At 32.6% G+C, this 236,579-nt stretch overlaps 3 protein-coding genes across 5 annotated transcripts; 2 read left to right on the top strand and 1 right to left on the bottom strand.

The window, feature by feature from the left end:
• The first annotated feature begins 3,743 nt into the window (after positions 1–3,743).
• LOC125054663 (sodium-coupled monocarboxylate transporter 2) lies at positions 3,744–31,497 on the top strand. 2 transcript variants are annotated; one of them, XM_047656677.1, is made up of 10 exons: positions 3,744–3,905; positions 12,727–12,939; positions 19,584–19,726; positions 22,953–23,155; positions 23,820–23,951; positions 25,232–25,591; positions 26,446–26,576; positions 27,016–27,266; positions 28,081–28,223; positions 29,146–31,497. In XM_047656677.1, the coding sequence occupies exons 2-10, from the start codon at positions 12,732–12,734 to the stop codon at positions 29,489–29,491; spliced, it is 1,917 nt and encodes a 638-aa protein (XP_047512633.1). In that variant the 5' UTR covers positions 3,744–3,905; positions 12,727–12,731; the 3' UTR covers positions 29,492–31,497. The 2 variants fall into 2 exon arrangements, with proteins under 2 accessions (XP_047512633.1, XP_047512634.1); XM_047656678.1 differs by lacking the exon at positions 3,744–3,905 and adding an exon at positions 10,312–10,331.
• A 50,997-nt stretch (positions 31,498–82,494) lies between these two features.
• LOC125054645 lies at positions 82,495–83,856 on the bottom strand. The gene has a single exon (XM_047656654.1). It carries the CDS (start codon positions 83,854–83,856, stop codon positions 82,495–82,497), a length of 1,362 nt encoding a protein of 453 aa, XP_047512610.1.
• Positions 83,857–109,251: 25,395 nt separating this feature from the next.
• LOC125054677 (octopamine receptor beta-2R) lies at positions 109,252–230,768 on the top strand. 2 transcript variants are annotated; one of them, XM_047656693.1, is made up of 7 exons: positions 109,252–109,502; positions 153,806–153,847; positions 196,812–196,830; positions 221,146–221,326; positions 223,156–223,335; positions 226,058–226,316; positions 228,661–230,768. In XM_047656693.1, exons 5-7 carry the CDS (start codon positions 223,166–223,168, stop codon positions 229,390–229,392), a joined length of 1,161 nt encoding a protein of 386 aa, XP_047512649.1. In that variant the 5' UTR covers positions 109,252–109,502; positions 153,806–153,847; positions 196,812–196,830; positions 221,146–221,326; positions 223,156–223,165; the 3' UTR covers positions 229,393–230,768. The 2 variants fall into 2 exon arrangements, with proteins under 2 accessions (XP_047512649.1, XP_047512650.1); XM_047656694.1 differs by lacking the exon at positions 196,812–196,830.
• The last annotated feature ends 5,811 nt before the right edge of the window (positions 230,769–236,579 follow it).

Genomic DNA, 236,579 nt, shown 5'->3' with positions numbered 1-236,579 from the left:
ACGCGAACTGTATCGTAATTTTACACAAACGTTTCACAAACACGAGCCTTTTTGACTTTGATCTTGGAGACGAACGCAAATGGTACCCCTTGGCGAACATATTTATCCTAATTTAACATTATCCATATATATTGAGGATGTTAAAAGGTTCTCATTTATCTTATTACTTATAATTATAATAATTATTATTATTTACTATATGTAATTACTAATTAATTATTATATAAGTTACATTTGTAAACTTTTTAAACAAAAAACAAACCTTAAACAAACGTTTTATGTCTTCTGTGGATTTTAATGTAATATTGTTAACTGTAAATTAATACATATTTAAAAACAATTAAATATACTACAAAACCAAACTTGAACCAAAGATGATGATGAGTCTGTCAGGCATAGAATCCTGATCACCTACTTGTCAAATTACAGATTACAAAGAAAAAGTGGTCACGAAACTGATTCAGAAATCTGAATCCCACGTCTACAAGGGTTTTTTAAACAATTTATCTAATTATCAGCTTAATCAATCCGATTTCAGAACTACATACACTATCTTCTATCTAATACAATTAAATCAGGCACTTTAGGAAAAAAAATATCTTTGATGATTTTGACTTTACAGGCGTGTTAATATTTTTTATTCTTCATTCATACATTCCAATGCTGTTATCGTAAAGCCGTGAAGAATTCTCAATAACCCTATAATTACTACATCCGCATGATTAGCTTTACGATTTTAATGAAATTTTGATTTGCGTTTTATTTTAACACGACCAAAGGTTCGCTTTGATGTATGCATCGTTGCGAGAGGTTTTTCATGATTTTGAATTTCGTTTTTTAGAATATGCGTTAAGCATCTCTTGACGTCATACATAGAAATTACAGCAGATAAATAGCAGCCGAAATATTGTGAGGCTTTTCCAATGAACATCCTAGATCAGTTAGGACGCTTTTCAACTTCGCCGCATTGGCAATTTGAGTCCTTCAAACCAAATCTCAGCAAATAAACATGTAAAGCTATTTTGTGCCTGATCTCGCGATGCTGTCATGTCAGGCACATCGGTCCTATCGAGCAATGAGATATATCTATGGATTTGAGAGTAATTAAATATGCTCTTGTGCACTATATGTCTATAGATGGTCTGACTAGAAATTTGCCGTCGAATGTGTCTGGATAACTTTTTTTAAACCAAAATCGTAATAAAACTGTTTTAACGCGTAACTCAAATCTGCATTTTATTATTAGAAACTGTACAAATTCTTTATCTAATGAGTCTTACATATCTAAGGAAAGAGTCACTTAATGTCTACTTCTATTTCTGGGGATACAATTTATGCAATTTGCTGCAATCAACACACACCTACGTTTTTACGTCAGAACTAATCACAACTAGCACATTTAGAGGATTGAAACGCATGTCTCTGAGTACCCTCTAATCTTAGAATCGTTGCCAATGTGGTTGTGTTTAGAAAAATAATCAAATAAAAAAAAGGGTTAGACTTGTAATTTATTAAAATTCAATTGAATTATACAAGTTTTATTAAAATGTGTTATTAAATATAAATGATATATAATTAAAAATAATATAATATGTTAGGAATGCTGAAATCGTAAAATTTCCAAATCCAAACTTTAAAGTTTGGTGGAATGGTAAAATCTAAGCTCAGGTTCGAATTAAACATTCGTTTTGTGTGGAATAATCTGTTTCATGATAAAGATTTTAAGTAATAACATCAAGATATGATTGTTTGTTAGAGTTAGACATCTCCGCAGGGCTTTGTTTCTAATCATAGTTTTGTTTAATTACTTTTTTCTTAATTTTTACTCTACTTTTTCGTAATTCTACTAACATAGATCTTAAGAAACTATTGTTACTAACTCACTAATCAATCAATGGACTGTATTTGTCTGATTAATAAAAATTATTATTATTAGTATATCTTAATATGTATGCTTGCGATGTATGTGTATTTCTAGTTCTAGAAATATCCCATTCATCATCCAGAAAACTGTTCATTTTAACAATAAACTTTCATCGATAGTATAGGCAGGAGGCTTACCTAATATTAATTGATACCACCGCCCATAAACTCTCTCAATGCCAGAGGGCTCGCGAGATCGTGGCTTTTCATGAATGGGTACCCTCTTTTCGTGAAGGACCCTAAGTTGAATTTATTCTATAAATGGAAATACTTCAGTGGGCAGCTGGCTCCACATAGTGGTGATGCGCGTCAAAAACTGCTTTAAATAATACTCTGTTGTGGACGTCTCGTCGAGATGATTCAGGTGAAATTTGCCACGATGCTTGATGATAGCACACACGAACATAACCTCTATACACTCTCCAAAGTAAATGCGGTAGAAAATGCAGAAAGACTCCACATCTCTACGCAACGCCAAGGGATCAAGCGGAAATTTAGCGGAAGCAGAATCTGACTGATTGCCTGTGACAACCTATGACAACCTTATTTCAGCAGTGGACGATGGGGTCGTACGATTCTACTAAATAAAATATCACATAAATAAAATGTTATAATTTTAGACCTAATTACATAATCGCTTTTGCATAATTAAATTAAATAATTTTTTTTTCGATATATTTTAATTTTCCCTTTTTTAGTCATACATTCCCAGAAAATTTCAGTTTTCCTTGAGGAAATTAGATGTGGACTTTTTCTTACGATATCCGTGAAAATAATTAAAATGCACGATAAATATCATTTCAGCGTATTCAGGTGGATTTTTCTTTGTTTATGCGCATATAGCACTTCTTCTACAAAGTCAATGTTTCAATATTGAAAAGTGATAGCGTTGCATTGTTTTCTTAAAAACGAATTAATATATTTCCCTGTAAATAAATTATAAATAGAAAACAAAGACAACTGTTAGGAAATAAACTACGCGGGTGTGGCCCCAGAAGGAAGCCGTAAAGGCTTAATTTCCTTTTAAACTTTTTCCTTATAATGTCTAAAATCAGACTAAGTATTAATACCTTCAGCTCTCTCTCTCTTACTAAATCAAACGCCAGAACCCTCTACCCCAAGCATCTGTTTTTCTTTTAACACCTGTAGGATACCAGTGCTGTAACAATAGAGTGGCAGGGCTGGCATAATGCCACGGGCCCCCAACTCAAGAGGGCCCCTGCCCAAGAGATATTATGTTATATGGATGAATGTGAAGTCTCCATTACGGATTGGGCTAGCGTGGGGATTACAGACCATTCCCTCTCGCCTAGAGTCCTATGGCCATTAGTGGGACATATACAACGTGTAATTGAGTATGCTGAAAATTTCGAAGTTTAGGTATTAAAATTAAACTAAGTACAACGTGACGATTATTACTGATAGGGCCCCATCAAAAGAATTTGCCATGGGCCCCATATTGTATAGTTACGCAACATTATTTTTGGGTCGTTGTGGTTTATTTTGTGTGTCAATATTTTAATTGGGCATACAGATAGAAAAGCCCATGTGGGACCAACAGCAAATAACAGCTGGAATTTAACCCACTTTAGGCTCCAGAGTCACGCCACTGCTCTATGCTGAGCCGATACAAATCAAAAATACGTTTTTGGCATACAACACGAACGCTACTTGACTCTGGAGTTTACCATATGACTGACAGAATAAAAAAGTAATTTATATTGAGATGAAAAACGGCCAACGTCAGTCGGTGTATAGAACAAACATTGATAAGTCCTGAATTTCATGAATCATGGGGCATAAATAATAGACTGTTTTGCGCTGGTCCTTCATTCCGTCGCGAAACCTTGTCTTGGTTGCACGTCAGTTTAATCATTTTATGGACGCTCGCCAAATCTATTTTAATATACTGTTAGACTTAGAAAAGAAAATATTGTGAATTAAGTGAAGTGATTGTGAATTTTATTGCCCGAATCACGCAGGTTTGCATTTTTATGTTTAGTTTAAGTATGTACTGAGAATTTAGTTGTATTTCAAAATATTTTAAAATTTCGAAATAAACCGATATTATAAGTATCTAATGCGGGAAGTATTTTAAGTAAAAAAAAATTAGTTATATTTTAGAATGGTCTTTGATCTTTTTAATTAAAATATTACTTAATACGCATGAAATGTAAAAAATTACCTGCACTGCGGCCGTTAATTACAATATTTTTAATCTTTATATTACCTTAATTTTTAGTAATTACCTAAAACGAAACTTACTCTATTACGCCAATAATTATTTCAATAAAAAATGTCTTAAAACTTATATAATTTATTATTATTATTAGCTTTACTATCTGATTTAATTATAAGATCTATGGAATAATTTTTATGATCATATTTACTCTTGATACTCTGGGAGTAATTATTTTTCCCAATGTTTTTTTCCCAATTAAACCGTTTCAACTAATTATACCAGTTTCTTTTCATTACAAGGAAAACACAATTTGATAGAAAGAGACAAAAGAGCCTGAAATAGTTTGAGAGGTAGAGCCTGAATTAGACTACGAATAAAGGGGGATGTTTTTATTTCGCACATATCGTATCCGCATCTTAGCGGCATTGGTCAGACACGTCAATTAAGAAAATCTAAAAAATACAACTTTAAAATACGCTGTAATATTTACAATTATTTTATTATATGAGGATATTGTTCGTTATTAAAAAGATTAAAAAAAATTGACCATTTGATGCAATATAGTTATTCTGTTTTTTCGCATGACCTCCGATATATTACGCCATAAAACGCGTAATTTTTTACACATTACCTTTTATCTTAGCGTTCATTGATCCCTAATGGATACGCTTACGCAATTGTTCGCGTGGGAATATTGACAATGTTTTGTTTTGGCTCCGGCTTTGGGGAATAAAAACGTACACACAAGTCAATAATATTTTTAGTGAAACGCAAAATCCTCTGGGTATTGTCAGACTTTACTTTTACTGTGATTGCTTTAAAGTATATTGTTTTTCAAATGAACCCAAATCATCAAAGCCAATACAGCCCCATATTTTCCCGTACTATAGAGAGATATAGAGATCTATTCTAAAGATTCTTGATATTCTACACACGTTGCGATATCTGTTTACTTACAATGGTTGTTCCGATGCATACGCGTTTGAAAATTCTTAAAAAAGTTAAAGATCTCACAAACGCATTTTATTGAATTTGTGAAATTTTTTCGACAGCGGAAAACAACTAAAGACTGATATGAAATTTTTATACTTTTTATAAAATTTGTTATAATTTTAGGTACCTGTACTTCTACTACCTACTTACTACTAGGTCTATGTAAAGGACAAAAATAATTATGTTAATAATTATATATGTTTTAATATTTAAAAAAAAATTAGGAAAATTTTAATAATAAATAAATATTTTTTCAGATAACTTTAATATCAATATACTGTTAACTTATATATAAGAAATAATCTAAAATTATTTCCAATCCAGGTTTTTTGCGATGGATCACAACATTTTTTTATGATTAAAATAATAAAAAGTCCTTTATGCTGTTTAACTTACATGCTAAATTTAAAATGCCTGAAGAAATATGATATTTAGTCTCTATCTATATATCTATATATCTGTCCTTCGACAAAGGCCTCCTCAAAGATTTTCCAATCTTAGCGTAGAGATGCGGTGCGAATCCACATTTGACCCGCTACCTTTTTTTAATATCGTCTTATCCTATCTCTTATATGCCTGCCTTTCTTTCCTTTTTAAACAGGACCACCCCTTAACGATTATGTTCCATTTTTCCTTCGTGTCCCTTATTATATGACCCATCCATCTCAATCTCGTGAAATCTGAAACCTTGATAACCATTAATCCTTGACCAAGAAACATTTTAAGATCCTTTGTTAATATTAAAAGTGACATTAATTATAAAGATAAATACAAAATCTGCCCCAATTAAATAATTCTTTAAAGTCAATTCTAGCATGACTGTGATTCTGTGAAATTAATTATAATAATTGAGGTGCCGTGATACTGTTTCTAGTTCAATTCATTCATAAAAGTTATTAATGGAATTAAATGAAAATTTATTATTGATTTCTATTTCGAGGTAGAACTACTTAGTTATATTTATAACTTATTTAAATACTGAGAATTCTTATACAAAAAGTGACATTATAAATACTGTCGTACTGAATTGGAACGGGTTTGCTGTATTTAATTGAAATTAAATATTTCTTCGGACGCTTTGAGTAACTTATCGCATTATCTACAATCTCACTCAAGACGATTACTATTTCAACGGTAACGAACCTAGGACCCCTGGTTTAAATGTATGAGCATTTAAAAACCGTGATAATCATTAATCCTTGACTATGCAACATTTTAGGATACTTAATTAAAATGATAAACAGAAAAAAGCTGCCCCAATCAAATAATTATCTCGAAAGCGTTTAAAGTTTTTATTTTATAGGAAATAAACAGTGAGTTCTTTCTTGAACCCCTCAATCATATCTGTTTCTCACTGCACTATACTACTATACTAATATATTATATCATTAACATAGAATATCCTCGCGTTAATTTCTTCTATGTACTACTAGTACAAATTTATTATACAGTAATACTGGGATGGTCAAGGTCGCAACAACAAAAATTTTAAGAACCCGTTTGAATTTAAACCTGTTTTCTGACACTAACATTAGGAGTTAATGTATTACGATATGATTTAATGTTTTTATATCCGATTGGGAATTAAAAGTAGTATTGCATGCTATTGGACCAGGGCTTAAGGGCATTTTGTATGCAGTGTGTTTACGAGTTCATCTTGAAAAATGACAGTGCGTCTCCAGCGTGCGACTCTCAACTTTGAGGTCGTGCGTTCGTATTACGACTGTCAATAGTGCGCACTCTCTCGTACGGTGAATAAAATAGTAAAAAAACGATGGGGATGTTAGACACAGAACGCTGGTCACCAACTTGATCATAAAACAGATACAGAAATCTGAGGACCAGATCGAGTGGTGCAGAGTTTTGGTTTAAATGCTAACAGTAGCTGCGAGCGGTATCGTTTGAATGGTATCCAAAAATCTATTTATTTCTAATACTCGGTCTGCAACGCACTCGAAAGCCCCCCGGCGTTGCAATTGTCACGTGACACGCTATATCGTTTGCCTCCTGTCCCATGAAAAAGAACTGGTAGTCAAGTCATCATCATCGTCAATGGCTGTACACTGTACAGTCCTATATGGGCCTTAGCCTCTGCAAGTTTCTATCGCCATCACAATCTATCTCGTGCTTCTTGCGTCCAACTTCGAACACCAATTGTTTCGAGGTCCTTGACAATGTCTCATGACAGACGCGAAAGACCCCAACAAATTGAGTGCATATTTTATGATACAACACATATGAAACAGGAAAATAAATTAATTAATTGGCTTCTGTTGGTAACACGTAATAACTACAAGTATCTTCTGCAGTCGTCGTGCCATTTACATTGTAAACTAGCTGCCCCAGTGAACTTCGTTTCGCCTTGATATGTTTTTTTTACTTAAGCCTAACTTTTTAGTAGCTACATATTAACATAAGGAACATTTTTCTATGCTTTCCCATACAGGTTCGTTCGCTTTTCCACTTACTAAATAAACTTATTTTTTTATTTTGTTTTCAAATCATTCTCTCTAACATTCCTCAGAGTTCAAGGAATATTTTAAAAAAATACTCAAATTGGTCTAGGCGAGTTTTGCGCTTAGCAACATATTTTGCGATTAATTTTGTATTTATTTTTAATATATTTACAAATTAAAAAGAAACACAAGTGCAAATTAATTTTTTTTACTTAATAAATATGATTTTCGAAAACAGAAAGCCGTGTTATAGTGTCTCAATAGTAGAAACTATATAGTTATTACTTTATAAAACTAGTTAGTTAAAAGTTAACATATGCGTCTGGCTCAGAGATCTTATAATTCTTGGCACATATTCACGGCCAAGTTCAAGTTCGGCGAAGGTCGTATAAGCTCAAACTGCGCGGTAAGTTTGCGAATCGAAATCGTAAAGATTTATTCAAAAAATGTGACATGTTTAAATAAATTAAAGATATAATATAAGATAACTTAATATTACGAGCAGCGTTGGCCTAGTGGCTTCAGCGTGCGGCTCTCATCCCTGATGTCGTAGGTTCGAACCCCGGCACATATTATGGACTTTGTCTAATTTAAAATTCTCTCGAACGATGAAGGTATTGTGAGCGAACCGGCTTGCTTGGCTCTAAGCCCGAAAAGTCGACGGCGTGTGTCAGACACAGGAGGCTGATCACCTACTTGCCTATAATAGATAGACAAATGATAATGAAACAGATTCAGAAATCTGAGGCACATACCTAAGTAGGTTGTAGCGCCACTGTTTTTTTTTTAAATTTAATATGTAAGATATATTATATATATTATATAATATATACGACAACATCGTATAAATAGATCTATTTACATGGGGAAATAGATAATTTGAAAGATCGAGCAATAACAGTGAAAACCGGATACGTGCACTATATATTTTGTATTCACAAAATTGTAAATTTTGATTTAAGGGCCTAGTAGGACATGACGTCATGAGCTCGTTGTCTGACAGCTGACTTCTTGTATCGTGTTCTGTGGACATAAGAACTCTGTAAACGCATTACAATGGGAAGACTGTTTTTATTTATCTTTGGTAAAAACGGACAGTCTTCGGCCTTTTCCTTAACTAAAATTTACATTAATTATCATTACGAATATATATTATAATATATGAAATAAGAACAAAACTTTAAATAATAGATTATTGTACATAATTATGTAATTCACAATTATTGTATAATATTCAAGGAATATCAAACTTTTTGATACGGAATTCATGATTAAAGAAACGGCACATGTTCTTGATCAAGTTCAACAAAGGTTATACTACCTGCGTAATCCATTGTTAATCTCTCGAGTAATATTTTACGAAGCGTGACGTCATCATAATTAATCGTTAATCTTTGCTTAGCAATTAAAAATACTGATTTTAGAACTTTTTGCAATTTGAATTTTATTAATAATCTTTTTAAAATCTTAATTTTTTAGATTGTGCTAATTGCTAGGGTAAATTCTCGTTTTGTGGAGTTCAAAACATCTTTATCTCTCTCAATCGCATTCAAATACAAGTTTGTTGTTTTAGATGTAATATACCTCTGATGTATGTATGTTTATCGATTGTCACGTGCTTCTAACAAGTCAATTGACCGCAAGCCTATACAGCGATTGTACACGGCGCCTAGCTGGTACAAGCTCAATTGAGCAGTCATACCCGATTCCTTTATGGACATTACGGATGGTTAGAGATGAATAATTATATACACAGTTACAGGTGTATTACAATAGTATACGTATATAGTCCTGTCAAAGGACATACAACTAAAGCGAAAAGATTTAGAACTACTAAACTGATTTTAATACAGTAGTGTAAGAAAACTACATTATCGGTGAGTAACATAACACAGATTCTATTTTACTTTCAAAAAATGTAAAAAGTTTAACAATGACGAACGCGTATTACACTATTATAACAACAATATTATGTGTACAAAAATGTTGTCCGATATCTTCTCAAAAAAGTCTTACCAGTGCTTGTAAATCATAACTATTAAATATATAAAGTTGTCACATACTTAGCTGTATTAGCATTTGTATTTACTGTAAAAGTATGATTTTTTTGAAATCATGTTAATATGTAAGTCAAACTAGCTAATCAAGCTATCTTACTCTAGGCTCCGGTTTAAAATCTGCACGGGAAATTTATTTTATATTTATTCAAATATTGAATACCGAACTCGGCCACAAAAATCTGTGTGAATATAAATGTTACTGAACTACCCTTAAAACTTTATAATACGTGGCCGTACGCGTACACGTACTCGGTACCGCGTTTGTACCATGGTTTCAAATACCATACGAACTTTAGTTAAACTTTTATGTCTACTAAATTAAAATAAAAACGATATAAACATCCTAAGAAAGCGTAGTCGTAGTAAATATGCTTAAAATACGTAATGAATCATTCATTTTATAAACTACTATATTCAACCGAAGAATAAACCAGTTTCATGCCATTGTACACTTGTTTACAAATAAAGCATAGACTATTGTCATTATCCTATGGTAGTCATAATTAATTGTTTCTGTGGTGATTCTGTTAAATGTCAAAAGTCACCTGATAGGGTAATAAACAAACGGCGGTTTGTTGTTTACGAAAATTTAATTTTCACATAATTGTGGTCCCTCGTCGTCAATCTCTCACAAGAAGCAAAAACAATTTAATGGTTACATACGAGTATTATAATGTTTACTGTCATGGACTAATAATAAAAGCGCGGCCAATTATGGTATGTTGAGATGTTTACAAAATTATTCTTGTCCTTTAAACATGTAATATAAAATTTTCTGTTTTTATAAGAATTCTTATTAATTCGGACGTTTAACTAATGTACATTTAACATAATAATATCTATACATTGCTAGCTAATAGCTATACCTAGCTTCAACCGTTGTTGAATTTTGAAGCCTAACCAGCTTGTTTTAAGCTTGGTTGTAATTCTATTCTTGGTTCCTGGTTCTTAACCTAATAACAGTTGTAATTTTGTGATGCTGTATGTTTTACTATAAAAAATGGGATTTCAAATGGGCTATTAATAGTTTATGGACATTACATGTGTTTATTTCGAGCGTAACTATCAACGTTTGGACCGCGTCAAGTACAACCTCGCAAAAATAATTCACATTATTAAATGTAGTTTAAGTTTCGTAGCTGTACCTGGCGGTTTGACCCGCGTTAATTCGCCGATTAAATTGTGATATATACGTATATTCTTAATATATCAATGAGTCAAAACATTTTAATCAAAACCATTTCCGGAGATTTGAGCGTTAAACCGAGCAAATTAATGGTTCAGCTTTTAATATTAAACATTATATTTAATCACCGTTTAAAAAAATTCAATAGTTCAGCCTACTCTGACATCATGATTGCAGAATGTCGCACAGTAAACGTTACAGTAATTTAAGCAGTTATAATATAATTGCGACAAAACTATTACACACCGGATAACGCCTTAACAACTACAAAATAAATAATTTTTATACGATTGTTAGAATCAAATTTTTTTTTTCTAAAGACCATACGTTAACTTATCCTGAAAGGTATTTTTTTTTATTTAATTGGGTTTCCATGAATGTTTGAAAATTAAAGAAAAAAGTCCGTATTCGTAAATATATACTTTCGTAAAAAGAAAGCGGCTTGGCTTAGATGATATTCTAACATTTCATTTTCTTGTCCAGCAGGAAACTTGGCACTTGGCTTTAGTCGTCAAGCGATGAGTACATTTATGTACCTCGTTAAATTCGTGATTATTTTAACAATAGTTATTACATAATATATATATATGTATATACATATATATATATAGTGTTGTTATATATATATATCGTGCAGTTGGTATTATGTTCACACCCTAGGGCTGTATTTGCACTCAACTCATTAGTAATAAAGCATGCATTTATATTTTAAAAGTAAAATTATCTAAAGTTACAGGTTTTGATATATCTTTTTGTATGGATGAGTATTACTTTGTGCATAAAAATCTAAATGACGTCAAAGAATAGAATTTTGTAAGTATATACATTAAGTCGGAATACTGAAATGCAATTAAAAATCATTCGTATTAAGACTAATGTTTCAAATGTCCTTTGAAATATTTCGTCTTGATCGTGAATTACTTTTCAATATATTTTTAAGTAACAACCCTATTTAATTGACAATAACCTTTTGTTTAAAAATTACCATATATAAGACAAATGAGATGCAATAATTAGTTTACAAATAAGGTTCTGTTATATACAGTTTTGTTATGGAGATAGCATTCTTAACTGGAGCATTACGTAGAGCAGCATTATTATCTTCTACGTGAAACCACATAAAACGATTGATTGCCTAAAGTATTTATATAAATCCATTCTGTATTGTTTTTTATTAAATTGTGGTAGTGATGTGAACTGGCAACCTCATGTTGTATAGCAAAACGTAGTGGTATGCGGCTGTTAAAGCTACGGTTTCCTAGAAAAGCGGTGCCGTTAACTAACGGCTGTCATTTTACGGATGTTAAAAACGGCCGTCTTACGGGGGCCAAGCTGTGGTTTCCTAGAAAGTAGTGCGACCGTATTTTTGAAGTGTTATTCCAATTTCGTAATCTGAGCTTGTCTGTACTCTTTGGATTTGATGTTGTACATAATTTTTGACAAAATCAATTAATTGTTCATAATTTTCGCTCGTCCAAGTCATTGTATTAAGTAAATATGCGCACCGCTACACGCGAAGAACGTTGAACTACTGTTTGTCACCGCTATGACGGCCGTCATGCAAATGACAGCACCACTATTAGACGTTACGGTGACACTCAACGTTATCTAGAAAACCTACTCCGATGCTATTTATAGACAACGTATGGGTGACGTCACCTAACGTTACATTACGGCTGTTAGATAACGGCACCGCTTTTCTAGGAAACCGTAGCTTTACACTCAATTTTATAGTTAAAACGTACCAAAAACAATCCTTATTTGAATGAAGTATGCAGTACAACTTTTAATGTAATTTTATACAACATAGCATTTGTTACTGTTAAACCTTTTCATTAATCAAAATCAACAGACCTGGCTGGTAAGAAGTTTGTCATTGACGAAGTTTTCATCTGTAAAAAATATTTACGTTTTCTTTTGTTTCAGTTACCATGAACTCAGGCTGGCTGGCGTGGGAGTGTATAGTTTTCGCGTTGTTCATATGCGGGTCATCATGTTTTCCCCTATGGAGTCGGAAGAAGGATGCTGCAGCGGCCGGGAGTGCCAAAAGAGCCTATATTTTCGCTGGAGGAGGGGTGTCGGTACTCTCAATGATGCTGTCTGTGGCGAGGGGGACATTGGGCGTACGGTCGTTTTTAGGTAAGTGAGATTTTGGCAAACTAAAGTTTTACATAAATTGGTTAAACCATAAGTATTTTACACCTTCGTAGTGTAAAATATAGAGTGGATATATAGGGAAAAAGATTTTCGAAGTCGAATGAAATGTCTTTGAACTAATAGAAATAAATGATTGGCATTTCACATAAAAAACACTCTAGAGGGCATTATGAGGTCAAATTTTTTTTTTATTTTAATTGGATATGCTCTCTTTAAACACTTTAATACTGGAGCATATTTTATTCCAAGAAAGTAATATTTACAAGTTCTTTGTCTTGTACTGTAGTATTTATAAGATGGTCTAGACTCTAGAGTTTCTGTTCACATTAAAAGCTGCCCGCGCGACAGAGCAAAATCAGAATTAGATTAGTGATTAAATAAAAAAAAACATCTTCACCAGGTAAGGCGTGTATCTTTACTACGTACTCTGTTCACTAATACCCTTCAGGCGATTGAGAACCCCGTGACGGCCCAAGCCGAGGTCTGAGTCTCATAGGAGACGCCCTTGCGCTAGTCGCGGGAGAAGACCACTCCAGCCGAGCTACGCTCTCAAGTCCCTTTATGATATATCCCATCCTTCCATTTATCCCTCCTTTCCGGAGAACGCGTTTCGGCCGAAATTCACAGATGTCCAGATTGAGCATTCTATTAAACAAGCTGGATCTGGACATCCATAGTTGCTCACCTCAGACTTTGAGAGCGATTTTCGTTTAGTGTTTGTTTAAATTTTATTATTGTTTTGATTAATTAATTTCATTACTTCTTGTATGCTATGTTTGCCAGTAAGTGTTTGACACATTGAAAACTGTATTTTATTATTCTTCTGCTCCTTTGCATTTAGGGGCCCCTTCCTTTATAACAAATTCTCCAAATCTATGGACTCTGAGATCGTAAAACTATCCAGATACAAATTAGCGAGTCACATAGAAACTACACTAGCCAAATTGGATTTCGAATCCACAGAGGCATTACTACATATCTTGGTATGACTTTGAGGTTTCATAAACACAGACACAGTACACGATCATAACAACTTTCAGCTACATTCTCAAATACATGCGCAAACTCACCTATTCTCACACTCACTCATTCACTTCACACGTAACACTAAATTTATAACTATTATTGGTATTTTTTATTTTTTATTATCATTTTTTCATATCACATTTTTAAACTATTTTTAACATGTACCACGAAATAATTGTCTTCTAGTTACCCACAACACAGGGCCTCCCTAGTGTGGGGACTAGCGATTTCTGATTTCTGTAACAAACCTTTCTGTCATTAATAAAGTTTTTATTATTATTATTATTATTAATGTATTAATGTGCCAAGCGTTGGCAAGCTTTTATAAATAAATAAATGATAAAAAGCGAGATTCTATTTAAAAAAAATCTGTTACATTATTACTATGTTAGACAAATTTGATGCTCATTTGATAGTAAACATATCTTTTTCTGGTTTTTGCCGCTTCAATTCCTATTAGCTGGTTGATTCTGTTTCATTTTAGAAAAAAATAAGTGTTTTTGGAGTAATCTATCCAAGATATTGCCAGTACATTAAGTAATTCGCCTTCGTAGTGTAAAAAAGCCAATCCAATGAAACCCGGAAAAGTATGGTATCTATGCCAATATGAATTTCCTTTACTTATACTGTGATCTTAGCACATCACACAAAATTCCTTTATTAATACTAAAAATATATATAAGTTTATCGTAATCCAATAAAAGTTTAGTGATGGACACCTCTATATACTGACCCAGTATTCATGATTTTTGTTAAATATTTAATGTTGATTTCATCGATGAGGTGGTGATGTTAAAAGTCCATTTTGTTTATTTACGTACGTATATGCCACGTGGCTTGACAAGTTTCCAACAGTACACAATTATTTTTAGATTTCCACTAATGTTTGGGCATCGGTTGGAAAATTACCAAACTTAATACCTAATTGTTTTGTTAATCTTCGATCAAGTCCGGACGAAGTCGAATAGTAATATACCAATTTTAAACAATATTTTGAATATAAGAATAAAATTTATAGTGTTACTATAAGTATAATATCTTGAATCTGTTGAATGTTTAATAGGTAAATAAAATCTTATTTAAATCATACACGCCGTTACGTTCCGTAACCAAAAGTTTAGTTTTAAAATGTATGTATGTATTACTTTTTCCCTATACAATTATTAATAAAAAACACATTTGAAAATCTTGGCGAAAAATTGCATCGCTTTGGTAGTGCGTAGTCCAGCCAACCTGACTGGGTTTACAGCAAATTGACGCAATAAATACTATGGTTAAAATTTAAAACTGAGCAGTGTTGGCCTAGTGGCTTCAGCGTGCGACTCTCACCCCTGAGGTCGATTCGATCCCCGGCTGTGGACTTTCTTTCCAATGGACTTTCTTTCCATGTGCGCATTTAACACCTGCATTCACCATAATGTGTTCCACATCGTAAGGAAACCGACATGTCTTAGACCCAAAAAGTCGACGGCGTGTGTCAGGCACGGGAGGCTGATCACCTACTTGCCTATTAGATTTAAAAATGATCATGAAACAGATTCAGAAATCTGATGCCCACACCTAAAGAGGTTGTAGCGCCACTGAAAAATTTAAAACATGGGTTTAAAAATTGTTATGGAGTAAAATAACTTATAAATAATCCTTTTTAAAACGACAGTAGAAAATATTAATTTCTATACCTCAGTCACGTGACCCGGTCACAGATTAGTCGAATCGATAATTACGTACCATGCCAGTAAATGTCTTTGCCTGTCATAATGATATGTAATATTATCTTAAAGTTTAATTTCGTCGTTGACTGTTTTTGATTGAGTATTTGTAATTTAAGTATGGTAAATAACACGAACATTGACGTTTGTTTACGTGTTTACTGGCATGATAGGTCGTAGGGACTGGTGCGACGCCATCTTGTCTAGAGAAGCGTTTTTGCGGGTTCTTGAAATTAATGATACATTTGAATTTTTAAAGAATTAATATATATGTAGGTCCCATAGTCATGAATGAATAATCTAAAATGGGTTTTTAAAATTGTTTTCATCTTTTATTTTTCTAGTTCCAAGATAGAGAGAGAAACACAATGGGCCCCAAGGCCTTTTCGTTGCCGTATAAGTTTTATTGCGGATATGCCTTTAAGTTGGATTTTTTCCACATAAACGAAAATATGGAAAAACAACTACAAAAAACTAAGCAATTTAAATAGCATCTAATTTGTGATGAGGTGGTGGTATATAATTATTAATAATTAAAATGTTTGAAAAACCCAAGTACCTACGTTAATGCTTTCTGAGAACATAATGATACAAAATAACATATATTTAAATTTTTAATATATTTTTTTAAATAAATACATTTTAACTCTGTTTTTGTTAGTAACATTTTAAATTTATGTTTAATTTTCATTATTGCGTTCGAGGATGCTTTTAATCCACGCCATGGATTTATTTATTTAAGCATTATCCTCAAGTGGTGCGGCTTAAGGCCCTATCCCAGCACGAATTGCTGTGTCAGTGTCTCGGGGTGTCTCGTGGTGCGCAGTGAAGAGCTGGATCACTAAGGCGCGAAGGCCCGTAATAACAATTAGTTATGTAATACATTAAATCAATGTAATACTATCAATTTTTGTCTGAAATGGATTACTTAGTTGGCGATAAAATATATCGTGTAAATTTCAAAGGTTGGTTTGGTGTTAAATTGCAGTAAATCTGCTTACGTGATACTTGTTATCACAGTCTGCTAAATAGCAGGCGTAAATGAAAATAACGCTTCAGCGTGAGGCCCTCATCGCTGAGGTCGTAGGTTCGATCCCCGGCTGTGCACCAATGGACTTTCTTTTTATGTGCGCAATTAACATTCGCTCGAACGGTGAAGGAAAACATCGTGAGGAACGGCCCCTAAACAAAATCACTTTTTCAGGTTAATTTTGTCACGTTTAACGAAATGAAAAATAATAAATGATGTCCGTCTCCAACGTGCTGAAACACGTGCTCGTTAAAAGATTATGGAGACGTACAATTTATTTCCGTGGGGAAGTATAATATACGTCATGTGTTAATGCTTTCGATCGATGTCCGCCTTCCGATTATACGTTTTTGTAAATGTTATATACATTTGTGTTTTGTTAGGTTTGTGTAGAACCCAACCGAAAACCTCAACTCAACAAATTTATAGTAAAACTTTGTTAAAGATTTTGATTTATGGATTTCCTTTAGTATGCTTTTTACAGAAATATTTTAGAAGTTATAGTTCTTTTGCCACGTTAGGGAAAAATTATTAGAGTAAATTTTTACGATGCGCGCGCACACCGTCATATAACCGATACCCTGAAGTTAGCTATAGTCAATATTTTAGTTTTTTTGAAGTTATATATTGGCGCGTAAGGGAAAAATTATGAGAGTAATTTTTTCTATTGTTAGTGTTGTTTTTTCTACAAACGTTGAATATGGCGAAATTTAAATTTTTCGAAAAGTTTTTTATCTTGTTACGCCAAAGAAGTATAACTTCTAACACGTGTACATAAGTACACACAAGTTTTTTTATTCATAATTTATAAGGCTATAAGAGAGGAGCGGAGGTGGGTTTATCCCAGCGAAAATAATTGAACCTGACGTGATTAATAATTTTTATGATTGTTACTGCTGTTAACCATTTTGATATTTAAAAGCTAGTAGGTAGACCTTTTTACGTTCTAACTAAACGGGAAGAACAAATTAAATATTTTGTAGTTTCTTATCAAGGAATTAAATAACAATACATAAGCTATATTATTATGATTACTTAAAGAACTATATATACATCGAAAACATGTTATACAGAGAATGATCTAATATTATACAAAATTATAATAAATAACAAGTTGTAAAGTTTTATAACACCTTGGCGCCATATTAATCTTATAACGAAAAACGTAATAAATCAATAAACTACATTAATAAAAAATATTTTCGCCTTTTTATTGTATACATAGAATAAAATCGTGTCTTAAGAGCAATATATTGTTATTATTATAGATGAATTCTATCTGATGTCCAGCAGTCCAGTTTTTAGTATTATACTGTGAAATAATCCTACTAATAATAGTACTTAAGCCGTATATTCTGCTTTTTGTCTCGTTTATTTATAAACAAAGTAACACTAGAGTAAAAAGGACGAAAACACTGAGGGAAACAATAAATAGCGCCTTTATATGCCTGACACACACCGTCGATTTTTGTGTCTTAAGGTGGGAACTGACCAACGTTACGAGGTGTAATGTAACATGTAATGTAGTGTTACACAGCGAGCATTCGTGCAGTCAGTACGTCGTGTTACGGGGAAACCAGCGAGCAACGAGCCGCTCGTTGCTCGCTTTGAGTGCTCCACCCGGCTGTCGGTTTTTTGGCGAATCCTTTGACTGTTACGCGGTTCAGTAATCACGCGTCGCACGTCGCGAGTGATCATGATTATGATTTTCTATAAATTGTGTCTTTTTTAAGTACTTTTGGTCCAATTAAATTCAACAGTTCTTCAAAATCGAGACCTGCGTACAAAGTTTTTATACTGTCCAGTAATCATTTGGTTTTTAATATTGCAATCAATATCAAACCGCCTGTGTTTTTAAATAAATTTTATGTCCAGTAACATTTTTTCTTCTTCTTAATTTGGATGAAACAATAATTAAATAGAATGAAAGATATCAACATTATCACTATCATATCTCGTGAACACTGGCGGCGAAAGTGGAGCACAGAGTTTTGACGAGCATGTTACGCCGATTTTAGAACATAGCGTAACATGCTCGATGCGTAACACGCTCGATGCGAATGCTACATTACACCTCGTAACTTTGGTCAGTTCCCACCTTAAGACATGCCAGTGTTCTCACAATGTTTTACTTCATTGTACTAGCGATTGTTAAATACGCACATAGCAAGTTTATTGGTGATCAGAGATGAGAGCAAGGGTTATAATGGCTCATATTATTTTCCGAAGCCAAGTCGGGTCATTTCCCTACTCAATAGGTTTAATACTAGTTTGCCTTAATGATCATAGAGGAATAAATTTGAATAAATTTTATGTAAAAATGCCTCTAATAAAAAACGCACAAAAAAATGTTCAAACCTGTCTATTGAATACGGTTTTTATGTTCTCGAACGTTATCGCCTAGTCTTGAGTCGGATCTATATAACATTTGGTCAAGTCATGGAAATAGATCTTATAACGTCTAAACATTAGTTTTTTTTTTATAGAGCAAACGGGCAGGAGGCTCACCTGATGTTAAGTGATACCGCCCATGGACACTCTCAATTCCAGAGGGCTCGCAATATTACTCCTTATTCCAATACACAGTTTTGCTTACATACCTATACATTGAGGGTGATTTAGAAACGAGACTTAAGTCTGCCATACGTCAAAAATGTGTTGTAGGACATATGAGAGATATGGTTCGCGCTATCTGACGTTTCTGAATCCACACTCTAACAAATCTTCGCTCTGTAACGGATAAATATAGAGATATAACGGATTTAAATGTAATGCTAATTTCTGTGATAATAGTTATAGAAGATTATATTATCGCCTTTTACTACGCCACAGATATAAAACAATCTATATTCTTTTTTCAGGGTTTCCATCTGAGCTGGTGTACTTCGGATCGTCAATGTGGGAGACCCTGTATGGAATGATTTTGGCGTTTCCTGTGGTCTGTTTGGTGTTTATTCCTGTTTACTTCAGACTCCATACGAACTCTGTGTATCAATATTTAGAGGTAAGGATTGACTTTGCGTTGAATTAACGAAGGCTAGTTAGCTCAGCCAAGTTTCTTGGATTAACTGGTTTTTCATGTCTAAAATATTTTTAATGAATTTTAGATACAGAAATACCAAAATTAATAGGGTTTTATCTTGGTCTCTGATGGGCCATACACACTTAAAAGTACTTGTAAGTTAATTGTCACTTTGACAATTTACTTTCGAATGAATTAATGAAATGCAATAGTAATTCCGAGGCGAAGAACAGCGTTGCCCGTGTTGATTGATGTTCTAAATCAAATTTAAATAGTTCGGGAGCGGTCAAACGGAATTCGAGATTGTAACTTGAGATACAAATAAGACATCCGTCCAATTACTAGGTAATATAGGTTACTTGATTTTGTTATTTGATTTAAGGGGTTTTTTAAATAAATAAATTTTGCCCTGAATCTAAGAAAAGTTTTCCTAAAATCTAGTATTATTTACAATTTCAATAACCCGGATCTCATTTTATACTATATTATCATAATTAATTACTTCTTATGGAATATTATTGTTTAATGTGACACTCACGAGTGTAAAGATAATTAGTTTTTTAATTGCGGTAAACAAAGATGACCATTATACATCTCCACATAACTGTGTTATATGAATGTCATATGAATGTAACATAAAGCATCTTTAACATTAATTAGTAACTTTAATACTTATTAACAACGAAAAAAACTGCGTAACGTATTATTGTATTAGTATATTGCATTGTATTAGTGTTGCAATATTCTTTATGAAATAAAAATATTGGTTGTTTGTAAAGTAGGTTTACGATCGAGATGTTTACGTGATAACGTCTTATTGGTGATATAAGTTTTTGGGAAGTAAGGAATTAATGAAGATAACAATTTTTTCAAATTTTAAATTACATCTATCGTTTTATTCACACTTTTGATGATAAATTTCGGGTGTAAAATGACAAGTTTACTTATTCGACTATGATATACATTTTTCTTCATACATTCACGGAATGACTGGCAGCGCTCGAGATGAGACGGGAGATCGGACCGTCTCTCTCTCGTTATACCTGCGATCGCGCTCGTGAGGTTTTGGTGTGACACAAGTTTCTGAACATGTCACCCGACTAAAACGATTTTAAAGACGTTATCACGTCAATATATATCTTAAAGTAACCGTCGAGAATTAGTGTTAGTGCGACTCTGGTCTGCTAAAAATGTATTGGATTTTGACATCCAGGAGACATGGTTTGCGCTATGTCAAGATTCTGATCTTACCCTCAAACAGGCGTAACCGTTCAAATTTATATAATACTAGCGACCCGCCCCGGCTGATACTAAATACACTACAGAAAAACTGTACCGCCGCAAACGCTACGTCCCGCAATTTTTAAATCTGTAAAATCTTCTAAAATATTCACTTAAATCATACGGTGTAAAGAGCCATATAGATCTATATTAAATGAACAATGTATTCAAGGTATTTGATTGGTTATGGATTAATGCTGTATTGGTTAAAATCGCTTCGAAAATTAGCCATTATTTGTCGTAAAAAGTAAATGACAAAAAAAGTTATTGTGGGTTATCCATAACAGATAGACATATATCATCATGGACTTTTCTGTAGACCTTTTCAATGTGTACAATACTTAGTACATTATTTTGATAAAACTCGTAGGGTTCAGCCTGCGTTTGCAATGTAAGCGGAAAAAATGTAATTATTTACGACATCACATTAGAAACCTCAAAAATAACAGTACTTTTCCACTATTTAATGGATGGTATTATACATATAAACCTTCCTCTTGAATCATTCTATCTATTAAAAAAAACTGCATCAAAATCCGTTGTGTAGTTTCAAAGATTTAAGCATACAAAGGGACATAGGGACAGAAAAAGCGACTTTGTTTTATACTATGTAGTGATACTAGCAGACTCGGCCAAGCGTTGCTGTGGCTAAGGTTTTTGTTATATTACATAGTAGTAAACTATTCAAGGGAAACGGTAGGAGAACGTATGTGAAAGGTAGATAACTTATGTGAAAACTTTGAAACTTTTAACACAGCGCCATCTGTTAGAATTGTATCAAATAATAAATAAATGTTTTGCAATAAAATAATATTGAGACTATAATTTGAGATTTAAACTACCCTATCTTTTAAGTTGGATCAAACTACACACGTTGTGCAAATTTTATTGATATCAGTTCGGTAGTTTAGGAGTCCATTGAGGACAAACATTGTGACACGAGATTTATATATATTAAGATGTTCACGTGATTAGTTTTATATACTTCCCATACAGAAAGAGAACGTATGGAGCCTGTCGCTAAATACTCGTATAAAATTTTAGGATGTCGATAAAATGAGCAGTGTTGATGGCTTCAGCCTGCGACTCTCATCCCTGAGGTGGTAGGTTCGTTCCCCGGCTGTGCACCAATGTACTTTCTTTCTATGTGCGCATTTAACATTCGCTCAAACGGTGAAGGAAAACATCGTGAGGAAACCGACGTGTCTTAGATCCAAAAAGTCGACGGCGTGTGTAGCATAGGAAGCTGATCACCTACTTGCCTATTAGTTTGAAAAATGATCATGAAACAGATTCAGAAATCTGAAGCCCGTACCTAAAGAAGTTATAGCGCCACTGATTATTATTATTATACATCAATAAAAACCTCGTATTAATATGGCAAAAACAACACATTTAGTTTGTATTTTCCTTGAATTAAAGTAATTTCACGCAGTTCACGACATACGTGTGACTATCGTAATTATTAGAGACAATTGCAAGCTATTTATTTTAATGTCAATGTGCTAACGCCTTTTATGTTATTATTCTTTATTCACGTACAAACGAGCCGAAACATACGTTTTGTATTTGGGGCGTTAATTGGAAATGACAATATTTATTGAGCTTTCGAGAATTAAAAGTCGTGCGAATAGAGTGCGTGCTATGGAGGTTGGATAGTAGGCATGATCTGGCGAGAACTAATACAATTTATTATTCATACCTAGTATCAAGTCCCTGTTTTTGCATATTGCATAAGGGAATTGTAAATCGACTCAATGCGTAAATAATAGTGGACCAAATGTTCTTGGTCTAAGTCGCTATTATTATAATTTTAAATAATAATATATATTTAACAAGAAAACTCGCTTATTAATTAAGCCCTAGTTCGAGATTTGTACCCGTAAATCCAGTATGAAGATGTCTAAGACCTTAACTCCATTTTCAGATGCGTTTCGGCTCAAAATCAGTTCGTCGTCTTGCGGCAGCTACTTTTCTACTCCGCCAAGTACTAAACCTAGCGGTTACAGTATATACGCCCACAGTTGCATTACACGCAGTCCTCGGCTTGCCCCACTGGGCGTCCGCTGCTGCGTTGACTGTGGTCACTGTGGTTTTTAATTTGTTAGGCGGTTTGGCGGCAGCTATAAGGTTAGTAAAAATATTGGAACACCTATACATAAAACCACGTTGACGGCGATTGAGGTTAGCTAATTGATGTTTTGCTGTGTTACAAACCACATTCCAAATTTATTTATTCACATTAATATTTAGAAAACAAATTAAAGAAGTTACTATGAAGCAATTCCCAAATCAAGGGCGTAGAGCAGGCGAGAGTGGCCACGTATTTGGTGATATTGTAAAGAATCATTGACACAATGTTTATCACTGAGCACACTTTATTTAAACACTAAATTAACTCGTAAAGGTCTTTGTTCCTTTCAAATGTATTTACTTTAATTTCTAGCGAGTGCACATGAATGCATAAATCGTCGCTGTAGAATGATAACCTCGTATGTCCAGAGAACCAAACATTACAGAAAACGAAAAAAAAATTTCATTTCGTCAATGTTCGTTAAAATATTATTATGTGTTTTTGTCCATAGTTTTGGATGGTAAAAAGGACTTATTTATTAATAACATAAATAAGTCCTTACTTCATGACTATACCTGTTAAATGACATAAGAGTCTAAGAATAAAAAATAAATGTTTTTTTGCCATACGAGGTTCTCATTCTACAGTGACGAAACGTAATTTCGTTAAAATAAACACATTTTTGTTACCTCACTTATTAAATCTCTTTTAATATTTCAGAGCCGATGTAATTCAAACGTTGACGATGGTGATTGTAAGTGGTGCTTTCATCATGCAAGCTACAATAAAATCCGGGGGACCCGCACAAGTCCTACAAGATAACATTGATGGTGGAAGAATGAAGTTTTTCAAGTGAGTATTTACTTATTCACATCAAAATCTGTTTAGTAACTAATAAATACAAATATATTTAGAAGAGGGTTTTAAAAAGTCACAATTCTTGTATCTACTTTCTTGAATTTCAATGCAGTAGGTAACGACTAATGTTACACGTAAATGTAAATATTGTACGTAATGTAGCGACACTTATAATTCGAGACTATAATCACTGCAATGACGTCATAACGCGCTAACGAAGTTAATCCGGCCACTAATGATATATACAACTTCTTGACCTTGGCCAATGGGGCCTTCGATCAGTGCTTAGACTGGTCAACGATCCTCCCATTAATTTGGAGAACTGTACACTATTATCCACAGTAAACATTATGATTACCTTATTAATGTATTAAACACAGCGTTTAATACATGGTAAATCTACTAAATAGTTTATAAATAGAGAACGCACTAGGGTATTCTTAGTAAATTTTAATATTTTGTTACGTTTATGTAACGCAAACACGGGAAGACTGCTTTATTAATAGTCTTCTCGTACATAAATAACTATTTATTTGAGAGAATGCTAATACAAGCTTAATTTTATAATATAAAAAGCTTTTTTTTCCTCAAATATTTAAAGAAGATATTTAAAATTACATTATTGCAACTATTTTAAAACAATTATTGTGTGTTTTAACGTAAATAAGAATTTAATTTATTATTAAAATATTTGTCGAGGAAGGATAGTGGACAGTCCTGTAACCTAATGGGAAGATCCTCGATTAGTCTGATCCGAAGACCCCAAGTGGGTAAGGTCAAGAAGTCTTATATATTCTCAGCAGTCGGTATAACTGCGTAAGCGCGTTTCAGAGTTTGACGTCATCGCCATCATATTAGCTGTAGATTGTAAAATTCAAAAATCATTTATTCACGTAGGTAACACAATGTACACTTGTGATTCGTCATTAAAGAAATAAATATTAATGCTTCTAATTTTACATTTACTGCCAGTTCTCAAATCAAGGGCGTTGAACTGAAGAGAAGAACTGGCAAACTCTCGGCCACTCTTTTTAATCGCCATGTTTTTTTTTTTACACAATGTAGATGTTGCTAGTTGCTACATAGTTATATGAATTATAAATGAAGTATTTGCGAATGACTAAACCGCTTCATATTATGGTCACATAGTTTAAAACCATTTAAAAAGTTATTTTTTAGTATTAGTGTAATATTTTCAGAGATAATAATATCTTCTATAAAAATGAAAAAACAATGTCAAACCTATAAAATTAATAACATTCCCCTATTTCCAGCTTCACTTGGGACCCAACAGTCCGCGTGGACACATTCTCCGCCATAATCGGTCAGCTTTTCATGTCCGTATCAATATATGGCTGTCAACAGACCTTCGTACAAAGATACTGTTCAATGTCCAGCGAAGCTAAAGTCAGAAGGATTCTCTTCTCGAATGTTCCAGCAGTTTCTGTCCTCTTCAGCCTATCCTGGGTGGTCGGGATGGCCTTATATTCCCTATATAGATACTGTGATCCTCTTATGAGTGGAAGAATCAGTGCCCCAGATGAAGTCCTGCCGTTTTATGTGCAAGATCAATTTGCTTTTCTGCCAGGAATGCTTGGTTTGTTTTTGGGGAGTATCTTCAATGGAGCGCTAAGGTGAGTTTGAATTAAAATGTCAACGATATATTTAAGTTTTCCAAATGGCCGAATTTACGCGCATCTTTATAATGAAAGGATAATATTATCATACACTTACAAAATGGTTGCTTATCCCGTAACCGTGCACTGGGACAAAGGGTATTTCATTGATCTTTTTTAAAGAAAGTTGGTGATTTAGCCTAAAGACCATTGGTGCACAGCCGGGGATAGGACCTACGACCTCAGGGATGAGAGTCGCAAGCTGTAGACTGAAGTATTTCCGAACCAATTCGACTTAGGGTCCTTCAAGAAAAGAGCGTACGAATTCTTAAAAGGTCGGCGGCGCGCTTGCGAGCTTTCTGGCAGTGCGAGTGTCCATGGGGGACGGTATAACTTAACATCAGATGAGCCTTCTGCCCGTTTGCCTCAAGTAACATAAAAAATAGGGTGCGTGTACTTATGTACGCGCGTAAGTTATACTTCTTTGGCTTTATTAAAAATAGTTTTTGATTACATGCAAATAATTAATTACAATCAACAATCAAAGATTGGAAAAGGCGTAATTATAGTCAATAAAGTTCAGTTTACATTTGAAAAATTAAATAAATAAATATTTATTATTATTCTCTTACATTAAGTGTAACATAAATTCTATTATTATTCGAATGTTGTTTTTAAATTATATCCAATGCCGTAGCATCTTCCGTGGGCAACTTTATTCTGTTAATTTTGTGTCACGGTGCTCACGCATCGTAAAATTTCACTCTGATAAATTTTTCATAACGCGCTTAAGAAGTTTAACTTCAAAAATAAAGCAGTAGACTAGGTCAAAACAATAATTAAGAAAAACTAAATTGTACTTTTGATTTTAGTTTCCTTGTCTCGAATATTAACTCGCTGTCAACCGTGACATGGGAAGACTTTGTGTCATCAGCGCCAGCCTTCAGGGACATCACTGACAAGCAACAATTGACTGCCATCAAGATTATTGGCATTATCTATGGTGAGTACTTAAAAGAAGATTTCTACATAGACAAAGCACAATAAACCTATAAATCTAGCACATAATGGATTTAGCTTTTTTATTAAGAAAGTAAAATAAACTATTTCAATTAATATTTTCTGAAATTTGTGTTGTGATATTTTAATTGTTTTTTTTTGTACTTTTGTTTGTTCGCAATTGGTTTTTTATGAGTAAATGTAGCTTATGAGCTTAACAAAAAAAAGATACACAAAAGGGTACAAGGAAGAAGTGGCTATTTCATACGTTCTTGTTCCTGGCACCTCTAGATTTTAATTGGTTTGAAATTAAAAAAAAAACACGTGTTCAATTTGAATATCACGTTATATTTTTAGTAACGTACAAAGTTATTGGGGACTTTGCTTTTTTGAAGATTTTTTAAGTAAACGATAAACCATTAATAATTAAAAACTCATTTCAGCAATAATTATAATGATTATGTCGCTGTTCGTACGGTTCGTCAATGGGGTGGTAGAAGCGAATATGCTGGTAACATCGGCGACTTCTGGGGCGCTGCTGGGTGTGTTTTTGCTGGCAACCCTATTCCCTATGGCGAATGGAAAGGGGGCGTTATGTGGCATGATTGTCTCTCATGTAATGACGATATGGATGGCCATGGGGAGACTGCTTTATGTTAATTCTAAAGTAGATATGCTGCCACTGTCCGTTGAGGTATGTTCAAAATCCACACTATTAAAAAAAAAAGTAAAAAATCACACTATTAAATAATATTTCGTCATAGTCGTAGAATAGTGACGGATCTGACAAATAGTGAACTTTACAGGACAGCCATTTCAAAATAATATACCTAATCTTGTTTTTTGTCATAATTTTTTTAATTCATATTCTGTTATTATGAAAATTGGCATACAAGCAAACAATAGGGTTTCTTTTGTAACAAAATAAAAATAATAAAATTAAATTACACAGTTTTCTAGAAAAATCATGATAATTTTAAATTTAAAGCACATGATTTTTTTATAATGTAGCCGTAATATTTAGTCAATGTAGTATCCAAATATGATAAAAAGTGGATTTTGGATTTTTTTCAAATCCGACATTGTTCTACGATCATGACGACTTGACTGTAGAAGAGTTTTGAAATCCGTTCAATTGTTTTTGAGTTTTTTTGTTAGAAACATACAATAATACAAATCCTCTTTATAATATCAGTGAAAAATATTATCAATTTAGATGTAATGTAATTATATCATCAAAAATCCTAACTTTAAATTTAATCGCTCCAAGTTGTGAATTACGAAACACGTTGTATATTTCCTAAGTATTTATTATATATTATATCAAAATTTATTAATACAATAATTAATGTCAGATTTAAACCAGCCAAACTATACCATTCCATTCAATATACCATTCAAACTATACCCAGTTTCTAAACTCAATACCTAGTTAGAATAGGCATATAACGGACAGCTTTTAACTTATACTTTAATTCCGAAGTCGTAAAAGTCCTAAATATTTTCAGACCTGTCCCAATGCAACTGCCCGAGCACTGAATCCGCGACATATGGCTGTCGTTGTCAATGAGACACTGTCGCGGTACGCCCCCGTCTTCGAAGCTATTGACAGTAGTCATACTGCAAAAAAGGCCGTTTCTGATAATATAATGTAAGTATCAGTCTTGACACAGCCTTAGGCGAAAAGCTTATGCATTTGTCTTTAGTAGGACAAGATCTTTGCCTGAAGAACAGAAAGAGAAGAAATTGCCTGGCATCATCCCCTTCGAAGTAATTCGAGGCTTGGCTTGGGCGCTAGCCTTTTGGAAACTAGCAAACTGTGCAATCGACCGGTTGCATCAGTATAGGCCGGCAATGCATCCACTTATAAAATGGGTGTAAATGGCTCCGGGTTTTTTAATGGATAACCCGTAACCTATTTATATTTAAAAAAGAATAAATTTTATGTTTTGTAGCTATTCCGACCAAAACTAAATTCAGTAGTCATATTTAATATTTTAGCCAACCTTAGAAAAATTTAAAAATTTAATTTTTTTTTTTGGAGTTTATGGCCTGGTATCTAGACCTTTAGGCCAATAGAAAAATTTAAAATTCTGATAATTATACAGATTAAATCCGATAGAGTCATTTCTTGTAAATTTACGATACAATATTTATTAATTACTAGCAGACCGGCCAAGCGTTTCTGTGGCTAAGGTTTTAATTATATTACATAGTAGTAACCTATTCAAGGGAAACGGTAGGAGAACACTAGTCATGGGGACCACCATGCTTTTGTGGTGGTTATGCCATTAAATTGTAGCTTATGTGAAACGTTGGTACTTTCAACACAGCGCCATCAAATAATAAACAAATATTTTGCTATAAAATAATATTGCGGGTATAAATTGAATTTTAAGTTGGATCAAACTACACACGGTGTGCAAATTTGATTGATATCGGTTCTGGTAGTTTAGGAGTCCATAGCGGACAAACAACGTGACACGTAATTTATATATATTAAGATATAGGCTAGTCTTAGTTATGAATAATTGAATTTAAAAAAAACATATCTATGGTGCCTTTTCTTTCAGGTTTGACAGCTTAATGAAATTCTACTCAATATCCTACATGTGGTATGCCGTAATAGGGACCTTAGTCTGCGTACTTTGTGGAGTAATAGTTGGCTATCTAACGAACCAGGAATCGGACAAATTTGACGAGCGACTTCTCCATCCGTTGGTGGCGAGAATGGCCCGCAAATTCCCGGGAAAATCACATACATTCACAACGCCAGATAGGGAGAGAACCTCAGAGGAAAATGAAGCTTCTGATAAAACGTGTGATACCATAGTTGAGGAACAAAGAACTCAGACCGGACTTGCTGGTAATAAAATATATTATATTGACAGTCTAGAGCCGATGAAAACTAGGCTATGATAGGTAGAGGAAGTGATGTGTGCCAATTTTGTATATAAGTGTATATAAGTAGGGATATTTAATTGTATGATTTGTATGTTGATTTTTGTAAACTTACTTTGTTTACTGAACGTTTTTGTGGGTTGACCAATGACCATGACCACTATTAAAAAAGTTCCTTAAAAATTGTGAATTTGTTTTCTTATGCAAATATTTTATTTAGTCTAGTGTTGTATTCACGCTAAATCGTCCTTACTAAACCCATAACACTAATTTATGAAAGTTAATTGTCAAAGTGACAAATGACAGTGACGTGTGCAATTAGACACCAGTGCAATGTAAGGTGTTTCAGGTGCGCTCTATTGGCATATTTTTCAAAATTGAGTCGACGCAATGCGCAGGCGCAATTACAAATTTCGCTTAAAATATTTGTATGAAATTGGCAACAAAATTCCTACAAGTATATTCGTTACCCATATTATTTAAAAATATATTTTTGGACTTTATTCAGCTTGGCAGAAATTAAATTACGCGTTTTAAACGGCTTATTTATCTTCGTATAATCCGCAAATAATGGTTAACCAGTGTTTTGTAATAATAAAGTTTTTAAACATCTAAACAAGATGTACTTTTATGGCATAACTTAGATATAAAAAAGACAGTCTTAAAGACAAAATAGTTTTTGAGTGTTATTTATTCCTAATAAGAGCTGTGAATCATGCTAATTATAATGCTAAATCTGATGTACAATTAAACTAAACCAAGGCTGTTTCCACAGGATCATAGGTGGTTTAAAAAAAAATCTAAGAAAAAATGCTTTGATAGATTCATTCGCGTTTTGGAATGCGTACCTAAATCTCTGATTTAGTACATATGTAATTCTTAAAGAAATTTCTAACACTTCCCACATTTAGTTTTGTAACTACGTATTTTTATTTACTATTTTGGTATATTTACAATAAATTTGAAGCAACAAATGAACTAATTATTATTAAATACATTTTTACTCCAATGGTGTAGCGACGAAGTGACCTTGGCTTTCGAAACTAGTTTTTGGTTTTAAAAATATATATTTTGTCCATCAGAAGTAGCATTAACCCAATAAAAACTTAAATAGGATTAGTTAAGAATTTGAAGTGCAATTATTATGATTTTTAAAACGTTATAGTGATAGTTAATATTAACTTGACTGTGATTATATATAATATTGATGACTGAATCATGAATTTATTATATGTTTTACGCATGCATGAAAATATATATAAGAAAAAGATAGCGAGTTTTGTTTGGAAGGTCAAGCTATATTCTATAAAAATCCATTTTTAATGTACAAAGTATCAACTTTAAACACGCATCGACGCTCAGAGTAGACTATTAAAATTACTATTAGTAAAAAATATTGACACGCTCACAAAATATAAACATATATAGAAGATATATACAATATAAAGAACTCAACTCAGCTACGTAATCTAATTGATTTAAGGAAGTATTTAAAATATCTAGTACTTGTTTCCATTTTCTGTGAACTATAATTTCCTATGGAACCTATTCCTAATGCATGACTCAATACGGCTGTAATGTGAATGTGTCCATTATACCTTTAGTTATCGCTGACCAAGACTGTTGTAACGTACGAAACTTCGAGTTTGTGTAATAAAATATATTTTATAAATGAGAAGATAATGTTTAATCATCATAAATCAATCGAATTGCACTATTTTAACTATCTCCATCTCTTTTCATCCCTATTTGATAGTAGGAGAGGAAAGAGTACTTTATTTAAAAGAGTGCAATCAGACTGATACTATGTAATTTAAATAGGGTAAATTTATGAAATGAATATACGTATATGGATGTGCTTAGTAACTAGACGTTGTTGTTTTTATCCTAGTTTGTTCTGGGCTGTATTAATTAATGTATTATTTAGTGATCATGTTGTATGTGTTGTTGCCATTATGTACTTATATTGATCAGTATTAAATGCGAATATTTTTAGAGAAAAAATAAAGATATATTTTAACGAATTTTATGTTTTATTTATATTTGGAAAATTATAAATTGGTTTTTACAGTTTAGTGGGCGTATATAGTCATCATCGATGCTAAGTATATTAAAAAGTCGTGTACTTTTGTATGATTCTAATAACGTACTTTTATAAAATTTTCATAGCACATGTCTAAATTCTACATAGCTTTGTAATAACAGTACAGTGAGTGAGTTTGCAGTAACAGTGAATATTAGTGCGAGCTACTCATCAAATGATAGTTAAAATTCTAACCCTTTCTAAAACCCTCATCTATCTCTTTTCATTACATAAATGCATTGTGAAAAGAGACAAAGCAATACGTAAATAAAATAGTAGTATTACATTGATATTCGCACAAAAACACGCTGAAATTTGATACTATTCTTTTCGATTAGAAAAAAATTGTTTATTTATTGTATTTTAATATTCAGTATTTTGATCAAGATTTTAATAAGTTAATTTTAGTTGATTTATTTATAACTAATTAAAACTATTAATAATATTAATAATCCTTTTAAAATATTGATGTTACTAAGTATCGGCGCAGATTGGTAGATCATTACTATCAAATAAGCAAAACCTCTTTCAGTAAAAACAATTTGTTAAATTATTCTATAGTTATCGCCGAAAGTCTACTAATTATTGAAATCACATTGTAAAAGAAAATCCAAAGAATCGATTATAAAATAGTAGAATGATTTAAATATTAATCTACCAAAATACCTATGTATAGAATTAGCTATATTTAGCCAACTTATGAGTTGCAGAAGCGTTAATATTCTGTCGTATCAGTTCGTTCGTCGTATCGTTCTGTCGTAGAGCTACAGATCTATTTCGTTCTAGTTTGATTTCCTTTATAACAGGTTCATACAAATTATATCTATATATATAACAATGTTATGTTGGTTTGTGTACGCTTAAAAAACTCAAAAAGTTAATATATATAATCCGCATCAAGGATTGTTTTAATCATTTTTTTTCTTATCATATTATCAATATTTTTTTGTTTTCTTATTTTTTCATTTTTTTCCACAAGTATTGCAAAATTAAACTTATATGAAATGTTTTCTTTGTTTTGTTTCTCATTTCTCAACCATTCAATCACAATGTGCCACAGCGAAGCGTGGCAGGGAACAGCTAGTTAATAATAAAAGCCTTTTATTTATGGTAGTTTACATAAAAATAAATTTATATTTCTATATTTAATTCATTCCTATACATCTGTGTGACATGTTTTGGCAAAGGGCTCCTCCAAATCACGCCATTTCAGAGCACTTCCGAACTTTCTATTTTTATGACAATTTCTTTTGTTGTTGCAATGTAGATATTGTCTGACCGAGATACATGTATTTATAAGCTACACATTCTAGAATAATATTCTATTCCTTTCTGAAATTGGTTTGGTTTCATCGGTATTTTATGACCCAATCCAGCTTTCCGAGTCAAGTAATCATACAAATTACAGGAATTTAATTATTACAAAATACTTCTATACATAATAAATCAGGTATACTCTCTTTATAATTTTTTATATTACAATTCCAAGCTAGTATTCAAAGATGATGTAACTACGTACTTGTGACAATCTAGAGGCTAAGGGAAGCCATAAATATGCTTATAAATTGTGTTTGCGAGCATTAATTCTAACAAATGGTTCTTTCCCACACCCATTTGAAGTTCGACACAATTCGCGATAAAACTTAACCTGAAAGAAACAGAGAGGTATTCGGAGATATTTAAATAGGAATTTGACTTGTGCTTAGCTGCGAAGGCGTTTGGTTTTTCATGAGGTAAATCCGGCTGTGTTCCACTCCCCGCAGACACTACTTTTTTTTTGTCCTTAGTAAACTTTATTAATGAATTTGAGTTTTAGTTCAGTAACTGGAAATAATAAATTAGTAAGATTTTTAATCGGTTTTTAAGTATGCACAAAAAATTTAATAATCTTGTATATATGTGGTTAGCCTGTCTAGTCAATTTTCAATATTAAAAATGACAGCAAGGGAATCATAAATAACCGAGGTAGTATTTACGACTCCCGTGTGTGGGGTTTGATAGTAGTACTAGGCAAAGGGATGCAAAAATAATCTAAAACATATCTTCCTGTCATTCATAATTTTTATCGATAGGGTAAACAAGTAATTTATCGGCCTTCTGTGCCTGACAATGCCGTCGGAAATTTGTTGATTTAAGACGAGCCGCTCCTAGCGATGTTTCTCTTTATTGCACAAAGAATTATTGCGCAAATATATTAGGTTTCAACGTGCGACTGAAGTAGCAACGTCGAACGTCCCTGAGGTCGTAGGTTCGATCCCCGGCTGTGCATCAATAGATTTTCTGTCTATGTGCACGTATAACACTCGCTCGTACTGTGAAGGAAAACATCGTGAGGAAACCGGGCACGCCTTAGACCCAAAAAGTCGACGGCATGTTCCAGCACAGAGATCACCTACTAGCCTATTAGAATTGATCACGGATCAGATACAGACATCTGAGGCCAAGACCTAAAAGGCTGTAGCGCCATTGCTAAATATATTATTTTCATCAAATATGGCATGAGTCTGGCCCTGCATAAGGCTTTGCTTATGCAAATCACGAGAAAGGACACTTGGCAAAATTTGGTTTTCAATGAGAGATTTGGCTCGAAATGTGGCGACGCTCCAGTATTACTCACTTTTACCGCTACTTTGATTTTCAAACGATTTAAAGTCGGTTTGAAAGAATTTGAATGAAATTTGATATTCTACGACCAAGAATTTCATATGTTGAACTTTAAGTCAGGAATGAGCTGAACGTGACATTTTACGTCTATGGCGGTTATAAAACTCTTTTGTCTTTGTGCTATCTATTAATATCTAAGTATTGAAATATTTTATATAAATTGATTGTTTTAGTCTTTAAAAAAAATCGTGTTTATGCTGTGATAGAAACAGAATCTGTATTTTAAATTGTCTGATAATAGAGTTAGTTATGAGTATGTGTTACACTACTTGTATTTTTAAAACAGCGTAGATAATTTGACATAAGGACCTTTCCTTAGGTACACCATATATATTATAAGTTCTCTTAAATATTTAATTTCTTAATAAAGGATTTTAAACCGAATATCTCTCTCTCTCTCTTATCGTACACATGAGAAATTTTTGAGCATACAATATATTAAATTGGATATAAAATAGAAAAAATAGCTTCTCAACTTAAACTACTTCTTCATTGTAATACAATGACACTCTAAAATGCATATTCTTAAACAAAATAGGAGAAATGCAATCTGCATAACTAGAATTGCAAATTTAATTCAAAATCAGGTCAGGGACTCTGTTATAACGTGAGTGGATGTAACGATTAATCAAACTTGGTTTTAAAGGTGTGTTGATAACTCAATAAATTCAATAGCATTCGACCTCACTACGTATCAGCCTAAATGATAAATGATTTATTTCTGTAGGTAGGTTTTTACAAACACTTTTACACGTCAAACATATTTTTTTTTAAACTAGATGAGATCGACGTTTCCTATCTGACTACTCTGAGAAGAAACGCCGAAACAAACTCAGAGGTCACAATCTCTTTTAAAGTCCAGACATAACAAGATTATGTGAAGACCATGTAGATTGCAGTCTGAAATGGTCTTTTGAGAAAAGAACCACACAGATTGAGTGGACCTGTCAAGTCCAAAGACAAGACATTTGGGTAGGCCGCATAAATTACTCAAACTGTCAGACTATGACTAAAACTGAGAACCTACCACGTAACGTCTATAAAATTAACCATACTGAAATATAAAACATAAAATGTTTAACTTAAGTGACATATTGTTAACTGTATAATAACTGGAATATACAAATCGATACCGACTTGTTTTCTTACTATTGTTAAGTATGATATGAAAATCGCGTTTTGTATAACGCTACTTTATATCTTATGTTATATTTGTTGGTCCTAGTAAATAAAATTTTATTTTAAAATTCTTGTGCAAGTGTGTGTTTTTGCTTTTTGTTCTTTAATAGTAAGCACATAGCCTGTACGAAAATGGTGCATGAGGGAAAATATTCTTGCTTCTGTTTTATTTATGGTTGTTTTACGCAGCAGCAAACCACTATTATCTATGGGAATTAGCTAGGACTTCCAAATTACTAATCCACAAATTTTTAATTGACGTTCTTTTTATTTCGTGATATGTTATTTATTTCCCTTTTTAAAGAATAATGTTAAATATATACTTACAATATTTTTAAATACCAGTATGTGAGCATTGTGTATCTAAATAATAATTTAGTTTGTTTTGTAAAACACCTTGCGCCTATTTTATTTTAGTATAGTAGTTTCTTTTGTTTTTTGTACATGGTCTTCACATAACATAATTATCAAATCAATGTATACAAAATATTGTTAAAACTATTTTAAGAGAGTAAGTATGGAATTTCTTGCCCATTCTTCTCCATATGAAACTACCTTTTGGAAGGGGCAACTTGAGTAATTTTTAACCTTTAAATGTGCCTTTTTATGGGCTATATTGAAATGAATGATTTGACTTGAATTGACACTTTCTAGAGAAAGATAAATATTTTGTTGTATTTTAGTGTCTATTTGAATTTATCAGTCTCCTGACAGTAAAGATTTTCGCATAAGAAAACTTGGTGTAAAGAGTACTTATTCTTTAATAAACTTTAAAAATGTCTATCGTCCAAAAGATACATAAAGAAACTAAAAAATAAGTATAAAGTACTCGCGAGGGAGGTAAGGGAAGGCTCGATTGGCAGCTACGTCGTGATTTAAAAGTTGGGGCTCGACAATTCGAACTAGAGCATACAGGCGTATGCTACAAGCGGATAGCGTTTGGTTTTTATAACAAAAAATGTGTGTATTAAAATTTAGTAATGATTTATTTTTTGGTTTTTTAATTGTATAAATCTACATTAATATCTGTAATTTCTTTTTTTAATTTAGTTTAGCACTTTCTTTACCCTTAGTTTTTTTTTTGAATTTAGAACGCTTGTTTGCCGCCCGTTGCCTCATTAATTTATGGTATTTGAATGTATGTGTACCAAATATGTAATGCAACAAAGTTAATTTGACGACTCTCTAGTGGTTAGTACCCCTGACTGCGAATCCATGTTTCCCGGGTTCGATCCCCGGCTGAGACGAACATCGATGTGATGAGCATTTGGTGTTGTGCTTAAGTCTTGGGTGTTTAAATATGTATTTATATCTCTCTATCTATAATATGTATGTATATCCGTTACCTAGTACCCATAACACAAGCTTCACCAGCTTAGCATGGGACTCGGTCAATTGGTCTGAATTGTTTAAAAAAAAAAATATATATATAAAAATATATATAGACAAACGGGCAGGAGGCTCACCTGATGTTAAGTGATACCGCCGCCCATGGACATTCAATGCCAGAGGGCTGGCGAGTGCGTTGCCGGCCTTTTCAGAATTGGTACGCTCCTTTCTTGAAAGACCCTAAGTCGAATTGGTTCAGAAATACTTCAGTGGGCAGCTGGTTCCACATAGTGGTGAACACACGTAGTATAAAAACAAGATAACTATGTCTTGATTGCGTATAAAATCAGTATTAGCAACTTACAACATAGGGCATTGGACCATATGACCACCAAATAACTTTAAAGAATTTTTTCACTGTGCGCGAGTTTTTATGTAGAAAAACATTGAGAGGGATCCAGCTTGTCTTCGATAAAAAACGTGTGACACTCGGGGACTGCCACGATAAAGCTATTTCATAGCATTTTTTATCAATTTATCAAGATATAATTATAATTACATATATCTATTATATCTACCACTCTACTAGACTCAGCTAACACGCCTATATAGTCTGTCTAACGCGTACCGGCTGCACCGGCCGTGCTTATGCCACGTCACTGATCTCGTCAGAGAGATGTGAATAGAATACGCAGTATGTGTTCTGTCCCGCTCTAACGCATCGTTTCTTGGTTCGGTCGCCGCGTTCAAAGCCCGCGATAAAATCTATGCAATAGCTTAAAAATGTTATATATCAAAGTATTAAAGCAACTGGATCTTTTATTTACTCATCTGAGAAGTAAGAATTACAGTGTTACTTGTACCACAAGCTCGCTCTAGTTTTTAGAGGGATCTTTATGATGACAAGGTTTCTGCGACGCTGCTCTAGCTCAATATAGACACTTGGCTACGTACAAAGAGAATATTTTCGCGATGAAAATATAATGTTCACAAAATATGGCGACTCTTAGACGTTACACCTGTGTAGTTGGGAAAATGGCTTCAAGTTTTTCTTTAGTAGATGCGAGTTTACAGAATATTTAAACGCGAGTTTTAAGACTTACAAAGTCACTATATTATTTGTGATAATTTAAAGTCGCTTAAAAAAGAGCAGTGTTTGCTTAGTGAATTAAGCGTGCCACTCTCATCCCTGAGGTCGTAGGTTCGATGTGCACCATTGAACTTTTATTCTATGTGCGAATTTAACATTTGCTGGAACGGTGAAGGAAAACATAGTAAGAAATCCGGCTTGCTTTAGATCCATAAAGTTGACGGCGTGTGTCAGACACAGGAGGCTGATCACCTACTTCCCTATTAGATTGAGAGAGATTTTTTATTGATATTATTGATATGATAAGATTTCTGAATCTGAGGCCTAGACTTAAAAAAAGGTTGTAGAGCTACTGGTCTAATAATAATTGTTATCTAATGGTGGCTGTACACACTCGTCGAGACACCCCGAGACAGGCCGAGTGCGAGAGTGTACAGTAGAGCTCTCGTCTCGCCTCGCTTCCTTGCAGTTGGTCTCGCCTCTCTCGGTCGCCTGTCGGTTTTTTGCGCACGAGTCAAAGGGTCTCGCGAGTAAAACGAGAGCGACCTGTACACACTCGTTCAATCATTAAATTTTGGATAATATTAAAACTTTATGATCGTAATTACCAATTTCTGTTGCGGTGTATAGTGACCATCTTCTTCTTCGCCATGTCTTCGTATTTTTTTTAATGGTTAACGTGAAGAAAATTATAATAACTCATTGCACAAAGACAAACAGCAGCAGCGGTTGCCACGTCCATTATCAACGGTGTTTTAAATACAATTAACATAACGAGTGTGTACAGGCTGCGCTCTTCTCTCGGTCCTCTCGGTCGAGACTCCCGGCGAGAAGCTCTCGCCGAGTGTGTACAGCCACCATCATATATAAAATTCTCGTGTCACAATGTTCGTTCCCATACTCCTCCGAAACGGCTTGACCGATTCTTATGAATTTTTTTATGCATATTTAGTAAGTCTGAGAATTGGCTACTATCTATCTTTGAAACCTGTAAGTAATAAGGGGTGTCCACGCCAAAATTGTATTTTATTTTTTAGTCAATCTTTTTTGTTTTTATATTTTTATGATACAAAATACAAAAATACATACAACCCCAAAATTTCACCCCTTTACGACCAACCCCTATTTTTTTATTATAGTACATAGATAGTTATTTTTATTGAACTAAAAAAATGTTACCTAGAAATAATATACATGGCAAAAAAACGTTTGCCGGGTAGTTTAGTTATATAATGTCGCTACGAAATTATATGAAGAGAGGCTTTCAAATGGAATCTTTGGAAAACTTAATAAATCTTCACCAAAGACTTAATCGTTACCTTTTGACGAGCATCCCTGAGTACTGTTCAGAATAATTACGATTTTTAGCGTTACAATTTCAGAGAATTCAAATATAGTAGTTAATCAACGTGAGAATAAAATATTTTTATGAAATCAATTTTACTTGATTTCACACGACTCATTTTAAAAGTTTAAAATTTCCGCTCTGCTCCCAATCCTACCCTTCGTCCGGACGCAAAGCAAACTGCGTAAACGCTTAAACGATGACCTTGATAATCAAAATAGCTTGAAACGTTAAATGAGCACGTTCTTAATACTTTAGGGCATAAAACATGGAAATGTACTAATTCCATTACCATAAACTGTAAGATTCCGGTGTCGCTACGACGCTACGAGGAAACGAAATACGACCGCTTATTGTATAGAACTGTAACAAAAACACACAAGAACCATTCAATGTTAAAGTTAACAATAGTTTATATACTAGAACTAGAAGCTTGAAGACTTTTGTTATTGACGGCTAATGTGGCAGTTTAAATTGAAATCAGCCTTGCGATTCTGTAACTCACTTTTCGAACTCACGCAGCGGTTTTCGCATCGGCGGTCGCTCTCAAATCAGTCGTGAAGCAGTCATTTTATGATTTGGCATTCTGAAAAGGGAGCTTGTAGTTTATTGTTAAAAAAGTCTTCAAGCTTCTAGTTCTAGTATATAAACTATTGTTAACTTTAACATTGACAGCATCGCAGGGCAGTCCAGTGCTTTTTGACTTTGTTGCAAACAATTTCTCTTTATAATATTACTATACCTTTAATATATGCCATATTGTAATATGCCTTTAACATATTCTTTTGTTTACCCTATCTCTTTACTTATCTTCGTTTCTAAAATAGATTTTATTCATCTGTCTGCCACATTATTACTGTTTAAATATTCGCATTTTGAGTATTTTCTGAAAGTGTGAAAACTATAATCTAAACAGTTTATTGCTGTATTTCATATAAATAAATAAATAATGATTATTATTTACGTGAACGGTGTAAGATAGAGCCTCTAAAGGAACTTATCATGATCGCACGACGTCGCTCGATTTATGTGCAAAGTTTATCTCTTCCGTTCGATGTTTGGGCCGACGAAAGGTATTCCGCTTAGCGAAACTGAAAATATACATAAATCGCTTAGAATTTGTATGGAATTCGGTGAAAGTAAATTTTCTACAGATCAAAATAACTCATTATTAGTTTAAAACACACAAGTAAGTTTGGTCTGTGAGAAAATGTACAAATCATAAATATATGAGAGAAATAATTGTCATGTAGTACCCAGTGTCGTTTGATATATTTAAAATTATAAATAAATAAATGTTACTTATGTCGCGATTAGTGCTTAATATACAAAAAATAATAGTCAAAGTCAAAAATCATTTATTCATATAGGTAACACAATGTACACTTTCATAAGTTTAATGCTTCTAATTTTACATATACTGCGAGTTCTCAAATCAAGGGCGTAGAACGGAAGAGAAAAACTGGCAATAAACTCTCCGCCACTCTTTTTAATCGCCAAGTTTTTTGTTTTACACAACGTTTATAAGGAGCTGCAACCATTACACCACATGACATCTTACGTAATAAATAATTATAAAATAAATTAAAAACAAAGATTTGTCTTCTATCAGCAGGAGGCATGGTGAAATAGGAGCACGCACTTACATTCTCGTGGGAACAACACGCAAGTACGTACTTATAGTATGCATTAAATTATTTTTAATAATAGATTTTTATTATTAGCAATAATTTGTTTAATTTAGGATGATACAACTCGGGGATGAAACTTAATCTCCAATTTGTTATTAACCTCATGACAGTTAAAGAATTTTAAAGCTTTCGACCGCAATTTTGCGTATTTTCGAAAGATTTGTTGCGACCTCTACAACATTAATCATTATATTTCAGTCAGTTTATAGAAACGTGGAACGTTCCTCAGGAATTGCAGTATTGGTGAAAACGTACAAAATAGTGTTTGGTTATGAGTTGCGTTTATATAAACAGGCACACGAGGCCAAGGGACTTCATATTATTATATATTGTTTCTAAATGGCTTTCGAAAATAATGACAGTACGATTGTAGTGATATTATAAACGTTTTTAGCTTATAACGATGAAAATAATAATGCAGTCGCACAAACAAATCTTAACTAAACAAGTTTAATAAAATTGTCAATAACAATGATTATTATTGGGATTCTGTTTGTATCGGGAAATGGTACCATTGTATTAAGGGACGGTGCACAGTGGCTTTACGTTCTTTTTTATGGACCATAAAATCAGAAAGGTATACGTTATACGATAACATCTAAAACCTAAAGATGTATACAGATTTTGATTCGTTTTTTTTTAATCATATCATTGATTAGTAATTGCAGATAACATATAGGGTAACAAATACTTTTCTATTAAATTAGGTTGGCAAGTTGATAACTATTTTAAGATAATTAATATTTTGTTATATTACATTTTCGGTTTTTTATTATGTGCCAATAATTAATGTGCTCTTATCTTAATAATCTTCTCTTAAAAAACTCATGTACAATTTTTTACGTATCTTACGTATTTTCCTTTTGAGATATTTGTGTACGTTGAGATATGTGTGTACATAAAACATTAGAAAGATATATTGCCATTGTCGACGAATACGCAGAATTTTGAGTTTTTTTTCTTACTTAATACTACTTAACTATGCATCTTGCAAAATCTAATAAATATTTAAAACATGCCTATTTATTCCATAAGTACTATAACAAAGACATATAATTTTTGTTATCTAATATAAAAATTAATTCTAGACAATCATCATTAGTTATCCACTGTCTTTTTGTTACAGACCACCTCTCCAGTAGCCTAGCTCTCTTTCATTTTCCGGATGGACTAGGTCAAACCGTTTTTTTTTCATCCAATTTGCATCGTTGCGTCGAAGTGTGTGTTCTGCCCATTTCGATTCTTATTTTTGTAGTCAGTAATGTCTAATATTTCTTCGATAAATTTTGAGACTAATGTTAGTACAAAAAGCTTTGACTAACTGGGACTCTGACGGGAAAAGCTTTTGTCTTGCCTTTTCCTAATCTAGGCAAATGCAAGCAACGAATTAATCGATACAAACCTTTGACGGTTACTCTTTTTATAATTACGCTAATCACCGGTAATGTAAACGTAGCTTTACAATGGAAATAAGATAAGAATTCCATTTGCCCGAAACAGTGGGCTCCAATTAGACATTCCAAGGGCCATTGGGCCTTGAGCCTACAATTTCATTCAAAGTAAATTCTGCTAATGACCATTTTACCTTTGACGATTTATGTTTCGTTCCAAGACAGCTAAGTCGACAGACACTTCAAATAAGTTGGCGATTTATTATTAATATTCATTCTATTGGAAAATTTGTTTTACAATATAAAAATACAACGTTTAATACAAAAGAAAGCTTATGTTATATCAAATAGAAATAAATCCCGTAATACTAATATTTTAATTGTGTTTAATTTATCTATCTACCACACAATGATAAAAAAAGATCTATGCTTTTGACAAAGTAATACATATATATTATATATATAAAAAATTGCTAAGAAGATTTTATTTTTGATTTCTATTTCGCAATTAATATATGCATGATACAGAATGCTACGTTTTGTTGTTTCAGACTCTTGTTGTAATAATTCTGTTGGGAGCAAGAATTAAGCGTTTTTTAAGGCACTTTCTGCCGCGTAGCAATTTTTTGTGGAACTAGCTGCCAGTAGGTATTTTTGAACTGCCTTGCGATTCTGTAACTCACTTTTCGAACTCACACAGTGGTTTTTGGCATTCTGATAAGGAGGGAGATTGTAGTTTATCGTTTATCAGAATGCCAAATCGTATAATGACTGCTTTACGACTGATTTGAGCGCGACCGCCGCTGTGGAAACTGCTGTGTGAGTTTGAAAAGTGAGTTACAGAATCGCAAGGCGGATATGGGCCTTTATTTATTTAAGTTTACAACATAATACACAGTACTAAATCTACGGTATATGTTACAAAATCTTCCATCTAAAATGTATGACAATTTAAGTAAACGTAAGTAAACATAACATAATATACAAAAAAAAAATTACAAAATAAATTAAAAATATATAGAAGACAAAATAAGTATACAATAACCAGTTACCAGAAATGTTTGGTACAGCCGAAAATAAAATCATCAGCAAAACAGCGAATTAGGTTCGAGATTGGAACCCAATAATGCTTTCTCTAAAACCGATCGGCCCACTACCGAATATATCCAGCTTTGGATAAGCACCGATCAATCCGTAAAGATCGCGAAGAATTCGAAAGAGAGGCCTTCATTCCATCAAGGTCAGCAAGCACCCCGGTGATTAGCACTTTGTTCAAAGTGTCTCTTGCTCGTTCAGCTCCTGTCCCATAAAAAGCTAAAATTAGCTGGACTATTTATCTTCTTTAAAAGGTATATGTATTATATATAAATTAAAATCTAGGCAATTTAATGAAAAGCTAATAAATTCGTAAATAAAAACTTTTATTTTTTTAAATAATATTCTTTATAAATTCCATATAACCACTAATTCCATATACTCCACCCACAGCTTTGTATACAGCGTTCTTAGAGCTTTAGAAATTTAAACTACATTAACCTTGTACACTGCAAGCATATTTTGTACTAGTATTTACTCGTTTTCAAGACGACATAAGCCACGCTTTCTTTGGCTAAAAGCGTGCATGTAAAATAGTTCCTTTTACAATTTTAGATTGCTTTAAGTCGATTCATATGCATATTTGAGTTATTTATACATATATGTATATTTATACATAGCTTTATAAAAATTCCATAAATTTATGTCAACGGCAAAAAGACGACAGGCGACCATAAAATAAATTCTAAACAACGATAAATATGGATAAGCCACATCGATTAGAATTTCATTAATTTGCAAGGTACAAAGATATTTACACGAAACTGTAGTTTGTGTTATAATAAACGTTTATCAAGCTGATTTTATATTCGCTGAAACTTATTAAACCATAAGGTTGACTGTATTTGTGTATCTTCGACTAAGATTGCAAATTTTAATCTACATATTCATTTTGGTCGGGAGAGGTCTTGTTTCCTTGTATCGATTTTTTAAACTGGAAATTAATAATAGGTGTGTTTAATACAAAAACATAGTTTTACTAGAACAGTATACAATTAATTTGAATGAAAAGAAAACCAATACGTCATATTAATAAAATATAGATAAATAATAGGGATATAAATCTCCCATGCTAGCCCAATGAGTATTGGAGACTTCACATTCATCCATAGAACATAATATCTCTTGGGCAGTGGCCCTCTTGGGTCGGGGGCCCGTGGCATTTTTCCAGCCCTGCCACCCTATTGTTACGCCACTGATGGGGGCTATTACAACTTATTTTTTATATATAATTAATATTTAAGATGGTTACATTCTCTTTGAGATAAGTTTCGAGAGATCAGCTTTCCTTCTTTCGTTTTGCGATTGATGATCAATCTTCTGTACCTGTCTTTTTGGGTCTTAGACATTTCGGTTACCTCACTATGTTTCCTTCACCGTAAGAGCGAGTGTTTAATTGCGCACATAGACAGTAAGTCCCTTGGTGCACAGCCGGGTTTCGAACCTAGGACCTCAGGCATGAGAGTCGCCCGTAGAAAACACTAGGTCAACTGGTCTATCTCTCTATATCGTTTCGAGTTTACCATTATTAATTATAATATATCCCTCAAAAATGATATACAAAATATGGTACACCCGAGAACCTAATAATATTTAAGCCTATTTATTTTACCATAACAAACTATTTACAAAACTATTCCCGATAAAATTAAAAAAACACATTCAAAACTTCAAATAAATTCCATCAAAGCTGCAATATACAACTTTGACATATTTCCGGATCCGTTTTCGATAGCTAAAAGCAAAATAATCAAAATTGAATCCGCGAACTATTATCGTGGAGTCTGTCAGCTCGTCTAGATTTATGCATGCGCTATCGAACCTCCGTAACGACGCCCCGTTTCCTGCTCTCTGCCATAAATCTCACTGTGAAGTAAGGCGCTATACATCCTTCAATTTAGTTTAACTAGAATTTTAAAATTATCCTAACAACTTTGTTACACTATAGAATTGTATTGGTTCTAATTTTGTTGTACGGAAATACGAACGATATGTAAACTATATAACAATTTACGTAAGATATAATAATGTTATTGTTACTTTATAATAATTTATGTGAGTCCAGCAATTTATTTCATTTATATTTAAAAGAATTCCCGCTCATGCATCATAAGAAGATTAAATATTACATTGGATTGACGTGAATTATTAGTGTTTGCGATAGGATGTCCTTAACATTAAGAGAGTTGTAATGTTGTAAGTCTATTTTGCTCTGGTCCGAGAATAACCCTTTTCAAACAGTATGAACTAGACCTAATTTAAGTCACATCTAAATTCAGAAATAGCTTTGTCGGTAACTTTCTCCAAGTTTAGTGCTATTTTATTTCTTACCTGTGCTTAACTTTTATTAGTTTTAAAGTGGTTTACGAACTAAATTACGGCCTAGTTACCAATGTCTCGGTCACGAGTTTAAATTTATCTTTTAAGTCAACTGGTAATTTGCTTGAAACTTAGTTAATTTCTACAAAAATTATATCTTATTTTCAATTAGACTCCTGATAAATGATAAATAGTTTTTAGAAAGTGCTTCTATGAAGAATTTTATAACATCGACGACGACATCCATCATAGACCAATTCGTATAATGCATCGTTCATTAATAGGTGTTCGAAGTTGGGCGCAAAAATCAGGAGATAGATTGTGGTGGCGGAAGTTACTTGATAATGGCTGTAAAGCCATTGATGATGACACGTTATCATATATTTTGCGTAGGTTAAGTCGCTCTCATAGGAAGAAGAATGGGCACTAATTTACTTATCAATATCCAGTCGGATTTAATATTTTCTCCTCATTTATATCTATGGAATTTTTAGATTATAAACATTGTTCAATTACAAAACTTAAATCAGCTTCTAAAATATTAATTTTACATTTATAATACAAAGCAATTAATTCAAAAGCAAAACAACGCAAAGCAAAACTTTCATTTATAAGTGATTTTCTAAGAACTTTTCAATATCACTCGATCTTTTCTTGAATAGATCTTTGACAATTAACTTTGAGTTTTATTAAACACTTCAGAACTGGCTAAACGTAGGGCCACCACAAACTTATCATTTATGTTTAAAATAGTAAACAGTGATTTATAAGTTCATATTTTAAGATGTAGTAATAGTTTTTTTTCTTGATTAATTCTGCGTGGTCATGTGTGGTTCTAGATAGAGAAAACTCGTTTCCGTGTTAGCTAGAACATCGTCATAATTATTACCGAAAAATTATAGAAAAGACACTATATGCTAAATATTTTGAGTTCAATATATAGAAGTTGATACTAAATATTTCAGAATATAGTATTAAAAAAAATTAAATTACAATTAAGAAATAAGATTGATTATAATAATTAGCTTTAGATATATATCGCTAATATAACTATAGTTTAAGTTAAGTAGGAAAAAGGCAGTAAGAAGCCAGGACTAAAAGCTTTTTAAATTTTTATAACTTCAAAATATAGTACCTTCAAAATAGATACTAACTGTTTTATATAAAACGTGCATTCTTTAGCGTATAAAATAAGAACATTAATTAATAAGAAGTAATTTTGACGAGGCAATCCTACATTACTACATTCATGTTCAGACGTCCAATATTAATTTAATTATTTATAAATAATACATACGATGTATCTGGATATTTTGTATACCAAGGTTCTTTACATAAGCTTCCAAGTCTAATGAAATGAGTTCCTAGGTTATAATGGAAAATAAACTATTTGCTACGTGATGCATTAAATAAAACCATCACACATATAAACGCTTTTATTTACACCTCGTGTAAACCTCGACTCTATATTGGGTAGCGAGGAATACATTATATGAAAATAGTATAACCCGAATATCTTAATACAAATCCTGCACGATTACTGACAAATGCGTGCACTGACTGGACAGGTCCACTCAATCTTTGTGGTTCTTTCCTCAAAAGACCATTTCAGACTGCAATCTACATGGTCTTCACATGATCTGACCAAGATTATGTCTGGACTTTAAAAGAGACTGTGACCTCTGAGTTTGTTTCGGCGTTTCTTCTCAGAGTAGTCAGATAGGAAATGTCGAACTCATATAGTTTTAAAAAAAATATGCTTGACGTGTAAAAGTGTTTGTACAAACGTATTTACAGAAAATATATCATTTATCATTTATAGATAATAAATAACCTTTCACCATAAACACTTGTACTCTATACATCTTCCGACTTTCTATACAAACCTGACAATTACCAGCACAAAGAAAAAGAAATCAAAGTTGATCGATCAAGTTGTTCTCAAGAGGTGCTTAATCGTGTTCGGAGTAAATTAATTTATTTTATACGGAATGAATTCGTGGAAAAATCTTTCAAGGAACTGGAACATTAATTAAAATAAAATTTTAATTAAATTATATAGAATTCAATGGAATTATAAACTAACTAACAGAAGACCGTGTTTAATGATTTTATTAAAAAAGGTTAAGGGGGCCTCTTATTTTTTTTAAAGTCAAATTAATGTTATGTCTTCTTTTCATTATGCCGTTTTTTTTAAATATATTATTTACAACCCAACAAAAATAACAATTATTCAAAAATAAAAAATATAAGAGTCTTTCCTCTAACATTAATTTTGTTCCCTTTGGAGTAGAGGCTCTTGGGCCGTGGGGTTCAAGCGCACAGGGGCAGATTAAAGATTTAAGTTGGCGCCTGTTAAATAATACCGGTAACCCCAGAGCTGGTGCTTTCCTCGCTCCTCGCTCAATTTTGTGGCCGTGTTGTGCCGGCTTATAGAATAGCACCTCCCCATCTCTACCCGTGGGTGTCGTAAAAGGCGACTAAGGGATTTTTAAGGCGTAGGGCAGTGACGACCCCATCGCCCGCTGGTGGGATATTTGAATAATAACTATTTCCACCAGCGCAGTCAGTTAGTCCAAGTAGTGGGAGTGTCATGCTGCGTAAGCAGCCGAATGAGCCGACACGACCGGGGTAATACCACTCTCCCATTGAAAAAAAGCGTGAAGTGGCCCACGCAGGACGTGTGTCGCGTTTCGTTTTATATTGTGGGATTCCCGGAAGCTCATTTCCTTCCTCTCCGAATCATCATGGCAGCGTTATTTAATAAAACTTTTTTACCCCAGGAGGGTACCTGCACTTCTAGTACAGGAGAATCCGTCCCTGGGTGTACTCACTCAGGCTGTCCCGCGTATTCTGGGGGGGACAAAATACCGCTCAACTGCAGAGGCAAATCTAGAACTAAACTCACGGTAACACAATTTAACACAGACTTTACTAACATTAGGGGGCTTCAATCTAATTTAAATCCCGTCCACTTTCACCTCGAGACGGCTAAGCCGGCCTTATTGTTTCTAACGGAGACCAAGATAGTTCCCTCGTCTTTTGAACATTTGCACTATGCAGGCTATTGTCTTGAGCATAATTTTAGGCCACAAGCCGGTGTATGCGTTTACATTCGTGAGGATATAAATTTCCGTCGCCTCTTACATTTGGAAGAATCGGATCTTTCTACCTTGTGGGTACGCGTAGAATGTGCTGACCATCCCCGCATATACTGCTGCCTTTACAGGTCACACAGCGGCAACACCGAGGTCGATCGACTTATAGAACATGTCCAAACTGCACTCGATTCCCTTCTGTCTCTATCGCCTGCTGAAGTCGTTATACTGGGTGATTTCAATGCCCATCATTCTGAGTGGTTAAATTCTCGTACGACCGACTATTCGGGAAGAGGCTTCCATGATTTCGCTCTTGCATATGCTTTAACTCAACTGGTCACAACGCCTACGCGAATACCGGACCGAGCTGACCATCAGCCTTCGTTATTAGATCTTATGCTGACTTCTCACCCAGACTTCTATGAGGTTACTGTGGATGCCCCACTTGGGTCCTCCGACCACTGCTTGGTGCGAACCGTTGTGCCAATTAGGCGTCGAACCCGCCCGCAGTTTTCGGAATGCCGTCGTGTCTGGCATTACAAATCGGCCAATTGGGATGACATGCGTCATTTCTTTGCAGCATACCCATGGTTGCAAGTCTGCTTCAAGGGTAGTGATCCTGACGCCAGCGCTGAATCTGTCGCCGATGTGGTGCTACAAGCAATGGAACTCTATATCCCTTACTCTATGGTCCCCATTCGTGGTAAATCTCGGCCATGGTTTGGCCACTCTTGCAAAGAGGCTTCCCGTCTTAAGCTAGAGTACTATAAAATCTGGGCTCACGCAATGGCCATAAAGGATCCCGATGTAGCTCTCCATAAAAAGAAATTTAACGCAGCTACCCGAACCCTTAAACGAGAAATTTTTAAAGCAAAATCGGAACATATTGGCAGAATTGGTGAAAAGCTCGCGAAATTGCCCTCTGGAACTCGAGCCTTTTGGTCATTGGCGAAGGCAACTCAGGGAAACTTTTGTCAGCCCTCTTTACCATCCTTGCGAAAGGAGGATGACTCGATGGCTCACTCGGCGAAAGAGAAAGCAGAGCTCCTTTGCTCTCTCTTTGCATCTAACTCCACGCTCAATGACTCAGGGACCTTACCGCCCACTATTCCGCATTGCGGGTTTTCTACGCCTGAAGTTCGATTCGAACAGATTGGTGTGCGGAGGGCCTTAATCTCCCTTGATACCCACAAGTCAAGTGGTCCTGACGGCCTTCCCTCGATCGTTCTTAAGACCTGTGCTTCTGAGCTGACTCCGGTGCTTACACGGCTCTTTCGACTCTCGTACTCCTCGGGCGTAGTTCCAAGCTCATGGAAGACTGCGCATGTTCATCCCATTCCCAAAAAAGGTGACCGCTCTGAACCATCCAGCTACAGACCTATCGCAATCACTTCTTTATTTTCAAAGGTAATGGAGTCTATCATCAATAGGCAGCTCTTGCGATATCTGGAGGAGCACCAGCTAATTAGTGATCGTCAGTATGGCTTTCGCCGTGGCCGCTCGGCTGGTGATCTTCTTGCCTATCTAACTCATAGATGGGCCGAAGTTGTGGAAAGTAAGGGAGAGGCATTGGCCGCTAGCTTGGATATAGCTAAGGCCTTTGATAGGGTTTGGCATAGGGCGCTTTTTTCGAAACTACCGTCATACGGTTTGCCCGATGGCTTATGCCGATGGCTGGCAAATTTTCTTGTAGGACGTAGCATAAAAGTCCTAGTTGACGGAGCGTGTTCCAATCCTAGACCCATCAATGCAGGCGTTCCGCAAGGTTGTGTCCTTTCGCCGACCCTGTTCGTTCTGCATATCAATGACCTGTTGAATATCGACAACATCCATTGCTATGCAGACGACAGCACCATCGACACATTATATTCCGGCCATCCGAACATGTCTCGATCTGAAGTCGATGAGAGTCGCAACATACTTGTTCTCGAAATTGAGTCGATTCTGGAGAAGGTTTCTGTGTGGGGTAGTAACAACCTTGTTAAGTTTAATCCTACAAAGACTCAGGTTTGTTCGTTTTCTGCCAAGAAAGATCCTTTTGTCGTATCTCCTCAATTTGAAGGCGCTCTCCTTAGTTCGTCACACAGCCTCAGTATCCTTGGGGTTGGCATTTCGAAAGAAGTCCAATTTCGCAGTCATCTGGAAGAAAAAGCCAAACTGGCTTCCAAAAAGCTGGGTGTTTTGGGTAGGGCTAAGCAGTATTTCACTGAGGTGCAACGTATGCAGCTCTACAAAGCTCAAGTACGACCTCATATGGAATACTGCTCGCATCTCTGGGCCGGTGCTCCCAAATACCAGCTTCTTCCTTTTGACCAAATTCAGCGAAGGGCTTGTCGAATTGTAAATCTCCAATGTCTTACTGATCGGCTTGATCCTCTATCGCTACGCAGAGACATTGCGTCTCTTTGCGTTTTTTACAAAATTTATTACGGCGAGTGTTCTGAAGAATTGTTTGGGTTGATCCCTCCTGCCTCTTTTCAACACCGTACGAGCCGAACGACCTCTAAATTTCACCAGCATCATCTTGATGGTTGGGGGTCTTCCACGGTCCGCTTCACAAGGCATTTTCTTTTGCGAACTAGCGAACTGTGGAATCGGCTCCCGGGGGGGGTCTTCCCTCAGAGATACGACCTCCAAATTTTTAAAAAACGAGCCTACTCCTCCCTCAAAGGCCGGCAACGCACCCACTAAAATGGGTGTCTATGGGCTGCGTGGACAAAAAAAAAAAACGAATAAGTTTCGCAATACAGCGAGGAAATGCTGCCAGCGTTAAAGGTACACTGCCACGGGGACCAAACATTTTAAATTCGTTTGAATTTTCTCTTTATAATTTTTTATTATTATTACTATGTAGTTTTAGAATATTGTATGTACTGTATGTTGTACGTACTGTATGTACTGTGTGTTGAAAATCTATATTTCATCATAGCTATATAAATTATTTAAGATGTCAAAATTTTAACAACATAATATTGATAGCAGTAATGAACTAATTAAGCAGTAACAGATAACTCAGTTACCAGTAGCTGGTAAAATCTCGTCTGGTGAAAGAAATCCGGGAGAATATAATGAAACAGCCTGCCCTAATCTCACGCTTGTGTTGGACAGATAATGATGTCACGGGAAAATGGGGTATGGTGTGCGGAAAATGCGATGAGCGTATGTAATTTTTCATCTTAGAGTTTCAATTCTAAAAGTAGTTGTTGTAAATCTTGTAAGTTACAGTTCCCTATACATAATATATGTTATAATACGATGCTACAGCCTACTTCTAAATACACAAATATAGTATATGTAATAAACCGCAATTTTTTTTTGTAAACAGAAGGCACATGTGCAATCGGGTCACTTTGAATAAAGTGTTATGCCGCTCATGGACCTCTGCGACGGTGAGATTGCTTGTGTATTGTTGCCGGCCTTTGAGGAAATAGTACGTTTCTAAGTAGAGTTTCTTGAAGGTCCCTTAATCGTATCTGTTCGGAAATGCCTGCTGCTACCTATAGGCAGGCTGGCTTCATAAAAAGGTGGTGCGCGGTACAAAGTGCCTTAAAAACGCTGTGTTGATAAACGCCAGTCGCCGAGGTGGAGAGGATGGAATTAGCAAGTCCTGTACCATTTCCTGGGCTTTAAGGACGGAACCCAGGAGAAATGGTAAAATAAATTTACTAAATAATATATAATATCCCCGGGAACTATCGTGAACAGCATTCGAGCACTTTCTGTGTAGGAGTGGTACTGAGTACTTGGTGTTCTATATAGCACAATACCAGAATGTTCGTGCTTTTTATGTTTGTCACACACTACTGTTCTAGAAGTTTTGTCTGGTTTCGGGATTCTGATTCTCATTCTGGAATGTTCTTTCAACATGTCCTAAAAAGACTGCTCTGAAACGGCAAGAAAAAATATTCAGCCTTCTAAAAAAAAGGGTAACACGTATCATTCAAGTATGTAGTATGTGATGGAGACATCAATAACCATATTTAAGGCCTTTTCCTTACTCATAAACTACATTTAAACTTGCTGAAAACTTTATAAAGGATTTTTACGGATTTTAAGGATTTTTATACACACGCCGTCAAAGATCTTTCTACTTTTTAAGTCATGTAACTCTGTTAACAAGCAGATGTATAAACTACTTGAAACTTGGGAAATGTCTACTGAACTACCCCATTTTACATTAATGTGAAATAAAATTCTTATGCCTTGACCCATCAATTATACTTCGCAAGTCATTTGTTAGGGACGGGAGGTAATATCATTTTGTTGATTATAACCATTTCTATGTCTGTGTCATATACTTAACATGAAATTTTGTTTCGTTTGCTTTTATTTTAGGATACAATGAGCTTGTTAAATTGAGATTTCTATATTGAATAGGATGTTAAAAGATAAAAGGCGAGTGTTTAGAGGCATTGTTCGGATTAATACCTGCAGCTGAGTTTCATCATCGGACGTCGAGGCAGAATCTGGCATTGAGAGTGTCCATAGGCAGCGGTATCACTTAACATCAGGTGAGTCTCTTGCTCGTCACCCCCTGTTCTATAATAAAAAACACCAATTACTGTTAATATAATTACTAGCAGACCGGCCAAGCGTTGCTGTGGCTAAGGTTTTTGTAATATTACATAGTAGCAAACTATTCAAGGGAAACGGTAGGAGAACACCAGTCATGGGGACCACCAGGCTTTTTTGGTGGTTATGCCATTAAGTTGTAGCTTATGTGAAACTTTGGTACTTTCAACACAGCGCCATCTGTTAGAATTGTGACTACCAAATAATAAACAAATATTTTGCAATAAAATAATATTGCGGGTATAAATTGAGATGTAGGCTATCCTATCTTTTAAGTTGGATCAAACTACACACGGTGTGCAAATTTGATTGATATCGGTTCGGTAGTTTAGGAGTCCATAGCGGTCAAACAACGTGACACGTAATTTATATATATTAAGAAATAATAAGCATATCTTATGCTACTTTATAATTAAATTTAATTATTTTCAATATTAAGACAGAATTCGATGTATTATTTTCAAGATTTTATTTTCAATATTTTATGCAATTAAGCTAATTTTGATCAAACTAGAAACAATCTAAAATAATCTCTTCGTTGCACCATATAACACATAATTCAGTATCTCCTAGTATGTCATACAGACTCCCGAATATCAAAAACGTCGTGGTCGTCATACTGATTCCTAAGCCGCGCTCCGAAGAAATGTCTTTCGAGCATCAGAAAAAGGATAAAAAGTTACGGAAAATGCAGGAAGTAACTGTCATGTTTCTAAACTGTAAATTTTTATTCTTTAACTTAACGCCCTATCTCAGCACGAATTGCTGTGTCAGTATCTCGGGGTCGACTGCGGTGCGCAGTGGAAAGCTGGCAGCACTGAGGCGCGCCGGCCCGTAATAACAATTAGTTATGTAAAACATTAAACTAATGTAATTTTATCAATTTTTTTTCTGAAATGGACTACTTGGCTAGTGATAAAATATATCGTGTAAATTTCAAAATCATGTTCTACATACATTTTCTACACAAAATGAATTCAAAGTGTCAAAAATTGGCTATGTTTGGATTTTTTTCTATCGAATGAAATGATTTCAATCGTGTATCAATCTTTCAAAATGGATAAATAAACTACTCAACTCCACCATAAATTTTTTCCATTCGCCCTACTTCAAGAAACGATGATGAAAAATGGAAAGAAACAATATACCTTTTTGGAGTTTGGCGACCGGATAGATCCTTAAATACAAATTAATATACCCTCGTGAAATTCTCTTTAGTAAGCAAAATCCCATCCCAACTACAGTTTTAGTTGTATTTCACAAAACCGTGCGTGTATCGCGATGAAGCCAATAACGTTTTGTGAATTTTAAGCAAGTATTTGACCCATGTAGTCCCGAAATACCTCTTAATATATTTTAGCATAGAAATTATTTATTTATAACATTCGTATACATTATACATAGAAAAACACTTTTTTAACGGATTTGAAGTTATGTTTTATTATAAATTTACAATTATTTTACATAAGACACCGTGAGCCATTCCTGCCGAAACCTTCCATCTTTTAGTCGATACCAACTCCGGGGAAACAAATACAGATAACACAACTTTTTCTACAGCTGTGTATATAATTGTAATAATTGTAAATTTATAATAAAACAAAACTTCAAATCGTTAAAAGAGGGTTTTTCTTTGTCTAAAAGTTATGTCAATAAAAGACAATACTATTCGTATACATTACAAATTTTAACAAAATATTATCATTACTACATTAGTTCAACGATACGTTTCAGGTCTGGCACTAAGCAGATACAGTTCGTTACGTTTTTATTAATATTTTTTATACCAACATCTTCCATATCCGGAAACAATTATTATTTCGCCGAAAATCGAACCTAGGATTAACTGAAACGTAATTTGTCATCTACCGCTGTAGCAAAATGTACCGTATTTAAAATTGGCCAGTATCACAGCAGTACTGTGTATTAGAGGATCTAGTTAATAATACATCTTTAGGAGTATTCATATTATTTCAAGTCGTCGTTTTATCAAACTCAGTTACAAAAATGTATGAGTAAGATATCTTCTTTAAGAAAGTATACGGCAGTATGTTTAGCTTTTATTAAGTAGACGTTAACTAAATACAGACTTTAACACATGTTTAAGTATATACTATATAGTATTCAATACCAAAAACACCTTTTACTCTAAATAATAATAATAATAAGCCTTTTTATTTCCTGTTTTACAATAGTTGGTAGTTGTTATATTTAAGTAACCAAAAATATTGATTTTGTAAGTAGGTTAGCTTAAATTATGTTATATAATGTAACATATAATGTTTAATGTTTAAAGAACTTTATTCCTCTCAGAATCTTAATATTACGAACGAGATACACGATATGTATCTTTAATGCCCTTATGAATTGTTTTTTTTATTTAATTTTAGACGGCAATTGATTAAATAATTGCACACCCTCATACTTAATAGACTTCTGCAAATAATTTGTACGCGGCTTCGGCAAGATAAGCAAACTCGCTCGACGAGTATTGCGTGTAGTGGTGTGTTTGATTTTTTTTAATGATAAGCTACTACGGAGAGAGCTATTTAATTTTTTTTAAGATACAGGTGCTATAAACATATAGTTATTTAATCGTCATAACTTTGTTTTCATGGTAGATTTTATTAATCTGTGTTAAAAAATTGTATCTAAATAGTGCTTTTATGCGTAAAGTCCATATAAACTAGTATACACTGACTGATAATAATGTGGCTGTAAAATGTTGAAGTTTTCTAATAAAAAGGAAATATGAAACGGATATAAATTGTTATTTCATTCTGATAAAAGCGATTGCCGAGGGCGAAATATTCTAACAATTCAATTGATACGATTATTGTGATAGAAATGTAAACGTAATGTATGTTTGTTTTGTTTTTTCCAGTAATATATTATTACAAGTATGGATATGCAATTTAATATTACTATTTTTTTTACAACCGCCTCCGTAAAACATTGCTTAAAATCAAAGATATGGAATAATTTAAAAACATATACAAAAGTCTGTTTAGTTATACGATAGAAAAAACTAATAATTAAAGTTGGTATGTTTTAAATAAATTAACAATAGTTCACTCACGTTCAGTGCCCGTAGAAATCTAACAACGTAATAATTTGTTAGGTTTGCTATCGAATAAGTTTTATACACATTTATTATATGATCTATAAGGACCAGAAAGTTAAAACACAAACGTATGAACATTGGGAAGTTAAAACGCTACACATAGATCCGTTAACTAGTATACTACAAGGCTTATTTTTTTATCTTTAACCCTCATTAGAAAAAAATATAGCTATATAAATATATATTTTCTTTAACAAATAGCAGTCTGCCTTATGTACATGACACGATAGTAGTCGTCGGTCTATATGTATGAAGTTTCACTACGATGTTTTGTCCTTCTAAGAGCAAGAACTATTAGTTGCGGAAACTAATCGTAAATCGCATATGTGATCGCCTTGATAGTGATAGCCTTGATAGTGATAGCCTTGTGGCTTTGAGGGTAAGATTCAGAAACGAGACTTACGATGAACTATGATTTCCCTATGCTTAGAATCTCTCTGCCTCTCTCTGATGCCCTTATAGTCGACGTGTCTGCTCTTATTTATTTATTCATATTTCATTACATTTATGCAAAACAAATATTATATATAAAATTTTAAAGAAAACACTTTTTAACCGGATTGAAGTTATGTATAATTATAAATTTACAATTATTTTACTGCTTTACAGCGTGCGTGGTCACGGTGACTGAAGATCGATACCAACTCCGGGGAAACAAACACAGATAATAATACAACTTTTGTTGATATTAACAAGCTGTGATACTTTTTGACATTCACCTTTTGTCTTATTATTTATGTAAAATAATTGTAAATTTATAATAATACATAACTTCAATCCGGTTAAAAAGTGTTTTCTTTAAATGTGTAAAGGTTATGTCATTAAAAGACAATACTATATATATAACAAAACATAAAAAATTTAAGGGATGCAACGGGCGGCCTTATCGCTAACAAGCGATCTCTTCCAGACAAGCCTAGTAAGGGAAATACTAAAAAACTAAAAAAGAAATATGATGGTCTCTTATAGTCCTTATTTATGTCCGTTTATCAGAGTGCTCTGATAAAAATAAATATAGTTGGAGCACACAAAGGCTTTCCGGAAAACGCAAAGTTTTCCTTCTTATTGGCCCCTTGATACCCTCTAACGGTCCTCGAAGCAGGCCCTCCTCAATTTAGAGGTTTCCTCACAAAATCCTTTGTAATACAAACCACAGACCAATGAATCACTAGACATGCCAATAACGATTGATATTTGATCTTTTACAAGAATAAAATCGTGTTTTTAGGCTATTCCATTACAAGACTTGGCTCTTCAAGTATTACCGAAATTCGCAAACTTATAAAATACTTAGAAAACATAAATTCCGTTTATTTTCAACGAATTTCAGGCTTTCATTGTAATACAGAAGTGTTGCTTCTATAGTAAATAAAAGTACCGCTGACGTTAAGATTTACTCCGCAACCCTAGTTGCCAATTGACATATTAAAAAAAGCTTTTAAAATTAAATTACAAAATTGCTTGTTTTAGTCGATGCCAACTCCGGGGAAATAAATACAGATAATGCAACTTTTTCTACAGCTGTGATACTTTTTGACATCCAACACCTTTTGTCTTCAATCACCGAGACCACGCACGCTGTAAAGCACGCGAAACGTCGGATAAATTTAAAATTATATTAAATAATTGTACATTTATAATAATACATAACTCTAATCCGGTTAAAAAGTTTTATCTTAAAAATTGCTTGTTCTTCATAACTGTAGCTACCTTGTAAAATTTTGTACATAATTCTAAATAATTATTATACAAAAATATACATGTACTTTATGTTCTCTTTCCAATACCAATCTGTCTGCATATTAATAGATCTATAAATTGCATACGTAGATAAGAGATTCAAACTATAAGCGCCTGAGAGATTCGATTTGCTTTGTTAACAATCCGCTTTCGTTTGATATCGACTTAACAACATATAGAGAGACCGCTGTAAAAGGCTCAAGGCATATATGAAAATCTGATTGACTACTTAATTACGTAGTTTGAGAGAAATGTGGAATATTTTAAAATGGAGTCTTTTATAATTTGGGCGGTGAGATTGACAGAGATAATTTGTTTTCAATAAATGCAATAAAGAAAATACATCTTTAGTATTATAATTTACAAACGCAATAAAGTTTTGAATTATAAATACGTTATTACGTACGCTTTACAGCCTTCACAAACTAATAGTCACCAATATTAAATATAATTTTTTTTTTTATAGACAATTCAGACCAATTGACCTAGTCCCATGCTAAGCTGGTGAAGCTTGTGTAATGGGTACTAGGCAACGGATATACATACATATTATAGATAGATAGACATAAAAATACATATTTAAACACCCAAGACCTAAGCACAACACCAAATGCTCATCACATCGATGTTCGTCTCAGCCGGGGATCGAACCCGGGACCCATGGATTCGCAGTCAGGGGAACTAACCACTAGACCAATGAGTCGTCAAATATACATACAATATTCTTAAGAAAATAGTGAAATTAATTCTAATTCATAACTTAACTTATGTTGAAGCACAGCTTAGTTTTAAGTTAGTAATTGTTAATGTCAATAACATTGCTATTGAATTCAATTATATTTTATAGTGAACTTGTGGACCCGACAGACGTTGTCCTGCATGATATTTCAAGCAATTAGTAAAGCAAAGTATCATCGTACCGACTGCAGCGCCATCTGGCGGGCTGATTTGTGAATCTAAACCATTCCCAGATCCCCTTGAACACACACAAAAAATTTCATCAAAATCGGTCCAGTCGTTTGAGAGTAGTTCACTGACATACACACTCACAGAAGAATTATATATTTAAAGATATACGCTCATACAGATTTTTTCTACTGAGAGACATATATTCTTTTGAACAGTACCCACCGGAAGCCTGAAGCGTTCGTGTAAATTAAAAAAGATAACATGAAATTCAATTTAGGTTGAAATGACAAATTCACCATACGCAATTCGCAAGTATGGAAGCTATAAAGTTGCCTCCTGACTGCTCGCAAAATATTACTCTCCGGCTGGCTATAAAATCTTATGGCTGAACATACAGACCGTAAGTTACACACAAATTATAAAGGATATTGTAGCAAAGTAAACAATTTCGTTTTCAGTTGTAACATTTACTGTCGTAATTTATTGTTTGTGTTTAAGTGACTTTTTCATTAGTTTTACGCAAGTATTAGATTTATGATAGGAACCAAGGTTTAACATTAAATTGAAATATTTAATTTCTTACGTAAGTAAGTAAACCCCAATATAAGACCATGAGATTCCTGCGTCGACAAACAAACCATGGGTTTCGTACATGAGACAAAACATTGTTTTACTAATCCAGATAAATTTAGACTGGATATGTACTTATATATTATGGTCTCCGTATATTATTTCGAGAAAAAAAGATGAAGATTTTCTACAACAAAAAAAACTAATTCAATATACATACATATACAACCGCTACAACCATTTAGGTCTAGGTCACGGATTCCTGTATGTGTTCCGTGATCCTTTTCTAAAGGCTATCAGATCAGTTCATTGGTGCACAGCCGGGGATCGAACCAACGAACCCAGGGATGATAGTCGCACGTTGTAACCACTAAGCTAGCGTTGCTTATTATTATATATATGTATGTATGTATACACATATAAATTATTGAATATATATATTTTCATATAAACGAGATGAAATCATATTCATAAAAATGAAAAATAGTAAAACGATCATAATTGTGTGAGTGTTAATGATTTTAAGAACAAAATAAAGAAACGTTTTATATCCGTCGCCACACTGTGTCTCAAGTAAAGATGAGAAAATTTATTCACCTAGTGGGTTAAAAGGTTTTATTTGGTTTCAGTCCCTCGCCTGCTAACTTGCTTAGGTTTTAACTGTAAATTATTTGTTTATTTATTTAGAACGTTTCGATGTTGGTTTCGCATACATATATTTGTGATGTAATTTTTTGTTAAAAAAATAGGCTCTACAGAAAATTTGGTCACTGCAATATTTCCATAAAATATTTTTTGATAAAAAAATAGATAAGTCATTAAAACAACGTAAGGTACTTTTTATTTTAAAATATAATATAACGCTGATATTAATTTATTACTTATAAAAAAAATATTAAAAAAACCTTAGAAGAAATAATGAAATTGATCTAAAACTTATTAAATAAAACACTATAAAAATAAAAACAAAGTATAAATATTTATAAATCGTATTAAATTCTTAAACAATCACATAATTAAAAAATATCACTTTATACACAGAGCGAAATATGTATTTTTGTTTTTTTATCTTGTAGTTAATATTTTTTATAATCTGAATAATAAATATGATGTTATACTGCCACGATATCTTGGAGGTTCTATTAAAGCCTTATCTTAGGTCATTGTTATTATTAAAGACAAACATAGTAATCTTGGAGTGTACAAACACTGGAAGCAATCTAATAGATAGCCTATACTCACCAACATATGATACTAAATAAATACTACGAATATATAACGTTAATATTTTGTAATATTAAAATACTTTTACATCCATTACTGCAAGGGTTGGTTCAGACCTGGGTTTGGTCACTAAATAACACCATTTTCTAATTAATCAGCCCTTCAATAATTATTTGTTGATTTAATTTATCTGATGCGAATTTCTTGTTTGTTTGTTTCTGATAAACGTCCGTTGTATAATTTGACTTAGAAATGAATCAGTCCACGTTATGACGATAAACACGTGAAAAACTAGGGCCCTTATGCCATTTAATAAACTAAATAATAAGACAAATCTGTCAAGGAGAGGAAACCAACTTACTCTTGTTTGATTAATCCTACAATCATTGGTTTATTTACTTATGGACCTGTGTTATGTACAGATCGGTTTGTGGATAATCTATTATAGGATATAGCTAGCACAGAAATCTGTCAAGGAGACTAGATTAACTGATATCTAAGCTCAGTGAATGTACTTAGATAATTAATTATTCATTCACATGTGATGTCACCTGCTGTCTCCGTTTATATACACCGATGAGTTTCGTAGTACTGCTACGAATCTCGTAGCACAATGGTGCTACATTTAAATTATATTAAAAAATATTTTCACACAGTAATACATTTGAGTACAAATTTTTTACTTTATATATTAAATGTTTCGAATGCCTTACACCAGTACTGGTCAGTGAATGGAAGTTTTTATTTATATAGGTAGTAGTCGTGTAAATAAATTTACATAAATAAAATATAATATAACGTATCTGTACTAATATAATTATGAGGAAGATTTGAATCAAACTGAATAACACATTATACAATTGAAAGAAAGAAAAATTGACAATTAATTAAAAAATCTGGGTATGCTATAACAAAGCACCGTCATCATATGCAATTAAAAGATATAACGACAAGTCACGTATTTACATTAGCAAAGGTTACCTGGCAAAGGTTAACAAAGGCTATCGAATACACGATTTGAAACATAATTAGAATCGTTCAATCTATGTCGAGGGAATGATCTATCACTCGACCTTATAACATTCTACTTACATCGTATTCGTGATTGTGTTAAGAAAATGGTATAAGGAAATAAAATCTTGAACTTGCGTATATAACAGAAATTGCGGTGTGCATAAAGAAAAAATATGCCCCTCTCTTTATAGATATTGATGTCTTCTATAAAACTAGTACTTTACTCTATCATCAATACGCAGCATACGTGATATAGGGATTTTTATTAGTATTTTATCCACAACTTGGATTACATTAGCGAAGTTTTTACACGGATAGGGAACTATTTAAAAAAAATGCTACAGCCTTTGTTCATTAGGGTTAATGTTGAAATTCTTATACCGAAATAATCTTTCAAATCGGGCTAGATTATAGTCTACTAAATGGAGACAAACAATGAACCAAATCTTTCCTTTTTATAAAATTATTGACCAAAAGGCCGTTTTAAACAAAGTACGTACCTACTCATTTCTTTTCATCGCAAAGCACATCAAAATAAAAAAGCGAAAGTGTTTTTTTAGTTGAAGAGCTGCTTTAGTTGCTGATTTAGTTTTTGACTTGAGTATTTTTCGTGTCTCGAAATATTTGTTTATTTGAGATTTCAATAAATATACATATATAACAATAAGTTTGTAGCTGGTATCGTTTCGTAAATTGTACAATTAGTTTATAAACACAACTTATATCTCAAAGAGCATCACGTAACATTTGGTTACACAAATATTAACCAAGAATTAATTATGAACTGTTATTTGAACCACGTAGTCACAATTACAGTTCCAACTTTACCGGTTGGGTTGGGTTAAACTAAATAAATTTGTTTGTTTATGATCGCTTTAGTAAGTATTTCAATAAGTATATGCAAAATATTATATAATTAACTAATCACTTGTCTACTGCAACATAGTGGTATCGTATTATTATTAATGGATAAATAATAATAATTATTAACACAAAACAGAAGAAAAATAAAATAAAGGAAGACAAATGATGTAAATGGGCTGTCTAATTGATAAAAGTAGCTTCTTCCAGCCAACCCAAATATAAAAATTAAATACAATACTGTACATAAAACTATACTAAAGTAGTTAGTACAAAATACATATAGGTAAAAAAAATTGAAATCAATAAAAAAAAAACATTTAAATGTCGGTCCGCATATTATGTACAATGCATACTCAGACTCAGAAAATAAATATTATTCAGCTATATGCGTGTAATGTGTTTTGTGTGATAAAATAATGTATTTATTTATTATGAGTTAAATGGGATTACTAGTATAACGATTTTCTTAGCTTAGTTTTTCGCTTTATCTAACCGTTTAACACTTGTGAGTCGTGTTTTTTGTTATTATTGACTGACTTACTTCGAAGTAATTATCCAGTGGCGCTACAAGCTTCGCTTAAAGACTACAGTGGTAATTTCTTTGGTTGGTAATCAGTCTTCTAGGACACCCGCTATCAATTTTCAAGACGGCGGGTCTTAGACGATCATTTCAACGTTATTTGCGCATATGGAAACTCTGATAGTGCTCACCAGGGACTCAAACGCACGAACTGTACATGATTCATATGAAAAGTTAGTTAAGCCTAGTGAGAAGACTGAAAAGGACAAAACCATTTGAACTAGTGAACATGTGTTAGTGCACGTTAGTATTAAGTGCTAAACAGTGAGTAAAACAATAGAACACAAGATCAGTGAAAGAGTGTCCTCCATTTGGACACATCCTTATGGTAAAAATCCATATTAGTAAATTAGGTTACACTTAAATTACTTATTAGTCTTAAGGTAGGCTAGATCGTAATGTTCCATTATGTCTTAGTAAAGACACATGTATAAAAAAATACATATGAAAGTTGACGTTAAAATACTTTATATTCTCTCTATATTTTTATCTTCAAATAAAGCCGAAGTTTCAATGCTTGGTTATGTAGAATTGTACCATAAAAACGTATGATTATGAATATTGCAGTAATATTGAAATTCTGTACCGAGTCTTGTACGTGCCTTGGATGAGTATTGGCTTATTTACTAATCGATATATGTATCGGTGAAATACATCTGTTTCTACGTATTATAATATTTGTACTGTTTCTTCCACTGTTATATTTTCGTTATATTACCTTTTCGGATCGCCCAGGAATTACAGGAAGGACATTCTGTTAACCCTTTCTTAGGTTCTTTTGCTATGCTTGATATTATTAGATCTTTTTTTGTAATCCTTTTGTAATATTTATATTTGAAAACTTATCAATTATAAGTATTATATTTGTGCACGCCATCCGCACCCATGATCGAAGCCATGCATTGGTTGCGTTTATATAACTTGGTTGTTTGTTTCTTCTTATGTGTGGCATTGTTGCTATTTATTAATAAATTGTGTAAATTAAAGTTGCAAGACAGACAGTTACAAAAGAGTTTTTTTTTCCTAAAAAAAAATTATATTTAATAGAGCCTAATAATTGTTTTTAGAGAATAACTGTCGTAAATCCTAGAGGTCAAAACTAAATCTTACCTTTAAAGTAATGACTATAAAATCAATGCAATACAATGTGTCAGGAAAATACAAATAAACACATATTTTTGGAGCCTTCTATATCATGTTTATTTTTTCTTGAGATTCAAACTCGAGTTCTACACTCAATAGTGTATTGGTTCATGGCTTCTATTTGTTATAAAGTCTTTAAATCAAATAATTGAAGCTTCCGATAAAAAGAATCTATTTCAAAAGTGTGCCAAACAATTTCTCTCTCCAGCGAACGAAAAACATTCGCAAATCCCAAAAAACATAGGAGTGAACGCCTGAACGATTTGAACGTTCCAAATCGTTCAATAAATCAGTTCAGTGTACAACCATCGCGCGAAGTGGCCATAAAAATGTTTTATCGTAATCCGCTTGTGTTAAATTAGAAAATACGGCATACATTTTACCGCTTAATGTACTACATTGAATCTTTTATTAACACCTGACGTATATCGCCTGGTTAAAATGTATGTAAAAGGTTTTTTCTTCCTTTATATTTCCAACGCTGACTAGCTTAAAAGTAGTAGGCGTCGATTCTAAGGCCCCCTGGTTTATCAAAGGATTATCGCAATCACGTGCAAACTTATTTTACCCTACGTATTGGTCGATGACGCGTCTTTAGCAAATTGTAGAGCTGAATCACGTATTTCAAAATCATTAGTGTAGTAACAGAATTGTCGTACTAATGGTGGAGTATTTTAAACTGTTCTCTAGCATAGCAGTACCTATATTTAAAAACAGACATTGCTAAAAAAATAGAATATTAAATATATATATATTGTTCATACTATTTATAAGTTTATTAACTATATCTTAATCCAGTCACTTTGAATGTCTTAAATTAAAAAAGGTATGGTTCTCGCAAAATGACAGATGAAAGACGCTGATATGATGTAATAACTACAACACACAAAATTGAGAAATTTTAAAAATCGAATACGAAATTCCCTGTTAGTTTTAAATTATTCCATTTTTAAAATTCCTTAATAATTAAGATTTGTTCTTAACTAAAGAAATATTATAAGAATAAGTTTTCTCTGTATAGACCAGTGCCGATAATTTTTGAAACCTAAAAAAATAATAGTAGGATGAAACCTATTGGAAAAGGAGGAGAATATTATAAAAATTAAAGGAAAAATAATTTACGGGCGATCTGAGGTCGGGAAGGGCAGGGGGGGGGGGTGAGTTTTAAGGGTAAAAAACGGTTTATCTCGATTTCCGGCAAAACTAAATGTCCTATCGAAGAAAGTTAAATTGCAAAGTTGTAGGTAATAAAAATATCTAAAACTTTTGTATTCACACATTTTCCACATAACATCAAAATTTATGTGAAAAATTCAAAAAACCAAGTTTTTGGTTTTTAATTTTTATCTTTTACAAAAAAAATTTTTTTTAACGAAATTTGGTGAAAACTTACCTTTCTATGTCCCAAATACGCTGTAATTTATTTGATTAAAAATATTTATTTTTTCACCTTATTTTTAATTAATATCGAAAAAACATCCTAATTTTCAATCGAAAATTCACCAGTCAAAATAACAGCTTTTTTCAAAAAGTTGGTGTGCTTTCAGTTCGTTGAAATCTCTACTTTCTTATGGTAAAAAAAATATATATATATAACCATTAACCATAGTAAATCTTCTCAGAAAATGCAAAAAATCGTATGCAGTAACGCCCAGACCCGTCATCCCCTTCCTTACTTCTCTATGAAATACGAAAATTTTAGCCCATCTAAAGGCTAAAATTTTTTTTTTAGGTCACTCAGGTATATATAATTTATCTTGAAATAGTAATAAATAGACATCTAATTATAATTTAAAGAAGATTCATAGAGAAGTAGGGAAGACGGGTCTGGGCGTTACTGCATACAATTTTTTGCATTTTCTGAGAAGATTTACTATGGTAATATATATATAATATATATTTTTACCATAGGAAAGTAGAGATTTCAACGAACTGAAAGCACACCAACTTTTTGAAAAAAGCTGATATTTTGACGGGTGAATTTTCAATTGAAATTAGGGTGTTTTTTCGATATTAATTCAAAATAAGGTGAAAAAATTAATATTTTTAATCAAATAAATTACAGCGTATTTGAGACATCGAAAGGTATGTTTTCACCAAATTTCGTTAAAAAAAAAAATTTGTAAAAGATAAAAATAAAAAACCAAGAACTTGGTTTTTTGAATTTTCACGTAAATTTTGAGGTTATGTGAATACAAAAGTTTTAGATCTTTTCATTACCTACAACTTTGCCATTTAACTTTCTTGGATAGGACTTTTAGTTTTGTCGGAAATCAAGATAAACCGTTTTTTTCCCTTAAAACTCCCCCCTACCCCTTCCCGACCTCAGATCACCCGTAAATTATTTTTCCTTTAATTTTTATAATATTCTCCTCCTTTTCCAATAGGTTTCATCCTACTATTATTTTTTTCACTTTTTATTATTTTTAAAGGCTATCTGCACTGGTCTAGTAATGCTTAACGCCTGAAGAAAATCTTATTTACTGTACTCTTTTATAAAAACCTCAGACCTCAGTTTCATAAGATCTTAATAGAGAAGAAACTTTCAATCTAACTATCAAGATAGAATCGCTGAATACTTTGAGCGGGTCTCAACTACAAAGTTATAATTACTTTCTGTATCTAAATAAGCTCAGTGACAGTGAGGTATTTCTAGAATTTCCATCTTGCTTTATTAAAATTAAATCAAAACACGCGGAATAAACTTTAATATAGAAAACATTTAATTAAAATTTTCACCGAATTGAAATAGCTAAGGAATATTTATCCATGTAAAATCAACAGGTTCCAGTATCCATAACCCCGTTGCTCTCACGGGATTTACAAATAAATTGGGGGTTGTACAACCAACAGACATTACAGTACGGCTTTCATTGAGTATCAAAAGTAAAAAGTTGTCGGGATTTAAAATTAAGTAATGGAGGATTTCCAATCTGTTAATGCCTAAGAAAAGTCATATAGTCGCGCACTTATAACATAGTTATTAAACCTAACATATAGATACAAATGCAACTGTAAAACGTTGCAATGCAATTTAAAACGTCATAAAAAATTTGTTACAAAAATACGTCGGGGAATAGAAGTAAGAATTACATGTAAATGAATTATGAATTTCGAAATTAGAAACATATTTTGAATTTCGAACAAACATCGTTGGGTGTTGGACGCTCGCGGCGTTTTACATCTTAATTGAAACTTTATTTTATTTCCCTCAGATTCAAATTGTAACAGCTTTTATACGTGCCCCTATTGGGCCAAGGGGCTAACACGTTTCTGCCTCCCTCATAATTTGTAGCAAATACCTTTCTGGCAACGCAAATCAGCTATATACAATATACTCGTATATACAGACCTACAACCAATATTCAACCCAGTTTGACATCGATCTTTTCTGTTCTTCCATTGACTCGGTGAGACGCACACTCACATCCAGCTATTTCCATTAGAATAGTTATAAATTTTAATCTTCTGCTTTTTCATACTTAATTTTTTATTTCTTTAATTCTTTCATAGTATTATAAATTCATAAATGTTAATTTTATTCCTCCTATCTCCTGAAGGTATTTATGGATTATCTATAGATGGAGATTTTTAATTAGTACTGATTTTATTTTATTGTAATCATTATTTACCTTCTGTTGAAATACCTACTGTAAATTCCCAAAATGCAATAAATAAATAAATAAAAATAAATATAAATAAATAAATACTTTGCCGGCAATTGAAACCAGGATCTTTAGCTATTAATCAAGCAAAGTAGGCAGAAAAGATAACAAAAGCATAAAGAACACTAAAGAGATATCTACAAAAGAGGATTCTTTTTATTTCGATAAATGTGATAGTTCAATGCCAGCTCATTCCATGTCCAGAATTATCTACGAAAAGTATTGTGTTTCATTCAAAATGATAAATCGTTAGCAATAAGTAAGCCAGCGTGTAAGTACAATAATGTTTTGTTTCAGTAAAATATGGCGCGATCATTATTCACTGAAGAAATTAGTATTTCTCATTATACACCTTATATCCTTGTAATTTATCACGGCTGTTTTATGTTGTTATTTTTATTGCATTTGCACTAAATTTTATTCAGCGCAATATATTCCTAGACTATAACTATGGGATAATATATGTTTTGTAGTGTCAGTTCTATATCATATTATGTGAACTTCCTTATTCATAAAAAACAATCATGTGCAACGTTTTAATTAAAATATTACCTGTCTCTTTTTATCACAGCTTAAAGGCAATGCGGTAGATAGAGACAAAATAGTACTTCAGTAAAAGAGACCAATGAGCCTGCTTTAGTTTTAAATGCATGAAGGAGTCAACACATGGTTGCATTGTCATGTATTTTAGTAGTCTCTTGTAACGGACAATCTCACGCATGTAAATAATAATTACGTTTCGCACATGTACGATGACTTAATATACATTATCGAAGGTTAATTTCTAAAGACATTAATCATAGAATAGTTAATCAAAATAATTAGAACTCTAAACAGAGAAACATACATAGGTCAACAATGCATTTTATAACAACACTGACAATGTATGAATTATATATTGACAGGTGTAGTTTTAATATACAGGGCGTCCCAAAGTTATGGGACATGAAGAAAAAGTACCTTAAATATCGTAGATAGGGTATTTTTCTAAGGTACTTTCCCTTTATATCCCATAACTTTGGGACGCCCTGTATACTTGAAACTGACTTTCGAGTTAATACATTGCAATAAAATTCGTCTGTACTCCGATGGACTTACTAAGATGCGTTACACTCGCTCGTACGGAAGGAATACATCGTATGGAAACCGGCATTCCACTCAAGACTACTCGTAAAAACACGACAGCACGCAGGCGAAGAAGGCTGATCAACAACTTGTCAATAAAATAAAAATGATTAAGAACCATTTCTTAATCAATTTTATTGCATCGTTGCATCCATATGCAACCCATATACGTTTGTAGCAAAGCAAAATATTGAAATTAGTGTCTCTATTGAGAGTTATGGGACTTCATGCGTGCAAAAGTAAATCAGATATAAACGTCAACATCACAACCAACGTTTGTGTCACTATAAGTTGCCTTTCTAACGTTCCATTAGTATTATAACAATATTATATACTATCATAATACGTATCAAATTGCCCACAATCGCTGCTAAATGTACAAGAAAATTAAATAAAATAACTATTGGTTCTCGATCAGACCTCTCGGTAGGTGATATTTATAGACTTAATGTTATAAATTATGAACCACGAGTACAAAGAAATCAATCATTCATCAATTACCAGGTCTATCAGCTGTATTCAAAAGCAGGTTCTTTTTATAATTACTATATAATCTGTTTATTTAAAAAAAATCATAATAAGTTTTATGTTTTTCACATGGTTTTGTCGTGGCTAACTTAATTTTTATACAATTTTTGCCAGGGCCGTCTCTATACATCTGTATGCCTGATAACATATATATCATATCACACACTGGCTGTATTGTAGTCTTTATATTAGTTCGGTTTCGGTGCCCGGAACCGAGGTCTTGATCTCTTTGTCGGATATAAGCCTTAATTTTTTTTTTTAACGTCAGGAAATGCTTTTACGCATATCCCTGCTGAATTTTACTCCAGCAGGGATTATGTGGGACTCAGACATAATATCTACAACACTACCCACTAAAACCTGACGGATGCCTTCAGCTCGCCAAAGGGCGGAGGCAGGTAACAGCTGAGCCCTATCCTTACCCCCGCCAAACGCGAATGCCACAATATATAAGCCTTAACCTAGCCTAACCTTAGCCTTAAACTTACCTTACCTTACCTCGTACCTTGGGTTGAATGCCTTGGCAAACCCCGGGGGCCCATCTTAACGGCGTGTGGAGGGCTTAGGTGTTTTTTAGTGGGTAGGGTCACAGTACCCCTCTAAATAGCAGAGGACTTTGAATGCAGACCCACTGTCTCCGAGTCAAACTCGACATCCTTAGCGCGGTCCTGCGTAAGCGCATTATCACATTTAAAAAAATAAAAAAGGTTTTCAGATTAATGACTATTGCTTTAATTAGTGTAATGACAGTTACTTACTACTTTTTTTAGTCTATTGGGGTACACTTATACGTAAGTATTGGAGTATAAACAAAGTTCTTTGTATAATTAATGAATTTTCTTTATAGGTAAGTAGATAATAAGCCTTCTATAAAACCCTAATGTAATGTACGGCCACTTAACATAGACTATATTCACTATACGTTAGCAAAACGCTCATTTGCTAAAACCCTCGAAGTAACCGGCGTATATTAGACCCATCTGCCTTTGTTAGGCACGAAAGATCACCTTCTTGACTGTAAAGAAAAATATAAATAATGAGATGCAGAAACATGTGGCTAATAACGAATTCTAGCGCCATTGGATAATTCCGAATAGAAATAAAATCGTTATTATTCTAAAGTGTATTTTAAAAATCGAAAACTTTACTTCATAGATATTGTTTATTTTTTCTAATTTTCCTTTCAGTAACAGTAGTAATACAACATCAATGTCTTCCGTAATTAGCTCGTATGTTTGTCATTGTCATCCACAAAGCTGCGCGGTTTCAATTTGTTTTGTGGATTAAACCGTCACTTGTTTAGCTTTGTTCTAGTTTGAATTAAAACATTTAAATACTTATTGCCTTTTGATATAATAATAAACCAGTGGTTTCAACCTTGGCTACATCATAGACCAGTAGGTTGTCAACCTTCTGTACTTGATGCATTTATAAGATATTCTAGTTTCCTTACGTTGCAAGTTAAATGAGCACTTAGTAAGACAAACTGAACTTGAACTCACGACATCAGGCTACACACACTTTCGCCCCTAGACCATCACTGCTCTTCGATTATATACACTTAAACTTAACTTTATAGACTAAATTATAGGGACAAAGATACATATAGAAGAATAAGCACAAAGAAGGTCAAATGATGTTAAGAGGAATGCGACCTGATTCAATTTTGTTGCGGTCTGCTATCGGAATCAATTTACTACAAAATTGCACTTTTATCTTTTTTTATAAAATATATTTTTAGAATTTTCATATTAATACATTTATAAAGTATTGTCTTAATTGTTAAGCCGTATGTACAAAACCTTACATAAGAATGTCATGAAGGTTTATTAAACTTTTTCCCTATGAGCAAAAACTATAGCATAGAAACCGAGTAAAAAGCTTTTTGGCTCTAAACGTTATATGTCTTATGTGTATGTAGTGACACTTAATCCACACTCATGTATTTTTTGCTTTGTGGTCGGAAATTATTTATCGTATTAGAATGCTTCTTGCTCTTACATATATTTAATGTAAGTTGTGAATTTCTAGGCTACTGCTGATTTTAATAAACAATTTTAAGATTAAGGACTAAGAATGTTATGACGTATTTGTTTATATATATTATTGAAGGTAAAAAAAAAAACTTACCTCATATTGCTAGGATTGCAATACAGAATTTAAAAAAAATTGAAACTATTCCTAGATATATTGCAATTACTGCCTTGCGATTCTGTAACTCACTTTTCGAACTCACACATCGGTTTTCGCAGCGGCTGAGGAGGAGGGAGCTTGTAGTTTATTGTTTATCAGAATACCAAATCGTAAAATGACTGCTTTCCGACTGATTTGAGCGCGACCGCCGCTGTGAAAACCGCTGTGTGAGTTCGAAAAGTGAGTTACAGAATCGCAAGGCTATGCCGTAAATCTTGTAATTAGTGTGTGTATCAGCAGTTTAAAATGCTCATAATAAATAAATTAAAACAAGAAATGAGTTACCATGTATCTAAGGAGACATTCATGATAAAGAAACAACTCATTCAGCCAAAGATTCTCAATTAAAGGAAAATATTTTAGTAGTAGTTTTATGTATAATATTATAAAATTCTCTTAATAAGTTAGTTTTATTTCATGCAGGTTCTTTCTTACGTGTTGTAAATATTGTGCTCGGTTTTTGTGTATGTATAGTTGTTTCAATATTGCTAATTCAGATTTTATTATAATGTACGACCTCAATGTTGTTATTTGGTTAGAATTTTATGCGTGGTGCTTTTTGTGTTTGTACAGAAAAACAAAGTATATATTATTATCTGTCTCACCTTTACCATTATTTCTGTATTAATTACTCTACAACTGGTAATTGTGAGGCTTTTTTTGTCTAATTGAGTTAAATCAAGAATATATTAAGATATGTTCTTCGCTAATAGTATAGTTAAAAGTAATAGTGTAATTTGATTTTTGATAACATGCCATGTGGAACATGGTGTCATGGTTGCAGATCCTTACAAACTTTGTTAAAAACAAAAAAACTTGGCGATTAAAAAGAGTGGCGGAGAGTTTATTGCCAATTCTTCTCTTCCGTTCTACGCCCTTGATTTGAGAACTGGCAGTAAATGTAAAATTAGAAGCATTTAATGTATATTTCTTTTTTGACGTTCATAAGTGTACATTGTGTTACCTACATGAATATATGATTTTTGACTTTGACTTTGATTTAAATAAAGAATATATTATTTTTGAATAGACATAAAATTATATTGATAACTGCATGGTAACAAATGTTATGGTAATTTCATTAGGATCAGTGATCGATTTTGTTCAGCAGGAGCTTCCTGAGGCCCGTCTTTCGAATGATCACGTATTTTTATTCCTGATTCAAATTCAAACTTTCTCAACGTTTTAAACATCGACAATACCTATCATAGACTTAAAGATCATGACGTGTGTCAGGCACAGAAGACTAAAAAGTATTAGCTGGATGTCAGATACTCGTGAATTTTACGAAAAAATATAAAAATTAAGCCATAAACTTTTCTGCAAATGTTAAGAACATTGCTTATCTATAGACTTCGGCAATAACCAAAGTTTGACGGAGAAATATTTCTTGAGTTTGGTAAAAGTTGGAGTTTTTCAAATTATTACTTTTATATTTGTTTGATAGTTCTATCAAAAATTGTGTCAAGCCTCTTCTTTGATATCTAGTTTTATCTATTATATTCTTGTCTATTATATTTTTGTCTATATCTTTATCCTAGTTTCTACAAAACTAGGATATAAATCTAATTTCAAATCCATGGTCTTTTCAATGTATTACCATTGAGGTTTATAATTATAACCTTAGTTTTTGTCTAGTTTATATAGATATTTATACAGTTTAACTAAGAAATGTATTCATTCATTTGTTTTATCGCATAATCTTTTTGAATATTTCTATAAAATCAAGTAAAGTAATTTTCCCAATAAATCATTACCCATTATTATAATCATAAGGTGGGAGCTTGTAGTTTATTGTTTATCAGAATGCCAAATCATAAAATGACTGCATCACGACTGATTTGAGAGCGACCGCCGATGCGGAAACCGCTGTGTGAGTTCGAAAAGTGAGTTACAGAATCGCAAGGCTGATATGTTTGGACAATAGCACTCTATGAGTAAAACATATGCAGAAGTGTGCATATCATTCGAAAAAATAACCCTTTATAAACCCTTGTATAGGAGATTCTTACTCAGAAAGCCTTCTCAAACAATAAATTTGTAGAGATAACTTTAGAAAAATCCCAAGTTCATTGTTCCGTACCGCCGGTAGTGTTGCCCAAATGCAAGACCAAGACGAGACTTAGCCCAGTCTTGGTATTGTCTTGCGACAATACACCTGGTCTTGATCTTGGTCTTGGTATTGCGCTCTCAGTCTTGGTCTTGGTATTGGTCTTGCAGCAAGAGTCTTGCAAGTCTTGCGAGACTTACAAATACCTATTAGCCTATTGCTATTTATTGAACACGTTAGTTTAAATTAGTTTTATTTATTTAGTAAATTTATTTAATTATTTAGTAAAGACTATTGTCTTCAGCGATGATTTACTAACTAATAATAATTAATTTGTTTAATGGAATGGGATGGAAGAGTTGTAGAATAAAGACAATCTATGCAATTTAACATTTATTTAAATAAAAAAATTGCAGTACAGTACAGAATAGCATCGACATAATTAACTTCCAGTAGACTTGCAAACGTTATACAAAACGAGTTCAAAAAGTTATAAGTACAAGTCAAAGCGTTTCCTTACACAAAAATTCTCCTAATGTACCTATGTAAATACCTATGTATTATTGTATCTACCTATAAATTGGTAAAGAAATGATATGAACGGCTCGCCAACATGCAGATATAAACCCCGAGAGGTTTTTGTTGTGTGGCTAAAACTAAATATGAATATGGTTGTTTTCGAATTAAAAAAAATTGGTTACTTTATATTAATTCTTTTGACCAAGAATTAATACAAAGTAACCACCTCGCTGATTCATCACTTAATCTATTTCTATGTTTTCTAATTACTAGCGATGCTTTAGAAAATAATCTCTCAGCAGGTACTGAAGTTGCAGGTATCGAAAGAAAATCACGAGCCATCTTGGATAAAATCGGATATTCCGTCTCATGCGTCCTCCACCACTCTAAAATGTCTTCCGAGCTGGCGGCTCTCGGTTTACTTAGATACTCCTCCAACTCGTCAGAAACTAAGCCTTGAAGACAAGATCCAGATGACGACGTAGAGGGACATGCATACAGTTTCTCAAAGTCTATTACATCTTCATATTCCTCATCCTCACATACTTTGTTTTCATTTCTTGGTAATTCTGGAGATTTAGACACCGAGTGTTGCTGTACGTGTAGACTTTTATATTCTTTATAAAGTTCATTAAATTTGTGCAGGCTTTCTGTTTTAATTTGCTGCCCCCATAATGTAATATCAAAAGTCTGAGCTTTGTGCCTTGGGTCTAAAATTAAAGTGGTACAGTAAATCCAGTTGCTCTTCTTATAATGTTTAAGCATTTTATCTCGGGCTGCTTGGAAACCTAAAATGAGCCTTTCATCCACTTCAGTTCGATTTGGTTTCTCATCTAATTGTTTTACCATTGATTCAATTTTATCAAGCAATAGATTGAATGATACAATGACTAGCGGTAATGTAACATATTTTTCTCCACCAAGTTTCGTTGATAAAAGTTTAAAGTTTATTAAAAACTTATGTATTTTTTCGAGTATTTGCCATTCCGTTTCTGTGATTTGAAAATCATTCAATTCGGTTACTGAAACGCATAATATGTTAATGCCAGGTCTCACTTTTAAACCAAATCCAATCATATCATGTGTGGAATTCCATCTTGTTGGACAGTCGAGTATAGGATTGAGATTTGATGGCACGCCAACTGCTTCACAAGCAGACTGGAACTTCCTCTTCAATATCTCGCTTCTTTTTATTTTACTGGAAATACTGCGTAATTTTGTAATACCTGTACGTGAGTCAGCAATATTTGGCACATATTCTTCATCTTCCTCAGTTTCGTCTTCATAGTCTTCATACTGCTGTTCTTGTTCTTTATTGTCAGTTTCAATGTGTAAAGCTAAGGTCTTTAGTAAATCTTGTACACCAAGGTTCAAAATGTGAGCAAAGCACCGGAAATGTTGATTGTCTGAATCAAAATGCAGCAGTTGTTTGCCAAGTTCACACATAAATTTGGTATTTGCAGTTGCGTTGTCCACCGTGATACCCTGTATTTTATTAATTATGCCATATTCCAATAAACATTCGTGGAAAATCGTTGCAATATCTAACCCAGTATGTCGACCGCGCGATGGTATAAAATCAAGGACTACAGATCGATACTTCCAGTCATTGTCTATAAAATGAATTGTGACCCCGTAGTAACTCCTACCAGCAATGGACGTCCATCCATCAATGGTAAATGACATTTTACATGAATATTGTTGTAGTCGATTTTTAACATTCGATTGTAGTTCTTCAAATCGCTCTTTAACTTTCCTTCTTAGTGTCGACCTTTTAGGAAATATCGTATTCGGGCATATCGATCGAAAATATTCCTGTGTATCTTCATCATCGAAAAATGAGAAAGGAAGATATTTTTTTACAATCCAATCAACTGTAGCTGTCATGAAGTTGTCACTTCGGTTTTCAGATACTGACTGAAATAAAATATTAAAATATGTGTTAATAATAGTAATAATAGGTACCTATTAAAATTTAAAACTATGAACATAGCATGATATCTATAAAAATATAATATAGGTACTAGAAAACCTAAACTATACCTAAACTAGCTTCGCATTTGAATAAATTACCTAGGTATAGGTCTGTACCTATATCTAGGTATCCTAGGTATACCTATAATCTGTATTATAATCGTGTTACGGAAAGGATATACTTAATGTACATACATATCAAAGGCACGGATTCCTATGGTGATAAGTGATAAGAAACCAATAAGGCAACATTTTTCAATACCTATAATTACCTACATAATTATTAATGTTTGTAAGTCTATACGTACACAAATCATTCATTACATAGGTACCTACGTCAGCTGATCGGTGTCAAATAGTGTCAATCAATTAATAATCGTCCCCGTAGAGCGAAAACACATTAGGTTGAAAAATGCCCAAATCGAGTTAACAATGCCAATAAAACTATAGTTTTTTCCCCTATTTAACTGTCTAACCGTCAATTTTGTAGGTATCCTAGTTTCCGATTTACAAAAAGTGAAAATTAAATAAATCTATTCTTTGGTCCTAATAGAAAATAAGAGAAATTACGAAATCATGTTAACTATTTTTTTATTTATCAAAAACTTACATAGCTTATAAAATAAAAGATTACCTAAGTTACTTTTATATTAACATTTTTAATTCATAGGAAGTTTAGAAGATTTTTTTTATATAAAAGTAGTTAGATTTTATACTATTATAAAACAAAATGTCTTTTAACTCTTAAGTTTTTTTTCATTATGTATATTTTGTATATCTACCAGTTAGTCGTAAATTACCCAAATCAAGTACATATAACATAAAAATAAACTCGATCTGAGTGAAAAATCACTAACTAGGGGCAAATATTAACTAATTCATAACTACATCGGATATTCTACAGAGAACAAATAACTAATTGGTTTTTTTTTTAGGTTTTCTCAGTAATAACTTAATCATCACTTTGGGTAGCTAACATTTTAACTTAATTTGATTTCCTTCAAAATGAAACTAAAAACATTAAAATATGGCATGACATGCTAAAGTTATGGCAATTTATATTTTTCAAAACTTTAACCCTCATTATCTCAAAACAGGTTTTTTGGACTTAATGAATTTTCGCTCTACGGGGACATATATTCATCCAAGAAACAACTCCGTATAACATTTGTTTTTCTGGTATTTTTATTATTATATTGATAGTTTTATGCTACAAAATAACAAATAATTGAACACATATTAGTTAGTACAAAATCGAAGTAGGTTTTGTAGCTTGGGAAATTGTTTTTTGTTTGTAGTAAAATAAACTTAAGTAGTGCCGCGGCTGCTTCAGTAATTAAGTAACTATGTACCTGCTTAAGTAGAGTACTTTATTTAGCTCACGGTTCAAATGAATGCAGATTCTAAACCAGATACCTACCTACCCTTTCTGTAACACGTAATACAAGGATACCTATACAAACACCCGTTTGTAGAAATAGAGATTAAAATCGTAAAAAAATTTAATAACTACGAACTACTAGAACGTCCACTGCTGGACAAAGGCTTCCCATTCGGGGTGTAGTTGCCCATAATTGCCACGCTGAGGACTACGTACTACTAAATAATTTATAAAAAAAAAATTTTAACTATAAAAAGTAAAGTAGGTATTTATGAAACACCCTAATTTGCATTGTTTTTTTTTTCATAAATTTACAAAAATAAAGTACCTACGAGAAACAGCTAGGTACTTTACTCTGGAAATTACTGTAATTATTAATTGGGTACCTAGTATTTACGTAACATATTTTTTTCTTACCTGTCTACTTATTGCAGTGGTTGTTAAAAACCTTGTGATATCTCCACTTTGACTTTGACTTAATGTTGGTTTTCTTACAGGAACAAATATTTGCGATTCCTTCCCGTGAAAAGATACTAGATGCTTTCTTAAGCCTGAAGTGTTTCTGTTTTTCATTTTTATTTCGACTTTCTTATGTTGGCACAATTTACACATACCAATTTGGGACGCATGAGTTATTTCGAAAAACTCGTCATATTTGCTTTTAAGTCTTTTAGATCTAATTCTGCAACTCTCACTACTCCGACTAGAGCTATTTGAATCTTCGTCACTCATGTCAAATTGTAAACATTCACTCCGAAAGTAATAAGGATTTAGAGTATCTAGCTAGGTAAATCGGCGAGAACAATAAATAAGATAGACTCGAAGCGGAACTCAATTGGAAATGACTGAAAATTATTTAAAAACTCATATTTATAAGCACAAGCCGAAGACCGACAAAGAAAAATGCGGCGTTCTTTGATAGATAGAATAAATCTTTGAAAGATTAAAAAACAGAAGTATCAGAATCAGAATCAGATAGGTTTTGTGCCTACGCAAAAATATAGTGCAGATAATAAATGCAAATAATATTGTTTATCACGTTCCTTTTTTATTGGAACTAGGCATGTTCCGTTAGGTCATGCCTCACGTCATGTAGGTACGATAGAAGTTGATAAACCGACACTTTAAATCTCGATTTTTGGAAGTGTGTGATTTTAAAACAAAACCCACGACGTCACTCATATTTGGAGTTTTTCCACGTTTCAAGTTTGTTTAAATTAACCCACTTCCAAATTTGCAGTGCAATGTCCTTTAAAAAGGTATAATAATAATATAAACTAGGTATATTGTTATTACAAATTTTTTTATAATATGCTTACGACTACAATCTTCCTTGCGAGGACAACATAATCTATTGGCGTCCGTTCTGAGCACCCGGAAACCTATTTTATTCTTTGGAACATGGGCAGTGGCGGCGACCTTTGACATGAAAGCGACGCGACGGCGGCAACACAAAGTCTAGGACTAAGGCGGACTAAATTTTTACCTATTTTGGTAGGGTTGTCAATGCTGGCATTAGCACAGAAAAATAAAATTAAGTAAACACAACGTTTTAACTAGGTATCTACGATAGAATATTTTTTCTACTAATTCCCTAAGTACTCAGTCTAAATATATTTTTCATAATTTGTTGTGTGTAATAGTGAACTCTAAATCTTACTTAAGAGCTTTTTTTAAAATAAACTTATGGAAAGCACTGACATGGCATATACAATTTTCAATCTTGCTGCTCACATTTTAGTACCTAGGTATATCACTCACTATCTATCATTTACCGATATTAACAATGATTATTTCGAAATTAAAATATTCGAAATTCAATAGATGCAATACCTACTTAGTTATTAATTATGATCTCGCCGGACAGCCAGTGTGAGAATGTATTTGTACAAGAAACTCAGAGCATTCAATTTATACCTACCTACTGCTGAGACATTTAATTTTATCCCCCTATACCAACCCTACCAAAATAGGTAACAATTTTGTGTGCCTCTGTCCGTACTCTTTGTCGGCAAATGCGGCGCTCAAACAGTGTCAAATGCTGTGATACACTTGTTGCAAACCGCGGCGTCTTTGTCGGTAAATTATCAAATAATTAGGTATATAATACACCGACCGACCAACAGTTTATTCGCAGAACGTCACATTTTCCCAATTAACCTTGAACCTTAATACTCTAGCGATAAAGTTGAAAATCTGTTAAAGAAATTTGACAGATTGTAGGAGCTCAATGTGCTGGCGTCTGTACCATAACATTGGCTGCCGTAGAAACTGTTACTAGACCTACTCGACTCGCTAGCTTGTTAGTTTTAAATTTTTCTGAATAGAAGAATAATATAAACTTTGAAACATAAGTAGCTACCTACATAATGTTTATATAATTTTGTTGGCTATAATTTTAAGCACATACCAACCTACGAGTACTAACGTAAAATCTGCACATTAGACATAAACAAGCATAATATATTATTATAGGTAGATACCAGCGTTGCCATACGTCCCGGTTTTTTAATGAACATGAAATGCCCCGCGCGGGACATTTTTCCCGCTTTTTGGGGTTACTCAAGACACCACTGCCATGCTCAGAAATTGCACCAGCTCTTTTAACAGCTACCAAAAAAAGATACCAGGTATATCATATACTCATTCCTCAGATTTCTGACAATTATTTGAAACGCCATTTGTCTAATGATATGAATACTTTTTTTGGTTTAGTTTTGTTTTGTTTATTTTTTTTTTTTTATTAAGAAATGTGTTTAACGATAGGGTAACTCTGATTTAAAATATCACCTTTAGTTACTATGTCCCGCTATTGACGAGAGATTCCCACTTTTTTAACTGAAAAAGTTCCAAAATCCCGCCTTGACAATAAAAAATCTGGCAACGCTGGCAGATCTGTGGTAGATCAACAAGGTATGAACTTTGCTAGAAAGTTATTCTAGGTACATTTACATCACATGGGATGATGGGAACAGATTTGTGAGTATTAACACGCTACCTACTTAATAAATAGTTGAAATATAATAAGTACTTACCTACCTAATCAATACAATACCTTTCAGGGTTCTTTCAGACGAGCGGCACGTTGCCAACTGCAGATACAACTGCAGCCCTTAGTTTAGTGTTATGACGATACCTACGGTTTTGATACTGGGGAACGTTTCTCAAAATCGGGATTTAATACAAATACCTACTTAATAATGCCCAAATCTCAGTTTGACTTAACTGCAAGACGCAAGAGTCTTGCAGGTTTAAGTATTGTCTTGCTCAAGTCTTGCAGGCTTCAGTCTTGGTATTGGTCTTGCTACAATAAGGCGGTCTTGGTATTGGTCTTGGTCTTGCAAAAGTGCAAGAACAAGACCAAGACTGCAAGACCAAGACCGATTTTGGGCAACACTAACCGCCGGTTCCATAAACCCTCTCACTGCCGGGTAAAAATGACCCTCCGAAAATAAATCTCGTTAAATTATTACAGGGTCGGTCTGACCCGAAAATGTCCAATTATTGGTCCGTCTTTCAACACATTCACCTCATATTAGGTTGTGGAAAGGGTCAAATTGAGTATGTAATATAAAATTTATGCGCGGCAAATGTAGTGTAAAGTATAGGTAGGTATACTTGTGATACAATAGCTGAGTATGCCATTTTCAATAGGAAAATATCAGTTAGTAGAGAAATATATTTTCAGTGGTAATATATTTTTCATTGATTAAGTTAAGTTATGATAAAATTTTAATTGAAATCAGAGATAGATCGGTCATAAAAACTAATTCAGTACTTAAAAAGTATATATTTTTTAGAATGCTATGCAAATGTCATTTCCATGACTAGAGAGGAAATGCCTGAAAGGGATCGCTTATTAGCGATAGGGCCACCCGTAGCACCATGCTTTTTTAAGTTTAATGTTAATATTATTAATTAATCTTGTGCATACAGTATAAAAAAGTAAAATTATTTAATAAAATATTGTCGAAATAAATTGTCCATTCACGTCAAGAACCAACAAAAAATTGAAAATCCCTCGTGTCGCTCTCAAGAGTGAAGCTTAGGAAATATTTATGCATAAATCTGGCAACCCTTTACTTGTCACGTTATAGAATTCGTTTTTTTAAATTATTAGACTCGGAAGGACGGTTAAGTCAATTATTATGTCGAAGTTCTTTTCTTATCTTTAAATATATAAATCTTCTGATTTTGATGATTTGTTTGTGTGTTTAAGTGGATTCGAGTATAAATTTACAACTACAGGTAAATTAGCTTGGAGAAATTTTTGCGTTTGTAGTAGTGTATGGTCAGCAAATAAAAAAAAAAACAACATTTTATTTTTAGTTTTTATTTTTTTAAAGGTAATATACGTTTGTGGCTGGAGCACACCAAATGCGTACACGTCTACGCATACGCACTACGTACTAATACGGACGTGAAAATGTGTATCCACTGCATTGTAATCTATGGAACTGTATGAGGCAGATAAGCCAGTTCCAAATATTACAAGCAGTGAATGCCGGTTTTCACTTCAGTGAAGACGTGTATGAATTAGGTGTTCTCCGGCCATAAATGTTTTATTCTAATAATTCATCAACCCCAGGCATATCACAATCATCCCCATCCTCGCTTTCATCAGATGAATTATTTAAATTAATTATGATTCGTTCTGATATTGTGTCTAAAGCTGCGTCTCTACCCTGATATTTGTTTTCCTCCTCAATAGCATGCAGACAAACTTTTCTCCATTCCTCTACAGTTATGGCGTTCATTTTTTCTTCAGCTAATGACATTATAACCTTCATATTCATTGCGACATTCTTTTTTGCGACATATGTTTTCACTATCCCCCATATATTTTCTATAGGATTAAACTCCGGATGGTATGGTGGTAAACGCAGCACAGTATGACCGTGCTGTCGTAATATTTCGTCTATCTTGTACTCTACAAATCTCGCCTTGTTTTGCAGAATCAGTTCATATAATTGAGGCTTAAGCAACGTGGATGAATGCTCAATGTTTCGCAATGTCAGCCAGTCAATCATTTGCTGTTTTCTAGAATTACTATTCGGTGCAGGATTTTGTATTGAGTTATGATATGGTGCGTTGTCAACAACAACAACACTATTTGGTTGTAAGTTGGGTATTAATTGAGTTTGAATCCACCTTGAATAGTTGTCATAGTTCATATTGTCGTGGTAATCTCCACTTTTTTGGTTGGCTTTAAACATAAGCAATGCATTTGGTATAAAGCCATCCATACCACCGGCATGAACAATGATTAAGCGGTTGCCTTTCGATATATGTTGCTTCAAACCTGAAGTGCTTCCATCTGACCAAGATTTCGAGAGGGTATGTGATGTATGTATATATGTTTCGTCGGTGTAAACAATTGGTCGGCGTTGTTCACGATATTCAGCAATTTTCATCAAATAATTAATTCGCAAGTATCTAATTTCGTGTTTTTCCATAAGAAGTTTCCGGTTATCTTCTGTTTGCTTCCAATTAAAACCTAATGACATGACGTGTTTTCGTAACGTGCTGACACAACCTTTATAATCGATATCTTCTTTTAATTTTGCGTGCAAAGTTTTCAAAGTGGGAATTTCTTTATTTGTGATGTGGAAGTCATGAATTGTTCTTCTGATAACTTGCTGATCAAAGTTATCGATTACTATTGTAGGTTTACGATTCGGTTTCTTTTTAGGAGATTTAAATGTTACTTCCTGATCTGAAGGTCGACATTTGCTTTCTGATACTACCTTTCTGACGGATGCTATTGAAATTCCCGTTGATTTAGCAACTAATTGAGTGGGAGTCATAATACTGCTCGGGTTGTTATTACACTCATTTTCGAAATATTTGTACAAACAGTACAAAACTTCTTTAGTTTGAGAAGTCAAAGGCTTGCCTCGACCATGTTTTAACACTGGAGCCATTTTTAATTAACAATATAAAGTTGCAACACTTACACACAAATTAAACACTTCAACAAATATTATAACAATAATAACAAACAATAACAACAATCAACAAATACAAAATTTAACAATTAACGTAATAATTATAATTTTTGAATGAAATGTGTGCTTTATGTTCTAACAGTACCAAGCGACTGACGCCGGACTGCACGTGGCACCTGCGGACAGCGTAAACTGGTTTATTCTGGTTTTGTGCGTGTTTCCACTTTCCACTATCAAGTGACGATTTTTTGCTTTAGATTGAAATATCTCGGAAACGGTGCGTCCTAGGCCAAAAATAAATTTTGACCCCCCCGTAGACCCCCCGGAGTTTTAAAAACCTAGATGAAAGGAAAAAAAAATATATATCGGTCTCTCCTCTTTGAAGTTTCACTTCTATCGTGTGTGAATCGCGCACACACCTTTTTTTTATAAAGTCAAAACCTTTTTTTTTAAATAAAAACTTGTTTTTATTGATAACAAAAATCAGAGTGTTGCTAGGGATAAGTATAATATTAAATAGTAATGTTAGGATATCGAAACATTTTTGTATAGGCCAGAACGATATAGTGGAAACGCGCTCTAAGATCTGAGTAATATACACACCACTACATATGCAAAAATTTCTCGAGACTAATTTCACTGTAGATGATATTTTTTTATTGATTTAATTTCTTGTATATTTAAGACTAATTAAAAATACAATATTAAACAGTAGGTGCCCTTTTGCATATTGGTGACGCAAACGAATGTAAATAGTACCTACACAAGATTTTTACCTGTATTTGTATTTATATGGTGAAATACCCAGATCTTCCTTTGTTTCGATTCCTAGCGAAATAATTGTTTCGGGCTGGTTAGCTACGAGAGCATATATAAAAATTATCAAACACATACATACAGAATACATCCCCCGGTTCGGAATTGTAAGATAATTGTTTAAAGAAATCAAAGACGAAGACATATTGATAAAAATTTATTGTCAATCCATTTTTTAACTTTTTCAATATAATTATAAAAAAATACCTAGATGACTAAAATCAATAGTAATTATAAAATACTTAAAGTTCATACCATTACTTGATTTAATATAATATAATGCGTTTTGGCTTTATAAGGCTTTTAAATGTATCTTATTATATCTACTTAAAAATAGTTGATGCTCCTATCCAGTTATCGAGAGCCAATCATATGCTACAAGATTTTGATTTATGAAACGTGTCGAATGATTTGAAATTGACAAATCTCGTCAAATGAACCTCCGTCACACTCCGTCCGTCCATCATGAATCGTCATCAGCCGTCCATTTATCAAAGGCCATCTAGAAAATATGCCAAAAGTGGCCTATGTATGCCTTGTATCTTCCTTGTTTTTTTTTATAGCTACTAGTTTGTTTGTCATTCTCCTAATTTATAAATTTTGTGCTATCATGTTTTGTATTGTTTTACTTTGTATTGTATTTTTGAAGTTATACTGCTATAGGCGCGTTATGAAAAATTGATGAGAGTGAAATTTTACGTTGCGCGCGCACCGTGACACAAAATTAACAGAATGAAGTTGCCCACGGAAGATGCTACGGACATAATTTAAAAACAACATTCGAATAATAATATAATTTATGTAACACTTAATGTAAAAAAATAATAATAAATATTTATTTATTTAATTTTTCAAATGTAAACTGAACTTTATTGACTATAATGACTCCTTTTCCAGTCTTTGATTAATTATTTGCATGCAATCAAAAACTATTTTTAATAATGCCAAAGAAGTATAACTTCTTACGCGCGTACACAAGTACACGCACCCTTTTTTTTGTCAGTGAAACTTTTTGTGGATATGTCCAATGTGTTTATTTTATTTTTACTGTATAGAGATGTATCTGTTTAGTTTCCTTAATAAATAAATACATAAATTTGCGTAGAATAAGGCAAAGAACACCCTCTAAGGCCTAAGGCTAAAGTTACTCAATTCCGTTTAACCATGAGAGTAGACAAAATATATTTGAAGTGAGACAAAAGCGTAAACGTGTGGGATCGCGCTAAAAATAACAGTACCTTAGATGAAAGGATTCAACTTCTTGTTATTATGTACCTATATGACATACTCTAAAATAAATTAGATTGTCCTTATTTGCTGCGCTGTATAACCTTTAACACTTATCTGATAAGACAATCAGAAATACCCCACTGCTTTCAGTTCCTGATACAATTTATAACTACACTAAACATTCATTATTTTATCGGTTATCTGCACTACACAACGACGAGTTTTTAACACTTCTTCTTCTTGTAGTGCCTCTCCACTACTTGAGGTTGGCAGTCAGCTCGTCATACTTCTTCTTATTCTTCGCCAAGCGCATCAGCTGTTCTACGCTGGCCACTCCCGTCCATTCTCTGATATTGCGGATAGACACTAGACATATTAAATTCCCCTCGCCACTTTTACAAAAAATATATCCTTAGAACAAAAATAAAAGACGTCGTAACATATACAAAAAAGTATAATGGAAATGGGCCAGTCAAATTGGCCGCTTTTGTGATGGCAGATGGGTCAAAAAGATCCTTACTTGGAATGGCCCAGTGGGAAGAAAAAAGAGACGATGCCCACCAAAAACTTGGGAAGATGGAATAAAAGGGACAGCGGGGAAAAATGGCAAAAGGGACACGTGAAGTGTAAGTAGCTGACACACCCACACGCCGAATACACTATTGACCTGTGGACATAATGTAACATAAGAACTAGGAAAATAAACATTCTATTCTATTCTATTCTATTCTATTCTATTCTATTCTATTCTATTCTATTCTATTCTATTCTATTCTATTCTATTCTATTCTATTCTATTCTATTCTATTCTATTCTATTCTATTCTATTCTATTCTATTCTATTCTATTCTATTCTATTCTATTCTATTCTATTCTATTCTATTCTATTCTATTCTATTCTATTCTATTCTATTCTATTCTATTCTATTCTATTCTATTCTATTCTATTCCATTCCATTCCATTCCATTCCATTCCATTCCATTCCATTCCATTCCATTCCATTCCATTCCATTCCATTCCATTCCATTCCATTCCATTCCATTCCATTCCATTCCATTCCATTCCATTCCATTCCATTCCATTCCATTCCATTCCATTCCATTCCATTCCATTCCATTCCATTCCATTCCATTCCATTCCATTCCATTCCATTCCATTCCATTCCATTCTATTCTATTCTAAGTTGTAAGATTTCGAAATAAATAAATAAAACGTTGGGTATAAAATATCTCACATAAGGGCAAGTTTTACTTTGAAATTGCATTCAATAAAAGATATATAACGGAAGGTGAAAATTTGTTAAAAAAAAAAATTGAATTGTAATTGTATCTTAATACTGTGAGTACAATCTATTGTGTTTTGTTATGGAAGGTGGGCACCCCAGGGTCGAAAAATGTAAAAATTGTAATTCGTTAACAACGAATATAAGCTATTTATAACTAAATTCACCTATACTCATATATTTTTTCTAAATCAGATTCTTCCAATCAATACAATTCTCCATTGTGTACAATTGACAAAAGCCATTCTTGATTTTTGGCTCGTTACATTCATCAGTTTTGTATTACACAGTGTAATGAAGCAAAGAGAAGTTAATATTGAATTTTTCCCGTTTCGAAGAATGTATTAGGGTATTCTCGCGGATATCTATCTAGATTACTTTGTCTGCATTCAAATTATTTTTGCGGTAAAACTATTTTTTTGTCAATTTTATTTAATCAATAGTTTTTCTTTATCACTGTGAGACGGGCTTTACTGACGAAAGTGTCTTACTAGATTTAAACAATTTTTCACAATTTTACAGTCAATCTATGACAATGCTATGTAGCTCGTGAAATATGGATACAGTTTTAAGAAATTTTAATTGAATATAAATGATTGTACTGTTGAAATAATTAAACGAACATTGCTAATGTTTACGGACTAAATAAATAGGTGTATTTGAATTAATAATATGTATTATTGTAACTGTTATAGGACAGAGACTTTTTTTTAAATTATTTAATAACAGTTCTTTACATAAATAGTACATATAAAAACAAGTAATACAAATTATTAGGTAAGCAATAGGGGGCAATAAAAGGTATAAAGTGATCTCTTCCACGCAAGCCTAGAAAAAGCAATCTAAGGAAAATAAATCTAAAGAAAGAAGTGCAAGACTAAATTAACAAAATAAAATTACAAGTTACGATGTAGAATTATTCAATTACCTAACAAAAAACTAAAATAATAAAAAAATAAAAAGCTTATCTAAAAACTAAAAACTTTTGTGACTGTTTCACAAAGTTTTCTTATTATAATTTTGCCGGGAATCGAACCTATATCGGTGACATAAATGATGAATTAGGAATATTTTTGTTTTAATAAGAGATAAAACTTCATTTAGTAATTAAGATTATAAATTTACCTCAACGCACACATTTACACAATTGTATTACTTTACACTCACAAACGTTTTCACAAGCACAAAAGTTTTAACGTCTACCTTTTAATACTAATGAGTCTCTAAACTGAAAATAATCTATGTTAATTCAAAAATGTCGGCGTCTTATTTATAGGCAATTTACAAAATTGACAGTAACAAATAACTTTACAAGGAGAGTTGGAGAATGTTTCTGAAGTTTGTTAAGAAATTGTTCTCAAATTGAAATAGAATAAGACAATTTATTTTGGTACTTATTGATATCGTGAAAGCAAGTAACATGTGGAAACGATTATTTCTATATATGCCTCAATTATAAACGTACCCTTATAAGGCTGCAGAATTTCATCTTCATTGCGCCAAATCGAAAATAAAACATTATTTGCGATCCATATCTGATACTCACAGCCTATTTGCGGAGCGTTTATAAGAACAACCTAAACATTTGGATTTTAAATAAAGTATTGTACTTATAAACTGGATGAATGTTGCTCAAAACAAAGAGAAATGGAAAAATATGGGGAAGGCTTTTACCCTAAAAGGGGCCATACAAAAACTAGACATAAAAAATTAATAATAAATCTAACTTAAATTTTGTTTAAAACTTACTAACTAACTAATACTAATATTAAGGAATATAAACTAACCAATTGTCGTATGGATTAAATAAAGCTTTAATAATAATAATAATAAAAATAATTGTACTTATACAATAAAAATCATGGGCAATTAAGAAGTTGAAACTTCGCTTATGACCTCTTAACACCATTAATAACTACCGTTTACGAAGTAGTACTACATTCACATAAATACATATTTTAATGGACTATTTATTATACACTATTAATGTATATGAATTAAATAAAAACTCCAAATTTAAAAAAACAAACAAATAATAATATCGTCCAAGGCGGATTAATCTCAAATCACTGACAATCAAATTAATTACCTTTTCACAAACTTTCCCATGAATATTAAGCCAACTTTCCTCACTTAATATTTCAATTAGATGATAATTAAAGATCCGGGTCCCTATGAATTATTCAAGGGTACATCAAACCAACTATTAAATACCAATTCTCTCACCTAGGTAAGGGCTGAATATATTCATTATGCCTTGACGAAGGTGTAATTGATTTTCGCTTAGAAAACTCAGTTTTGGTAATGGTGAATAAAGGTTTTTTTGTATGAACTTCAAAACACCACACCATACCAAAATCTATAACATTATAGATTCTTACATATGAAATTGGCGTTTTATATGGGAGGAACAAAATGTATTTTTTTTAAATAGATTATATTTATATGTACCATTGCTATCTTTGCAGGTAGTTCAATGATCCCTTTACTAAAAAATTCATTCGGATGTGAATCAATAAAATCTTTGAAGGTGGTTTCGACTGCCCCATCAGAGTTGAATTTTTTAAGTTATCCAAATTTGAAAAGAATGGTAATGTGCAGTGTGTGGTCTAGCGTTGTCGTGAAGCAGCAGTGGCCTAAAGCGATTGACCAGCCTTGGTTGTTTAGTAGCTAGCTTTTCCATCACGGTTTGCAGTTGCTGACAATAGACATCTGCCGTAACCGTCTGGCCAGATTTCAGAAAGTTATAGTGATATATAACAACCCCGGCACTAGTCCACCAAACGCTCACAAGTAACTTTTTCGGAATCAATCAGCTTGGGGCACGATTTGGGCGGGTTCAGCCAATTTAGTTTCAAAACTCACGTTTCAATTTATGTAAATAAATTTATTTAAATTAACATCCCATAAACTCCAAATAAATTACGTGAATTATAATATGACTAGCGGCCCGTCCCGGCTTTGCACGTGTGGACATTTATTTTTTAAACATCTTTTGTAGATATTGATATGTTCTTTAATATTGTGAAACATTTTTTTGTTCTATCATCAATAGTTTTCGCAGCGCATGCGATGAAAGATAATATGTTATAGGCATTATTGTAGTTTTAGTGGGAATCCTTATTTTTTTTTCTTGTAATTAAAAACCTATATTAATCAGTGATAATATAGCATTCAAATGGTGAAAGCATTTTTAAAATCGGTCCAGTAGTTTTTGAGTCATTTCGATACAAACATACTTACATACAAATATTTCCGCTTTATAATATAAGTCAGAGATTTATAAAGGCATTGTGTCCGTATTCAAACCTAGTTTTTATCATTAATTGACCACAACCATTTCTGAGGGTTAATCGCCTTAAGTTAACTGAGGCTTATATTACGAATTAAATCTTTAGTAAATTAAACCTTAAACAAACTAAAATATTTTAGTCTTGAGCGAGCTATATAAAGGCTAAGTTCCTTAGTAATATAGGATCCCGGACTATGCAAAGTATCACGTTATGTTGAATATTTCCATAGTTTGCTTTTCATGCACTTTGTGACTCGCCATAAATATTCATGAAGCGCTGACGTTGATAAATACTTAAAAATTCCATCAAATCCTATAGAGTTTGTTATACAACAATATTTTATAACTGGTTTAACGTTTTACCGTTTTTTTCGGTATAAAATAGCTGGTGTTTTGTGTTGTTTGTTTTCATAAATAAAATAATTTATGTTGTATTGCAAAAAATACTATACGTATCTCAGTTAAGCAGTAACAAGCGTAGACGCGAATTTATTACATAATTAACATAACTCGACATTTTGAGTGTTTTTAGTAATCGTGGTTAGGAGAAAACTGTCACATTAATTTGAGAAATAACAATTTCTATATAAAGACTAGCTGGCCCGGCAAGCGTTGTTAGTATATAAAGGTAAGTATAAAGCTAGTATTAGTATATAAAGGTAGATAGATATAAATGCTTTTAATTCATACGCCTCATCCAAACAATATTTGGACAGTGGAATGAAAGTTAACAGACATGTGCGAAATATTTAGGTATCTTCGATTCGACACACTATATTGTTGGTAACACAAAAAGAAGTGTGAGGGGATGCTAAACGTAATGAAAATTAACCATTATGTTATTGTGACGTGTTTTAACTGAATACAATAGGATTTTAAAATTTAATACACGCGTACAGAAAACACAATGTTTCTTGCAACAAATTTAGATTTTTATATTATATTGTTTTAATTTTTATTCGTAATATTACATATTTGTAATATAGAATGCTAATGAGTCCTCTTATACCAATTTCTCGAAAATAAAACCCCAGCTTATCTCGCACGTCGCATAAAGATGAAAATCCTTTTGAAATTCGTTACAGCCATTACCATTATTAATATAAAGCCAACGACACCCCTCCACGATTTTCCGAGTAAAAATAAAAGCGTGAAAATACCGAGCGCGCCGTACCGATAAATTAGATTATCTATTGAAAATTTAGCTACTGAACATCTAAAGAGTTATATTTTTTATATTCGCACTTAGCAGATTACGGTAATTAAAATAAATTTAGGATGCAATATTTATTAGTGATATTTAGTTTGGTATATTTGGTTTGGCTAAACTGTTTGCACCGCCACCGTTCACGGCGAACTCTACGGTGAAAAACTGTTCTATTCATTCTTACGAATATAGATGTGTTGATGAACATTACTTTTATAAATTCATAATCTTCAAATTACTGTAAAAGTAGACTTAGTCATCAGTTTTACTTCACTAAATTGTGTTTTCAATGTATTCCTGTCCCAAAATACCAAAATTACTTCAGGTGTGTGCAGTATTTGTCATTATTTTTATTGGATACCATCATCAGAATTGATCACCTATCTAGTATACTTTTCCAATAAGATATTTTTTTAAATAATAAATCTCAATAATAATCGGTGGGCTATACGCTCCGGTACCGAGTCATATCCAAGCAAGGTCCCGACAGGAATCCTCATGGCAGAACAGACCTGGTAACGAAGCATCATTGCTGAGGGTAAGGAAGATGGAAAGACGTGGAGTGAAGTTAAAAGGGCTGCCCAAAGATGATCAGGATGATCAGACTGTTCTACGCTGGATGCTTTCTGCCCCCCTTGGACATAGAACCTTAAATCAAAGATATATTATTATTTTAACATTAAAAAAGCAATTTAGTCCGAAGCAGATTTATTTATACTTAGCACTTGTGGATTCTTAAAAACCCTGTTAAAACTAGAATTTGTTAACCTTTTCCTGGGAACATCTGGGTGAAATAACACTTTGATCAGGCTATTCTTATATTCTATCTCTAGTCAATTTCTCGGTTGGTCGATTCGATTCCAAACAAACATGTATCGTTCCCTTTGTCTCGTCTACAAATGACAAAATAATAAACTTTATATTTCTTTACATTCTTAATTTTCATGAAAGGTGTTTCAAATTCTTTAAGTCTAATTTCTTTCAAATAAATAAATAATGATTACGCTCGCGTTATAATTTAAAAATGTAAGGAGTTTAATAAGGTAACAAAAATAGACGCAAATAAAACATGAGGCTATATGTTTTTATAATATATGTAATATGTATGCTCATATGTTTTGTGTAGTTGTATATTTTGTGTGAAAATATGTTGTAAGCATTACGATGGTAATGTATCTTACAGATAAAAACCCACCAAGCAAATAATAGACTAAAATATATAATTTGCTTTAGGCCTGTAAGAAGGAAAAAAGGAAAAGAAAAGTCAAAACTTTATTAAACATAATACAAAGTATACTTAGGTAAAAGAAAGTGCACTAGTCCCCACACTAGAATTACCATTAGACACTAGAAGTGTCTTGGCAGCTAGGCCTTTTGACATAACGGAAACGGAACTTGACCAAAATTTATAAATAAAACTTACATTTAATAACTCTATTTTTGCACCACTTACAACATTTTTTATCTCAGAATAGGACGGGTTGAGAAGGTGTTGTTTAAGATTTTTAGTAATGTATAAAGTTTTGAATCGTTTAGTGAAAATTTTGTTTTTAAGAAAGTTAAGGAATTTCTCTTCTCCTTCTCTGCCCTGCGATTCTGTAACTCACTTCACGAACTCACACAGCGGTTTTCGCATCGGCGGTCGCTCTCAAATCAGTCGTGAAGCAGTCATTTTATGATTTGGCATTCTGATAAACAATAAACTACAAGCTCCCACCTTTTCAAAATGCCAAATCATAAAATGACTGCTTCACGACTGATTTGAGAGCGACCGCCGATGCGAAAACCGCTGTGTGAGTTCGTGAAGTGAGTTACAGAATCGCAGGGCTGGGCTTTAAAGAAAGTACGCTCGTATGTAGCTTTTCGTTGTGTATGATGTGGTGTGGTCGGGGTTTGTCTCCTTCACTTCACTTTATTTATAATGGCGACTTCTGTATAAATCACAATTCCGCCAATGTCGCGTTCTAAGTCTTCACACGGTGAGGATAGATTTGATAGATTGAAATTAATCTAAGCAGAGTTACCCAAAACAAAAATGACGTCACAATAAAGACAAAACACACAGACATCTAATAATATATACAAGAGGTTAACATTATACTACGTTTGTCTCCTAAAAAGTCTACATATTGCTATTAAGTCGTTCAAAGTCAAAATCGCCTCTAGTCTAATGACACGTGACACAAGTGACAATGTAAAACAAAAGACGATACCTTTGGTGGATGGTCTGTGATTGGTCAAGCAATTCATATTTTTTTTCAGTTTACATTTATTTATGTTTCCATGATCCGGCATTCCGTTTCACCAATCACAATCAAATGAAACACTACGTTACATCATTCATGTTAGTCAAAGAAGCCCGCTACAACGAGTTTTTTTATTTATATAAAATGGGGAATTCCTTTATCCCAATATTGATTTATCGATTATTATTAATTACTACCGATTCTGAACAGCCAAGCCATATTACTTAGTGGCAAATGGTGTAAATAGGTGCCTGATCAAACAATACTCGTTTCCGATTAGTAAACATAGGGCTGATCAACTGCCCTAAATACCCGTCAGGTCCCGTATATCTAGGAAGAATGGGTTCAAAATTATATTCTATAATCTTATAAAATTAAATGGCTAAGATGCATTTTTGAAGTGAAACTTTTTTAGGCGCATGAGAGTAAATTTTTACGAAATCGTCACAAAGATGTGCAGCGTTTTCGTCGAAGAAAAGGGAGAGAGCGATTGAGAGAGAGTGAGAAGGGTGAATTATAGAAATTCTATTTTTAAAATTAAAATTTCGTAAAGAGAATTTATGAAATATTAGTATTTTATATTTTATGCAAAATAATTTATTGAAATCTCAAATGACGAATTGTAAATTAAAAAGCCACGTATTTTTATTATTAAAAAAAAAAATATAATTTGTATTAATTTTCGGCACTTTTAATAATTTAATGAGAATTAAATTCTTTAAATTCCTAACATATCTTCCTTTTTCCCTCTCTCTAAGTGTCGGAAATCTAAAGGTTTAGATTTGTATAAATATGAACAAGAGTAAAAAATTCGTTTCAGTTTTAGTTTGCCAAAGAAGTTTCACTTTTTTTTTAAATATTAAATGGAGGATTGATAAAGAAGTCATAAAAATAATACAAATTTCTTAAGAAAATGAAATTATAACCTTCTTAGAGAAGGCTGTACAAAGTAAAAGGCTTGTTAATTTATTTCCATTGTAAGAATTAAATACTATCACGAATAAAAATAAAATATTTTTGTTGGAATCCAAAGTATGCTCCAGTCTAGTAAATATTACAATTTTCTTTCGAGATCTCATTAATGAAAAAGTCCTTCATTATAAGCAATACTTGAAAAAGTCGTTTTAAGCCACATTCTATACTAATATCAACCGTAACTGAAACTAATAAGGATGAAAATCACCTGAATTAAAATTTAATATTTTGTATTATACCGAAGTATAGCGTTACATTAAAAATGAATGAGCCTAATTAAAACGAAATTGAAAAGAAAATATTTTCATCCTTTGTGGACATTTTATGGCGAGAAGTAAGACGTTTGGCGTGAAATGACTTAAAATCACATTGAAATTGAAAAGAAATGCTTTGATATTTTTTTTATTAATTGGAAGATCATATTCATCTTAAGGTATTCTTTCGTATACAACTTCTAAACAATACCGATATTGATTATATTAATTATATGAGAGGTTTATTTTGATCCCTCTATTAAGTTTTCATGTTATATATTTAATATATAATACTAAACATTATTAAACTAAGCAAATATAGTTATTAGGATATTGCGATATGGTCTAAGTTATAATGTTATAATGAGTAAGTTAAAATTTTAATATTATTATAATGCCGAAGACCCTAACGTAACTAAAAGACACCAAAAGGAAAATATTTAAGAAACTTTCTTGTCTATATACATATAGAATAAACATAACAATATTCTTAAGTTCGTATACGCACATCCGTAGAGGAAAGTATTCCCGCCTGTAGGAAATGACTACGGAACATTGCGTCACTGGTTTCCTTGGATTTTGTTCTGAAGGGTGTATTTTGTCTTATGTTGCTAAGAGTGTTGATGATATATTATATAAAAGTATGCTAATTCATATGTGACTAATAAAAAACCGCCTTTGGCAAGTTTTTGTGTTATCACATTATCAAACCCTAATAATAAAATTACAACAAAATTGAATATCTTAATAAAAACCAATAGTTTTTGTTTAAATAACAATTGATTAGTTGGAAAGCACATAAACTAGTATTTAAATATTCTAAGTCATACATAAATGAGTTTAAAAAATCTGCATTCAATAACATGGCGCCCGATTTTATACAGATAACAGTCATTCAATCTCTATTGAAGAGAATTGATGATTGCTATTCCATTGAAAAAGTAGACTAACTGATAGTGGACTAAATTTTTGACAGTTTCACGTGGAATTTCGATTGATAGGGAACCAATACTGTTATATTGACGTGTACGTAACCATAGTGGGTAACCAAAAATACAGAAAAATATGTTCCAGATAAGTAATTAATGGTTAACTTACTGTGTCAACTGCCAAATTTATAGGTTATTAACCGTTACCCCTCATCCAGGCATGGGGCAGAGACAATTTCAACCTCAAATTGATAAGTTTTTATTGACCGATAAGCCTTCTGTCTCCATCTTCTCTATTTTTTCTAAGACTTGCTGGTTTCCTCACGATAAAATTGAGCCTTAATCTTGTCGCCGATGGAACATACGTTCATACGAACACGGGTTTTAGAATAGCTCGATTAGCTAGGCTAATAGGATAAATAATTTTCTAACACGTCCTTAAGAAAGTCTTTTTATACAACTACTCATTATTTATTTTTCCTCTTTGGGAAAGGAATTTGAAAAAAATATAGTATGCCGATAATCTGTTTTATATAGGCTTTTATCGAATGTTACTAGTTTTAGTAAATGGCTCAAGGCTTCAGTTTACTAAGAAAAAAACAAACGAAAACTATTAACTATTGATTAATGAAACTACAGACTTTTTTAATTAGTGCACAATGGTCGTTTTGCTAGCATTGTTCCTTTATGTCGTAGCTCAATGCTACGCCGTACCCTACGCCTCTACGCCTCAAAGCTTCTCTATTAGCTTTTATGTTAGAAAAGATAATCGAGGAAAATATATATAATGAATAAGAAGGCACCGTTCAAGGCAAGTTTCAAGTATGCCGTAAGATTAAATAATCTCTTAATAGATTTTGGATACACATGGAGAGTTAAAACGGAGACTGACCGTAGTATAAAATTCGACCAATAGGGAAATAACAAATAAAATAACAAGAACCAATGTTATGATTTTTTAATTTATTTTCTTAAAATACCCATTACCCATGTTACTACGTCATATTAATATTGCATTTTTAAATGTTATTAGTTCTCTATTATGAAAGACGTTATTGTTATGAATGGAGAAAACAATGATCGTTTCAAATATAAAGTTTCATGTTTCAATAAAGTGAAACAAATACATTAAATAAGATATGTCTAATTAAATTGTCATATATTTAAACCTTAAAAGTATTATCAAATAAGTTGCCTGCCATCTTAGATAGAAACTTAAAAACAACGGTTTTCATTAATGACTTTTCTTCAGCTATTCATTCAAAGTAGCTCCTATATAATAAATATTCATGACCCAGGGAACCTTAATGGCATGATTATGGTAATTATGTACCCTTCGCTTGTCTGCGGTGACCCTAAACTATTGGGAAGGTCGGATATAATAATGCTTCTTACGGTTGTCTGTTTACATTATTTTTTATGAGTATGAACAGTATTTACGATGCTTTATTTTAATTAAGTATACTTCGCAAGAAATAGAAGTAATATATGTTTTTAGTACTCGTACTACTATTATAGTAATACCGAGTTAAGTATATGGCGTAATGACCGGTTTCTTCATAGTAATAACAAAAATTACACACAAATATAGAGTATTTATAATATTCTTAACCTAATTCTTAAAAATATATCGTAAAGTACGTTATGCAAAAAAAAATCTCTGTCATTAAAAAGTATTTACAGTAAACATTTTTTATCTTTCAGATAAGATTTTACCACTGCACTATTGGTTATCTATAACCCTACTTGACCTTAAAGTAGAAGGTTCGAGGCGGCCTAGTAATGAAGGGTCGTCTTGAGTGAACTAATCTTTATTAGTTGAACCGTGAACATATATATCTAGAAGGACGTTCATGCTATATTTGCAAGATTGTTTCCTATTAATCAGTGTCGAGCCGAAAGTCATAGGTCAGATAGTGCCAAAATAATCTATAATATAAAAATGAATCGCAAAATGTGTTGGTAAGCGCATAACTCAACAACGCCTGGACCAACTTCGCCAATTATTTTTTTATAATATTCCTTGAAGTACGAGGATGGTCGAGACGGACGAGAGAAAAATTAAAAAAAATGAGTGAAAAAGTCTAAAAACAACACTTTTCTATATTCCCATACAAAATGTTCGTAATAATACATAAAATCAATTTGAACTTTAATACCATATCATAAAGTTCAAGTGTTAGTGGAGGGGTTCCGGGAAGGTAAATTTTTATTTTTTGAAATAATGTATTTGTTGTCCTATGAACTTTCCTTTTTATTTTACTAGCTAGACCGGTGTCCCGAATAGCAGAATAAGTATTTAAAAAAAATAAAGAATCGACTGTTAGGCGGTACGATGTTCCCCAGGCCAGCAAGTTATTAATACAACTTTGGAATACAATCTCAATGCACTATCCTTTTATGTCACTTGCCAAGATTGAATAGTTTATTTCAACATTTAAATTCATTATTATTCTCTAAAATAATATTACAAATACGTGACTGAATTTTTATATTAATTTCCGGGGCTTAACCACTGTCCGCCCTATCCAGCTTCGGATTGACGTTGATTTATGGGACACCCTGTATATTATTGCTTAAGCTATCAAACACTATTTTGTCGCTATTAAACTATGCGTGACACATCCTGAACGAGCTTATTTTACATGTTTTTGATAGAAAAATGATCCTCAAAATGATTTATTTTGCAATTCATATTATTATTAAATTTTTATATATACATGGTAAATGGTACAAAATATATTAAAAAAATAAAATCGTTTATTTGCTAAGTGGTACAATTAGATTGATTCATTATAAAATCCGCACAATAAACCATATATAAGGCATGCAAATGTCATTTAAATTTTTATTATGTTATATAATAAGAACATTAACATAATGTAATAATAATAAGTTAAGTTATTTAGAATTGGTGTTAAACTTATGGTCTAAATACTCGCCCGCGCTATGAAGGCACCTTGCCTTTTAAAATTTAATCACCATCCCCTTGAAGGAATTACACAACAGTGATATATAACTTCTATATATAATTTTTTTTGTCAAGTATATTTTTTATTAAACTTACATTCGAGGGAAGGATCAAATATTTAATAGGTATTTGAAAAGTTAAAATACGATATTTTAAACATCCAGTACTCAGATTTTTATCCTCTTACCTAAGTTCATCCTTTTAGAATATTAATGTATTATTAACAAATTTTCTTCCCTTACAAAAATTAACATTATATAATCCAGTATGTGAACTTCTACATCTGTGGGCATACCTTAATAAGGGCTAGTCTTAGTTGATAGCTTATGCGGCATCTTTGTACGAAGCACGCTTAATTAGAAATTACGACGGGCCTTAACGTTATTACACTTGAGAATAACACTAATTTTAAAGCTTATGTATAATTAAAAAAATGTATATTTTTACATAGTATGGTTTAGATTAAGGTGAACTTACACTTACTTACTAGTTAGTTTCCAAGGGGTTATTTTACTTAGTATTTTACTTTATCACTTAGACTTACATACTTTTTTCCCAGGCTCGTAAAATATGAACTATGTTTACGCTTCTTGCCAAAGGGTTGTGGGCTTAAAGTATAAAACAAAAGACGATACGATGACACATATCGTTTCATTATTATTGGTCGAAAAGACGGATAATGTCACGTATCTATTGAACTACAGATGCTGCTAACCAATCACAACCAAAAGAAACGCGTCGTTTCGTCTTTTGTTTTATACTGTCACGCCCCAGCTTGTTCCAAGTATCGTTACATTGGTCTTTAGCTATTAAAAGTACAACAGAACCTGTTTACTACACCGCCAAAATTCCAAGTTATATTCTGGTATTAGAACGAAGTAAAAAAATAAAATTACATTTTTAAAAGATACCTATAGGGTACTAAAACTAAAAAGTATCTTCTAGGTCCTTATTAATATTTATTAACTATATTGATCGTCACAAGCAACTCACAACCCTAAGGTAGTGCGACCCCGGCAAACTACCGCTACAAATAGATTTTTCTCTACGTGTGGGCAAATATAATATGCTGGTATCGTGCTTATGAAAGGAAAACGTCGCTGCTTAGACCCGAAATCCGACGAAAACTAATCACCTGGCATATAAACTAAAGGGATCGATATAGCAGTTGTAAAATTCCGTAACCCATAAATGATTGTATATTAGATATTGCTGTAACGTGGCGTGAAATAATAAAAGAACATATTAATTCTCAATACTACCATTCGTTGAGTGAATGTTGTTTCCATTGTAATCTATGTTAATATTTTATCCCAATAAAAATCAGATAGCCAATCAGCGATAAAGGCTCTATTGTGAGGGCAATCAGCTAAGTGAAGCCTGCGGATATAATAGGCTTTAGTAATTCTTTGATTCAGCTGACCAAACACCACATCTAGTAGATAAGCTTTCAAAATATCATATCCTAGGGATTTTTTTGTTCGTCCCTGTGTGTAAAAGTAAGTTATATTCTATCACATATATCACATATATATGACGGAAAAGATGGAATGACAAAGACAATTGATGGGAAAAGCGGGTGGACAGACAAAGTGGAAGGGGAAGGAGAGCTAGGCACAATAATGAGAAAGCACGACCTGAATTTTAACAAAAACAGGACCTGGAGATAAATTATTGAAGATAAAATTAGATGGTTGGCATCATCCGTTTAATTTCGACATCAGAGTATACTTTTTAAAGGCTTCTGCTGGGTTTAACCACTCCGTAGATCCAAGTGCTGCTACAATACTGTATTTATAGCTACCTGAATTTGTGAAAAACAAGTTTCGTGACATTTCGTGTATTCGTTCCACGACCGAATACGAATCGACTACAGAGTCAAACGGCAGTCATAATAACGAGTGCCAGATATTAATATTCATTGTATTAAATTTTCAGAGGTTTATGATAACTTTTAATAATAATTACTATGAAGTCATTATTATTATCGACCAATAAATAGTCCTAAATTTATAGATCTAGCAACATTGACAAATCAAACAAACCACTAGATTCTAACTTTTTTTTACTAATTTGACCTCGTAGATAGAGTATAGAACCATAAGTATACCATAGTCCGTCTACGTTTGACCTATATGTTATTAAATTATAATGACTATGGCAGCTGACACTAAGACCATTGCCATTAATAATAATTACTTTGAAATGACTTACTATAGACTATCAAATAGTAGTTAATTTGTAGTTTTGTAATATTGGTAAGTCCAATATCTTGCGGTATGTATTAATGGTTATAAAACGATTAAACTTTAATGTTGTTAATTCATGAGCTCTGTGACATATAATGACAATGGCAGTAGATACCAGCGCAATTTCTTGACATATATTATAAACTATTTGTTATTTTTTCTAGATTGGGAGTGTATAATAGAATAATTTTACACAGTGAATTTGAATTAATAAATATGACGTTACAAATTAAAAAAAAAAGAATCCACGTTCTTTCTTCCTCACAGAGGCAGCGAGAAAGGGTATATCAGTTTGTATCTATAGAGTTCCGTTATCTTGTCTATAGCCGATAACTTCTCATTACAAACAAAGTTAGAATTACTAGTTCATTATCAGAAGGAGGAGTGAAAACCGGCGAGCGAGTAGAAATAAGTAAATAGTAATTATCATATACTAACACTAGGTACCGACCATAACTTAGTTGATAGATAGTTTATGTTCTCATACAAGGATCATTCTGTCTGAGACTAAGTACTCATTTACTTAAGGATGAACGCTACGCAAGCGGTTTTAAACGAAACTGTTGTTTTGACGCTTGAAGTACAATTGAACTCCCGGGGAGTCTAATTGTACTTTTATGGCATCGAAACATAATTTCAAATCAGCAAGGCAGGAAAACTGCAATTTTAACTTTTTATTAAACAATACTTTTTTAATTGAAGGTTATTCAGAAGGCTTTAAAAATTCTCACAAAAGCTACCACTACGTATGGATTTTTGGAATAGTTTGCATGGAAATAGATAAACGGCAATGTATAGGGAAAAGCAGCATTAATATCAAGGAAACTTTATAAATAGCCCTTCATATCTGATAAAAGCCGTTTAACAAAGACATTGAAATGTAGTATAATATTGAGACTAGACAGTAATGGATGCCGAAAGTTTCTAAATTGAGTTCATTGTCGCTGCAATTTTGAAAGTTTGCTCGTGTGTTCAAAGCTATGAGTAGCCATACAACTTTGTACTAAGTAACCTTTGTCTTATATATAACTTAATATGTGCTTGTTCTCTATCCAGGTGATTTTGAAGTAAACATAATAAATTAATTTACGATCTGCTGATCAGTTGATAAGTGCAGTAATTTATGATGCAAAAAAAAACGTGTGTGTACTTACGTACACGCTTTAGAAGTTATACTTCTTTGGCGTAATAATTTTCTTTCTATATTCTTTTTTCTTTCTATTTATAATTTAATTTCTAGCACTTTAGAGGGAAGTTCCCTCTTCGAATTGCATTTTTATTGTCCATTTTAATGGTCACTTCCAATCGAAACGATATAATATGTACTAATCATGATATTTTACAATAAACACTGTTTTTTATCACGGTTTTCTCGTATAGGCATCATTAATTTGGTTTAAATAATCACGGAAAAACACTATGCCACGACAGACTGATATGATGCAACTTGTCGATAAAACAGAGCAAGCGCCAACTAGCGGCCCAGACTGTTTTACCGACGTTTGAACAGATATTCAGGGTGTCGGTTTTTGTGACGGGTTGCGCGCGCATCATAAAAATTCACTCTCATAATTTTTCCCTAACGCGCCAAACGAATTATAACTTCAATAATAAAAAGAAGTGCGCTGTTTTACACTAACACAAAGATATAACCAAACATAATATCCTAAAACAATTTTTTTATTCATGACTGACTTCGGTATTTTTTGTAGTAAAAATATACGCTGATCTATCAACGCTTCGTATTTATATAAAGAACTCGGGTGTGACAAGGCGGCCAACACTTATGTGAGTTGTTTTCATTTCGTGTTTAACTAAGTTTTTTTTAATGTTAGACTAGAATATTTCTAGTCTACAAAGGGAACATACAGCCAATAGGATCAAATATGTTATAAATAAAAGAACTACTGTAAAAACATAGTCCCAGTTCTGTGTTAACAAATATGTTCATTAATGCTGTAACTTTCTTTAATTTGTATCAAATTGTATTGGCCATGTGTCATGCTCGTGAACGGGTGTTGCTTGTGGTGACTGGTCGTACTTGAATTCGTGTATGCGGTGGTGTTGGTTATTTCGACTATGTGTTTGCGTGTTGCTCCCACGAGAATGTAAGTACGTGCCCCTATTTCTCCATGCCTTCTGCTGATAGAGGACAAATCTTTGTTTTTAATTTATGTTATTATTATTAATTACTTAAAATGTCACATGGAACATGGTGTAATGGTTGCAGCTCCTTACAAACATTTTGTATAACAAAAAAATGGCGATTAAAAAGAGTGGCGGAGAGTTTATTGCCAGTTCTTCTCTCCCGTTCTACGCCCTTGATTTGAGAACTGGCAGTAAATGTAAAATTAGAAGCATTAATATGTATTTCTTTTCTGACAAGTCATAAGTGTACATTATGTTACCTATGTGCTAAATAATGATTTTTTTATTTATTTTTATTATTTTTATTTCAGATATAGAAACAGCGCGTATATTGGTGGGTTTAATAAATGTGCTTATATCAGTCTTGTTAGTGTAATTCATTAGGTGCCGAGTACTAACTTCTAATACTAATGACTGCCTCGTTACAGACCTTAGTAAGTAATTGAGAGGGTGGTATATTTAACAGATATTTGTGGTTGCGACCTCGTACTTTGTTTCGTGTTTTAATATAAATTGTATTATATTGTATTGAATGATATTAAATATAACTGTTTCTGTATTTTTTGCTGTACGAAGAAATAAAAACAATAAGATGTCTTAGATGTGTTTGATTATTTGACCATTAGAATGAAAAGTTAGGCTCAATTAATTCCCGAAATTCTTAATAACAATTATATCCACTTTTAAATAATAACTAAGGTTTTTTTTATCTCTGAATCTACTGCACTGACACTTAAGACTGCCAGATGGCTCGCAAGCGTGTTGCCAGCCTTTAAGGAATTGGTACGCTCAGATTTAGAAGGATACTACACTATATCTGATGCATAAATTATTAATAATTATTATACATTTAATTATCCTAAAGGTTATTCTTCGATAAAGAAAAAATTTTAAAGATGAAATATACACCTTAATAATATTCGTATGTATAATAAACACTCAACTTAATATTTTAAATATCAATTAAAAAATATTTAATATTATATATAACTTATATAATGCTATTTCAAAAGCAATTTAATACAACATGTATTTCACTGTAAGGAGCTTAAACGCAACTCTTAAATAACGTTTTCCTTATGAGAGAAAGGTTTCCCGTTGAGGCTTCTATTTAAATGGAATCCCACCGCAATAGCGTTGCTTAAACTGCAATTTAAAAACCGTCAAATCTAGTCCTTTTTTAAAAGGATTTCATAATCTTATTTATAAGATTATGAAGAAATGTATTGTTGTAGATCATTACTTATAGCGTGTATTAAGACCTAGGTTTTCATCAGGACTTCGGCCATGCAAGCATAGAAGTAGCAGTTAGTGCTACTAAACGGACATATAAATGTACATTTTAAGGATACGGGACAATATCAAAGGATGAAAAAAGGTGGAAAAAACTTTGCACGAATGTAATATACTAAATTAGACATACATTATTAGTAGAAAGCAGATCATAAATAAAACGTGATAGGTTCATTAAATAGAATCAGGCATTAATATGCTCTCTTATACATTGTCGCTCTGTGACCCAAAATACGTTTTGGACTCCGAAACAAGAAATTTTCATCGCTCTAGTTCCGAGAAATTTCAACCTGCACCACTTCCCCAAAATGGCCGTCAGTTACAAAGGAATCCTGTCAATCCAGTGGTGGTCAGGTACTATTTATATTTCTACTTAAACTTTTTGTAAATACGACTTACCTATGGCAATATACATTTTCTTTTTTTCTTTTCTCACAGTGGTTGCCTGGAAGAGATCGCTCGAAAGCGATAAGGCCGCCAGTTGCCTTTCCTTTACTTGTAATTTTGTTATTTTTTTTTTTATATAATTAAGCAACAAAGTGTTAATAACTAAATAATAAATATAGGATTTGTATCTCTCTGGTCACATCTATAAATATACTGTTATCACAAATCTACCAAATATAATAATGAAACATTTTAAAATCTTTGTTTTTTATACATTTTTATTGAAATAAACAGAGTAAAATCCTTTACAAGGTATAAAAAGTGCTAAGCGAGACACTTAAATGTTGATATTTCATCGAAAAAATTCCGATTTCCTTTGCGAAATTTGCAAAAGAAATGTCTACTGGTATTCGTTAGTTTGTGCTAATTGGGTATTGGGATCCTCTTGTAGGTTTCGTTTGTAAAACACGCTGAAGAGCTTTTCTAGTTTTTTGCGAGCTTTTTCTCCTCATAAATACTATACCATGATTCTTAAAATTGAAACACAAATTAATATTACTTTAGAATTGCTTTGCTTCGTTTTTTGTATATCAGAAATTATATTAAAGTTTGAATTTTATTCTGGGCTGCAGCGAAATTTATCTGAATAATTCTTATTATTTTACAATTAATATAAAATGTAAATATATATTTAGTCGGTGAAAATAATATCTACTTTGAATTATAAGTCATTGTTATTGTCTATTTTATGACGTTCAAAGTACAGTACTTAAAATTTATTTCACCATTATTATAAAGTGAAACCGTCAATTTTATTTAACTACCTTTAATTTTTACTAGTTTTATTTAATTAGGAGCCTGTCCCGGTTTTGCACGACTAGATATTTAATATTATAAATATTTTTTGAATAAATATAGTATATGTTACTTATGTATGTTATGTATGTAGAGTTAGTTTAAAATGATTTGACAAATTGCAGGATATTGTTAGCCTTAAATGGGATCTAATACATAAGTATATATATAACTCATTGTTATTCTAATAGTTAAATGTAAAACGTAAAAAAAATATTAACTAATTTAATGTATAATATATATAAATAATAATTAATTAAAATTTAAAATAAATTGAAAGTACTATGACGTATTGTATGATAATAATGCTTTGTCCAAAAATGCAAAGGTATCAAGTTTCTGATGTTAGCCAGTATAACTATCTCTATGAAATATAATGTCAAATCGTCGTCATACAAATATGTCTAATAACACAAAGGCAGTGAGCACTCAAAGGAAATGCCAAGCAAATTGAAACGGCATCTGTGACCCGAGTATTCAAATATTGTTTACAGTGACATCTTTGAAAACGTCCAATATATTACATGACAATAAAATTGTATTTATATTTAATGGCAGTGCTAGTCTCGTGCTTCAACCCACATGCACAATTTTTAAGCGCAATGTGAAACATCATGGTTTCTTATAAAAAATACATTTATTATTAATAAAACTATATACTTGAGCCATTAAATTACCTATTTATCGCACCATACGTGGCATGAAGCAATTTTACAGAGAAGGTTGTCAGAGTAGTGCAACGGCTGCCGCATAGCTCGCAACACCAAGCATTTTATAGGTTTCGATATAGCCCACGGCTTAAAAACTATACCAAAGAACTATTTTACTATTTTTTTTTAATACACTAAAATCTCGAAATGAGTTTGGCTATCTATTATATATACGAATTATATTGTGAACGTAAACCAAACATCACGTTTTAAGATAATACTGTAATTAAAATATAAATTAGCAAGTAATAACAATGTGCAACTTGAACTGCCTTGAACTTCTTATGTGCATTTGTGTAATAAATATACTAACTATGTTTACTATAATATAATAATTATATTTTGTTTGAAGGTAATCGAGATTTTTTGTGTCTGTTGATACAACCTGTACTTTGATCATGTCTTAAGTCAAATGTCTGTAGCTCAGCTGTGTAAAGGTTCAAAAGTTTGATAAATTTAAAATTATGATCAATTAATTATGTAATATTTTTTTTGTGGTTCAAAGTTTAGTTTTCTTTAATTGCACATTAAGTATAAGAATTACAAAAATAATAATAATAATCTTTATTTCTTCTCTCACATATACGTACAAGGTTATTATGATAAAACTAAGATGACAACATTAGGAAGTGTATGTGAGAGACTAGTCTCTGTAACAGGAGACCTGAGTGACAGATAGCCAGCCTCTCCACCACCGGACCGGAACACGTACAATCAGGTCATTGTCACAAGATACAATAGAAGAAAATAAGTATTAAGTGCTAAAAGAAAACATTGTAAGCGGAGTCGTAAAAATAAATTTGGTGTGTGTTTGTGTGTGTGTGTATGTGTGAGTGTGTATGTGTGCACACGCGCGCCCGTGTGTGTGTCTCTCTCTAAGTGTGTGTGTGTGCGTGGGTGTGTGTATATGTGTGGGGGAGTGGGTGTGTTATAGAGTAACAGTTATTAAATCTTCTGTTTCATCATAACTCAACGTGGGAAAAAGATGAGTTATATACGTATCAGATCCCATTTAAAGTTAACAATATCCTGCAATTTGTAAAATCAAGTAACAGACTATATTTATTCGAAAACATATTTTTAATATTTAATGTCTAGTCATACAAAACCGGGATAGGCTCCTAATTATATGTAAAACTAGTAACAATTTGAGCTGGTAGAATTATATTATATAAATTATTTATTAATTTAAATAAAAGGGATGGTTTTACTATATGTATTATAATAATAGTGAAATACATTAATTTTAAAGTCTGTACTTTGAACTTCATAAAATAGACAATACATTTACAAGCAAACACAAAGCTATAATTCAAAGTAGATATTAATTTTCACCGACTAAATATAGTCTTTCTCCTAAACAGAAAAATAATAAAATATGCCTTTAATAAATAACAGATAGAAATCTTTATTACACCAAAACACTAATTTACCCTGATTCGTTTTTAATATTTCCCTTGCAAAATCTTTTATACATTTTTTATACAGAAAACGGGAAAAACCTTCGTGCGAAGGTCTTGTAATACAAATTATATTGCTCCTTTGTATAAAACGAAAAATCTGCCTCTAGTTAGTTAATAATTATTGCGGAAAACTTGACTAACGTATGTAACTGAAAAGTAAGTAAGAAAATTAATGATACAAAAATATAATAAAGTATAAAATATTTTTAACAATTAACAATAACAACAATGTAGTTAATAGAAAATGAAACTACACCTCAATTCAATGATTGAAATATCCGATTAAAAACTTAGTATTAGAACTGATAATTATAAAAAGTAAAATACAATGATATTTTCAGTAAAACGTACGTACGGTACGTAATGTTTTTTAACAATATTCATATGACGTGTGATGGGTATTGATTGATTGATATTGAAATATTTAACAAATATAATGCCCATATCAGATGGTGAAACCCCAGCGATTGTTTCGAAGTTCCTGGATGCGCTCTTTGACTCGGCGCTGCGATGCGCGGAGCTCTCTGCGGTTCTCATCGGTCGGTGCCCTGGCGAAGGCGCGAGTCACCGCGGTCTTCTCGGGAAAAAGAGGCCTTGCGTCCGGGGGAAGCTTCCTTGGGACCTTCCGGTTCGGCGACCTTGGTCTAAATGTGTTTGCTGACCGAGGAGATCGCGTTGTTGTCAATTAACAGTGGACTTGTACCTCTTCTCTTGGGTGTTAGGAGGACCGAATTCAAAGCGAACCGGGAAGTGGTCAAATTCTAGTTCGTGTAGCACCTCTACGATACGCGGCTGAAGTGCTAATTTGCGTAGAACCACTACGTTCAGGACGTCCGATGAGAGAAGGCAGTTACAAGCTTTACCGCAACGGGTCGGTTGAGAAATCTATTAATAGTTAGCGCATTTTTGCACGTCTATTTATTACTTTTAAGTACTAGGGTTGCATTAGATAGAGATAAAGCCACTCGTCACCCTCCCGAATTAACTAATTGTTTATTAACGTGGTTAAAATGAATAAAATAACAAAGGATTAAATGTACCACGATAGATAAAAACGTAAAATCATAAAAAACACGTAGCTGTCAGGCCCTTTAGCCGACTACGGCGCGTCGCCATAAAAAATATATTCGCGCGATTCTCCGTCATTTCCCGCGTTTTCTCATGTCAGCCCTGCCCGAGCTAGTCTACGTCTGGCTGTCGCTCAGTGTACATGTCACACTCGGTGAATTATCTGCCGCGCGATTTGTGGATTATAAATTTGTGACAGTGTTTCAGTGTGTGTAAAGTGTATGTGATTTTAATATTTTAATAGCGGTATGTATTTTTGTAATAACTAAATCGGTTTGAATTTGTCACATTTTTTCGTATCCTACTTTCAAGTAGAATAATAGCAATGGTGTTAATATAAATAATTATAAATACGACTTTTTTTTTTAATTCACATTGTTCCTATTTTTTCACAATTTACATAGATCCAATACCTGAAAGTGCAAGTTATTGGGATATATAAACATTATTAAAGTTAAAATATTATTTAAAATTATAAAAGAAATGTCACTACCATATACATATATGTTAATATTATATAATAAATTATTTTTATATTTTAAATTTTATTAAAGAAACATTAATCTCCGGATGAGAATCTACCTGTCATCTATCTGTAGTGTTATAGATATGTATTTCACTATTATAATCTCCAGTTTAGAACCTCGAGATTCGTCTATATATAGATCAGCCTATGCCTATATTTTATCTAATAGCTCAACGGTTTCATAACTGAAAAGGAATGGTATAAAAATAAATAATCTCAAACATAAAACCTTCACTTGTTTTTTTTTACATCGGTTAAAATCGGTACATCAATCAGACATGTAGTAGTCTGACGTAAAATATACATAGATAATAATTATTCACAAATTATTTTAAAAAAGCTATATATAAATCGTATTTTACGATATTATTTTAATTAAAGTTAAGCACTTTAATGATTGATGTCAGCCAGTCAATATTTTTCATTAATATATCATTAAAGATGATATTTATGAACGTCACTTATAAACTAAATGCGTAGGAATGTTAAAGAACAAATGGGTAAGATGATACAAAGATATATATTATGTACAATCATTACCAAACATAGGATATATTTTTTACTGTTAATAATTGTGAGTTTACCTATCCGTGATGTTTTTATGACAAACGGTAATTATGTCAGCGTCGAACAAAAGAACCTCGGCCATCTCGTAACAACATTTTAACCGCTTTGAATTGTCCATATTTTGTAGCGAACTATTGTTCAAATTAAGAACGTTTATGTCAATTTTAACATAACCTTTGCATTTATAAATGTAAGAAAAAACATAGTAATGAAAATATAATGATGAGTAGGAAACAATTTGTTCAAATTAGTCTAGCTATTCAAAGGGGGAACGCTGTCAGTATCTTCGGAACCTTGCCTAAAAGGACTCCTTTTAATAATATTTTTTAGTTTTTATATTTTCAGGTTAGTCATTGTTGTTACATTTTACTTTTTAGCTACAGATGTGCTACTAATAATATCTTTGCTTGTACGAAAAGCGTGCTCTTCTGTAAACAATTGATTAAATAAATAAATAAATAATTTAACATCGACATCGACATCGATCATCGATCATCATCGACAGCGTTCTCCTGACTCACAAAAGCAACGAGGAATATGATTAAAAAATATTTTTTATTGTTAGTCATAATATGGATCTGTTAAATCCAGTAAATTGTGAGATTCCCAATTCTGACGCTGAATTTTTCTTTTACGTCCCAATTAACCCTTGCTCGCACAGTAAGGGATAACTAGGAACCCGGCATGTCGTAGACCGAAAAATGGACGTGTGTCTTGTACATACAAGGCTCAATGGCAATTAGATGTTTTCTGTTTAGTCAGTCATATACTTATATATGCAGAAAAGGATTACAGCACCCCTGGAATAACTGTTATACTAAGGCATAGTTACAAATCATAAAATTTATTGTATAAAGAATTAAAGCAGAATACAAACACATTGATAGAGCACTATTATATTATCGTCGTGACCGTGATGTTTTATATATTTACTATACTTATATATTTACATAAATATATATAATCAAATAATATCGTAAAGAATCTTAGAGAAATTTCGCAAGTGATAGCCAACACAATGAGTTAAGAAAATTCCAGCTTTATAAAAATATTTATATTAATTCATTTGAGAGAGACGACCAAGAAGCATACAAATACATACATATACATATATGTGATATATTTCATTTGAATTCGTTCATTTTACTTTATCTATAATACTTTATTTTAAATCAAAAACTATGTAATACTTATTTTTTGCCCTTTTACTAATACCGAAAACCTTGGCTAACAAAAAAACAGAACTTAAATAAGAGGAAGTGATTATATCAACGCATTTATAACATAGATACCGAATTTCGTTAAAATAATTAGGTATATGACGTTGTTATAGCATAAATAAAAAAGTTTTACACTGAGAAATACAGCCCAAGTGCTCGCGTAAGCTGAGTCAAAAAGTTATGGTTTAGTTTGATGAATGCGGTTCAAAGTACTTGCGGTAAAGTTTAAAATCCTCTCAGAGTTTTATGTATGGAATCATATTAAAAGGTAGTTTTAATGAGATGCTACATTCATTCCATTGATAGAGCTGGAAGGAAGTAGAAATGTGAAATAACTGTTTCTATGCGGGCTTTATACTGTATACAGACTGTGTAATATGATTTACATTTGCAAATGTAAAAGTATTGTATAAAACATGTTTTCAGGCCTCGACTAGGGCAGTTAATAACTATTGGGTACACAAAGGTGGTCTCTATTTGAGAATAAAGTTATAGAAAACTCCCATGATTCGATAGCATGAATATATCCGACGCGACGGACACAATGGACATACGACGGGAAGACAACAGTATCGAAAAATCTAGTGTCGGAGTGTAAACATCAGTTCGAAAAACTACCATTAAAATATTTCTTGAGAAAAAATTATAAAAATTGAGGTAATAGGCGCAAAAAAAGCTGCAATACATCTTTGGTTTGCTGACGTTAATTTGCTCTACATAGAAATATTTCAGTATAAGGTATTCTAGAGGTTGAGATGGAAGTACAAGAATAGTTCTCAACGTTCCACTTTTGGAAACTTTAAGCTTCTAGATTTTCTACATCATCCACTATATACGTACTGTTAAGCCGTTGGCTTCACGACTGCTTATATAAGACGACATGTATGTTTAAATTAAACTTCGTTAACGGGTATAAATGCGATTCTATTCTAATATTATTTATTTATCCTTTTTAATTCATTACAGTGACCTGAGTTTTTCTGTGGGATAATAGCCTAAAATAATCATGTAACATATATAAGTTTTTCCGTAATTTTTCTTTTTTTTCCGTTTTTCCATATAAAAATTTCGCGTTGTGTTGTGCTCAAAAATGCTTCTGCGCAAGTCCCATTAGAAGACTATGGAATTGTGACGCAAGCGTTATCACTTAGACCACATAAAACAATCGATATCAATAAGTCTAGTATTAAAAATGTCACGCATTTGACAGCTTAGGTGCCTGTGCATATATTACAGTGTTAGCCTTACAAAGTCTATGATGCACTTGTATGTGGGAAAAATTGTTGATTAATTTCTATTGTACAATGGTGTTGCATCATGATGATAAATGGCGGATAGAATTACACTCAATTAAGCCGGATCTTGTCGATTATGCTTTATCGTAATCTAGCATCCTATCGCATATCTTATATGTTCTATTACAGAATATAACAACAGCTACTCGCTAATAATGACAACAGTTTAATGGTAGACATTCTTTGGAATAGATGATTATCGAATTATTCACGAACTCAAACGAAAATCCATTTAATGATAGTCTCCATGTCTTCAGGCGTAAGATGCTGCAACCACTGTTGATCCGTGACCAGTAGTGATAATTGCAAAGTAGAAAATAATTTGTTTTTTTTTTGTAAATTGCACGTTTGTATTTTTAATCTTGTTTGTTTTTTACTTTTAATGTTTAAGTTATTTTCTCTTCATCATAGTAATGTTTCCCTCTAAATGTTGTGCAAACTTGATATTGATGCACATGGATGTATCTTGTTTTTCTATGTCATGTGTTCTCTGTAAGTGTTTGTATGTGTTTCGGTAGTGTGCTTTTTAAAATAAAAATAAGTAAAATCGAAAAAAAAGATGAAACATCTTTCGTTTTACGAGCTCAGCCCTCAGAACAAGAGTTAATGTTCCTTATTTTTAATTTATCACTATTCAGTAATATAGTCATTTATTTTACAAATAATATAAACAAATATTCCTTATATTATATAAATAACTGTGCCTACATTATATAGCATTGCTGGAACTGTGTTGTCTTTATGGAAATGAGGGCGCGCAAGCATTTTTGTCTGTACACTCAATATCGAAATAATTATTGTTTCCCAGGAAATTTTATCAAAGGACCAATTCTTTTAAATAAATTAATTGCATGACATCGTATGTTAAAGTGACATAATTCTGAAATATGAATAAAACAATTCCAAGAAAGGTAGACTAGACAATACAAAATAAAAATATGGGTTAGCCTACGTAAGGGACAAAATAATCTTGTTTTGTAAAAAGCTTTCTGTTCTATCTACATTTTAATGCGAGCTCATAATTTATATAAGAAATAAGGATCTGCCATATTTTATTCTCAGATAAATTCAATTATTTTTCGGTTTGTCACGTTATTCTTGTTTAGTAGCACACGAGTGCGTTTGTACAATTCAATTATGTCGTTTACTTGGGTGTCGAGATTTAATAATACCCCTTTACATATTATTACCTTAAGAATGATAATTCCCAACTAAAATCCCATCATCCCATTAAATGTATTAATGTGAATTGGTAGCCTAGTGCAAACGCAGATGTTTTCGTCAACATAAGCGCGATGCGAAGCGCAACATTACGATGAAATGCCAAATTTTGTACTTAAACTGTCAATTTATTTTCTTTTGTTTTTATTTATTGTACGAGAATCGAAAGTTTTTTTTATCGAAACGGCGAGTTTCAACAGACTGATGATGATGAAAAAGAAAGTTAAAAAGCTTTTTTCTTTTTTAATTTTTTTTTGATGGCTCTGGCACGATTTGTGCATTAGCCAGCGTCAAGTATAGGATTTTTTTATAATTCGTGCTTGTCTTTAGAAATTCGACCGTGTCCTCCATGTACGGTTTAAGCACTCGCCTGGTACCGCACAACCCTCCCAAATACTAAGAACAAATTTAAATTTAATTAAAACTTGCCCTCGAACCGGGAATCGAACCCGGTACCCCTCACCTAGCTGCCACTTAATAAGACCGCTAGGCTATGAGGCCCCTGTAAAAAAAGCTTTTCTTTTCCTGACAAACTTTTTATACTCTTTACGCTGTGGTAAAAAGGACAGTTGACAGATGACATACGAAAACCTACCTACCTTAAACAACCTTTATTTGGACATGGCTGACTTTAAATCAGCATTAACAATTTCAAAATAAATATTTAATCAGAGCATAAGAGCAGTGGTAAAATGTACCGCACACATGACAATCTAATTTAGTAACCTTTGATGTCATCATTTTATTTTTGACCAACGGACGACAGTATCGTATTTATAGACGCTAAAGTACTACATACAAACAACGACAGTCGTAAACATAGTTTTACTATTGTTTAATGGGTTTTGAGCATTGTGCGAGAAACATTCATTGTTATAACGTGTCCGTGAAAGGACAAATTAACTTCTGCGTAAGACTAAAAAAAAAAAAAATTACTATGCGTTTTTGTCGAAGAAAAAGGGAGAGAGCGATTGGGACCGATTAAGAGAGAGTGAGAAGGGTGAACCTTATAGAAATTATTTTTTAAATTAACTTCAAAACTTTTTGAGTTCGAATAATTCAAAATGGGTATTTTTTGAAGTGAAACTTTTTTAGGCGCATGAAGGTATAGTTTTTAAAAAACGTCACGAAGATGTCGATGCGTTTTTGTCGAAAAGGGAGAGAGCGATTGAGAGAGAGTGAGAAGGGTGAAATACCTTATAGAAATTCTTTTTTAAAATTAAAATTTCGTATAGAGAATTTATCAAATATTAATATTTTATGACAATTAAATTCATTAAATTCCTAACATCTTCCGTTTTCCCTCCCTCTAAGTCTCGGAAATCTAAAGTTTTAGATTTGTATAAATATGAACAAGAGTTAAAAATTAGTTTGCCAAAGAAGTTTCACTTCTGACATGTGCGCACACACTTTTTTGTATTACGCACAAATTCTTCTGCAGATGGATCTCGACTGAAATATATACATTTCAAAAGTTGTATTCAAGGAAATAATTTATTTTGCTGGTGATTTTTGGTATAGTGGGTCTCAAAGTGACCTAAAATAAGGCGGTTAAATTCGAACATTCAAACAATGAATCCAAAGACTTTTCGGTTTTATACATAAACGTAACCTCGAGGCGTTAATGTTTCATCGATTTAATTGTAATGTGACATGATAACGATAGGGTAAAAACGTGATATGTAATTAGGTGCGTTAATAATTATGGGGGTAGTACGTGAAAAACGAATCAAATGAAGTAAACCCTCAAACTTTTTAAATTATCAATAACAGACTAGATGTTTCAAACGTCGAACAACTTTTCTATAAAAATATAGTTTCAAATAATTGAAAAACAACGCTTATGTTTTGTTCAAATAGAGTTCAGCCATTTTTCGCTCATCGTTATTTAGATTGTATTTTTTCGCATATTTTTATCCGTTGTCGACAATTGTTTGTAGTTTCTGCGTAGCATGTAGGTTTTTTTTTTTTAGATAAATTAATCTAGTCTCTGGGTTCTTATAAAGTAAATAAAAAAAATATTTGGTCTATTTTTCGAAACCCTTGAAGAAGTCAAAATAATCACATTATATATTATATCGAATAAAAATACTTTTGCTCCAGATTGAGAAATAAAATAAAAGCTTACACCCTACTATACCTATAACATAAAATTATATGGAAAACAGATATAATTCTGTCCCCCAGTATTGGGACTAGGGCGGCACAATTGTAGCCACAGCCTAACTACTAAAAAATAAGTAAATTTTATAAGATTTATCAGTAATTAAAATAGTATCACATAGATCACGAACTTTTATGATAATTCAATAATAGGTTACCATGACTACACCTCATTTCCACTTATACAGCCTATTCAATTAAGCTTTAAACGACATGGCTGTTATCGCAATCATCGATTCCTTATTTACGTAACTCCTAATATTATAGACTTCTTATAATGGCTTAGTTAACAAGTTCTGGTTTCATACTCCACAAAGCAATAATTTCTGATTCTCTCTCTCTCATACACCGTTTAAAAATGAATTCAAATTGCAAATAAATTTAGTAGAAATGTTTTCACTATAGTTGGAATCGTAAAACTAAAATATCTCTCATACTTTAATTTAGCATAACACTTCAATACAAATATTTAACAACACGTTTAATATTAGTCAAACGCTCTCTAAAATCTCTGAACCTTATGAAATCAATGTATGTTTGATTTATTCTAATTTGAGAAGGATTCAATATTATCGCCTTGATCAAAACTCCTACAAATAAATAATTAGAATGCAGAAAAATGCGCTTTAGATAACTGTATGCCCCGTAGCAATAATCAATGTTGAAACTCGTTATCAAAGAATATATTCAGTTCGGTGGCGCAATGCGGAGGGCTACAATATGACATATTCGTTTTTGATACCTTTGCAGACCTATCAATAGTTAATTACCCTGCTACGTTGAATACAGCAAAGAAATATTGATTGAATATTCTAGTATTGTCTTTGATTGACATAACTTTTACTCATTTAAATAAAACACTATTTTGACCGGATTGAAGTTATGTATTATTATAAATTTACAACTATTTAACATAATTTTAAATTTATCCGACGTTTCGCGTGCTTTACAGCGTGCGTGGTCACGGTGACTGAAGACAAAAGATGTTGAATGTCAAAAAGTATCACAGCTGCAGAGAAAGTTGCATTATCTGTATTTATTTCCCCGGAGTTGGTATCGACTAAAAGATGGAGGGTTTTGGCAAAAATGGCTCACGGTGTCCTCTATTTTCGCGGATTGTGTTTCTTTTTGAGATTTTACTTCAATCCGGTCAAAATAGTGTTTTATTTAAATTGAATATTCTAAGTAAATATTGCATAACCTTACAAATAAAATGCATTTTACAGAGTTAGATTATCAAAAAAGTTTTGCTACGTTACACGTAATTTAAATAGTTGCTTAAACAAAATATACGACCTAAACAAACTCTTTGATTCACATAATAAAGTTATTTGATAATAACAATGACTATGGACTACTATTATTATCGACAATTGAATAGTCTTTAATTTATAGATCTAGCAGTAAATCGAATAAACCACAAGGTTTTGAACTGATTTGACTTTGACGTATGACATTATGAAAATGGCAGCTGACAGTAATGCCCTTGCTCCGACATATATTATTATTTTGTATTTTAAATCGTGTTTACGGAGACTTCATAATATAATGTTAACGCTATGCAATAGTAAAATCATTAACAACCAAGAATTAAATATAGTTGTGTATACTGATCGTTTAGAAAAAGTGAAAATTATTTCAACTGTCGTACAACGAAAGGGAAGGGGACATTAAAATGTATTGGGCAATAGTTATATCATTATCGTTATTTGAATATGTTATTTTGTTTATTTCTTTGTTTATTTTCTATCCAAACCGTCATTGAGGTATACCCTATAATTTGTGTGTCTGTTTCGTTTATATTTTTTATTCGTTTCTCGTCACCTCTATTAAAAAATTTCTATGCAAATACCTACTCTTAATATATACTATATATATGTCAACGTAAAATTGTAAAAGCCGTTAGATTGTAATCTATCTCGCGAGATTGTAAACTGTTGAAAAATTGTGAACTCAACGTACTGCTTACAATTTAACGTTTATTATTCGGTAGATAATAATCTATCGAAGTGAAATCGTCAATTTTTTTCAAAATTAATATCGTTTCTTATATCAGAAACATCAGACGATGAAATCAAGTATTGTTTATTAAGTGACCTGACGCAAGTTGTCCTATCAATCTATACTACGGTAGGTATAGTATAGTTTGATTATAACTGTGATTATTGAATTCGGATTGATATAAATAATAAAAATAAATATTACTCAAACACATAGTGTTTATTTCTGTAATGGCCAGAAATGGTATTATCTGTGTTAAAGGATATTTGCAACACGCATTCTGAAGGGCCTCATAGCCTAGCGGTCTTATTAAGTGGCAGCTATGTGAGGGGAACCGGGTTCGATTCCCGGTTCGAGGGCAAGTTTTAATTTAATTTAAATTTGTTCTCGGCCTTTGGGAGGGTTGTGCCGTACCGGGCGAGAGCTTAAACCGTACATGGAGGGCACGGTCGAATTTCTAAGGCAAGCAGTGAGTATGCTACCTAAGAAAGGAGACTGTGAAGGTTTAGAACGTAGCAATACGTTCTAAGCCGAGGATGGTAATTACTAATGCACAAACCGTGCCAGAGTCATAAAAAAAACACGCATTCTGTCAATCTCTGACAGTTATTTCAAACAAGTGACAGTTATGTAAAATAAATATTGTCGTTAGGTTTTCGTAAATTTTCTAATGTTCCGCTCAACCATTTTTTTCCTTCCAACAGATTCTCCTGACAATGAACAAAACAAAAATAATAAGCATCCATTCTTACGATGTCCAAGGGAAACAGATTATATATCTATATATAAATATATATATTAGATACTGTGAAAAACAATAATAACTAAAAAAAACAAAATAAACAAAATTTGTTCGAACAATAGCGACTCATACCGATTAACAACTTACAAACTCAAATAACTTTATTTTACTACTATTGTATCGAGACAATTTAAAATTCAACATTCATCGAAGTTGAAAATCAATTTACAAGTTTGTTAACTCAATAACTGATGTTTTAACAGCCCAGATCGATGCTAAACGGATTAATTAATCAATTTAAAATGGCTGAGTAATTTTATTTAATGTTCTGAGGACATTTTAACGAATAGGAAATGATTTTTATGACAACAAAAGATGGAATTATTCAACCTGTGGAATCAATTCTACTATTCAAAGGCGTACAATACAAAACAAAGCAAAGAAACAATTATTTATAACCTTACTAGCTGTCAGAAGGCATAGCAATAAAATATTGGTCCCTGAAGCAGACTTTACACACTGGCATCCTGTCTTCGGTGAATTGCGATGCTAAATATTTCGCGAGAAAATTTTAAATCTATCGAGCCTTTTTTTTTATATCCGAGGTGGAAATGCATTTGCGCATCCCCTGAACAGGGGTATGTGGGACTAGACCTACGCCAAAATCTCTGCTATTCAGAGACTGGGTGAGCAATACCCACTAAAACCACCTCGAGTAGTTCCTACGAAGCCGCGTTACAGAGGCTCTGGGGTCGCTGTCGCATTCTACCGGGACCTCACCAGCATGTTACACTCAAAAACCTCCGGTGCAGTATACACTATATAGGATTCGTCCTAAAACGCTCCCTCTCTCGTTCTGCTGTCTCCTTCTGTAGCATAACATGCTCACAGAAGGATATCAGATACCACTGCATTCCATACCTCGTCTTTGCCGACCATTTTTTGTACAACACAAGGCAAAGCAAGGTTATTACCCACCACAGAACAAATCTATCGAGCCTGCAACGTAACATAGCGAACATTATAAATAAAAACATATAGCGGGCTTATTAAAAAGAAAGTTTGAACCTTTTAAACATTTTTCTACGTTTATTTAAAACACCAGAGCGATAAAAGTTTGTGTTTCATCACCATACCAGCCGTATTAATTCAAAATTGCATCCACATCACCTTATTGGCGAGAAGTCTTCCACGGTCTGCCTCACTCGACATTTTCGATGGAGTAGAACCCCAGTAGGGGTCTTCCCTGGGATATACGACCTCCAACTGTTAAAAAATGAGCATACTCCTCTCTCAAAGACCTGCAAGGCACCCGCTAACATGGGTAAATGGGCTGCGATGACTGCTCCTTTTGGGCGTCTTGTAGACTCGTTTGACCCCTTTTGCTGTAAAAGATATTCATCTTAGCAAGGCTTATTGCGCGTTCATATTAAAAAAGTCCCAATATTATGGTGTGTTTATAAGAGCAATATTGAAAGTGGTACAGCAGTAGTACAACAGCAATAGTAACAGTTAGACAAAGATTTATGTGTTTATTTTAAAGCGAAGGGTTAAATGGGTTTTAGGCGTTCGTGAGCCTTATCTAAGCAGTTTTGTAGTTTAAGTTGGGTAGTTTAAGATAGCTATCTTAAGCATAATTTAGTTTAACTTGAATTTCAGCAATTAAGATAACTAATGCGAAAAGTAGAAAGTATTTTGATATTTATCACACGCTTCTGAAATTATCCCTTTTATAACACGACGCAGACTGTTTCACTCATTTTTAGTAGATTAAATAAATAAAAATTAACTAACCGTTAATATTTTTTCTTTTTATAAACCAGGACACTCACATTGCCAGAAGGATCGCAAGTGCGTTGCCGACTTTTTAGGAATTGGCACGCTGGTTATTGGTAATTCTACTTCAGTACCTTCCACATAGTGGTGGTGCGTGGCAATAACTGCCTAAGATACACTCAGGTGTGGAACGACGGTATGTGTAATGGTCACATACACCCCACTATTATAAATATACGCAAATACTATTCCATTTCGACCTTCTTAATCAAAGATTCTATGAACATTTAACAAACATTCAATCTATCAGCTATGGAAATGAACTTGTATGTTGACAACAATTTTAGGGTTTATCCTGACCATTCAGCTACAGAGAAATACCGAATGCCAAATTGAATTTGACATCTCCCTTTAAGCTGGTTCTACACACTGTACGAACCTTGGATCTAAACTATTTTAACATTAATTTTTATTTCAGTTCAAATATTACATTCACTTGATGGTTTGTTTGAGTTCAATCGACGAATGACTCTATTCTTGTGTACCTATTGAAAAATATATCCTAACACAGTAATAATGACAATATCATAACTATCGAGAATTTAAGTTACGATAAGACTATGTTTTTTAGACTGAATCATTCAAATTAAATTTCCGTTAAAAGGTTCAATAGGTACCTCTTTCTTAAAGACCAGCAACACATCCTCGGGTGTCCATGAACTGCGGCAGCTTAATTTATCATAAATCGTTTTAGGATGTTCTACGATATTACACGTTTTAAAAAAAATGCTTATTTAAATATTATCATTATACCATACACAACTTTTTTGAAATTCTTATTTAAAGATTATCATGGCTTCTATCAAAAGCTGAAAATGTAGCTCAATATTAGTTTTTTTTGGATTTCCATGCAACACGGTTGCATATGCTGCATAGTGTGTAAACAGAATAATCCAGTGTAATCCAATGCGATATCTCTATGGAAAAGGCGACCCTCCTCACTGGCTCCTAATAAAAGGCCCCCAGCGGAAAAACCGAAGCGTGGAAATTGTGACTAAGTGGAATGAAAAAGATTCTTGGATATGGTTTTTCGGTGGAACGATTCTTTCTTGTTTTTGATGCAGACTGCTTTATTTAAGTGTGTTGGGATAAATTCGGATATTATTTTCTAAGAAATTTCTGAAAACAAAGAAAACTATCAGTTTTCTTTTGGTAATGTATATGTATTTGTCTATTGAGTTGGAAGGATTAATTTTGTTTACAGCTTAGTTTAATATTATAAAAAACAAAAAAGGACGTTTAAATATCTTTCTTATCAGAAAATTCTATAGTCTTTTATATAACAATTATCTGCCACATTAGTGCTACCCTAGCTTGAGCCTGCGCCTAACTCTTGCTGTAACGGAAAACACCGTCAGAAAACCTGCATGCCTTAGATCCAAAAAGTGGATGGTGTGTGTCAGGCACAGAAGGCTGATCTCCAACTTGCCTTTTAATAAAAATAATATGAAACGGATACAGAAGAAATATGACAATCTTTTTTACTTTGTATTGGAAAATTAAAAAACGCCATAACACATTCAAATTTACATACTTTACTTAACTTTCGATTGAAATATAATCTTGTTATTAAGCTACTTTATAATATTTATAGTAAAACCGCAAATAAATAATACCGATGTTACTAAGACATCTGAGAAAAATGCCATTTGTTAAACTGAATAAGAATTTGCACAAGTGTATCTTGACGTAGCGATTGTAATGAATTAGAGAACAAAATAGGAGCAATCGTTTGTGGCCTTGTAAGCACACTTGACCTTTTGGCGCGCTTGCATGGATGTGTTCGCTGGCGCAAGTAGGCGAGTCACAATAGCAGAGTAATTTATCCATATAGATATTATTACTGCATCAACAATATTGTTTTGAATACTATAAGCACAGAAATATATGCTTTCTTTAACACTTGCAAACTTTTCAAAATGTATACAACGGGTTGATTTAGGTTTTATTAGATTTTTAATTAGTCGTTAGATTTATATATTACACAACTGAGTATGTTTAAAGACTAAACGAGGATAAGGTGCTAGTTTAAAAAAATAAAGAATTATGTCAAAATGCGTTTTAAGGTATTTATATATTATTTTTTTTATTATTGCGGTCCATTTTATTTGTCAGCGTACCACTCCTTTTATTAGCTGTGTAAGACCCACTTTACCTTGTACAAGACAACATCGAGCGGCTGTAGATGAGTCAATACAATGATTTATATAATTAAGTCATATGTAATATACGATATGTGATCGCTGGACTAATAGACCACAAGCCCATGAACAAAAAATACCTGTGAAATGACCCAACATGAATTACGCTTAGAAGGCTGTTACTATATCTGAAAATAGCTCTGAGCACTATGCCGTCATTTCTGAGCGGTACATGTGAGTACGTGAGTGAATGGACTTTCTCAGGTACAATGGGGGAATTTCGACTAATTATTAATGTACGGCTTTGTTATAAGTGTATAGATGATTAAAAATAAATGTCGAAAAACCTAGTGCCGTACAAAAGTGATGGTACCGGAAGTCGGTGCAAATTTTTAATTCGACGACAGTTGCAGAAGCAATATAGGTCATTTATTACTGTACGGCATTTGTGTGATTCCTTTTGGACACATATACAGATACTTTACCCGTAAACGCCGTACATATTTCCAGGGGAACGGTCGAAAGCCAAGGGTCGGAACCCTACCCCTACACCCATATACCCTAAGGTCATTGTAAAATGTACGGCAACATGTTCAAAATATTATTTAACACGGACAATAATGTTTTATAATTATGCCGTCCAAATATTATAGTTAATATTTGTGTAATTAAATATTTATCGAAATTTCAGGATTTACCAAGTTCTTGCTGCTGTAAGATGAGAGAATAATGTACGGCAACTTGTTTTTTTACATAATGTTACTAAATATTACCGTTGTACCTTATAGCCGTTCATTTTAAATGGTAACAAATAAAAATATTATGATAAAAAATATATGAAATTTCCGAAATTTAGATGACTTTTCAAATGCTCCTAGAGTAATATGGGGAGTAATATTTTCAAAGATTATTGTTATGTTATATGTAACAAATATAAATAAACCAAAAAAACCAGATGCCGTACATTTTACTCCAGATTATTCTTTACAGCTGATAAAAACTTCGACGACGTTTGAGGTGTCCCTTAAGGTCATTAATAACTGTACATATCTGAGTATACTACCATAAGGCTGTAAAGTATATTTACAGCCTTATCGTACCAGCAGAGAGAGGTAAAGGAAAAATATTTTTAACAAAAATAGAAATATAATACAGGGCGTCCCAAAGTTATGAGACATGAAGGAAAGTACCTTAAATATCGCAGATAGGGTATTTTACTAAAAGAAGACTTTATGTTATTTTTAAAAGTTAGTAATTCTGCATTCAAAGATTTTTAAAAAACTACTTGCCTCGTCTGGAAATCGAACCGGCTTAAATTTAAAAAAAAAAACACACCTACTTTTATGATGCCAATCGAAAGAATGGCCAAAACCTAATAACTTTTCTAAAGTAACAGACTCGTAGGGGATTTTTTTTGGCCGAATACGATAGATAATGTTTTTAATTTGATTAAAAGATATATTCACGCTGTTCCTTTCTTTTAAAATACTATGTTACTTAAGAAGAGTTATTAGTTTTTGGCCATTCTTTCGATTGGCATCATAAAAGTAGGGGTGTTTTTTTTTACATTTAAGTCGGTTCGATTCCCAGACGAAGCAAGTAATTTTTAAAAAATCTTTGAATGCAGAATTAATAACTTTTAAAAATAACATAAAGTCTTCTTTTAGTAAAATACCCTATCTACGATATTTAAGGTACTTTCCCTTCATTTCCCATAACTTTGGGACGCCCTGTATTGGTAGGCGGTGGTAGCGGACTATCGAAAGTGTACGGCATTTATCTTTTATTGAAAATTGTCTAAAGTATTAATAACCTGTGTTATTGCCGTACAGATAAAAGTCACCGGAAAATGACTCTTTTCTGAGGAAAGTAATTTACCCCATACACCTATGTGTTCCACAAAAAATGTACGGCATGCTGGAAAATGTTATCTATTTGTGAAGTACTCTCAAGATCATTTAATTTTATGTTGTTTCATATCATCATCACCTATATGCTAATCAGACATATGTTGCGACCCTTGGCTTTCGACCGCTCCGCTGGGAATATGTACGGCGTTTACGGGTAAAGTATCTGTATATGTGTCCAAAAGGAATCACACAAATGCCGTACAGTAATAAATGACCTTTATTGCTTCTGCAACTGTCGTCGAATTAAAAATTTGCACCGACTTCCGGTACCATCACTTTTGTACGGCACTAGGTTTTTCGACATTTATTTTTAATCATCTATACACTTATAACAAAGCCGTACATTAATAATTAGTCGAAATTCCCCCATTGTACCTGAGAAAGTCCATTCACTCACGTACTCACATGTACCGCTCAGAAATGACGGCATAGTGCTCAGAGCTATTTTCAGATATAGTAACAGCCTTCTAAGTGTAATTCACGTTGGGTCATTTCACAGGTATTTTTTGTTCATGGGCTTGTGGTCTATAAGAGCCAATATTTCCTTATAAAATTTATATAGGTACGTTAAAGCAGCATAGACAATGTTTTAAAATAACAAATTGAAACTTCTTTTTTTATAAATAATATTTAATGTAACAAACTTAATATCTGTTACACCGATACTAGGTCATTATGACGATGAAAATAATTCTTCGTACAATACAACTCGTATTAGAAAATATGAGGGGCAATATACTTAAACTATTAAACCAGTCATCAATTAATGTAAACAAACCTTCATCATACGAACAATTACAAACTTGTGTAATAATACACCTGTTATAACAGCGTATTTATGTTTCGTAGTTTTAAAAATATTGGATATTTATATATATACCTATATATAATTGCAATAGATATTTTTTAAATAAATGAAATAACAGTGGCGCTACATTTTAGGTGTGGGCTTCAGATTTCCTGATGTGTGCCTGACTCACTTTGTCTTTTTGAGTCTAATGCCGCTCTCCTCACAATGTTTTCCCTACGCCGCGCCGTACGAGCAAGTGATAAATACGCACATGGGATATCTATTAATCTACAGCCGGAATTCGAATCTACGACCTCAAGGGGAGTCGCACGCTGAAACCACTTAGCCAAACGTAAATCCTAAATAAATAACCCTTTAAATTGATTGTGTGATTTGTGTTGAATAGATATATAGAATAGTGATAACCCTTACTTATTTCTGAAATGAAATATCGTATAAATACATAATTTGAAATCAAAAAAAAAACCATCGACCAATCAACAGAAAATCCCAACAGCATTATTAATGATGTACAGTATAATATATAAATAAACAAAACTATTATACCTTTTATACAATCGTGTAGAATGGTCATTTAAATATATAACATACTTGTACCCTCTTTAAAGCAGTAATATAAATTTTATCCCGGAAATATCCCAACTTGTCCTCGCCAAGGGATCCATTAGCAAACATTTTGTAAATATGCGTGAGGGAGAAAAGTATTTCCATATGTGGAATACTACCGAATGATGCGACTTTGTCTTTTGAAGCACCAAGAGGAGCTGTTTTTATTTCTTTAAGACAAAAGGTTGGGTGGGAGGCCTCATAGCCTAGCGGTCTTATTAAGTGGCAGCTAGGTGAGGGGTACCGGGTTCGATTCCCGGTTCGAGGGCAAGTTTTAATTTAATTTAAATTTGTTATTGGCCATTGGGAGGGTTGTGCGGTACCGGGCGAGTGCTTAAACCGTACATGGAGGACACGGTCGAATTTCTAAAGACCAGCACGAATTATAAAAAAAAAATCTTATACTTGACGCTGGCTAATGCACAAATCGTGCCAGAGCCATAAAAAAAAATTAAAAAGTTTGGGTGTGCGTTTTCCCCGCTTTAATGTGTGAGATTCACTTTATAGCTACTCAATGTTGAATGAACTCAATGTATACGGAAATGCAGTTTTCGGCTTGAAGTCGCTTAAAGTTCTCTTACCAAAGCTTTTATTTATCGTACGAAATGAATGAATGATTGCTCCATACTAAATCGATTCAACGTCAATCGAAACAATGAATTGGTTCTTAACGTAATATTTATTTACAGGTTCTGCGTAAGTTGTCGCTTCGGAGACTGTTAAAACTGTAACAAAAATATCTGCCTAATCCCTAAGTACTGAATAGGGTAAATGGTCCAACATAGTGGAAGGAAAAATATATTTTACAACTCCTTCGTCTCGTAAAGTTGTATCCCGCATAGAATTAGATGTTCCTGTTTTATTACTTTTGTAGATCATTTTATGAGTGCTTTTCTTTTATGTGAGTTTTTATTTTAGTCGCCAATAACCATAATACTAGAGTTAGGTTTATTATAATTTGTTGATTTTCTGGAAGAAGCTGCTTTAACTAGTAACACCGCGTATATACCTTCCTTTGTTTTCTTTTATATATTTTTTCTTCTCTTTTGTAATGTTAATAAATTGTTAATATTATTATTACACTATAGTGGACTGGATGTAAATGAGTCAATTAGTTAGTTTAATTTAATCCATAACTTACTTATATAAATAGAATTGTTATTGGCTTAACTTTAAAAAATAATTTAATTAAAAACACCGAGAGTTTATTTTTCTTATATTATATTTATATGATATCCTTCAAGCAAAAAGCGAACCAATTCTTAAAGGGCTGGCAAGGCCTTTCTAAAAAAATAGAATAAGTAACGTAAACTATCTATATAACTAACTATCTATATATAGATTGTTTACATCTTACATTTAAAAGAACAAATTTCGTACCGTTCGTGTCGTTTTAAAAAAAAGGCTTACCATGTCATTACCATCGATTCCAGTCCCGATCCCGATTCAATAATGAGTTTCCATACGGTACATTAACGGTACGGATATTGTGCATCGAATTTGTGTTTCGTCGTTAGATGGCGTCATTGGGGTTCTTTTTTAATGCCAACCAAATGTTAACGAAATATTGTGTTCATCAATTCGAATCAATCATTAAAATCGCTAATGATATTATGTTGTAAGCTTGCAGGTTGTAATAATAGCTGTTTAAAGACAAAGGGTCAAAAATTTAAATAGAAAATAAATAAGTGTTAAAGTGTTGAAACGTAATTTTTGACATTTAGCAAAATCTTACAAAATATTTCAGTACAGCTTGGTAAATAAACGTACACTATGAATTTTATATCAGAGTTGTCATCTAACATGGTCATTGGCTGACACAGCTTAGTTATTTTGACCATACTTGAGCAAAATGTCTAAATTTTAACAATCAAACACGTTTAGCGTTAAATTTAGTGTTTAATCTTGAATTTTTGACATACTGTAGTATTGTCAGTCCATAGATGAATTGTTAGGTCAATGACCTGATTTTTTGTTATGTAACAGGAGGCAAGCAGGCAGCAGGCTCACCTGATGTTTAGTGATACAGCCGCTCATAGACATTCACATTGCCAGGAGGCACGCAAGTTCTTTGCCGGCCTTTTAAGAGATTGTATGCTCTTTTCTTGAAGGAACATAAGTCGAATTGGTTCAGAAATACTACGGTTGATTATGTTTTAGATCGAAAAATGTTAACACGTGTTACCAGAGCTACAGCGACACACAAAGCAGTATATATAAATCTTTCAGTCTAATCTTCTTGGTACAAATGTGTAGTAACTCTATAGAGACAGTTCAACCTGTAGTCCTGATCTAATATAACGGTTTATTATAGAATTAAATGTGAACTTAGTTCATTAATGAGTTTCTGCTTAGAGATTTTGGTAAACAGTTTGACACACATGACACGTTGTTGAGATATATTATTTCTCTGTCTACACCGCTTTTCAGTCCTTAAGTTTTAGTTTTTCCTATGAATTCGTACATAGATAGCATAGTTATATTTGATTAACTTTAGTCACGAAATCATTACTGCTACTATAATACATATATTTTAGAATAAATAACAAATTGAGCGAGATCTTTATTACATTTCCTTTATTTTTTTTACTTGCACAAAGATACGTCAGATATAATATATCATAAAGATGGTTTTTTTTTGATGGTTTTGGTTGTTCATTACTCATCAAGATTCTTACCGCATCTTGTGCTGCTTAACTTTCTTTATCGATGAGCTGATTAAAGGTAGGTGGATTATTCGCCCGATCGCCCACTCTATAAATAAGTAGAAAGACACAAAACGTTTCTTCGATAATTCACTTATACAGTCTAGCTTGTCTCTAGAGATTTCAAAGGCTTTTATATAAAAGGAAACCTAATTTATTAGACCCAAAAAAACTCTTAAAGGCCACGGTCTACTTATCCGATCATTTACATTAACCAATTCACTGATGTGTCCGCACTTATACCCTTTCAAACCTTCAGGTAAGCTTTCGCTACAGACTGATTACATTGAGATTATATTATTTTTAGATCCACTTCGGAAAGGAATATATATTTATTTTTTCCTGTCCAATCTATTTGGTAGTCCCAGTTTAATATTATAGTTGCAAAAAGGTATTTCACGCTTTAACACAGCTACGAGTGTAACGTTATTGAGCCTATTGCTGATAAATTAAAACAATACGTGTTTAAATTGCCACAATATGTGTCAAAATATATTTGTATACTTGATGAAAATGTATTACAAATTTAATTACTTCAGTAAACTAACATAATTTACACATTTAAACAAAATAAGGCACCTTTTTGAATTCGAAGTTTGTACAATTATGTATAACTTTTAATCAATAAAGAAACCTATGTATAATCCCAACATATTTTTGGTTCATTGTCCATTACATATAAAAATGCATACATTTTTACGATTTTTAGCATCAGTATACCTGACACATAAATGAATTTAAAAATAAATTTAAATATTTTATTGATATGCATTTGTCGCGCTCCAAGACTTACAAACCACAGTGGTTTCAAATGTATTATATGTACTATGATTAAGATTGTATAATTCTGTAAAGAGATAAAAAAGTCTGATCTGTATACAATGGGACAGTATGTAGGCTATATGTTTCGCTTCTCCTTCTTGTTGATACTATATTTATGTGTTTATACTCTTTGGTTGATCCGTTTTTAAGGATTGCATAAAATTCAAAAACTGTCCACAAACGAGGGTGATAAAGTCACAAAACAAAGCAAATTACAAAATACATAAATTACGAATTAGTCGTTAAATATATTCGGACTTCAATAATGAAACAAGTCAAAATTAGCTTGATTACAGAGTAGGGAATACCTAGGCAGAGTTTCAGCAATCAACAAAATTGACGCCAATTAATTATCCTTGATTAAAACTCCCACTTATTATTTACAGTCAACTCATTTGAAGCTGTTTTCATGTTTAATGAACAGTTTTAATGTTTTAATTAAAGCGATCAGGTCACCTTAATGTTCTCGACTTTTACACAATTAAATTCTTAAATACAAGCGATTTTACATCTTTTTATAATTCCTGTTCTCAAGTTCATTAATTCTACGATCGGGTCACGACATTTATACAAATGTTAATATGCTAAATAGTGGCTTTAGCGTGCGACTATCATCCCTGAGGTCGTTCGATCCTTGGCTGTGCACCAATGGACTGTCTGCCTATGTGCGGATTTAACATTCCCTCGAATGATGAAGAGACATTGTGAGGTAGCTGGTTTGCCCATAAAGTCGACAGCGTCTGTTAGGCACTGGAGGCTGATCACTTACTTGCCTATTACAAATTATCATGAAACAGATACAGAAATCTGAGACAGACCTAAAAAGGTTGTAGCGCCAATTTTATTATTTAAATATTCTAAGTTTTAAATAAGTAAGTATAAACCTGAAAAGTTTATCTGTTTAAGCGCGCTTAGCTCAGAACTCAGGTTTACTGGTTCGGATTAAACATTATTTTGTGTTGGATAGAAAATTTATCGAGCCAATATAGCGCAGAACACAGCGGACACATTAAGAGTGTTATTTATCTAGCTACAAACTGTATAGGTCAAAATCCTATATACCTAACGCGTCAAGACACTAGATTAACTGATATCTCAGCTCCACTTAGGTAATTAATTATTCACTCGCATCTGATGTCACCATTACAACACTGATGGATTTCAAGTAGTAGAACCCCTGAGAGTCTACTTAGATAAACGTAACTCGGTAATATATGTTGCCAAAAATATAATAATAGTAATCTAGTGGCGCTACAACCCCGATACGGTGGTAGCTTAATTTGCCTTAGATTGCACCTGGCTCTTTGATCATTTTTATTTTTGATTGCTATGTAATATTATCCTAGTACATAATAAGTAGGTATGAAAAAACGCAATATGTACTGTGTGAACAAGTTAAACGATTTGTTTTTGAAATGGAATTACCGATAGTAAAAAACTGGGACAATATTTGTCTAAAATTCTTTTAAACCATATTTGAGGTGCCCTTAACACTAGTTTTTTGTATGTAATAGCCTCCTGACGGGCAGGAGGCTTATCTGATGTTAAGTGATACCGCCCGCCACCTTAGATCTTTTCTTGAAGGATCCTTAGTCGAATTGGTTCGGAAATACTTCAGTGGGCAACTGGTTCCACATAGTGGTGGTGCGCGGCAAAACTGGAACGACAGACGTCGAGGACCACCTCATATCAACGGATGGTATTTTGTATTTTGCCTTGACGTCCGGTGATGAACCTCAGCTGCTGGTATTAGTCCGAACAACTCTTCTGAACATTGAGCAGCCTTCTGGTCAAATATCTCGATTGAAGGAAGAATAATATGACTGTTATTATTATACATTCATAACTGCACCTTAACACAAAGTAATTACGACGTCGATTATATTAAAAGTAAATTGACCGAGAAAGGAATCATAGGCTCTTATATCGTAAATCCATTTTTGATTTTTTTTGCAATAGTAAATGAGCTATATTATAAAGTAGTAAAATTGAAAATTCATCAAAGATTAATGCTAGTGTTCAAAAGAGCATTAACCTTAATGTTTATAAACAAAAACCACAAAAACATTCATCTTTTATTAGTTCATACGCTTGTTGGAAATGTTTGAAAGTACATAAATCGTGTATAATTTTCAGGTGGGTACTAAAATGTTATGGAAATAGCTGACTCCAGATATATAAAGGTGCCACAACCTTCCAGAGAGGCAAAGGTTAGAATTAGGCCAAAATTGAAATATTTTAAGAATTCTCTGATTCTAATGGCAGCATTGCCATCTGTCACAACGGGGTCGGAAGCATCACGACGCTTCGCATTGAGCAAGAGATCCGGGAAGGAATTCTAATATTCTCTTAATATTTTTATAAACAATTCAAATATTTTTTCCAAAGAAACGGAGATACTATCTTGCATCGTGTTTCGGTCTGAAACTTTTTAAATGTTTTTTTTTCTTTCTTTGCAAACGAATAGATGGGTCACATTGATTATGTAAACTATAGGCATTTAAAAAATTAAAAATGTGGGCTAGACCCTTTTACCTCTAACGATATTCGTAAAGTAATCAGGAAAATGTGATTTTCTACAATACAAGGAATTTTTGTTTCATTAATTTTAATAGATAACTAGCTCAGTCCTAGTATAACGTACGCCAGCATTATTATAAAAGTTAACGTCACTCATAAACTTATGACATACATTAATTGTAACTTGTTACGGAACTGAATAGCTACGTTTAAAGCTGTTATATTATATTAATAATTAAATTCTTGTACGTCTTCAACTTAGCTAATAATGTTTGCTTTTCCATAATTCGTATAATTACTACAAAAATGTGTCACTAAGCCCAACCACCAAAGGTCTACGCAGAGACTACAGTCTCCACTAAGAAACCGCTTTCGTTCTTATTCTTACTAAATGCCTGATAGTTTTTCCATCTCACTGACCACTGTAGGGGCGTAGTCCAGATCTTAAAAATGAATAAATTCTTCTTGGGAGTATAGGGGATTCAAAACGTAATTTAATTATTTATTTACATTTTTATACAAAAACATACATACAAAAAAAAAGGTTACATAAGTTTTCATGCAACGGGCGGCCTTATCGCTTACAAGCAACCCTAATATGGAAAATTAAAAAAAGAAACACCTACAGCCGGTAAAGCACAAGAAGTGCATAAATAATTAACATAAAATAACAGTAACTAAAATGTATTTTTTTTAAATAATAATAATATTAACAAAATTAATTCCACTTTGGATTTAAAAAACATCGAATAGCTCACAAAATGTTGCATTCGAATCCTAAGAAATTCATTTCATACTTAAAATTATATAACACACTCATACTCCCAGTACTCTCACGCAATATGTATGGTCTAGGTATGCATCGAACGCCGCAACCATCCATGAAATTTTGTTTCATAATAATGATTAGAATTTCAAATCCAAAGCTCCATAAACAGAAAAAGATAAAGGAAAATAAGGAACGCTAATCTAATCCATAAAACCTTAATCTACTTCGGTAAATTTAAAAATATCCCCGGATAAAACGGATCAAAGGGATAACGGCGTCTGGCAAATAATTTTATTTTATTAAGAAAGTTTGAGTGGCCCACGAATTTACTTGAACATTGTAATTATAATATCGGATGATTGGATGTTTTTACTGTATTGGAATTTATATTGAATGTGGGCGAAATGACGTGAAGATCGAAAGGGTAGATCTCCGCAAGAATTTAGTAAATTGAAATCACAAATCGATTTTTTATTAAATTTGGAACAGTATTGCCGATAAAATGTTTATAACATAAGAAAGGGTTGTATTACCATTTAATAATTGATATGATGATTTTGCATAACACGGCTCATATTGTAAATCAGTACCAGAACAATAAATAAAAGGTATTAGTTTTTATATACAACTAAATTACCTCAATAAGAAAAATTTGACATTGAAATACGTATTATATATTCTTCGAAACATGTATTTATTTTAAAGTAGAAAAAACTTCTTGTATTCAGGATGTGTTTCCCAGCAAGAGAAATAGTGTAATAGTGAAATTATTGTACATAATTACAAAAAAATATATACACGCAACAACATATATTTTTCACAGTTAATAAGAATTAAGTTGGTGATGTATGATTACCTTTATTTGGTATAAAATAAAATTAAAATTCTGTTAAAATCCTTCACTCTTCTGGCGCTGCGACCCAAATGGTGCCTTGGTGTCCAGGAAAGTCACCATCTCTTAAGTTCCATTTCCTTCAGTTTCGTCATCATCCATCATTCCGTGATTCAACCATCCTTCGCCCACTGGCATCCAAAAATGGTTAACCCACAAGCTTCGCCACCATTCAGTCGAGGTGTCTAAAGGTGGGTTATCAATGCTCTATGTATTTCTCTTCCGTTATGTTATGCGTACATTAAACGCAATACATAACATAAAAATAAAAATATAAAATAATTACATGTGAAGGAAAGGCAACTGGCGGCCTTATCGCTTTCGAGCGATCTCTTCCAGGCAACCACTGTGAGAAAAGAAAAAAATAGAAAATGTATTAAATTACATAAGGTAGGCAAAAAGTGCAAAAATACATGTATTACATATAGTTAAGAAAAAGAAAACTAAACAGGAACAAAAAAAACTAAAAACATTTAATTAGTTCTACATAATACAGTTTCTTTTGGAACTGACTATTGGCTAAATTTTTTCTGTCCCCTTTTGTTTATTTATCTGTGTGTACTGTGTAAAGGCGAGATACATTGTTACTTCAATAAAGTGTAGATAAACAACAATAGCTATGCAGTTAAACTTTAGTGTATTTTGTTAGAATATACTTAATATTCAAAACATGATATATAAAACAATAACATTAATTGTACGACAAGAATAAAGAATACTCAATCAGACTGTTTTTGGCAAGGTTTGTCAGGTCAACTAAAAATAGTATTACATATAACTTAGCAATAATTAGTATAAAATTTAAACACACCACTACACGCAATACTCGTCGAGCGAGTTTGCTTATCTTGCCGAAGCCGCTTACAAATTATTTGAAGAAGTCTATTAAGTATGAGGGTGTGCAATTATTTAATCAATTCTAAAATTCGTAATATAAGCGCATTTAACCAATTCAAAAAGGCATTAAAGATACATATATGAGCCTAGTAGGACGGCTGTCAGATGACGACGTGTATCTCGTTCGTATATCTTAAGTATCTCATGTAAAAATATATATTTTTTGTAAAGATACATAAAGTTCTTTAAACATTAATATTGGAAAAAAGAATATACATATACATATAAATACATGGCAAACACGGGACGGTCCTTTAAAATATAAAATAGTAGTTTCTAAATTGTCATTATTCAAATAAATCAAGTAGGATATAACATAGAAATTCATTTTATACTTGAAATTTTATTCAGCGCATTACAATGGCTTTTAGAATAATGTACAATATGAATATATAGTAGACATATGAACTAGAGATGGCAACTTCGCACAACGAATGAATATTGCAATTCAGCGAGGAAATACTCCCAGCATTATCAGTACAATGCCGTAGGGGACCAACTTTGAGATCTATTTTTATTATGGTTTAAAATGAATCTAGAAATAGCTGCGGCTTTGTCTCATGACCCAATTCTACTCTAGTAAAAAACTATAACGTCACTCCTATGATACACACATATTTTACTACAGACATGACATATATTTTAAAACTGTTTTTTTGAAGTTTTCCAGTAAATATTTATAATTAAATGATTGTATAATCAATCGCCAAATTAAATTATACATCTAATAAAATCTCACTTGTCTAACTTTCTAGTTTTTTTCTATGAGTAATATAAATCATCATCTAATAAACAATAATAAATAGTTCACATACATAATATTTTTTAATATGGAATTACAATACTCATGCTAACTTTTAAATCGTAATTCATGACTTTTATCGTGTTTATTCAGATATAGTTATGTATTATGTATTACAGTGTATATTCGCGGACGCTTGGCGGACCCATGCGACTTCTTCAATGCAAAAGATCCATTCGGGAGATGTGTGCGATATTGCGGGCTACTTGATTGTGAGGAAGTTGCATGAATTAGCGCTGCGCCTTGATAATTTCTCATGTCATTTTCACACGTTTATATAATTATTCTAATCAATTTTCATTCAAGTGATTGATTGTCCTCAATTTAACATGTGTGATTTTTGAGAGTATAAATAAAATTGCATCTTTATTTGAGCTATAACGTTTTAAACTGTATAAAAATCTTGCTTATTGGAAGGCTCCTGAATGGATCTTCTAGAGGATTCTATAAGATTTTGTATGCCAGCCCTACAATGTAATTCAATACGAATGGAACCTAAATCATAATAATTAATTGACCGACAATAGGTATTTGTAACCACGGCATAAATTGCATCGTAAATTACCATCAATAAATCGCTCTGTGATCGGATCTAAATATTTACTCGAGTTTTAGAATATTATTGGATATACTCTCGCTGTTTTGAATATGGTTCCTATCAGTATGATTACCACCTAAGTAACGGGTTTTGTCTGTTTTCCATACATATATATCTTATTATACAATCAGTTGAATTTTCAGTTTCTCCTATATTTAATATAATAAATTCTGTATACCTATATGTAACCGACCTGAAACAACTGTCGGAAATTGAACCCAACGTGATAAAACCGTGTGGAAATAAAAGTGGCTTATGTAATATAAATTAGCATGAAAATTTGAAAAAAACAAAGTAACAAAAACCACTTTCCTTTAATTTTTACAGGTTCCTTTTATCGTATTTTCTTTATAGCTCTTTAACTTAAAACTGTCTACCGCTCAAACCCAATTTGTTAACAAGCTAATTTTAATGAGAAAATTTGTTAAACAAAGCAACTTCAAAAGGAAAACTTCTAAACAAATCACGTACACATTTACCTAAATGTCGAACGACAGTTATTTCAAAATTTACATAAAGCGATACTAAACGAATTTGAATACAATAACGTTATAAAACCAATTTAAATTCACGCAAATTTGACTCTTGGATATGGACAATAGGTGTTAAATTGGCGTGAATTTTTCCGTCGGAAATTTCAATACCAAAATTAAGTGCTCACTTCTTTCGCTATGGTTGACTCGATTATCTGCATAACTATGGATGTGGGTTTACCATAATTATTTATTTTACAAAAAAATTAAGAATAAAAACTGTCTATACATTATTAATTTATTTTAAAATCCTACTAACTTCTGATAACCTATTTCTTATAAATAAATACAAACTATAAATATTATTAAACATTTAAAAGAAACTTTCTTTCGCTACGAGTCGATGTGATTTCTAATTTAAAAAATTACAGTCTATAAATTTACGATATTTATAATCAGTTAAATACTATCATATCAATTTAACTACTATACAAACGATACCAGAGTGATGTGTTAATCAAAATTGAAAGTTTATTTGTAGTACATTTACGATTTATTATCCTGCTGTAGTATTCGGTTGTCAGTCTTGACGTTTTGGTCAAGATTAAGAGTCGTGTGTCCTATGGCACTGTACACTATGGTCTGTTCTAAGACATTGCGGTTTCACCAAATATATTTGAAGAATATACCAATCAACATCTTACATAGTTTTTCCTACTCTGTATCACACCCGAAGGAGTTATAAAAGTAAATTCCAACTGTGTCACAGAATCCTATTTCACTTTACGACACACGAGTTTGCAGTTCGAAAAGTTCGCGAAGAGTATTTCTACTTGTTTTCTGCTCGTAATGTTGAAATTATAGTGTAGTGTGATAGTACGCTGGCTTTTTTTATAATCACTCAGTAGGCCGGCCCAGTGGTATTTGTTTTACCTATATAAGTTGTCTACAAACTATGTTAATATTAAATTAGTTATTATTATTAGTTTTTTTTATAGAACGGGGGACAAACGGGCAGGAGGCTCACCTGATGTTAAGTGATACCGCCGCCCATGTACATTGTACACTCTCAATGCCAGAGGTCTCGCGAGTGCGTTGCCGGCCTTTTAAGAATTGGTACGCTCTTTTCTTGAAGGACCCTAAGTCGAATTGGTTCGGAAATACTTCAGTGGGCAGCTGGTTCCACATAGTGGTGGTGCGCGGCAAAAACTGCCTTAGAAAACGCTCAGTTGTGGAACGACGGACGTCGAGGTGATACGGATGATATTTTGTATTTTGCCTTGACGTCCGATGATGAAACTCAGCTGCATGTATTAGACCGAACAACTCCTCTGAACACTCTCCATGGTAAATGCGGTAGAATATGCAGAGAGACCCCACATCTCTACGCAACGCCAAGGGTACCATACCTTTGTACTATAATTTTCGGAGCAGACCACCTCATCTATCTGTACTTATAATAACATCTGTAATTCGGACATTGACCGACCCATTTATAACATGGATTTAGAACCACGTACTTCATAAACCAAGTGAATATTATATAACATTATTACATATTGAGGGACGCTCAGCTGTCCCACAAAGCATGCCGGTTCTCACACAATGATGCACTGAATAGTATGAACACAATAGGTACTTAGATTACACCATAGGACACAAGCAATGGAAAATGGGATTTGATTGTTAGATAGGTTTAGATTTTTTATAATCGTACAAATATAATATTATTATTAAATTAAAAATGGCGAGGTCAGTTTAATTTAAGTTACTTACTGTAATACACAAATTACCTTCACACACATATATAATTCTATTATATAATATTTAATCCGTGATTTTTGTCAAAGCAATTTAGTCTACCCTACCCTTCAAACTACTTTAAGATTTCGTAGTAATTAATGTTTTTCTATCCTAGATTTAGACCTACTACTATATACAGATTTTTTTTTATGTAATAGGAGGAAAACGGGCAGGAGGCTCATCTGCTGTTAAGTGATACACACCCATGGACACTCACATTGCCAGAAAGCTCGCAAGTGTGTTGCCGGCCTTCAAGAATTGGTACGCTCTTTTCTTGAAGGAATCTAATAGACCAGTGCCGATAATTTTTGAAACCAAAAAAAATTACAGTAGAATGAAACCCATTAGAAAAGCAGGGGAATATGATCAAAATGAAAGGAAAAATAAATTACGGTCGATCTGAGGTCGGGAAGGGGTAGGGGGGGGAGTTTTAAGGGTAAAAAACGGTTTACCTCTATTTCCGGCAAAACTAAAAGTCTTATCAAAGAAAGTTAAATGGCAAAGTTGTAGGTAATAAAAAGATCTAAAACTTTTGTATTTACACATTTTTCACATAACCTCAAAATTGGTGTGAAAAATTAAAATAACCAAGTTTTTGGTTTTTTATTTTTATCTTTTACAAAACTTTATTTTTTTAAACGAAATTTGGTGAAAATTTACCTTATTATGTCCCAAATATACCGTAATTTATTTGATTAAAAATATTTATTTGTTCGCCTTATTTTGAATTAATATCGAAAAAACACCCTAATTTTCAATCGAAAATTCTGACGTCAAAATTTCAGCTTTTTTCAAAGGGTTGGTGTGCTTTCAGTTCGTTGAAATCTCTACTTTCCTATGGTAAAAAAAATATATATATTACCATATAAAATCTTCTCAGAAAATGCAAAACATCGTATGCAGTAACGCCCAGACCCGTCATACCCTTCCCTACTTCTCTATGAATCTTCTTAAAATTATAATCAGATGCCTATTTATTACTATTTTAAGATAACTTATATATACCTGAGTGACCTAAAAAAAAAGTTTAGCCTTTAGATGGGCTAAAATTTTCGTATTTCATAGAGAAGTAAGGAAGGGGATGACAGGTCTGGGCGTTACTGCATACGATTTTTTGCATTTTCTGAGAAGATTTACTATGGTAATATATATATATTTTTTTACCATAGGAAAGTAGAGATTTCACCAACCCTTTGAAAAAAGCTGAAATTTTGACGTCAGAATTTTCGATTGAAAATTAGGGTGTTTTTTCGATATTAATTCAAAATAAGGCGAACAAATAAATATTTTTAATCAAATAAATTACAGTATATTTGGGACATAATAAGGTAAGTTTTCACCAAATTTCGTTTAAAAAAATAAATTTTTGTTAAAGATAAAAATAAAAAACCAAAAACTTGGTTTTTTGAATTTTTCACACCAATTTTGAGGTTATGTTAAAAATGTGTAAAAACAAAAGTTTTAGATCTTTTTATTACCTACAACTTTGCCCTTTATTTTTCTTCGATAGGACTTGTAGTTTTGCCGGAAATCGAGATAAACCGTTTTTTACCCTTAAAACTCCCCCCGCTCCCCCTTCCCGACCTCAGATCGACCGTAATTTATTTTTCCTTTCATTTTGATCATATTCCCCTGCCTTTCTAATGGGTTTCATCCTACTGTAATTTTTTTCACTTTTTATTTATTTTGAAGGCTATCTGCACTGGTCTAAAATCGAATTGGTTCGGATATAACTTTTTAATTTCAGATTTGATAAATATTACATCTAACTGTCAATATTTCTCTTAATGGTGGATTATTTTGATTAAATGATAATCCTTTTATTAAATTATATCTCGTAAAGCTGAAATACAAAATAATAAAACACAAATGAAACAATGAAATAGCGAGATATTGTTCAATTTATTTCTGTAGTTGATATATACAATAAATATAATAATAATAGATAAAGACTATCTCACAAAGAGAAATTCTTCAATGAATATGTAGTAAAAGTATTTTCATCCATACCAGAAAACCTCCAACCATGCGAGCCAACAATGTCTACGATAAACGTACCCCGTATTGTTCCAACTCTATAAGGAGGCATGTTCTAGACAATTTAATACCAAAAATATACTTACAATATTAAATAGACGGTTTTTTAATGATGATTGTAATCTGGCAATGGCTTTCTTAACTACCCGAGAGTCTCACTTAGTTAATTATTATTACTTTCATTTTATGTGGAATTAATAGAGTTTTTTGTCCTTTATGTTGTCTTTGACTACGACGAAAAAAAATTTTAATAAAAAATGTGCGTGTACTAGTGTACACACGTTAGAAGTGAAACTTCTTTATGACCTTATTTTTCGAAAAAATTATCTATATACAACTAACTTTACAGAAATTGGTTAAATAAAGTTAAATTAGATAAAGTTTAACAAAAGGCTTTTAATATCACAGACTTGAATACAAATAATACAATTATTTCATTTTACCTTATTACCACTAAGATTATTACAGAATTTCATAAATTGTAATATAATTTTTAGTATCATTGTTATAGTTATTATACATTTTTGTTATTAATGGTTTAGAATCTCTTCGAATCAAACGTGGTAGGGACGAGAAAAAGACGCGCGTAACGGTCAAATGCGACGCGTAACCGAAAAATGTTACACTAAATTTTTTTCCAACCCCGATAAAGAAGTTTCACTTCAAAAATTATTTAGTACTTTTACTTTACTATTTATAATTTGAGAAATTTTTTTTTAAATGTTGCGTGTTATATTTGTACTAGTTTTTAATACTTTTTGTGACTAATATTAATTAGAATCTCTTTACTAGAAACTATTATTATATACAATATTTTAGCGTATCTTTCAACTCTTACGCTACACTCCGCAAATGTAAACTGAAGCAAAACCGCAAGGAATATTTGTTTATCAAAGCGTTAAGAGTCTAACAAACGTCAATACAGTCTAGAGTACGTTAGCTGAAAATATGACTTAGGTATGTTGTCCTGAGACAATTTTTTAGCAGAAACTAGGTCGCGAGTGTCGCCAGCAAGTCTAGGGCGAGCTTAGGTAGGCTTGACTAGTGACCTTCTACGACTTACGACTTTGAATTTTATCGCTGTGTTTGTCCCATAGCGCCTTAATGGGACTTAGACAGCGACATCTGCTTCTGTTTTATTTATTAATAAAGGAAGTAGCCTGAGTCTACTAGTCCGATATAATAATTATTTCGGAACCTGCCCTGCGATTCTGTAACTCACTTTTCGAACTCACACAGCGGTTTTCGCATCGGCGGTCGCTCTCAAATCAGTCGTGAAGCAGTCATTTTATGATTTGGCATTCTAATAATCAATAAACTACAAGCTTCCACCTTTTCAGAAAAGTGAGTTACAGAATCGCAGGGCTGAAGGTTTATAATGGAGGTACGACATATGCGTTAATTCCTAAGAGGCGGTAGGGAATACTAATTAATTTTATTATTACACTATTTAAAATGTATATCAACCTAAATATATACTATAGGGTGTCTCAGTAAGAGTGCAATTTTTCATTTTAAAATAAAAACAAGTATTTTATGACAGAGAGACTGCGAATCCATGGGTCCCGGGTTCGATCCCCGGCTGAGACGAACATCGATGTGATGAGCTTTTGGTGTTGTGCTAAGGTCTTGGGTGTTTAAATATGTATTTATATGTCTATCTATCTATAATATGTATGTATATCCGTTGCCTAGTACCCATAACACAAGCTTCACCAGCTTAGCATGGGACTAGGTCAATTGGTGTGAATTGTCTTTAAAAAAAAAAAAGAGTCGTGATATTTTTATTATTATTATTATTTTAATTTTTATGATATAAAATTAAATTAACAAAATAAAATACCTGGAGCTGGAAAGATCTCCTCGCAGTATTGCGTTGCTGGTAATAATAATAATTACGTGATAGTTAAAAAGACAATACTATACAACTATATACTATACTATACAATACGCAGAAAACACGTTTCAATGATTAAATCACTGTACAATAAACTACCCACAGATATAAAAAATATTACTTCTATCAATTCATTCAAATCGAAGCTAACTGAATATGTTAAACAAAATTACTTTTAAATTCATTTCTTATAATTACTTTTAATTCATATTTCTTTGGTTACTTTTATTTTTAAGATTATTGCATGTACGGCTATCTTTTTGTGATTATTTTAAGAACGACTACAATGTTATGTTAATCTAGAGTATTATTCTCATGTAAGTGACATTTTTTGTCTTTTTGAGAAAATAAAGTCTTTAAACCTAAGTCCTGTACTGAGGTTTTTTGATACATATAGTAGACAATTTAATACAACAATCATTTAGATAATTATATTAAGTTTTTACCTAAACGAGTCCATAGAAATTTTAAGTGTTTTAAAAATAAAACACATGGCCCTGCTAACGTAACAATGATGAAGTGTAGACAGTAGACACTGGTCTATTGACAATCGTTTTGAACAAACGACAGTATCCAGTTGACAGCCACCCGTGACAGCCGTGTTGAATAATATGTTATACTGTGTACCCATTCATAAGATAAAGCGTTTGGCAAATACTGCAACTATAAAAGCGTATTTTCATTTAATTTTTATGTGCTTCCCAAAAAGTTATCATCTGGTAGATAGCTAGTCGCTGAATAAATAAAAAATCAATATCACAGCAGTGTTGGCCTAGTGACTTTAACCTGTGACTCTCATCCCTGACGTCGTAAGATCGATCGACGGATGTGCGCGTTTAACACACGCTCGAACGCTGTAGAAAAATCAGTTCGAGTTCAGTCGACAGCAGTACGAGACTCTTGGTGCTTTTCAGTCTCTCACCGGTTCACTGAGGTTTCAAATGACAGTAATAGCATCGGCAGCGTAACGCTAAAACTTGTAGAAGTTATTATAAAAACAATATTCATATTTTTCACGTTAAATAGATTTTTGTCATAAAGTCAGAGTTATATACAATTACTCAGTTTATCAGGTAGAAGCCGTTTTAGAAGAGCATTAGGGAGTTATAAAGATAAACTGTGTAATAAAGTGTTTAAGAGCTGTAAAGAAAATATTTTTTTACCGCTACCTTAAGTTATGAATTTGAGCGAGCAATAAAATTATTTAGCAACAGTTTTTATTAACATTCTTCGGGATGTAGGTTCTATTATAGGGTCGATAAATTGCTAATGTTAGGTTAAAATAAGATTGGAAATACGAATATTATTATAGTTTTTTTTTAGATTATATTATTAGGTTTTATAAGATAAAGAAACGGACAGGAGGTTCACCTGATATTAAGTAATTCCACCGCCGCACACTAAGTGCCAGAGGACTCGCCAGTGCGTTGCCAGCCTATTAAGAATTGGTACGCTGTTTTGTTGAAGGACTTTCAGTCGAATTGGTTCGGAAATACTTTAGGGGGCAGATGGTACCACATAGTGATGGCGTGCGGCATAAACTGCCTCAAAAACGCTTAAATATAATATTTTACTTCAAAGTAGTAATTTCCCCATACCATCTAGAATTTGACACATTCCATACTTTTCATTATTCTCTAATACAAATATGTAATCGCGCCCTCTACAATCACCAGTTGTGTCAATCCAGTATTTTGGATGCTTCTTAGGTGTAGTGTATAAAAACGCTTGTTACTTACACCATCATACATTTTTGTAAAATATTTTTTTGTAATGTCGTCACCTTGTGTGTAATTACATTGTCTCACGTTTGAGTCGGAGTCATATTTGTTTTTCAATTAACAAACGAATAAATTAAACACTTGAGTAAATGTATATTTTCTTAAAGAAATTCTTACTTATTACTTAAAGTATTTATATTAAGTTTAACGTAGGTACTTGAAGTTTAATGTACTTGAAAAAAAATGTCAAATATTTTCATTTCACCCTGAGACTGTATATATAAGTATTACAAGTAATCTGTATATGTATTATCTATACTAACATTATAAAGGGAAAATATTTGTATTTGTAACGAATAAACTTAAAACTACTAGACTGATTTTTTTGTTATTATAATCCTACATTAACCCTGAAGCTATATTATTTTTAAAATATTAAAAGAATAATGTGTATCCCTTCTAAATATAATTTAAACCCTTTTTTCTATGAGGAATGGTGGTATGTCTAAGTTTATAAATATTTTTTTGTTCGAGTACCCCCCAATGAGGCTTGGGGTACACGTTTCTTCGAATGTTTTCTTTTTGTTTGTTTAAATCAGTAAGTGCCAAACAATTATTGTTTTGCCGACTGGGACCGAATACGTGGATAACACTGAAAATGTTTAGAATTGGCCAGTTAGAAACATTGCTACTGAAAACTTTTTTTGAATTTCAATTTTAGAACTATTTGGTAACCTTATGTAGTATATTGCATTCATTTGTCATTTGTTTTTGTGATTTGGTGGCAAATATATATATACCTAGGTATCTATAGGTAGAAAGCGTTAGCCGTCAGACCATAAAGGCGATTATTAACAAGTTTAGTTTACACTTAGCAAGACGCCGGAAACTCGAATATCGCTAAGCAGTAAATTCAAAGCGGAACTACTTAATCGCATCTGAAGTTACGGATTAGGACATGTGAATGGCATTTCCGAGTACTGAAATTGGATGAAGCTAATATTGTACAGAGCAGACGTGACATAGAGACAATTAATTGAGATATATCCTTAAGACGGCTAGAATGATTGGGATTCGTGACTTCGTTACACCTCTGTAGCATACAACGATACCTGCGCCATGAAATGCTGTTGTTAATTGCCTTAGTCGTTAACGCTTAGAGGTGTTGTATGGTTTTATCTTCGATGTCTGGGGAAGCTATAATCACGGTCAGGTACAGAAAACTTAAGAACTTTGCGTAAAATATCGTCATCGAAGATCACAGGTGAATTCACTTTGGAGAATCATATCCTCACATATATTAATAATGAGCTAAAAAGACATCAATGAAATACGAATATCATAGGGATCACTTGTGGCTGAATAGCTCAAGGTATTGTGTTGGAACACTTTCAACCTAGACCTTTGATTTTTTGTGAACTAAAATGTTTGTAAAGTACACTTAAACATATATCATATGTATACGGAATTAGTATATATATTAAGGACTATTAAATGAGTCGTTAATGGCGTTAATGGCATTTCGTTACGTTAATTCGCTGTTTGAGCATAAAGTACGACCATAAATGTATATTTATAAGAATTAATATATAAAGGTATTTTTATGTCATGCGAATGCTATACATATGTTTATTTTAAATGGAAGTAATAATGTTTATGACACCTCCATTGAAGTGATTGGCATATTGGTAAGCGAGTGGTTTGTGGTAAACCAATACATATTGTGTTGCACGAATATAAAGCTTAATACACACACACTAATAAACACAATAATAATATAAATTATAACTAAGTTGTTCATTCGATTAATTGGTGACAATGTTTTGGAATAAACTTGAGTAATAAATATTATCTTTGGCTACTTAAAAAAAATCGATGGCGGTCTGCACCTCAGATTTCTGTATCTGTTTCATGATCATTTGGCAATCTAATAGGCAAGTTGGTGATCAGCCTTCTGTCCCTGACGCACGCCGTTTTCTTTTGGGGTCTAAGGCAAGCCGGTTTCCTCACGATGTTTTTCTTCACCGTTCGAGCGAATGTTAAATGCGCTCTAGAAAGTCGACCTCAAGGATGAGAGTCGCACGCTGAAGCCACTAGGCTAACACTGCATCTTTGGCTACGTACTGTATATAAAAAAACCTTAATCGCGTATTTATTACATTATGACTTACCAGGGAAGAGAACTCGTGTCGGTCGACGGCTTTTGAACGCCAAAGGCAGCCGTAGTTTGTAAATATTATAGTTATTATATATAAATTAAAATAACTAACTGTTTCAGTTCCTGAAGAACTTCAAAGTCTTTTGTAGAAAGCAATATTCTGACTTAAATATAACTTCTTTAACTAGAATATTTACATAACTCGATTTTTGAATGTTTCACAACAAAACAAAGTCTCAATAAAACTATTATTTTATTGAAAGTTGCAAAATGCTTACAAGTAACATAATATAATATTTATTAATATACCGTCTGTATTTAAACAGTCTGTGGCAAGAAGTCCCAAAATCAATGCGTACAAGCGATCCGTCTGTAAACCCAACTCACTGTGGACATAATTCCTATTAAGTACAGCTGAACCGAACTTAGGATATGTCTACGGTACGATATAAAGATAATGCTTCAGAGGCATGCAGGAGACATTTCTAAATCTTATGGATCACTTAATATATTCCTTTACTAGCCGTTTCCCGCTTTGCTGGGCGAATTAAAATAGGAAATAAATAAGATTTATGTTTAATTATTTTTTTTTTCATATTTTTATTATTCTTCTTATTAACTTCCCGCTAAGAAAATTGAAATTTTTCGAAAATCGAGTTTTTAACAGATGTTGACGATTGAGGTTCTAGGAAGCCTCCCCAAATGTTTCCGCCGTGAAGTCTGTATGTATAAATTTTCATAAAAGTAAAACAGCAATAAAAAAATAAAGGAACGTTGGAATTTAAAAAATAAATAGCCATAAACCATATAGGAATATATAGTATAGTTTCATGTCGATACGATCAGTGGTTTAGGCGTGAAGGAGCCTCAAACGAAGGCCATTTTTCTTATATAATATATAGAAAACACCTTTATTGAGCAATTCTGTTATTGAATTTTTTTCAGCATTATACTTTTGTAAGAACCACAACTATGTGGAACCAGCTGGCCACTGAAGTACTTCCGAAACAATTCGACTTAGGGTCCTCCAAGAAAAGAGCGTACCAATTCTTAAAAGACCGGCAACGCACTCGCGAGCCCTCTAGCATTGAAAGTGTCCACGGGCACTATCACTTAACATCAGATGAGCTTCCTGCCCGTTTGCCCCCTGTTCTTTAAATAAAGGAACAATAGAATACAAAATAAATGAAGACCTTTTTAAAACCATACAAAATGGTGGTATTGAGAAAACATTTTTAAATAAATTCTTGAAAATAAAAATGAGCGTGACACTCGAGAACAATGTTACTCCTTTGATATTAATTAATTTACAGTTTCGTATACTGTTGAAACAAAATGATAACTGGTTTGTTAGCTGTTAATAATACTACTACCATCTATTCTTTAAGACCGAAATTCGTAAAGCCTTTCATACAGCAATAAAACTACCAAAAACCAAAGAGTTCTACAGTAATCTCGCAAAGCTAAAAGCTCCCTAGATAATAACATCAAAAGTACCCGCTTTTGTCCGCAAAAGCGCCTTAAACACTAAGATTTCTGTTCTTTACTTGCTTCTTTAACGGAAATACTTATTTTTACAAATACGATACATTTTATACTTAGATTAAAGATACCTAATTGGTATTGCACGTGTAATCTATATTTTTTCGATGGGTATCAAACCGAAAAAATATGTCTAATAAACTAGACATTTATTGCGAACCTCTTTACCTATATTTTAAGTTTAAGTTTACCTATATTTTTTCGCTGGGTATCAAACCGAAAAAATATGTCTAATAAACTAGACATTTATTGCGAACCTCTTCACCTATATTTTAAGTTTAAGTTTACCTATATTTTTTCGATGGGTATCAAACCGAAAAAATATGTCTAATAAACTAGACATTTATTGCGAACAGATTTTTTTCGGATTTATTTTACATATAATTGATTTTAGTTAAACAAACGTAGTGTAGATAAGTAGTATTTCTTATCATCCGTCCTTGTATACTCGTAGAAGTTTTTTTATTTTTTATTAATAATACTCTACTCCCCTGCCATTGTGTCCAGGGACAATACAACCTGATACATTATATTAATAACAATAATCTACTTCATAAATACACAGTCTAGCAGTTTTACTACTTATAAGAAATCGGAATTTATATCTTACAACCTATGTTAAGAGAAATCATTATAAAGAAAAAAATCATTTATTTAATTAATGACACACAAATATGATTAATATGACAATGTATGTAAAATATTCTGTACCTAAATTGTAATAATAATTAAAATTGAATAATAATTGGTCCCTGTAGCAGTGTGCCTTTATTGCTGGTATAATTATAGCATTTCTTCGCTGTATTGCGATACATATCTGAGCGAAGAAAGCACCAGTTCTGGGCTCACCGGTACTACTCGGCGCTAACATAAATCTTGAACCCCACGGCCAATTATATGTGAATTAAATTATTATTAAAATATAGGAAAGTTTAAATAGAATATTGAAATCAGGATATACGTAATATTTACGTACATTTTAAAAATTGTGGTCAGTGATTGATACATCAAGTTGACAAATAAATATTTGAACTATTAAAAAACAAGGGTTCCCCTTTTTAATTCACTAAATAATGATTTGTAATAAATGCAAAAACCGAGGGAATTATTACAAATACAATGCGGTAATAGATAGCGCTATAACGGCATTTTAATATACTTTTTAATACATTACGGCTCTACGGCATTACTCTGAAACGCGCTATCGAAGTTATTTCGGTAGCTATGGATACATATACAACTTGCCCTTAGCCACTGTGGACAGTGATAAGAGAGGTCCAGAATCATTTTAGGTTGTAGGAACTGTTCATCATCATACACAATCTATAAGGAAAGATAAAGGAAGGAAACAATTGCATCGGAACAAGAAAGTAGCATTCACGTAATCAGTTTCAAGAAATAAGTCGTAAACTGATTCCGTTAGTGATATTAAAGCGCTTCTTAAGTTCATTAGCAGGAATTGAGTTCATTAAAGGGTTCGCTTTGAGAATAATAGGTACTTTAGATAGGGATCTTGTTTGATCTGCCTTCTACATATAATAAATTAGTGCCCCACGGTTTCAGACGCTCATATTGTGATCGTTGAATGTAATATTATTTTTTCCTACAAAGCTCTGTGGGTCTTATCCAAAAAGGTTTGATGATTTCAAAATTTTATCCATAGACTACAGGCAGTAATTTTTCAGACACCGTATTGATGCGATTAAAAAATAAACTTTTGAATTTCTAAATTTCATCCTCGTTTTACAATTCAACCCTCCCTTTCGCAGAACCACCCTAACTTCAAACTCTGCTATTCCAAGGATGTGTAAGTTAGCCAATAAATTTTCCCCAGTATTGACTGACCCCTTCTATCACTCGTACCGCAGTACCGTCTCAATATTTTGCAATAAACGCTATCTATATAATAAAGAGGTAAAGTTTGTGAATTTATAGGAATATATAATTCTTTTTTTGGGCAGTGTTGGCCTAGTGGCTTCAGCGTGCGACTATCATACCTGAGGTCGTAGGTTTGATCCCCGACTGTGCACCAATGGACTTTCTTTCTATGTGCGCATTTAACATTTGCTCGAACGGTGAAGGAAAACATCGTGAGGAGACCCAAAACTCGACCGGCGTGTGTCAGACACTGGAGGCTGATCACCTACTTGCCTATTAGATTAAAAAATGATCATCAAACAGATTCAGAAATCTGAGGCCAAGACCTAAAGAGGTTGTAGCGCCACTGATTTATTTTTGTTTATTGTATAATTCTTTTACCATTATAAGCTATATATAAACCAGAAATACGACTTAGGGAAATAATTTTTTAAGAGAGAGTAGAGTCACGATGGTGTGTGTGCCAAGCCGGGGAGGTCACTTAATTAAATTATGGTCACAGTTATAATCAGATAATTTTAGTTTTTAAGTAAAATTCATGCTGAGTTTGCCTCTTAAAGGGCGTGCAATTAGTTTTAAATATAGGTTCCCTTTGCTTGTTTCTAGACGTAACATTTTATTTTAAAGACTAATAACTTTGAAAGAGTAATAATCCCATACAATAGCTTATTCAATCGAAAAAAAATAAATAATTAATAATTCAATTATATATTTATGTAGTACTAAGCTGCTATCGATAGTCGATGTTCAAAAATGACCCATTTTATATAACTTTTTACGCCTTAAGTAACACAATGTCATAATGAAGGTAGTTAAGATATATAATATATAGGATAACAAGATAAAAATAATGTATAAATTGTAAAAATCTAAGCTGTATATTATCATTTTTTTGTCATGATTAGAAATTAAACGGGCTTTATTATTATTATTATAAGTAACAAAAGCCGTGGGCCGGACTAGTTCAGAATAATTCTTTTAAAAACCGCATATCAATATTATTCGCTTCCATAACTGTGAAATGATACGTAATAATTTAACGAGCATAATTTTGTTTCCTGGAGAAAATTGTATGCTTTGACTAGCGATATTTTAAAAATAGTGTTATTTTACCTTTCTTGTATGGGCTTATGAGATTATGGTCGGAGAAAACTGTAAGAAAAATCTTCATGTTAAAAATAATGGAGGAATCTGACGGCCCTGACTCACTAAAGAACTCACTGAAAGGTCCTTCACAATATATTTGTAAAGGAACTTCAAACATTTTAGTTTATTATGAATAAATGCTAGCAATTTTGTCATGATTGAATTCAGAAGCGATTTTCTCTCATATACAATACCACTGCAAAAACGAATTTGATTTAACTTAGATAACATGACAGAATACTGTAAAATGAAAATATATTATGAAGATTGCTTCTTGAAACTTTGTCTTAGAACCGTTTTGAAATGAGATATTTAGACTAACTTTCTTACTTAGTATTCTGAGATGTTATAGCGAGATCGATCGATCGCGACTTCGGACACTTTAAAGAACGTCTTGATTTAATATTTTTCTTAAACTTGTCCTATAAAGGATTGGGATATTAATAACCAATTTTATAGTATATTTAAAGTTCACAGTTTAATTATTTGAGACCATTGGGAAGGTATTATATAATCTTACTTTTTTATACCTTCTTAAATATACTCGTTCGTTAGTCGTTACCGAATTTCGACCCGTGGATTTCAACTTCAACTAATGGATGTTTTATTCGATATATTCAATTAGCTCGTACGGTGAAGGAAAACATCGTGTTAAACCGTAGCACAGAAGACCAACTTTTTTATGCAGCAATATATTTGGCCCAGTCTGACGGAAAACGAAACTTCATATACCATCTAGAATTTAACAATTCTCATGTTAATAGCTTTTACAAAAGAAAAATAATATTAATACCGTATTCAGAAAGGCAGGAATAAAATGTATTACGAATTATTGACTATTCCTGAACTGACGTATTTTCCAATTGATCAACAACGCGGATAACTTCGAAATTAAACTAATAAAGTGCAGCCGGCGACTCTGATACATAAATATTAAAACCACGGTGTTTTGATGAATTGCTTTTGTTTCTAGACTTTACAGTAATTTGATTCAGTGGATAGTGGACCTTTATATTTTATGTTTCATAACTTTAAACAATTTGTATTTTGTATCTTTAGCAAAGCGCATTTTAATCATAAAACTTTACGACTTTATTGGTTAAAGCTAGTTTTTAAGTTATTTTAATTGGAATTCGACCACTTCGAGTTAGGTTAAGAAAAATCAATTCTTAAAAGCCCGGCTACGCAACCTTCTATGTGTCCATAATTATTTAACATTAGGTGAGCAAGCTGCCCGTTTGCCCACTGTTTTATATATAATAAAAAAACATGAAACAGCGACGAATGACACCATCTCTTGTATATTTAATTTTCATCTGTGCATTATAAATGACCAAACATTTCGTTTGTTTGATTTGATTGGTCCAAAGTATTTGGTTAGGTTCCGTCTTTTCGTTTCGCATAAACTGCGTCGTAAGTATTTCGTTTGCATTCTTGCGCTCTGTTTATTTCAATGCAATAATGTCCCGAAACGAATTTGTAACGGATACTCTAGTAGGTCATTTAGTAGTTGATGTTTCTATGTATAATGTTTCATTTGTATTACAAAATTTAGATAGTCCAACTTATAAAGAGTTTTTTGTAAAACAAATAAAATGTCCTATTGATAATCCTTATCTTTAGTATCCTTTTAAATCTGTAGACAAAGATTGTAGTAAATTTGTGTATTCACAACAAAAAATAAAAGAGAAGTTTCACTGTATTCTGATGAGTCCAGTTAATACCAAAAGCATTGCCTAAGTTTTGGAACTACGGAATACCTAGTTTGGGACAGCAACACTATGGGAACTAATTGTTTATTACGTATAAAGTGAAATGAAATAAATAAATTTCTTTTACTCACACACAATAAATTAAAAAACTATATTTAATTCCGTTTCCAATCCTTACAAAGGTCTTTTCCAGACTCTACCATTCTGCCCTTTCATCCCCACTCTTGACCAAACCCTGCCTGTATTTAGATTTATTTCATCTTTCCATCTCTTGTACTATTAAAATTTTTGTTTAATTATGGTTTTACTTCACTTCTCAGTTGCTCGCAAGGTGTGTCAGTTCCATATTGTCCTTTCGAAAACTCTATGTAACGTCCTCTATCATTGTCCCTTTCCTAATGTAAGTATTTATAGTCCCATCTCTTTTTTATATTTGGTAAACTATTTATTAACGTATAGAGTATATCGTCGATTGTTTCTGTATGATTGTTCAGTGCATACTGTATACAAATAGATAAAGTCGTATTCTTCAATGATATATCCATTAACGAACGAGGGCATATCCCGCTGTTATTTTACGATTGCTTCTGAACTTCGATCTACTTAATTGGCGCTAATCCAGATTATGGCGTCTGACGGCCAATATTAATCAAAATGTACCAAGAATTTTATGTAGGGTTGCCATCTAATAATAGATTTAGCATCTCTAGCAAACGTGTAAGAAAACTAAATATATTAGTTTTATTATAATTTGTAATAAAATGTAATTGGCAACACGTACTCGCGTATACCTTTTTCCTGTAATACAAAAGCTCTTCTGAAGTAATTGTATGGGAATGACGTAAGCTTTTGCTTCGTTGGTTTTAAGACCACCACAAGTTTGACAATTGACATTTTGTACGTAGAATTCAAACATGTGTTTTACGCATAAGTGCTTTAGAGCTTTAAAATATTTAGTTAGGGCATCTTTATGACATCCAATGTTAGTATTAATATTAGTTTAATTATTTTATTTGAGAACATACAACTATGTTTTTATTACAACAAACTGTACTTTTTTCGTACTGTATTGAAGTATATAACAAAAACCATTAGTCAAGCAATAGTAACATAGGAATAAAAACCTATTTCTTTTCAGGAAACGAGCTTGTATCGAGCTATTGAGTCGTGAAGATTTATGGTGAGTTCGACCTATATAACATATTAGTTTCCAAAGATACCCTTTAAATTACCTTTAAACTTCTCTGGTTTAAGTTTAAGCACGCATACAAATTGACAATTGGAATATATTTTTTGTAAGTTGTTTTTTTTGTTTTGCGTGTTGTTACCACGAGAATGTAACTGCGTGCTCCTATTTCACCATGCCTACTAGTGATAGAGGACAAATCTTTGTTTTTTTTTATTAATTACTTAAGATGTCACGTGGAGCATGGTGTAATGGTTCCAGCTCCTTACAAACATCGTGTAAAACAAAAAAAACTTGGCGATTAAAAAGAGTGGCGGAGAGTTTATTGCCAGTTCTTCTCGTCCGTTCCACGCCCTTGATTTGAGAACTGGCAGTAAATGTTAAATTAGAAGCGACGTTCAAAAGTGTACATTCTGTTACCTAATAAATGATTTTGACTTGACATTGACTATAATAATAGATCATACAGAAATAGTATATGTCAGTAATGAGAACCAGCATTATACATAGTCATAGTTATATATGTTGAGTTACTAGTACTAAAACTAACCAATCTCAAGAACCTGGGAGTAAATAGATTACTCACACAACAAAGTCAATGAAAAAAAAGTGCGTGCGTACAAAGTCCACATGTCAGAAGTGAAACTTCTTTGGCAAACTAACTTTTAAGTCTTGTTCATATTTATACAAATCTAAAATTTTAGATTTCCGAGACTTAGAGGAAGGGAAAAAGGAAGATATGTTAGGAATTTAATGAATTTAATTGTCATTAAAATATTTAGTGTCGAAAATTAATACTAATTATTAATTTAATATTTTAAATTTATTTCTTAGATATTAAAAACACGGCATTTTAATTTACAGTTCTTCAATTGAGATTTCAATAAATTATTTTGCATAAAATAAAAATGCATAAAATACTGATTTACGAAATGTTAATTTTAAAAATAGAATTTCTATAAGGTAGTTCGCCCTTCTCACTCTATCTCTCAATCGGTCTCCTTTTCTTCGGCAAAAACGCTGCACATCTTCGTGACGTTTCCGTAAAAATGTATCCTCACGCGTCTAAAGAAGTTTCACTTCAAAAACATCTTCTTGATTGTAGACAAGTTTAGATTTTTCAATTTCTATTTGTGTACTAAGATTTTAAAGAGGATGATTTGATTGTTGCCATTGAATAGGCTCCAGTACTACAGAAGCGATTTGAAAAATTATTTCACTACTAGGATTCTGCTAAACATAGGCTATTAGAATATTAAAAAAAATAACCCAAGGTGTGAAAAAGTCCAATAAAATTTCAAGAGAAAATAGATCAAATGTATTACAGTTTTATAGAAGGCATCAATATCTACAAAATAGTCTACGAAAGCATATTTGATAAAAGAAATATCTATGCGAAGCTCTTGAATGCTCATTAGACATAAATAATACAAAATCATGCTTCGTAAGACACAAAGTCTAGCTTCTATTAAAAGGTCTCAGTAAAATTGAGAGCAGACAAACAAGAAATAATGCACCTTACTGTCGCTTGTACCTTTCATATAACGTAAATTGACAACCCTATAAAGCACAGATTAAATAGACACAAAAGGGCCGTTGGTGCATAAACTGTGTCATATTACTTGCAGTAAGCTTTTGTCGACCTAGTTGTAACTCCTACGTTAATATTCCCGCCTCTGGGAATTCCAATTTCAAATATTCTCCTTAAAAAAGACGAAAGGCGTTCTCTTATATAACGGGTACAAAAGTGCCATAAATTATGGTTACAGACGTATGGTATAGATAACGTCTTTGAAGGTAAGATGTTTATGCCCCGAAGGCGATATTGATGTTAGCAAGTTTAATAAAATAAATTCAAATGTTAGATACTTTATCTTTTTCTTTACCTCTTAAAAACACACGTTAAATGGTGAAAGTTTTTATAGTCTATATTGTATTAAAAAGTTCCTATTGATATTATTAGATACCAAAAATCTGGTACACTTACTCGTATACTAACGAAACCAAATACAAGCTTATTCCCTCTACGTTTTTCTTTACCGCAGTAAAATAGCTTTCAATATAAGACATCAAATTACGTAAGTGTAGTTTTAAAGACCAGAGTGCTCTGAATTTCGAATCGTGCCACAAACTGGTTGGCAAAATCGATACTGCGACCGTTCGCTTTGTAGCAATAGGCCTTACTGAAATCGCAAAAACATATTTTATATTTCACACAGACCCAGATTTTTTGAGATATTATATAAGTATATTTTAGTTTGATTTTTGAACACAATCTTCGAACTTGGAGACGAATTAACTGTTATTTAAGTTAAGATTAAAAGCTCAGCCCTGCGATTCTGTAACTCGCTTCACACACCCTCAGCGCTGATTTTTGCTGTCAAATCGTTCGTTTCGGTGTCATATTACAATTTGGTATTCTGATAAACAATAACCGCGACAAAAGCGCCGCTCAAATGAGATTGTTCACATTTGGAACTAAAATTTGGCACTGCTACACTTACGCTCCAAAATTGTTGGTATTTGGTATTCTGATACATACCATTTGACATCTCATCTCACTTAAATGTACATTTTGTACGTCAAATTAAAAGTTGCTCTTCCCTCGCTGAAATCGTCATTTACCAGTGAGTTAGCCATTTTTAGCGAAGTTAAAACTTGTTTTATGTGAAAATATTCTAACATAGGACAATCTATATGTATCTTGGGGTAAGTTTATAAAATAATATTTATCAATACAGCATTATTTTACGAAAAAAATTATATATATAAACATTAATCTTCGTGAAATTGAACTTTGTTATTGTTACAGAAGGCCCGTTTCCACTTTTAAAGTTTAAACCTCTATTTCAAGAAATAAATGATGTAAACCATTAAAAAATACTTAATATAATATCTATAGATGGCGAAGAAAATTTGGTTTCTCGGCGTTGGTTACTATCGCTTTTTTCCAATACTCAAGAAATTATATGGTATTGACGAAACCTAGAACATATGCTACTGAGATGAACGAAGAGTCTAGTAAATAGATGATCTAAGGTAAACATTTTGATTATTTTAGCATTAAAAATATCATTTTTATCCTAGAACCAACTTTTCGATGCAGTCTTGATCTTGTCTTGTCTCCAGCAGAGATAAGTCAAACAGAAAACGATAAATAAGTTAAGATAGGTAAATTTTGTAATATATTTGTATTTTTCTACTATACTAAAATTATAAATCTAATAATTTCAGAGATCCCCAAATGTTCAAAATTCCTGAAAGAAAAAAAAACATTCTGCCTTTGAAGAAGAAGAATATTGTAAATTTGTATCATACGACAAGGCCCCTGGATATAAAAAGACACAATAGTGCAGACATTTTCAAATTATTGAATTTAGACTACTTATCCTTCAATTTATAATAAATGATAACACAGTACAATTTCGGTTCCTATATTTTTATAAAATATATTGATATAACATTAAGGTTTTGGATAAAAACATTATTCTGCTTTACACAAGTATGAAATACCATCATTACATACATGATGGTTTAAGTACTTATTAAGCTTTTTTAAATTTATCGTTCATAACTATTACTTTTTACAAACTAATTAGGAAATATATTAAGATAAATATATTTGTCTACAAAATAAAGTAGATTTTATTGATTAGCTCTATGTGAGGCTGGGTTTGAATTAGTTTTTATTATACTTAAGTTTGTTTTACTGAAAGTTATTTTGTAGTGTGTTAAAAGTTTACTATAATCATTAAATTAAATGTGTGTTATTATATTGTTCTTTTATTAACCTATAAAGTAACATGGCTTATATATTTTTCATTTTGGCTTAGCTATGTATTTAACTCGGTTACTACGTTTTCTATAGGCAGTCATTAAATAAGTGGTAGATTTAATTAATCATTTTATTAATATAATATTATTAGATACAAAAAAAATTATTATGAAGAACACAATTATCTTAAACACGGTAATACAATTTTTCATATAAAAATCATAGTTGTCCAAACTGCATTCAAAATAGATTAGTGGTCTCGGTTTAATATCTCTTCTTAACATTTCAATAATTGCTCATTTTCTTCCTCATTCTTGACAACTACCACTGATGGCTGTAATACAATGATTATCTGTTAAAATTGTAAATAGGGAAATGTGGTAGGTCACTGTACTGACACAATAATATTGCATAGCAATTTAATTATTGTAAAGTTAAGGTAAATAATAAAAAAAACTTGCATAAAACACACAAAAACTTATATATGGGATATCTTTGTATTTCTAAGTAAAGTATCTTAAAAACATGTTTGATAATATTATAACTTAGCCAAATATTATTAAAAGTTTTATGGTAACAAGGCTTAGTAATTTCGCACAGTATTTGATTCAGTACTATGAATAAAAAAAATCTTGAGCAAACCTATATTTAGACTCAAAAATCCAAATCCAAGTATGTACTTTAAAAACAATTATTTATTAATGAAACAAATCCAAGACCCATAAAGGGTATGTTTAGTGCTAAAGTGTAGTCAGCAGCAATAACTATCTTTTGATTGCTTCATTAAATAAGTTATGGCAATGTTGTTTCCAACATTTAAAATTAACGTTGATCACTTGAAATGGTATGAATTTGAGCAATTGAAAGCTTAGGTATATATTTGATCCAACATACCTAACATGATTATTTATACTTGTATTCTGAAATCTGAACAATTAAATTAAATTCAACTTGATCAGTTAAAATTAATACTTCTTATATTTCATGAATGGAATTTGAAGTTAGGAAACCTAAAAATATTTTTTATTTGACATTTTTAACCAACAATTTCATTATTCTTTACAATGTCGCTTCGATTTAACCTATTACATTTGACTTCAAATTTGCCATCAAACAAACAAACTTTGTTAACTGTTTTACTAGACACTACTTATTCCTATTTATTTACTATGATAGTTATTATATTTCTAAAATAGTTTTAATAGAATTCAGTTTTTATGAGTGTTAGTAAAAACATAGGTAATATTGTTGTTGTGTGTTTGACCTCTGAATCACTTAAAAAGGTTGCAATAGTAGTTTCATGGCAACTAAAAAGTACCAACACTTGCACTTACACAAATGAATAAATATATAAACACTAATTTTTCTTCTTTATAGATAGGTACCCTTTTATTTTATAATTACTCAACAAAATATTATATGAAAACATTGGTATTAACCTTGGTTACCTTTAGTAACATTTTGAAAATTTAAGACACCTATCCATCCTGTTTACTTTGAATCCGTAGCCCATTTGCTGAGAGAATCACTTTTAGCGTGACATCATCTTCATCATCATCTTTTTGTTAAGATAATATTCTTAAATTTTTTACAATATATCCAGATGTTAGGTATCCCTTGTTTCGTCGACCATTTTGTTTTATTAAAAATATTTTGCTAATGTATGATGAAAATTTTGACAATTAACTCTTTTTATAAAATAAAATGAGTCAATTGTCACGATATTAATAGACAACAACTCACTAGGTTACCTCCCTCCACTTATCAAGACGTAATGTAAAATTTCTTAACAGAATACCATGAGATTCCAAAAATTACGTCAGTGACGAAGGGAGCGCTGTTACTGCGTAGTGGACTCACGGAATAACAGTGAGTTACAGAATCGCAGGGCAGATAACCAATGAAGACCTGAAAAAGTTTTAAAGCTTTATAGTTCCGTAATTTATCTAATTTTAGCACGGCAATTAGTCATAAAATTTGAATCCCGAACGATAAGGTAATTGGTTTAAAAATGATTTTTTTATGATTTTTGTTACTAGCCAGCATCAGGAAAAACGAAAGTAAAAAAAAGACGATTCAGAGGCAATTAAATGTAAACAGAAATAAATTAACAACCATTATATTTATATATGTTCCGGATTTTTTACCTATACAGCCTAACTTAAAGTATGGATGGATACCTTTATCCCACAACCTCTCCCATGGGACAGACACCTGCGCCCATTTTCCTCATAATTTTTCATTATGGTGATTCACGAGACCAGTCCCTTCTCTCCAGACTAAATTTTTTCCTTACTGGGACTCGAAGGACCAATGACCTCTATGACTTAGAACTGGGGCCCTTGATAGAATACTTAGCGACGGTCTAAGCTGTAATCGTTGTATTACAATAGTATTGGATATTAGCTTACGTTTGGTCACATGATAATAATTACCAGTGGCGCAAACTATGGGCTCCATACTTGGTTCACTGGTGCTAATCTTTTATGCCTGGGCCTCAGATTTCTGCATATGTTTCCTGATTATTTGTTTTATTTAATGGGTGATCGTAGTAGGCCTTCTGTGCCTGACACAGAGTCTCAGGTCTCACGATGTTTTTCTTCAATGTACGAGCTTGTGTTAATGTACTTTAGTCCAAGAGAACATTCGGGGATCAAACCTATGCCCTCGGGGAGAGTCGCGCGCTGAAGCCACTAGGCTGACACTGTTACTTAACATCTAAAATATATAATTAGAGTCTGGCTAATGAAAGTTGATACTGAAAAAGCGCGGCAAATTTAAAAAATATCAGCATGGCAGCCCTAAAGTAAAAAGGAAAGTTGGAACAACTCACTTTGATACTTTGACATTCATTTTTATTTTACTAGTGGATGCTTGCAATTTTTAGGCTTATAGGTTTAGTGGACATAAGTTTCATCTAAGTAGATTATTGGCTTGCCTTCTGCATGTTTCGATGCAATGGTACGCAAAAAGCGATGTCTCCATGCAGCTAAATCATATCGTTCAATTAATAATGAACGTTCATTTTTGTTTTTCTTAAATTTATAACCGTTGGCTAATAATCTCAAGACTTTCTGTAAAAGAACAATACATTATCTAAAGTAACTAAAACTAACATGTACTTATTTAAAATAAAAAAATATCAAGACATTTTGACCGTACTAACTTTAGTGTTGTCATATAAAAAGTTTGCAAAAAAATCCAGTATCTACTTTCGTTAGCCAGACTCTAATATTGATTACTTCGAAGAATTTCCGAATTTGGGTAAACTTGATATCTGACGTTTAATTAAATAGATGTAAATTAAATACGCAGTCAAGCGAAGCGAATGATTACCTTAATTGGAAACTGTTGTGTAATTAACCAATAGTTCCCGAAAAGATCCCTTTAGTTCAGGCCCAATTTCGCTCGTCCAATAATTCTATTATCGTATTAATAATATAATATGTACTTACTAATAAAATTGTTGACTAAAAAGAAATAGGAATGTTGTGGGTCAGACCGTAAGGACTGACTTCGCCAGACGCAATATGCAGGAGAGTATATTATCTATAATAGATTAAAAGGCTGCTAAATATCTACCCGCTCACCGTCTACAATCTAAAAATACAATTAAAGGGCTGGCTTATGAACACACCTTACGCAGTGTTGGAGATGCTTCTGAGACCTAATATGTAGTTAAACATTTCACCCACACACTCACTCACTTACTCACTCACACGCACACTTACACACTTACTCATTCCCTAGCATGCACCTACACATTCACTCATGCACACTGGCGTGTTGAAAACAGTTGAAATAATAAAAAAAAAGGGTGAGTGTACTTATTTATGTACGCGCGTAAGAAGTTATACTTCTTTGGCTTTCTTTATTTTTTTTAAATATTAAATAATAATAAATATTTAACGTTAATAATTTAATAATATTTAATATTTAGAATTATAATTTTATTGAATTATTAATTAATATGAATAATAATAATTATTATTAATTATTATTATTTATTATTTTATTATATTATTCATTCAATTTAATAACTGGGTATGTTTCATAACCTTTAACTAAGTAACAATAGGTCTTTGTGAACAAGCATTGCTAAATTTCTTTGAAAAAATAATTAAAACTCCTTTATTTGTTTAAAAGGTACTACAAAGATCATTATGGTCATTAAAAAATTTTGGCATAGCTGCTAACTTCACGCATATTCTATTTCTTTTTACTTGTAGATTGTCTTATTCCCATCTCGCTCGCGCACGCTCGGCGCCCGGCTGGTTTAAAAAGAATTCGTTATAGGCAACTTCATACTGATAATTTTGTGTCACGGTGCGCGCGCATCGTAAAATTTCACTCTCATCAATTTTTCATAACGCGCCTAAAGAAGTATAACTTCAAAAATTAAATAAGATATAATTAAATTATATATTTTTATGATATTTTACTATGAAGTTTGTTATAGAAGAGGTGGGAACCATGACACAGGTATTTCTTTACTTAAAAGGGTTCCCAAATCAAACACATTATAATGCATTGTTTTCAAATGAATAAACAAATTTTTATTTTATTTATTATTATTATTACGTAAGTGGATATTTAACACTTAATAATGATATCTTACTCAAAACAAACTGTAGGGTTGCTCCCGCATCCACCGCATTCTCCAGATTTGGCCCCTAGCGACTTTCCTGTTCTCAGAGCCTTGCGCTGATGAAGACGTAATCGCCGAAACTGAAGCCTATTTTGAGTCTAAAGAAAAATCGTACTATAAAAATAGTTTCGAAATTTTTTATGACCGCTATAATCTTTGTATCAATCTCGAAGGCTGCTATATTGAAAAATCAAATTAAATTCTATTTAAAAAAAATGTTTTCTATGTTAGCCTACGAACTTTTTAGCCCACCTAATATATGAATCAGTTCTCTCTCTCTCAAACTGTGAAGGAGATACATGGAAATAAATTTATATGATTTATTTGAATTGTTGTATTTGTCAACAACAATTTATAATTCATGTTAGAATGACATACATAGCTTTTTGTATCCACTATTAATTACCATACTAATGATTCTAGTATTCAGGATTTGACTTGGAAACAAATATTATGCAAATCGTTATGCGTTTCGGCACATCCAACGGTTTAAGCTATTAAAGGAATATCTAGAGGTGATACAACTTAGATACAAAGTATGTTTTTCAAATAATCGATAACAAATTGACATAATAATAGTCATGATTTTTTAAAGCTTTCCTTTACGTGTACAAACTTTATGAAACAAAAAGAAACGGTGGCGCTAAAACTTCTAGGGACTGGTACTCAGGTTCCAGAATCTGTTCCGTGATTTCTTGTTTTTTTTCTAATAGGCAAGTTGGTGATCAGCATACCTGACACACGCTCTCGACTTTTTGGTCTAAGATATGCCGGATTCCTCACGATGTTTTCTTTCTTCACACCTTCAATTTCAGAGATTTCGACGACTCATTGGTCTAGTGGTTAGTACCCCTGACTGCGAATCCATGGGTCCCGGGTTCGATCCCCGGCTGAGACGACCATCGATGTGATGAGCATTTGGTGTTGTGCTTAGGTCTTGGGTGTTTAAATATGTATTTATATGTTTATCTATCTATAATATATGTATGTATATCCGTTGCCTAGTACCCATAACACAAGCTTCACCAGCTTAGCATGGGACTAGGTCAATTGGTGTGAATTGTCTTTTAAAAAAAAAGAGGTGAGAGTCACACGCTGAGGCCACATTGCTCTAAAGTCTCAACTATGACGTATTATAAATAAATTATTATCACTAAATTAAAGGATCACAAAAATAATTACAACGAAGTATTGTTTGTATTATTTGCTCTATAAAATCCGACCTAAATAATAGTTGTGGTTTTATTATCTAGGGTTCTATCATTAGCCACAGAGATTTTGTTGAAAATGTATAATATAGTCAATTAGACAGATAGTTAGTTCCTGTTCATTTTAATTAATAGAATTTCAATCTCCGATCTCTATCAGAACATAATTTGAAGTGTGTAGTTTAATAAAAAAATAAAACTCTATTCAATATATCTATCTTCATCTTTATTATTATGACAAAAAATTTGCACTGATGTAATATTTATATCGGAATAACAAATCACACTAGATATGTATGAAATTGACTTACTCCAGGACCTTTGCTATTCAGAGAGGTTATCCTACCATGACTTATTAATTTCGTCCAACCACATAAAAATCTGGATTCTATATAGGACATTCAAATATTCTCTTTGCATAGCATGGAGCAGTGTTGACCTGGTTTGAACGTGCGACCTCATCCCTAAGGACTATGTGCGCATTTAAAACTCGCTCGTACGGTGAAGAATAATATCGAGAAAACCGGCATGCTGACAATAACTTGACGGAATGTGTCATGCACAAGGCCTATTGGAAAAAAAGGGTGCGTGTACTTATGTACGCGCGTAAGTTATTAATAGTTTTTGATTGCATGCAAATAATTAATTACAATCAAAGACTGGAAAGGGAGTCATTATAGTCAATAAAGTTCAGTTTACATTTGAAAAATTAAATAAATAAATATTTATTATTATTCTTACATTAAGTGTAACAAAACTTCTATTATTATTCGAATGTTGTTTTTAAATTATGTCCAATACCGTAACATCTTCCGTGAGCAACTTCATTCTGTTAATTTTGTGTCACGGTGCGCGCGCATCGTAAAATTTCACTCTCATCAATTTTTCATAACGCGCCTAAAGAAGTATAACTTCAAAACAAATGAACGCGAAACAGACACAGAAATCGGCCCAGACCTAAAAGATTGTAGCCCCACAGTTTTTATACACACTTATTTATTGAAATCCTAAAGCATTTTATATCGTAAACCGTTTTAATTAAAGTATTAACAACTCCAGAACATTCCGACCTAAATAATACCTATTGTGCTCCGATTGTGCTGCGCTATCCTTACGTTATGTTCTGCTTTAATAATGGCTTCGTCTATAATAGAGAATATACACATCGCCAGCTTCATTGTTTATTAGATATTTTGGTTATTGTTAATTAATACGTTCATCACATCGAAAAGTGCTTCACTGTGGGTCATTAGATTGTCACATATTGGTCTACAAACATTATTTATTATTCATATCACACTTTACTGACGGTATCTATATAAATAAAGATGAATCGCAAAATATGTTTCTAAGCGCAACACTCAAAGATGACTGGACCAATTTGAGTATTTTATTTTATTTTTCATTTTTAAATATTTATTTGATTTCTCACGATGGTATTTGCAGAGAAAAAAAAATAAAAAATTGCACGAAAATAACAACTAATTGTGAACAGTTAAGATACATAATTTTTCAAAATTTACAGGTTACGGTCCGGAGCGGGTCGCTTGTAAAACATATAATTAACGTATATAATAAAATAATGGTTGTTTTAAATTTAGTTAAAAAATCAAGGGTATAGCGAGAAGAACTAGCAAGAACACAAGCACTCTTTTTTATTAAAAATAGATAAGAAAATAAGTTTGAGTTAAATTTGTAGTTCTTAGTGCTCATAAATTATTTAATTAACAGTTTTATACTTAATTTTTTATCAAGCATTATTAGTTAAGCAAAAAAGAGCTAAGTGCCTTCCTCAGACACCAACGCGAACAAAATATCCTTAGATGTATAGCGTAAGGGGTTACAAAATAAATATAGTAAAACGTTTCATACTTCCCATTTATATACAGTCATATGTGTTGTATGTTTAGTTCCGCCGTTCCACAACTGAGGGTTTTTCAAGGCAGTTTTTGCCGCGCACTACCACTTTGCGGAACCAGCTGCCCACTGAAGTATTTCCGAACGAATTCGACATAAGGGTCCTTCAAGAAAAGAGCGTACCATTTCTTAAAAGGCCGGCAACGCACTCGCGAGCCCTCTGGCATTGAGAGTGTCCATGGGCGGCGGTATCACTTAACATCAGGTGAGCCTTCTGCCCGTTTGCCCCCTGTTCTATAAACAAAAAAATAGTTAGTTACAAAAAATGCTGCGAAATTTAGTTTCGCAGGATACAACATGGCTTGCCTATTGAAGTATTAATGACGTAAATTTATTTTCATTCCTATTTCAGTTTTTTACATATAAAAATGTGAAAAATATTTTTAAATAGCGCGTATACGGATTTCCGAATTTGAATATTGCGGAAAACTATACTTATTACATTTTTATGGAGCAGTGTTGGCCTAGTGGCTTTCGTGGTCATGGGTTCGATCCCCGTCTGTGCACCAATGGACTATCTATTCATAAGCATAATGTAGGTATTATTGTATTAGTTTATTTTCTCATGTAAGTGTATGATGTAATGTTCTTAATTAGAAATAAATATATTAAACCGTAATATCTAGGAGAGGAAACAGAATCATTTTTATTCAATTGTTTTTTTAATACCATCCAATTCCAAACAGCCAGTCGTTTATAAAATTGACCACACTTAGGTGAGTCACGGCCTCGATTGTACCACTAACGAGATAGTCAGTTTCCGGTCGCTTTGAATCCATTCAAGATATCGCATACGGGCGCATTCTGTATTGCACTTTAGTATTTTATCGTAATTCAAAAGCTATTTGCGAATGTTGTGGGTATAAGGTTACATAAATATATAGAAACTAATTTCATATGAATATGATAAACTATTTGTTTTATGTAAGAACTCCTTTCTATTGTGGGTGAAAATTTTGGTTATTAAACTAAAATTATGTATTTCCAACAACTTATATTAAACTGAATCATTTGAAATTTCTATTGTGTTTTATTGTTTAAATTTTTATCACTTTCTCAATATTGATTTATTGTCAATAATTTGAGTTAATATGAAAGATGTCTTTATATATTTATTATTTTATTTTCAGTATGCCCACACTTTATAACAATAATATCGTACGTCCAAATTATACCAAATTTTTAATGTGATTTTTTTAGGCATCTTCTACTCAAATTAAATATATCGATGTGTTGATAGTTTAATAATATATAATATTGTATAATCTGAAGGTATATATATCATATATTAATTACGTAAATTATTTTTATTAGATCGAAATCCACTATTTATCGCTAACTTTTTCATTCTGATTTAAGTAAAAGCCTTGCGTTGTCAAATGATATTGTACTCTTTTTTTCTAAGAAGTTTATTACGATGTTATATTGAAAATAATATATACTAACGTCTCTTAACATTTTCTTTGATTTGTATAATGGTGGTTGAAATTCATTGTTGACCGCGAAGCCAAAGAGAGCCAATTATATTTCATTCTGAGACGAAATACAAAGAAAACCTCGCATTTTCTACTGAATCTTGGAGGGAAAATGCAGGGTTAAAATCCTCGACCATTGTTGACGGAAAACCTTTTTCAAAATGCATTTTATGTCCAACGCAGCTTCACCTGGGTGCACTTTACTGATAAATAAAATTGTTGTTGGTATACTACGTTTGCAGACGTTAAAATCTGGTCTGGTTATTGGGACTTGGTGAATTGCACATCTATCTGTAAATTCGTAAAATTAAACGGCTACATGAAAGTTGTTGTGTGTTTGAGCATTCGAGAATTGTTCAAAGTAATTAGATGAGTTTTTATATTTTTTTAAATTAACACGTGTTTACAGGACATCAGAAAATTATTTATAAGTTTAAATATAATACATGAAAATATGAACACTTTTACATCAATTATATTAGAACACAGAAATGATCTATTGTAATCTGCGCGGGCACTCACTGCCCACTCTTATCATGCCCGCTACTCTCAATTAATCTCAGTTATTCGCAAATATTATTCTGATCCAAATTTATATTATTGTTATTCAACGGATAATTGTCACAAACGATTTACGTATTAGTAACCAAAATTACTAATACATAAATCGTTTTCGATATTCAACACGGTTTTTAAATTTAAACCGTAATTATACAACAACAGTAATATATATAGTAATATATATATAAAACTCAATTTCAAATAATGTAATGTAAATGTTTTCCTTAAATCTTAGATATCCTAATCCTTAACTAGCTGTGCCCTGCGCTTTTACCCGCAATATAAAGAAGATCAGACTTCTATCTCATTTACCATATTATGAAATTTAAAAACCAACATCTTTTTTTAATTAATTGTATCATATAAACTTTGTCCTGACAATAACGAGAACAAATAAAATATTATTATCCAATTTGGTAGTCGTTTGGTTTTATTTATAAAATAAAAGAAATCGGTTGTCTGTAAAGTCGGTTTACTGACGATAGTTGAACCTGACAACGTCATAAGAAAATACTGATAGGAATGGTTGAATTTTTCAAAAGAAAATTTTAATTTTATTTATTTGATAGATATTTTGTATGGATATTGGATATAGAGAAGGAGGTAAATGGAAATCACAATTGAATTGATCAAGTTACATTTATTTGTACGCATAAATACATGTCAATTTTTTAACGAAAGGAGGAGGAGTATTGTGCCTCTTTGTCGCTCGTTCCGTGCTCTCGCTTGCACTTCAAGCCTTAAATGGAACGCCTCAGAGCGAGGTAACGCCGCATGCGTCATGTTTTTTCGTGCGTGCAGCCGGCTCCATCGAATTATAAGACGTTGTCACGTCAAAAATGTCTGAGATGTCTACTGTACCGATGTTACTGATGTATTCTTGACTAAGATGAAGGGAAAATGTCACGTGGTCTTTTGTTCTCTATACTTTTGTTTACGTTTCAATTTGATTAGGATCGTTTGGATATTTTCATAGTTATTCGGTGCGTAGGCAAAGTAAAAATCATTAAAATTGGTTCTGCCGTTCTAAAGTTATAAATTGTTTGTATTATTTAAATTAATTTATATAAAAATAATAGTAGTAGTAATAATAGTAGTAGTACACCTAGCGTCATCTAGTAAGTGACATTTATTAGTTAAGTGTCTTTTAATAAATGCAGTTCAGTTCATTCCAAGTCAAATAACAGACGCACGTTGTTTCATTAAAAACGATTGTATTTCTGAGTAGCTTGGGCCGATTTATACCCAAAGCATTTAAAATGTTTAGCCATGCAAATACAGGAAAGCGTAGTAATTATAAAACAATTTAAATGTTGAATACACAATTTAAAATTCAAAATAGGACACTGTTTGCCAATACTTAACTTCCCGCAAACAAAATTACTAATTCCTTGTTATTTAGACAGTTGTTGTTCCCAGTTATTCCCTGTTGAGATAATTAGCTGCACTAACTAGTCGATACTGCTCGCAAATTTATGTGTCCATTGGGACTGCACTATTTGAGGTTTGCTAAGAGCGATGAGTACATTGTGTACGTGGTTAATAGAAACCGCCTTTATGGCTTATAGTAGGGGAGACCGGGTTGGTAAGTCTGCAGGTACTAAAGCGTCATTAGGATCTACATCGAAACAAATTTATGTTAAGTTTTCCATTGTAGTGGGGGAAATGGGAACAGAAAGACAAAGCTCGTATGCTTTATGAGTCTGACGCGCTCGAGTATTTCTGAGGATAGATTTCTTTTTCTAATCTGACGGGTTGCCTTCAACTATATTAAGTGTTCATATATGATAAGCATACATTACAGGGTGAAAGGTTTCTCCCCCCCCCCTTCTGACGCGTTCAAGTACCGCCGAAATTGCACGCTACGCTCTCCTACTATTAGTTTAAGGCATGCATAAGTTCTATGTTCTATTCCCAACAAATATTTGTTGGTATGGCACATCACTTGTGTACCTAAAAAAGTAGACGATTAAACAAATACCACAAATTTATCGATGGTTACGTTATTTATATAACTAGCGCTTATAGTAAAAGAAGTTTTTTTAATGCTTATTAAATAACAAAATTCTAAGGAGACCAATTTAAGGGTTTTAACTAGTGAATTAACTCTTTTGTGTCATAACTATAATTAATTATGTAGTAGCAAATACTGTACCCTGAGGGGGCTGCCTTGACATTATCTGCCCACAAATTGCGATGCGGCGTTTGACATTTAAAAAGAAAATCTAGGTGCTTTCAATGTATTATTAAATAAATACACTATAGTACCATTCAACATAATTTAATTATATATATCTAGCCAACATTTAAATAGTTATCTATATATTAACTTGGCATGGCACACTTTTGTAATCAAATGTTAATCTTCGATATCCGGCTTATTTAGGATCAAGTTCCGGCTCGAAGGATCAAAATGTACGTATGTAATTAACAATGTAAGGATCAAAAATTTCTGGGTCAATAGGATGCTTTAAATAAAAGAGGATATAATTTTCTCTTTTTACTAATTACGTATGTAGAAGGTACAGAATGCTAAATAATTTAATGCTATTAACGCTAAATGAAACGCTATGCCATGCGTCAAAAATGCTGAGAAGATTGCGTGAGTCTGGCTATACTCTCGGGGCGTAACTCCAACGATTTAGGTAATCGCCACGCTTATAAAACTATGAAAGCCTGACTGAGCAAAATATAGGGCCTTAGCTTATAACATTTCTGTTTATTATAAGTTAGATTGGCACCAAGGCATATCAAATAAACATATACATGTTTTCAATATTAAAATAATAATAAATAATAATCTAGTGACGCTAAACCTATTTATTGGCCGTCTTCATCTTGGCCGCAGATGCATCCGTTTCTTAGAAAAATATATAGACGTGTAGTAGGTGTATCAACCTTCTGTGCCTGACATTGTAGATTTTTGTGTCTGCCGGTTTCCTCACGATGTTTGCCTTTACCATAGGAACAATGAAGTGCGCACATAAAAAGAAAAATCCATTGGTCCACAGCCGTGATGCGAATGCACGACAGGGTTGAGAGTCGCTTACTAAAGCCACTAGGACAACACTGCTCTTTTTATTATTAAAATATTTTATCATTACAATACATACAAAAGAACGATAAATATTTAGTAATAGCGCACATACCACTATTTCTTTGGTATAATTAAAATTATTTCAAGAGAGCGTACCTGAGCTTCTGAAGGGAAAATCACTGAGAGAACAGTACTCCGCAAATTAAATTTGTGACTGAATTACCTTAGCAATGGGCAGCGAGTAAGTGAGTTAGTTCTAAATTGCAAAGAAGACACGGCACCTGAAAGTTTTTAATATAAATTTGATATAGCTTTTCATTTCTCACAATACTAAAAAGTGTTTTAAAACACATTTTTCTATTTTTTTATAACAATCAAATATACAGTAGATACATACAATTTTCTTAACCTACGTAGTAATAATAAAAATTATTAAAAATTTATAAAAAGAAAATTACAACAAATTTAAAAAAATTGGTCCCTGTACCTCTTACGCTGGCAGTAGCTCTGAAAAACACCAGTTCTGTGGTTACCGGTACTATGTACCAGGCGCTAATTTAAATATTTGTGCACTTGAACCCCATGCCCCAAGAGTCTCTACTCCAAAGGGAACAAAATCGAAATTGGAGGAAAGACTCTTATATTAAGCCGTTCAATATTTTCCGTTTTAAAACTCATGCTAAATAAGGTATATTTAGTTCCTGAAGTCTAATGAACTTGAAGATCGGTTAAAAAAGAAAAATACATATAATAAGAAAATATTATAATATCGTACCTATTATGTATGCAAAGAAGAAAAAACGCTATGGTCAAAAAAATCTCTAAACTTGACAATAAAATTAAAAAATCTCTATAGTTTTAGCTTTATTGTTCAATTATGTGTTAAATGGGACAATATAAATATAGTATAGAAACCTTTCCGTTTTACAAATGAGATAAATGATTTAAACTTATCTAGAATCGAGTAAGGAAAAATTCAAGTCAAATACAATAGTAAACTTAATCTGGTGTCCTATAAGTCTATACTTGTACCTACTACACACTATAACTGTCCACGTGTCATACTTTTCGTTCATAAGTCTTTGCCAAAGTAATTTTCTCCTTAAACTATAATCTACCTTATATCAAACATGAATTCCAAGACATACGCAACAGATATATTACTGATGAAATATTAAACAGGTAATTTAAGCTTTAGAATTAAGCATAGTGTAGCAGTGCCCTTAAAGTCGATCAGTTGAAAGTTGTAACAGGCACTTCATATACAAACTTTAGGTGTTTGAAGTTAGAGTATCAGTAACTTCGTAACTAATGGAGTGGACGTGTACTTACTTAGTTTAATGGCAGTATTGATTATGTCAATATGTACTCGTAAAGTATAATTAACGTTAAAACAAATAAATCAGTGGCGCTCTTAAAAATAAATAAAGCAGTGGCGCTACAACCTTTTTAGGTCTGGCCCTCAGATTTCTGTATTTGTTTCACGATAATTGGTCAATCTAATAGGCAAGTAGGTGATCAGCCTCCTGTCTGACACACGCCGTCGACTTTTTGGGTCTTAGGCAAGCCGGTTTCCTCACGATGTTTCCTTCACCGTTCAAGCGAATGTTAAATACGCACATAAAAAGAAAGGCCATTGGTTCACAGCCGGGGATCGAACCTACGAGCTCAATGATGAGAGTCGCACACTGAAGCCACTAGGCCAACATTGCTCAAGTGCAAGAGCTCTCTGCTCTTAGTGTTAGTAAATAAGTATAAAATCAGATCTAAATCAGTTTTATTTCTAAGAACACCTCCCCACATTATGAGAAATATTATTGGTTATACCATAAGCTATTAGGCAACTGGCGGCCTTATCGCTAACAAGCGATTTCATCCAGGCAACCCTTATATGGAACAAAAAAAGAAGCGTTGTTCATTCAAATAAAACAAAATAAAAATAAAACCAATGGCGCTACATGCTATTAGGAAGTTTCTGTCGCTTTCGTGATCACTTATATATATTAATAGGCAAATAGGTGATCGGCCTTCTGTGCCTGACATACGCCGTCTATTTGGGGCCTAAGGCATGCCGGTTTCCTCTCGATGTTTTCCTTCATTGTTCAAGCGAGTCCATCAATTGACGGGCTAAGACCTCATGGATGAGAGCGACCGCCGATGCGAAAACCGCTGTGTGAGTTCGAAAAGTGAGTCACAGAATTGCAAGGCTGTACTGCTAATACATTGTACTACGATTTACAATTGTGTGTGTACTTATACATTACATATACAATAAAAAGACAAATCAAAGACCATTTATAGAAAATAGAAAGACGGAATTACTTGTATTAATAGAGATTGTATTGATTAGGTGCAAGTTATTATTAAAGAGGCAATACTAAAATCGCTGTTTCAGTTACACAGAATTAGATCAATGATTATGTTGAGTCATCTACATAACAGGTGCAATGTCCGATGGAAACTAAAACTGGCCCTGAATTCAACCTTGCGTTTTCTGTCAACCCGCAACAGTTTACATATTAAACAGTGTTGAAAAACACAAACGCGATCGTTAAAATCAGTATTCAGTGTAATCAATTTATTGTAAATTTAATAAATATTGTAATATACTGATAACTTTTCGCACAGAATAACAATTCAGCTACGAACGACGCTTGAATATGCCGAACTAGTGAACTGTGGATTCGACTCCCGGTGGCGATCTTCCCTCGGTGATACGAATCCAACTGTTTAAAAAAAAGCATACTTCTCCTTCAAAGGCCGGCAACGCATCCACTGGTTATCCATGGACTGCGATGACTGGACGTGATGAATGACTGGTGACAGGACTTCTGTAGTTCTATTATAGGCCAGCCTCTCAGAAATATAGTCAATACATAGGTATTATGTAATATTTTAGAGGCAAAAAATATGTTGTGTTATATTTAGAATTTAAAATTGTATATAATATAAAATTTAATAAAGTTCATCTTAATAAGTATATAATGTTTTCTCGTAGACAGTGGTAATATTTCACTAACATCGTTTTCAATAATCATTACTTTTTAACCATTGCATGTTAAAAAGTTATGATTATTATTACATATATATATATATATATATATATATATATATATGTAATAATAATCATAACTTTTTATATATATATATATATATGTAATAATAATCATATATATATATATATATATATATATATATATATATATTACTAGCTGATCCGGCAAACGTCGTTTTGCCGTTATATCATCATTTATAATAAAAAATAGGGGTTGATCGTAGAGGGGTGAAAATTAGGGGTTGGATGTATTTTTTAATGCTGTATCATAAAAAAATAAAGAATAAATTTTGTATCAAAAATAATAAATAAAATTAGGGGTGGACTACCCTTAACATTTAGGGGGATGAAAAATAGATGTTGTCCGATTCTCAGATATACCCAATATGCACACAAATTTTCATCAAAATCGGTCGAGCCGTTTCGGAGGAGTATGGCAACGAAAACTGTGGCACGAGAATTTTATATATTAGATAGACAAACATTCGTATGACATTTCGTTCTCAAAATTGAGATGCAATATAAATATTACGTTTCGCAACTTAAAATTTCAAACACTGTAACAACTAATGCTCCTAAAATAACCTGTCCCCACATTATATCCGTGGCTGATGGCCAATATATACTATTATCATTCCCCAAATATATAAGCCGTTTGATGAATCGTCCCCGATCTTTGGCAATGCAAGAGTTTTTCAATCCCTTCGGAATGTTGACCCCATTTGTAGAATCGAGATAAAATTGGTTATTTTTATTCTTTTGCTGTTTGGCATAATGCTACTCTATTTTATAGTGATTTTATTCAGTTAAATACTTGTAATCTGTGTGTGGCAGATAAGGTTAATTGCAATATTTAATTACTTTGCACCATATTTCCTGGTTACTAGAGTTTCTTTTCTTTCAATATAAAAAAAAACATAATTAAAATATAAATGTCATTTTTGTTTGTCTTGAATACAGTTAATACACAAGATTTTTGAAAGATTTATAAATAAAAACACCTTTAAAATCAAATAAATTTATTTTTCCTTCAATAGCGAGAAGCGACACAGGTGTGGTACCTCATTTCTGTAGTTACCTCTAACTCGAGTGTTCTAGGAAGTTTATATCCGCAAGAACGTATATTTGTGGTATAAGAAATATAATAAGGAAAAGCTATATTATAATAACTCAAGCAACATAAGCTTTAGATCGAGAGGCATTCTGCAATTTGCAAATTGGTGGAATTTCTTCCTTTCATCCTTCTTTTATCCCTTTAGAAATGAAATTTTTCAAAATACTTCCTTAGTACATTTCGTGTACAAATAATATATAATACTACACATGGTACTTTCTTATTGTATTATAGCCAATAATTAATCAATTAGGAATTATAAAATATTTATCAATAAAAATTGTATATTATCTCATATATATATCGGAGCAATGGCGCTGGTATCTGCTGCCATTTTCATTATAATTTATTAATATCACAGTCAAATTTAATATTAATACATCTACAAATTACTACAGACTATCAAATAGTTATTAATTAGATAATAGAAAATTAGCTGATATCAGCGCCATTGCTCCGACATATATAATATCAGAGATTAAATTGTTAGTAATGAAACTATAATACGCTCGATTACCCATGTGTATTATGAATTAAATAAATATTTAAATTACGTAGTCATCCCTCCGTCTGTAGAATGAAAACCCCCTATCTGTCGTAACGTACAAAATAACCTTTTTATAGAACAAATGATCAGGGATTCAACTAATGTTATGTGTTACCGCCGCCCACGTGCTCTTGGACCTGCCTTTTATACTGTCACAAATATATATTGGCTTAAATATACCTTCTGCGTCTAGTTGAAACTAAGGTAGATAAAAATAATACGGACTCCGCCTCCATGACGTCAGATAAACCAGAGAATGAGTGGCTGAAGTGTTCTGAGTCAAGCATACTAAAGTCACGAACTACCAAATATAGCATAATCTAGATTTAAGACAAATTTTAGAACGTTTTTGGTTAGATAAGATATTTTGGATCGTGCTTTTTATGTTTAATCTTTAAATAGCTATTTAATATTTGGCTTTATGACTCTAGAGTTTAATAATAGTATAGTATTGGAAAACACATGGTAAACGGGCAGGAAGCTCACTGATCGCTGATTTTATGTCATACTATATAGAGATACACTCACATTGCCAGACTCGCAATTGCGTTGCCGGCCTTTTAAGAATTAGTACGCTATTTTCTTGGAGGACCCTAAGTTGAATTGGTTCGGAAATACTTCAGTTGGTTCCACATAGTGGTTGTTATTATAAAACATCATATGGTAAACATCTCTGAAAATCCGTTTCAAAAATCCGCATACATATTTTATTTCATCTACAATGTAAAGATACGACTAAAGGACTGGCTTCTGAGCTTCCTTGCGCAGTGTTAGAGATGCTTTTGAGGCCTAGTATGTAGTTACACACTTTTTTCATTTACTCACTGACTCACTCATTCTACGACCTCAGAGATGAGTGTCATACGCTGAAGCCACTAGGCCAACACTACTGTCTATTCGCAGATACATTATCTAATTGAATAGAGGTCATATATTTAATATTTATGCATACAAAGTTATCTTGAACTATGAACTTGTAATATGACGAGTGACATTCAGACGTTTGATTCTTAGGACGTTGACTGACTGATCAATGTACCAGGCTATATTTATAACTAACTCATGGCCTCTTTGCTTTGCGAAAATCTTGTTTAAATTTCTTTTAGCTGTAACGACAAATGCAGACTTTATATAAATATTTTGTTACTAAGCTTCAAGATTCATTGTACTATAATAGCAAATTGCTATAAAAATATTATGTTTATGATACTTCATGAATTCATAACAATTTAATGAAAACCTATGTAAGTTTTTCTAGGCCTATATATTTAGCATAAGCATGAAATCAGGTCAGCCGTTATTTTTTCTTTTAAGTCGGTGTGGGTGTATAGAATGGCCTAGAAACATTCTCTGAATGTCGACAAAACTTTAAGGGAGAAATTGAAAATTGCGGGTTTATAAAAGAAAATATTTCGTTATATTTACATTTACAAAGCCACAGATGTAACTAAATAAAAACCGTTTGCGCTACCTGTATTCACGACCCTGTTCCAAATATATCTGATTACAGCGATAATTAGAAGATAGCGAACTCGACATCAATTATTTTGTATTGCAAGATCGCATTTTACAACGTTACCGACAAAGAAAGAACATCGTAATTGCAAAATACGCTGGAATCGCAATAAATATCGCTTTTAGAACAGAGTACCAGCCCAAAGATACAAACGCCTTTCGTGGAATCGGTGATTGCTGGAGTTAGCGAGCTACGTTCAGACTGGAGTGCATGTTTCCGCTAAGGTAACTCGCAGGTACATGCAGCCTGAATAGTACTTGGAACAGATTCAAATAATCTGTCCTGTCCTTAAGCTAAAATAAAGAAAGGTCTAGTAATTCTAACTCTAATATGACTAATAAGATTTTTTTATTAAAGTAACAAGTATGAGTTTTTAACATAACCATGTTACGGAAACATCACTAATTTAATTAAAAAATTAAAATTACCAATTAACGCCAATCAAATGCTTTAAAGACTATTTAAGAAAATGTATATTCATTCAATAATTTTATATTACTATAACTGCTCAAATTCTCTGACCTGAATCTGACCATCTCAGTCTTTTTAGACACAACTAAATAACCACGGTTTTAACACCAAATATAACCTTAAATAAAGACAGCCTAGCAATTCTGTAACTCACTTTTCGAACTCACACAGCGGTTTTCGCATCGGCGGTCGCTCTCAAATCAGTCGTGAAGCAGTCATTTTATGATTTGGCATTCTGAAAAGGTGGGAGCTTGTAGTTATGTAATTGTTTATCAGAACCGCTGTGTGAGTTCGAAAAGTGAGTTACAGAATCGCAGGGCTGATCAAATTTGTTACTATGAGGCTTAACTACAATAAAACAATATAGTTAAACAAAATTTAATACAATAAAAGTATTAAAACAACACTTTAGATGTAAATAACATTAATTCGATGGCGAAGACTGAGCGATCGTGGAGTGATTGTGTTTCTATTCAATTATGATCGGAATTATTATTCATGAATAACTTTAATGGATACATATTAACAGTTTTATCCTAGGGCTCTAGCGAATTTTTAATCTGAGGTTGTGGATTCGAACTTTCCTGAACGAAGACAAAAAATCTTAATTAAATCCATATTAATCGTAATTCACTGAAAATTGAAAACGCATTTTCATATAAAAATTAAATGCAGGATGCTTTATATTATCTATATATATATAAAAATGAAACCCGTTTTCCGTTGTCACGACATCACATGAAAACGGCTCGACCGATTTGTCTGATTTTTTTTTTGTTGTGTTTGTAATTGTCAGGAGAAGGTTCTTATAAAAGAAAAAAAGAAAAAAATTGCGCGGAAAATTAGAAAATTCAAGAATACTTAACCACCATACAATTCGAACTTTTTGGTGTAACCTTATGGCGTTTGACATAACACAACATTGACAGAATGCGTGCTGCAAATATCGTCAGAGGATGTAAGAAAAATGAATATCGTTCAAAATAAATGCTTCGATCGGCGTTATTATATTGATAATATGCGAGCCAGAGAAAGAAACAAAGAATGTTGTATAACATAAAGCATTAGAATAATAAACACTTTGTTTCTGAAATATTTTTTAATTCATTATACAAATTTGAAATCAATATTCATAGTAAAGACAGGACAACGTCTGTCGGGTCCGCTAGTTTTTATATAAAATAAAAACACTTTAGAATCCTTTGGCAATGTGTTCATGGGCGGAGTAACTGAATTAGATTAGACTCTGGCTTGTCTTACTAAAAACTAACATAAAAATTAAACTTTATGTTAGTCCAGTTGAAAAAGATACATTTTATTTAAAAAGGATCATTAAATTTAATAACAAATTTACTATCGGTTAAAGATTATCTATGCACTAGTTGGGTGTAAATACAAAATTTCATTCGCATCACCTCTATGAATGGGTCTACTACGGCCCGCTTCACAAGACATTTTCAAAAAAAAAATGCGATAAAAAAGAGTGGCGGAGAGTTTATTGCCAGTTCTTCTCTCCCGTTCTACGCCCTTATTTGAGAACTGGCAGTAAATGTAGAAATTAGAAGCATTAATAAGTATCTCTTTACTGACGAGTCATAAGTGTAAATTATGTATTATGATTAAAATTAATTATGTATTATTATGATTCAATGATTTTTTACTTTTACTTTACTTTTACTTTTTTCTTTTGCGAACTAGCGAACTGTGGAAATGACCATTGGGGGTCTTCCCTGGGAGATTCCTCCAGTGGCTTTTTTTACGGCTATCGTATAAAAAAACTCTTACTTTTTCGACTTATTTGTTTTAATTTTAGTACCGGCTAAGATTCTGGCGATAAAAAAATCAACAGTCAAACTGCCTACAACGTAGGTAGACATAGTTCAATATGCAACATTCTACGTACCTTTAAAACATGTTACAAAACTGTCACAACGTGACGAGCCTTTGATAGTTACTTTTAAATGTCAAACAGAAATAAACATAATATATTAGGATTACGGAATTGGCACACATCCACACTTTTCAGCAACTTTTGTATGAGTTACTACAGTCTACAAACGTCAAGTTATACAACCACCTTCTCAACTCTTTGAGCTCCTGGTACATTATATAAAAATTCAAATTCCAGTCATCGGTATAATAAAACATTATTTATTAAGTTGAAAAAAAAAATTGGATTATTCATACGTATGTATAAAAATGCTGACGTCACTTCAATCTTTGCAATCAAATCTATTCCTAAGAGATATTTGAAGTGCAAAACAAAATTTTCAAAATATAAAATAGTTCTAAACAATACCAAAAAATTTTAAAGAAAAGTTTCACTGATACCAATAACAGACTAGGGGGATTACATTGCACTTTTATTGACGTCAGCTACTATCATTTGGCAAGAAATACCCCATTGAATAATTCCTTGAACAAGAAAATAATAAAACTAAGCCATATATTAAATAACATCAATTTGGTTGGACTACTTATATAATAATAACAATAAATAAGATTTAAATCGACCGTTTATGTTTGATGTAACTTTTTCTTAATTGACAATTTATTGGTAATTTATTATATCCTCAACCTACGGATACAACGAAATATGATGTCATATTACGGGATTAATGGAATATTATCAAAATAAAATCAGGCGACTTTATATTTAGTTTTATAAATTATGTTTATAATGAACATCGTGGCTTATTTTCGGTCAAAGATTCTTGCTGGATTTATGACGTATTTAGTATTTATGAAGGATTTAGAACTGGATGTTCTAGCTTTTCTTTTATGACTTATGTTTTAAAACATATTGCCACCGTTGTGATTTCAGTAGTAAAAATTAAAATAGCTATGAAGATAATTATATTGAATTACTTTGAATCTGGTGAATTTGTCATGGCTGGAGCCGGTTTTGAGCTGAAAATTAATCTATCATAGGCCCTTGGTATAATGATTTTTTGAAGTTATACTTCTTTAGGCGCGTTATGAGAAATTGATGAGAGTGAAATTTTACGATGCGAGCGCACCGTGACACAAAATTAACAGAATGAAGTTGCCCACGGCATTGGACATAATTTAAAAACAACATTCGAATAATAATATAATTTATGTTACACTTAATGTAAGAGAATAATAATAAATATTTATTTATTTAATTTTTCAAATGAAAACTGAACTTTATTGACTATTATGACTCCTTTTCCAGTCTTTGATTATTTAATTGTAATTAATTATTTGCATGCAATCAAAAACTATTTTTAATAATGCCAAAGAAGTATAACTTCTTAGGCGCGTACATAAGTACACGCACCCTTTTTTTAATTACACGTCGAACCTCCTCCTTCGTTGTTTTTAAGTTCGGATAAAACAATTGATATTTTTGATTCTTTTAACCAAAGTAAAGCTACGCTCATCATTTAACAGTACTAGGAGCGAAGCAGTTCGAGAATGTTCAAAATTATTTTTTACCTTTACTTGGTAATTTAATCCCAAAAACATCGACATCACTCGTACTTGTAACTGGCAACTAATTTCACGCCTGTCAAATTACCCGTCAGAAATAATACTTGTCAAATTGACGCTCAAGTGTTTCTTTTCATGCATAGATTTACTTGATTTTACGCCAATATTTTAGGATGTATATACGCGGGCTATCATATTCTGCGGGTTCTCATTATAATGAATATTGTGTTACACGACACATTAATTGATGTACAAAGCATGCTTAGATTTTGTAAATTAATATTATTCTATATAATTTTAGTTTATGTATATATATTTTTAATTAACAAAAGCTTGCCAACTCTGTAGTCTATCACTAATTTATGTCTTAATTAAAACTAAGAAAGTAATAGATTCCGTGTATTCTAATACCTCTTAAAGATCTTGAGGATATTTCGGGAGTATTTGTCGCTTAGGCCCTGCGGGAGACGACCAGACTTAGTTTAAATTAATAAAGTCACTTTTTAGGAAGTCACTTTCTTAAGGAGTTACTTTTTAGGGAGATTTAGCTTAGCTGCTTAGTTTTTACGCCACAGATTTGCCTGATCGCGTGCCTACAATGCTATTAGTGGTCCTATGTAAGTATACCTTTTAAAACATATACATGAATTCTAGCAAACAATCTAATTCTTATAAAAAGTACTAAATAAAACTTTGGCGTTTTATAAGTTTGTGTCCAAAAGCCCTAAATGGAAAGCTGAGCCCGAAAACTCATTGAAATGTTATTACATTTTGTATTTCTGATTGTTACATTGATGGGAATTTATTGCATAAATACCAACATTTTTAGTAATGAATGGATGATTTTACAATTTACAATTTTTGCGTTACATTTTGTCGTATTAACCTGGTGCTTTAAAATACTTTTAAACATATACAATGGAATATTTATCATTAAATATAATATAGTCAAAACAGATTTCTATATTTCATAGAAAACACAGCGAAATACGTAATAATAATTTTGCAATAATTGTTACTAGCAATAACAGTTTATTATGATGGAGAAAATCCAGAGCAATAAGTATTAGGGGAGTTCAAGGAAAAACTATGAAAATGGCGACTCTACACTCTACAGGCATCACAAATAAAAGAAGCGACTAACTTCTATATGGGCTGCTGTCAAAGAATCTCCATCGAAAATGACTTTGACGTCATCAGCATTTTTGTTATGGAGTGCCAATACCAGCCAATCAATGATTAAAATCGGTTATAGTTTTAGGGTAGCCTTGTTACCAATAATTAAAACAGTTCACAGTAACGTTATAGGACATAAATATGTATACATTTTAATAAAATTATAGAATTTAAATGACAAAAAACGACGTTTATTTATCAGCTAACATCATATTTTCTCAGTATATTTGTGTTTTGGATCGCGGCCAGACGGTGGACGATACTGTCGCGTGACATTATAAATACTCTTGATTATTTATAGCTATATACCTATAACAATTTTTGTACCATTTGACAGCTGCGAATATATAATAGATGATATAAGAAAGAGTACTTATTTTTCAACAATAGGTGAAGAAAACAGATACATAACACTACCTATAGTTAGCGCGATCGTCGTTTTTTCAGAGTCGAAATTTAGCGCTTAGTATGGCGCATATTTGTTTATTTGGTGGACATAACGGAGTCATTGTTCGTGATAAGTCTCGAACCTTTAAGAACCGAACAGAACCTTTAAGGTGCCATACAACAACGGTAAAACATTCATCATTAAAAATATCGATTTTTATACGCCAGTCACGTGACAAAACAGTCCCAGATTAGTCGAATCGACGATGATCTAGCATCCTAAACAATTTGCCTTCGCCTATGTAATTTATTTATAAGTCCTAAAACACGTGTTAACAAAAAAAATATCATATCACTAATATACACATACTCATATTAGAACATAAAAAACTAGCAAGGAAAAAACACAAGTAAACAATAAAAACTAAATAGAAACTTAAACCTTATTAAGGACCTATCTGGTCGCCAAACACCAAAAAAGTACATTGTTTCTTTCCATTTTTCGTCATCGTTTCTTGAAGTAGGGCGAATGGAAATATATATGGTGAAGTTGAGAAGTGTATGTATCCATTTTGAAACATCGATACACGATTTAAATAATTTCGCTCGAAAGAAAAAAATCCAAACATAGCCAATTTTTGACACTTTGAATTCATTTTATGACAAAAATGTATATAGAACATGATATTGAAATTTACACGATATATTTTATAGCAAGCCAAGTAATCCATTTCAGAAAAAAAATTGATAAAATTACATTCATTTAATGTATTACATAACTAATTGTTATTACGGGCCGGCGCGCCTCAGTTCTCCAGCTCTCCACTGCGCCCCGCAGTCCACCCCGAGACACTGACACAGCAATTCGTGCTGGGATAGGGCCTTAAGAGTTATATACAAAATTACGGTACCTACATAGGAAGATTGTTGTAAAATATCTGTGTCTTGTTTTTATTTGAGGGAACTGATCGAAATATACAACAAAAGGAAGGAAAGAACTCTGTAATATCGAAGACCTGTGCACAATATCCAGTAGGACGGTTTTTAAGGCCATGAGTATTTTAATTATTAATGGGAGCTACGCGTGTAGATTTAATTGCCGAGATGAACGAGAACTGGCTCTAGTTTAAAATAGGATTTTAATAAATAAACACTATCGCACGAGTAGGCTTTATTTAAAACAATGCCTCCATTAGTTTAATGGATTGGACAAATGGAACAATGATTTCTCGCGTGGTTTAGTTGCAGCTTCCCTTGTTGTGTTTTAACTGTAGCAGTTTTTCCAAAAACAATCGAATGTACAATGTTTGGTATGTATCGAATCAGGATATTTACTTTAAACGAGTGATGCAAATCTAAGGAACTTGTACATTTCTGTTATTGTTTGTTCTTTAGTTAGGAAAATTTGGAATATTTTTTAAATCCATTGGGCATGTTATGCTTTCAAGGGTAAGGTGATTAGGTTTTTAAAGTCAAGGTGCTTTTATAGCGTGACCGAATATTTAGAACAAGTTAAGTTTGACAATTACTTATAAATGACTTAGCTTCTTATTATGACATTTGCATTTTGGCTGATTGTGTGTTTTTTTCTTGTTGTTCGATTTATTTTATTTTGTACCACTATCTTGGCAAATAAAGGACTTATTATTATAATGTAGAAACAGGAAAGCGATATTAAAAAAAAATACAGATTGGCGTTATTTAACCTAACATTATTATATTTTAGATAATAATTGGAAGCGCAAACCAAATGTTAACAGTCATCGCACACTTGAAGCCAAAATGAGCCCTTTAATTTTACCACGTGAGTGTTGGAATCAGCGTGCGACTCTCGTACCTGAGGTCGTAGGTTCGATCCCCGACTGTGCACCAACGGACCATCTTTCTATGTGCGCATTTAACATTTGCTCGAACGGTAAAGGCAAACATCGTGAGGAAACCGACATGTCTTAGACCCAAAAAGTCGACGGCGTGTGTCAGGCACTAGAGTCTGATCACCTAATTGACTTAAAAATAATCATGAAACAGATTCAGAAACCTGAGGCCAAGACCTAAAGAGGTTATAACGCCACTGATTTATATTTATTTTATAATTTTACCACACTCATAAATTGTAATATAGCATTCTCGTTTCTGATAATGTCCAATAGGTCGACTACACTTATATTAATTAAAGGTAACACGTCACTTATTAAAGAACCCTTAAATAAGTCATCCAGCGTCGCAACCCCTAATTTTATGTTAGTTATAAGCTCATGTTAAACGATTAAAGCCAGTTGACACCCAGCTTCAAACAAAAAGTTTCATTTAACATACATTATAACATCTCTACAACAGCCGACACCGAAATTAACTCGGCACGTAACTTTCATACTACAGGATATTATTACATTTAAAACTTATTTACTATATCTGTGTTGATGAGGATCCGTAACATATATGATCTTATTATAGTTATTTACAAATATGATTTGCTGTTTGTTTAGCTCGAGAATGGCAAGACCGATTTGGCCAATTATGATCTTGAAATATTTGTGGAAGTTCATGGAATGTTTAAACGTAAATAAAAAGTAAAGAAAAATACTAATAACGACAATTTACTTTTCCAATAAAAGCTAGGAACAGCTGGTATATATATGATATGTTTTGTCTTTTTAGAAATATGAATTGTCACTAAGTTGTCATATATTAATAGATTCTTTCGGAAACTTATGTGTTTCATAGCTGTAGTATGAGGTCCGATCTCTTTGGTCTGTTTTTAAATGTTTGTATAAAGTTTATACACAAATATATTATGTAGGTGATACGAAGTTCACCGGGTCATCTAGTTATGTAATTAAATTATGATCCAATGACGTTGACAATGTCACGATTGAAGAGGTTTCTAAATCTTAGGCGTGCTATCTACAGTCTCATTAAATTAGAAATATTCTAAACGATTTAAGAAAAACGTTTATGCAAAGCAAGTAACCCTTAAAAATTCCTACATTACTTTAAACGGTTTAAGGAATTATTATAGATTGCTAATCCAATTTGGATAAAAACCTTAAATTGTTCGTACTTCACTCACTCCAGTGAGCTTCCGTCCTGCCCTTCCGGCGATTGACCACCCCGCGACGGCCCAAGCCGAGGTCCAAGTCTCACAGGAGACGCCCAGGGAATAACGCCCATTCAGGCTGAGCTACGCTCGCCAAAACAGCCCGAGCTGAGCTGCAAAAGTCCTTAAGGCCAACAACGAGATACAATTCCCAAAAAAAATATATTTCCTACGGCAAAAAAAAAGAAATCGCTTTTAGGGCGCCACGGTCATAAACACAAAGTCACCCTATTTCATGCCGGGATGTCATAAACATCCTTCAAGATTAGGTAAGATGTAGTAAACTCAATCAAGCAGAAATATTAACTAGTTGCTGAATCGTTGTCTAATCTTTTTTCACAAGACATTTAACATTCCAGCTGAAAGGGTCAGACAATTGCTTCATTCTTGGCTTCAGCTCTCGTCTCATAATAGTAACTTCTATAAATTGCTATAAATATGGCTTATATACACAGACATAATTTAGAATTAACGATAAATTAAGTTATTTGAACAGAGATACGATTAAACAAGGCTTAACGGTACGTATGACTAAAGTGTGTCAAAATAATTTGACATAATATGGAAGAACAGATCAGCTACTGACTACAGACTTGAGATTCTGTAACTCACTTTTCGAACTCACACAGCGGTTTTCGCAGCGGCGGTCTCGCTCAAATCAGTCGTCAAGCAGTCATTTTATGATTTGACATTCTGATACGGAGGGAGCTCAGAATGCTAAATCGTAAAATTACTGCTTTACGACTGATTTGAGCGCGACCGCCGCTGTGAAAACCGCTGTGTGAGTTCGAAAAGTGAGTTACAGAATCGCAAGGCAGCTGACTCTTCCATGCTACAATGGTTGCGGGAATTTCATAGTAATCATAGATATAAGCATAACATTTGTATACATAACTTTCATGATTAAAGGAGATTAGGTATTTTCGCTGAGTTTGCATGTTTTCCCATAATAACATTTTGCGATTGCGTGTCCAGAATTGGTTGCACTGAATATTGGTAATCTCATAATGTTAATGAGAGTACACAGGACATTAATTAAACTGAGTTTCACCGGCCATGTACCAATGGATAACTTGCTTGTACATACGTTGTTGGAAAACATCGCAAATATAATATATAGTCTTAGACCCAAAACTCAAGGTGTGTCAGGTAAAGAGAGGCAATGAATGATGAGAAATGATCCTCTGTCATACCCTATACAGGACTTTAACATGCTCGTATAAGAAACAAGCTTTGTTTGAACGGGCCTTGAGCTTAAATAATACATGTACATTAAGCAGTTGGGACTTGCTTCTTGTCTGCTTGTTTTCACGCTTTCTTCCAAGTGTTACATGGTGCTTTGTAGTATACCTGAAAAACAAAAACTCGATAAAAATACACTTAAATAGTGAATGGAAAAAGACGCAATTATTTTCATTTCTTTTTTTATTCAAAAGTAAGTATCCAATATCATTGCACAATTGGGAATAAAAAGTTTTTTATACCAAGATATATTCTTTTTTAATTATCTTTGATAACAGATATTACATAACTGCAATTTAGCTATAAAATATTAAAATAAATGCCCGATTCTTTGACAACTGAAGCAAAAGAAAGCAGAAAACATTTTGTTTTTGATAGGGTATAACGTGTTGAACATATATTACAAGCGACCCGCCCCGGTTTCGCACGGATGCAATGCTGATACTAAATGCAAAGTGCTATAGAGTATAGGGAGAACCGCAGCCTCCGACGCGCTGCGTCCCGCAATTTTTAAATATGTTCGAAATATCTTCGAAAATATTCATGTAAATCATATGCTGTTAAGGGCCATATAGATCTATAATAAATTAAAAATGTATTTAAGGTATTTAATTGGATAAGGATTAATGCTGTATTGGTTAAAATCGCTTCAAAAATTAGCCATTATTTGTCGTAAAAAGTAAATCACAAAAAAATGTTATTGTGGGATTTCCATAAGAGGTAGACATAATATACTATCGTGGAGTTTTCGGTAGACCTTTTCAATGTGTACAATACTTAGTATATTATTTTGATAAATCTCGTAGGGTTCGCAATGTAAGCGGAAAAAATGTAATTATTTACGATTTACGACATCACATTAGAAACCTTAAAAATAACAGTATTTCTCCATCCATATTTAATTGATGTTATTATACATACTTATAAACCTTCCTTTTCAATCACTCTATTATAAAAAACCGCATCAAAATCCGCTGCGTAGTTTTAAAGATTTAAGCATACATAGGGACAGAGAAAGCGACTTTGTTTAATGGTAGCTGTACACACTCGGCGAGACACCCCGAGACAGGCCGAGGGCGAGAGTGTACAGTAGAGCTCTCGTCTCGCCTCGCTTCCTCGCAGTCGGTCTCGCCTCTCTCGGTCGCCTGTCGGTTTTTTGCGCACGAGTCAAAGGGTCTCGCGAGTAAAACGAGAGCGACCTGTACACACTCGTTCAATCACTTGCTCGATGACTGTGGTTGTGACAGGACGTATCGCACAATGTGGTCTAACGAACGCGAATTAGAGTTAGAGTTAAAGTACAAAATAAATGAATGACATATAAAAGGTAAAACATACATACAAGTAGCAATTTACAATTTTGGATAATATTAAAACTTTATGAACCTAATTACCTATTTCTGTTGCGGTGCATAGTAACCATCCACCATCTTCTTCTTCGCCATGGCTTCGTAATTTTTTTTTTTATGGTAAACGTGAAGAAAATTATAATAACTTATTGCACAAAGACAAACAGCAGCAGCGGTTTCCACGTCCATTATTAACGGTGTTTTAAATACAAATAACGTAACGAGTGTGTACAGGCTGCGCTCTTCTCTCGGTCCTCTCGGTCGAGACTCTCGGCGAGAGGCTCTCGCCGAGTGTGTACAGCCACCATTATACTATGTAGTGATGTTAATCTTTTCTAAACATTAACTTTAACATTTCCTTAACTTATATAGAATAATGCACTTTAAAACAATTTGATTAATTACATTCAAAAATATACATTCTCAGTTATTTGTGGTGCATAAAATTATAATAACCCCGCGTTTGTGAAGCAGAGATTGAAACGTTTAATTATTTTGGCGGGAAACAGCGCGACGCCATTTTGTGCGGGATAAACACTATGACAAATGGCGTAGATAAATTATTTCGTATTTGTTATTTACTGAATTTTCAAAATGAATTTAAGTGTCGCGTCTTTATAGAGATAAAAGTTATCACAGTTAAATCCGTGAGGTTCAGTAAAAATGCGTGATGCACTTTTGATTTCCAATGTTTATAAATAACCATAGATTTGTATGAAAGGTCTTTAATTATGTAGTAGTTACGTAGTTTAATAGTGATTAATTATTTTATTTGTACTTAATGTGTATGTTTTTCGATTAATTGTAATTTTTTTTCTATTGTCTTCACTAAGACAGCATGGAACATTACGATCTAGCCTAACTTAAGACTAATAAGTAATTTAAGTCTAACCTAATAAGGATTTTTAACATAATAAAATGTCCAATAACACTGCTTACAGTCTCTATTAAAGGGAAGCCACTGTATTCTTGTGTTATATATTTTCACTCACTGTTTAGCACTTAATACTAACGTGCACTAAGACCAATTCATTAGTTCAAATGGTTTAAAAAAATTGTTAGATATAAAAAATTTTGGATTACAGTTTAAATAGTTTGTCCTGAATTGGGGTAAATAATGTTCTATATGGTTCTACCGTTTATAACGCTTAAGTGAGAGTAATCGGACCTCTTTCAGCAATTCTTCCCTCTGACATCATAACTCATATTCATTGTTGACTCGGCCTTTCTTGAATGCAACTCCTATGGAATGCGAATAACCTTCTTTGGAGATATTAAACGGAGTATGAATAAAATTCAATAGAAAATGCTTAGATGAACTTAGATTTTAATAACGCTTAGTAATAAATTCTAAAGCATATTTGATGATTGAGATGTAATTTATAAATAATGCATTTATAAATAACTAGCTGAACCGGCAAACGTTGTTTTGCCTTGTATATTAATTCTAGGAAAAAAATTTTTAGTTCAATAAAAAAAAAATTCCATAATAAAAAATAGGGGTTGATCGTAGAGGGGTGAAAATTGGGGGGTATGTATTTTTGTATGTTGTATCATAAAAAAATAAAAACAAAAAAAAATATCTGAAAAATAAAAATAATTTTATTGGGGTGGACATTAACATTTAGGGGTTTGAAAGATATATAGTATCCGATTTCAGACTTACTGAAGATGTTTAAAAAAAATCATAAAAATCGGTCGAGCCGTTTCGGAGGAGTATGGGAACGAACATTGTGACGCGAGAATTTTATTTATTAGATATAGTTTGGAACAGTGTAGTTAATGACACCTGGAATATTCAACCCAAAGGGGCTAAATTAACGACAAAATTGGAAAGCTAATTACAAAATATTACAGGATTGTAGCACAAAAGCTAGCGCGGCCGCAGGGCAGGCCGAAAATAATAAACTGCAAAAATGAGGAGAACTTGCGGTTCAAGTGCATAGGCGCAAAGCAGGCGCAAGCGCAAGGTGCCAAACTTTTTATTTAAGTATTCTATTTATCCATTTTTAATTACTCACTCTCTCCTGGCTCTGTAAAGTGTCTGGGAATCCAATACAAGAAACTTCCAGCGCAATCTTCTGCCAATTACTGGCTTTCAGTATTACTTTTAACTATTATTATTTTGCTAAATATCGAAGAAGTGAAGCTTCACCAAATTCTTTCACTTATCTCTCAAATACGCTACACTTACTTATCTATATATTTACTAAACCGACACGATGTTTCTACTGATTATATATATAGCACAGACATTTCATTAATATGTACAGCGCGTATTAAATTAACGTTTAATTCGTGACCCATTTAACATACTATATTGGGACCGTAATGTGACCGCAGAAGGCTTGCGCCAACTCATAATTTTATTAAACGATTGTCTAAATTTATTTTACGGCCTGTTTGATGGTTTTGTTAAAACAGATTCATTCTTGTTTCTTATTCACTGCTTTTCATGTATATTCTTTGTTTTAATCAACTTCTTTAGATGTTACTATTTTTATACTCATCGATACTTCAAGACAGCTTTAGATTTTAGTGTTTAAAAGGGCTTTATTAGTAGCCGAGTAAGTAATACATATTTTAAATTATTCGTTTTATTCGTTCTTATTATCCATGTCTACCACGAGTAAAGATGGCAGAAACCAAGCCTAGACAGTCATATATAGTTTGAAATTAAATAAATATTTAGGCAAATACGATTTTAATCTTAATCTCATTAATAAATCGTAAAATACAATACATTTTTTCCGGATATTTTGATAATTCGACTTCCGCGTCAGATTGTCATAAAATATATACCCATGCGATATTTATTTCAATGCGCAAAAAATTGACATTTATTTTAATAAAGGAGCGGTTCCTCCTACTAAAAGTAACTTATGCTGTTGCTGTAAAGAAATATTTCTTTATGGGTAGGAGACAAACGAACTGCCGCCCATGGACACCTGCAACGACGGGTGCATGAGTGTGTGTTGCCAACCATTGAGGGAATGAAATGCTCTGTTTTGAACACTCCTAAGTCGTAAGATGCAATAGCAACTGGTTCCACAAAGTAAGTAAGTTCAGAAAGTCCCTTTCTGTGACGCTGTGTACGCCAGGCGAGGTAATAGATTAAATAATAATAATGTTTGCAATTAAAAAAGATTTAACGTGTACTCTGTGTACAGATACCGGCAAACTTCTTGAGCATTAAACAAGGGAGTGGGGGAAACTTTACGCATTGTATCGCAGCGCGGGACACAAACGTCAACTGATTTACCTAAAAATCGCTTCTGCGCAGGCAAGGACATTTGTTCAAGATGTTTGCCGGTATCTGTATTCTCTGTAATTTTAGTTAATTCATCTCCGGCTGAATTAACTAAAATTACAGGCTCCGGCATTTGTTTGTGGCAAGCTAAAATTTCCGATTAATATTCAATATTTTATGATTTTAGTAAACCTCCTTGCGGTCGAAGATTTGAAAGTCTAATGAATTTTAATCAAGTACCCTTCAACTATTCAAATTTTGAAGTTTGCTGATCCCAAAATATCGAAGCTTTTTCAAAGGATTTCAAATTAGTTTTTAAAAGAATTTTAAGGGTCATGAAAATTTGTATATTTTATATTTAATCAATTAAAGATATTTGGATGCCATGTTGGTCTACTGGCTCTCGACCCTGAGATCGAGCGTTCGAATCACAGCAGAGCACCAATGTTTCATTTGATCTACGCACTTGCTTCAGTGTATGTAAACATCATGAGGAAACCGGTATACCCTGGACACAAAAGTCTATGAAATAAAATTGATCAACGAAACAGATGAAATCGATATATGGATATAGCGCCACTAGATTATAATAATACAGTGAAACCTGGTTAAGTGAGACATCAAGGGACCTGCAATGTCGTTTCACTTATAGAGGTATTCCACTTACCCAGTGTCTCAGATATACAGGTATAAATAAATATCTGTCTCATTTACAGAGGGTTCCATTAAAAATTATGAATATCGAGCCTTCGCGCGAAATCTTGTGCCTTTTCTTTAATCATCGGTCCACTTACCGGAACGTTTTTGTTACGAAGTTGCTTGACCCATGTTAGCAAACACTGTTCAAGTTCAGGATATTCTGATAAACGTACACGTTTTAGTTTTCCTTGTCCTTCAGAATATTGTGATTAAATTTTATGTTTACTCTGAATTATTCTACAAAGAGTAGATTTTGGCACATTAAATTCGGCACAAACTTCTTCGCGTGTCTTCCCACTTTCATTTGTGTTTAATTTTGCACGTATGAATTTGATTATCATCAATATAAGAACTACATGGAAAGCACAATTAATCAGAGCAAGTGAATGATTATATAAATGGCATATACGGGTGATCGATAAAAACAATACCGGTTTTTTTTTTTAATTCGTTTGTATACACGTCACCGCTGGTCGTCTTAAAATCCACGTGGTTATGGTATGCATGACAGTTCAATTGACAAATTAAATGACCTGGATTGACGTCACGAATCGTAATAAATCAGAAAGCAAAGCTTATATGTCCTTATCATATTTTTATATTTAATAATATTTCAATTGCTAAACTATAAATTTCATAGAATTAAGCTTTGCGATATTACATGACCATTTATATAACACGACATTTTTAATTTCCTGGACAAATTGTTTAATTAAAACTTAAAGTAAACCATTGTTTTAGAGTGAACGTTAAATGAAACTGCTCTCACTTATAATCCAGAAACGACAGCTCCATAACTGTGTTAATGGAAAAACTGCAAGCTAAAGTGTACTTTTATACTATACGACACGATGTGGTAAACGAGATTACGTTGGCATTGTATTGTGGTTTTGTGTTTTAATACTGTTCTATACAGAAGGTATTTATTATAATTTCTAATATAATAATAAGCCTAATTTATTCCTTGAAATAATACTATTTACAAAAGCTACACACATACCTACTTTTATACAAAATTAGCTATAGATTCCATTTCCACTTATTTTTTTGAGGTAGTGTATCAATAATTTTTGTTTTACCTCTTATTTCTGTATTTCTTATCCATCCTTTAGTTTCAAAAATAGTACACTGCGTTTCATTCCTCGTTGACAGGTTGTTATTTTGTTAAGTTTTTAATATTTACATAAGCACCATATAGCTCTCATAACTCCATCATTATTATTTAACATGTAATATTGTAATATTACACTAAATACTACATTGACAACTACTTTCGCAAGCGTTCTGGAACATAACATAGTAGAGACGCAGTAGTGTCAAACTAAAATTACCTTCCTATGTTTGTCTGAGCTTCCAAAGCGTGAGATCTACACAAATAGCAGCACCAAAATATAAACGTAAACATTTATGAAATCATATGAAAGCTGCTATATCAATAGAACTACTATAAAAACCATTGATTTTGCATAGCGTTTAATAAATGCGTAAAATCGGATCAGGCCTAAATCGGAAACTGTAAAGGTGATTTAATACACAGGAGAAATGCACTTATAAATCGCTTTACGTTGCAATATTAGAGGCTTTGTTCTCAGAAAAATATTTTCTATAGTAAACTTTGTGTTGGACAAAATATGCATTACTTTAATAATACATGAGCAGTTTTATTAAATTTCTAAATAAAAGCAGCAATTATTATGAGAAAATTGTTTTCACAGTCTCACGGTATTCGCCATGCGCGTCCATTCGCCATAGACTGGGTTTGATTTCCGCGAAACAAAACACATATAGTCACATATACATCTACAAACAATACATCTGCAAATGCTAACAAAATTAAACTAACAACTTCTTGACAATCCTGAAGGCCCCAATGGGTATTGTCTTGGACTGAGCGGCCCGAAGGCCAGCGGTTAGACTGGTCGAAAATCCTCCCTTTCAGTTCTAAATTATTTCTAATCTACTTATAACAAAGGTCTATTTTTTTTTTTTTTTAAGACAATTCACACCAATTGACCTAGTCCATTGCAAGCTGGTGAAGCTTGTGTTATGAGTACTAGGCAACGGATATGTACATACATATTATAGATAGATATACATATAAATACATATTTAAACACCCAAGACCTAAGAACAACACCAAATGCTCATCACATCGATGTTCGCCTCAGCCGGGGATCGAACCCGGGACCCATGGATTGTTAATATAGTTAAATATTTTTGATTGTTACTGACTTGCTATGTAAAATACAAAACACGCTCGCTGACAAATCTGAATTAGAACTTTTAAATGGCCGCTTAACAATTTTGCTCTGGACGTAACAAATGGTTATGAGAATAAAAAGTATTTTTAACGAAACATAAAATCGGTTCCGTATATGAACCTGAAAAATTTATTTCGGGTTTAATTTTTTGTCAACAATGTTTTATAAAATCTAACAAAATATATTAATTACTGTTAATTATTGTATTACATAATTATCTCATTAACAGTGTAATTAATAATGAAGCTCTACGGATTAGATAAGCCCGGCATAAAGACAATCTTCAAGAGTATGCGCAGGCACATTCTCTTTTCCAAACCTCATAGGCCGATTGTACAGACGCGAATACAGCCCTGCGATTCTGTAACTCACTTCACGAACTCACACAGCGGTTTTCGCATCGGCGGTCTCTCTCAAATCAGTCGTGAAGCAGTCATTTTATGATTTGGCATTCTGATAAACAATAAAGTACAAGCTCCCACCGTTTCAGAATGCCAAATCATAAAATGACTGCTTCACGACTGATTTGAGAGAGACCGCCGATGCGAAAACCGCTGTGTGAGTTCGTGAAGTGAGTTACAGAATCGCAGGGCTGTGCAGTGATAATGTGTATCTGAAGTTTTTGTATGAAATTTCGATGTAGTTCTCTTAAGATAATGAGGGAGCTTGTAGTTTATTCTTAATCAGAATGCCAAATCGTAAAATGACTGCTTTATGACTGATTTGAGCGCGACCGCCGCTGCTAAAACCGTTGTGAGAGTTCGAAAAGTGAGTTACGGAATCGCAAGGCTGAAGTCGCAACCTTGGGATCGGGGAATAAATACTCATTATTGAAGCCAGAACCGCCGTTCACTACCGGTGAATGCGTAGGCCGCTTTACATGTTATGAGGTGTTTAAACACGACCTGTGAGGTCGTATATTAACGTATTTTTGTTAGAAAATTGCAAAAGGTTTAATATATTTTGAACCCAATCCGAAATATATTTATTTATCTTACCATTTACCAATAATACGAAAGTATTACCTTATTATCTACATTTTAACTATGATAGAAATAAAGTCGCAATCGATATTTATGGCACCACTAAATTCCAAAGAGAACCCTATAACAGAGTTCCAGTTAAAATGTGAAACTTAACGAAGTACGTAACGATATATGAAAGCCGTGAAAACTGTTTTCAAAGTTACAATTTTTACAATTTTGCTCTGAAAGCTTTTGTTCCAATGTTAAAAGTTGCGTGTAAGCGACTTTGTAGAGTTGCAATGCTTTTTGATGAGAGAAACGTATTTTCATCTTAATGTACCCTATTAGTATATAAAGAATACCAGCCTTTTGATCTCAGATTGCATCGTTTCTTCTATTATTTTTATTTCATAGACAAGTAGGTGATCAGCCTTCTATGAGTGATACACGTCATCGATTTTTGTATTTGAGACTTACGATCGACGACTAAGGGTCCTTCAAGAAAAGAGCGTACCATTTCTTAAAAGGCCGGCAACGCACTTGCGAGCTTTCGGGCAATGTGTGTCCATGGGCGGCGGTATCAATTAAAACCAGGTGAGCCTCCTGTCCATTTGCATCCATTAAAAAAGAAATTGTTTCACTGTTTGACTTCGCCGTAATTGCGTTCTTAGAAAGAAAATTCCGTGAATATAAAGTGATTCAAACGCACGACCACAGTGATGAGCCACACTGCTTTTATTAACAAATACTTTATAAAAATAATAAATTATCATTAATAAAGGAAAAAAATATAATTATTGTCAAAGACAGTAGTGGTTAAGCGTGCCATTGTCTTTGGTTAGTTCGTTCCTGGACAGCACTCATTTATTTTTCATTATTGATCGTTGGAGACTAAGACATGCTCATTTATAATGAACAATCCATTGTCTTATATACTTAAACTCTTTTAAAATTAAATTCTTTCGTTAATCATGTATAATAAAAAAAGTTAGTTTACCTGTTATTTTTGTCTGGGCAGGGTTGGGCTAGTAGCTTGGCACTCTACCTGTGGTCGTAGGTTTGATCTGTAAATATGTGAGGAACATGTATACTTTTTTAGTATAGTAGTTTTATTCTAAGAGTACATGGTCTTCACATATAATTATTTAACTAATGTAAACAAAATATTGTAAACCTATTTTAAAAGAGTAAGTGTGGAGTTTCTTGCCCATTCTTCTTCCACACGAAACTACCTTTTGGAAGGGGAAACTAGAATCTTCGACGTTCAAAATTGCCATTTTAGGTGCTCTAATTTAAATAAATGATTTGACTTTGACTTTGATCCACTGCTGTGCACCAATGGACTTTCTGTCTATGTGCAATGCGCACAACACTCGCTCGTACGATGAAAGACATCACCTGGAAATTGCATGGCATGACATGCCTTAGACCCAAAATGTTGACGGCTTGTGTGAGGAAGATATCTGATTGGCTATTTGGAAAAAGAAATAATAACGAAACCGATTCAGACGCCTCAGGCCCTAGCCTAAACGGTTATAGTGCCAATGTTTTTTTTTAAATTTTTGTCTAATTTTTTCTTTTAAATTATCTTTTTAATAGAAATTGCGTTCGATGTTTGTGTTTAAAAAAGTTTTTAGCTACTATGTATTGTGTAATTATTATTATTATAACTAGATGTATATATATATAAATAACACATACAAAAATAAATGGCAATTATAAATCTATTAAACATAAAACTTTTCTTTACAGATATTCGGAGATACGAATGGTAAGTGTTGTAACGTGGAATAATTCCGTTTTTGCACTTCTCTGCGTTACTCTGTGATCTTTTATAAATAAAGCACATGATACCAAGTCTTTGTGTGTTTGAATGTTTACTTATAGCCAATAAAGTGTAAATAAATAGAATAATCGAATAAACAATACATTATTTTGCATTTCAACTTCACATTACCAGTTATCCCCTAATTACAATTATGAGCTAATTTTAATATTTTTTTTCTTTTTCCCTAAAAACCTTCTTTTATATACATATAATGTATACTTATCTAAATTTCTCTTGTTGGAAAAAGCCTAATTATATTTCTAATATTCATAAGCCCCCCCACTCGCCTAGACATCACGCTGTCTCGCTAGTCCCAACTCCCACCCCTACGCTTGAGTGACGTTTTCTGCTGTAAGCTGATCTGATATTCAATAATGGCCCATAGTTTAATGATCTATAATGAAACCTCAAGTTACAACCTTGAGCATAATGAATGTGTAAATATAAACAAGGTTTCGACAGCTTTTTCGACTATCTAAAACTATTCCAGCCACATCGTAAAACGTGAACGAAACCGCGTTTGATACCACGGTTACGGAATTTGCATTTCAACTATTTGTTACCAGTAATCCCCTAATTACAATTATAAGCTGTTCTAATTAATGATAATCAATCAAAATTTGAATGTGTCCTAAATTAGTGATTTACAATCAAACCTCTAGTTATGAGTTAAATGAATGAAGGCTTTTTCAACAATCTCAAACTATAGCAGCAACGTAGACTATGGGTCTGTTTCACAATATACGGATAAGTTCTACATAAGTTCCAAATTAGCTATTTATTACTTATTGGTAGGATAAACACTATTGTTGCGTTTCACGATTGTCAGATAGCGCTATTCGTCACATAAAGTCCATCATAAGTTATAAGTCCGATGAATGTCAAATAGCACAATTTATCTTCCAAATAATTTATTAGTTTTTTTTTTTTATAGAACGGGGGGCAAACGGGCAGGAGGCTCACCTGATGTTAAGTGATACCGCTGCCCATGGACACTCTCAATGCCAGAGGGCTCGCGAGTGCGTTGCCGGCCTTTTAAGAATAGGTACGCTCTTTTCTTGAAGGACACTAAGTCGAATTGGTTCGGAAATACTTCAGTGGGCAGCTGGTTCCACATAGCTATACATACTATATATATATATATACATAGCTATTTGGTACTTTATCCATACATAGTGAAACAGACCCTAAATATACCGTGTTTGTTACCATGGTTATGTTTACTTAAAAATAAAATTTACATTTGCTGCTTCCGGAAACTGGACTGTGAGGTTTCCGTTCAGTTTGGAATTTAATACAAATAAAGAGCGGACCGTATCTTCCTCCTTCTGGTTTCTTCTATTTATTTGCCATAGTAATTTTTGTATGATGATTTGATAAAAGAGTACCGAGAGTTTTTATGCCGGCTTTTTCCTTCGGCCTTTTTTTCATCCTCTGTCTTCTGTGCCGATGAGTAGGGATGTCTACCGATACAAATTTAATCACGTGGAATAAGTGATACCTGTATATTATATTCCATACTAAACATATTTTATTTTATAGTCATTTATAACTGTAATTTTAAAATACCAGTCAAACAATAATTCTAATTGAGACGATTATTTATGACAGGGATTCATAGGTCGTACCGATATTTCGGTATCCGATTTTAACTACTTGTTTACGATATAACGTCAACCGTTTGGGTTTATTAGTCATAATGCCCTTTATCGCCTGTGAACAGCGCTTGGGGCTGCTTGTCACACCGATACGAGCTTGATGATAAATGTATGCGAAAAACTACTTAATTTACATATTCAATAATTTTCCCTTAAGAACTGGTAATATCTTTGGGAGCTTAGGTAAATTCTTCGCCAAAATTTGACTACCACCCGTTGTTTTAAGTACAATCATAAAAAAATCATTGAACAATACAAATAGAAAAATACATGAATAAGTTTCGTGGTATAAAGATTTAATGATTTATGTAAATCAGGAGCTTATGGTTATTATCGAAATATGAAAGAGTTTTTTTTTATATTACAGTGTGTTGTAACAATTGCTCACTTTTATATAAAACATAAAATTTTAATATTCCTATATCTTAGCAATTTGAAACAAAATTGGATCTTTTGTTTATTGGATCCATCATAAAATTACTGCAAACGCAATGTTTTGAGTGGAATTCCTTGCCTTGATAGCCAATTAAGAAATCAGTACTCGTATACAAATAATAATAATATTAACATTTCATTTGAATGATTACTTATACAGAAATTTTAACTTGTTTCAATATTGGTCTAGCCAGGGCCAGATTTAAAGGTCTGTTGGACTCGGGGCAACAAAGAAGCGGAGGCCCCAAATAAATTAACAATTTTTTTCAATTAATAATTTATTTTGAAACCAAGTTTTAAGATTATTTTAGTATTTAACAAACATATAAAAATATATTTAAAAAAAAGTCGATTACCAGTCGGAATTTAAAATATTAATTTTCTCTCTTTTGTGGGGGCCCCGGTTGCCCTCCCCTAAATCCGACCCTGGGTCTAGCAGTTTTAGAATTCGAGAAACGAAATGGAATACAGGATCAAAAGTCTAAATATTTAAGAGTTGAAAGCCCTTATATAAATAAGGGTACAATAGGTCAAAACGAACGCTTATATCGTTTTTTTTACTACCGTTACTACTCCTGCTCTAGCATACTAAAAATAAAAAACTGTAACACTAAACTTTAACTTGCGTGATCTGTTATTTGAATTTGAGAATCCTTACTGCTTACAGTATTTCATCGCTCTGCTATAAAAACATGCTCTGGATGCTGCAGATGGAGCAGTGTTGACCTGGTGTCATCACCGTGCGACTTTCAACGAGGTCGTAGGTTCGATCCTCTGCTTTGGTCATTCCATGTGCGCATTTAACACTCGCCCGTACCCGACATGGTTTCCTCTCATTCCTTCACCGACGCCTAAGACTAAAAACGACGACGGCGTGTGTCAGGCATAGAAGGCTATAAAGTTGTCTATAAAAAAACAAATCATCACAAATCAGGAACGCCATTATTTTTATTCTAGGTGCACTAATCATACTTTATATCTGTGCACTGTACCCCACGCCTGAAAGTTTCCACTACAAAATGTATAAATAAAAAAACTTTAGAGGTGTCACGGGACACCCGGATGGAAGGAAATTCCTTTCGATTAATTTATATGTTAATTGGTATCATAACAGTATGATAGATTTTCTCGAGGTGTTCTCAGGCGGTCACCCATCCAAGTACTGACCTCGCCCGACGTTGCTTAACTTCGGTGATCGGACGAGAACCGGTGTATTACAATAGCAAATAGCAAAAAAGTGTCGTGACAACTTTTCGTAAGAATTTTTTCCGTCTAGCCCCCTTTCACAACGCGCGATAAGGAACTTCGTTCCAAAAAGCATACTTACTAGAAAAAGCCTGCTAAACAGAAAATTATCGGTTAAGTTATACTTTAAAAATCAATATCGACTTGCGAACTGCAAGGTGAAACCAATTTCCACCGATGTCGTGGATATTAAAATAAATAAATAACTTATTGTTCGTTCGGACTTTTATCGATATAAACGTATAATGACGAAAAATGTTATTCATTAATCATAAACAATAAAGTATCGTTAGCAATTATTTTCTTGGGAAAGTGTATTTAAAATCTCGTTTGTTAAATGTCGTTTAATCAATACTATTATACTAGGACAGTACTCATTCGCCACTGTCTAGCAAATTGTTTTATCTGTCATGAAAAGTAATATGTGTAGTTCTGAGACAAATGGAGGTTTTAATTTGGTCTGTATGGGATTAAGTTGAAATAAATATAACAAGAGAAAATTTAAAGACATATCGAGATGATCCTTTGATCAAAATCAGTGGAGACTGTTTTCTCTAGAGAACAGTCTTAGTTTCAACAAAATCGGAAGAGAAGTTTTTAGATAAAAGCAACTGCCAACTGCCTGACAATCATTTTCAGTTTACATTTTTTAACACTGACGTGACCTTACCATAACCCCCCCCCTCCCCTTTCTTCCTTCTCTTATTAATATTAGCCAATCACCACTTCAAAATTACCCGCTTTTAGAGTTCACTAACCAAGAACCAACCTAACGTTTAAAACACTAAAAGGTTCTAAAACGTTTCAGCTATAATTTTATCGTCATAAAGAGACATAATTATTTATTAAAACCCTTAGGGCACAGACACACTTGGCGCTTGTCCAGTTTATTACTTCACTTAGGAATTTACGATCCATCAACTTTAACAGCTATTTTATGAACGTTAATCAAATTGTATTTAAGACAAATAAGTTTTAAGAGTTTTTTTCTTTGGGGGACCTGGAGTTAGTGATAGAAAAACTTTTTTCATAGAATAATGATTCTAAATTTGTTTTTTTTTGGAAAACATATTATGTTGAGAATGTCAATCACTTATTATTATTGTATATAATATTACGCTATTATTATTATTATTAAAGCTTTATTAATCCATACAACAATTGGTTAGTTTACATTCCTTAGAAATTAGTATTAGTTAAGTTAGTATGAGTTTTAAACAAAATTTAAGTTTGATTTATTTTTAATTTTTTAGTGGTCTAGTTTTTGTAAAAGCCTCCTCCATATTTTTCCATTTCTCTTTGTCTTGAGCAACATTCATCCAGTTTTTCCCGGCTAGTTCTACAATGTCATCTGTCCATCTTTTCCTTTGTCCATATTACGCTATTATACGACGACAAATCCGATCGATTTTTTTGCTTGTTTATAACTTTGTATAAATATATTATTTATTAACCTAATCAAAGCTAGACCACAGTAAAATTAAAAGTGTTAAATTAAATTTATTCAAATTGTCTTGCATTTAGAATCTAAAACTTTTAAAAATCGATTCAACGATTAACATTATCTTAGATATAAAACAAGCAAGATTCATAACAGAGCCTAGTGGAGATTAAAGAGAAAATTTCAGGTCAATAAACGGAGGGTAGATTAAAAAAGTTTTGACCGATACCCGGGAACATGGTTATTGAGAAGCAATTTAAACTAGAATGAACAATGAACTCCTGTTTCTGAAGCGCTGATTACAGCAAAATTAAACAATGAAATATCTAGCTGTTAACATACTTCGATCAAAGTGTAACTTGAATACGTAATAACTTGGTTTCACCCGCTGTCGTTTATTTAAGACCAATGCGTGCACAACCGTTGCGGATTTGTTTCAAACTCCATAGTTAAGGTTAATTGAAATTAAATACTAGATAACAAATAATATTTATAGAAATAACTTGGTAGATTATTACTACAAAATATTTACATAGGTAAGTACGAGTATGTTCCGAAGTAAGAACAGGTAAGAAATAAAATTTAGATTGTATTGAACATGCAAGGCAACATAAAGGACCGATTCCTGTTCCTGACACGCTAATTAAAACAAAAGTTAATTAAACAACTGTCAAAAACTTACCCGCATCTCAGGTTATTACTGCGACGAGAAATCGCCGACGTTCTATCGTGATACCAATCGTTAATTAGGTCTAAATAAAGGCTAAATAAATGAAGTGTTAGCATTGAAAGTTTTGAGAATGGACTAGGACTCGCTTGAGACAGCTTTAATTCATCCGATTCCTTAAAAAGGTGAACATTCTGATAGTACTACCCGCCATATAGCCATCACCCTTTTGTTATCTAAAAGAATGGAGTCAATTATAAAGAGCTAGCTCCTTAGGTCGCTTAGTCGGTGATAATTTTACCTCACGCATCGAGCTGTATCGGCTGTAGAGTCCAAATGGGAGGCACTGGCATTGGTCTTTACGAGCGGCTTGATCCTTTGGCTTTGCGTAGAGATGTTGGTTCCCTCAGAACCTTCTATCGCATTTATCGTGGGGAAAAATGGACAATTGATTGGCGTTGCAGGTGTCCATGGGCGGCGGTTTTGACTTTATTCACAACTTGCTCGCTTGCTCCGGGAAAGGAAAGGATCACAATTGGCCGGAAAAATTTCTTGTTGTTGTTGTTTGATATACTCGTATTAACATCTATAAGGTCGAAGTCCGATAAAGAAATCCTAAAGGATTCAATGTAATATTTATATTTAAAGCTTGTATTTTGGCAAGCACAATTTTATAGCTTTGAAAAAGACAAGCCATACATCTTTTTTAATAATAAAATATTTTTATACTCCATTTTACCCTTAGTTCAAACCGTATTTTTTGCTGTAACGTGTTGTTTTTTGCAAAAACGTACATCGTTATACTAATTCGTTCAAAACTAATAAACCGGCGAATACGAAAAAATCTCGACCTGCACTAGATAGACTTAAATCAGGTTAAAACGTAGCAGTCTGTTTGCATTTCTATAGAATGTAAAAACCACTGTAATTTCGCTTTTTAATTTTTCTGCTTAGCACTCTCACGATGTAAAATAGAATTTTTAATTTCAGATAAGGAGAATGTACTACTATTTTATTTGTGTATGCGAGAGTTTACAGTCAAGCACTCCGATAGCTTTCTGAGCCATGTGAGAGGATAATATTTTTTCAGCGACGACGTCCCTACCAACAAGCTCTTCAACATTCTTTTTCGTAAACTAGTATATTAAAATTTGGCACATATTTGCTCAAATTGGTCATGTATCTTTTAGATTTACGTAATAAAATTATTTCAATTAATTCAAGAATTTTTATTACCCATCATGCCTATCAGTTCTCATGTATATGTCACCGTAAAATTGTAAACACCGTTAGATTGTAATCTATCTCGCGCGATTGTAAACTGTCGAAAGATTGTGAACCTTTACGAACTGCTTACAATTTAACGTATTATTATTCGGTAGATTGTAATCTATCGAAGTGAAACCGTCAAAACGAATTAACAAATAAAAATTGTGGCGCGGGGCATATTCTGTTCAACCAATCAGCGCGCGAGGTGCGGTCCCTTTCACAATTTGACGGTTAAATTGTAAGCAGTACGCTGAGGTTCACAATCTTTCGACAGTTTATAATATCGCGAGACAGATTACAATCTAACGGTATTTACAACTTTACGTTAACATATAGACAAGTAACTATTTAGTCATAACATTATTATGTTACACGTATTCGTGTCGTAGATTTTTCGGACGATGTGCACGTAGCATTTTTATTATTTTGCCGAAATATACATAAAAGCTTTGATAATCTCGGAGCCTCCCTTAAGTAATGAGTGTAACTTATATTAATTAAGTCTTTCACGTCATTAATATACTTAAGTTATAACGTCGAGAAGGAAAAATGCAAGAAAATACTTTAAAGATTGTATGCGAAATAAACTTAATTTTATCGTTGATATAAATAGAAGTTTATCAGTAATAAAATGTTCAACGATCATCGTGCACTATAAACGTGTACGAAGCAAATCTTCACAATGCAAGCTTCACTATAATTTATTTTTCATAGTGATGAGTAATATTAAAATAATCCAGTGGCGATACAACCCTATTTTGCCACAGATTGTAACATTTCTTAAACATATTTATTTTTTATAGCGTTCTGTACTTGACAGATGTCAATTTTTGGGTATCCTCACGATGTTTGCCTTCATCGTTGGAATAATATTAATTGCACTATACCCACAATAGATAGTAAAACTCCATCCGCGTACGTACGCCAACACTGCTTAGATATTCTACGTATTTATTAAAGTAAGATTTGCATGGAAATACCTATAGAAAAGTTGCATGCAAGATACCTGAGCAGACACAAAACTTTTCAGCAATCAGATACTAAATATAACGCAAGTTCAAAAGTCCAAATTTTCAGAAAATGCACTGAAGGTTAGGCCATTAAGTGAAGTGCTTGGCAGTCAGCTAGGTCAAGCTGTAACTTGACATTAATTGCTCACCGATCACGATGATAATTAACGGGCACAAGTGATATTTAGTGTTTACACTTTGTATTTCTATGTTATTACGAATCTAAATTCTTTAAATTGAAAGTCGAAAGCCAGCTTGGCTTATATATAGTAATTGAAAATTAAACACCGAAAGCGATAAAAGAAACTTACATAATTGCATCAATAAGATTTATACAACTTAAGTAATATGTATGTTTAAGTGAAAAGTCGGTGCATATCGGTTTAATATAACACGATTCATAATACATAACTCGGAATGGCTGAGCAAGAAATAGTGATGCGAAAATTGCAAAAGATTTAAAAGCCTCGCTTGCTATGCAATAACGCTTTCTAGGTCAATGACTACAGGGCGTGTGTATACATGTCCATTCTAGTTAGCTAAGGGTTCGAGGTAGCGATGAGCGGAGAGCGATTTTGTTAGTTTAGTTAAGCATACTTTTTCAACCCTGCCAGAAAAAAGCAGAAATATGACTTATGTCTCATTAAATAATCTGTAAATGTCTACTGCAACACAATTTATTTTCATTTCTGGTAATGGTATTTTATTTTCCAAAAAAAGTTTCAATGAGGTCAAGATTAAGGATCTATTTCACAATGTATGGATAAAGTACCAAATAGCTTGCACATAAATTATTTGGAAGATAAATTGTGCTATTTGACACTTCATCGGACTCATAACTTGTTATGGACTTTATGTGACGAATAGCGCTAACTGACAGTCGTGAAACGCAACAATAGTGTTTATCCTACCAATAAGTAATAAATAGCTAATTTGGAACTTATGTAGAACTTATCCGTACATTGTGAAACAGACCCTTAATGTTGTAATTTTATACGTACTTTTATGAATGAGAGTGTTATTTGACATTTGTCGCCAATAATTCAACAACTATGGCTCCGTTGAAACACTCGTAGCCAGTATGTTTTGCGTCTACAAAATAGCTTAGATTAATTTACCTAAATTTTAATTACAATGTGGAGTCACTTGTTAATTTATTACTACAGTATGTCGTCGGCCATTAACGAATTAACGCAATGTTAAATATAAATTTAATAATCGCTTTCCTCTATGCCATGTTCGTAGCTTAAGTATCAAGGTGACTCCATATTTTAGGCGCTGGATTTACTTCTCTTTGGGCGAATTCGGCTGGAAAATGCTTTGTTTTTTCATCTCTCGTTAGGTGATGTTTATATAAGTGAAAATATTACACGATAGTACTGTAGTTTGAATCAATAAACGAGTGACTTGTTGATAGAACTTCAGATCAGCGTAAGGTTTTTCCTGACAAAAAAAGAAAATTATATTTAATAGAAATATATGCCTTCGCAGCGCTTCTGTCTTACTTTACTTATTAAAGCATCGCAATCCAGCTAAGAGCCTTCGTCGTGGTAATCGTGTTTTTTCTTAATGATATTACGTTCTTTGTGGCACAAACCCAAATTATATATTTTAATAGTTGTAATAAATTATAAGCTTGATTGAGATAATTTATTAAAGGCAAAAGTGTTGGCTGCCGTCTAATAGACATTAATTTAAGAACCTTTATTTAAATTAAATTTTCTTCATCATTCCTTAAGTAATATTTTCATTTAAATAGTTGAGTTACACCGCTTAGCTAAACAGTTTTTGACGTGATAACGTCTTTAAAATCGTTTTAGTCGGGTGACATGTTCAGAAACTTGTGTCACACCAAAACCTCACGAGCGCGATCGCAGGTATAACGAGAGAGAGACGGACCGATCTCCCGTCTCATCTCGAGCGCTGCCAGTCATTCCGTGAATGTATGAAGAAAAATGTATATCATAGTCGAATAAGTAAACTTGTCATTTTACACCCGAAATTTATCATCAAAAGTGTGAATAAAACGATAGATGTAATTTAAAATTTGAAAAAATTGTTATCTTCATTAATTCCTTACTTCCCAAAAACTTATATCACCAATAAGACGTTATCACGTAAACATCTCGATCGTAAACCTACTTTACAAACAACCAATATTTTTTTTAATAAAAAAATGCTTTGTACTTAATCATACTATATAAAGCTATAAAACACTATTTGTGTACCTAGTATCATATATTATGTGTCGGTTTATTCTCATTTCTGCGCAAATAATCATCTTTATGACTCGCGTTATTGCCATATTTACGTATGAAAATGTATTTTTGCTGATTCCATTTCAAGTTTATTTTCGTAACGGTACATTTGTGAATAAACATTGCGAATATTATTCGAAATATTTTTCGCCTACAAGGCTATATGCAATTTAACCTGGGAATGTTAGGTTAGGTCCAAGATTTAAAATGCACAAAAGAAGCAATAACGAGTACACAGATGCCTCCCCTATAAAAAAATGCGAGCCAAGAAGATAAAAACGTCTATTTTGTACCTCATTTCAGTATAAAAAATACTCTTATTTATTTCATATAAACTCTATTATTTCCTGCTTAACCTAGAATTAGAAGTCTGTTATATTTGTCACTTCACTTTTGATTGCAGAAAAACTCACCAAAATATTTATTACATTTATTTCTTAATTCAAGTTTCTACGGTACAACAAAAACAGTTTGATTCACGAGTAGGAAATAAAAGAGTCAACCATATTTTTTTTATTCACTGTTCTTTTTTATATTTAAATCAATGTATCCCTTATCCATCCATCAGCTCGTCGTGACACAGAATATTTGATTTTGAGAGTGTTCATTTTATTGTAGCTCAGTGCTTATAAAGGAGACTCCGCTTTCCATATTCAAAAATGAATTTTGAACTACATATGCTCAATAGTGTTTATTTATTAATACAACAAATAAAAATACCCTGTATTCGAGTACTTTAAGGATAATATTAATTAATATAAGTACAAAAACTCCGACGCAGTGAAAGCCTACTCCAAATTCTTCCATTTGTCTCTCACCTTCGCTACTATTTCCCCGCTATTTAATTTTTCCCACTGGGCCATTCCAAATAAGGGACTTTATGGCCCTTGCCTATTTTATTCAGAACATTTAAATTAATCTTACAGCTCTTCGTAGCACCAACTTGAATTCGTCTCATCGTTTGTAGTTGTCATGAATATAAGTGTATTAATATGAGCATTGATATTAAAAAAGGTTTTACAAATTATTTACGATATATATTGTTACATTTACTTCGCTATATTTTTGTTGGAACGTTTCCCTTCGAGGGTTACATTGAGGAAGAAAATTACAGTGTATTTTTTGCCCCTGAGTAAATTACTAACCAATAGTATTAAACCGTTGAATGGCAGAGCAAATAATCTGTTTTGCGGCGATAGCGTGATTCCCATTTACTCTAAGTCACGCACTACAATCGTTGCTGAAAGGCATTTACACAGAAATGTAACATTTCAAGAAGGCTTATACAAAATAGTATACAGACGTATACAAAACATATAATATTTACGGAAATGATTCATTCATTAATTTCCCACTTCCACAATGGGATAGACAAATGTGTATGGAATATTTGCAAGAAATATTAGGGTATTATGTGCTTAATTAATCAGTGTAGGGATTCATTAAATTATAACTGATTTACGTATAATTTGTAAGAACATTTTAACCTTAAAGAAGTATTTCGTTGTTATTTCTACCGAAGGACATTAAAATTACAATTAGTAAATTAGATATATAAATAAAGGAGAAATTAATTTAATAATAAAGATATAAAAGACTAATTAAATAAATTTATTAAGTTAGGTAGGACTAAAGATCACTAGCGAAATTATTTTAAGCGTAAAGGCAATCGAGATACATTATATTTTCATAAGGTCTTCGTTTATTTTTCTTCTCCAGCCCCTCTTATATTAAGAAAGCATTAAGTCTACAAAGAAATCTTTTTCATATTATCACAAAATATGATCGGATTATTTTCGTGAATAATATGTGTGGAAGCCCTTTTCACTGTACATAATACACGTTAAAAGCCGTACAAAATTCACTTTTACTTTAATAGATTTATGTTATACTAATGTAAATCTATACTTAATATTATAAAGAGGAAAGATTTGATTTTTTGTTTGTTTGAAATGAATAGGCTCCGAAACTACTGGACCGATTTCAAAAAATCTTTCACCGTTGGCAAGCTACACTATTCCCGAGTGACATAGACTATGTTTCATTTTCAAAAAAAAATAGGGATGCTTACTAAAACTTGAATAATCTAACCCAAGGTTTAAAAAAATTAATAAAAAACTTCCTTCAATCCTGTGCGCTGCGAAAACTATTAATGATAGAACAAAATGATGTATTACAATTTTTCAGGACACATCACTATCTATAAAAAAATTTTAGACAGCATGTCTCTATCTTTTATAGTTACGTCACAATAAGCGTCTTTTTAATAATTTTTTTTTATTAAAATACCACCGCTAGAAAAGGCTCTTTATTCGTACCTAGGTATTGATCCTAATCAAAATAAATACCAACGTTTCACATAAGCTACAATTTAATGGCATAACCACCAAAAAAGCATGGTGGATTCGTGTTCGCCTGCCGTTTCTCTTGAATAGTTTACTACTATGTAATATAACAAAAATCTTAGCCACAGCAACGCTTGGCCGAGTCTACTAGTACAATATATCATACTAAAGAGGCATTACTACATATCTTGGTATGACTTTGAGGTTTCATAAACACAGACACAGTGCACGATCATAACAACTTTCAGCTACACTCTCAAATACATGCGCATACACACCTATTCACACACTCACTCATTCATTTCATTTGTAACACTAAATTTATTACTATTATTATTATAATTTTTTTATTATCATCTTTTTTTTTCACAAATTTAAACGTACCTTTTTTTATTACGTAACGTAATAAAAAGTACCACGTAATAATTGTTTTCTAGTTACCCACAACACAGGCCCTCCCTAGCGTGGGGACTAGCGATATATGAATTCTGTCACAAACCCTTTTGTCATAAATAAAGTTTTTATTATTATTATTATTATTATTATTATTATTACAAGTACTTTAGCTGTAGTTTTGAAAGTATTATAAGATACGTTCATTTAATAATATAGGTAAAATAGGTATTCTCTATTTCTGAATTGTTAATTTTTAATATAGGTAAAATTTAATAATATAGGTAAAATAGGTATTCTCTATTTCTGAATTTAGTTGAACCAAAACTTCGAATCGATATTTATTACTCAGTTATACCTTTTAAAACATTGATGTAGATGTTAACGAGCAACTCTAGTACCCACAATTCATGAAAAACTTATAAAAGTATAGCTTAAAACGGTGTAACTGTCGTCCATTCCCAAGACATTAATTTAGCATTAGCTACGAAATAATGGTATAAGTTTTTGTTGTATTCAGCAGTTTAAGCCGGGACACGCGACACCGGATTTACAAGTCCTATATGGTTGTTTGTCACGACATTCGTTACGGTGTGACAAAAATTTAGTTATCTTATTATTCCGTTCCCGTTTCGTTGGTTCTCTAATTAAATTTCCGGTATCCAAGTTGAATACAATAAGTTTTTATGATAGTAATTGTGAGAATAATAAATTTGAATAACGCAAAATTATGGTATATATTCCTTTATTAAGGAAAATTATAACGTAGCTTTGTCTCAGAAATTATTATAAGCTATTTTCTTATTTAGATGGTATTATTTGAGGCTACGATACAAATATTTGTTCCGTAAATAGAATCATCTTTTGGTGCACAGCGGGGATTCGAAAGCAGCCCTGCGATTCTGTAACTCACTTCACGCACTCACACAGCGGTTTTCGCATCGGCGGTCTCTCTCAAATCAGTCGTGAAGCAGTCATTTTATGATTTGGCATTCTGAAAAGGTGGGAGCTTGTACTTTATTGTTTATCAGAATGCCAAATCATAAAATGACTGCTTCACGACTGATTTGAGAGAGACCACCGATGCGAAAACCGCTGTGTGAGTTCGTGAAGTGAGTTACAGAATCGCAGGGCTGGACTTTAGTGTTGAGAGTCACAGTAGCTCTTTACTTAGATTGGGTAGCTTTACAAACCGATATGAACTCCAACAGATGAATTGCATTTAATCAAGTTTTACGTTTTCATTTATTCAAAAAGACTACGCGCTTCGCATTCAAAATCCGAGGAACGTCTACGAAATTTCCTTTGTAGAGTAACTCTTCACAGAGATCGCAAATTACTTCACTTGATTCTCAGAAGTAAGTTACTCTTGTATGTAAACTCAGTTCTGGCTAATGGAAATTATTGCACATTATATTTTACTGTTTTTTATACGTTTAGAGGTTTATTTATTTATGAAAACTTCGTCGCAATAACATAATAAAATTTAAAAAAATTAATGAAAAGAAGGGCAATCTCTTCCAAGCAACCACTGTAGAAAAAAAATTAAATTAGATAAGATAAGCAAGAAGTGCAAAATACATAATACATAATATAGTTATTTACACAAAACTAAAAAAAACTAAACTAAAAGGACACATGAAAAATAAAAAGTGCACATGAATCACGTCAATTTTAGATCAGTCTCACGTCAGTTATTACGAAAGTTATATGCATTTCCGCGGCATGTTAGTTTTTGGTCTATTAGTAACTTCAAGGACCACTTTTGTCCTAATAATTAATAATTTTCAGCATCCTGCCTTGCGATTCTGTAACTCACTTTTCGAACTCGCACAGCGGTTTTCGCAGCGGCGGACGTTCTCAAATCAGTCGTCAAACAGTCATTTTACGATTTGGCATTCTGATAAGGGAGCTTGTAGTTTATTGTTTGCGAAAACCGCTGTGCGAGTTCGAAAAGTGAGTTACAGAATCGCAAGGCTGCTCCTATAAATTTACATAGTCGTAGAGCAGCACAATGGTGCATACTCATGTCTCCTGCAAAAATGCTCCGTTTTAGATATGTCGATATCTTTATTGTTAATACACTATTCGTCAATGGAAATACAAGTATTTAGAATGCACTACACTTACGAAAGCATTACTGAGTTGACATATTATACATAATCTCTTTTAAAAGTGCGTTCGTACAAAGTACACATGTCAGAAGTGAAACTTCAAAGAAGCAAACTAATTTTTAAGTCTTGTTCATATTTATACAAATATTTCATAAATTCTCTTTACGAAATTTTAATTTTAAAAATAGAATTTCTATAAGGTAATTCGTTCTTCTCACTCTCTCTCAATCGGTCTTAATCTCTCTCTCCCTTTTCTTCGACAAAAACGCTGCACATCTTGGTGACGCTAATAATAGGTATTATTATTGCGTTTAATCCGTAAAAAATTTACCCTCATGCGCCTTAAGAAGTTTCAGTTCAAAAATTAGTTTGAACTAATAACTAACTAGAGGCTGAGTAAACAGCCTAATGTTGTTCTTAAGACTTTTTTATGTAATTATAGAATATCCCTTCTTACTTGAATTTTCTTTTACTGCCTCTCCTAATGGAGTTTGGCTGTTAGACTCTTGAAGCGTGCTCTGTACCAGACGCCCAACTCTTCTGCAGTTACAATACCCATCCACTCCCTAACGTTGCGAAACCATGATTTCTTCCATCTCCCAGAACGCCGTGTCGTACTTGAATAAATTACTATAAAGAAAATATACGATATGCTACACAAAGTAAATACATACTATCATAAATTACACGATAAATGTTTTTAAATGTTCACAAGGATTTCGTAGATTTATCTTGAATTAAAAAACAATTGCTAACTTCAAAACCACGACGGCTTGAATTCAGTTATATTATAGTTAACATTTAAAGAAAATATTCGTTTTGATTTGGTAAAATTGACAATGAATAAAATATATATTATTTTTTGGATGGAACTTCTCTCAATTTAATTACTCTCTTCCTCCCTAAGTTATGGGCTTTTCACAATGAGTAGGTCCTTCGTACCTTTTAAAATTCGTCAGGTTAGAAGCTACTTATTTTTACATTGTAACGCCTTAAAGTAATGGGACCTTTTTGTTAATTTGAAGCTTGCGTAATTTTTTATGTAGGTACTTTCGGATATATATTAAAATAAAAAAAAAGGTTTTTTACTACATATTAGGTTTATTTTATTCAAATCAAATCAAAATCATTTATTCATATAGGTACACTACAATGTACACTTATGAACCTCAAAACTCTTTCTTCTTTATAGCTACTGGTATGTTTGTCGTTGTCCGGATTTATACATTTTGTGCTGTAATGTTTTGTTTTGCTCTGATTTTTATTAGTGAAACTTTTTGTGGATACATCCTATGTGTTTAATTGATGTTTTATTTTTTAACTTTTATTTTATTGTATAGAGAGAGATGTATCTGTTTTGTTTCCCACATAAATAAATAAATAAAAAAGAAATACGGCAATAAACTCTCCGCCACACTTTTTAATCGCCAAGTTTTTTGTTTAACACAATGTTTGTAAGGATCTGCAACCATTGCACCATATTCCATATGAAATCTTAAGTAATTAATAATAATAAAATAAATTAAAAACAAAGATTTGTCTTCTATCAGCAGGAGGCATGGTGAAAGAGGAGCACGCACTTACATTCTCGTGGGAACAACACGCATTATCCAGACACCAAAATTATTGCACATACTAAAGTTTATTTTAACTATATTAATTGCATGATTGGATTATGTAAAGTGTAGGTAGATAAAGATTGTATTGTATTGTACCTGTGTTTTATTATTTATTTATTAATTTATAAGTTCTAAAGTAACGTGTATGGATAAAATTATACATCACAAATATTACACACATACACATGAATTATATTAGAACATAAGCAAGCTAGCAAGGGAAAAAATTAAACAAGCAACCCCCAAAATAAAAAAAAATAAATAAATAAAAACTAAAAAAAGTAACTATAACTAAAAGTAAATAGAAACTTAAACCTTATTGAGAGCATGATAAACAAAGTTACGGTAAGTTGGAAGATTGTTTTTCAATATTTTCATCAATGTTAGTATTTCAGTTGTAAGAGCGAGATAGCCACTGCATTATTAAAAGTAGCAGATGAGCGAGTACGTATAGTTCTAGTAACCCTAGGATTACAAAGAAAAAATATAATTATAATTGTAATGTTTTTGTTCAATTCATTTTATATAGTTACTTCATAAAGTAACAATCATTGGCAATACATTTAATTAAATAATGGGTCCTTAAAAATTATCCTGTCTTCAGTTGTAACAATTTGGATCGATTCCAGAATAATTGAGGGCAAACATCTGCTGAACATAATTTTAGGATATTAATATCATGTTAATGTTATGTTTAACGTCAAAATAATATAATTATACGTTTTATGGAAGAAAACGAGGTATTATTTGATGTTAAAGGGCAGTTCAATGGTACGGTATACTATATATCATTTTGTCTATTATTAACAATTAAATAAATTCATTATTAAACAAAATTTATAGTCCATATTTTCCACGGAAGCAGTACTTACTTATATTAGTTTTGGGCTATATAGTCTAGAATACTTTCGGCTATATAGTAATAAATAAAACGATACAAAACGGTGTTTATTTATTTATTTGGGATATAAATCAGATACATACAATAAAATAAACATATTGGATGTATCCACAAAAAGTTTTACTGATAAAAAATATGATACAGAACCAAGCAAAACAAAACATGACAGCACAAAATGTATAAATCTGGAGAACGACAAACATACTGGTAGCTATAATAAAGAAGAAAGATACAAGGATTAGGACATTAATAGTTGTTTTAAATTATTTTTAAATGAAGGTTTATAAATATTTTAACAAGAAAAAAGTCGTAGCTCTATGAACGACGGTACCAAGGCTGTTAAATTATTCAAGTAAGAACCATATAGCTACTATACAGTTTTTTCGTAAACGGCTTAATTGTCAGGCTTTAATTATATATTTCGTGGATTTTTTAGCGTGCATAGATTTACCAATGTATATGTACATACTAGCTGATCCGGCAAACGTCGTTTTGCTATGTATATTATTTATAATAAAAAAATAGGGGTTGATCGTAGAGGGGTGAAAGTTATTACGGGTTGTATGTATTTTTTAATGCTGTATCATAAAAAAAAAACAGAAAAAAATATCTACAAATAAAAAAAATATATTTATGCACCCATAAATATATTTTTTTAGTCCACCGACTACCCCTAACATTTAGGGAGATGAAAAATAGATGTTGTCCGATTCTCAGACATACCCAATATGCACACAAAATTTCATGAGAATCGGTCGAGCCGTTTAGGAGGAGTTTAACCACAAACACCGCGACACGAGAATTTTATATATTAGATTACGATTTAGTGTTTTAGAACACGTAAGTAATACTTTTTAAATATACTATGGGGTCATATTCTCAATTAAAATGATTGAATTTCAGATAATAATGATTTATCCCAAAACATACCGTTACCTATTTCAAATAAATAATTTCCATATTTATCAAAAATCTTTCATAAATAGTGTAATTAAAATTGTAACAGAAACATCCCCAATACATAGTACTCGATAACTTAGATCCACTACGAAAATATACAGAAGATATCTGACCTCAACTTGGTCTAATATATTGTATGCCAAGTGACATAATACATAGCATCTATATATCATGGTCTGACTCCTGGACGGAGACTTATTGACGGAATTTCCTTCATTGCTATGCTCGGCGCGCGACACAATTTGCTAGCTATGCCGGTTATGGCAGTATAGTCTGGAATAAAACGTTTATTTAACATATATATCGCTATATATATATATAATGAAAATGGTCTTCGTTTGAGGCTCAATCACGCCTAAACCACTGATCGTATCGACATGAAACTACCACCATTCGATGCAAAAATTTTCCTAGATGGTTTATGGCTATTTATTTATTAATATTAAATATAATATTCCAACGTTCCTTCATTTTTTTATTGCTGTTTTACTTTTATGAAAATTTATCCATACGGACTTCACCGCGGAAACATTCGGGGAGGCTTCCTAGAACCTCTAAACGTCAACATTTGTTAAAAACTCGATTTTGGAAATATTTCAATTTTCTTAGCGGGAAGTTAAAAAGAAGACTAATAAAAATATGAAAAAAAATAAAATAATGAAACATAAAATTTATTTTAATTCGTCCAGCAAAGCGGGCGCGAAACGGCTAGTTAAGGTATATGTCAAAACTTCATCAATCTTTTAATTTTCAAATTAGTCAAGGATATTTATTTAATATTGTTTAAATTGGTCGTACTATAAAACGACTTTCAAAGGAGTTAAAATATTAAAACGTACTGTTTTTTGCTACCCAGATGTTTGCATACATGAATTTGCAATATGTAGCCAATGTAAATTATTGCTCAGAAAGGCTCTCTTACTTTTAACCACTGCGACTATTCTAGTATTTACGCTTTAATTTCTGTGTAATATGTTAAAACTATGCAGCTAAATTTTTTATTTAAGTTAAATTTTTTGGGCCGACACTAACTGAGCGACAAAGAACTATTAATTAAGATTTTAAATGTATAGTCCAGTCAAATTATGGCTAAAAACGGGTTAAATAAACATGAGCGAACACAGTTTGGGGATTTTGAGGATCGATAGGGGGGTGTATTCTGAGCATAAATTCCAATTTGAGGGGTTGTACTGAGGTCAGCTCCAGGGGCATTTCGATGGAAACGCGTTTAATTCGATATATCGAGAATGGTTAGTGTTAGGCGAAAAATTGTAGAGACCTTTTCTTTTCCAAACAAAATTTACTAACTTTTTTATTTGAAACTTTTTTTTATAACATTAATATTTTTCAACTTATTACTCCTGCAAGGCAAAAATTTTACTTTTTTTTCTAATTTTCGTCGTTTTCTCCCCAACCAATCCATTTTTATTAAATTTTAGCGATATTCGAAGTGTAGATCTTTTAATTATGAACATCTTTGTTCTCAAACTTTTTTCTGTAATGCCAATACCTTCGTAGTTATATATTACTTTACCGAGCGAAATCCGCGCCATTGTCGCAACGTGTATCCACAGACACACTGTTGCGTGTATTAGTGCGAGTAAGGAACTCGTCGTGGTTTTTGTTACACACTCCCTCTAGAGGGGTGTGTTTTGGCCGTTTAGGTGTGGTGGTTCGCGCCCTGCTAATACAGGGTACGGGGTACGGTACGGGGTCGGACCTCATTGTTCTTGGTAGGGGCTGCAGCACGCGAGGAGACGTGGCCTCAACTCGCTGCGCGCAGCCGATGGAGTCTTGTCCGGGGTGTCAAATCCGGTGGTTTGGGGCCAAGGAGTAATCTCAACTTGGCCCCTTGATGTCTTGATCGTTGGTTTTGCGAGTAAGGAACATCTGTCCTCGACTTTTATACCTGGGGTAACCCTCGTCCTATGGAATCTATTTTTAGCCTAAGGGGGTAAAGAGAAGGGGTGAAAGTGAGCATAACCGTTCAGTCGATCAGTGTACTCTTGGCTTCTACGCAGGGAGCATCAAAAATCGTATATTGTTTGTTTTTAAATGTTTTACAGCTGCCAGAAGTAAAAATGGACGACGATTGTTTTATATGATGCAAAACGTTAAGTGAAGGAGAAGTGATTACGGTGAAAAAAAAAACCTATTTTTATATCAATAAATGTGTGAAACAGTTTTAATTGTTAATTTACTTCTTACCCAAATTAACCCAAATTAAATACCTAATTTTTAAATAGTTTAATAGATTGACCTTTTTATATTGCGACAGTGGCGCGGATTTTGCTCGGTAAAGTAATCTATAACTCCGAAGGTATTGGCATTACGGAAAAAAGTTTAAGAACAAAATTGTTCATAATTAAAAGATCTACACTTTGATGATCGGTAAAATTTAATAAAATTGAATGGTTGGGGAGAAAACGACGAAAAATGGAAAGAAAAGTAAAATTTTTGCCTTGCGGGAGTAATAAGTTGAAAAATATTAATGTTATAAAAAAAAGTTTCAAATAAAAATGTTAGTAAATTTTGTTTGGAAAAGAAAAGGTCTCTACAATTTTTCGCCTAACACTAACCATTCTCGAGATATCGAATTAAACGCGTTTCCATCGAAATGACCTTGAGCTGACCTCAGTACAACCCCTCAAATTGGAATTTATGCTCAGAATACACCCCCCTATCTATCCTCAAAATCCCCAAACTGTGTTCGCTCATGTTTATTTATTTCGTAATTTGACTGGAGTAGTATACGTATAGTTCATTTTGTCGTTTTTGTGCCATAGGTTCCTTTGGTATGCCACCGCTCGCGCTGATTCAATTACTAAAACTTTTCTGATCAAGTACTAAATTAATTTTTATAAACTACGATTATCCATTAAAATACGAATAAAATCTTTTAGAACTTGGGCGTTTACAGAACACGAATGTAAACAATAATATACGAAACGTATAAGACACGATTGCCATTAAGAAGTTGGATCTGTTACAGAAATACCGAACAATTTAGCCAATTTATGGTAGCGATAAAGTATTATATTTATTACGTAGAGTTAGTTCATGAAAAACTTGGAAAATATGTGATCTTAATAGACGTAGAATTACGGAGTTCTATTCCTATCTATTTCCTCTCAGTAGATTTAGCGGAGTTTCTTTATTGCATTTTGTCTGTCTTTTCTGTAATACTCCTGAATATACAATATATAGAAAATATTTTTGAAGTGAAAACTTCTTTAGCGGCGGTGTACACTTTTTTTGCTCGCGTCAGGACACGTGACCTGATCGAAAATTCGTAAGACAGATGGAGAGTAGACAGCTGGCACGGCGTATTTAATGTTATATAAATTGTCATATTTGTGTACGATAGCGCAATAAATAAATATTGTATTCTACCACATAAATGATAGTACTTTTATACAGATAATTAAAGCAATTCGTGCAAAATTATTCCCTAACCATTCCAAAATATCAAAAATGCACAACGTTAATATTCAAGTTTTCACTTCTGCCGGCACTCCCGGAGTGCACCCGTCGTTTTTTTTAATTAACGCGATTTGAAGTGATTAGAATCAGATTTTGTAACCAGGTTTGTTACATGATGATTGATGATATTGCTTGATGTTATACAAAACTGACATTCCTAAATTAAATTGTTTCAAATACCGGATGTAGAAGAATAATCTATTTACCTAAAACGAAATTATCAATTAATCAAAAACTGAATTACGCCGTATCGAGCGGTTACGAGTACTCAAATCTGACGCTAAATTTTTTATACAAACCTACGCTGTACTAACTAAAAGGAATCGCGTGTCATTTTCGTACTCATTATCTAGAACTCTGGTGGCTATCAAAAATCAATTGTTTTGATTCGAAAAGTTTTGATTGGACGCAATTTTGAGAGGAAATTGCATATTAGGCTGCATCCGGCAGCTGGGTACGGGTGAGAATTAGAGATGCTGGATGTGTCAAAACCTTTTTATACTTGTATGAATTAAATGTTATTAAAAGTGCTTCCTACCATACTTTACGTCGTGTCACAGATTCGAAGCGATAATATTAGCCAGATAGGTATAACAATCGTCGTTATCCGACCAGAGAGCAACTGAAGTCTGAACTCAATAATCGATTCAACGCACTACTGAAAGATTGATTGATGTGTCAAAACTCAAAACACATTGGCAATACACACGTAAGATGATTGTGATATCGCGCGTTGTTGCCATTCTAATAAAACAAATGACATCGTGTTCTCTAATTACATTATCTCTGACATATTTATTATTATCGCTTAAAATTACGAATAATAAACAAACACAAAGCATCACACACACTATTTTTAACAGTAAATGTTCAGGATTTAAAACATATCTTAATAAAACGATCACGTAGCATACAAAATCCCACATTGTAATATTTTCGTTCTGTTTGTTACATAAACTGCAAAAGTTAACTCAACATACTTTCAAGATTAGTTTGTGTGTAATTCCAAGTAAAACTGCTGGGCCAAGTTTATTTACTGATATTTATAGCTAATACTTTATTTGATTTCATTATTTATAAAAAAAAATTGTACCTTATTTTAAATAATTTGGTTAAAAAATTAAGTTTAATGCTATCAATGTTGTGTGATGGTTGGTAAAGTTAAACGTAAAAGGTAACTTAAAAATCGATTGTCTTGTATTTGTTTATCTTTATAAACAATGTACAAAGCCGGATAGATTATAATGATAAGATTTATCACGTGTTTCTCTCAGTAATTCCTTGTTTCCCAGCGCTGAGCCACGTGGATCATCTAGTATATAATCTTTATATCTGTAAACACCGGAGGACAGTTGTATAAGTTTAAATAGGATTTTCCTGTCCGCAACGTCCCGGTTTGTTTTAAATCGAGATAAAATATCTAAGCGTACACAGACATTAGTTTTATTTTTGTTATGGCTTAATCTGTGGTGCTGCATAAAATCGTTGGAAGAATAAACGAATAAATCACAATACCTCTCTCACTTAATCTTCTCGTGCTCTTTACTCGTGAACGGGTGCTACTTGTGGTGACTGCTCGTACTTGAATTCGTGTATGCGGTGATGTTAGTTATTTCGACTATGTGTTTGCGTGTTGTTCCCATTAGAATGTAGGTGCGTGCTCCTATTTCACCATGCCTCCTGCTAATAACAAGTCTTTGTTTTTAATTTATGTTATTATTATTAATTACTTAAGATGTCATGTTAAACATGGTGTAATGGTTGCCTTACAAACGTTGTGTAAAAAAAACATGACGATTAAAAATTCTTCTTCTCTTCCGTTCTACGCATTTTATTTGAGATCTGGCACTAAATATAAAGTTAGAAGCATATACATTTCTTTTTTTGACGTTCATAAGTGTACATTGTGTTACCTATATGAACAAATGATTTTTGATCATATAGGTAAAAAAAATAATCTATGGAAACTTCCCACAGAGCCAATACGTGCTAATTAAATTTATAAAAGCCTAAACTATAAAAATGTGCGTTAGACGTCGCAGTCTTCAGGCATTTCAATTTCCATAATAAATGTTTCATACAGGTGAAAATATTTTTGTAATGAAAACACGGAGTAAAGACCACATTATGTAAATGGAATTTTAGCCTAAACCTAAATAAACCGCGTTTATGAGGTAATTTACTTAAAAATACGAAATAAAATTTCCGCTAACCGAATAAAAATTAATCTGTGGCTTAAAATGCAAAATGGGCCCTTCTTGGATTAAACGTTCCATTTTTAAAATGCGTTTATTTGAATAGGACTAAAATATATCCTTTTACGTATATTTACTAACGTTTCTTTTTCTTTATTTATGAGTAATAAGTATATACTTTATCTGTCAAACTGTCACTTCTTAAATGTACCTACTAACGAAAAGCTTTTTTGTACATGGTAATCACTACAATCATTTGTTTCAGATAACTTAAGCGAAGTGTAAGAATGAAGAGGCTATAGAAAACAATGTGTACTACACTTGTTGAAACAAAAACCGAAAGAGTGAAAAAGAAAAGGTTGACCGAATGAGAGAGCAACAATGGTGCCAATAGACAATATCTATGGTGTTGAGGTCACCGTGAAAGTGAAGTGGGAAAGATAAAGGTACTATAATTACATTTAAGCGACGCTTTGAACTTGCTTATCCTGCTAGGGTCGGTTTGATCCACTTTTTTGCTTATAGTCGATGAAAATTCGATTTTCAAGTTTCGTTGGACACTTTCATATGTTGTGTATTTGCACACCATAATAATAAAAAACGTGTGGCACTCGGGGACTGCCGCGGTAAAACTATTGCATAGCATTTTTTATCAACTTATCCAATTATAATTATTTATTTATGCAGTATATTTTTTTCTTTGATATTAATTCAATCTACCACTCTACCAGACTCAGACTAACACGCCTATATAGTCTGTCTCACTCTAACCGCGTACCAGCTGCACTGGCAGCGCTTATGCTACGTCACCTATCTCGTCAGAGAGATGTGAGACGCAGTATGCGTTCTGTCCCGCTCTAACGCGTATTGGCCGCACCTATATTACGTCATCGTATGTTAGGTTTATTTTCGTTACGAAATTTCTTGATTCGGTCGCCGCGCTCAAAGCCTTACGCCTTAGCCTATGCGATAGCTTAAAAAGTCTTTATTTCGGAGTATCGTCTTCAAGAATGGAACAAGGTATAACTATAGTAGGGATGAAAAATGAAAGATAATGAAAAGATTTAATTTAAGAACACCTTATTACATATAGACACTCCGCCATATTCTCCCTTTAAAAAATATTTACTGTTATTACCTGTTACTTGACATTCATGACCTATTTATTTAGATCTGTATAAGGTTTTTCATACATATAATAAAATAAAAGAATCAAACTTAAATCTTGGCCAAGCCGTGATTGCACTGCAACAATCAAAGCCCTAATATTTTCAATATCAGGAAAACAGCATAAATGTTACCAGATTTCGCAATTTCATTGATTTTATTCAAATTTTTTAAATTAGAACATATTGCAAGCATAGAACACAGTTTACCACTCGAATTTTCAGATTATAACAAGTTCGTTTGAAAACGCCTACAGCATATTTAACTTATTTAACATGTTAGAGTTAATTATGAAATAATTACGTAATGTATTATAGTGATGTACAAATAAGCTTAATGCATATTACGTGTTGGCGAAATTGAATACTTTTCATTATATTAATGCTCTACCAGCAATAGTTTCTAATAAACATTTTAGAAATGTTAAAGCGGTTCGTTTAAACAATATAAGTCAATACAATAATTTTATTTTCACCTATATTATTTCTAATAAACTCAGCCTTGCTTGCCGGAATCTTAAACTATATTTCACTGCTCCACGCTTTCTTTTAACGCAGAGTTCCCCAAACTTTTTTGTGTCGTAGACCCCTTGCTATGTTTTCCCGTGTTGGGTAGACCCCCTACTTACCTGATATTGATTTCCTGTAAATTTCTAAGTGTAGTGAAGTTTAGTGTTAAAAACTTAAAGTAAAACACATGTTAATTTATACATTTATTAATTGAATTTAAATTAAAACTACTCAAAATAAAATTTTGAATCTGTTTGTTTGTAATGTATATGTTTTGATATTATAAGATAGTATGATGTAAGTAAATAGGTACTATCAGTGTATGTGTTGAGATCCACTATCGTGGACCCCCATTTTCATTTCATGGACCCCATCATTTTTATTCGCTGACGTAGACCCCTTGCAGGTTGTCATAGACCCCTAGGGGTCGATATAGACCACTTTGGGAATCACTGTTTTAACGTTATGTAGGTATATTTTTACCCAAAAAATTAAGTCACTTTCTTACCTAAGCAAAACAGAACAAGTAAGAAAGGCAGATACTAAAGTCAGTTTATCATGAAGTTAAATAATGATATTAAAATACTTATCCATTCTAGGCTAGGCCTTATGGATCAAGTAAACGTGACAGTGAACGCAACAAACAACGCGACAGGCGTCAAAGATGAAGAATGGACGGACTCGGTGGCATTCAAGATACGGACCGCCATACTGCTGCTGATTGTCATCATGGCTGTGCTTGGCAACATGCTGGTCATCGTCAGTGTTATGAGGCACAGGTACTCACATCTATAGAAAACAGATATTTTGATATGGTTTTCTTTCTTTTTTTTATAGAACAGGGGGCAAACGGGCAGGAGGCTCACCTGATGTTAAGTGATACCGCCGCCCATGGACACTCTCAATGCCAGAGAGCTCGCGAGTGCGATGCCGGCCTTTCAAGAATTGGTACGCTCTTTCCTTGAAGGACCCTAAGCTATTCTACTATTAAAGATAGATATATATATTCTACTATTAAAGATCTCAAACGGTCTCTTACCCATAGCGTGGACGTAAACTATAATTGATGTACCTACAGCGATATATGTTTAAATTGGAATTATTTACTGGTTTAACTATCATGATCAAGTGTCTACGTGAGGTATATTAGTAATAGTTTTGTGCCACGCATCCCGCTCACTAGTTTCAATGTAAGACTTTTATTTGTCAGTTTCAAGTTCTGCTATGGTAACCCCATAGCAACTCTAGTCTAGGCAACGTCAAGTCTGAAACAAGCATGCTATCAAATCCAACTCTTCCGCGTACAAAACCACTAAGATACGAAGTCATTTTCTAGTATATAATTTATATATACTGCTCAAAACAATTAGCGGAACAAGATTTTTCTCCTTTCTATTGCTTAAACTAAAATTAGATTTAAATTAACTTGTTCGCTATTTTGTTATGTTGTTACCTTGTTAATTTGTTAATTACTACAATTAATAAAAAAAAATCAATTTGTATTTTTTTATTAAAAAAAAATTAAAATGTGCATTGTAGACGAAAAACTAATTGGTGATAAAAAAGGTCCATCAAAGAAATATTCTTATATCGTTTGAATATTCGTCTTTAGTGACTTTCAGTAACGTGTGTGGCCTCCATGAGCCCTAATCACGGCTTGACAACGACGCGGCATGCTTCGTATGATCCTCCGAATATCTTCTTGTGGAATTCGCTCCCATTCTTCAATCAACGCTTCAGTGAGCTGCTGCAGTGTTTGAGGTGCAATCGGACGCTTCCGGATGCGCCTGTCAAGCAAGTCCCAAATGTGTTCAATTGGATTTAGGTCAGGGCTCATGGAAGGCCACTCCATTACACGGATTTCCTGCTGTCGTAAGTAATCTGACGTGATGGCTGCAGTATGCGGCCTGGCATTATCTTGCATTAAAAGAAAATCTGGGCCCATACCATATGCTGCGGGCCAAACATGATCTTCGAGCACATTTTCAATGTAAGTTTGAGCACACAAGCGCCCGGGAACAACGACGAGATCTGTGCGCTCGTCCAAACTAACTCCGCCCCAAACCATCACAGAGCCACATCCAAATTTGTCATATTCCTGGACTGCTGCTGTACTGTATCGCTCGCCTGGGAGTCTGTAAACACGGAGACGACCATCGCAACGTGTTAGACGGAATCGTGATTCGTCAGTAAAAAGCACTGGCCTCCAATGTCGAAGTTGCCAATTAGCGTGATTTTGCGCGAACTGTCGGCGAGCTTGTCTATGTTGAATTGTTAGACGCACAGCCCGAACTGGTCGGCGTGATCTCAAATTGGCTTCCAACAACCTATTTCTTACCATCTGGTCGGAAATTTCTACACCAGTAGCCGTCCTTAGTGTATTTTGTAGATCTCTTGCAGTTGTGGTGCGGTTCCGTAAAGCACAGTTGACGATGTAGCGATCTTGCAAACGTGTAGTTTTTCTCTTTCGACCTTGACCACGCCTTCGTGAGTATTCTCCCGTCTCACGGTATCGCTTCCAAAGTCTGTAGATAACAGAAGGGGCTACTTCTAGATAATTTCCTACATAACGCATAGTTCGACCCTCTTCAAGCAAAGCGATAGCTCGGGAGACATGCAATTCAGTCAGATCTGGCATTATGACCTAAACTCACTCGCTTCAATGAATAACAATACTCAAAAGGCTCACTTCAATTTCTATTAATACTCAAAAGATTGAAAAAAACTACTTAAAATGTGTTTTCTGTGATTAGAAAGTAATGAAAATTCAAAGACGTCACTTTGTTTTTATTATAGGACTACTAACCAAAACGCCGATGCTCTTTTGTTTTTTATTTTCTTCGACAATGCTTTAACATTATCTAGTGGCCAGTAATAATTAAAACCTTGATTAAAAGGTTTAGCTTTAAAGTTTTGTTCCCGTAATTGTTTTGAGCAGTATATATTATTATATATAGTCATAGAACTAAAAAAAGTGTGTGCGTGTAACCTTTACGCGCGATTGAAGTAAAACTTCTTTGGCGTTGACGGCATATATGCCGTCAACTATGCAGTGATATATCACTGAAATTATTAAATATTAACTTAAATAATAAATATCATATTATAATTTAATTATATTTATTATTAATTTACTTATTTTAAAAGTCATAAATCAATAAATATATTTAGAGATTTTCAAAAAACTTTGCAATAATTTTTTTTTTTTTTAACTGTGATTTTTTTTTTATTTACTTTGCTATTCACAATTGATCCGTTTGAAAATTTGGAAATACATAATCCTAATTGATTATGATATTTTCCACTAGATGGCGTATAAGTCAAGAAGGGTGGAGTATATGACAATTGACATATACTTACGACCAATCTGAATTAATATTTTTAAATAGCGGAAACTACACAGACTAACAGCTAACTACACAAGTAAGCGTAATCTGAGTTACTCCCTAGTCGCGCCTAAAGAAGTTTTACTTCAAAAATAATCTATTTCTTTATTTATAGAAAACTGCGCGTAATCACCAACTATTTCGTCGTATCGCTGGCATTCGCTGACATCCTGGTAGCGATGGTCGTGATGCCGTTCAACTTCAGCGTGCAATTCTACAACGAATGGATCTTCGGCACTGTCATTTGTGATCTGTGGAATTCATCAGATGTCTACTTCACGTCTACATCTATATTGCATCTGTGCTGCATTTCGGTGGATAGATATTACGCTATCGTAAAACCTTTGAAGTATCCCATCAAGATGACTAAAAAGGTTGGTAAAATTCACAATGAATTAAAACAAATAAATTATAAGCCAAAGACGGAAAAAAAGGAAGGATATAATTATCTATCCATCCTTTTCTTTTTTTTAAGCCTTTAAATTATTAAAGGCTTTAAAATATATTTCACGCGTTGAATATTTGACGGTTCATTGGTCTAGTGGTTAGTACCCCTGACTGCGAATCCATGGGTCCCGGGTTCGATCCCGGGCTGAGACAAACATCGATGTGATGAGCATTTGGTGTTGTGCTTAGGTCTTGGGTGTTTAAATATGTATTTATATGTCTATCTATCTATAATATGTATGTATATCCGTTGTCTAGTACCCATAACACAAGCTTCACCAGCTTAGCATGGGACTAGGTCAATTGGTGTGAATTGTCCAATAATAATAATAATATACTTATGGACTTTTTTGTGGTTTTGGGTTTGTTCATATCAAAATTTAAATCCTTAAATCTAGAGACCTGTTATAAAGCTGTTTAAAGATAGTGTCGTAGACTTGACACAAAATGTTTTACAATCTAAAATAGAAATTAAACAGGATCAAAGCATCAAAGCTTATAGCTTTTCAAAAGCTTCTTATCATCGTTATAACCATAATATTATTTCAATAGCTTGCTTTAATATTTACTTAAATTTCATTCCAAAGTTGATTTTCATCGTTCTGTAAATACTGTCAAAGAAATCTAAGTCGGGTAAAGAAAACAGCATTAAGCTTTTAAGTCATGATAATTAACACATTTAAGCCGCAAAACGGACGAAGTTTAACACTTATTATCTTGTACTTTAGTGGCTTCTATAAACTGTGTAAACCCTTTAAATAGAACCTTCTTAAAAAGTATTACATTTAAACAAACTTAAGTTTTCTTTACAGAGTAGGATAATGAATGAGTTGCCTTTTTATTCATACCACTTGTTATATGCTAGAGAATGGAAATATTTTTTTTAATAAAAAGCAATTATATTCGTGTAGTTCCTAATAAGCATCACCAGTCTTGCGTAGTGGCTTCAGCGTGCCACTCTCATGACGAGGTCGTAGGTTCGATCCCCGGCCGTTCACAAATAGACTTGCTGTCTATGTGCGCATCTAACACTCGTCCGTATAATGAAGGATAACATCGTGAGAAACCATGTTTCATATACAAAAATCGACGACATGTGTCAGGTAGAAGGCTGATCACTTATAGAGTAAGATCCCAGGGCGATAAGACACAACTTATTTTCTAAAGCATAGAACCTTCGGTTCTAAGTAGTCTCTCGTGTGCTTTTTAATACCTGTACGCTTGTGGAGTTAGCTCGGTGACACCTGCGCAGGTACCAGGTGAGAAAGGTAACTAAAAATCAGAGTTACTTAAGTTAAATTTTAATGACTGATTTTTATATATATTTTGTAGAATATTACTCTGAAGTAATATCAAAAAAGTCAGACGCTTTCCATGGGCCAGAACTTTTGTCAGACGCTTTAAAGCTCTACAAAAAATAAATGAACTTAATTTATTTTTAAATGTCTGATTTTTATATATGTTATTCAAATAAATATTACAAAGTTATATTTAATCAGTCAGACAAATTGTAATGACCAAACATCCCCTAAACACAAAAATTACTCAACTATGAGTATGAGCGCGAGAGCAGTATACATGCGTTTCAGAGTAAAATACCTTAATATTTGAAAAATACTTACTGCTTTCAATTTCATATTTTTGCATATCTATTTAAATGAGATAAAATTTTTAATTGAAATAATAATCATTTTAAAAGTATAATATACTTAGAACCGAAGGTTCTATGCTTTAGAAAATAAGTTGTGTCTTATCGCCCTGGGATCTTGGACTATTATGGCTATGAAATAATAAATGATTGATGAAATTAAAACAATAAATATCTTATTTCATATTGCCAAGACCTATATATGGATGTAACGCCAGTGGATAATTATTATTATTAGTTTAATAATAATAATAATCAGTGGCGCTACAACCTCTTTAGGTCTCGGCCTCAGATTTCTGAATCTGTTTCATGATCATTTTTAAATCTGATAGGCAAGTAGGTGATCAGCCTCCAGTGCCTGACACGCGCCTACGTCTTTTTGGGTCTAAGACATGTCGGTTTCCTCACGATGTTTTCCTTCACCGTTCGAGCAAATGTTAAATGCGCACATAGAAAGAAAGTCCATTGGTGCACAGCCGGGGATCGAACCTACGACCTCAGGTATGAGAGTCGCACGCTGAAGCCACTAGGCCAACACTGCTCTTATTATAAGTTTAGAAACTAAATTACGTAATACATAGTTTGTTTATAAACAATTTTATACCGCGTAAACATTTTTTCAGATGGCGTTTGTTATGTTAGCTGCAACGTGGTTGAGTCCTATAACAATATCATATGCTCCTATCTTTATGGGCTGGTACACCACTAGTGAATACATCAGAACAAGAGTGCAAAACCAATGCGAGTTTAAAGTTAACAAGCCATACGCAGTTATATCAAGCTCCATTTCTTTCTGGATTCCTTGTACTATCATGATATTCACCTACTTGGCGATATTCAAAGAAGCAAACCGCCAAGAAAAAGCTTTACATGCACGGGCAGGCAATGCAATGTTAATGCATCGACATTCTAGGGAAGTTGGTGATAAGAATGGCGCACTCCACATCAATGCCACCACTCCAACCAAAGATAAAAATATCCTTAAAATGAAAAGGGAGCATAAAGCAGCCAGGACATTGGGCATCATCATGGGAGCTTTTATCCTATGCTGGCTGCCTTTCTTCCTATTTTACTTGTCCACCTCGTTATGTGATACTTGTGAATATCCAGAAGTATTAACTGTAATCATGTTTTGGACTGGTTACTTCAACTCTGCGTTGAATCCCATCATCTACGCGTATTTCAATAGGGATTTTCGAAATGCATTTAAGAATACCTTAGCTTGTGCGTTCTGTAGTTTCTGTCGTCGTAATTCGATGGACTCTAGTGCGCTGGAGAGGCTGGACAGGCGTAGTTCGACTCAACTAAGAGTGCCAGTCTCCTCGAGAAGACAATCGGATCTAGCATCCCTTTGAGTGTCGCCAAATTTTGAAATGACTACCGTTTGACGGGCCTAGTGAATCAACGAATATTACTGTACTTAGTGAAAATTTTAGTGAAATACAAGTTCCTTTGTTTAAAGATAATTTATTTTGTGGTAGATAAGTTGTTAGATGTAAGTGTGAGTTGGTTTTAGTTTCATGTAAATAAGTAATAAATGTTAGTAACGGCGATTGCCAAATTGAGATTTGTATTGTTAGTAATAGAAATTTTATAGCTGTAATTTAATATAGAAAAGAATATAAGCAATAAGTAGCTAAAATCTAGTTACCGTAATAGGAGTAATTACTGTTGAAAGACTTGAAATTTTCCGTTAATTAGGCGATTGTGTACAGAACGTTCGAGACAAAACTAATTAAAAAGATTTAGGCAGAATATACTTGCGATTTTAATATGAATATTTTTAGTTAGTTAAAAATACAAATCAGAAAATTGTTATGTGTATGATATAATATGATTTTTAGAGTTACAGAGAATATAAATCAAAAGGTTAAAAAGAAAGTAACATTTTTATTTCTATTCATCTCGCATTGGTTGGTTTGCATTGGTTCATAGTAGAATGAATCCTTTATTTCTCAATGTTAGCGGAATGTTTTGTTCGACAAGTTGTAAAACATTGAACAAGCTAGTCTTTAGAAATGCTTTGTAAATATTTATAATGTAAATATTTTAAGAAAAAGATTTTTATTCGTGGTCAATCTTTCTTTACAATATATTTATTAACGTACTATAAATCTAACACCAATGTAATTCTAGTGATACGATCGAAGCTGGGTTTTTTTTAATGTATGTGTTTTCTTCTAATGTTTTCTTCCGAAATTGTCATTATCCTAACAAAACCAACAATATACACAGCACCAATATAAATCATCTGTAAATGAATGTTCGTTAATAGTTTGTTGCTTAAATAAGACAGGTTAATAAAACATGTCGCACGTATTTCGATTCGATTCTAAGGGAGTTGACCATGAATAAAAAACTTATAATTTAATTAAGGAAGATACTATAATGGGGACAAATAACGCTTCAATAGAAAAGGTTTTAAATAATTGATGTGCTAATAAGTATTGTCATTTATTAATGCGTTCATTTAAATAAAATACTGTTTTCACCTACTAAAATGCATCATTTGGTAGACGTATACCTAGGCATTGTTGGTGTGAAAAGTATTTTATATAAATGACCTTATAACTAACAATTCATTAGATTGATGTTTGGTGTCGTGTCAAGTAATTATTATTCTTGCTAACAATTTTTATCGATAGTGAACTTAATATTGAAGCCTTGATATAGTATTTAGTTTTAATTTGACTTTTCACGCATTCTCTTAAGCTAAATCGTCAACAGTATAGGCGTATTAAAACAGTTCTCTGTTTAATCTTACTTGGCTTTGCATATAAGGAATGATGCACTAGGTTCAGAATTTGCAGTTTTGCGTAGCTCTGCCTAAAGGCCGATTTACATTATCTTAGTGTTTAGGAGAGTGTTTTAGGATAGTACTTTAGTTGAAACATGAAAACGCTACTTGCTTTAGTAAACGCTACGCTAAAGAACTTGCCTTTCAAGTTGTACTAAAGCACTCTCCTAAACACTAAGATAATGTAAATCGGCCTTTAGTCTTCCAACTTGCCTAAGAGTCATACATCGCAATTCAGTTTTTAGTAAGCCCAACCCGCCAATACTAATTTAAACTACTCGATAACCCGTAAAGCCATCGTAGTGGAGAGAATAGCTATGAATTTCATATACATTTAAGAAAGTAAACAGTGAGTTTTCAGAAATGAAAATGGTAACAAATTAATTTTTATATCTTAGTTATCATTTGATTCACTATCGATAAATAATACCCGTGTTGTAAATCTCATAAAATCTGTCTGTCAATGTCCGTACATACTTCGCTTAACCTTTTCAAAATGGGAGAGGCTGTGACTGCTATACAATGAATAAAAATGTATATAAAACAAAGTGCGATCCTAAATATTATGGGAAAGTATTCTTAACAAAATTAAACAAAACTATATGCAAATAATAACATTGATATATATTTGATTTTTAATGAATTTTCATTACATAAATAGATTGTATTATTTTTCATTTATTACGGAAATTAAATAAAAATAAACGATTTTAATAAGTTAATAGCAGTCATAGTTTAACTAGTTTTTGTAAATTCAATGTCTTCCTTTGTAATTAAGGCTCAAATTAATAGCTAAAAAAAGATTATAAGTGATGTAACGAATTGGTATCATATGTGTCTATATTGTAGCCAATTAGTTTAAAATATAGCTGATAACTTAATGTTTGAAAAATGGTAAAATCGTGAAAAGCCGTTTTATCGACTTTTATAAACAGTCGATAAAACAGAATGTAATGAGCTATATTTTAAACTATAGTCAATGTATTAAGAGTAATAATAAATGGTTGTGACTTCTATACTAAGTCATAATATACTTTACCGTTTAACTTCCTCTTTTTACCGTTGTTATGTTGCTAGGGTGTCAAAAATCAACTAGTAAAATTCAATGTTGATGTGGCTAATTTAAAAGTCTATTAACTTACTGTTTCTATTTCATTTGTACATAAATTTATTGCAATATTAGACATAGATTCTTTCCTATTCTCAGGGCAAATAAATAATCATAAAATAATGTTAGAATAGTTATAGCTAATCATGCCCAGTGAGTAATGGTAGGTAAGAACTACAGTAGAACCTCGATAAGATAAAGTCCAAGGGAAGCACAAAATATTTTATGTTATAGAGGTTTTAAGTTATCAAGGTTCTATGTCAGGTAAAGGTTAATATAGAGGTATGTACATGTTTCTATGTACCCTTCCTCCCATTTTTACTTGTATGCATCAGAAGGATGGAAAATTAAATATGTAATCATATTTATTCACATTATGTACTTACATTACATAAAAATAAAACAACAACTAAAGGTTTAGTCTACTTAAAAAAATCTGTGATTTTCTTTTGTTTTAAAAAATTCACTGTTTCTAAATCGATTTGATTTTCAATGACAAATAGAGAGGAGAATACATTAACACATTAACTTATGATGCAAGTAAGTCGTTGTCACAAAGCTAACCGCCGCAAAGCTTTGAAGAATTTAGATAAAGCAAACAATAGGTAATGTATTGTTTACGTTAACAATACATTAGTAAACACGTGCAAGCAATAAATACCGAAACCATTTGTTTTGACACTCTTATAAAATGACTCATTCACAAACAATTTTATGTTATAGAGGTTGTGGAAACATTTCTTTTAGTTACTGAGGGCCTATACAGAGATTATTTATTTACGTTATAGAGGTTGCGTATTTTAAGTTATAGAGGTTTTGGGCTCTGATGGGAAGGGAACATAGTATTTTTTGAAGTAACCGAGGTTTTTATGTTACCGAGGTTTACGTTATCGAGGTTCTACTGTAGTATAGAATTTAGCACTCATTCAAATCTTGCCTCACTCGACAGATTTTTGAGAACAATGACGATCTAGAGAAACCCTAAATTAGAACTATTACTACTACTTATTAATTTATCGATTAAAATTTTTGCCCCAATATTCTAATATTTTAATAACCTACGTTGATACATAAACTGATGTAAAAAATATGTAAATTATGTAATTTTCGTTTGAGTCCGTCCAATTAATTGTGTTTAGTTTAATTTCATTAATCATGTCGGGCATATTAAAGTGCTTCATTTTATGATTAACATTAATAATAATAATTAAAGACATAGAACTTAATAAATTATTTATTAATCAATCTACGTAATCAAAGATTTATGCCAAAAAACTGGCCACGCAAAGACGTTGTTTATATCTCTAGACACATGTTTTTATCGCGCAACAACATGTGGAATATACAATATGTAACAAGATCATAGACATTTAATAAGCCAACTATGTTTAATCAATATATTGCTGAGCAGCGCTAAAACCTTTAATTAGTTATTAACTCGAATCATTTGGAAATTAGATTTCAATATCCTTGAATTTTATTTTTTATTAATGAAATAATTAAATTACTTTTTTATAGAACAGGGGGCAAAGCCTCACCTGTTGTTGTGATACCGATACTCTTAATGCCAGAGGGCTCACGAGTGCGTTGCCGGTCTTTTAAGAGTTGGTACGCTCTTTTCTTGAAATTAAGAAAAATGTATAGTGTAACACAACGGTATTTAGTACATTTCATTACCTGAATCATATTTTCTGTGAACGTGGGCCAAATATTACCAAATAATACAAGCTAAAAACAGCGTCATTTGCGATACATTTCCTTGTAAATATTCAAACATAGAATTGGATTAACATTTTAAATCTTTTAAGTACTAGTAATAAAATCACAGCAATATGTAATTTTTAATAGGTCGGTGTAAGTAGTATGATGTATAGCATGTAGAGAGCTTTGCCGTTATATATGGTTTTAAGTACATTATCCAAGTTTGATTCGAGAGCTTTTAATGTGCGTATTGTACTTGCGGCGGTGTTGGGAAAAAGATTCAATATCCTTTGGTGAAACCTATAGTGGTTTACGTAGTTAAAACATACCCTTTATAAACTTATTCATAAGAAATGCGTTGCTACAGTTTTCTTCTAAACAAAATACTACTACATCTAAAAAGCAGTATTATAGAAATAACTTATAATTTGTCAACTATATTATAAAAGAAGACCTTCCAAGACCAAGACCAACCTCAATTTTACCTTTAACTGTGAATAACACAAAGAACAACCATTTAAATAAGTCAAAAAGTCCCACACATAAATTACCAAAACTTATTACTCATTGCAAACCGACACGTTTGATTAATTTCCGATATCTCCCGGAATTAAAACTATAGGAACTAGATGTACACATACAATTTGTAGGATCCTAACAAGATTCACGATATGTTAGGCACCTTGCCAGGGCTTTGTAGGAAGCCATTTATTACGTATATCCGTCTTAAATAACGACACACTCTAGTGTCAAGTAATTTGCAATCTCATAATTGTTCCTACATCTTATAGTTTTAAATCTTTCATTAAAATTAGGCTTTTATATGAAAACTAGCTGTTCTGGCAAACAAAATTTCATGAGAATCGGTCAAGCCGTTTCGGAGGAGTTTAACCACAAACACCGTGACACGAGAATTTTATATACGTATTAGATTACAGCACTTAAAAGTTCTCGAATGAAACTTTCAACTTTTCGGTGCAAGTTGAAACGTGGAAGTGATAATTTTGATGCATTTATAGATTATAATAACATATAAACTATGATTGGACATTAAGGTAAATTACAAAATTACTAGGTTGTTATAAAACTGATTGGTTGACACATTGAAATATAACCAGAAAAACCTTGTTATTTTTTCGGTAGATGCTAAATATTTAAATCTGTGTATCGCTCTGAAGTATTCTAACATTCATACAGCTTTGTCGCACTCTTTTAACTGATGAGAGTTTCTTTCTCTCCAATTGCGATTACGCTGTGTTAAAAAGAGACACAAGCAGGCTGCTTACTTAAAACAATATTGTAAAATTGGTGCATCAAAATTATCATTAACTCCCTTGCGCCATTATAATTTGTAAATATATGTTCACCTTACCTTGACTGTGATACTTGAAACATTATTTCTAACTTAATTAACAAACTAATATTTAATTGTGTTTTCTCGAGAGTTTTTAGATTTGTAAATATAATTTAAGTTGTAGTACTTTTGGCGTATTCAAACGTAACTTTTTCGTATTTAATTATTTGTTTTCAAGGCTGTAATTGTCTTTAACCTTTACAAGAAGGATATATATGTCAAATTGCATTGTCATATATTTTTATAGTAACAGTTCTGATTCATTTGCATTATGAAGTACCTAAAGTGTCTCCGGGTCTGTTGCTGTTACTATGGTTATGATGTCTTTCATGTATAAAGTAGTATCAGTAGCAAACATTATTTATTTAATTCACGTTTTGCCATGAAGCTACTAAAGGCCTCTTACATTTAAGTTCCTTTAATCAAACTGAAAGAAATCTTTAAATTATAAATTTCCATTCCACCTGTTATTATATCCTAGTTATAATCAGATAATGTGGCTAGCGCAAAAACCGCATTAAATACTATCGTAAAAATCTGTAGCATTGAAAACCTACAGAATATATAAATAAAGATAGAAGATCTTCCAGAGTCGATAGTTGGTAGACACCGCATCAAGTGATTAAACAATCAAGCCACCAAGATTTTCTGTATTAACTTGTGGGAATCGACAATATTGGTTTTAACCAAATTTGACCAAAGCTCCAATCTTATTTATCTATTCTGTGATTAATATCCTGATCGGTTAAATAAGTATATTTAAGCCGCTATTATCTATTCATAAGGATATTAGGTTATTTTACTAAAACATCCTAAACGCTCTCTGACCTTCAAAGTATTTTTTTTAATCATACATTTAACTAGTCTGCCTATAAGTATAAATAAGTTCTTGAACATTTTATTTATTAATATTTGAACTATTGTTTTATAGTACTATCAGACATTAAATGTGAATTAGATCGTTTAACAAATTTAAAGTTTGTATTAAATTAGCAGTATTCATTGGTTTGGTTTAATAATTTAAAACAAAATAAGTTGCGTTGTAAAATGGTGAACACTCCTTTAGCTAGAAAATCCATTTTCCTTGACAGCTTTTTAATTTTGTTTCCTAAACATAGTCTAGTATCATTAAGTTATTTTTATAGCAAGCTGTTACATAAAAAATTATGACATTATTATGTACTAGGTTTATGTAACTCAATTTTAGTATATAATGTGCGTGTATACAAAATGCTTTTTGCAGAATAAACATTGTTTCGTAAATAAGACGTTGTTTTATTTATTCAAACTACATGTATGTTAAAACTTAAAGGATTTTTATCACAAAGTAAGGGGTCAAATATGACCTAAAAGATTTTCCTTATTACCTACCCGAGTAACCAAATTGGGTTTTTGAAAAAAAAAATTTTTTGTGATAAAGGGAAAGATCATATATAAGTTTTATAACAAAACTATTTTTTTTATTTTTTTTTCGCGATAATTCAAAAATTATTTCAATATATATATATAGTACAGCGTTTACGGTTATTAATATATATATATAAACGCTGTACTGTTAAATTGCTTTAACATTATGACGTCA

Source organism: Pieris napi, chromosome 12 (genome assembly GCF_905475465.1).
Source record: "Pieris napi chromosome 12, ilPieNapi1.2, whole genome shotgun sequence".
Taxonomy (NCBI): Eukaryota; Metazoa; Arthropoda; class Insecta; order Lepidoptera; family Pieridae; genus Pieris; species Pieris napi.
Note: the sequence above shows the minus strand (reverse complement) of the source record. Positions and strands in the feature narration are given on the sequence as shown.

Excerpts from the sequence above, each read along its gene's own strand:
- LOC125054677 (XM_047656694.1), top strand. The coding sequence starts at position 223,166 with ATGGATCAAGTAAACGTGACAGTGAACGCAACAAACAACGCGACAGGC. Across the intron at positions 223,336-226,057 it reads GTCAGTGTTATGAGGCACAG|AAAACTGCGCGTAATCACCA; the intron begins GTACTCACATCT and ends CTTTATTTATAG. Across the intron at positions 226,317-228,660 it reads CCATCAAGATGACTAAAAAG|ATGGCGTTTGTTATGTTAGC; the intron begins GTTGGTAAAATT and ends ACATTTTTTCAG.
- LOC125054663 (XM_047656677.1), top strand. The coding sequence starts at position 12,732 with ATGAACTCAGGCTGGCTGGCGTGGGAGTGTATAGTTTTCGCGTTGTTC. Across the intron at positions 23,952-25,231 it reads GGAAGAATGAAGTTTTTCAA|CTTCACTTGGGACCCAACAG; the intron begins GTGAGTATTTAC and ends CCCTATTTCCAG. Across the intron at positions 26,577-27,015 it reads GATTATTGGCATTATCTATG|CAATAATTATAATGATTATG; the intron begins GTGAGTACTTAA and ends AACTCATTTCAG.
- LOC125054645 (XM_047656654.1), bottom strand. The coding sequence starts at position 83,856 with ATGGCTCCAGTGTTAAAACATGGTCGAGGCAAGCCTTTGACTTCTCAA.